This window comes from Eublepharis macularius, chromosome 16 (assembly GCF_028583425.1).
Source record: "Eublepharis macularius isolate TG4126 chromosome 16, MPM_Emac_v1.0, whole genome shotgun sequence".
NCBI classification, from domain to species: Eukaryota; Metazoa; Chordata; class Lepidosauria; order Squamata; family Eublepharidae; genus Eublepharis; species Eublepharis macularius.
Window position 1 is genome coordinate 13,664,130 of NC_072805.1, and position 287,011 is coordinate 13,951,140.

General features: G+C 46.3%; 4 protein-coding genes across 6 annotated transcripts; 3 read left to right on the plus strand and 1 right to left on the minus strand.

Moving 5' to 3' along the window:
• The first annotated feature begins 3,123 nt into the window (after positions 1–3,123).
• RFWD3 (ring finger and WD repeat domain 3) lies at positions 3,124–23,212 on the plus strand. Its single transcript, XM_055000708.1, has 12 exons — positions 3,124–3,445; positions 9,806–10,023; positions 12,309–12,397; positions 12,487–12,687; positions 15,056–15,147; positions 16,563–16,677; positions 17,755–17,983; positions 18,109–18,259; positions 18,469–18,645; positions 19,659–19,873; positions 21,061–21,278; positions 21,906–23,212. The coding sequence occupies exons 1-12, from the start codon at positions 3,195–3,197 to the stop codon at positions 22,047–22,049; spliced, it is 2,100 nt and encodes a 699-aa protein (XP_054856683.1). The 5' UTR covers positions 3,124–3,194; the 3' UTR covers positions 22,050–23,212.
• A 25,303-nt stretch (positions 23,213–48,515) lies between these two features.
• On the plus strand, positions 48,516–142,337 carry GLG1 (golgi glycoprotein 1). Of its 2 annotated transcripts, none has more exons than XM_055000192.1 (27): positions 48,516–48,922; positions 85,569–85,601; positions 86,272–86,358; positions 92,146–92,361; positions 93,397–93,600; positions 94,022–94,093; positions 97,378–97,561; positions 99,583–99,797; positions 115,804–115,925; positions 116,306–116,407; positions 116,748–116,901; positions 117,667–117,804; positions 121,668–121,754; positions 123,504–123,566; positions 123,804–123,917; positions 124,663–124,751; positions 124,890–125,007; positions 125,500–125,592; positions 126,732–126,869; positions 127,553–127,676; positions 129,865–130,007; positions 130,591–130,692; positions 131,990–132,097; positions 133,531–133,651; positions 135,794–135,900; positions 138,015–138,178; positions 139,904–142,337. In XM_055000192.1, the coding sequence occupies exons 1-27, from the start codon at positions 48,557–48,559 to the stop codon at positions 140,037–140,039; spliced, it is 3,600 nt and encodes a 1,199-aa protein (XP_054856167.1). In that variant the 5' UTR covers positions 48,516–48,556; the 3' UTR covers positions 140,040–142,337. The 2 variants fall into 2 exon arrangements, with proteins under 2 accessions (XP_054856167.1, XP_054856168.1); XM_055000193.1 differs by having other exon boundaries at positions 139,833–139,996.
• Positions 142,338–145,753: 3,416 nt separating this feature from the next.
• Positions 145,754–182,808, plus strand: PDPR (pyruvate dehydrogenase phosphatase regulatory subunit). 2 transcript variants are annotated; one of them, XM_055000711.1, is made up of 18 exons: positions 145,754–145,877; positions 147,687–147,975; positions 155,279–155,412; positions 155,847–155,928; positions 156,007–156,170; positions 158,487–158,608; positions 159,571–159,688; positions 160,337–160,486; positions 160,790–160,982; positions 162,772–162,896; positions 163,479–163,634; positions 166,622–166,755; positions 167,668–167,816; positions 169,090–169,202; positions 171,700–171,794; positions 174,829–174,918; positions 177,793–177,975; positions 179,187–182,808. In XM_055000711.1, the coding sequence occupies exons 2-18, from the start codon at positions 147,749–147,751 to the stop codon at positions 179,589–179,591; spliced, it is 2,640 nt and encodes an 879-aa protein (XP_054856686.1). In that variant the 5' UTR covers positions 145,754–145,877; positions 147,687–147,748; the 3' UTR covers positions 179,592–182,808. The 2 variants fall into 2 exon arrangements, with proteins under 2 accessions (XP_054856686.1, XP_054856687.1); XM_055000712.1 differs by lacking the exon at positions 145,754–145,877 and adding an exon at positions 146,035–146,121.
• A 2,078-nt stretch (positions 182,809–184,886) lies between these two features.
• Positions 184,887–198,254, minus strand: LOC129344137 (fibulin-7-like). Its single transcript, XM_055000649.1, has 9 exons — positions 198,121–198,254; positions 196,267–196,390; positions 194,783–194,939; positions 193,571–193,741; positions 193,014–193,139; positions 191,851–191,973; positions 190,830–190,967; positions 189,060–189,198; positions 184,887–186,722 (listed from the first exon to the last, which is right to left on the minus strand). Exons 2-9 carry the CDS (start codon positions 196,330–196,332, stop codon positions 186,362–186,364), a joined length of 1,281 nt encoding a protein of 426 aa, XP_054856624.1. The 5' UTR covers positions 196,333–196,390; positions 198,121–198,254; the 3' UTR covers positions 184,887–186,361.
• Positions 198,255–287,011: the final 88,757 nt, after the last annotated feature.

The following is a 287,011-nucleotide window of genomic DNA, read 5'->3' on the forward strand; positions in this document are numbered from 1 at the left end:
GGAAAGCACAGGGTTTGGGGAAGGACCTCAGCAGGGTGTAATGCCATAGAGTCCACCTCCAAAGCAGCCATTTTCTTCAGGAGAACTGATCTCAGTGTCAGTTGTGATTCTGGGAGGTCTCCAGACCCCACCTGGAGGTTAGCAACCCTAGAGCCTGCAACAGAGTTTGCAGTTTTTAGAGACCTAGACTGCACATTGTAGCCCACTTTCATGAAAGGTGCATAACAAAGAGTGTTCTAAGATGCCTCGGAACTCCCTCCACTACACTACTGATAGTTGTTTTTGTTAGAAATAACAATGTCTGGTGTACTGCAGCAGCAAGAAGTAAGAGCCTACCATGCAGGGGGCAGCAAGGATCACTTAGTTAGGACAGTGAGAGTAGCACCTCTCTTGTTTCCTGGGGGTCATTTCCTTGTCTTGTCTCCTATTGGGCTAAACAGGGCAATATCCTGCTTCTTCTCTCTCCTGCCACACTTCTTCTCTCTCTCTGCAAGATGTAGTCAGATAGCTAGGATCTCTCTCCCTCTTTCCCTCAAGTATGTAACTTCCTCAAATAAAGCTTTTGCCTCTCTAACCAGCTCGGCGTTTAATTCCGCAGCGTTGTTTTACACTCGCTCTAACAGGGTTATGGGCCCAGAGGCAATTAATGCAAGCTGAAGTTAAGAGAGAGCAATAAAATTTCTGCCGTAGCCGCAGGCTAAAGTACAGAGGGCAGACAATAGAGGAAAGATGGCTGACTCCTATAGTGCACAGCAGGGGTTCCAGGTCAATCGCTTAGACGACGGGAGGAACTACGATCTTTGGGCAGAAAGAATAAAAGCGCACCTCATACAGTTGGACGTCTGGTCTGCAGTAACAGATGAAAAACCGACTGGAGATCCACAGAAGGAAGCCAAATGGGTCAAGCAAGACAACAAGGCAAGATCTATTATCACATGTACTCCAATGGAAACAGGTTTCCTGAAACAAAATGGAAACAATGAACCTCTGAGAAACATCAAAGTATACAGAGAAGCAATTGGAAAACTGCTCTACATAAGTACAGTGACCAGACCTGACATAGCAGCAGCAGTTGGAATACTGTGCAGGAAAACTGCATCACCAAGTGTGAATGACTGGCAAGCAGTCAAAAGACTGGCAAGATACCTGAGAGGTAATGCACAACTGAAGCTCAAGCTACCAGCAAGCGACAATCCCAGACTAGTGGGATTCATGGATGCTGACTGGGCAGAAGACATCACAGACAGAAAGTCTACCAGTGGACGAGTATTCTTTTATGGTGGAGGAGCAATCAGTTGGACAAGCAGAAAGCAAGACCTAGTAGCGGCATCAACTACAGAAGCTGAATACATATCAGCAGCAGAAGCATGCCAAGAACTCAAGTGGATTCTACAACTATTAGAAGACTTTGGGATAAATGAACCCAAACCTATACAACTCTTTGAAGATAATCAATCTTGCATAAAGCTTGCAAATACAGGAAGAATTGGATCAAGAACCAAGCACATTGACATAAAGAGTCACATTGTGAGAAATATGCAAGGGCTTGTTGAGCTACAGTACTGCCCTACAGAAGAAATGATAGCAGACATCCTCACCAAGCCACTTGCCAAAGAGAAATTTCAAAGTCTATGTGAAAGATTGAACTTTGTGGACTTTGTACACTAGACATTGAGAAGGGGTGTTAGAAATAACAATGTCTGGTGTACTGCAGCAGCAAGAAGTAAGAAGAGCCTACCATGCAGGGGGCAGCAAGGATCACTTAGTTAGGACAGTGAGAGCAGCACCTCTCTTGTTTCCTGGGGGTCATTTCCTTGTCTTGTCTCCTATTGGGCTAAACAGGGCAATATCCTGCTTCTTCTCTCTCCTGCCACACTTCTCTCTCTCTCTCTGCAAGATGTAGTCAGATAGCTAGGATCTCTCTCCTTCTTTCCCTCAAGTATGTAACTTCCTCAAATAAAGCTTTTGCCTCTCTAACCAGCTCGGCGTTTAATTCCGCAGCGTTGTTTTACACTCGCTCTAACAGTTTTAGATTGCCAGCAAAAGACATTTTACAGCTGAAAAAGGACCTCTGGTTGCAGCAAGGGAAAACATTCAATTGCCACCTCCCCCAGACTGAGCTTTGGAATCCTCCATTCGTTTGGAAGTTTGATTGTATTTTTCTAGGTTTGAATCTAGAGCTGTTGTCATCCATGGCTGTTCAATTAGTTTAGCATGTCAGGAAGATAACATTACCACCATCTACTGTTGTTGCAAATGATCACTGCACTGATCTTGTAGATATTTGAGCCATACATAGAAGTCACAGGCTGAACTTCTTGTATTTCTCAGGCATTTGGCTGGCACTGGTTACACTTCTTCTATATATACCCATCTCTGCATATGACAAATGAAAATAATGCATCCTTAATATTCCCTTCAAAAACAATGCAGTACAATATTTTAAATAAATAATGTGAGTCATTTAAGTGAGTTGTGACTCACTGAAAGCTCATGACCCTACCCCAAATTTTGCTCGTTTTAAAGCGGCTACTGGACTCTTGCTAGGTTTGCCAGGTCCAGGCTGGGAAATTCCTGGAGATTTTGGGGGTGGAGCCTGGAGAGGGCGAGGTTTGGGGATGGGAGGGGCCTCAGAATGGTATAATGCCATAGATTCCGCCCTCCAAAGCAGCCATTTTCTCCAGGTGAACTGATCTCTGTCACCTGGAGATCAGTTATAATTCCGGGAGATCTCCAGCCACCACCTGGAGGCTGGCAACCCTAACTCTTGCTCTTTTCTACACAAACATGACTGCCCATCTTGATCTAAGGTGGAGGACCAGAAGCCTGCCTATGTTCTAGCCTCTCGAACTTTATGCTCCTGATCTCTTTCCCCAAAAACAAAAAAGGGCGGGCGCGTTACCTGACTGGAGAGTGATCTGGCTACGCTCTAGCCCCCCCCCCCCCCGCGATCTCTATGCTCTTGATCTCTGTCCCGCCCCGTCCCTTTTCTCAAGAGCAAATAATGGCGCGCGCGTTGCCTGACGGGAGAGCGGCAAAGAATGTCGCTCCGACCAATAGAAAGCGACGCTTGTCGGCGCGCGAGCGTGCGGCGGGAGCAGCAGCCAATGGGAGGCGCGGCGATGGCGGCGGGAGATTGAGAGGCCGTTGGGCCCGGACGCCCGAGCTCTGTCGGCCGCCCTCCCCCCCCCGCCATGGCCCAGGAGGCGATGGACGTGGATCTCCGGGCGGGACCCGCGCAGGAGGCGGCAACGGCTGCCGCGGAGGAGAGGTCCTCGTCGCCCGATTCTCGCGTCCATTGGCGCGCCCTCTTCAGCGAGCGGGAGCCGCGGAGGCCGCCGCCGCCGCCTCTTCAGTCCCGGTCACAGCCTCTGCCTCTGGCCAGGACGAGGCCGCGGAGGCGGCAGGCGGCAGCGCGCGGGACCCAACGGGCAGCCCAGAGCAGGTGAGGGAGGCCTGTGGGAATTACTCCGGAATGACTGCCTCGCCTCTCTTGAGGCTCCGGGCCTTGGGAGCCCCGAGGCGGCGCTGTCAGGAAAAGGAGCGGGGTCTGGAGGCGCTGGGGGCGTCTCGCTTCGTGAGGCCGCCGCCTTTGGTTTGGTGGTTGTGGAGAGCCGGGGGTCCGGGGCTTGGCTTTGGAGATCGCGGGGGGGGGGGGTTAAGGACGGTCACGTCCGCAGCCTGGCTCGCCTGCCTACCTTAGAGGGCTGTTGGGACAAATGGAAGAGCCGTGCGTTGCCGGGCTCAGCTGGTTAGAGGAGACAGCGGGGTAAAAATGAGGCGGCTGTATAGGGACATAATGGTAGTTGGAAAAATAATCATTTTCAGTTTAACTTGCCTCATTGTAAGGATGAAATGGGGGAGGACAAGACATCTGACACGCTTTCTTCACGTGTCAGGAGACACAACGTTACCCTGGAAGTGTAGTTTTGAAAGACAGAGCTGGCTGAGATCGCTCTGGAGGGGACTGATTCTCTCACAGCCCTCCTCCACCTCTGGTGTGCAGGACTGTTTCCCCTCTTTGCCCTGCCAAGGCTCGGTTAATTCAAAGCGACGGTGGCAAGGCAAGGGCTCTAGAAGACAGTCTGGCAAGCCACAGGTGGTGGAGGGCTATGGAGGACTATGAGAGAATCCATACCCTCTGGAGCAATCTCCGCCAGCTCTGCCTTTCAAAACTATGCTTCCCAGCTAACATTGCATCTCCCAACACTTAACGAACATGGCCTGAGCATTTTGTGTAGAGAGACTCACTAATGCATTAATATCAGATGAGACAGTAAATCAACCAGAAGCATGGGTTTTTTTAAAAAACAACAACTGGGACACAGTGGCAGAGCCATCTGCCTTTTGTGCAACATCTCCCAAGGTTAATGTCCAAGCATTAGTGGTATCAGATTTGAGGAATGAGCTTTCTCTGAAACCCTGCTGACTGAAGTAGAGAATAATGAATTAGATACAATGAATTCGTGGCTTGGAATAAGCCTTATTGGGAGAGGAAGTCACACAGCAGTAGTGGGCTAGGTCGTCTAATGAACTGACTCAACATAAGGCAGGTTACAATGACCAGTTATTATTTGGTAGGTAGATGATTCTGAGAGGTTTTGCATGGAGAGAAATTAAAGAGATGTAACCGTTTTCCAGTGCTGGATGATTGCTTTTTTTCTTGTAAGTTTCTTGACTTTATGCCTGTTTTGCAGTGCAATCTAAGCAGAGGTACACCCTTCCAAGCCTACTGATTCCATAGAATCATAGAGTTGGAAGGGGCCATACAGACCATCTAGTCCAACCCCCTGCCCAGTGCAGGATCAGCCTAAAGCATCTCTGACAAGTATTCATCCAGCCTCTTCTTGAAAACTGCCAGTGAGGGGGAGCTCACCACCTCCCTAGGCAGCTGATTCCACTTTTGAACTACTCTGACCGTGAAAAAGTTTTTCCTAATATCCAGCCAGTACCCTTGTGCATGTAATTTAAGCCCATTGCTTTGGGTCCTACCCTCTGCTGCCAACTGGAACAGCTCCTTGCCCTCCTCCAAATGATAACCTTTCAAATATTTAAAGAGAGCAATCATGTCCCCCCTCAACCTCCTCTTCTCCAAACTAAACATTCCCAAGGCCCTCAGCCTTTCCTCGTAGGGCTCAGTCTCCAGACCCCTGATCATCCTCGTCGCTCTCCTCTGCACCCTCTCAATTTTGTCCACATCCTTTTTGAAGTGAGGCCTCCAGAACTGCACACAATACTCCAGGTGCAGCCTGACCAAGGCAGTATACAGAGGGGCTATGACCTGCAATTTCGACGCTATGGCCCCTTTGATACAACCCAATATTAAATTAGCCTTTTTTGCCACCGCATCACACTGACTGCTCATATTTAGTTTACAATCCACTCTTACCCCAAGATCCCTTTCACATATACTACTGCCCAGAAGTGTATCCCCCATCTAGTATTTGTGCTTCCCATTCTTGTGGCCCAGATGTAATACTGTGCACTTGTCTTTGTTGAATTGCATCCTATTCATAGCTGCCCACTTCTCCAGAGTATTCAGGTCTTGTTGAATTTTAATTCTATCTTCTTGGGTGTTTGCTACCCCTCCCAATTTGGTATCATCAGCAAATTTAATGAGCAGCCCTTCCACTCCTTCATCCAGATCATTGATAAAAATATTGAAAAGTACCGGGCCCAAAACCGAGCCCTGTGGCACCCCACTGGACACCTCCCTCCAATCTGATGAAATGCCGTTGACCACCACTCTTTGAGTGCGGTCCTCTAACCAGTTCCCTATCCACCAAACTGTCCTATAGTCCAGTCCACAGTCTTCCAGTTTGCCCATCAGAATGTCATGGGGGACCTTATCAAAAGCTTTACTGAAATCCAGATAAATCACGTCAACAGAGTTCCCCCGATCCAGTAAGCTGGTCGGTCGATCAAAGAAGGAAACCAGGTTGGTCTGGCAAGATCTGTTAGTAACAAAACCATGCTGACTTCCCCAGATCATTGAGCGGTCCTTCAGATGCTTACAGATTGATCGCTTTAAAATCTGTTCTAATATCTTCCCAGCAACAGAAGTCAGACTGACCGGCCTGTAGTTTCCCGGGTCATCCTTCTTCCCTTTCTTAAAGATTGGGATAACATTCGTTCTTCTCCGATCTTGTACCACATCCCCAGTCCTCCAGGAGGCCTTGAAGATGATGGACAGGGGTTCTGCAAGTTCTCTAGAAAGTTCTTGGGTGCACCCCATCCGGCCCAGGGGATTTGTATTCATCCAGTGCAGCCAGATGCCTCTCCACAACCTCTCTGTCAATGTCAGTTAGCCACTTAGGTGTCCTGCCACATTTTCTACTATCTCTAGATGTGCCTGAGTTCTTCGGGGAGAAAACAGAGGCAAAAAAGTCATTAAACCTGTCTGCTTTTTCTCTGTCCTGCATCAGAGTTTCTCCACCTACTCCCAACAGCGGTCCAATTGCCTCTTTTACCTTGTGTTTGCTTCTCACATATCTGTAGAAGTTTTTCTTATTGTAGCAAGCCCTCCTGGCCAGACCCAGCTCGTATTGAGCTTTGGCCTCTCTGATGGCTGATTTGCAGTACCTAGTAACCCTCATATACTCCTCTTTAGAGGTCTGTCCTTCTCTCCATTTCCTGAACATTTCCTTTTCCTCCCTTAGCTTATTCTGGAGCTCTCTGTACATCCACATCGGTTTCTTGGAGCCCTTACCATGTTTCCATCTTGCTGTGATAGTGAGGGCTTGAGCTTGCAAAAGCTTGTGTTTGAGAAGAGCCCACCCTTCACTCGCTCCTTTCCCTTCCAGCACACTCCCCCATGGAATGACTCTCATCAAGCCTCTGAGTTCATCGAAGTTGGCCCTACGAAAATCTAACCTACGAGTCTGGCTGCAAACTTCCTTGGCCCCCCACAGCAACTGGAATTCAAGGAGGACATGGTCACTTCCCCCTAAGGTCACTTCCCCACCACCTTCATCTCATCTACCAATTCTTCCCTGTTGGTTAATATCAAGTCTAGTATGGCCGAGCCCCTTGTAGCTTCCTCCACCTTTTGAAAAAGGAAGTTATCGGCCAGGCAGGTCAGGAAATTGCGTGATTCATGATGCTTTGCTGAGCCTGTCTCCCAGCACACATCGGGGAAGTTGAAGTCACCCATAATTACAAGGTTCTGATGTCTGGATACTCTACCAATCTGTTCAAAGAGGGCAGCATCCGTTTCTTCTTGCTGGTCAGGTGGTCTGTAGCAGACTCCAACAATAATACCCTCTGTCCTTCCCTTATTTCTACCCATATGCTTTCCACTGGGCTGTCTACCCCATTCTCCATAACTTCTTGACAATCAAGCCCTCTCCTCACATACACGCCACTCCACCTCCTCTTCTACCCTTCCGGGGTTTTTTTGAACAACTCATACCCATCCACTAGCACATTCCAGTCATGGGAATCATCCCACCAAGTCTCAGTAATTCCTACTATATTGTAGCTCTCTCTTTGCAATAGAAGCTCAAGCTCTTCTTTCTTATTACTCATACTTTGGGCATTGGTATATAGACACTTGTAGCCTTTGTTTGACCTTTCCTACCCAGGTGGGTCCCCACTGTGTCCCCTTCATCATTGAAATCGCCATGTTAATCATCCCCTTCCCCTTGCGGCATCAGTTTAAAGCTCTCCTGATGAAGTTCTCCTGGTTCGTTCCAAACGTTTTCTTCCCTGACCTTGAGAGGTGAATCCCATTATGTGCTAGAAGGCCTTCTCTAAGAAAATCTATCCCATGGTCCCAGAACCCAAAGCACTCCTGCCAGCACCACCATCTCAGCCAACGATTCACCTCAAGTATGGTCCGCTCCCTGCGCGTTCCTTTTCCTATGACTGGAAGGATAGAAGAGAATACCACCTGAGCCCCTGTCATAGTACAGCCTGAGCTTGATGAGTCCTCAGAGGAGGAGGAGCTGGAACAGCTGACGCTTGCTGACAGCCTTGCTCTTCCTGAGGAGGAGCAGCCTGTCTCCCAGCAGCCGACCACAGCTGAACGGTCAGATGCTGAATCCCAGCCAGAAGCTCCCCTTCCCCACCCAGAGCCACCAGCCCAGACGCAGCCAGCTTCCTTATCCCCTCCAACATCTCCAGACTATCGAGAGCAACGTTGGCGTAGCAGGGACAGAAGAGACTTACAGACCCGACGTCAATCTGCACGCCTCCGGGCTCTGAACAGGCCAGCCTTCTCAGAGGAAGGAGGGGCTTCAGAGGAGGAGACTTGAAGCAGCTGTGCTAGCTGACCGAATGCTCTCAGAGTATAAAAGCCAGAGGGAGGGCTCCTTTCAGCGTGGCTTCAAGAGTTCTCTGAGCTGCTACTGTGCTGCCTGCGTTTGCTCCTTGGAACTGTCTCTCTGACCTCCGACCCGGCTTGTCCTTGACTACTCCCTTGATTTACGGACTTCGCACATTCCTCGCCTTGCCAGCTGGACCTTGTTACCTGTCAGCAGCACTCTGCAGACTCGGCAGCCACTTGAAGCAGGACAGCCTCCAATGTCTTCAACTGCCTTCCCAGAGCTTCATAATCCTCTTTAATTCTTTCAACAGTATTCGCAGCCGTGTCATTCGTTTCCACATGAATCAGCAAAAACGGGTACTTATCAGTGGGCTTGATGAGTTTTGGCAGCCAGTCGGTAATATCCTGAATTCTGGCCCCCGGCAAGCAACACATCTCTCGAAATAGGGGATCTGGCCTAGAGACATGGCGTTCCATACCCCTGAGCAAAAAGTCTCCGACGGCTACCACCTTCCGTTTTTTTCCACTTCCATGTGGCCCCATGTCCTCTGCACACCCTGTTCCAGATCTTTACGGTTCGCCTTCCACTCTCTGTCACCATCTCTAGCACTTCAATACGATTCTTGAGCTCAAGTGGACCAGAATGTCTTCTTCGTTGGCGTCTTTGGGTTTGTACCATATATCTGAGAATAGGCTCAGAAGGGAGATCGACTCTTTCTTCTCCTCCTTGACTTTCCTCTTCTTGGCTGTGCAGAGCCCCCAGGCTGTTGTCAATAAAATCCTCTCCCTCCTTGATCTCCTGAAGGGTGGTGATCCTCTCCTCCAGGCTCTGAACGTTTTCTTCCAAAACTCTGACCAGCTTACACTTCTGGCAAGTGAACTCTGTCTTCTCTTCTGGGAGGAAAACAAACATGGCACACTCCATGCAGGTGACTGTGAAGGGGGCTTCAGTAGACATGATTGCCTTCCAAATATATACCTTCTATTTCTGTTTGTTTATATTATTTACTTCATTTGTACTGTCTTTCTCTCATTGTTCTCTCCTCTGTGAGGTAGGTTAGGCTGCAAGAGAGTGATTGGCCTAGTATTATCCAGCAAGATTCCAAGGCCAACTGAGGATTCAAAGCTGGATCTCCTACATCCTGGCCTGACATTTGTGCAACTTTGTTTAAAACTGCATTATTAGCATCTATCACTTCCATCGTTGAGAGAATGAAAAGTATTAGGTTGGACCCTATGATCCATTAGCAATAGCCTCAGATGTTTTTGGATCTTTTCCTCATTCCCTTAATCTAAATGTCATTTCTGATCCCAGAAATGGATAATTGTATGCATAGAGAGGCTACAGTGAGAGGTGGGAAAATAACCTTTTCCCTGTCTCTTCTATTAGAAGGGTGCGATTTCCTTCTGACTTACTGTTTAGAGTGCATTTAATGATGTTTTGCTCAGATGCTTGAGTACATGGCTTGGAAATGGGTAATTGACAGTCTTCAGCCTAAACTAATGATAATCAACTTTTTTTTGTTCCTCTGCTTTCAGTTCCAGAACAGCACTGAACTACTACTTAATGAGCAGGATTGAAGCAGCAGCATCAAATCTCTCGGCAGGCCACGGTGGGCACAGCTCAGATGAGACTGTGGTTCTTAGTGATTCTGACAGTGACAGCAGCAGCTTGACTGAAGTGGAAGAAGAAGAGAGAGAGGAGCAGGAGCCTGCAGAAGCCCTCGAAGAGGCACCTGGTCCATCCAACTTGGCAGGTTCTGGATCTTTATAAGAACCTAAAACCTGAGGAATTTTTCGCCTCTGACCAGAGTGCTGTGTTGTGTGTCGTGCTCCTAAGCTTCTTGCAAAGTGTTCAGGACAAACATGCACAGACAATCCTGATAAGGCTGAGGTGGGGCTGGGCGGGGGGAGTGTCTTGACCAAAGGGTGAACGGTTTCATGGCAGAACAGCGATTTCGACAACTTTGTAAATCAGTGTTTTGAGCTGAGGGGAAGAAACTGCTTTGCATGCAGACTGTTCCAGGTTCAATGTTACTGTTAAAAAAACTTTGGGTAGTACCTGTGCTGAAATATCTTTCTTTGTCTAGACCCTGGAGAGCTTTTGCCTCTCAAGAGTAGACAAAATGGACTGACTGTCTGGCCATGTGAGACAGCTTCTCATGTTCATGTGACAAACACATCATAGTTCAGCTATGAAGTGATCTGGAAGAAGAGTTTGAATACTAACGTTAACACAGCAACTTTATAAAGAGAACTTTCTTCCAACAAATGATGTCCCAGTAATTTCAGAGCACCTGTACTACATTTTAAGATTTCTAGATAGATTAGATAGATAGATAGATAGATAGATAGATAGATAGATAGATAGATAGATAGATAGATAGATAGATAGATAGATAGATAGATAGATAGATAGATAGATAGATAGATAGATAGATAGATAGATAGATAGATAGATATCAAGTCCTGTTCAGTACAATGGTGTTGTCTAGGTGACAAAAAGTTGTGATGATTCCACTAATGACTAAAGTGGCAGGATTCCAGTCTCCTGCATTTCTGTCCATCATAGCTCAGGTTTCCTCTCCAGGCCACCCCAGAGGCTCTTTTTGAAGACCAAAGTCTCTTGGTTGTCCTCAGACCTTTTCAGTCTTACACATGTAATCACTTCTAGGATATCCCGAAGACAAAGCAGGCTTTGTCCACACACAAATGTATGCATGTCTTTCTGGCCACTTGTGGTGATACATGGAAAGCTTTGAAAATTAGGCAGGGATTTGTGTTGGCTACAGGAACCAAAATGGGAAGCTGGTGCAGGGATTTAAAGAAGGGTATCTTATGGTCTGAGTTCTGAGCAGGGTGGATTTGATTTAAATCAAACTGATTTAAATCACGATTTAAATCACTAGTCATTAAGGCTTGATTTAAATCATAGTTTTCTACATAAAGACTAATTCTTGCTGGTATAACTTTAATATGCAAGTAGATGCCTGCCTTACCAATAGGTAAAGGAACTTCATTAAAGTATTCCCAGACTGGGTCTCTTTTATTGCCTGCTGCCATTATAGGTTTTTTCCTCCAAGGAAAGAATGTGATAAACCTCCGGTCATACACACAAAAGATCCAAAGACTTGTGCAGTATTGTGCTCAAAAAGTTTCACTTTCATTTTGTACTGCTTGCCCCTCCCTCCTCACACTTAGTTTCTTCTTGTGCAGATCTGTTCCACTCCAAACAATCAGAAAAATATTGTTTCTATTCACTGAACTTCTTGAAACTTAGCACTGGAGGGGTTGATTCTGTCTTCATAGGTTTGTAGAACAATAGGATTAAGGTCTTTTTCTCAACTCTGTTCATGTTATAACATTTTTGCTGTGAAGAAGAGGCATGTGATCTCTGCTGAGCTGACACAAATTCAGTTTTGAGAACTGCAAAACCAAGCATCTGTGATAATATCTTGTAGGCAGAGAAACTGCCCAATAATCTTACAAAAACCTCTGGAAGAGCATGACATTGTGAATGGATTAATGGAATTTATTTACCAAAAAAATTAAACATATACAGCCTTATTCTACATAATTAAAAACTAATCTTTATTTCATGATGGAATAACCTTTGGATGGTAATATATTTTCCTCAAAAAGCATTTTATTTAAAACAATCCGATTTAAATAACAAAAATCTGACTTTTTTGATTTTTTTAAAAAAATCATTGATTTTTATCCACCCTGGTTCTGAGAAGTGAATTATTTCAGCAACAACATTGTTAAAGCCTACCATTTTTTTTGTTGTTCACCTATGGGTTCATCCATCTTCTTGATAAACAGACTAGTCCCTGGATATGTTTTAATGTGTGTGCGGGTTCTCCCCTTCCCATGAGAGCAGTGGCTTTGTGCTTCACCATTTTGAGATTTTCTTTCTCTTGGGTGGTTACACAAGTGACTTGTATGTGATTGTCTGTTCTGCCTTGAGTGTGACAGTAAATGCTTGTGTGGACTCATTCCATCCCTGGCCATGCAGATTATTGTTATTTCTTTTCTGCAGTCCCTGACTCAACACAAATGGATCCTCCTGCAGATGAATCTGGTGAGCCAGGGCATCTGGACCATAGAGGAGCTGCTGTCCAGCAGAAGGTGGGAGGGAAATTCTGCGGTGTGGGTGCAGAGTCCAACACCCAGGACTGCCTTTGCCTGACTTCCTATTTCATGCTTTCCTGTTTCAGAAAACTCCTTTAAAGGGAGCTAATTCCACAGTGCCTGTGACCCCCTCAGAGGAAGAAGAGAGTGGTGATACCTGTGCAATATGCTTTGAAGAATGGACTAATGCTGGGGGTCACCGTCTCTGTGCACTGCGCTGTGGGCATCTCTTTGGCTACAGCTGCATTGAGAAATGGCTGAAGGGGCAAGCGGGCAAGTGCCCCCAGGTAAATTGCTTCATCAGGGACTGAATCCCTTATAAGTGTGTCTCGCAATTAGAAGGGACCTAAGTGCGAAGGGCAGGAAGGAGGCAGGCAGTGTGGGATTTTAAATGCGTAACAAACTCAACATCTTTATCCTTGGAATGAATTTCACCATCAGGAGAGGCTGAGAATTCATGAACTTAGCAGTTGACACTTTAAAGAAAGATTGTGATGGATACCAGAATTGCAAGGAGGGAAATGCTGCAGGTTGTTCCAATGTCAAACAGTTCCTTAGGCTCGGAAGAGAGAGTGTTTTTTTGGTAGTGCTTAATCTCAGTTTCCCTTCTTGAGTAAAACCCCATTGCCTTTTCCCCTGTTCTCAGTACAACTATTTATCCAGTTATTTTTGTTCCACATTCCTGCAGCCTTTTCTCTTCTGACACATCTTCTGTCAACTTTTAAAAAAAAATTCCCTGCTTTTCAACCAGAACCATTGCCACGCTAGATAGTTTACAGCAATTAAAAACTAACAGGAACATCAAAATAAATTATGGTCTAGGCACAGTGCCAAGTTGCTGTTTCTGCCCTTATTGATGGCACTCGACAGTTGATAGGAGGAGGAGCACTTTACCTGAGTGGGACCCTCCAAAATGGCATTGGGAAGCTGGAAGGGAGTGTTCCATTGGGGTTGTGGTTGCCTGTTGGTTGCCTTTTCTCCCTCTCCCCTTACTTAATTTTTAAAAAATTCTTACTGCCCTCCTCTGAATATTTCCCCAGTTCTGTTGATGCTCTTTCCTCCAGTCATGGCACTCAGATGAAAGGTAGTATTAAGTCTGGGTTGTGCAGCCTCCTCTGAACAGTGTGGTTTCATCAAGTAGCTCTACTATCTGGTCATAGTATTTGTGCAGATAGTATATGATGTCTGCTGAGTAGCCTAATGGCAGAGTTTGCTAATGAGATAATGCTGGCATTGAATTGCAAGAGTGGTAGGAACTGTGGTGTGCTGAGATATAGACCAGACATATAAAGTGCTCATGTGTTTTGCCTGGGTTAAGTAAAGTTAACAAGCCTACGGCTGTAGGCAGGAAATACAGATGGCAAAGATTGCAAATGTAGGTAGTTAAACTTAGATCATGTTCAGTTCTTGAAGACAAAGGATATAGATAAATTGCTCAGAGGGGTGCAGCCTACCACATCAGTGCTTGACCCTTGCCCATCTTGGCTTGTTGTGGGAGATGGGTGGAAGAGATGCAGAGTAGCTGGATGAGTCCTAGGAGTGGTCAGTCCCTTTTTAAGGAAAGTAGCCATTCCAGCCTCCTTGAAAGAAAAGTCCCTGGGATCAAAAGACTTCATAATTATCACACCAGCTTTGCAGTTTGGGAGTAATAATAATAACTGCGCGTATATACTGCTCTTCTGGACAGATTAGTGCTTCACCCAGAGCAGTGAACAAGTTAGTGTTATTATGATCCCCACAATCCAGCTGGGGCAGGAGTAGCTTACCCACGGCCACCCACTGAGCTCATGGCAGTAGTGGGATTTGAAACAGGGGAGTGCTGATTTGCTGCTGAACCACTTAATCACATCCAGGTCTACAGATGGAGGCTTGGAGCCTGGTGGCACATAGTGGCTTTGGACAACTTCAGTTGGTGCCTCAGCTGTGTACTTTCCTTGAGAAGCATGATTTGGCCATGAGCATCCATGCTGTAGTCACACTAAATTGGGCCAAATGCAACAGTTTTGGCACACATTTAGGGAGCTGACTCCGCTGTCTTTAAAAGGACTGTTCGCTGGCTTCCTGTTTGCTTCCCTCCCATCAATGAAGAGTGTCAGTAGAAGCCCTGTTCTGTGGCTTCCTGCTTTCTGTGGCTAGGTGGGTGGTTACCAGAGATAGGACCTTTTCTTTGGTCACATCTCTGCTTGGTGAATTTTAGAGCCAGGTGGAGACATTTTTAAGGCTTACTGGTTGATTTCCCCAATTCTTGATAGAAAAAGATCATTTTTACCTGTTGGCCACTTATAAAACTATTTTTCAAAAACATGTTACTATTTTTAAAAAGATGATTAATGTTGTACGCTCTTTTAGAAGCATAATCTGAGAACTTATGGGGTTTTGTTTTTTAAAACAATTTACCTGATGATTCAGGAGAGCTACTTGAGACAGTGGCTATCTATATACAAGCTAGCCAGCTGTGTATGTCCCCCCTTCCATCCACCAGCTTCTCTAAAGGCATTTCCTTGAAAAGTAGGGTACCAGTAGATTTGTCACCTGGGTTGTGTGGCAGCCATGGAAGATACAGGAGCAAGTAGCAGGTGGCCCCGGTTTTCAGTAGATGCTACCAGCTGAACACCAAAGCAGCATCAATTCTGCCTCTTTTTCCTTTCTTCTTAGTGCAATAAGAAAGCCAAGCGGACAGACATAGTGGTCCTTTACGCCCGCACTCTGAAAGCTGTGGACACTAGTGAACAGGAGTACTTGAAAAGGTATATATCATCTGCCTCCTCTCTACATGGTTGGGAAAACCATGTGATCTTGACCTGCTGTCTCGGAGACTGTTAATCTGCTGTTTCCAGCTGGGTCTGGTACAGAGATGGAAACTTCTATTGCAGAATCTTCCTGTGTAAGTTCAGGTTCAAGTGTTCACAAGCTATTTTTGATAGAGGGAATGAAGGGCGGTTATAGGATTTGGATGACTCCATAGAGAAACTTGCCTGCTTCTGTCGCTGTCCAGTTTGGTTTGTGTTTTTTTGTGCTGGTATGTATCAAATGGTATATACCACTTAATACATGATGTCCTATTTATCCTACACGTAATAGCCTAATGAAGGCTATGCTGAATCAGCCCAGCATCCTGTTTCTTACAGTGGCCAACCAGATGCCTCATCAGGATATGAGCAGAGCAAAGCCTCCCTCTGGTATTGTCTCCCAGAAACTGGCATTCAGGGGGGTTGCTTCCTTTTGCACCTGGAGGTTTCATTTAGCTGTCATGGATAATAACTGCTGATAAGCCCCATCCTCTGTGAATATTTCTGAACCCCACGTTGAAACCATCTAAGCGAGCTGCTGTGTCGCTGCATCCTGCAGCATGGAGTTCTACAAAGTAATTGTGTGTTGCATGGAGTACTACTCTTAACTTTTCCACCCTGAGTCTATTGCCCGTTAACTACTTTGGTTACCCTGAGTTTTAGTGCTTTGGAAAAAGGAGGAAAACGTTCTCCCTCTCCCCTCCTCCCCCTCTCCGCTGGACCCAGACTAAATTTTCCGCTAATGGAACAGAAGGAGTAATTCCCACCAGTCCCCCCTTCCTGCTACAGACCCCCAGTTTACCTCTCATGCTGTTCTAGAGGATCTCCTGTCCCCCAGGAGCACCATTTGGGGATGATCAATGGGCTGTGGTGGGAGAGGAACGGCAAAGAAGTTCTGTTAGGAAACTTTAATCTGGATCCAACCTTACTTTTTTCCTGGCTTGAGCATTATTTTATAAATCTCTTATTTCATCCCCACTTGACAAAGGTGACTAAATAGAGGAACCCTAAACATTAGCTTTTGCATGAAGGATTTGTGTTCCAACCCCTTGATCATTTTGATGTTAAAATCTTGTCTAGCTCGACATTATCCCTTTGAAGCAAGAAATTTGAGAAGTGGTCTGTTGGTTTGAATCTTTTGAGGGGCTATCGTTTAGACACTTCCATCACCCCACACCCAAAGACCATTATTAAAATTGTGCCTCAGACAGCTCTTGAGCTTCTTTCAGTCTTCTTATGGAAAAAGAAATATTCACTGCGATGCCAGTGTGTGTAGAATGATGGACAGTGAGGCTAACGAATGAGCTCCTTCAAAGTAGCAGGGTATTAATCTCAGCAGGTAAAAATGGAGTCTGTCATATTTTCTTCTGCAGCTCTCTAGAAAAGGAGCAAGTGCTACGAAGAAAAGCAGAGCTAGAATCTGCTCAGAGCCGCCTCCAGTTGCAGGTCCTGACAGAGGAATGCAGCAAACTTCGGCAGCAAGTCCAAGTAGGCTGAACCATAGACCACCAATGCATGATCTCTTCAATTACTGTCCTTCTCTTTCTTATGAATTCTTTCCAAAGGAAAATAATGTACCATTTGGATGAGAACATTTCCTTCTTTGTTAGCTGAGGGATGAAAACTGGAATCGCTGCTCTGTTCAGCTCCCTTTTAATAGCAGAGTTTGAGCGTAGTTGAAGATGATTCTTAGAAGATTTGGGGAGCCATGAAACATTATGGTTCCAGTTTGGAATCTGGACCTAGTGAATTGTACAATCGAATTATCTTGTATGGATATTTTTGTTCAGAATTTGATTGTTCAATATAACTTTGTCACCTTCGCTTTATGTGTATGCATATAGTGTCAGTGTTTGACAGAGGACTAGATTAGGATTTAGGAGAGCTAGGTTCAGGTTTCTTGTTTGGCTACAAGAAATCTCTGGTGATCTGAATCTATGGTCTTCAGTATTTCCTTGAACATTTGTGTCTTCTTCACAGGATGTTGTGAGAATGGAAGAGGTTTTGGTTGCAAGCAATTTTCAGGCTTGAGTTGCAAGAGTTTGTATATTTACTTCAAAGGAAGCTCTACTGAACACAGCAAGACTTGCTTCCAAATATAGCACATTCTTCTATTCCCCCAATTGAATGTGGAGGGATCCAGAGAACTCTTACACAAGGCATCCTCTGACACACACACACACACACCATAGAAAGAGCATCCCCAAAGCAGGTTCCGCCAACATTTAGCACCCTCTCCTTGCTCTGGCATGCATCCCAGTATGAAGGTTTGGGAATGGGTCTCCTATCCACAAGAAGGGGCAGCAGAATGGCATCACTGAAAGTACAGGTAAGCAAGGCTAGCACACAGGAATGGAAGCAGAGAGAGGGAGAGAGATGGCAAGCAGCTGGAGGTTAAGATATCTTCTCTCTTGACTGGGGCAAGCAGAAGTGCATTGGCACCTGATTTAGCTGAAGCTTGGACTTGAATGATTACGCTTTCTGCTCAAGAGGTTTGCCTGCAAACATCCCACCCGTGTCCTCCGCCTTGGTCTGTTCTGCCTCACTCTCACCTTCTTTCTTCAGGAACTGAAGGCCCTGATGGCTCAACACAACACCAGCTCCTCTCAGCAGCCTAGCAGCTCTCGCTCTTGCCTCCCAGGGGGTCCTTCCTACAGCCAAGGCCAGCACAAGTACTGTTTTGAGAAAGCCTTTGTGGTGTCTCAAGCAGGCAACTGTCGGGTCATGGCATACTGTGACCTGCTCAGCTGCCTGGTGATGTCACAGCCCTCTCCTCAGAGTACCCTCATTCCAGGTGAGCTGCCGGCGGGGAGGGGAGTCCGAGATGGCACGGGAGGGCTTTTTTGCCCCTTCAAATGCATGCTGCAACAGCCCAACCCTCAGCATCATCCCCCTGATCAGCTTTGCTTTATGTCTCAGGCTGCGGGATTAAGATGATGAGTGCCGTCAACTTGAACAGTAGCCAGTATGTCCCCATCCACAGCAAGCAGATCCGAGGCCTGGCCTTCAGCAACCGGGCAGATGGCTTGCTCTTATCTGCCGCCTTGGACCACACCCTGAAGCTTACAAGGTGCAAGTGATGAGGCTGGGTGGCTTTCCCCTCTCTCCTTCCCCCTGATGAGTGAATTGGAGACACTGCCTCTTTTTCCATAAAGGAACTTAAGATATATCTTTACCATCTGATAAAGATATTTACAAAGTCACATGGGTAGTTTTCAGGCCACAACTGGAAGCGTGTACTAAAGTATGGTGACTCCATCTTGTTTACTCCTCCCTCAGCTTAACCACAAACACTGTTGTGCAGACTTACAATGCGGGCCGGCCTGTCTGGAGTTGTTGCTGGTGCTTGGATAATACCAACTATATCTATGCTGGACTGGTCAATGGTTCGGTCTTGGTGTATGACCTGCGGGACACCAGCTGTCATGTCCAGGAGTTAGCGCCACAAAAATCCAGGTATAGCTCTCCATAAGAGTAGGTTGATCTCCAGGTTCAAAAGTTGAGCATGAAGACTGAAATCACGGGGGATTTTAAACACCTTTTTTTTAAAAAGTATGGTTGTGAATACAGCTTAATTTGCATGATTTTGCATAGCAGGATTTTTAATGTAACTTTTGTAGGGTTCAAACCTGATTCTCCAGATTAGAGTCCCATGTGTAATAATAATCATAACAACAACATTTGATTTATATACCACCCTTCAGGATGACTTAACACCCACTCAGAGCGGTTTACAAAGTATGTCATTATTATCCCCACAACAACAATCACCCTGTGAGGTGGGTGGGGCTGAGAGAGCTCTGAGAGAGCTGTGACTGACCCAAGGTCACCCAGCTGGCTTCAAGCGGAGGAGTGGGGAATCAAACCTCATTCTCCAGATTAGAGTCCCATGCTCTTAACCACGACACCAAACTGATTCTCAACACCAAACACCAGTTTGTACAGATTCTAAATTGTTCTAGTGCAACCTAGAGTCAAAGCCCTTGTCTTGAGGACAGTGAAGAGAGCCAGAATTTGGGGGAACTCAGACTCATACAGCAAACTATTCTAGTAGTCAGAGTTTAGTCTAGGTAGACTGCACCCTGGGTGTTCTCGTCCAACATTCATTTCCTCTTGGAATGGTGGCCCTTCCTGCATCATGCTCCAGCTTCTCCAACACCACAGTTATGCCTACAGTGGTATCAAGCAGTTGGTTGGCAACATCAAACTTAACAGGCAATGGAAGATGCCTTATCAGGCGACTCTAAGCTGAGCTACATCCTTCTAAGTCTGTTGAGCCACCCTCAAAGAGGGTGTAATACTGCTTAAGATTTCACTGTTAATCAGCCAAAGGGCCTGGATTTTAATCTCCCTGTGCAGAGTTGTCCTCAGTCTCTCATTGCAATGAGAAGGGTTTTTGGACCCAGTGCAAGAGAAATAAGGCAGGCGGTCTCGGTCTGATCAGAGTGGTTCTTACTCCTCCTTTCCAGATGCCCGGTGGTGTCCTTGTCATACCTGCCTCGAATGGCTTCTGCTGCCTTTCCGTACGGTGGACTGATGTCCGGGACGCTGGAAGGAGCCTGTTTCTGGGAGCAGAAGACCAGCGACTCCTACCGGCCTCATCTTCTCCCCCTGGAGTCCGGAGGCTGTGTTGACCTTCAGACAGAGGCCAGCACGCGGCACTGCCTGGCGGCGTTCAGGCCCAGTAAGCTGCCATGTGTGGGTGTGGTTGCAGTTGGCCCATGCGCTGGTACTTAGGCATGGCTGCCTGTTGCATGTGGGCTGCTTGGAAGCTGACTCTTGCACCAGTGGCTGCGAGAAACAGGATCTGTGCTGTGGCACTTGTTTCTTGATGGGGGTTGTTTTAAGATGCAGATCTTACGCTCTGGAAGTAGCCTGGGGGCTGGAAGGTAGCATGGCTGGTAATTTCATATATTCTCCAGTGTTTGAAGTGCACTGATGGGGGGGGCAGGTGGGGCTTGAGAGAGTTTGACAAGACAGGCTGGAACTTTGTAAAAGGCTTCTCTTTCCAGCCAGGAGGGGAACAAGCATGCTGTGGATGTTGTAGTGAAGCTAGACCACTAGTAACACTCTTGGCGGGGGGGGGGGGGGGGGGTTGGGTTAGGCAGGAGTCAAGAAGGTTGGAGGGAGAAGCGAGTTAGTTTTTGCTGTTCTCCAGGTCAGTGTTCCAAAGCTACTTAAAAATCTATTTAACTTCTGATATGTTTCCATGGTTACCACCTTAGGGGTTGTGCCTGTGGGCAGTCAAGCTCTCTTGGACAAGCCACTGCGTGGTTTTGGCTCATGACAGTCAAACCATCAGCTCGCAGACCGCCCTGGTGAACCCAGTCTCCTTCATGACATTGCCGTTGCTTCACACTTCTTTCTGCTGCACATGATGGGTTTTTGGCTCCTTAGCCCTGACTGACTTGCTTCCACGTGGCAAGTTGTTTCTCAGACTTCTTGGCAAGGGAGCAGAGCTTCTAAGCTGACTGCTGGGTGTCCCTCCCAGCTCTACTGGGAGAACGTGCAGAGATCTTGCTTTACCATCAGTACAGTGCGGATCACTTAAAAGGATTTGCCGGAAGACATGGAATCCAGCTTAGGTGTAAGAAGAGAAAGGCATTGTCTGACACATTATCCTCACCCTTTGTGGAATATTATTCCCTTGTTCTCTTCCCCTTTCCCCCCTCCAGTTGGAGAGCCACTGTCAGAGGGCGATGTGTAAGATTGTCTGCAGTCCCAAAGAAAACTGAACAGCAGAATGATTCAGGCGATGGCCCTTCAGTGGGAAAAGGGTGGACTGTCCGTAGGTCTGGCATCTTGCAGTCCAAATATATGTCATTTGGGACTGCTAGGAAGTTCTCATCCCTTTCTCCCTCACCCCTACAGATAAAAACCGGAACTGTTTGCAGTGTGTGGTTATGGAGCTGACCTGTACTCAGCTGACAGAAGCGGCCGATGACATCATCTGCTCCTGTCGCCCTGTTCAGACTCTTACCGCAGGTCCAGCATGCAAACTCCTGACCAAAAATGCAATCTTCCAGAGTCCCGAAGACAATGGCAGCATCCTCGTGTGTGCAGGGGATGAAGCGTCAAACTCTGCCATGGTATTGCTTTGGGCTTGGGACATGGGAAATGCCTCCAGATCAATTCTCGAGTCTGTTGATCTTGAGTCTGTTGATCTGGGAAAGGGAGTAGTTTTGGTTGCTGGTCGGCCTGCCTCCTGCTGTAGCTGTGGAGCGAGTGCTGAGCATTCTCTGATGGAATGCCACATCTGGGGAATATCTCCCTTTCTGGATACTCTCTTGGGACTACCATAGGGGTTCTTCTCCGTTCTCTTTTTCTCAGAGGCAGGCACTAGGTGAGGTAATCTGTTTCCGGTTTTGGGTCCCAAACTGCTCCATTTTATACACATGTAGCCTCTGGTCAGTCTGTGTTCCTCAGCTTTGCCCCATCAGGATCTTTTCTTGCTTCCTCTGAATCCATCCAAGAATCCTCTTATGTTATGCTGCCCCTCATGGGATAGGAGGATAGAAAGCAAAGTTTTGCTGAGCAGGATAGATTCAGTACCTTTGTATTTTTGTGCCGTCTCCCTTCTGTACAGCCACCCAATGATGCTCTTTGCATAGGATGCTTTTTCTGCATCTCACCCTGCAAGAGTTGGAGCCACAGAACCCTATGTTACCCAGAAGAGTGCTTGATGAGCCATGACCTCTCTTCTCTTTATCCCGCAGCTCTGGGATGCAGGGACCGGCTCCTTGCTGCAGAAACTCATGGATGACTTACCTGTGTTAGATGTCTGCCCTTACACGGTGAACCACAACAGCTTTCTGGCTACCTTGACAGAGAAAACGGTAAAGATCTACAGGTGGCAATGACAAGCTGCTGCATTCTTCTAAAATGTACTGATTTCCTCCAATCCAACTTAGTTGCTAACTGGAGATGCTCCATCTTCAAGATGAGAGTAACTCTGCCTGCACTGCTGTACAAGAGAAACTTTCCATCTCAGGGTAATTTCTTTTGCAACCTCTCCTCCCTCCCACTTTTTTGTGTGTGTGACTCTTTTATCCCAAGTTTTACAGCAAAAAGCAAATTCCTTGTGGCTTGTTATGGACCTTGGTAGTGTCTTCCTGTCATGTCGTGGGGCCAGGTATCTGAAACGAGGTTTTACTCATGGGAATTCACTATTAGCACTTGCTGAATGTTTCCATCCAGATTTAATTGGCTCCATTCCTCATGTGACCAGAAGACCCAAAGCAGCTTGGATGGTACTTTTAAAGACACTTGCTTTGTTTTGTTTCTTTAATTTCCCCACTGCATCACGGATGGAGCAGAAGGCATCTACCTTTCTTCAAGCCCCCTCTTCAGAAAATGATGGAAACTTGGCTTTAATAGGTTCTTCCAGTTAATGCCTTGCTTTTATCATGATGGGCTTTGGAAAAGATGCTAGTTAAATCTTCTGAGGACTAGCTACATGGGAAAACATCACTATGTCTTATTAAAGAATTTAGTAAGAAGACTCAAGGACTTGATACAGGATTCTTACCTAAGTCCAAATTATTCTTATGAGATTCCTGGAAAGCTCCCAGTAAACTAGACAGTGGAAGCTTCAACCCTAAACCCATTTCTGGACTCGGCTGAAGGTGGGGAGCTGGTGCTGTTTTTTCACTCAGTGACACGGTTTTCTGCAAGCGGATGGCAGTTCATTTTCTGCTGTGGATTGAAATGCGGATGATATTTCGGGCCTTTGCCAAAGGCCGCCCATCATGAACGTGGAGCAGATTGCAAGGCTGATCCACTTTGAGAACCTTCCTTGGCTTTGCATGAAGCCGACAGAAGCAGCTCCTCGTTTTGCTTTCTGAACTTCGTGAGCCACTGATCAAAACCACAAAAATCTTTTCTAAAGTTTGAATTTGTTAAGCTGTACACCATGTGTAAAAATGTATATATCTCCTTTGAACTGTTGTTTTTCTTGTGTAATATTTTGTTTCTCTATTTTTGCACCACGGGAAGAATAAAGAATGTTATAAATATTTCTTTACGTGAGTTGGTCCAACGGCTGTGATTTCTTCCAAATGGCAAAACTTTTCCAGTATTGTGGTGAGTTTCACACCAAACCAGACCGATATTTTGGAGACCAGAAGCCTGTTGTCCCACATCATTGGCAGAAAGAGGGAGGGAAGTACAATGGCTGGGTTTTTGACAAAAAGGTCCTGACTTCAGCAGGAACATTGCCATTTCAAAGGCAGGCTGGGATGTTTCCCTATCATGAGCTGATCCATTGAGGCCTGACCCGTAACACTTTGTTTGCAGAAAGATGACCCATTGAATGCTACCAACAAATTCCTACGCTATAAGGTAAAGAATGCTCTGTTGCCTTTGACTCTCCATCTAGCCCAGCGTCCTCTTTCTTATCGCAAAGCCTGCAAACTGAAGGCAAACTTTCCCCTCCCCTGCAGCTAGTATTCAGTCAGTTAATCAGTCCGTCAGCTAGTATTCAGAAGTATTTTTCATAATTAATAGCTTTTTCTGGATGTCCTCACCATCAATTCATCTCTAGTCCTGTTTAAAACTACCTAAACCTGTAAGCATGGGGTAGTGAATCCCATAAATCAGGAATGCCCAACCTGGTGCCCACCAAGTGTTTTCAGAGATTGGGTGGGGCCGTTTCTGATTGGCCCTTGGAGGCTGTGCAGATTAAAATAGTGCTGCTTCAGTGTTAGTCTTTATTCTCTCATTCCTCTTTCCCAGTGTATGTTTTTAAATTATCCCTCTTTTCCCTTGCCCTTGGACTTCTCGGTGTGTTTAGAATCATAGGGTTGGAAGGGACCTCTAAGGTCATCCAATCCCTTGCACAATGCAGGAAATTCGCAAATGCATCCCTTCCCCCCACACCCCCAGTGACCCCCTATTCCATGCCCAGAAGATGGAAAAACATTCAGGATCCCTAGCCAAATTGGCCTGGGGAAAATTGCTACCTGACCCAAAATGGTGCTTGTGGTGCCATTTCCTGTGGCAGCCATTTTGTAGTTGACTACTTCCTGCAGTAGCCATTTTGTGGTTGCACATGCCCATTATCCTGTGTCAGATTTCCAAAGGTGCCCACAGGCTCAAAAAAGTGGGCACCTCTGCCATAAAGGAAAGAATTGACTAATTGTGTAAAGAAGTATTTTCTTTTGTCTGTGCTGAATCTGTTTCCCAACTTTGACTTGTTTTAGTTTTGTGAGAGAGGGAGAAAAAATTGTCTTTGCCTCTCCAGTCTCTCAGTGCTATGCAGAATATTAAAAACAGCTGGCCTCAGCATTATTCTATCCTTCTAAGGAAGGTTCTCCAGACTCTTGATCACCTGCCTGCACCTTTTCTGCAGCTCATCTTTTTAACAGAACCAAGAGCTTATATGAAAGGATGTAGTGTGCCATGTAACTACCGTTTTGTGACTTAAAGTGTCACATTTTAAGATTTGTTTTTTTCAAATTGATGAGGTATAATACGGCTTTCTTTCCCTGGCACTCATTGGGCATTGCAGCATGCCTTGGATGCTTGCTGCAGGGAAAGATGAAATTGTAAGACTTGGGGTAAACGACCTTGTAAATTTGGCCAAAGCTTGTTATGAAACTGCGTATCCACATAGCAAATGTTAAAGAGTTTTTGAGCTCCAGCAATAGCCATATGTAACAGTAGAGTGGTCCCGGTGTTGGTCATGAAAGCAACAAAGGGGTCTACACATGCAGGGGTCTACACATGCATGTAAGAAGAAAAGTATAATGCTTGCAGAAAGTCTGCAAACCTTTGTATCCAACCAGGACATGATGAAATATCATTAATTCCTTTGCAGCCTCAAGGTTATACCAGGGGAACATGCCGTGCATTGCACTGCATTGCCCTTGACAACTGTCTAGAAGCCTCATTTTGTTGCAGTGTGGCATCTGCACCGGCTCCATCCTGCCTGCCAGATGCAATTCAAAGTAGTGGTTTTGACTTCTTAAGGCCTCAGTGGCTTGGGCCCAACATACTTCTGAAGCGGCTCTCTCTTGTTTGTACTTGACCATTCTCATGCCAAGATCCAAGCATACGGATACAGAGAATTTGTGGAACTTCCTCACCTCAAGCCTGTATAATTTCCCGAAGAGATGCAACACTTTTTGCTCTTTGGGCCTGAATTCTGCAGATGTGGGGGTGCCTTCAGTTTAATTTAACTGGGTGCTTTATTTATGAAATGGTTATTTTTAGTTCTTGTCCTGTTTTTTGAGTCTGGGTTAAATATAAGGTCTTTTCTTTGATGCTAAACTAAAGATTCGGTGTTAAAAGTCTGTTGGCCTAATGAGATCTCATTTTAAACTCCAGCTAACCGTGTTTGCGTGTGTGTGTGTGTGTGTGTGAGAGAGAGAGAGAGAGAGAGAGAGAGAGAGAGAGAGAGAGGAGCTTGAGTCTCCTTGGCTTATCCCTTGTAAATAGCCAGTGTTGTACTCATATTGCTTTCTCAGCTTACTTCATGCACCTTATGGCAAGGCTGTACTGCAAGACAACAGTCTTCTAAGTGCCATGTTACCTTCTTGCTTTTCATTGTATTGTATGTTCCAGCACATAATAGGTTTTCCTCTGTGCCAGGGCAGAGGGGAAGTGGCCTGTTGCTCATATGTATGTATTAATTTACATGCCTTAAAATTAAAAATGGGCCAGCTGGAGAGATCTGGTTTCTGGCACCCTCACTGTGCCTACCTACCTGTGTAGGGTGACCACACGAATTGTTACCTATAGAATTTGATGGGAGAGAATTGGAAGATGTTCCAGTTTTAATCTTCTAATTTGTGAGATCAAGAGGTGGCAGTGGGCTACAGAAGAGATGCCATTGTTGCCCTGGGGTGAGATAGTAAATATAGTTTTTCATATTGGAGATTGCTGGGGACCAGAATGGGTGTGATTTATTTATTTACCTTATTTATGGCCTGCCTTTCTCCCCAAGTCCAGACAGATTGCAGAGTTCAAAACAATGCAGTCGGACACAACAAGGCATTCATTGAACAGCGCAATAGGATTAAGATTATGCAAAATCAGAAACACTGAGGAGCCAGCATCAGTCCATAATCAATTGCTCTTTGTTTCGGATGAAGTCGGTCTTCCTTTCCATATACTTGCGTTGGCTTGAACAATTCTCATATAAAAAGGGACGAAATAAAAGTTTTGTTTTAGGCTATGCACTTTCAAAGTTCCCATTCAGGCATGTAGTTAGTACTATATGTAGAACTGAATGTCTCCCGCTCTACCATTGTGGCATGGATTCCTTCTACAGTGGCACAGTTTACGTAAAGTAGTTTATGAAGATTTTGGCTTTTCTTACGTCTTGAAAAGGTTCTCGCTATTTTCATTTTTCATAGCAAGTTCAGCCTCTGGGCAAATTTATACTCTACATTGAGATCTGTTTTAAATTAATTAAATAGTCCTAGCTTTCTCCAAAGAATCCCAGGGATTGTGTAGGATGCGGTTGTGGATTCTCATAGAGATCTCTTGTGCTACTCTCAGAACTAAAGTAACCAGGGGTCAGGGGGTGACTATTAAGTGTTATCTTAATATGGGTTCTTCAACACATTGGAGTTAGTTTCCCAGTAACTGAGGTTCTAAGTTGAGATTTAAACCCCCAGTTAGTGGGGAAGAAAACCATTAGTTGGCTAATACTATTAACAGCAAGCAAGACCCTGATAACTAGCTAGTTTTATGGGGGAGTACCTTGAGAAGGGGGCAGAAGGTTTGCCTTTCCCAAACCCTTTGCAGGTTTAGAAAGTTGTGCAATTGGACTCGCAAGATGCTATTCTTAAAGAACGTTGGTGTTATTCCAATATTTGCATTATGCAAAGCGTACATTAGTTGAGGTTAAAAAATGATGGATGGCCATGTGAAAAGCAAAGCAAGCAGTTCAGATTCCTCTATCATCTTCGATCCACATCAAATGTACCCATTTCCCCTCCGCCCGCCAAAGACAACTGCCCACAGGCTCTACTGTTCTCCAGACTGTTCACCAGTGTTTGAAAGATAAGCATTCCCTGATTTAGAACAGAGGCCCTTTTCTGACCAGTCCTGTGAAGTTTTATCACTATCAGAAGGGCAACGAGTCATGGTTCATCTTATTTTATCCTTTATCCAATCATATCTACCAAAGCAGTTCTTTTGGTCCGCTACATTTGGCAAGAAGATTGTGTAACTGAAAAGAGAACTTGTTTCTGTCAAAAAACGGCCAGTGTTGGGCAGTAACCTTCACTGAACAAAACTGTTATTTGGTGATGGATTTGATACCTAGCTGGTGGTCTCATCAGCTTGTGAAGTATAAAAGGGGGTAGGATGGAGTGATAAAGTGCCCGTCAGTCACACACCTTTAAATCCCCTGCCCGGAGACCTCTGTACCCCTCCCTTGGCACTGCACATGAACCACTGATGTAATCCTGAAAAAATGCTTCTTTGGTCTGGACCTTTTTGGAGTGAATATTTGCATCGTTCCCCTGTGTTGTGATTGGTCAGTGGTGAACCCTGCTCCTTCCCAGGGAAACCCCTGAAATACTGACCTAACAACCACGGGTTCTCTTCAGCTTTATTTCAGCTCTGTTTTGTGGGAGTCTGACCCACAAAGAGTAAAAGTTGCAACCAGGGCATCTGACTTAAACAGGCTCTGAATTTCCTCCTTTCATCCCTATGTTTTCATTTCCTTCCTCCCATTTTCTTATCTTTGTATGCTTAGAACAAAGCTTTTTAAAAATTGGATCTTTCATCCGAGAGACTGTGTGAATTCCTCGTTAGTCTGTGCTCTATGCATCTACTGAAGATATTAAGAGTGGAAAGCTTATTGTTTAGCACAGCTGGGCTTCTTCCTTGGGCAAAGAAAATTATCTTTCTTGCCATGGGAACAGAAACCCTGGACTCGCCTGGAGCAGTCTAACATCGTCACGTGTAGTTACTAATCTCCAGGTGGTGGCAGATCTACTGGTTCAGCTGGATTTTAAGGTGCTGTAGGGCCTACATAAAGCCCTTGCTTAACCATATGGAAACCCAAAGACCTGGAAATGCTTATGGGCCTGGCATGTCATGAAGGACTTGACTAAAGCAGAAAAGCTCGGAGCGCTGCAGCTGAGAAACAAAAAGACTCTACTTGCAGAGTGTGTTAGAACAGAGAACTGTGTGATAGCAGGAGATGTATATTTAGCCTGGCCAGAGTCTTGAGGTATCGTTTCTCCCAGAAGGGAAACAAAGAATGTCTATAAAACCTTTTCATAGGGAAACTGCTAGAAGGTTGAAATGTGGCAGATGAGAAGGGGGAAGAGATGTCAAGAATTCTTGGGGAGCATTTGACCTTGTGTGGTCTGAACAGATTTGGTGCCAGAAACAAGATGGGCTCGTTTCTGAAAGATTTTTGTTCTTAGTTTCTTTTTTCTTGTTTTTTTTTTAGTTTTCTTGGTTTTTTTAGCGGTATATCTTTTAAAAATATTTATATTCTTTCCTGTAATTTGCAATATGTTTTTGTTATACTTTATATTATTTAATAAAATTATTCTACAAAAACGGTGTGCTTGTTTATTGCAAAAGACTTGGATTGGGAAGAATGTTGCAACTTTGTCTCGCGTCACTTGTTAAATATCATTTGGGACATACTCCTTGCTTTATATTTGACCCTTAGAACTCATAAGACTCTGAAAATACTCAGGAGAGAGAAAAGGCCAGAAGTGTGTTTGGGTGCTGTCAAAGGAGGGAAAAGCTATCCATCTTAGTAACTCCTAGGTTGGAGATCTTCTGGGTGAGGAAGTATAATACATTGTATGTATTCTTTCTGGTGGATTTGCTTTCTGTTAGCATGTTAAGCTTTATATATGAACTGCATTCATAAATCTTAATTGTAGTATTACATGATTTATCTATCTTCCCGCTAGAAATCTAAAAGAATGCTATGCATATGCTATAACAAACTCTTACAAGGGGATCATAGTTTCAGTAAAGTTACTGTGTTGGTCTGTAGTAAAAGAGCAAGATTCGAATCCAGTAGCACTTTTAAAGACTAACTACATAACTACATTTCCAGGGTATGAGCTTTTGAGAGTCAAAGTTTCCTTTTCTTCAGATCATAGTGCAACATAATGGGACGGAGTGGGTGGCCTCAGGCAGTGCTCCTTTTGAGCCACCATTCTGAGTGTATTTATGTATTTACATCTTCATTTATACCCCACCATATGTATTTCTGCCTTATTGCATGAGATGCTTCAGGCATCAAAGTGGGCAATGGATCACACATACAGGAGCAGTGGGGCTGCACCAAAGACAGAGCAAAGGAGTAATAATGTAGTGGAAAGCAAAATTATACTTCTCCTAAGCATGTGCATAAGTATCTTCAGGGGTATCTGTAAAATTGTTTGCCGAAGCCAATGGAACGGAGGCAATGGAACTTCAGAGGGGAAGTACCACAGAATAAAATCATTTTTCTTCCCATTGCGCTATTGTTTTTTTTAAAAAGTTCCATGAAATCATCTCCCATGATGCTTTGCATAGTCTCAAAGATATGCAAATCGCTTTCTGTTGGCCTGGCCATCTCCGCTGTTTCCAATATGATATGAAAGTTAGTATAGAAAAAAATGCACGAATTAAGGTCTAGTGGTGAAAAATGGCAAAGGAACAGTTTTCAGGAAAAGATGCATGATTCCAAAAGGAAAAAAACTTCATGGTAAGAAGTGGTTGTTCCTTGGGTGGCAATGTTCACAATATTGGGCACTAGAGATGGGCACAAATTGAAATACAAACCAAAGTTCGGCATAAATTGGGCCAGTTCATGGTTTGCAAACCAGCAGTTAGTCGAAGCCCATTTCTTACAAACTACCATGAACTTTAGGCTGGTTCATTAGGTTCATTTTTTGGTTCATCGCTGTAGACAGTCTGGTGCTGATCAATCAGTTTCCTAGGCAACGGGATGGGCTTTCTGCAGACCCAGAAGTGACGATTTGCTGACCCGGAAGTGGCGCTTTCACGAACCAGACTGGTTCGTGAACCAGGGCAGGTTCATGAAAGTTCGTTGTTTGTAAGACGTGATGAACCATGAACTGCACGGTTCATTTTTTCCCCAGTTTGTGCCCATCTCTGTTGGGTACCATCCAGCAAATGCTAGTCATGTCTCTGACCCAACAACACATGGGTGCAACTATTGTTGGATTGGGCCCACTTAAGTGAGGCTTTTGCACTGGTTACAGAATTAGTAAACATTTGAAAGCATAAATCGTTTGATTTCTGCATTTGACTTATTACTGCATCTTCCTTGTAAGACTCGTTGCTCTTGCTGGCCACTATCCACTGGTCACTTCTACTGAAGTCCCCTGACATGAAAGATGGGTCTTAAGGTTTATGGAAAATATGTGGTCACGTGATGGCAGTTTCAGTAACAGCACAGCTGCAGCCAACCCATGTGGCCCACCTATCTTTTATGGGAAGGGGAGCTGCAGTTCCTAGAGGGCCTCCTATGCTTGCTTACTTCTTATATGTGTATAACCATGAAGGCCAAGGAAGGCTAACAAAACAGAGTTATTCACCTCAAGGTTACACTTCTTGCTCATCATCAGGCGGGTAGCAAAGAAAGGGTCTTGACACAACATGCGCTCCATTTCTTACTGGAAATGATGCAAGGAATCCTATTGCTCAAATTGTGTTGCGCTCCCAAAGCCAGCCTGAGCAGGCAGAAGCAATAGGGTTGCCAAATTTGACAGTACTACAATTGGTTCCAGAGTTTGGGGGGCCTGGGGCAGAGGGGCCCCCATCTCATGCCTTCCTACGGACCTACATGCATGTACATCCACCACCACCACCACCACTCCATCATGAGCCCTCTCACCACCTGCATTCACAGATGCCTGCATCACCCACATACCCATTCCCTGGTGATTCTGGGTAGCGCACATGGCTGGGAGCATGGATGTCAGAGTGCTTATCAAGCAGGTGAGGGAAGGGTGGGCAGGCAGTGGGGAAGACATGTGGTCAGTGCAGTGGGCCCCACTAAACATTCAGGGCCCCAGCAACTGCCCCAGCTCAGGGGATGCTGATGGTGACCCTGTGCGTACTGATCTGTTCCCTCAAGCAGCCAGAAAGGGGGGAGCCAGCTACCTTCCAGGAGCGGAGCTCTTCCAAAAAGAACCCAGAAATCTCCCCAAATTGAACTATGACAACAAACTGCAGGGTGTCTGAGAGGCTGCCTCTTGAAAGATTCTGCCCTGTCTGGGGCTGATTTGTGTGGAGAAGTGTGATGCTATGTAAGGAACCTCTTCAGAGGAATGCAAAGCAGCTTTGGAAGCACAGCACGAACTGTTGGGAGCCTGAGATGCCATTCCTTAGCCTTGCTCATAACACTTGCCTAGCTGGCCATTTGAGAATTACATGCACCGGACTTACTAAGACTTGTTAAAATAAATCAGGAGTCTGGCGGCATCTTGAAAACTAAGAACTTTTATTCCAGCATAAACTTTGATGAGTCAGAGCTCACTTCATCAGGTGCATTCAAGTGTATATCCATCAGGCTGATGCTTTTATAGCCAGAAGAGAGAGTCGGGAGGGGAGGGGAGGAGAAGTGTTACTCCTAACAAGTAAGACTGATTAAGAATTTTTACTGGCCTTTAATGGTTTTAAAAAAAGTTAAGACTACTGCCAAATATGCAATATAACATTTTTACCATTAGGGTCCAATAAAAATGTTTGTCTTCCTTATTGCTGAGTGGTAAGCTGCAGTACTGCAGCCCAAGCTCTGCTCATGACCTGAGTTCGATCCTGGCGGAAACCGGGTTCAGGTAGCCGGCTCAAGGTTGACTCAGCCTTCCATCCTTCCGAGGTCGGTAAAATGAGTACCCAGTTTCCTGGGGGTAAAGTGTAGATGACTGGGGAAGGCAATGGCAAACCACCCTGTAAAAAGTCTGCCAAGAAAACGTCGTGATGCGATGTCCCCCCATGAGTCAGTAATGACTCGGTGCTTGTTAGGAGTAGGTAAAATACCTTGCCTTCATTATGTGTATATAAATCTGGAATGATGTGATTGTGTGCCTTGCAGACCACCCTACCTTGAATCATCAGAAAGGCAAACAGAAATTTGTGGTTTCAAGTTCCTAGACCATCCTGTTCAACAAAATAAGACATCTGTTCATAAATGCTTGTATGACTAGCTTTCCTATGTTACCGGTGCTTTCCATGTCTAAAATTGAGGTTTTTAAAACTATTTTAAGTCTTATCATATAACAACAACAAAAATAAAATTCAACAGTAATAGGTTAGGCATACTCATATGCTCAACATACATTCCAATAGTTGGCTTATTAAACATTAATACTTTTTACAGATATCTTACCATATATCATATTCACTTAGAAGTATTGTCGAAGGCTTTCACGGCCGGAGAACGATGGTTCATCTTCGTTCTTCTGTGCCTCCACACATGGGACTGCGCAGGCGCAGGCCAGCCGCCGGAGAATTTTCTAGAGCTTCCAAGACTCCGAAGGGGCCGTTTGTCGCGCGCCTCAGCGACCGTCTTCCCGCCCAAACGGTCACGTGATCCTACAGCGACCAACGGCCCCTTCCCTCAGTTCTCTTCTTGCCGCCGCTTGGAGAGAACGTGAGCTTCGTTGCTCTGTGCTTTTGTGCTTCGTGCTTTACTCTAACTGATTGCTTGGCTTTTGACTTCGGACTTCGTGACCTCGACTATTCTTTGGATCTCGCTTTGGACTTTGACGTGGACTCGGTAATTTGACTCGGACTGTTTTTGACCCTTCTTTCGCGTGCCCCTGAAGATGGCCTCTACGGCTCTCTTCAAGCATTGCCTAAAATGCCACACTAAAATGGCCAAATCCGATGGCCATGATTTGTGCCTTTTTTGCTTGGGGGAGACCCACAATGTCTCGGCCTGTAGGATCTGCCAGGGTTTCACCAGCAAGGCCCGGCAGGATCGCAAGGCCCGGCTAAATTCCTCGTTGTGGCAGAAGGTCATGTCGGAGGGAACCCCGTTACGTCCGTCCAAGGCCGGCCCTAGCCCCTCTGCCGAACGGCAATCAAGAGCTGGCTCAGTGGCCTCCGCGAGGTCGGGGTCGAAACCGCTGCCCCCGAGTGCCTCGGCGTCGAGAGCGGCCTCTCCAGCGCAGGGACCGGTGCGGCCGCCCCGTAGCGCGTCATCTACCAGGTCGGATCCGAGACCAGCTTCGGAACCGAGGGTCCTGGTACCGAGTCCCCGGTCGGAACCGACGACCGGTTCGATCCCGATCAAGGCGAAGAGGTCGAAGCCGAGGTCCCCTTCGAAGGCGAGGAGCGCGTCCGTTCCGAGGTCTTCTTCGGAACCAGCGAAGAAGAAGAAGAAGACCAAGCATCACCGGTCGCCGCGTCCCGCTCCTCAGGAGGAGGTCATCGTGCTTCCTCACACGCCTTCCCCTCATCTGGGCTCCCCGGAGCCAGAAGACATCTCCGTGCCGGTGCCGGATCCGATGGCCTTCGAGACGGTGCCCGCAGAATTCTCTTCGGGACCGGAGCCGAGTCCGCGCCGTCGGAGCCGACCATCGCTTCCCCTTCGGTCGCCGAGGCTGGAACCGAGCCCGTCCCCTCGTCGGAGCCGTCCGTCGCCTGCCCGTCCGTCTCCACCTCCGGTCGGTCGTGAGCGGCATGGTTCCGGGGACAGTGTCCGATCTGTCCGGTCCGCTGCGTCTCGGCATCGACAGGCTTCCTACCTCCCCTCGCCATACCGTTGCCAATGGGAGGGGGCACCTGCGGGCTTCTCCGTGTCGGAACCGAGGCCTTCGACATCGAGGTCGGCGTGGGCTCCCCCTCCGCTCCAGGTTCTGGAATCCCAGCTCGGTTCCGATGAGGAGGATGTGGGGAGCTTTGGCGGCTACCAGTCGGAGTCCTGGTCCGAACCATCGCCGGCTGAGGAGCTCGTGCCATCGGCGGACTCGCCATTCGAGGACCTCCGCATCTACGCCGACCAGATGGCTAGGATGGCCAAGGCTCTCGAGATGGACATCTCTTCGGCAGTCCCCCAGACCAAGGACAAGCTCCTCAAACGTATTTACGGGGACAATCCGGCGTACGTTGGCTTCCCCATGCTCGAGGGTATTGAGGAGATTGTGGAGAAGGTGTGGCAGGTGCCCTGTGATCAACCTCCAACATCCAAGCGCATCGAGCAGCTTTACAAGATCAAGCAGGGCACCTGGCCGGCGTTGGTGAAGCACCCTCCACCTTCCTCCTTGGTCACAGAGGAGTTCAACCCCCGGCGATCGGGTCACTCCTCGGTGCCTGCCGATAAGGAGGGCAAGAAGCTGGATGCCATGGGCAGGCGCCAGTACATTGTTTCTTCACTGGGTCTGAGGATTGCCAACTACCAGACCATCATGGCAGGGTACCAGCTGTACCTCTGGGAGAAGTTGGCATCCTATACACGAGACCTCCCTCCTGAGCAGAAGGCTGTGGTGTCCCTGCTGCAGACGGAGGCTGTGAGGCTGTCTAAGCAGCAGATGAACGCTGGGAGCCACGCTGCTGACACTGCTGCTAGAGGGATGGCGTCGGCGGTGGTCCTCAGGCGCCACTCCTGGTTGCGGTCTACGGCCCTGTCCCAAGAGGTGCGTTCCAGGGTGGAGAGCATGCCATTTGAAGGGGACTCGCTGTTCTCCAAATCGACCGACGAGACCCTGAAGAAAAAGAAGGAGGACCGGCAGACGGCGCGGTCTTTGGGTCTGGCTCCAGCGGACAAGCCCTCCTCCAGGTCACGGTACGCTCCCCGGTCTGGCCCTTACCACTACCAGGGCAGATACCAACAGCAGCGGCCGGGCTACCATCAGTATCCTGCCTACCAGCAGCGGCCTTACCCTCCCGCACAACAGCAGAGGAGGCGTCGGCCCTTCAAGCCTCGTCAGGCACAGCAACCGGCCCAGCAGAAAGACCAGCAGGGCGCCGGGAGGCAGTACTGACGGGTCGCGCCAGCCGTATCCCCGAACTTTTTGGACAGACTTAGTCCACTCCTCTCTGAGTGGGAGTCAATAACATCTGACTCATGGGTCTTAACTATTGTTGAACTGGGATACGGGCTGGAGTTTGTTGAGCTGCCTAGATGCAGTTCACCCCTGACAGCTGTCAATAACACTATGGCCGAGCTGGATGCGGAGATCGTGTCGCTCTTGGCCAAGGGTGCTGTGGAGGAATTGCCCTATGAGGACTCTGTAAAGGGTTTCTTCTCTAGGTTCTTCCTGGTCCCTAAGAAGGATGGGGGCTTACGTCCCATTTTAGATCTGAGGGGCCTTAATGCCTTCCTCCAGGTGACCAAATTCAAAATGGTTACGTTGGCGGCTGTGATCGCCTTACTGAAGCAAGGGGATTGATTTGCGGTTCTTGACTTAAAAGACGCATACTTTCACGTGGGCATACGGAAGGAGCACAGGAAGTACCTGAGCTTTGTTTACCGGCAAAGGGTTTTCCGGTATAAGGTGCTCCCCTTTGGCCTGTCCACTGCCCCACGAGTGTTCACTAAATGTGTGGCCCCTGTGGTTTCCTTCCTACGGGAAGAAGGCTGTACCATCTTTCCGTACCTCGATGACTGGCTCATCGTGGCTGAATCGGAGTCTAGGCTGGTGCAGGACATTGGCGTGGTACTTAGCACTTGCCAACGCCTGGGGCTCCTGGTGAACTTGGAGAAATCCAAGCTGGTGCCCAGCTGCAAGGTGTCCTACATTGGTGCACTTTTAGACTCTGTGGAGGGTAAGGCCCTGCTCCCCTTGGAGAGGGCTCGGTCCCTAAGGGGTCTAGTGTCCATGTTTAAAAGGAACCGGTTCCAGTCTGTGCGCACTATCCAGTGCTTACTAGGGCACATGGCAGCGGCCACCTCTGTGGTGCCTTTCGCTAGGCTGCGTATGCGCCCTCTCCAGAACTGGTTTGTGCGGAGGTATGATGCTCTGCTGCACCCTCCGTCCCTCAAATTCTCTATCCCGAGGGTCATCCTCTCCTCCTTGGACTGGTGGCTGTCTGATGACAACTTGTTTAGAGGGACCCCTTTTGGGTATCAACACCATGACATCACGGTTACCACTGATGCCTCTCTGTTGGGATGGGGGGCTTACTGTGGTGATGTGTCTGTGCAAGATGTCTGGTCTGAAAGGGAAAAGACCCTCCATATTAATGTGCTTGAACTAAGGGCCATTCGTTTTGCACTTGTGTCTCTTACAGCACTGCTGAGAAATCGTCAGGTCTTGGTGCAGACAGACAACACGACTGCCATGTACTACGTGAATCAGCAGGGGGGCACAGTGTCCATGGCCCTGTGCCGGGAAGCCACGCTCACTTGGCAGTGGGCTATCAGGAACGGTGTGTCGCTCCGTGCTATACACGTGGCTGGGTCAGACAATGCCCGGGCAGATGCCCTCAGCAGGGTCCCCTTGCTGGACCACGAGTGGGAACTGAACGTAGAGTGCGTTGGGCCGATCTTCCAGATGTGGGGTCATCCAGTGATAGACGTGTTCGCCACTGCGGCGACCACCAAGGCCCACACGTTCTGTTCCAGGGCAGGGAGCGACCCCCTCTCTATTGGGGATGCTTTCCAGTTTACGTGGACGCAGGGCTTGCACTACATGTTTCCTCCATTCCCCTTGATTCCCAGGGTCCTGTGCAAGATAGAGGAGGACGGGACGGACTGCATCCTGGTGGCCCCCTTCTGGCCCCGGCAGGTTTGGTTCCCGAAGCTCCTGCGGATGTCCCAACGGACATATGTGAGTCTGCCCCCTCGGCAAGACCTTCTCCTAAACGGGAGCCTAGTCCACCACGATCCCAGGAAGCTGCACCTAACGGCTTGGCGGATCGTTCCTCCCCGGTAGGCTTTACTGACGAGGTGCAGAGAGTCCTCCTGAACGCCCGTCGGCCATCCACTAGGCGCGCTTATGCGGCCAAGTGGCGCAGGTTTGAACTTTGGGCACTTGCTAAAGGAGTGGTGCCTGACAGCAGTCCCTTGGGGGTTGTATTCGAGTATTTGTGCCACTTGCGTGGCCTGGGCTTGAAGGTGTCCTCCCTCAAGGTCCACCTGGCAGCGATATCAGCTGCTCACACCCGAGTTGAGGGTGCTACGGTGTTTTCTCACCCACAATCCCGCCAGTTCCTTAAGGGCATGTACAATCTTTACCCACCTGTGTCGGCGCCAGTGCCTCGGTGGTCACTGTCTTTGGTGCTCTCACGTCTCATGTTGCCTCCGTTTGAACCTATGGCTACATGCCCCTTGGATATGCTATCCTACAAGGTAGCATTCTTGGTGGCCGTCACGTCGGCCAGGAGGGTCAGTGAGCTGTCTGCACTGCGGTCTGACCCCCCTTTTCTTGTGTTTCATCCCAACAAGGTGGTCCTGCGTCCCTGCCTCGAGTTCCTGCCCAAGGTGGTGTCCGCCTTCCACCTCTCGCAGGATATCTCACTGCCTGCATTTTTTCCTCAACCTTCCTCTAAGGGGGAAAAGGCCCTTCATTCCCTAGACTTGAAGAGGGCCCTAGCCTATTACCTGGATAGGACGAAGGAATTCCGCTCCTGTCCTCACCTGTTTGTATGTTTTGGGGCCAAGGACAAGGGTAACAGGGCTTCCTCACAGACCCTGTCTAGGTGGATTGTGACGGCCATTAGCAAGGCCTATTCCCTGGCAGGGGTGGCTTGCCCGCTCCATGTCAGAGCCCACTCCACGCGGTCCCAAGCATCCTCTTCGGCACTCCTCAGGGGGGTGCCCCTGGTTAACATTTGTAAAGCAGCCACATGGTCCTCTGCAGACACCTTTGTCAGGCATTACGCCGTTGATGTCAATGCGGAGCAGGATGTATCTGTGGCCAAGGCTGTCTTACACTCCCTTTTTTCCTGAGGGAGTTTTGGAATGACTTTCTTGGCGTACCTGCTGGGTACCCTTGAGTGAAAGTGTGTATATATGTACCTGGGGGTGTGTATATATGTAAATATTGAATATTTATGTGTCCTTACACAGTTTTTTACATAGATGTATATATACGTATCTATTTATTGTTGTTCTTGTTTGTTCAATAAAATTGTGTTGGACTTCACCCCCGCCTTCCTTATTGTGTGAAGCTTGGTACACTCCCATGTGTGGAGGCACAGAAGAACGAAGATGAAAACAGGGTTAACATACCTGTAACTTATGTTCATCGAGTTCTTCTGTGCTGACACACAACCCTCCCTCCTACCCCGCTGTGAACTCCAATGCACAATACTGTGATGGCTGTAACGGATATTGGTGTTTTTAAGGTGTTATGGCTGAAGTGTGTTGGTCAAGCGGCGGCAAAGGAGAACTGAGGGAAGGGGCCGTTGGTCGCTGTAGGATCACGTGACCGTTTGGGCGGGAAGACGGTCACTGAGGCGCGCGACAAACGGCCCCTTCGGAGTCTTGGAAGCTCTAGAAAATTCTCCGGCGGCTGGCCTGCGCCTGCGCAGTCCCATGTGTGTCAGCACAGAAGAACTCGATGAACATAAGTTACAGGTATGTTAACCCTGTTTTGTTGTGGGTTTTCCGGGCTGTATTGCCGTGGTCTTGGCATTGTAGTTCCTGACGTTTCACAAGCATAAGCAAAACTTCAACAGGAAAGAAGAAACCTTAAGAATGAACCGAGCATGGTTGCCAGTTCTGAAAAACACCAGGCTAACAAAACATTCTATCCCTGACAATAGCCCTGCAGAGAAGATTAGCACATCAAGTACCAATCCATATGCAAAAGAACCTCCTCAGGATACAGTGAAGCCTCCCGCCATTAGCATTCCACACCCTGGGAAACTCTTACAGGATGACTCAGCTCAACCCCACCCCTCCTGAGTAGATACAAATGACCTACATCTTTTCCACACTGTGACACTGAGAGATCTCTGTCTTTTGGTGCTACACCTCTGAAGATGCCAGCCACAGCTGCTGGCGAAACGTCAGGAACTACAATGCCAAGACCACGGCAATACAGCCCGGAAAACCCACAACAACCATCACTTAGAAGTACTTAATAAAGGCACATCATATGATAGTTTCATGAGCATCCTCTGCTTTGTGGAGCCCCTTCCTCCACGTATTCTAGAAAAGGTAGCCATCTTTTTAGAAAATCAATTGAGCAAGATAACTTATTTACTAATTTAAGTTGTGACAATATTTTATCTGAGATTAAAACATGCCACTCAGTCTCATACCATTGTCCAATGGGAGCCATATTCTTTCCCCCCCCCCAGTATGAGGCAATCAGAAATTTTACGGCAGTAAAATGTCAAAATCGGTTCCCTTTTTGGGATAGAGAGGTTTTGTCTATCAAAGTTTTCTAGTAAGATAATTAAGGGTTCACAGGAGACTTGTATTGTGTGATTAATTCTACATCTTTCAGGATCTTGTCCCAAAATAAGCTAACATCCGTGGGGCAAAAAATTCGCTGGGTTACATAGACCTGAATGCCCTGGCGTGATGCAATGAAGATGAGAAGCCATGAGATACTATTGTCAAAGATCCAGAGGAGTTAGCCATGTTAGTCTGTAGTAGCAAAATCAAAAAGAGTCCAGTAGCACCTTTAAGACTAACCAATTTTATTGTAGCATAAGCTTTCGAGAATCAAGTTCTCTTCGTCAGATGCATCTGAAGAAGAGAACTGTGATTCTCAAAAGCTTATGCTACAATAAAATTGGTTAGTCTTAAACGTGCTACTGGACTCTTCATGAGATAGTATTGACTCATAATTTTGTAGTCTAGTTCTTTAATGTTGGTCGAGGCTGATTTAATCCAGAATTGTTTGATACAAAAAGTCTTGCCTGGAGTAAAAAATGTTAAGGCAATTTGATTCAAAATTGTATAGGAAAAGGGGACCACTTCTACTGGGGCTCCCCCCCACACCGTGCATTTTATATACATCCAGCATTACATTACAAATCGTCCAGTTCCTTTCCTCCAATTACCACGTCTGTTCCTTGTTCCCTTTCCTACACTGCCCTGCACATTGCACAAGGTGTAAAGAAATCCATCTTCTTTTCATTTCCTCCAGAAGAGGAGCAAATGGAGTGGGCAGCCAGTGCCTGACCACTTTCTCTTCCCATACTTCTCCATTGCCCTGAATTGCTATCGCATCTGCCGCTGTTGCCTCGAACTCCTATTGGAACCAGTGTTTAGCACATGTTTCAGACAAGCAGAGTGATTCCGCACGTGTTGGATAATGCACTTCCAATCCTCTTTAGAGATCATTTGGAACTGAATTTTTTGTGTGTGAAACAAAAAATCCACTTCAAAACAATTGCTAAAGTGCATTGAAAGTGCATTATCCAATGTGTGCGGAATCAGCCACAGTCTCAACCAAATCACCAGTTTTATCTCAGAAATGTTCATCAGTCAGTAACAGAACATATACTTTGCAGTCATGAGGTTGCCAATTCAATTCCTGGCATCTCTAACAATAAGAAGCAGTGATGGGAATGATCCGTGCCTAAATCACAGCCAATCACTATTGGCCTTGATAGGCCAATAGTTTGCTTCAACATAAGACAACTTCACCTGTATACATCTAAAAATGAACTTGTGCAAGTTAGCTTGGAAAGCCAAGTGTGATCTTTCAGGTTGCTCAATGCGTGGCCACCTCTGTCTGGCTCCTGCGACACAGAAGGCAGTTCAGACGTTAACTCCGTTTTCTAAGGCAACACTCCAGGTGAGGATACCGCACCTCCTGATCTCTTCAGTGGTAGGGTCCTGTGTTGTCCAAATTATTTACTTACTGGCCATCTACTGGCTAGGTGGGTGTCAAGCAAAATGCCCCAGTCATTAAAAGAGACGCAGAAAAGTTTTGGGGAACTATAGGTCAGCTCATACTTGATAGATTGGAAGACTGGGCAGAACAGCTTTAAATCACAGGAGAAGAAAAAGAAAACGGCAGTTAATCACTATTTTGTTGTCTACTGAGTGGCTTACAATACTCAGAATGTAGGGCCACTGTCTTTGGAGAGCAGATTCGAGAAAGATGTTTGCATACTGATAGCCAGTGTACTGCTGTTAAGTTTTTCTTCTGGTAAAGCATTTGCTTGACTTACTCCTTATTAGAGATGGGCACGAACCACAAAAAAACTGAACCATGAGGTTCGTGGGTTTTCACGAAACAGGAACCACAAACTGGGGCAAGTTCATGAACCAGTTTGTGGGGTTTAAATGCCCCTTTCCAGCTGCTTAGCAGCGGCAGGAAAAGGGGCATTTGACAGTTTAAAGGGCCCTTTCCTGCCTTGCAAGGGGCAGGTCCCTTTAAACTATCAGCTGGCAGGTGGCCGGGGGGGGGGATGCCAGCTGATAGTCTCAACTATCAGCTATTTTTGGTTGAGACTATATTTGGTTGTGGCCCCATTTCCCTGGGGCCACAGTGGCCATTTGAGGGGCAGGAAGCCCATTTTTGGTCTCCTTCACCCTGCAGGCCCACGCAGCGGCAGAAGAGGCCAAGAATGGCCTTCCCGCCCCTCGCGGGAGGAGGCCACGAGCCCGCAGGGTGGCTGGGCAAAGTAAGTGTGGGGCTGGGGTTTGGGCCGTTTAAAGGGCAGGCGGCCGGGTGTGTGTGTGTGTGGCCATTTAAACTGCTCCTTTAATACGAATCAAATGAACTAGTTGACCAGTTTGTGGAAACGAGCTTCCACAAACCACTGGTTCGTGGGTTTTTTGGGTTCGTATTTGGGTTCTTGTCCATCTCTATTCCTTATCTTGAAGACACTGGCACATACAGCTGATCAGCAGTTTTCCCTGGTGAGTTCTGTTCCTTGAAACTGCTGGAATAAGGTTACCAAAGCACTGACACCTCTTTCTCAGCTGACGCTCTCTCTAGTATCCTTTCTCTAGTCTCTGTCTTCCTCTCAGTCCCCCCTGTCAGAATACAGTCTTCTTTCCTCAGATGACAAATTCTCTGCTGTTGCATCTTCCAGCAGCTACACGTCCTAACAGGCCGAGGCTAGCCTTTTATTCTTTCCCAGCAGACCCTTCTATCAATTAAAGTTCACTATATCTTAGGGCCTCATCTCATTGGTTCTGCCCAGGTTCAGGATTCACACAGAGCCTTTAAATAGATGCAAGAGGCAGAGGGTGGTACTTGTCTTTCCCCACAAATGTAATTTTCCAACTGTCATTTCTCTCCTCTGCTTTGGGTTCCGCCATCTTAGAATCCTTCTGTCACTCATTACTATAAATGTTGTATACTGAAACCAGGGATGAGTACACACTTAAATTTGGCATTCTCTCTTCCCTCAAATCCTATCCACACCACCCCTCCATTCTCCCATTACCTTTTGTACACCTCTAAGTCAGCTGGAGAAATAGCACAAGGTAGGGACTAAGGATGGAGAGGTTGAAAGGAGGAAGAGGGAGAAATTGGAATGAAGTAATGTGAAAGGTAACATCAAGATTTCTGCATTGTAGTTAAAAAACAGCTGCTCTTGAGTGCTGTTCCTGATGGTGTCTCTTGAGCTCTTTAGAATTTGTGTAAAGAACAGCAGGAATACATGACGTCTTCAGATGAGTCTTTATTAATGACAATCTTCTGCATCCTTAGTTGCTAATCAGTTCCTCTTTGTTCTCCTTCTTAAGTACCAAACAGCAAGAGGTTGTTGTTTCTTGAGGAAAGATCCTGCAATTCCTTTGTCCAGATCCAAACCCTGGAAAGGTTTGTATTTTGCAGACAGTGGAAGTGTTTGGATGCATTCCCTCCCTTGTTGCTATCAGGCTAACCGGAGGAATCAAAGGCTATATTGTGGTGGGCAGTGATCTAGGTCACGTTGTTATTTTGGGGTAACCCTCTAAAAGGAGATTCACCTGGGAAACCTTTGCCAAGAGCAGTTATTTATTAGCCACAACACTACATATGCTGGACTTGTGGAGAGCCAGTTTGGTGTAGTGGTTAAGAGCGTGGGACTCTAATCTGGAGAACTGGGTTAGATGCCTCACTCCTCCACTTGAAGCCGGCTGGGTGACCTTGGGGCAGTCACAGCTTCTAGCTCTCTCAGCCCCACCCACCTCACAGGGTGTTTTGATGGAGGGATAATAATAACACTTTGTAAACCGCTCTGAGTGGGTGTTAAGTCATCCTGAAGGGCAGTATATAAATCAATTATTATTATTTATTATTATTAGTCAGTCATCCAATGGGATGTAGAACTCAGAAGCTTGCCATAACTCAGAATGCTTTCTTGGTTCCCCCGTAGTTCTTGACTCTGCTGTGGTTATCTATCTATGGGCCAAGCTACACGTGACGAATGACACTTGAACGGCAAATGGATTGAGTGGAGGGCAAGTGAACGGGGAGAAATACACTTGCCATTCGAGTGTCATTCGTCATGTGTAGCTTGGCCCTATGACTGTATAAACTGAGTCAGAGACAGAGCTAACCTGTTTTAAGCTAATGATGTAGAAGCAAAGGTTTTGTGGGTGGCAAAGAATACTTGAATTCCATCCGTTTGTTGTAACCAATTTTCTTTGGGCTGAAATGATTATAATTAATGTATCTGCAGTGAAATGTATGATGAATACTCTGATTAGGTTCTGATTAGGTTCTCCTAGTAGGTAAATGTTTTCTTTAGCATGGATCTGCCAAAAAAAAAGATTAAAAGGCACAAGAGCACAGAGTTCTAAACATTCAAAGGAAGGAGGGAATGAGATAAAGCATGTCTGCCTGTGTCCTAAATTTTAATGTTATAATACTGGCCTGTACAAATTGTTTCTTAGGCTCAGGTTTATAACTAGCCCCTTGCTTTTGATGGAAGAAAAATGGAAGTCTCTGCTTGACATGAGGAGTGCACATTTGGCCAACAAAACATTTCCTTTTATACATAGTTCACACTTCGATGACTGCATGCATGGCTCTCATTCCGCCTAAACTTTAAGAAGTACTGCCTCTTCACCATTCAGCAGAGGACTGCAAGATTGGCTGGCTGAAGTTTCTTCTCGTATGCAGATGTATATTTGCATAGCTATCTTGGTACTGGACCTGATCTGGATAGTCCAGGAGGGTCTGATTTCATCAGATCTCAGAAGCTAAACAGGCCTTGGTTAGTAATTGGATGGGAGACCTCCAACAAAGACCAGGATTGCAGAGGTAGGGAATGGCAAACCACCTCTGTTAATCTCTTGCCATGAAAACCCTGCCAGGGGTCGCCATAAGTCAACTCTGACTTGAGGGCTCTCTCCACCACCACCACCTTGGTACTGAGATGCAGACACACTTCCAGTTTTAAACATTTGTATTTTCCCCTCATTGTCTGTAGGTGCCAGTAACAAATACAAGCTTGTATTCAGTCTCTGCAGAGATGTTTGCAGCCCAGCTCACCATTTTTTCATCTTTAGAATACCACAACTCCCATACCTTGGTTTATCGTCCAGTCTCAGTTGATGTGGAACTTGGAAGATTCCATCTTTGCTTGTCTAGAAATGGATACTGAGAATTGGGTCTTTCTAGTGGAATTATTTAGTCTCCTGTTCATCTGTCTCTGTCCTACTCATGTGTAGAGAATGGCACGAACCGAAATACGAATCAAAGTTCGTGACAAACTAGGCCGGTCCATGGTTCGCGAACCAGCGGTTTGTCAGAGCCCATTTCTGATGAACCGCCACGAACTTTAGGCTGGTTCGTTTGGTTTGTTTTTTGGTTTGTCACTGCAGACAGTCTGGCACCGATCAATCAGTTTCCTAGGCAACGGGATGGACTTCCTGCAGACCTTCTGCTGACTCAGAAAAGGCCTTCTGCTGGCCCGGAAGTGACGGTTTGCTGACCTGGATGTGACGTTTTCATGAACCAAATGAACTGGTTCGCGAACCAGGGCAGGTTCGTTAAAGTTCGTGGTTCGTGAAATGCGACAAACCACGAACCGCACGGTTCATTTTTTTTTCTGGTTCGTACAACTGGTACTTAGAACTTTATTTTGACTTTTCATATTAGTTATCCAAATTTTTCATTATTCGTTATGCCAATATTAAAGGAAGCATGGATTGGGCCTGGAAACCTATTTAAAGGAATGCATAGTTGGGACATAGCAGAGTAATATTGATTCCAGAGAAAATGTGATGGGTAGTTGGGACTTGTGTGCTGGCTGGTGTGAGAGAAACTAACAAACTTACATATACTTATGTTTAGGAAGGAAATAGGAATTCTTTATTATAGGAATTCCATACGCTGATAAGAAAGGAGGATAGATCCCTATCTAGTCTAAGGATAGACATAGATGACAGGGCAAGTCCTGCATCCATGGTGCAAGATGGAAAGAAGAGGTAGAAGTGGAGGCAAAGCCAGGAAAAAAAGGATGTCATGAGGAGGAAGTCCTGAGAATAGCAATCTACACATCAAATGATAGTTCAGAGCAGTAAACAGATGCCCTAACCTCTCTATCTTTCTAACTCTTTGGTTTGTCCTCTTCTGAAACCTGAGGAAAGGGATAGCGTCAAGTCCTCCTCTTCTGACAAAACATCTTTTTTTCCTGTGGCAGTTATCATGCCTCCTTACTGCAGCAAAAATAGATAGCTGCAAGCTATCCATCTCGACAAGAGTTTAAGCTATTTGACCTCTTAATGTTAAAATGACCCTTTTCTTAAGTGAAGGTACAGCAGTAATAGCTTGATCTCAAGGTGGCAGGGAAAAAGTCTTGGTAAAAAGAGGCAAGGCCGAGTGGAATGGTGGTTATTGTTGAAATGGGGCTGAAGAGACCAAATCCCCAATCTGCCATGAAGCTGACTTGGATGACCTTGAGGTGCTCTTATTCTGCCTAACTTACCCCATATAGTTGTTGTGACGATAATATAGAACAGAAAACCATGTATACATTCCTGGGATCTTTGAAGACAGAGCAGGATAAAAATGAGATTGTTAGACACATGCACACCTGTGCTTTGTGATCAAGAAATTTTCCTCCCTGAGATGCTTATTCAAATACTATTTATCAGTCACTTGTTACAAGAGTTCCCAACTTGACTGAGTCTGGAGGCAGTTTTGGAATCTTGATAAAATATGGTAGGTGCCACCACAGAATGGCTGTGATAGGGGCATGTGGCAACTTGAAGGAGACTGTGTGGTTAGTTTTATTCATCCTACCCTTGGCAACACTTCTAGTATGAGGGGAACATGGTCTTGCGTATTTCTGCAGTAGCATCTGCTGACTCTCATACTGAGCTAGCGGACGGCCTTTGATTCTCTCCTGTCAGACCCTTCAACCATTTGAGGTTCACCAAGGTTCTCGTCTCATGGGTTCTAAGGTAAAGGTCTATGAAAGTAGTTAAAGGACAATTGAAATGACCAGTTGTACACCTGAGCAATCAAAAGTGATGTGTTTTTAATCTTTGTGTCCTATTTAAATATGACGCTGTTGGGGGAAACTTTTATTACCTCTGTTTGCCAATTACGAGCCCCCCCTTCTTTCCTTGTCTGAATAATAAATCAAAGCTTCAAACTTGGTGACCTTAGAAGCAGAAAATAAGCCTCATGCACATGCTATTACAGCAGGGTGCATGCCAACAAACAAGTGGCACCTACACTTATACTATCACACAGGCAAGATACAAGCAGGGCTCATTTTGAGGGGGAACGCACAGGAATGAAGTTCTGGTAGTTCTTCAAAGAGGTCACATGTCAGGTGGCCCCGCCCACCTGATTTTTGGCCATTGGCCCAAAATGGCCAGAATCGGGCCTAAAACAGCCAGGATTAGTCCCAAATCAGCCAGGATTGGGCCTCTGACAGGTGGTGAATCACTCTCCCACTCAGCAGCGGCCCGAACCTGACCATTTTGGGCCCCTTTTCAGCCCCTTTTTGCCATCTTGGGCCCAATTTTGGCCCTGAATGGCCAGGATTGGGTCCAAAACAGCCAGGATAGGTGAGGTCAGGGGGTGTGACATGTGCAAATCAGTTATGCCAATGACACTTCTGGTGATGTCAAGGGGTGCGGCATATGCTAATGAGTTATGCTAATGAGTTCCTGCAGCTCTTTTTCTACGAAATGACCCCTGGATACAAGTAAACAATTTCTTACAGTACAGAGGATTATTATAAGAATATATAAACAATCAAGTGAATGTCTCATGTTGTTTGGAACATGATAGATTGACAGGCTGAGATTGTTTCCCTTCAGGTCATGTAGCATAAACTATCAGAAAGACTCCATGGTTGTCTCTAATTGCTGAGGAAGAACATCCCCAAGGCTGAGAGCAGGGCAGGAAGGAAACATATGTAACCTTCATTTGTTATCAGAGTACAAACTGACTGTACACAGCAAGGCCTTTGTTGTTAAAACTAAAATACAAGATGGAATGAGGGGTGATCAGCACACACAAAGAAGGGTTCTTTAGTCAATTTAGACCACAAAGTGTCACATAGAGAAAACAATAGAGCATCCCAAAAATTTCCGAACAGAGGCTCACTAGAAACCTTAGAAAGAAAACCACTCCCTTGACCATGGTCAGCTTCGCACTTTGGCTGGCTGCCCAATGGTCTATATACTTTGCAGCTTTATTTCTGTTAGAGAAGTAAAATCACCTCAGTTACCTCCTACGTTTACAATAGTGTTGATATTAAACACTCCCCCTTAAAAAGGACACTTTCTCTCGCTGAGTCAGAATTCACTTCACCAAATCCATCTGCCAAAGAGAGCTCTGCCACAAGAAAGCGTACGCTGGAAGCAATGTTCAGGTCCATTTGATAAAAGTCAGCACTAACTTAAAGAAGCTTAAACTGGAAGAAATGTTCAATATAGGTAGTCGCGTTAGTCGCTCTGTAGCAGTAGAAAATAGCAAGAATCTAGTAGCCCCTATAAGACTAACAAAATTTGTGGTAGAGGATGAGCTTTCTGAAGAAGTGAGCAGTGACTCACAAAAGCTCATCCCCTACCACCATTTTTTTGTCATATAGGTGCTACTGGACTCTTACTCTTTTCTACTGGAAGAAACGTTAGTCTTCAAAGTAACACTGCATTCCTGCTTTATGTCGTTAGGACACTTCGCTGGTTTCTCCGCAGCGAACACTGCAGCCTTTGCCCAGACTGAATTACGGGCGGACATCTTCTCCATTTGGCTTGTTTCGGCTCGTTATAGACACAATCTGGAGCTCCCCCTAAACCTCACCAAAGCCCACAAGGCCTCACTGCCAACCTGCCCAGGCCCCGCATGCGGCAGCGGTTGCCAAGCGACCAAGGGAGGGGGGAGGCAAGGAGCTTCCACGCTCATCCCACGAGACGCTCCAGGCTTGCACTAGACGGCCCTGACGTCATCGGCCTTGTCTCTGGCCGCTCCGCGTGCGCACAGGGGCGACGGGGGGGCGTGGTTCCTCGATGGCGTCCGGGCGAGGGGGCCGGCGCGCGCACGCGCGGTAGACGGGGGTCTATGGCAAGCGAGGCCGGGCCGGGCCGGGCCGAGGAGTCGTTTCCAAGATGGCGCCGTGCGGACGTGTCCGGGCCGGGAGCCGCGGGCCGGGCCTCTTCCTCGTCCTGCTGCTCGCGGCTCTCGGGCCGGCCGGCGCGCAGCAGGGGGCGGGTGGCGTCGCCGGCTTCCCGGGGGCCGCGCTGCAGCCTCAGCAGGCGGCGGGCCTTGGGGCCCAGCAGCCGCCTCAGCCGGCGCTGGCGGGGGCCGCCCCGGGCGGGGGTGTCGGGCGGCCGCCTCGCGCGGGAGCCCCCCCGGGCGGCGGCTGGAAGCTGGCGGACGAGCCGGCCTGCCGCGAGGACGTGACCCGCGTCTGCCCCAAGCACAGCTGGCCCAACAACCTGGCCGTCCTCGAGTGCCTGCAGGACGTACGGGAGGTGAGCGAGGCTGAGGACAGGGCCGCTGCGAGCAGCAACTTTTCCTGGCGGGAGGCGGCCCGCGAACTCCGCCTCTCCCCCCCCCCCCACCCGCAGCATCCCAGAAACCGGGCCGGGGCTCTGCGGAGGGCAGCCGGGGAAGGCCCCGGGGAGGGCGGGGGTCTTGAGTGGCTGTGCTTGGCGGGGAGGGGGTTCACTGGGGGGGCTTCTCACCCCTCGCAGGACATTGTCTCCTCTGGGGCGCTATTGGAGTAGCTCTGAACTGGGTGGCTTAGGAGCGCAGGCGGGAATTTTAGCTCAGCCACCTGGAAGAGATCATTAGTATAGGTAAGAGATGCTGGGAGGGGAAGGCCTTGGCCCTCCAGGGCAGCTGGTTGGCCACTGTGTGTCAAGCGGTACGCTGGGCTAGATGGACTACTGGGCCGGCAACTGCTTGGCATCCACATCACAGATTTGTATCTCAACTCAGTTTTCAGCCCCAGCCTGAATACCCTCACACGTGTATGTTTGGATATGCATTTCTGTATCTTCTAGGTGTAAGCTTTAACAAAACCAACCTGAGAATCCAATTCCCACTCTCCAAGTTTATTGATTTATATAGTCTGCCTTTCTCACTGAGACTCAAGGCTGGTTATATAGTGTGAAATTAGTACAATCAATATTAAGGACATTTCTATAAACAATACTATAGGGTAAATAAATACAAGTTTACAAAGACATAGCATTACCAAGAATCTAATACAGAGTTGAAGAAATGCTGAAACAGAGCATAAGTGATTCTAGGACTGGCATTAGACAACATATAACTAACTGCCCAGTAGGATCATACTTAAAGCACACGTGGCACATAGGAGCATACATGTGTTTAGTCAAACCCAGGAGCTAATAGGAATTTTACTACCTTCCTCTGCACTCGTGGCCATTCAGCTGAAGAGAGGAAAAGGAAAGTGTCCTTTTGCGGCCAAAGTTGAGCTTCCCTGGCTTTTAGTGGACGATCCTTGGCGGACTACACTGTTGCCAGTTTTACCATTTCCAGTTTTTCTGCTTCAGATTCTTACAAAAGATGCTTGATGTTATAATAAAAAGGCTTAGCTGGGAAGCAAAACAAAACAGAAGGCTGGTGGCATCTTGAAGACTAACATTTATTGCAGCATGAGCTTTTGTGAGTCAGAGCTCCCTTCTTTGGATGCTCTGAATCAAAGCATCTTGCTGTTAGGCAGTGTGTTTGTAGTTGCTGATGTGAGGAACTCTTTAAAAAAAGATTCAGTTTTTATTTGGTTTGTTAAAGCTTGTACTGGACAGATATTAAAACATAATCAAATGTACCTTGGAAACATGTTCATAGTTGGGTGAGCTGTGCCCTGTGACAGAATTATCTCTGCTAATTCTAAGTTTAACAGAGCTGGGTGGTGCTTCACCCTGTAATTTGGGCTTAGAAATAGCCAGTTGCCTGGATGCCTGTAGTGAGGAATCTCTCCCACATAAGCAAGAAGGGAAGCTTTTCAGGCTGTGTCCTGCAAAAGCCTTAAGTGTGTGCACATGTGCCATCAGGCTACCAAAGGACTGTTTGCATTGTTACAAATATGTGGGAAGGGCAATTGCTGTCTTACCAAAATAAAGATGACAAGTGGTGTCCTAACAGGCTGATGAATGTGTTAAAGTAAGAGTTGATCTGTTCCCAAGATGACCTGAGGTTGATATAACCTACATGTAGCTTGATAGAATTCTTGTTTCAATTAGATACAGATCTAAAGTTCATAGCAAGTTTATCTCAGCTGTGTGGCTTTTTTAAAAAATATAGTTTTTCACCTCAAAAGGTGTATAACTTGAGGGGAGTTTTGTCTGTGTGATTTTGTAATGTTGCAGATAGGCTTGCCGTTTGCCTTCCCAAGGTAGGTAAACCCCAGCCTTGATCTCTTGCCTTTGAGGAATTGAGAAAACATGGCCTCCATAGTGACTCTCTAGGAATTTCCCTTTGTCTTTGTACACTTCATCCATAGTGATTATAGGAAATTCTTGGATCATCACCTGGAAGTGACATTGCACCCGCCCCTGACAGCTGTGAAAATCTTCTGGCGTTTGCTGAGGCAGTGCGGGCAACCGTAGTTATAAGATATAGCACCCGCATGTTTTCATTCTTTCAGTAGGAAACCAAGAGTAGTCATCTGAAGTATTTGTGTTTTGTCTGTGCCCTTTTTTATGTGCCAGGGCAGCCTGTGAACCTGGAACAGAGAGAACAAATCTCAGTAGTTTGCAATGAAAACTATTTCGTACAGGATGACCGAGTGTTTGTCTTTGCCCCATCCTTGTTGGTGCTTGCTTAAATACCCTTGGCCATCACCCAAAGTAATGTTGCACAGGAGGCAATCATTAGACTTACAGCTCCAGGTGAGAGGGTTACACCCTTCTCTTGGGAAAAGGGGAGGACATTTATTTTTGTGTGAGGTTCATGTCTGGTGAGATGCTTTTTGTTGGCGCTGTTGGCTGGGAAGTGCTCAGCTTTCACTTACTTAAGACTCATCTTGCCTGCAGTTGACTTTCAGTGAAGTCAGGACTTTCTCTATAGGGAAAGAGATCATAAGCTGCCGAAGCAAAATGCTTATTACCAGCCTCCAGCTTAGATGGGAACCTTAATTTAGACAATTGAAAGGTAGATTGGTTGCATCATGAAGGTGAGGCTGAATGCCGGTTATCTAATTTTCAAGGACGTTGTTCTGACTTCTAGGAATTATGTGCTAGTGCATCAAACAGACTTGTGTGTTATTTCTATTCCTTTGTCTACTTCTGCTTAAGAGTATTCGGGAACGTAATGGTAGGGAGCTAGCATTTATTGTGTGAGGCCAAAGGCTATTACAGTTAAAGACCTTAGTGAGTCAAAGAAGGAATTGGGAGTCCGGGCTTCAAATCCCTACTCTGCCCCTGAGCTCCCTGAGCCAGTTATTCTTTTAACCTAACCTACCTCACAGGGTTTTATTTATTTATTTTAGCTAGATATCTATTCCTTATCCCCCTTCTCAGCAGGGACTCAAAGGTGTTTACAATATGCCCCCCTCCCCCCCACACACATGCCATTTTATCCTCACAACACTGTGAATGACTGAGACTGGCCCAAGGTTACTGAGTAAACTTCCGTGGTAGAGTGAAGATTTGAACCTTGGTCTCCCAGATCCTAGTATGACAGTCTAACCACTGCATCATGCTGTTATAGGGATAAAATGAATGAGGGGAGAACCATTTGTGCTGACTTGAGGTATCTGGAAGAAATCGGATACAAATACATGGATGGGGAAAAGAGAGAATCTTCCTGTTTATTTGGGGAAGGTAGTATTGAATAATATGATAGTACCAGCCGTGAGATTTTTCTTAACATTTATTGATGATGATGGGGGAAATGAATACATGATTGAAATACTTTTTTTATAATTTGCAGTTTTACTTATTTTAAATTAACGTTTATTTCTTCAATCTGAACTTGTGTGTCGTTGCTTTTGCTACCTTGAACAAGTGAAATATTAAGTTCTGAGTTTCTGCATTACTTGTTTGGCAGTTCAAGGTAGCTGATCAAAGAAGTGGAATTCACATGCTCAGTAAAAAAAATTGTTTTTGATCTTCTAATGTACACAAAGACGAGAAGGAGGCAGAACACTTGAGTCCAGGGGCAATTTTTGCCTCTGCATTAGGACAGATTGTGCCCCGTGTTCTGTCTGCACTGTTCCTTGTGTCTTTATCTGCCTGGCTATTGTGGTTCCAGCAACTGAACTTGGTTTGTACAAAGTGAAGCAAGTCAAAGAATTTATTTTCAATGTCTGCAAGGGCCATGAAAGATGTTGCACTTCTCTGTGAATTGTAACATTAACTTTCACTTAATGTATAACGGTAGATAACATTTGAACTGTTCTGTGAACTGTACAGCAGCCTGTTTTAGCATAGGCCAAATCTGAAGCACTGAGATGTATTCTTATAGCGCTGCTTGCTAGTTGCCATTATTTAACTCTAGGGTACTTGAGTGGTTGAGAAATGAATACTGATTTAGTGCAGTCTGAGAGCAAAGGGGAGTATTTAAACTGTCCAAAAACTGTCTATGGTTGAATACTCTGCAACTAGGGAGGGAAAGGAAAAGAAAACATGTGCTAAAGGAAGTATTCTATATGTGGCTTGGAATTTTATGAGAGTTTTATAAGAGTAATGTGATGGTACTTTGCACAGAAACTATGAACAGATTTTTGTGACGTTTCTGTATGGTGCATTTTCCATGTTTGTTTAACTCATTCTGTTTGTATCTGGCCTTGTCTTAACTTGAAATTAATTAAAAGTACTTGGTAATTCTGAAAGCTGGCCAGTGGTTCCAGTATTCTAATTAAAATATTTTTATTTCCCTGCCCTTTCTGGATAGCTCTTCTCCCTCCCTGCCCATTTCATTTTCGTAGTTTTCTATCTAGTCCTCGGAATCTCACATGGTTTTAGGAGGTATGTTGGTTGAATAAGAGCTATAGGAAGAGAAATGCCAAATATGGAGGCTGTCTTCAGTATTGCTTTTGGGTAGTTTAGTGGTCGACCTAGTGGGATTTGGTAGGAAAAAAACAAACTTTTAATGAGTTTTTGAGGTTTGATACAGTAGAACAATAGAGAGAACATGCAACATACCTTACAGGATATAGTGTTAAAATATTTTTGTTGCTGTCCTTTACCTGTTCAGAAGGCTTCCCCAACAAATACTTTATATTAATGTGCCTTATTTAAGAAATAATGGGCTTATAGTGCTGTCCTAAGCAGAGTTTCACTTTTCTTAAACTCCTTGAGTTGGATCCAACCATTTTAATGATATGGTAGTATTGTTTGCACTGTATCACAGCATCTGTCACCATTGCCAGACCGGGGTGGGGGGAATGACTGGTGCTTCTTACAAATTTGTGATGTTTATGTAGAGAATTTTGAAAAGTTACATAAATGTTAAAGATCCAGAGGAATTAGCTGTGTTAGTCTGTAGTTGCAAAATAGTAAAGAGTCCAGTATCTGAAAAAGATAGCTGTGGTTCTCGAAAGCTTATGCCTCAATAAAGATGGTTATTCTTAAAGGTGCTACTGGACTTTTTGCTATAAATGTTAAATGAACACCAGTATCGTTCTATATCTTTGGCTCTAGTACCTTTTGACTAGTTTCTTCTGTTTCTTCATGATGATAAATAGAGACTTAATCTGTTTCTAAACCCAGATAAGATCCTTCTAATTTTAGCTCATCAGCTTGCAAAAATATGTGTATATACCTTATGTTGTAGCACCTTGCCACTCAGTCTCTGGACATTGTATTTTTATTTCAATCGTAAAAACACAGTTTTATTTCACAGAATCATCAAATAGTGCTGCTGTATGCGGCATTCTGTATTATCTGTTCAGTGTTTTTAAAGTGTTATATATATACCATGTCTAGACTATGCTGTTTTTTAAAACTGGGAAAACTTTCCCACTATGGCTTCAGAACTTCTAGAAATCTGTGTACGTGTGTTTCTTGTATCTTTAGCCAAGTCTACATGGGTTTAATTTGCTAGTTCAGTTCTTATACTGCAGTGTTTTTTTTTCTAACCGTCTGTAACAGATTTGCCACCATGAGTAGTCACTGTGGCCACTATGCAGCTTTTCTGTAGCTTTCCTGCGAGCGCTTATACCATGACTTTAAAAAAAAAATCTTTGCAGTCTGCTGTTTCCCCATGCATACACTTTATTCAATTTTTAGGTGTTCCACCCACTTCCCCACTCTCCCGTCCCCTGCCAGCCCACTTCATTGTGATTGGCTACTCTTGTCTATCCAGCAACTCCCTCTCTCCTTTCCATCTCCCCTCCCCTCCTCTCTTTCCTCTTTTTTTTGAAAATGTTAAGTCCAGAGCAGGATTGATGAATCCTTGGTTTGAAAGCAGGGAGGGGGAAGTTCCCTTTTCCTTCTTTTTGCAGACTGTTTAACTGAAATTGACCAATCTTCATCAATTTCACCTCCTAGTTTAGTGGAGGATGTAGGTCAATTTCACCCCATTTCCATCCACACCTGTTAGGAATAGAGTTTTTAAAAAGCGACCTCCTTGTTGAGGACGGGCAGGTTGTCATCCTCTGTGTCTCCCTTCCCCCCTAGTTCTCAACCTGAGAACCAGTTGGAACGGAGCTTCCCAAATATGGCACAAAAACAAAATAAAAATGGGGCCACGCAAACCAAACATGAGAGGTGCAAACAGCTACATACAAGCTGATTCCATGCCTTTCAGCTTGACTTCAGGGACAGTGAGGAGCTCTGTCTCCGGTGCAGGAGGGGCTTTTGTTGGTTTTGCTAGCAGAATTTTTCATACCAAGGAGGATGCTTTGTGAGGGGATTTTTGTCTAACGGACTTTTTTCGTACTTTCCTCGATTAGAAATCCAGCAAATGGGAAGTAACAAACCTGTGCAAATCCCCAGTTTAAACTGGGGGTGCAGTGGTATCACAAAAACCTTCTGGTTTTTCTGGAACATCACAGAACCTAATTTTGGATCTTGTCTTGAGTGGCCTCAGTAATCCTGTGGCTCACAAGAATCTTTCTAGCAAATGAGATCATTGGGAATCGTTGTTGGCTTCTATGACAGATCCTGTTTGCATTCCTTGTAGATCTGTCAATCTTCCCTTTTCTTTCCCAGAGTTTGGAGAATCATTTATGGGGTAGTGTTTGAGTGCGATTGTGAGGGCTCCCTTTTGCAGTCCCCGGTGCAGCTCTTTAATGTGCATTTGACCTGCGCTTGAAATATCTGTCAAGTAGCTTTACTTATCCTGATATGTGCAACAGACAGAAGATGTCAGTCCTACTGACTTTTCCTGAAAAAGCTGCTATTCTGATGATAGGCACTGCATGTGCCCTCCCTCTTCTTATTTTATTTTTTTATCCTATTTTTTTTTACTCTCTGGAGCTGATTGTGTATCAAAATAAATTGATTGATTGATAATAGTTAAAACCCTTTTAGGGTGTGTAGGGTTCCAATTTGGCAACTCCAGTTTGTTACTTCCTTAGACACTGCCCTGTGCCTTTGGGGTGGAACAGTTTCTTTCTTCCTTTTTTTCCCTTTCTTTTGCTGACCTGTAATTAAGAAGTATTGCCTTTGAGAAGAGCACATAAAATTTATCAGCCCACAAAAAAGAACATCACCATTCAGCCTGTATGTCACCAGTGTGTCACAGAGCAACTTGAGTGGTCGATGTAGTGTTATTTCTTTTATCCAGAAGGAGTTGTTACTTACCATGGGTGATTGGCTAACCACAGTGCTGCAGTAGCAAGTTACAAGCACATTCGGGATAGCTGAAATACATCTCATTGTCAGATGCACACAAAACTAATGGAAGGTAAAAGTAGATTGGCTCAGAAATATGCAGTGCAGTTGTTAAGGCCTCGCATTGTGTAGGACTTGGAAAGCATCAATCTTTTGTAGTAGTTCACAGCAAGGCTTGACTCTTGAATAAATGTATTTTGTGTCAATGTATGCATGAAGCAAGTTCACGCAGACTGAGGTTCTCAGCAGACTTTAGGTTTAGTGAGCCTGCAGAAGCCTCTTGAGCTCATTTATATGATAAGAGCTGATGTGTGTATTGGAATAAGGAATCCTGGTGCTTGTGGGAAGGAAGATTGTGCAGCTAACAGCATAGTATGCAAAATAATAGCTCTTGAGAGCTCAGCTGGGGCAGACCAAGGATCCATCTAGTACAAGACCCTGTTTTCAACAGCATTTAGGCAGATGCTGCTGGGAAGCCCAGAAGCAAAGACTCCTGAGGGGCTTTTCATTTCCCCATCCCCCACCATGTTCTTTCCCCCTTTCCTACCCCCATATCCTCCCTCCTTTCCTGTTTCCTTTTCTGCTTTCCACCCAAATTTGTGTGCCTCCCTGTTGTCACTTTTCTCTCTTCCCCCATGGCAGCTTCTCTCCTATGGCCCAGTTGCATGTTGTTGGCCGAAATGGGCTCAGTTGCGTGGTAAGAAACTTGCAAGGGAAGAGGCAGCATTTTACTTTTCCCTGTATACTCTTCCCCACACTATTTCCTCTTTCTTCCTGGCAGCCTCCGTTTGCTTTCCTTTCACTACATCCTTCTCTCCTTCCAACCCACTAAAGAACTTCCCTTTATTTGCCCCCCCCCATTTTCATCTATAGTTATTAATGTACTTCATTTATATACTGCCTTTCTCCACAATGGGGACTGAATGCAGCTTACATCCAGACATAAATATCCTCAGATCAGGCTGCTTGTTTATTAGTATATAAGACGCTGTCTCCTAATATGGAGGCTTGATTATGTTAATGTTAGAGATCTAGGTGGTATTCAGTTGTGCTTTACACAAAGAAAGAAAGCTGCATTGTGTTTATTTATGCACAGTCTTGGGATATCCTGAGGGTTGGTACAGAATTTTTAAAGTTCCCCTCCACAAGCCTGCAATGATAGTAATGTTTGAAGATTGTGGCACACATCTTGTTGAGCAAGGGGTGTGTTCTATTACTGTGGAGCAACAATGAAGAAGGCCCTGCTTTGTGTGGAGGTGAATCTCATTTCCCCCCAAAGAGGGGTTATTTATTTATGTTATTTATAGGCTGCCTTTCTCACTGAGATGCAAAGTGAATTGCAGAATGCAAGTGAATAGGGTGAGACATATAACAAGCAATGTAATAGGACTGAGATTGCAGAAATTGGAAAGAAATCAGAAATCTGAACAAAGCATAAATGTGTTACATGTGTTCACATGCAGTAAATGATATACATAAGTAAAAATACAATGCACTGAAAACAAGATAATGCATACAGCTACAGATAACATATGCCGTACATAGTAGTAAGGTCCAGACCAGTTCCCTTCTTTGAAAAATCTCCTGAACCATTCTGTTATAATAAAGCCCTTTCACCTTTATACAAATGCCCTCCTGAACAAATCTGTTTAGATAGTTCATGAAATGCCAGAAGCATGAGTACTTTTCTACCCTCTTCAGGCATAGCATTCCACAAGGTGAGGGCCACTACAGAGAGTGCACATGTGCCGGAAGTTGTTGATCTTGCCCATTTGCAGGGTGGTACCTGCAGAAGGCCCTGCTTAGATGAGTGAGGTTCTTGTGATGGAGCGTAGGAGAGAGAGCCAGTCCAACAGATATGCAGGTCTGAGGCTGTGTAGGCCTCACATGATGGCCAGTACCTTGACGTGAATCTAGTAAATAATGAGCAGCCAATGGAGTGACGGCAAAATGGGTGCAGTCTGCACGTGCCAGCTATCTGCATGTGTCCTGCTCTATTGCATCACCAGGCGATTTGGACATAGAGATACAGAGCTAGGTGTCATCAGCACGTTGATGGCATCTGATTCCAGAACTACAAATGATTTCTCCTTGATGCAGCAGGACTTCCTGCTCATGAAAATGAAACAGCCCAGAAAATCAGGTACTCCTGTGCTATGGTAGGTTTTGTGCAAGTCTGTTTAATAAACCAAACCAGGTCTTCCCAGGCAAGACTGCTGAATACTTAGTAGTAGTGTCGTGGTCATTGTTAGTGTCCTGGTCTTTGTTAGAAATGGATAGTTCATCACATGAATTGCTCTGTCTAGTGATGAGGTTTATTAAACATCTTTAATAAAATATGCATATTACTCTTAGAAAGTTTCACCAGATATTAATGGCTGGTGTTGTCTTTCCCTATGAAGTCTTTATTAATTTTGTCCCAGGAGAAATGTCAGAGTTGGCTTGCTAAATAGTTTTTTTATTAAATCATGTTGTTGATTTTGGTGAGCAACAGTTGCATTAGTTTACATTGCTGCATTGAGCACAGTTGTTACAGAACAAGGAGACTAAGAGCCTCGCTACATGTGACATCTGCAACTTTGCAAATCGTCTTGCTCGGGGAGGGGGGGGGATGCTGTGGAGAAAGCTAAGAAAGTTGAAGCTGCCCGCCCCCAAAGATCATTGAGAGCAGGCTGGCGACTGGAGAAACGGTTTGCAAACGCAGGCTTTCTCTGACTTTTAAGGCAGCGATCCTAACAGTTCTAACAGAGAGGGGAGGACTTCACCGACATGTCAGCTTTTTCTAGAGCATTCCCCACCCCCCAGCAAGACGATTTGCAAAAGCTGCTGTCGTAGGCTTTCTCCGTAGGCTTTCTCCGTCTCTTCAGGCAGCTGTGCTAACAGAGAGGGGAAGGAACAGAAGGAAAAGGGGTGTGGGAGAGGGACTTCAGTACCCAGAAAGACTTGCGAAAATGATCAAGTGCCCTTCGCGTGAAAGATGTCACTTGTAGCGAGGCTCTAAGAGCTAAACTACAAGAGACAAATTGCACAAGGACGCTCGCATGAAGAGAGTCGCAATGTTAGCCGGGAAGCTGAGTTTTAAAAGACAGATCAGAAGGCTCTGTCAATTTTTCCTCTCTACAGAGCAGCAAAGATCACTCCTAAGAGGGTTTGCCTCCTAGAAGGGGAGGTGAAACTGACAGAGCCTTCAGGAGGGGAAAGAGGAAATAAACAAACCCCTGAGGAGCTGCCTTTGCTGGCTCTGTAGAGAGGGGAAATTGACAGAGCCTTCCGATCTGTCTTTTAAAACTCAGTTTCCCAGCTAACACTGCAACTCCTTTCATGTGAGCATCCTCGTGTAATTCGTCTCTTGTAGTTTAGCTCTAAAAGTAATGGTATTGCCTCTTCAAGCTCTCCAGTTTTTGGAGCGTTGCTTATGGAGCTGCTGAGCTCGATATGTGACAGCAAAAGGCTTTTAGTTCACATAACACATTTTGGATCATCCTCACCAACTACCCCTCAATTCTTCATCCATTTGCATGGTCCTCAAATTTTCTGAATAGTCCAGCAAAGCACCTTTTAAAATTGGTATCTTACGATATTTGTCAAATTTAACACATTTGTAGTTAGTAACCTTCAGTTAGGCCAGATTAATCTATTTTAACAAGGCAGGTATGTCATGGGGCAGCATGGCTAAAGCACCTCAGACACTGGGAGCGGGGAGATCAGGCCAGATGATTTAATGTTAGCATACCTATATTTAGATTTCTTTGGTTTCTAGATAACTACTGTGCTTTAGAGCATGAATCATTCTTCTCTGTCATAATGTTCAGGCCGAATTCATGAACTCAAAACGTGTAGCTTTTTGAGCTGAATTATTAAAAGTCTGACTGACTTTGGTCTGTATTTCCCCCCCCCACCCCCAGGGGGGGGTCATGTCTGTGGTCCACTGATATTTTAGGTTTGCAAAGTAAGAGTGGCTTTGGATGGTTAAGGTAGGGTTCCCCAAACTTTTTGAGCATGCACGCAGTTTTGGAATTTTGAGAGGGGGGCGGTGAGCGCCAAATCCAAAATGGCTTCTGCACAAGGTGGAGCCAAAGACAACGCCACCTTCCTCCCTTTGCAAAAGAACCACAGAAAGGAATAAAAGAAATTAAGGAAAGCCCGAGAGGAAGGGAGAGAGGATTTTAAAAAGGAAAGCCTGAATAAGGATGCAATAGAACTACATGGCAGTTGTTTACTGGCCCTCCTGATCTTCAGCAGTCACAACTGCTATTGCACCTGTGGAAAGCCCTTTCATTTGAATGAGGGCAACTAATAAAAAACCCTGCCTTACGATTGCCCTGGCCACTTTCTGGAAAGCTGAGTGGGTGTCAGGGGATTTACTTGCAGATGCCCTGGTGCTGTTGGGCACCACATTGAGGAACCTTGGATTAAGGCATCGCAAATCTGTGTTAGGTGACCCAGTGCATACTCTTGCTGAAAAATACGTGATACCTTGCCCGGTCAAACCAAGATCCATCAACTTACTTATATCAGGGCATTCACTGTAGAATCTTCCTGATTTTTTTTCTGCTGCCCCTGCATTGTGACAACTGTTTTCTTGCGATGTTTTGTTAAATGTGGTACTTGTCTCGTGCTCTTAACCTAATTTAGTGTTGATGATACGCAGGAACTGGTTTGACTTAAAGACTCTTAACAGAAATTTGATCTTTTTTGTCCAGTGCAATGGTCACTTGATGTTTTGAAACTCATTTGGAGAACATGTGTTTCTTGGAAAGACTATTTTTTTGTGAGCTGGACTTTGTGAGCTGGAATAAAGCACTGCTGCTTTTATTAGTTTTACACATACAAATACTGGGAAAAATTCCTCCAAGGTAAAGACACGAGAGCTGTCCTGCTGGTTCAGACCGGTGGGTCCGTGTAGTTCAGCATCCTGTTTCCCGCACTGGTCCACAGAAGGGACACAGAGGCCAAAGCCTCCCCCTTGCTGCTGCCATCCAAACAACCAAGTTATACTGAATCAGACCATTGGTCTTCCTAGCACAGTATCATCTGTGTTGTCCAAGGTTTTAACAACAACCACATTCAATTTATATATGCCCTTCATGACAACTTAATGCCACACTCAGAGCAGTTTAAAAGTGTTATTATTATCCTCGCAACAATCACCCTACGAGGTGGGTGGGGCTGAGAGAACTCTGAGAGAGCTGTGACTGACCCAAGGTCACCCAGCTGGCTTCAAGGGGAGGAGTGGGGAATCAAACCCGGTTCTCCAGATTAGAGTCCTGCCGCTCTTAACCACTACACCAAACTGGCTGGGAAAGGTCTTTTTTTTTCACTGTTTGCCACCTGAGTTATTTTAATCAGAAATGTCAGTGATTGAACCTGGGATCTTCTGATACAAAAGAGGTGCTCTACCACTGAACCATAACTCTTCTCCATAAGGGGAAATCTCTTGAGCTGGAGGGAGCGGGTTTCCACTGTGTCAGGTGGTATTCTATAATGAAAATAAAAATAGCAACATCTCTCTTCTGCAGTTGGTGATGCTGTTAATTGTTTGACAAAATGGGCAGACATCCTTAAAACACTCATTTACATAAGCACAGAAAATTCTATGAATAATGTGCATTTTATGAAATGTACGCTTTGTTAAAAATGTAGCTCTCTTGCTTTTCTAGATTTTCTTAAATGTATTTTGGAAGTTTGGATGTTCATTATTAGTTGCTCGTCTCATGAACGTATGTGGACGGAACAGTTAAATTGGAATGGACTACAGATCTCCCAGTAGTATTCTGAGTAGGATCTGTTGACTGCTAAGTGTTGCATTGTGGCCCGAGAAGCCCTATTTACAGTTCTTGTTATTTGTGTTCTCTAAGCAGTCCTGTGCATGATTTCTGCACCTGCTCAGAAGCAGTATGAGGAAATCTTAGAGCATGCCTTGAAAATTTTTCTTTGCTTCTAGGAGTCAGCACAGAAATTTAGGAGCCAGATTTATTTTTTCAGTCTTCAGGTTTGTGTATTTTTATTACAATATTTTATAATACTAGATGTCACAATGAAATCTCTAGGTGCAATGTTGAACTGGCACCTGGGATTTGAGAAGCCTTGCTCTAGCCAATGAATTGGTGTCCATATCCTCTCCCTAGAAGGTAAATTTCTTAAATAGGTAAATTCCCAGGAGTGTGAGTGTGTGAGAGTGCAGTACTGTGTGAGTGAGAGTGAGAAAGAGAACACACCCTTTGCTACATTTTTTTCTGAGTGTGGTGTTTGTAAGAGCTCCAAAAAAATTCTTGGTGTTTTCACTTCTGTAAACTTTAGTCCTCCCCCCGCCCCACTTTATATTTAGGTAGACTTACACTTTGTGTTTTAAGAATATATTGTGTTCAATAGGAAGACTCAGCAGAGTGTTTGCCTGACTGCCAGGTGCTATGTTAGAATTGCTATCTTGCTTGGCTTTTGTAAGGTGCCATTCTGAAATGGCTCAAAAGCTTAAACTCTTGCTTTCTTCAGCAATTTGCAGTGGGGCAGGCATGATAACTTATTGTCTATGAAATTCAAGTGAGCAGATGGTGCCGGAAGATACTGCCGGGATTTTGCTAGAGTGGTTTCAGTCATTAAGCAGTTAGTACAGCTGTTTAACTCATTAGTTAAGGCTCATTAATGGGTAGTCTCTACCTGTTTACAGCATGTTTATTGGAATCTTATGTATTTCCAACTGAATCCGAACAAGGTGCATAAAATCATACTTGCATAGCCGGAACTGAATCGTGAACTGACAGGAAGATGGATTGACAGATGTGTTTTAAGGCTTTGTCTCTGGAGGGAGGAAAATGGGGTAGAGCGGTTTCTATCCCCCACTCCTTTGCTGCAGCTCTGTGGGTTAAGGTAGATAATCACCTCTGCATTTTTGTAACCACAGTGGAAATTGCTGTGGTGATGACTCATCCATGCGCTGCTTTAATTGCAGTTTCTTGGATGCTCTGGCAGTTCTGCTAGTTTTTTTGCCAGGCTGGTTGGAACAGTTAAAAACTGCGTATTCAGGCCCTGAATGATTCTCCTGGAAAGGGGAAGGGAGCAGCACCTCATTTATTGTACTTACACGTTTTCCTTCTTGCAGTTCTGCCGTCACTTCATTCTAGCAAAATCAAAAAGAGTCCAGTATCACCTTTAAGACTAACCAATTTTGACCAGTTTCCTTCCGCCCTCCATGCATCTGACGAAGAGAGCTGTGGTTCTCGAAAGCTTATGCTACAATAAAATTGGTTAGTCTTAAAGGTGCTACTGGACTCTTTTTGATTTTGCTATTACAGACTAACACGGCTAACTCCTCTGGATCTATGACCATGGAAAGCACTTCATTCTAGGGAACCTTCTGTTAGCTCCCTGACTTGGCAGATGTGTCCGGGGGGTAGATATTCACTGACACTTAGAATACTGGGTGAAAGAGTAAAGCTAGATGCCATCTTCGTGTTGATGGCATCCAGCACAACATCAGTCCGCATGCAAATGTGCATTGTAGGACTGAGTGCTGAAGCCTGGGACAAAGAGGGAAGAATCAAACCAGTGCTAGGAGGCAATATCAGACAAAGGCCTCTGTGCCCTGTTGGCCCTCCAGAGTAACTGGTTAGCCGCTGCCTGAGACTTGATGCTGGACTAGATGGACCACTGGTCTGATACAGCAGGGCTCTCCTTATGTTCTAACTTCTTGGGTTCAGCATCGTCATCTTCTAACAACCTGTTACCAGTTTTTCAGTCAGTACACTGCTGATACCTTGTTCTACTTCTCATGCTAGGGAGGTAGTGGTTTTAATAGGCCAGTATCTTGAGGCAGTGATGGTGAACAACTGAAATTTAATCCAGACAAGATGGAATCTGTTGGTTCAGCAGGCTTAGGTTGCAACTTAAGCTGCTGTAGATGGGATTCTGCTCCCCTGAAGACTTGCAGTGGCTTCAGGTTTGCAATGCCTTTTATCCGTTTGGGCTGGTACGCCAGCTGCAGCCGTTCCTGAAGAAGCCTCTCCTGGCTACAGTCGTGCACGCTCTGACCATTTCCAGATTTGGTTGCCACAACATGTTCTACATTGGGCTAGCTTCAAAAAGTCCTCAGAAACTTTAATGGCCTCAAAATGCAGCTGCTCAGGTACTTCCTTGGTTTAGTCTCTTTATTCTCCTACATTACTCTGTCTGTCTGTCGTCTTTGGACTTGTAGCCCTCCCTCCCCCAAGCAGGCTCAGAGCAGGTAACAAGAAGTAATAAAAATCACATCAAAACACATCAAACATATTAAAACCATAAAATTCAGTGCAAGAAGGCAGCTACGTAGCAGCTCGTATATCAAACCCAATCCAATACATTCGTGGGGTGGGAGATGGTATACACGTGAAGAGAGCTGACAGATCATTGAGGGGAGGGGTTACATTTCCCCCTCAGCATCGAACATTGAATTGTCTCCCCCAATGTTATGATTTCTATATAGCGATGGGTATTTTATGTTGTTTGCATTTTGTAATTGAGAGTTTTACATTGGGTCTTCTATACCAAAAACATTATTTATTTTGAGGCAGTTTTATTACTTTCTCTCCCTGTTGGTGACCCAAAGCAGCATGCAGGTATACCTTAGTGTAAATTAATTAAAATGAAGAACACAAAACCTAGGCAGGTTCTGGATCCAGTGCATTGGTTCATTTAGGGGCCATGGGCTGTGAACTTAGCCATGGACTACGAGATAAGCATCCTGACTCTGTGGCTCATGCAAAAAGTCTTGTGCCTGGGCCACTCCCAGACTTTCTACCTGCAGGCAGGAAGGAAAGGCGAGAAGAGGAGGAGAAATGGAAGAGAGGAGAATTATGTAAGCCATCTTGGGTCCCCATTGGAGAGAAATGTAAATACAGTAAATAAAATAAAATTTAAAAAGCTCAGCCTTCATGTTACACAGCTGGTTGCCTTTGTCTCTTGATTTTCCCTCCTGACCAGTAAATTTCTAGTTGCACGTGGTTCTTTAGATCAATTGCATTTGGTTGAAATCTTGCTTATGCAACTTGAGTGAGTGGGTTCTTGTTCTTCATGCCCTCCAGCTACTGAGATGTCTGTCTGTCTGTCTGTCTGTCTGTCTGTCTGTCTGTCTGTCTGTCTGTCTGTCTGTCTGTCTGTCATTTATAGTCTGCCTTTCTCACAGAGTCTCAGGACTGGATTACACAGCGTGAGATTATCACAGTCAGTATCAAGGGCATTTCAGTAAACAATGCCATATGGTAAATAAATGCAAGTTTACAAAGACATAACATTAGCAAAAATCCAGTTCATTTTCTTTCTGATCACTTGGCTGCATGACCTTGGGCTTGGCTTTGACTAAATTGTGTATACTAAGGCAGTGTTTTTCAGCATGCCTGCTTTCCCATCTGGTCTTAACATACCTAAATGCCAAGGGTTTATATGGGGGCAATCTGATCGTATAGGTGATGTGAACCCTTGGCTGTTGCTTAGGGCATCAGGCTTTAAGGGGTGCCAAATTAAATGAAAGTGAATTTCTTCTCTATGTAAAAAAACCCCCAAAACTTTATTTTTACATTGTTCATTTGAATGCCAAGATATGAATCGCCTTTTAGACTTCTCATTATTCTTTATACTGGGGCTGGAAAATTGGAGCAAGTCATAGTTTGCTTAGGCCCCCCCAAAATCCTTGTACTGGCCCTGGATGTGTGTCTGCTGTTGAAGTGGAAGCACAGGACTGTGGTCTAGGGTGTGCCTAAGAAATGAAATGTTTATTTTGAAAATGCCTATGCTGCTTCTTTGGGAAGCTTCAGTGAGTGAAGGTGCAGGGGTGACAGGTGGGAAATACAGTCTAGAGGAAACTTTAGCTGGGTCTTCACTTCAATCCTTTTCTTCCTCCTCTTCCCTAGATTATACAGCTCAAATCTATAACAGAAGGTATTGATGGGTTAACAGCATGCAAGAATCTTTTAAAAAGTTTAGCTTGCTGCAATTTGGTTTTCAGGTATGCCAAAGGTTTTATTTTTATCTCTCTATAGTAAAGAATGATCTTGAATTCAGTCCAAGCAACATCTTTAATACTAGTTTGAGCTTCTACCTATTGTCAGCAATTTTGCATATGAATTTTGGCTGTATTTTGCAGAGTCAGTTTTCCTTCTCTGTTCTTCTCTTTCCATACATTTAGCAAGATGGTTTAAAGCATTTTTGGAAGCTAGTTACAACTTTCAGTTTAATTCTGTCAAGCCTATAATTTGTTTAGTTAATGCAGACAGATTAGCTGCAAGTCCCCAGGAAGTATTTAGGGTTCCAGTACCTGCCTGCTAATTGTCCTCTAAGGGACACATATGGGGGATGGTGCAGAATTTGCAGTATGCCAAGCTCCAGACTCCACTTCAAATAACTTGGCAGAGCACATGCTTTCTGTTCTCCCTGTTGGCTGTGCATCAGGCTGCAGCTGTGTCTCTGGGTTGCCTAATAATTGCTTTAGATCACAGTACGAGGTAGAACTCGCCACCTGCGCCTTGATCCAGTTGCCTACATGTAGAGACTGATATCCGTGACCCCCCCCCCCCAGTGCATGGGTGCGCAAATGCAGGCACTGTGCTCTGGTCTGTTTCTCTTTCATAATATAAAAAATTATTGAAGAGGTTTGGGTGAGGAGGGGGGCTCAGCAAGTAACTTCAGAGTCCCTGTGAATAGGAGCACTTTTGCCAAGCCAATTTGATAGAACTAGTGCAGTGGTACTTGCTCAGTGGCTCATGGAGAGCCACTTTAGCAGTTACCATCAAACAAAAGCACCACATGACTACTGTGTGGCTTGTGCACCAGTTGACAAACACACACCTTCAATAATACAGAGTATAGTCATTAATATGTAACTGTAACCTTCTAAATTGCCTAAGTACCTCTGAGCATGTAGGGTTCTCTCTCTCTCTCTCTCACACACACACACCAGTTCTAAACCCTAGTCAGCCCTTGTGGATGTGGAGTGACGGGAAGGACTGCCCATGCTGTCTTCAGCACAAGGCACAGCAGCTCAAGCAAAAGAGAAAGATGGCCAAGGCGACTGAAGAAGAGCAAGCTGGCCCCAGAGGAGGGGAATCAAAACCATCATCACTACCACACCGTGGCCAACTTCCTCTTTTCCTTGGAGGCTGTCCCCCAGGGTGGTTGTGCCCTCTGTGGCCAGCTTGCCCTCTTCCCAGCAGCCACCTGGGTGCTGAGATAAGAATACAGAGGCTGCAGAGAAGGGTGGAAGGTTGTTGGAAAAGATGGGCCCTTCACCACCCACACTGGCTTTGAAGCCTGTAGCAGCCCCCTTAAGCAGCTCTTTCAAGGTGAGAACCTTCTGCCAGTCGCAGGTTCTGCCAAGCACGGCTTTCCTGGAAATGGGGAGGGGACATTGGGGAACAGTTCCTGGGAGAACCACCAGTGGCATGTCGAAGAGCCATATGTGGTTCCCAAGCCACTGGGTGAGTTTTAGTTCATTAGTGGTGGAGGGGGTGTTACGATTATTAAGAGCTGCGATGGTCAGCTGAAATGGATGGAGGGAAGAGGCAGTTGCCAGGTGGTTTCCTATGGGCCTTTCCCCCTGTGTGTCAGTGGAAAAAGTGAAAATATCTTAAATATTTTTTTAGTTAAATGTTTATTAAAGCAGGTTTTAAAAATACTGTGTTAGCTGTTTGGCCTCACAATATTTATTACATTACAGAGATGCTGACAAACACTGTGTGTGTGTGTGTGTGTGAGAGAGAGAGAACTTTTAATGTTCCTGCTTCTCAGGGAAAGTGCCTGGAAAAAGTTAATTACAGTTTTGAAACTGCCCAGTTTAACTGGAAAACCATTCATGAAGGTGCTAATTTATGGAACAATACATTTATAGAAATGAAACACTTTCTATATGGAAAAATATTGGTGGAAAATTATTTGGAAAAATTTGTACTGTACATCACTTATAATGCTATTTGTGTTCATATGCCAGTAACATAAATTCAGATCTGTTAAGAAAATATATATTACACATTTTATTTTTCTCAAAGTTCCCATTGTTAATCAAAATGCATTTTCCATTACTTAAAATTTCCAGAAATTGTATGTTCCCAAGACAATTGCGCTTTTTCTGTTGTTGTTGCTTGACAGGCAGACCTGTGGTTCTGCTGAAAGAGAACGTTCAGTTTAAGTCTGTGCTTCTTTCCATCATCTTCACTTTGTGATGCAAATAGAATATGGTGGGGATGATGTGCGGGAGAGAGACCCTGGAAAAATTAACTGTAACCTTTTAAATTGACTTGGCTGTTGGGTTGCCAACTGCAGCCATTGTAGTCAGCCACCCTTAAGACTTCTAAGGAAAATGGTCCAGACCCTTGCATCTTTCCTGACCTCCCTACCTTCTTGCCTGTCATCAACTTTGAGCTGCTGTCTGCCCCCCTGTTGAAGAGCAGTAGTGTGACAGACTTCCCTTTGGTTTGCTCTGCCCGACGTCATTCTCTTCTGCTTCACTGAATAAAATAGCAGCATTTCTGGGGCATCTAGGGTGGGGCAGCAAAGCCATTGCTTTTCTTGCAGCGCATCCTTAGCGGCGCACCTCTGGGTGACCTGCAGTGCTCGTTCACTCAGCTTAGTGGTGTGGGCTTCTGTACTTCTCTGCTCTCACAGATGCGGAGTTTTTGGTTAGCATACACTCAGTTGCAGATCATTGGGCTGTCTTGTTAATGTCCTTGGGCGAGCAGCAGTCAGAACAACTATATATTGCCGTTGTTCTTTTGCTCGATCTCAGAAATGCAGTTTTATTCTTTTAGTGTTGCGATCTGCATTGTAAGTTTTCAAACATAAATGGAGAATATAGCTATCTTATGTAAACTGGGTATACTGATCTAGGTTTCAGATGCTGCCCTGCACTGTTTGAATGTCCCCTATGGGGAAATCGTCCCCTGGATATGTACAAGAAAGGCCAGTGAAAGAAGAGTATGACATGAATTGTGTTTAACTGTTTTATTGTATTTATGAAATGTGAGTCTTGCAGAATTAGAGAGAGAGAGAGAGAGATCTGTGTCAGCAGCCTCTCCCGGGCAAACTTTTCCTTCTACTCTGTGTTCCGGTCTATAGCTTTGCTCATGAATGTAGTTTACAAAACAGCTCCCTGCAGCAGGGGGAAGAGAGCAGGTTCACAATGTTCCTCTCAAGACCATTGTTCCATGACTCCAGCCAAACTGCTTGGGTCATTGATCTTATATCACTGGGAGTTTTCTTCTCTGCCATTTTGTTTAATGCGAAGTCTGCGGGAGATGTTTGGCTGCATCAGCCATTGCCCTTGCTCCTCTCCGGAGGGAGGCCACTGGCTTGAATCATATGTGTCAGTCCAGCCATGAATTGCCTCCTGAAAACAGGCGGTGTGCTCCTGTGCTTCAACAATCTTCCTCACTTCTTAGCTCAGAGGAACCCAAGTGCTGGGATATCTGAATTAGGCAAATTGTATGGCTGGATCCAGCCGGCCTTTCCATTCAATTTTGCCCAGTTCTTCTGCTTACTACAGCCACTGTCCCACATTACTTTTGCATGTGCATGTCCCATGATCTCCAGCATAGTTCCCCCCCTCCTTTGATGTTCAAAGGGAACCCCTTCATTTTCTCAAAAGCAGAAAATCTGTTAGAATCCAACCCATAGTAAATGCAGAACCTTAGTTTCCAACTCCATTTTGGAGGCATATGTTATAGATTGTTTGAGCCAGGCAGCCAAGGAGGGAATTGGATCATGAGGGTGAAGTTTGTTTGACAGCCAAAACATGGTAAGGTTGATGTGAACTGGATCACACTCCATAACCATCTAGGGGACACTGAAATTTATGGCTTAGAATGTTGTTTTTTCCACCCCCTTCTGTTTTTGCTTAAGCAGTACCGCACAGTCTTGATTGCCATAAAGGCAGTGGGGCTAGCAAGCTGACTGCATTTTTGCTGGAATTTACAAGGAAATCCTCTGTGGCCTGTTCTCGTTATTGAATATAATCTTTATGCAATCCAGAGTATCCTCATTATCTAGATCAATTTTTTCCCAGAGTTTTGATTCTTGGGACACAGGCTTCACCCCACTTCTGGATTAAAAAGTTTGAGGCTATACTGTATTTTCTCATTTCTCGGACAACGGGCAGACATTTTTTGCAAGTATGGTGGAAAGCCCAGGTAATACTGCTTTCTCTTTGCCTACTTAGATCAAGATTCAAGGATGGGACAGTGCTTGTTGGGCAATGGTGAGGCAGCAAGGGGTTTCCCCACAGCTGTTGGCTATAGTGCATATCTACTCGGTTGAGAATATCTCAGTATCTATATGTTAGTAGAAGGAACGGGGTGTGGTGAAAATTGCATGGACTCTGAAGGTCATAAAGTTGTATTGAGGCATCTTATTTCATTTGTACCTCACTTTTCTCTCCCATGGGGTCACAAAAGGGTTTGCAACATTCTCGCCTTCTCCATTACAACAACCTTGTGAAGTAGGATAGAATGAGACTTTGTGACTCTCCCAAGGACACCCAGCAAGTTTCTATGGCAGTGTGTGGATTCACACATGGTCTCCCAGATCTTAGTGTGCCCCCTAGCCACTAAGCAGCTAGAAAATTGCTTCTGTTGTTGGGAGAAAGGACCCCAGTCAAATAACCGATTTAGGTCAGTATTGGGCTATATTACCCAAAACTAACATGCTGCCTTTGGAGGCCTTTATTGTGGGGCCTCTTCACAAATGTCAAAGTGTGTTCATCACCACAATCCTGTTGGTAGATCTCCCCCCCCCCCAGCAATTAGGTTTGAATCCCTCTTGCTGGTGATACTGCCTGAAGGAATTGCAAGGCATAGGTGGCATTTTGAACACATCCACTGAGCTGTTAAGGCAGGCCAGTATGGAGTCGTCTCGTCATGATCTCACTTGGGCAAACTATTCAAATGAAAAGCTAGGCAAAAGGCCAGCGGTTTGTTTGTAAACTTAAAATAGTCCCCCTCCCCCACTAGTTGCTCTTAAGTTTCTAGGCTAGCTTCTACAGCTTTTGGAATCAGCACCTACTTTGTAATGCAGCAGTATTGCATGAGTACTTGTTTGATAGCTGAGAGGAAAAACCCAGATGTTTGTACGAGAATGGATGGAGAGGTTTAAAGATAATGGTTTGGACTGAGTGATACACAAACAGAAGAAGAAATATACTTAGCATGGTTCTGCCTGGGGAAGGGATTGCACAACTTCTTGTGCAACCTATTCCATTGACCCTCGAAGTCAGCCTTCGGCTGTGCTCTTAGGGAAGATTGCCCTGTGATGGTCTGACCTATCATTGTACTGCCACAGTACAGCTCTGTGAAGGGCTACTCATGAGCAGGGGAGAGAATTTCCAGGGCTTTAGTTGATGGCCTAAAGAAAGGCAACGGTCTCCTCCCTCTGGCATATTATACCTCCGCGAATTTTGAGAATGAAGAGGCTGCTGGGCTCACTTCCTGAAAACACAGGATTGGTTGCACAATATCTTGTGCAACCAGCAATACAAGTCTTGGATACAATAAGCCAGACTTAGCGCAAGGGGCTATTGTGGTTTATTTCCTGTGTTGGGCCAATCCATTCTGTCAGCCTTAATGTGGGCATACTACAGATGCATGTTTTCTAATTCTACAGTCCCCGTCCTATTGCATTGTTCATTGGATGACTTTTGCATTGTTTTTAATATTTCGTAACATGCCTGGTGTTTCAGCGAGAAAGGTGGGCTATAAAATAAATGAAACGGGATCATACAGTCAAAGGTTGCTTTGTTTATCTAATGTTTATATGCGACTTCCAAAAGAAAATGAAGCACTTCTATCATCATTATCGTTATCATTAGAACTATCTGAAACACAATCAACAATAAGAAGAGGTCACATGTTATTGATTGGCTTTGCTAAGGTGATACAGGTTTCCGCCAGAGACCAAAGTATCAACCAGATATCGGCGTAATATGTACGCTGTTCCTAGTAGCCCCGTCTTTTGCCGTTCTGTAGGTATTATGTCAGAAAGCTGCAGTTTTTCCATATGAGTTGCAAAGTTTTTCGAGATGGTTCCATGTGCCCCGATGACAACGAGGACTACTGTTGCATTCTTCTTCCATAGTAGGGTGGTTTCTATTGCCAGATCTCTATAGTTAATCATTTTTTCTTGTTCTTTTTCTTCGACTCTGGCATCCCCAGGAATTGCAATGTCGATTATCCAGACTTTTAGATTTTCCACGACTGTTATGTCCGGTGTATTATCTTCAAGGTGCCGATCAGTTTGAATTCTGAAATTCCAAAAGATCTTGACTTGTTCATTTTCTAGCACCTTTTCCACCTGATGTTCCCATGCATTCTTTGATACTGGCAAGTTATACTTTTTACACAATGACCAATGAATCCTCTTTGCAACCCTGTCAGGTCTAGCTTTGTAGTCCGTCTGTGCAGTTTTGTTGCATTCAGAGATAAGATAGGACACAGTTTCATCTTTTTCCTGGCAAAGTCGACATTTTGGATTTTCACTGATTTTCTGAATTTTGGCGTTCATAACATTTGTTTGCAATGCTTCTTCTTGTTGTTGTTGTTGTTAATGTCATTTATAGTCAGCCTTTCTCACTGAGACTCAAGGCGGATTACACAGTGTGAGATTAGTACAGTCAATTTCAAGGACATGTCCATAAGCCATGCCATAGAGTAAATAAACACAATTTTACAAAGACATAGCATTAGTAAGAATCCAATACAGAGTTGAAGAAATGCTGAAACAGAGCGTGAGCAATTCTACGGCTGACAGACCACATGAAGCACAAGTAGCTCATAGGAGAGCCTCGCTGTACAATACAAAAGCCTTTTTGAATAATTCAGTTTTGCATTGTTTGCGGAAAGCTAGGAGAGTGGGGGCTCTCCTGACCTCCTCAGGCAGACCATTCCACAGGGTAGGGGCCACCACAGAGAGAGCCCATGTACAGGCTGCTGTTGATTTTGCCCATGTGCAGGGTGGCCGTGGAGGAACATCGGGAGGGAGGTGGTCCTGTAGGTACGCCGGGCCAAGGCCATGAAGAGCTTTGTATGTAATAACTAATAACTTGAACTGAGCATGGTAGCTGATAGATAGCCAATGAAGTGACTGCAAAATGGGGGTGATGTTCTTGCTCCTGCTTGCTCCTGATAGCAGTCGTGCTGCAGCATTTTGCACCAATTGGAGTCTCCTAGTTAATTTGGATGGGAGACCTATGTATAGTGCATTACAATAGTCAAGTCTTAATGTTACCATAGCATGGCTCCAGGTGGCCAGGTCAGCCATGCCGAGGTAAGAAGCCATCTTCCAGGCTACAGTGAGGTTGTAAAAGGCTTTTTTTTTGCAGCTGTCTTCTTGTTCTAGAAGTAACACTGGATCCAATATAACCCCTAGGCTCTTATAAAGAAAGCACTTCCTGTTGATGATTTCAGGTGGGTAGATTGGAGCAGCAAAATAAAACACGAGCCCAGTGGCACCTTAAATTAAAGAAATGTATTGTGGCAGTAGCATTTGAGTCATCTAATGGATGCATTGGAGGAAAGGAGGTCTGACTCACAAAATCTTCTATGGAATACATTTTCTTAGTCTTTAGGTGCCACTGAACTCCTGCTTTATGTAAAAAATGAGGCCGTTAACACAGGTTCATGATTAAAGAAACAAAAATTAGGAAAGGGAAATGTAACATAAAATGTCTGTTTAGGGTTTGGGGGGGGCATATGCCAGTGGATATTACTCTGTGGGTTCAGATGAAATGCATCTTGAGGAAAGTCCTCACACTTATATCATTTTGCAGAATATTAAAGGGGGTTAGAATTGCAATATAACAGGACAGTTCATGAGTTCTCTTTTATAATGAAATAGAATTGCAGTCCATTGGACGTATCACCTTCCTTTTACTGCATTTGTAACCTCCTTGTTGCATTATGGTATACCATGGCTTAGATTGCTTGATTGCATTGCTTTCCAGTTCTGTAATCCTAGCCCTACTGCATTGTTCATTGGATATTTTATGCTATCTGAATATTTTTTTAACGTGCCTTGAGACTTAGCAAGAAAGGTGGGCTATAAATGAAGTAAAGTAAAATAAAATCAGTTAGCATCAGAGCATACCCAAGGAGGGGCTCCATCTAAATCAAGTGGTGGAAGAGCATGAATGGAGCAATGGAATTTGAGCTAAGCTAACTGCTCAGCATATGGTTCAGGCTGCCTTAAGATGTGAAGGCCTGGGGGGTGGATGGGTGGGAAACTGCCAGAAAAATTCTGTGGCCTTCTTTCAGGATTTCAAATGGAAAAACTGAAATTTGGAAAACAGTGTAAACTATCTCTGATGCATTTTTTTTTAGGAATGACTAAAACTTTCAGTGTGTATCTGTTCAAATGTTCTATGAGGTGTTTATTTTTTTAAATGTGACTAGTTTTGTCCACAGGCAATGTAACATACTTTGTATGTGATAATACACTATTGAAGAGGTGAACCAGTTTAACTCTGTATATAGTCTTGATTCGGTGACCATAAAGACTAGTGTAAAGTTCACACAATTTTTGTTAACAAGCTATTTAAGCTCTCTGATTTGACCTTTATTTTTCCTGCTTCTCAGATGGCATTAACTAAGTTAAACGTGCTCAAGGTACCATAGGATACAGCACTTTACAGCTTATTTTTCTGGGTCTTTAGGTAATTTTCAGTTCAATAGTGTACTAAACAGGACAAAAATAAAGTTTTGATTGATGCATTTTATGTTCTTAAATCAGTAACAAGTTTTGGGTATGATAAAGTGTTGCATACATATTCATTTTCCCCAGTGCTTCTCCTGCCCCCCCCCCCGCTGCCGCCCCCCCCCCCCCCGGTGAGAAAAAACTAGGACAGATATGTATGTATGTTCCAGGGATTTGAAATTGCTGGAAAACTCATCTCAAAGTCGATGCATTGGATAGGACAGCTGTACACAGTTCTCACTTGTTCTGCAAGCATTTATAAATTTATCCCTATCATCAAGGAACATGGAAGCAAGGCAGCTTGCTCTAAATGAGATTTTAAAATGTCACTGAAACTGACCATTTATATTAATTGTGCAATGAAAGTATTTCATATTTATTTACAGCTATGCACCGATTTGATTTAGTGTACTATATTAGGCTGAGATTATATCCTGTCAGAAACCTCACTTAGGAACCCATTTGCGAGTCTGGGAATCTTCTCCACTGAAACAGAAATCATGGAACACTACCAGTGGACCGTCTAGAATTCTTGTGTTTAGGAAATTACCTTCTTTCTTCTGCCTTTTCTCCCTAATAAGACGGAAGTAATGCTGGTTGAAAAAGCAGAGATCTTGAAGGACTCTGCTTCTGATCTTATCTGGCCACCTGGATTCATGGCACAGTACTATCAAGACTAGACTTCTGTAATGCACTCTATATAGGTCTCCCCTCAAAGTTGACTTGGAGACTCCAGCTAGTGCAGAACTCTGTAGCTCGTTTACTCTCAGGAGCTAGATGGAGCATGCATATCACTCCCATTCTGCAGTCACACCATTGGCTTCCCATCAGCTGCCAGGCTTAATTCAAGGTTACGACTGTCACATTCAAATCCCTTCATGGCTTCAGCCCTGCATATCTGTGTAGCCGTCTCCACCATGGCAGCTTTGCTCATCTGGACAGGATATTTGCAGATAATGCCTTGCAATGGGGCAAAATCAACAGCTTGCCCACACATGTGCTTTCTCTGTAGTAGTCCCTGTTTTATGGAGTGGCCTGCCTGAGGAGGTCAGGAAAGCTCCCACTCTCCTGGCTTTCTGCAAACTATGCAAAACTGAATTACTCAGGAGGACTCTCTACCCAGATTATAGGGCTCTGTTGTAAGACGTAGCTCAGAGCGATGCATTGGTAGGAACAGGGACTACACACTACTACACTGTTGGGTACTGTCTGCTGATATAGACATGCGCCTGCTAGGGAGTTTCTACATCTAAACATGCCGTTTAAATTAGTTATGCTTTGTTTCAGAAAGATTTAATCTCTGTGCTCAACGTTGTTTTCCGGATTTTTTGCTACCATACCCTGTTGTAGCTCTTTCACTGAATGTTGTTTCACTGTTGTTAGGCTTTACTTAGTGACCGACCTAGCTGTTGATTATATTGTATTTTCACTTGCACTGTGTAATCTGCATTGAATCTCAGTGAGAAAGGCAGACTGTAGATAAAGAAGTAAAATATTAAAGGAACTGCTGGCTTGTTATACATCTGGGTTAAAGAATGCTCCCCGCTCAAAAACAATTGGAGCGGTGACCCATAGAGTGGCTTTAAGGCATCCCTGGTAAAGCAGCAAGTTGTCTTTACGAGCTTGGAAGGAATACTGAGAACGGGATAGAATGAAATCAGAAATTAAGTTTTGAGGTGGATGATACAATATCTGGGCTGGAAAACTGACAAACTCAAGCAGTTGAAATAATTCTCAACATGGCCCCCTCTGTGAATACCTCAGTCTGTGGATCAGGTCCATGTAGAAAGAAGGGGCATTTTCTTCAAACTTGGGGGACTCTCCAGGTTTGCAGAAAAATGAAATTTCAAGAAAGTTGAGGTGGTGATAAATTTTCCCCAGAACAGTGGGATGTTGTTTGTGCACGTGCAGGGAACTCTTTGCCGCTGGCCCAGTGGCATCTGTCCTCCTTGCTGCACATGGGAGACCTTGGTTAAGGGCGAGCTGCTGCTGTGTGGTGGGGAGGGCAGGAGTCACCTCCCTACTGCCACTGCTGTCTGGTGGGGTGGGCAAAACAGTGCTGGAAGGGAGAAGCACCGAGTGGGCAGCCAGATGGGAAGATCCAGGAGTCCCTGCCACGCAACCACTGAGTGAGTCAGTCAGAGGAGGCAGCAGTGGCATGGCTGGTGGGTGGCCAACCAGCCAGCGTGCAGCAGTGGGATGGGCAGGCTCTGTTAGCGTGTGGGCTAAGTGAAGGCAACAGGGCCCAAGAGGAGGAGGGGAAAGGCAAAAGATGGGAGGTATCCAGGCGGGAAAGGATGTATGCTTGGGGGCAGCCTTGGTCTGATTGCCGATATGTGGCTCTGGCAGCGGATTGTAAATAGTTTAAAAGGAATTGTGATTGAGAAAAACTTTTAGTAGGACATGCTAGTGTTGGGCGGGTTCTTGCCTTGACCAGTGCTAATATAACAAAATCAAAAAGAGTCCAGTAGCACCTTTAAGACTAACCAATTTTATTGTAGCATAAGCTTTCGAGAATCAAGTTCTCTTCGTCAGATGCATGATACAAACTGGTCAAATACAGAAGAGGAGGGGAGAGAAGGGGACATATATCAGAAGGGGACAAGATGCAATTAGCGGGGAGGCAACCAAAACATTCCTTTGCTAGGAAACGTAAACATCTCCTTTTGGTGTGGAGTCAGTTTGCCATGTTAGTTTGCAGCAGTAAAAGCATCCAATTCCTATGTAGTATAAGCCTTCGATAACCACAGCTCTCCCTGCCAGATGCATCTGACAAAGAGAACTGTGGTTCCCAAAAGCCCATACCAGGCGCCACTGGGCTCCCCCAGACCACGCTGCTGTAAAGGAAATCTGTTACCTGTGATAATGTGATAACCATTCATAGTCTCTATTCAGTCCCAGCTTGACAGAGTCAAATTTGCATATGAATTCCAATTCAGCTGGAACCACTACTATACTTAAGATTCCTGGATGACATCTTCATCATTTGGACCCTTGGGAAGGAAGCCCTTGAGAGATTTCATCAGGACTTCAATAACTTTCACCCTACTATCAACCTAAGCCTGGACCACTCTACACAACAGGACACCACTGTACAACTACATAATGGACGAATAAATACCACCTTATACCGGAAACCAACAGACCGATACTCATATCTACATGCCTCCAGCTTCCACCCTAAACATACCACTTGGTCTATTGTCTACAGCCAAGCCTTACGTTACAACCGTATCTGCTCCAATGCTCTCGACCGAGACTCACACTTAAGAGATTTACAACAAGCATTTTTGAGACTACAGTACCCACCAAATGAAGTGAAGAAACAAATCAACAGGGCCAGACTAGTACCCAGAAACAGTCTGCTCCAGGACAAACCTAAAGGAACTAACAACAGAACACCACTGGTTGTCACCTATAGCTCCCAGCTCAAACCCATCCAACGTATCATCAGTGAGCTACAACCCATCCTGGAAAATGATACCTCTCTCTCAGAAGTCCTGGGTGGAAGACCTTTCCTTGCTTACAGACAGCCCCCCAATCTTAAACGACTTCTCACTTACAATCATGAATCGGCCAGCAGAGTCACCAGCACAGGTACCAGGCCCTGCAAGAGACCCAGATGCCAGCTCTGCCCCTATATCTACCCAGGGAATACAATTACAGGACCCAATGGCATCAACTACACTGTCTCTGGCTCTTACAGCTGCTCATCCTCCAATCTGATATATGCCCTCATGTGCCAACAATGTCCTTTTGCTCTGTACATTGGACAAACCAGCCAACCTCTACGCAAAAGAATAAATGGACACAAATCTGACATTAGAAATGGAAAACGTCCAAAAACCAGTGGGAGAACACTTCAGTCTACCAGGACATTCCACCAAAGACTTAAAGGTCGCTGTGGTTCAACAGAAACCTTTCAAAAACAAAATCCAACGGGAGGCTGCTGAATTGGAATTCATATGCAAATTTGACTCTGTCAAGCTGGGACTGAATAGAGACTATGAATGGTTATCACATTATCACAGGTAACAGATTCCCTTTATGGAGGCGTGGTCTGGGGGAGCCCAGTGATGCCTGGTGTGGGCTTTCGGGGATCACAGTTCTCTTTGTCAGATGCAGTTGGCAGGGAGAGCTGTGGTCATCGAAGGCTTATACTACATAGGAATTGGATACTTTCACTGCTACAAATGAATACGGCAAACTGACTGCACACCAAAAGGAGATGTTTACATTTCCAAGCAAAGGAATGTTTTGACTGCCTCCACGCTAATTGCATTCTGTCTCCTTGTGATATATGTCCCCTTCTTTCTCCCCTCTCATCCCTCCTCTTCTGTATTTGACCAGTTCGGATCAGGCATCTGATGAAGAGAACTTGATTCTCGAAAGCTTATGCTACAATAAAATTGGTTAGTCTTAAAGGTGCTATTGGACTCTTTTTGATTTTGCTACTACAGACTAACACGGCTAACTCCTCTGGATCTGTTTTTGAAAGGTTTCTGTTGAACCACAGCGACCTTTAATATAACAGGTTCCCTTTGTGGCTAAAGGAACACAGCTTAATTGCTGAGAGGCCTTAATTAACAACCTGAAGGCCAGACAAGGAATGATGCACGGCTTACATTTGAGATTGTGCACTCTGTGGCGATGAGTGATTGCTAGGCATTGTTATCCTGTCTTTGAAACAGGCAGAAAGTGCTGTTTACTTGCTTGTTGTGATATGTGGGGTGTGACATGGAATGCTGCCTCCTACTCATCTTGCTTGAAGGCTGCCCTCTTTTTTGGACTGGTTTGATCATGTCCATGCTTGACTGGTAATGTGCTGTGCATGGGGACTGCTCTTGAAGACAAATGGATAACTTAGACTGCTGGAATATGCAGCTGCCCTCCAGTTGTGTTGTGTTGGGTTTTGTGTCACTATATTAAGCTGGCTACTTCTAAATTGAGATGTAAAATTTCCAGGAATTTTGAAGCCATGGAAACACCTAGTTCTTTTTCCTCTTTTTTCCCTGGGAGAAAACCTCAGAAATTTTGAGAAAAAAATGAAATATATACAGTACTTGTCATCCTATGTAACCTAAACTAACTGCCTTAACATAAAATGTATCATTTATAACTTACTTTGCACATACAATTACAATATTTGACATATTTATGGAATTTAAAAGTTATAAATACCTACTGGGTAATTCTATGTTGTCATGTCAGTCCTAAAATTGCTTATGCTCCGTTTTAGCATTTCTTCAACTCTGTTTTGTTTTTTTGCTAATGTTATATTTTTGTAAACTTGCATTTATTTACCCTATGGTATTGTTTATTGAAATGTCCTTGATATTGACTGCACTAATCTCACACTATGGCCGTTTCCAGATGGCTTACCTGCCTCTGGAACGTCGCGCCATCTTGCGGGGAAAACGCGATATTTCGCGTTTTCCCCGCAAGATGGCGCGACGTTCCGGAGGCAGGTAAGCCATCTGGAAACGGCCCATGTAATCCACACTAATCTCACACTATGTAATCACACTGTGTAATCAGTGAGAAAGATGGACGATAAATGACATAAAAATAAATAAATACATAAAATATTTCATAGGAGTGTTTTCAGAACTCCTCTAAATTTCCAATTTTTCTGTTGGAAGAATTGAAGCAAATCGTCAGAAAAAAGCAAACACCTCTTTCCCCCCTGAATTTTTCCATTTTTTTTAAACCAGGCCTTCACATCTCTATTTCTGAATGAAATTCTGTGTTGCTGTTAACATTTTAAAGCTCTACAATGACTGGGATTTTCATACTTAATAGTCAACGCAAGGTTTATTGGTTGTACTTTCTGTTTAGTATGTGGTATCATAGGTAGCTGTATCTATCCAGTTAGGGAGCTTATTTTCTGGAATGGGCCCTTGGAAGGGATGCGAGAAGCTGTCTAAACGTGCATTCTTGCTTTTTTGGCAAGTTTTCAGAGGAATTTTTGTTGTTGTTTATGACAGGGCTGTTGAGTTGTGTTTTAATTGGTGGTGTGTTTAATAGATGCTATGATTTTGTTGAGTTGGTGTTTGATACTGTAAAGAACTTTGAATATTGGAGAGGCAGTATAGACTTTTAAAATGAGTTAATGATATTAAGAGTTCAAACACTTCATTTTGAGCTAAGAAATATTTTTTAAAATTGCCATTAAAAACACAAACATTCCATTTTAATCCCTCTTTTAAAAAAGTATACATATAAATCCCTCAAGCAGTTCCTTAGGGCTACAAACATTAGTTGTAAAACCTGGCTTTAACTTGTTGTAGCCATCTTATCAGAGGAGTCACAAGAAGGAATATTTACACTGTTGGTATAGTTGTACACCACTCGATTCAGTGCACTTAAGATGGTGATAAATCCAATAAATGGCTGGTCTGTGTAATTTGTGAATATTTCTATTCTTGTGTCTGTTTTCTTCCACCTAAACAAGGACCATTTTGGCTTGAAACATGTTATTGCAGATTGGCATGGCTGCCAGTTTATTCCAGTGCACCACGAAGATTCCCTGACTTGTATTCTTTGTGCTCTCATATTTAAATTCTTTAACATTTAACTTTTTTTGAAATCTTGCAATGGCAGAACTCAAATAATAATCTAAAATGAATCCACAGTCAAGGTAGGATTAGTTTTCCTTGCTGCCATATTGCAAAACTGTTCTCCAGCTACTGTTCTCTACTAGAAAGATATCATTTGTGATTTTTTTCTTGCTCAGAGGAACTAGGGTGTAACCAGATCCCCCAAGGCACCAGTGTCTATCTACTTGCCCGCCAGCATTGAACACACAGATGCTTGTGAATAAAAGCCTTTATAAGCATGGCCTGAAACATCTTTTTCTTCACCCACTTGTTTCTATATTATAACTTCCAGCCTGAAGAAGGGCTTTGTAGAACTTGAAAGATTGCACACCATTTTGTGTCAATTTGTGTAGTCCCAGCAATGTGGGTTTTCTGGGAATATCTGAATTGTAAAATGTTCTAGAAAATTTTTGAATTCAAATTTAAATAAATTAAATATCTAAATAATGTTAGCAAAAGAAGGCAAATACACCCTGTGTAAGCCCTGGACAGAGTACAAGCACTAGGGGTTGTCCCTGCTTCTTATCCCACATTTAGGCCGTATAACTTGATTGATTTGCAGCACAACAGCCCTGATAACAATAGATAAACAGACTACATTTACATATTTATTTGTTATTTATCGGCCTGCCTTTCTCGCTGAGACTCAAAGGCAGATTACACAGTATAGGTCAATGTGATGAACGGCTGGCACGTCTAGCAAACAATTCAGTGGGGTCTGGGACTGCAGCAACTTGAAAACAAACATGGAACTGCACACCTTTATGAAACATTGCAGGAACAAAACCTAAGTAATTTGACATGAACATACTGAATGACACGTTTACAATTGTGAAATGGAAAAAATTTCATGGAAAAATATAGCATTGGAAAACATTCTGGAAAAATGTCCATTCTACATCACTGGTCGGTCCTAATGAAAGGTATTACATAGATTGTGGCTTGGATTCTGAATAACGATCTAGTTTTGAGTGTCTGTGCCAGCAGTAGCCACAAAAATGTTTTACACTTGCTTTCATGTAGAATGTAGTGATATGAAAGGGTATTTTAGGAGCCTTGGAAGCACACTTTAGCCATCTGTCAGACTAAATCATCCATATGGGCGAAACTTGAAAAATTCTAGGTGCCTGGTCTCCCACAGTGCAGTCCTGAGCAGAGTTGCACACTTCTCAGCCCTTTGATGTAGAATGGGATTACTCTGTTAAGGATTGCATTTCTGGGCACATAAACTGTTGGTGCTGGTAAATGCTCCCCCCCCCTCCACATTTGTCAAGAATGAGTGACTAAATAGAAATACCAATACCTTGGTCAAATGCTTAGGGTACATGAATGCTACACGTGGCATTTACCTAAATACATTATACTGATGTAAAAAAGATAACTTGGCAGTATATGCTAGGAGATGAGAAGAAGCATAACTGGTCATGTTACATTGCTTCCCAGCTTTTAGAGAAAAGTAAAACTAGTCAGTAGGATTGTCATGATTTAAAGCAGCATTCATTTTGATCGCATTTCTTTCTTTTTTTTGGAAAAAAAAACAGCCGTGCTAAATATGCCTGTGGAGAATGGTATTGAAAGAAGTTAGTTGTTAAGAATCCCACATCCTGTTTGTTGAGATGTGTCGTTCCTTGAAAGGCTATATAAAGCTTCTATCCCTCTGCTCCCCCAGTGTTAACTTTAGAAACCTGAAACAAAATGGGCATGAAGCTTTCTCTTTCTTTCCCCACAGCCGTAGCCAGCCAGTGCAGGAAAACAGTGCGGAGGAGCTTTTTGTCTACCTCTCACTGTCGATGCATAATGTAGATGGAGAATGTTTCCTGATCAGGTGGGGCTAGTGGTAAACATGGACACAATGGGGTCATGCGCTGGAGCATAAAACCCAGAACATCACCCTGTGTGTTTTCGTCAGGCTTTGTAACTCCCCCGTCCAGTGGAAAGTGCTTCCTTATGACTGAAGTACTTCTAAAGGTATATTTGCAAGGGTTACTGTGTTCTGAGATGAGATGGCTGATTCTTGCCCACTTGGCAAACACAGAAATTGCATTGGGTGCTTCACAAGAGGTAGCACATGTTGGTGAATGGTGTAGAGAGGGGGAAAGTCAGTCAGAGCCTGGAACTTGGCTGCAAAAGGGTGGGGAAGCAAGCAGCAAGTTGTAGCAATTCATCTAGAGGAACATGGGAAGAAGGCCTCACCAGATTATGCATTGCTGCTTCCATTGCGTATTGTGGCATCTGTCTTGTGGAGTATTTATTTACTTTGTTTTGTGCTCCATGTTTCTCCACGATGGGACTCAAATTAGCTTACATTATTCTCCTGTCCTCCATTTTATCCTCACAGCAACCCTGTGAGGTGTGGAAGCTAGCGTGTGGTGCAGTGGCTAGCGTGATAGACTAGGATCCTGGCGACCCAGGTTTGATTCCCTGCTGCGCTGTGTAATGTTGCTGGGTGACTTTGGGCCGGTTACAGACTCTCAGCCTAACCCACCTCACTGTGTTTGTGAAGAAAAAAGGGAGGAGAGGAGAATGACGTAAGCTGCTTTGAGTCCCCGCTAGGGAGAAAGTGGCATATAAATGAAATTTTAAAAAATCCAAAGTAGGTTAGGCAGCGAGGGCGTGACTGGCACAAGGTCACCCAGCAGGCTTCTATGGCAGAGTGAGGAGATTGAACCTGTGTCTCCCAGATCATAGTCTGACACTCTAACCATTGCAGCACGCTGCTGGGGTATTCATGATGCAGAGATGTCCCATTCACCTGCTCGCTTTAAGCAAGATACCAAATGTGCTGTTTGATTAAATGCTTTAAAGCTGGAATCCGAGGAGGGGCAGGGAGAGGAGCAGTCTGCCAGAATTACATGGTGGGTCATAATCAAGGATATGGCACGAGGGCAAGGAAGCCTAAGGCCACCAGCTGCCTCTACCAACCTGGCTGAGATCTGCTGGCAGCAGAAAAGGGAACGTAGAGCCCTGTATTAATAATGATGATGTTAATAAGTGGGGGCAGTTCATAGCACCACCTTTATATAAGACTTTGCAGGAATTTCATAAATGGGAAAAAGAGATCCCTTCCCAAAGCAGCTTATATGTCTAAGGGAAAAGGGCAGGGATGTAAGCAAACACAGCTATGCATACTTACACATGGCTCATTTATATATTCTACCCCTTCCCCCCCAAAAACCTCTTTCCTAAGGTAGCTTAATTTTTTAAAAAAACACCCTAAGGATTTTAATGCAAAATAATCCCAAGTGAGTTTTCTTGCCTTCTGCAGCCGATGCCTTACCCCTCTCCCCACTATAGTACAGATATCTGTGTGACTTCTAGGTCTTTTTTTCTGGGAAAAAAGGTGGTGGAACTCAAGACCGCACAATGACATCACTTTGGGTCAGCTGGAACAAGGGGGAAGTTTTTTGAAGTTTAAATTGCCCTCATTGAAAATGGTCACATGGCCAGTGGCCCCAACCCCTGAACGCCAGACAGAGGGGAGTTTATATTGCTTTAAACTCCCCTCTGTCTGGAGATCAGGGGGCGGGGCCACCAGCCATGTGACCATTTTCAAGAGGTGCCGGAACTCCATTCCACTGTGTTCCTGCTGAAAAAAAGCCCTGGTGACTTCCCATCTTTGTGATCCCCCTCCCATATATCTTTTTGAGGCAGGAAAAAAATCCACTTCTAGTGCTCCTCTTTTTGTGACATGTGGATGGGAGAAAATGTTGTATGTCCTTCAATCTAGGGAGGCCTAGGAGGTCCTCGAATCTCCTTGAATGAAATCCTCTTGGCCTTTGAATGCTTTCCAGATTTCTAGTGTTTCTGTGTATATCTCTTGAAATGTCTCCCTTGGAGAAACAACGGGACTAAGCATTCCACAAAGCTCCTAACCAAGGCTAGTCCTTTGATAACTGATTATTAGGTAGATCTATGTTTAGTATGTAGGCTAGTAAACTTTGTAGATGTATTTGCAAAGCTGTTAATAATTTTCATTGTTCTGAAACAATGACAAGGGCCTTCTTTGTAGAAGGAAGGCAGTGTGTCCTGACCTGTCTGAATTAATGTAACCTTTTTTCTTTCTTTCCCAGACGGACAATGAAATTTCATCAGACTGCAACCATGTAAGTGTTTTCCTTTTTCTCATCATTTTGATGCTTTTTTCTTACAGGACCCCTGTGATTTTGAATTTCTCCTCTTAACAAAGGGTGTGTGGGTGTGGGTGTGGGTGTGTGTGGGTGTGTGTGTGTGGGTGTGTGGGTGTGTGGGTGTGTGGGTGTCTCAAATTCAGAGTTGCTTTTTATCAGACTAGGCAAAAGAATCCTGGATTTCTGGTCTTTTTCTTAAGTTTTAGGTGTTACATGTGAATTGGCATGCATTATTTGATTCAACCAAAGGGCTCCAGCAATGAGAATGTTGCTATTCCATCCTCATATATGTTGCTGTAAATTGAGTTGACCATAAAATATATAGACAGCAGACTGCTGAACTCTGCCCCATGGGAGCTGACCCCCCCCCTCACAAAACTGTTCTGCTTTTACAGTGCTGTTGACCATCTGGGACGGTGTTGATAGGCAGGTGGGCTCCATGCATACATTGCTGAATTCCTGTGCAAAGCTTATTTTGACCAGCATATTGTTTTGTACCGATGTAAATCAGATTTTGAGATATACAGAGTTCTCCCAGTTCACTGTAAAAGATTAAGATAGTTTGTGTGTTAAGTTGAAAACTTGTTCGGTGCATGAAAGACTTTTTGTTGGTATTTAATCTTGTTTATCCTTACTTTCTCTTTAGCTATTATGGAATTATAAGTTTAACCTGACTACAGACCCAAAATTCGAATCGGTGGCCAGAGAGGTCTGCAAGTCTACTATATCAGAGGTAAGGCAGATAGAGGGAGGCACTCTTATTTCCACCCAAGTAAACATGAAGGCAGTGAATGGGCTTTAAATTCTCTAAATATCAGTTAACAGCCACAGTCTGTGAGATTTTTCTTTTGTTCTCATCTAAGGTTTTTTCCATTTTCATTCATGGAATAAGTGTACCATATTAATACCCTGCTAACTACACCCTCTAATGTATGCTTTGTTCTTGCCACTGTAAGAGCTATATACATCAGAAAGAGTTACAGTCTTCTATGACTAAGGGTGTGCACCAAAACAAATTTGGGATTCCCGCTTCAGATATACCCGAAGTGGGAAAAAGCTTCATAAACACCCGAAACAGCAAGCCGCTTTGGATTCGGGTATTTAAATCACTTCAGTATGCTCTGTAAAGATTTGGAGCATACGGAAGTGAGGGGGGAAGCCAGGCAGCTGATCCAAGGGGAGGGTAGCAATGCTTTTTTCCTGTTGCTGCGAAGCGGCAGGAAAAGGGCATTCCCCCCCCCCCTTGGATCAGCAGCCTGGCCAGGCAGCTGATCCAAGAGGAGGGTAGCTCCTTTCCACACCGTTTTGGAGCGATGGAAAGGAACATTTAAATGTTCTTTCCCTGTCGCTGTGAAGCGGCAGGAAAAGGGCATTCCCTTTCCCTTGGATCAGCTGCCTGGCCAGTTAGCTGATCCAAGGGGAGGGTAGCAATGCTCTTTCCCTGTTGCTGCAAAGCAGCAGAGAAAGGGCATTCCCTCCCCTTGATCAGCTGCTTGGAAGGGATTTCCCCGCCAAACAACTGATCCCGGCGTTTAAATGCCCCTTTCTGTGCCGCTTTGCAGCTGCCTGGAAAGTGGCATTTAAACCTCAGCTGGCTTGGATCAGCTGCTTGGCGGGGATTTCCCTGCCAAACAGCTGATCTCGGGGTTTAAAGTTCCTTTTTCCTGCTGTTTCGCAGTGGCACGGAAAGGGGCATTTAAACCCCTTGTCCTGAAGCGATACAAATCGCTTTGGGAAGCTTTGATTTGGAAATCCCAAATCGTTACGAATCGGAAACCCGACTTGCACACCCCTATCTGTGAGTCTTAAGATAATGAAATTCCGTGATGGAATGGCTCACCCACCGTGTCACCATTCACAATAAGACGTGATGGTCAAGGAGCAGATGAGGAAGTCCTCAGAGCTATAATTCTGACCATTGCAGTAGTTTTACCAGTGAGCTTAAGCAAACTTTGGGAGGCATAAGCCTCCAGAAATGGAATTGTGTACAGAAATACCAAGTGTATCTTCATTGGAATAATTAGCCTTTGGCAGTGATAGGGAAAACAACGCACTGTTGAAAAATCAAGAACTGCAGAATTGCTAGAAAGTATGATTATCTCAGAGTGGCTTACTGTAACCTGGGAAAATTGGGTGTTGGTTACCACAATTAAAATTAAGAATTTACTGTAGATTTTATATGGTTCTATTTCTTATAGAATCAATTGATAATAGAAAGTGCCATCAAGTTGCAGCTAACTTGTTGTAACCCCTGCTGGGGTTTTCAAGGCAAGAGACTAACAGAGGTAGTTTGCTGGTGTCTGTCTCTGCAAGCCTTGTCTTCTTTGGAGGTCTCCCATCCAGTTAAAAACCAAGGTCAACCCTCCTTAGCTTTGGAGATCTGATGAGATCAGGCTTACTTGGACTATCCAGGCCAGGGCTTGTAATCAGTTACTGATGTTGATATTCTTAGTTTGAATGTTGCAGGGTTTAGGAAAATTTCTAAAATTGCTAGCGTCCCATGAAAACTTCTGCTACCCAAATGGTGTCTAGTGTCATAATGGTGTGTACAACGTACTTATCTGAGCCATTACTATAGCATAATATGTTGCTACATTCTAGTGTGAAAATGGGGAATGGAGTATTTACTTGAAGTGCCTCAGCCATTGATGAATCATAATTATACAAAACAATTACTGCAAATGTTTGCCTTTGGGTCATTAGCACCCTAAGATGAATCTTCCAGTAATGTGCGTGTTCTAAATATGGCTCCTCTGAGGCTGTTGCGAGCATTTTTCTTCCAAGAGCAAATCAGCACTCCCTGTTCAGTTCCTTTTCTTCTGCATCAAGGCAATATCTGCATTAGCATCAGAAGTTTAAATTGCACCGCACGTGTCAACTTTTGTTTTTTCTTTCTATCATCTGGGGAGAGGGAACTATTTTGTGAGACTTTGGCAGTAACAGTTGTGAGCCTTACAAGTTGGGCAGGGGCACAACTCAGTGGCAGAGCATCTGCTGGGCATGTAGAGGATCTCCAGGTTCAGTCCCCAGCACCTGCAGTTAAAAGTGTTGGTGATGGGAATGACCTTAACCTGAGACCCTGGAGAGCTGCTGCCAGTTTGAGTAGACGGTACTAACCTTGATGGACCAATATTCTGATTCAGTATGAGTCAGCTTCCTATATTGGCAGGGATGGATGTTGGAGATAGGATGGTGAAGAGGCTTTACAAAAACCCATTGGATTTTACAGTGGTTCCATTATCAGGAGGTGACTGGCGTGCTATGAGTGTTAAGTGAACTTGTTAGGGTTATGGGGCAGCTCAGTGACCACTGACTACCTATCTGGCCACTGTTATTGGTAGTCCAAAATACCCTTGTGTAAGTGTCAAACTGTGTTTTTTATTGCAACCTCGTGTCATCTGATAGCAGTGGTGGGAGTGAGAACTCCTTGCGTTCCATCCTTGTAGGAGTTACGTGGTCACCTGCGACACGTTTAGGAGCATGATTGACATGCCCACTCTGCAGCTCTTTCCAGAGAACTTGTTTTGCCCTCTCCCATCTGGTGAGGTTCCATTTTAGTGGTGTGCTAAGAATACCAACACTTTTAACTGAAAGGAGGGACAGTTCGGAGGAAGGTGAAAGCATGTATATGAGATGTGTTCTTTGGCTTAGATGGAGCATCTGTCAGACAAGGAAGCCTTCCTGCCATTATGGTCTTTTCAGTGAGGTATCCTTGATAAACTTCAAGGATCCTTGGAAGTTTAATTTGAAAATTAGTGCAGTAGGTAGAACATGAACGAGTGTGGATGTTGATGGGTTTGTCATGTGCTTAAGTGCCACAGAGGAGGGATCCGACACCCTAGCACTGCCCGTCGGCACAGTACTGACTACATTGTTCAATGATGGTCTGTGCCCATACTCCAGTATGGCTTTTGTCACCTAGCCAAAACGCACCATGAATCTAAGTGGACTTAGCACGGTGGTATGTTTGGTTTAATTACTGACCAGCAAATCAAACTCGCATGAAGAATGTCTGTGGCCCAATGTCACATTTATTGTGAGTCTGCTTATTTCTAGTTTTTATCCTCAAGTGTTATATTGTTACTTTGTCATATGGCCAGTGACTGGAGATTTCAGAAGTCAAAGAGACTTGGCCAACTTTGGCTTGAAGGAAGTGTCCAAGACTTGCTAATACTAGCCTTGATATAGTTTCAGGACCAGAGCCCTGGAGTCTGAGGGTATTCACAGGGGACTCCCGTTTGTCTCTACTGTGCACTTTTAAAAACTTGTGAATATCTCAGATTGGGTGTTCACTACCAGTATATTCTTTGGCAATTTTAGGATATGTTAAAACGATGATGGTGATCGTAAGAGACATGAAGCTGATTATTAATTTACCTGCACTGGGAATTGAAATGGAAGCCAAATAAAATGGATGGAAGAACCTGCAAACTGGTGGCTGGTTGAGATGCGTACGGAATACATTAATGTCAAGCTTACTAATTTAGTAGGCTCTGAAGGAACAGAAGCTGACAATTTATTTGATAAATGGATTCTGTGTTGACTTTTAAAAGACCCAGATATGAGCAGTTTGAATATATCTACCTTCAGTGAAATATGCAACTGCATACGTTGTAAAATTGATCTGAATGTTTTGTGATCTGAATATTTTGTGAATCTCAAGCATGTGGTTAATGCAGAAAGAGTCTCACCAGACTCAAATGATGACAGCCACACTTTCTCTTCCAGAAGTGTTTCAATTAAAGTGAGAGGGATACCAATGTTAGTCTGTTGTAGCAGAATAAAACAGAAGTCTAATGTCACCTGAGAGACTAGCAACATTTATTCTAGCAGGAGCCTTTTATGCATTAGAGCTCACTTCGTCAGATATATCTGAATCATGAAAGCTTATGCTGGAATAAATGTTGTTAGCCTATCAGGTGCCGCTGGACTTCAATCATTGTTGACAGGTCCAGCCTCTTAAAAGTTGTGCATTATGGTTGAACCTCCATATTTTTGCTATCTATTTAGGAATAATGGATATGGTATCATTTGGGGAACATATAGTTCTTAAGTTCTTCTTTGTGTGTATCAGCCCTGGACTTTGCACTTATACGAAACACTCTCTTCAGAGACACCTTCTCTGTGGGCTAGTTTCCCCCTGAAACACACCCACACAGAGTCCTCGCTCCTGTCTTTGTTTTCTCAGAGATGTGACTTTACTAGGAAAATTTTCCAATTCCAATATAAATTAATATTTTTCCACCCCACATCACTGTTCCTTCTCAAGTTTCCGATCTTTCCTGACCTCTCTAGAGTCCTAGCGTTTATGGTTCAGAGGACAGCTTTTAAAAATTTTTGGCAGTGCAGAGGGAAGTTATCAGCAAATGGCCACAATAGGTGTCCTCTGTGCACTGGAGAGCAATAGGCGTTGGAGACCTGAGCCCACTCCCTGAAGTTTACCAGACAAGCCAGGCACCACTTAATTTCACATCTTCAAGCCACTCTCTGGTGGGGAGTGGGGAGAAGCTCCCTCAGCCTCTGTGGTGACGGGCAGTGAATGGCCTTGAATGCAGAGAAGCCCATTTGCTCCATATCTGTGGTGCCAATCCAGCTTCTGATGTTGGAGCTATCATTACCAATTCCTTGTACCGGACAAGTCACAACCAGTGCCTCATCTTCATGGAGAAAGTGTTGTTTTGTGCCCTAATTGTTTTAAGACTTTGCCCAGCAGGCTCAGGGGAACTTTATTTCTTTGTTCCTCTCTCTCTGGAAAGATGGCTCGATGCCTGCTTCTAGGCGCAACTGATACCTGTCTTGTCTGGCCACCTCATGTATGTCCAAAATTGGCCTCAGAGCCTCGTCCATCTAATCTTTAAACAAGCTAATCTTTTTTGGGCAGGGGAGGGGGAGGAGGATGCAAACTGTCCTAAATTATCTGGTTAATCTGTCTCATATTTCCTCTCACCTGGGCTTGCAGCAGTGTTGCCCTGTAACTCACAGCTTGTTCAGAAAGTAGAATTGGGCAGGGGGGCTGGTCCAACAGCCGTGTGGTCTTCCTTAATGTCTGCTGTATGTTCTTGCATAGCTGTCTGAAAAGGAATGGGTTAAGTTGGACATTGCTTTCAAGACCTCATATACTCTAGCTGCTTCTTGAGACTCGCACTCATAGGATCTCACCCTGATAACTGTCCTTGGACATGCTCTTCTGTTTGGAGGTTTTCACAGCCCCACCTCCTAGCACAGAACTTGCCCATTCCAGTTGGTTATCTCTGCCTCTCTGGGGTGTGATCAGCATGAGTGAGTTCAACCACATTTTTTCATTCTCTAGAGCCTATTAAGTGATGCACAGTTTTGTTTCCCTTTTGTAGCTTTTCCAGCCCTCTTCTAGTCTTAAAACAAGTGTTTTTTAAAACATGGCTTTACCTCTGTGTTGCAATAAGAAAAAGATCCTAAATGCTGGTAGGTGGCAGAGAACGGTGTGTCGCATGTTCTCTACAAATGCCAGGAAAAAGTTTCTAACTCAGATCTTCTTGTATAGATCAAAGAGTGTGCCGATGAGATTGATGGGAAAGGCTACTTGGTGTCCTGCTTGGTAGATCACAGAGGAAACATCACCGAATACCAGTGTCACCAGTACATCACCAAAATGACAGCGATAATTTTCAGCGACTACCGCCTGATCTGTGGTTTCATGGATGACTGCAGGAATGATATTAACAACCTGAAATGTGGTAGCATTCGACTTGCGGAAAAGGTAACCTGTTACAAAATGTGGTTAGCTTCAGATCCGTTGAAGGAATGGCCTTGCTTTAAGTGAAGTAGGGATCCGGCAGAAAAAGGCCTGTTGATAGTATAACAACCATGTCCTGTGACCAGCATTTCAAATTCATAAATTGTATTCCTGAGATGTGCTATTACTACATGGTAGCGGGATGTTTCAGGGTGAAGGAAGAAGTCTGCAGGAGCATTTCAGCAGGACAGCATTCATCTTAGGGCTGAAGGGGGTGTCCTAAAATGCACCCTTATCACACAGCAGATATTTCGCCATAGAGGTTCAGCTGTGTGTATTCTGTGACAAAATCAAAAATTGCTTCGCATGTTCCTGTTGAATTGTAGTTGTTCTAAAATTGGTTCTGGGTTTTCTTTCTACAGTTCTTCTCCCCACTCACCCTTCCCAGTTCTGCAGCCATTTTATTCCTGTTTTGATCCCTTCCTGTGCTTACAGCAAAGTAGGAAGTCTGATCAGCTGTTATGAAGCTGATACAGGCAGCTGGGGAGGAATATCCGTTCTGTGTATCCAGCACTCCTTTAGCCAGCGTTGTACGTGGCCTGTAACACTGAATACTTGTTTAGAGAATGTATATCCTGCTTTTCATTATCAAAGACCTTCTCTAAGAGGCTAACATACATCATTTAAAAGTTATAATAAAAGAGCAAATTGCACAATAGATAGTTAGAGGCATCTCTGAGAAGAGACAGCTTGGTAAGGGAATGGGCCTGAGCCAACTGGCTCTCACTCAGCCTTTATTGGCAGCTGGAATTTCCCCTGGCTGGTCGTTGTCGGGATGTTATCAAGCCTCTTGTGGACTGTTTGTTCTTCTCTTGGTTTGTGTGTGTGTGTATTTGTGTTCAGCATCAAATGTGAATGGGTTCTCTTAGCATAATCATCAAACTGGTACCTGTGTGCTTTCATCTGTTTTCATCCATCTCCTGGAATAACATGTAGCAAAGGCGTAATTCAAGGTAATTAATTTCCATCTTCGGGAATAATGTCCTTCTCTGCATTTAGGATGCCCATTCCCAAGGTGAAGTGGTGGCCTGCTTGGAGAAAGGCCTGGTGAAAGAGGCAGAGGAGAATGATCCCCGAATGCTGGTCTCAGATCAGTGCAAGAAAGCCATTCTCCGTGTAGCTGAGCTCTCCTCCGATGACTTCCACTTGGATCGACACCTCTATTTCGCTTGCCGAGATGATCGGGAACGCTTCTGTGAAAACGTGAGTTGCTTTTTGTCCTCTGCTTCTCTCAGGCAGGGCTTGGCGCACCATCTCTTTTGAGCAAAACCGGCATAGCCCCATTGATTGAACATGTATCAGTCAAATTAAGATTACACAGTCATAGTTCTCTCAAAAACTCCTTTAATCTGAAGTACTGTACAAGCAATCTCCGGAACTCAATTCAGAAATACACCCCATTTTTAACAGATACAGTGTTGCAGATCAGGTAGTCCTGGGTTCAGATCATGAAGTTCCTTGGGTGGTGTTAGGGCACATTGTTACCTCTCTTTCTAACTTACTTTGTGGGTTTGCTGTGAGGATAAAATGAGTAGTGTAAACTGCTCCGAACTCCTTGGAACGCATGCACGGTAAATTGCATAAGGGTCAGTGCCTAACCAATACCGTTTGTTCTGTTCCTTAGACTCAGGCTGGAGAAGGCAGGGTATACAAGTGCCTCTTTAACCACAAGTTTGAAGATGCTATGAGTGAAAAGGTAGGCATCATTTTTTTCCTTCTCATTTCAAAGAAGATGCCCAGTTTGTTCTTGTTAAACATTCTTCAGAAAATCAGTAGTATAAGGTTGTTTTCTTTGTCACTGGGGGATTGAACTTGTTAAAAAGACACTACAATGAACCATGCAATCATTAGAGGCCTTGCAGACTAACAAAACCATTTGGGCTTTAAGTCTTAGAAAGCAAAAGTACCAGGCTACCTTTGTATAACAACTGGGATATAATGAGAATTTCTTTTTTTTATTGATCCAGATTTAATACAAGAAATGATAAAACCGTACAATACAAACAAGAAAGGGATTAAAACTAAACCGTAAAAGACATTATCAAAACCACTCTTGACAAATTGTTAAAAACCCAAGAATTACAATAAACAAGCATTTAAACTTTGTTGCATTGGGGGAATTACTTGTTTGACATTTAAAACATCTAAAATTGGTTTCCATATTTCACCATATTCAAATAAAGGGACTGCCATATGCAAGTTCCCCAAAATGGATTGTGCATAGTCCTACTCATCAAATATTGCTCCCAGATTTTCTGATACCATTTTTTTTAGCAATGGGCCTTTGAGGGATTTCCAATTCCCAGCAATAAAGAAAATTTCTAAATCCCACAGCCCTTGGTTGCTCAATAAAACCAAGGATCCCCCAGACTAGGCCTGGTATATTAGGCCTGTAATCACTAGTATGTCAGACCTCTTCTTCCCCCAGTCCTCAGGTTCACACTGATATCACAACAAGCTGATACTTAACTGATTCCGGTCATTGTGCGCTCCTGTGTTTGTATGTCTGACTGGTAACTCGAGTTTGCTTTAAATATAATCCTTTTCTTGTGCTGTATGTGAGAAGAGAGGAGCAAGGGTCGCAAACCGAGCTATATGAGCCAGGTTCATGCACATCCTAGTTTAATATTGGTTTGTTATAATGTGTGATGCAGGGAGCCTGTCTTACCCCTCATGCTATTTAACATCTGCACAAAACCACTGGGGGGATTTGGAGGAAGTGCCATCACCACACCAACATTAGTCCAGCTCAGTTTCTCCTTTAATATAAGCCAGGTGAGATGGTGGATGCTCTAGCCAGGTGCCTGGATGCAAGAACAGGTTGGATGAGGGCTGATGTAGAAACAATCCAGGCCCGGACAGAGGGGTTGGTTTGACATAAAAGTTGATTAAGGAGTTTCTAGTTATCTTGTTAGGGGTGAGGCTGTGCTGCTCTTAAAATACGAGGTTTGTCTGTGGCATCAGATGTGGCCCTGCAGATGGATGCCCAAGAGGCATCTGTGGCTGAGAGCACCTTTTGTCCATTTTGACTGGCATGCCACATGTGGGCTATCCTGAAAGAACCTGACTGTGGTACAGTTTCCATAGTTCATAACGTCTGCGATAGAACTCTGCAGTGTGTTGTTTGTGGGGGCTGCCCATGAAGAGAGTTTATAAACTTGTAATCATTCAGAATGCAGTGGCTAGGTTGTTAATTCAGATAAGTAGAACTTTTAAAGATCAACACAGACAACCTGTCAGTCTCTGGATGCAGCTTTGAAGTGCTGGTTTTGTTTTTGAAAACTCTCAGTAATCTGGTCTCAGGGTTCCCATACGAACCTGTCTCTGTGTTAAGAGCTCTTGCTGAGGTGTCCCTACCTTGAGAGGTGTGATTGCTACCAGGGACCAGGACTGTTTCATTGGTGGCACCCAGATTATGGAAGCCCTCCCCAGATGCATTTGTCAGGTGCCTCTCACTCTCTGTTAGGCACCAATTAAACCTTACTTGCTCAAGTCTTTGCTGGCATTTGAGTTCTGGTGGTTTTATTCATACTTTGGTGTCTTCCTGCCGGCTGCTTTTGTTTTGATATTTGTAACAGATAATGTTTTAAAGTATTTGTTAGCCATTTTGGGGAGCCAATTCTTGGGAGTTGAGGTATAAATATTTTAAGGTAGTCCAAGGAATGGAATGCTCTGCAGAAAGTAGAAACAAAGCATCCTGGTTCTGGATGTGATTAGGGGTGTGCAGGAGGGGGTTGATTTGGGTTTCCCACTTCCGGTTTACCCGAGGCGGGAAAAAATTTCAGAAAGACCTTAATTCCGAAGTGGCAAGCCGCTTCGGAATTGAGGTACTTTACTCGCTTCAGTATGCTCCGTAAATATTTGGAGCATACTGAAGCGAGGGGGGCAACTCCCTCACCCCTACCCCCCACCCCCTTGGGGCAACCCTTCCACCCCCCACCCCCTTGGGGAACCCCTCCACCCCCCGCATCCACTTAATTTACCTGGTGGGAGGGTCAGCTGTGCTGTGGGCTGCTGCCATGGCAGCGGCGGTGGCACGAGGCTGCTCCAGGCCGTCGCAGCAGCCTTGTGCTGCCGCAGCGATGGCGGCGGCATGAGGCTGCTGTGACGGCCTGGAGGCTCCAGGCCATCACAGCCTCGTGCTGCCTCCGCTGCCACCACCTGAGCCTCCGGGGCGTTGGGGAAGGCCGGAGCTGCCACCTCCGGCCCTTCCTGCCCCTCAAATGGCCGCGGCACACCAGCACCGCAGCGGCCATTTGAGGGGCAGGAGGGGCTTTCTCCGCCTCCTCCAGCCCTTCCTGCCCCTCAAATGTGGCGCTGGCATGCCGCAGCCATTTGAGGGGCAGGAAGGGGCGGAGGAGGCAGCTCCAGTGTTCCCCAACTCCCTGTAGGCTCAGGCAGCGGTGGCCGCCACCAACAAGATAGGTGGGGGTGGGGTGGGTTGATGTTTAAAGGGCCCTGCCACTGCTTGCATGCAGCGGCAGGACCCTTTAAACTCAACCCCGAAGCTTTCCAAAAGCTTCAGAAAGCTTTGATTCGGAATTTCTGAATCTGGCCCCGGTTCGGATATCCAGAATCTTTCCGGATCGGATCCGCTTCGGATATTTTTATCTGAAGCGAATACTGAAGTGCACAGCCCTAGATGTGATAGGCTAACAGGAGTTGATGAATTTTCAGGTGGATGTTGTAAACAAGGAGCTAGTTGAAATGACCTTTCTCCCCCACTCCATGTTGTCATGGATTTCCAGAAGCTGCATAGTTTGCCGCAGACAAATTAATGTCCCAGGGTTTCATACTCTATTAACAATGTGTCCAGTTTCCATCTGTGGCTCATCTTCAAAAATTCAAGCCCAGTGGCTGCTTTCTATTCCAATCCTTTTCCTCGGGCAGGCAGAGTTAATGTCTGGTTAATAAAGAAAGAATTATGTTTGTCCCAGTGAGAGGCAGCCATTTTACAGACATCTTGCTTGTTCTCTCCAGTGTCGTGATGCATTGACAACCCGGCAGAAACTGATTGCACAGGATTACAAAGTTAGCTATTCTCTGGCAAAGTCTTGTAAAAGTGACCTCAAGAAGTATCGTTGCAATGTAGAGAATCTTCCACGTTCCCGAGAAGCCCGGCTCTCCTACCTGCTCATGTGTTTGGAGTCTGCTGTGCACAGAGGTAAGCCCCATCTTTCCCTACTTTATCTATATGTACCTTGATAAAGATTTTGTAAACCACAATTAGTTGGGTGTAACACCTTCTGCTTTAATTTGCTTGAATGAGAAAGGGCCAACACGGGAAAAGATGTTTGCAGAGGATGTTATCAGAGTTTCTGTGTGTGTATATACCATTTCTTCAGACCATATTATTTCAGGTTTGTAGAACATAGTTCTTGTGGGTAAGATGTACAAGCATTCTCTACCAAGGAGAAGGGCTTGTCCATCAGCTTTCTATAAATAGGCCCTGGTTGGCAGAGATGAATCCCTCCTCCCAGTTACATAAGCTAGGTGACCTTCGAGGAATGCATATTGAGCTTTTCAGAGTGGAGCAAAGCTGGCCTTTCTTCTGTCTCCTTGCTTGGAAGCTCATGTTCCCACTGTGGAATCTTGACACAGCCCCCTTTTCAGGTTGTGTATTTTTTCCTCTTCCCCAGTAATGCCCTCAAGGCATTATTAAACTGAGAGGCAGCCAGTGATCCAGATAGATCTGTGCCTTAACTGTGGGGATGTCTGTTAAACTATTGCCGGAGGCAGTCTCTCTAAGTCCAAGTCATCACTCTTGCTCCACCACAAAGAAGAATTGGTGTGGAAATAATCCCTGGCTCCCTTTATAGACATCATAGGCTTCCTGGTAATCATGAGAATGGGGTGGGGTGGTGCCCCCACTGTCACTTTGGCTTAGGAAAACATTTATTCTGATTTGCAACTTGTATTGCCAGTAAAACCTCTGTTCCTATGCAAGTTTAAATGTTTTTAATGATGTTTGTATTTGTAATCCGCCCTGAGCCTGCGAAAGCGGGGAGGGCGGAATATAAATATAATAAATTAAATTAATTAAATTAAATTAAGTCACAGAAACTAAGTTGTACAATGTGAATACATGATGCACATGAAGGAAAGGGTTCCTTTTTGTGTGTGTGCGCATGATTCTGCTAAAGAACTCCTAATCCTGGGCTAGGGGCAAGAATCTATGCATGCCACGGAACTCCCCAGGCCTCTTTTTCGGTTTCTCTTTACTACTTTGCTCAGTTATTTCAAGCATGAAACTTTCTTGACCAAAATAAAATAAAATCAAAATTGCTGCTGCCCAGAAAGCACATTGCACTAAAAGCATTGTGGAGATGCAGCTCTGAATGTAGTCTGCCCTTCAGTTCAACCTCCTGTACAGTTTAGCGATGTGTGAGTGAGAGGGTGTGAAATAGCGAGCGGTACCCCTCCTGTGCTAAGAAGAGTAGTTTGGGGAAATAAACTCCACCCAAATTATTGCAGTAGGATTAAACTGTACAGATGTGCACAGAATTTGTGTGACATGGTAACTCTGCAGGTCGTTCTTAAGCTGAAGCACAGAATAGTTCTGATCATACCAAACACTCTTGCAGTACATGGGATGCATGCCATAGAGATGTAAAATTTCCAGGAGTTTTGAAAACATGGGGAAATATTTTTTTTGGAAATTTGGGGAGAAAATGAAATTTAACACTTTCCTGTCAAACCTATTCATTTTGCTGCTTTAACATAAAAAAGGAAAATATTTTATAACTTGGAATATACAGTTGTATTGTTTGGCATATTTACAAAACTTCCAGAAGGACAAATGCCTTAGTTTTTCTACAAGCAAAATTGCAGATATGCCCAATACCTGAGAGAGAGATGCAAACTACTGCGCACTATGCTACCTTAACACATGTATCTTAATTTTTTCCATTCATAGTCTGAACTAGATATTATGTCTAACCCAGGGGCTGGCATGCACACTGCCTGTGTGAGTTCCCTCTGGAATTCCATTGTGAAGTGCTGCAGGGGCCCAATTTAGCTTGTGACTGTGGGGCAGGAGGAGGAGTGGCTTAAGCCCCCCACCCTGTGCCACTGCCTGACAGCACTGATTACTACATGCTCCCTGGGCGTGGGGTGCAAATACACTTATGGCCATTTCAGGACATGCAGCCTTATATAACATGCAACTCTTGTGACTTGGTGCAGGTCGGCAGGTGAGCAGTGAATGCCAGGGGGAAATGCTGGATTACCGGCGCATGTTGATGGAGGATTTCTCACTGAGTCCGGAGATCATCCTAGGCTGCCGCACTGAGATCGAGCACCACTGCTCAGGGCTGCATCGGAAAGGCCGCACTCTGCACTGCCTGATGAAAGTGGTGCGAGGAGAGAAGGGGAATGTGGGACCCAACTGTCAGCAGTCGGTAAGGAGGTGGTAGGAGCCTTGTCATCTTGCTCTTCACACACACACACACACACACACACACACACACACACACACACACACACACATTCACGATGAGTTCAGCTTCTTTTGAGTTGGGGCCTAGCTTCTAAACATACAGAGCAGGATGAAAATCCTATGGCGTCAGCTAGAGATTTCAGGGTTTACAAAAACTTTAACCTGCTCTTCTCAGTGTCCTCGGCCTATACTACCCTTAATATGTTGTTGCTTGTACAAGGCAGCATTAAGGCTTTATGGGAGAGTGTCTGTCAATGACCATTAGCCATATCAACCAAGTGGAACTTTTGCATTAAAAGGCAGGATGGATCTAGCTATCCTCTGCAACAAAAGCTGCTTCAGTGGGAGGAAGGCTGCTTAGGCTGGAGGAGCTCTTTACACTTTGCTCAGTCAAGCGGGAGGATGGGGTAGGATCCATCCCCCAGTGTGCCTGAGCATAACCGTTGCTGGGCATAAAAAATTAGGAGATCTGCACCTTCATAAGCCTGTTTGTGAGCTACCAGAGGTCACTGGCTGCAGTTGAAAACAGAGTGTCAGATCAAATACACTTTGGTCTGATCTAGAAAGGCACTTATCTTTTAAGACAATCAGTAGAGCAAGGTAGACTGGCATTTGATTCAATATTACTGTGTACAAATGATCTACTGTCCCCCAAGGTAATTTGACTTCTGTGCCAGTGTCCCAAACTATGTTTCATGCCATCCAAATGCCAATGCTGTTCTAGGGCATACCACCCAAACCATGAACTTAGTACTTACAAGAAAGAGAGGTGACTTCAGCTAGCAGGTATGGATTGTAAAGAAGCTTTTGTGCTCTTAAACTTAAGATGTATAATGGTTGTTGTGGATTTTCTGGGCTGTATAGCCGTGGTCTTGGCATTGCAGTTCCTGACGTTTTGCCAGCAGCTGTGGCTGGCATCTTCAGAGATGTAGCACTAAAAGACAGAGATCTCTCAGTGTCACAGTGTGGAGAAGATGTTGGCAACATCTTCTCCACACTGCCAACACTCCACCTGCCAACATCTTTTCCACACTGTGACACTGAGAGATCTCTGTCTTCACTGTCCGTCTTCTGTGCAGCCCCACATGGGACTGCGCCTGCGCAGGCCTGCCGACCGGATTTTTCTTTCTAGCAAACGTCCACTAGGGGGCGCACGTCCGACCCAATGCGCATGCGCGGCCGTTTCCCGCCCGAGCGACATTGGGCGACGTCGCCCCCTTTCCCCTCAGTTTCTTCTTTGCCGCCGACCGGTAAAGATCTAGCTGTCCGCCTGTGAGGAAACTTTTCCTGTGAGGATCCTGTGAAGATCAAAGATGTCTGAGAAGTCGCTGTTCAAGCGCTGCTCCAACTGCTCCACTAAGATGACGAGGACGGACGGTCACTCTGTTTGCCTCGAGTGTCTGGGCGAGGGGCACATCGTCGGGAAGTGTGAGCACTGCCAACGGTTCACCCCGAAGGCCAGGGCTGAGAGGGCGAATAGGCTGAACGCCTTGCTGTGGAGACGGGCGATGCGGGTTTCGGGGGCTCCCGTTACCCCGGAGGGGCCGCCACCGGCTGGTGGGACGGGTGACACCCCCCCTGAGATGGGATCTCAAAAGGCCACGTCCGCTTCGCGTTCCCACTCCCCGGATCGCCGCCAAGCCCGGCAGTTAACCCCGGATCCGAAGGGGGCTGCGAGTTCCGCGTCGGGTCGCAAGCCCTTGGCGCCAACGTCGGATCCGACTCGGAAACGTCACTGTTCCAGGTCCCCGTCGAGGTCGGAACCGACCTTCGCGCCGGCTCCGAAGGTGCCGAGAACGTCATCGGAACCGAACATCCCGGCTGGGTCGGTTCCCAAGCCGTCGGATCCGCCATCGGCTCCGACTCCATTGGTTCCGAAGCCTGCTGAGTCGGCGCGCACCGGCCTCGCTCCAAAGACGGGCGCTCGGTCGGATCCGAAGACGTCGGATTCGATTGGCAGGGACCGAAGCTCGGATCCGGTTTCGGCCGACAAGGGCGGCAAGAAGTCCAAGAAGAAGTCGAAGCACAGTCAATCGGCTTCGGTCCAAACAGATGAGGTCCTCTGGGAGAGGCCTTTGACTCCGTCGCCGCACCTGTCGCCTCCGCTGCACCACTCGTCTGATGATGATGGTGACCTGCCCGACGCGCCACCTCCGGCCCAGCAGTGGCATGCTGGTGATTATGCGGACCATGAGGACCGGCGTTACCACCTCCCGCGGGCTGCATTTGACAGAGAGGGTTCCCTGTATGCCAGTTCTCCATCATTTGGCAGGGAGTATTGGGGTGACACTCGAAGTGAGTTCTCCCACTATGGTTCTCCCAGACACGGATCACCTTACCATCCTGCTGAACCCTACCAGGGCCCGAGTCCCAGTCCTCCATCTGACCCGTCTCCGGATGACATCATCATTGGGACCGGTCGTGTGTCGCCGTCTGAGGACTACCAACTCTACTCTGAACAGATGGTCAGGATGGCCCGTTCTCTCGACATCGAGATATCGGCCGTAGATCCTAAGCCAAAGGACAAAATTCTTCAATATGTCCAGTCCGGGAACCCTCCAACTATTGCCTTCCCATTCACTGAAGGCTTGGTGGAGATCATCCACGACATCTGTGAAAAGCCGGCCTCTGTGTACCCGACGTCCCGCAAGCTGGAGGCCCTGCACAAGACACGGGATGATGTTTGTGCATACCTCTTTGCACATCCGCCTCCCTCTTCCCTCATTACGGAGGAAATGCAGACCCGCCAACGCCAGGGGTCCTATGCGGTGCCCATTGACAAGGAGAGCAGGAAGTTGGATTCTTTGGGCAAGAAGCTATACTCTTCTGCTGCCCTGACGCTGAAAATCTCCAACTATTCAGCCATCATGGGGGCGTATCAGATATTCCTTTGGAACCGCATGGCGGCCTTCATGGAAAAACTCCCAGCAGACCAGAGAGTGTTGGCGAAGGTGATCCTCGATGAGGCCCTGAGACTGTCTCGGCAACAAATAAATGCGGGCCGTGACACGGTTGACACCTCTGCGAGAGCATTGGCATCTTTCGTCGTCCTCCGCCGACACTCGTGGCTCCGCACAACTGCGTTGCCGGTGGAGACACGCAATAAGGTGGAGAACCTGCCGTTTGAGGGGCAATCCCTGTTTTCTACCAAAACAGATGACTACCTGTCGCAGAAGCGCAAAGATCGTATTACAGCCCGCTCCTATGGCATTCTCCCGACCAGGCCATCCACCGAGAATCGTGGCCAGTATCGCCCTGCCCAGGGTTATCATGGACGACAGCACCGGTACCAGCCGTATCCACGCTATGGTTCCTACCGGCCACTCCAACCACCAAGTTCTTACCAGCGCCGGAGGCCTACCTACCGCCCTCGTCGCGGTCCGCAAGCCCACAATGCCAAAGAGTCAGCAACGCAGCCAAAGCAGTTCTGACTAGAGCTCGAACAGTCTGTCGTGTTTGGGAACAGATTGGCTCAGTTTGCCTCTGCATGGGCGGAGATTATGTCCGATAGTTGGGTTCTTAAAATCGTTACAGTTGGATATAAAATTCAGTTTGATGTTTACTCAGTGTTGTCTCTTCCTGACCGCTCATTACAATCCTCTTCTGATAGCTTACAGGCTGAGGTTATAGCGCTATTGGAGAAGGGGGCTGTGAAGGAGGTGCTCCCTCAGGACCCTCTCTTAGGTTTTTACTCCAGGATGTTCCTGGTAGACAAAAAGGATGGAGGTGTGCGACCCATCTTAGACCTCCGGGAACTGAATAAATTCGTTCTCGTCAAGCGGTTCAGGATGCTTACCTTGAATACAGTCCTCCAGTTAATGCCTGAGGACATGTGGTTCGCTGTCCTGGACCTCAAGGATGCATATTTCCATATTGCCATCCATCCTGATCATCGGAAATACCTTAGGTTCCTGTGTAACAATAGGGCCTACCATTACCAGGTACTTCCCTTTGGCCTCTCAACAGCCCCACGAGTTTTTTCTAAATGTATGGCTGTGGTAGTGGCTTATTTGAGGGAACGGGGTTGTACCATCTACCCCTATCTTGACGATTGGCTCCTAGCAGCACCCTCTGCTAATGCACTCCTGGCCCAGATTCATACTGTGATGCTCACCTGCTCCAGATTAGGACTTTTGGTTAACTTACAAAAGTCTAACCTTACCCTGTCCAGACGGATACTGTTTATCGGTATGGAACTGGACGGTGGCGTAAACAGAGGTTTTCTGCCCAGGGAGCGTGCTTTAAAGATTGACAGGATGGTGAACCTTTTTTCTAAGTGCAGGTTCCAATCCGTAACGGCTATCCAGAGGCTACTGGGCCTCATGGCCTCTTCTACAGCTGTCACCCCTATGGCCCGGTTGCACATGCGACCTCTCCAGCTGTGGTTCCTATCGGTTCATGATTTTGAACACGAGTCCCAGAATAAACGATATTCCATCCCCAGAGGGATTATCCGGGCCTTACGATGGTGGCTTGATGAGGCTAACCTCCTTGGGGGTGTTGCCTTTGGGTCCATCCAAACCGAGATCACGATCTCGACTGATGCCTCCACGGTAGGATGGGGAGCCCAGTGTGGTGCCCTGAGGGCACATGGGATTTGGTCGGAGCAGGAAAGGAAAGATCATATTAACCTGCTAGAATTGAGAGCGGTCCGTTATGCCCTTATCGCTTTCGCAGACACGCTGCAGCAGAAGGCAGTTCAGGTGCTCACAGACAATTGCACCACGATGTTCTACCTGAACAAGCAAGGGGGAACTACATCCAAGGCCCTCTGCGACGAGGCCGTTCGGATCTGGAACTGGGCCATGGACAGAGGCGTGTTCATTCAGGCTGTCCATATTCCTGGCACCACCAATGTCATCGCGGACACGCTGAGTCGGATGCGATTCGACAGCTACGAATGGACCGTAGCAGACAATTACCTGAACTCCATCTTTTCGGACTGGGGGTTTCCAGACGTAGACCTCTTTGCGTCAGAGACCAACAAGAAGGCCCCACGATTCTGCTCCAGGGGAGGGCTAGGTCGCCATTCCCTAGGGGACGCGTTCCAGATACGCTGGACAGGGCACCTGTTTTATGCCTTCCCTCCGTTCCCACTACTGTCTCGGGTCGTCAGCAAAATCCAGAGGGATGGGCCGCACTTAATTCTAGTGGCCCCCTTCTGGCCCAGACAAGCATGGTTCCAACATGTCATGCAGCTTTCGCAGGGGTCATATTATCGGTTCGCACTGAACCCGGACCTTCTGTCCGACAAAGGGGTTTGGTATCACGACCTACCCAAACTCAACCTCGCTGCTTGGCACATTCGGGGATGGAGGGGATGTCTGACAGGGTAGCTGAAATTTTGCTGAATGCCCGTAGGGACACCACTCGCAGGTCATACGCAGCTAAATGGAAGCGTTTTGAGGCCTGGGCTGCTGACACCGAAGTTAATGTTTGGGATTGCCAGTTGTCTTCTGTGTTTGAGTTCCTCCTGTCCCTAAAGGATGGGGGACTCTCTAATTCCTCTATTAAAGTCTATTTGGCTGCCATTTCAGCCTTCCACCCTAAAATAGATGGGAAGACAGTGTTCTCCCACAGTTTGTCGAAGTCTTTTTTGAAAGGGTTGTATAATATGTTTCCACAAGTCAAGGAAATTGTTCCCCAATGGTCACTGCAGGTAGTGCTGACGGGACTTATGAAATCACCCTTCGAACCACTGGCTACCTGTGATTTAAAATGGTTATCCTGTAAAGTGGCCTTCCTGATTGCCATTACATCTGCCCGCAGGGTTAGCGACCTTGCTGCCCTGAGGTGGGATTCTCCCTTTTTGAAGGTCCATCAAAATAAGGTGGTTCTCAGGCCGGACCTTCGTTTTAGGCCCAAGGTGTCTACTCAATTTCACACCTCGCAGGACATTGTCTTGCCTGTCTTTTTTCCTGACCCTTCCAGTAGCTCTGAAAGGGCCTTACATTCCTTGGATGTGAGAAGGGCTATTTTATTTTACCTCCAGCGTACGTCACAGTTTAGGAGTGCCAAACAACTGTTTGTGTGCTATTATGGGCCCAGGAAGGGAAAGGCTGCTACAGCCCAGTCGATTTCTCGCTGGGTTACTCAGACTGTTAGGGCCTGCTACTCGCATGCTCAGTTACCTTGCCCCTTGGAACTAAAAGCTCATTCCACCAGGGCACAGGCTGCTTCGGCGGCCTTCCTTAGGGGCGTGCCCTTGCAAGACATCTGCAGGGCTGCAACGTGGTCGTCTTCTGACACGTTCGCTAAACATTACGCACTAGATGTGTGGGAAAGGAAAGAGGCTGCTGTTGGTAATGCTGTGCTTCAGTCTCTTTTTCGGTGAGAACACATGCCCGCCTCCTGGGTAAGTGGCTTGTGAGTCTCCCATGTGGGGCTGCACAGAAGACGGACAGTGAAAACAGAGTTGTGCTTACCGTAACTACTGTTCATTGACGTCTTCTGTGCAGACACACAACCCTCCCTCCTACCCCGCTGTGTTCTTCCAGATAATGTGAAGGCATTCGGCGGCAAAGGAGAAACTGAGGGGAAAGGGGGCGACGTCGCCCAATGTCGCTCGGGCGGGAAACGGCCGCGCATGCGCATTGGGTCGGACGTGCACCCCCTAGTGGACGTTTGCTAGAAAGAAAAATCCGGTCGGCAGGCCTGCGCAGGCGCAGTCCCATGTGTGTCTGCACAGAAGACGTCAATGAACAGTAGTTACGGTAAGCGCAACTCTGTTTTTTGGTGCTACACCTCTGAAGATGCCAGCCACAGCTGCTGGTGAAACGTCAGGAACTACAATGCCAAGACCACGGCTATACAGCCTGGAAAATCCACAACAACCATTGTTCTCCGGCCGTGAAAGCCTTCGACAATATATTAAGATGTATGTCATGCTGATGGACCTGGCTCATTTAGTGCTGCAAGGCAGGACCTTCTGACCTGTCTTAAGCCTTTTGACCTAATTTCACATTACTTCCTCATAAAAGAACTTGGAAAAACTTGTTCTGGAATGACTTACGGTATGCAAATGATATGAGAAGACCAGCATTCTAGGCAGAGGATTGGAGCTAGGCTGTTATTCTTTTCAAACTTTGAGATTTTTCGTAATATACACAAGAGAAGTTCCCTGCTGGTTGAGGAGGGTATCCTTGCAAGGCCTTGTAAATCAAGAGGAAGCAACAGTATCGTTGCTCTGATAGCTCGCTTCCCTGGAACCACAAAAAGCATTTGGGGGTTGTCCACTTTTTCATACTCTGTGCATCTTGAACCAGGCAAAACCAGCAATGTAAATGAAGTTTGAAATCTAAAATGGACACAGTTGCCAGGTGATAGGCTCTATGAGAAAACCATTAGTGGTAAGATCTGTGGCTCTACCAGAGCAGAGCAGATCCTTCATGATAATGGACCAGATATGCTTGGCAAGTGAGGCTTGGAAGAGGCAGCAGAGCCAATAAGGCATTGTTCATCTACAGTCTTCCTGTGCAGTCCCACACGGGACTGCGCACGCACAGGCCTGCCGACTTTGGAGAATTCTATAGCTCAGTACCATTAGAGGGCGCCCTCGCCTCTCATCGTGCATGCGTGGCCACTTTTCCTGGCGAAAATGGCCTCTAAGAGGCGGGGTGCCCCTGCAGTACCCCCACTTCCTCTTTTGCCACTGACTCTAGAGGTTCTGGCTCGTATTTCTCTTTGTTAACGGAAGACATCTTCCCTGCAAGTATGTCAGAGAAGGCTTTGTTTAAAAGGTGCACTTCGTGCGACCGGAAAATGACTCGATCTGATGGCCATTCTAACTGCCTGTATTGTTTGGGGGAGACCCACAACACACAAGCTTGTAAGCACTGCTGCACCTTCACTCTGAAGGCCAGAGCAGAACGGGCGGGTAGACTGCAAGCCTCTCTGTGGCAGCATGCCATGGCGGCGACTGATCCACCAGCCACAGCTAAAACCTCAGCCTCGTCTGGAGACTCTACCCAGCCTGGCCCCGGGTCTTCGGGAGCCAAAACACCTCCCTCCTGTTCCTCCTCGGCCCATACCGAGTCTTGTCCACCTTCGGATCCGTGACCACCTTCAGATCCGACCGTCTCGGAAGCTCTTCAGAACCAGCCACGCTTACCTTGGATCCGGTTTTGTCGGAGTCGAGAACTCTGTGTAGCAGAACACCTTCGGCTCTGATAGTGGTCTCATCACTCTCCGACTTGTCGGGATGATTCAGTGGCTTCGAGAGCATCGGAACTGAGGACCCCTCGGAGTGGAACAGCCTGAGAGTGTCGGTCTTGGAGTCCACATAGTGACTCATCAGTTCGGAAGCCTTCGAATCCGGTGTTGCCTTCGGAACCATCAGGGACCGGCCTGGAGAAGAAGAGGGGAAAGAAACATCAAGCTGCTAAATGCAATAAGGAGATTTTGGAGAGAGATTCGGTTTCGTTTTCTCCGCCATGTCGGACGCTCCTCTTCGCTGGCTCGAGAGGAAGCGGCCGGGCACCCTGTCCGGGCGGCTGATCTGCGAAGATTAGCCCCCAAAACTCCCAGTGAGGGAGGCTGGGTCCGGGACGCTGCGGGAAGAGCCCCCTGGAATCAATGCGGGGGGTTAATTGCCCGTTTGTCCCTACGGAGGCCGGCGGACGTGCGCGGCGCCTCGAGTGCTGCCGGGCCATGAGAAACGGCAAAGAGCAGAACTAGGCGAGAGCCTACAAGTAAGCGAATTCCTTCTGTTATTACAAGCGTACGTGAAGGAGAGGTGAGATCTGAAGCTAAGAAGGCTCACTCTTCCCCTTTGCTGAGTCTCAAAATTTGGTTGGCGGCCCCCCCCCCCAAATGGCAACAAAAAAATAAAGTCCTGCCCTTGGCAAGTCAGTTTCGGCTGCCTTAAAGGGAGAATCGCTGGAGGAAATTGTACGGAGGGCGGTTGGTGAAGCTATAAAACCCTTTGTTGACAAGCTGAATGAAACAGATCAAAGGGTGGGCTTAATGGAGAGCGAAGTGAAAACCATCAAGGAAGCAGCGGGGGGGGCAGAGAAGTCTGCTCGGGAAAGTGCGTCACTCGTGAAGGCTACGAATAAAGAGCTTAAACTGGTGGAGAATCAGTTGATCGGGCTACAAGTGGAACGAACACAGACAATTTTGCGCCTCCAGAATGTGAAAGAGGAGGAAAACGAGGACTTACGGGGTCTTGTCTCGAAACTATTGGCGACACCCGCGAGGGCAACTAAAGAAGAAGTTAAAAGCGCCATTTTGGAAGCCCGTCGGGCTACTTCAAAGTATGCAATGAAGCGTCAGTTGCCGCGCGAGATCATCATCGATTTTTCATCTAAGAGGATCCGGGACACTATCCTATATAATTCATACAATGCGGATTTGGACTTCTTGGGCAACAAAATTAAGATATTGAAAGACGTCCCATTTCTAGTCCGGAAAAGACGTTTTAAGTATAAAAAGTTCGCAGCTCTTCTGAGAGAACGTGGAATAAAGTACAAATGATTATTTCCGGAAGGAATCTGGTTCACCCATAAAGATCAAGCCTTTAAGATATTATCAGAAGATCAACTAAGGGATTTTGAGGACAGGAACCCAGAATTCCAGTGCACCAAGCAAGACGAAAAGGAGAAGTCTGAAGGGGAGGGGGAGGAAACGAGCACTGCGGCTGCAGTTGCGCAGAGAGAACTCCGTCCGGGACCCAGGAGGGGAAGAAAAATTTAACTTGAAATTAAATTGTAATTTGCATTTAGTAAGGTCAACCACTCCATCAATATAATATAAAGCTTTAACTTTTGAATAATGGCAGTATGAAGGGAAAACAGAAATGTAGTGTTTAGTGTTTAGTGTTTGTAGGGTACCTCCCCCTTTTTTCCACCCCTCCCTCCCTCTCTCTTTTTTCTCTCCTCTTTTCTATCCCTTGTGTTATTGTAGTCTTTTGTAGTTACTGTTCTGTAGGGTATGTATGTATGTAGTAGTTGTATGTTAGATATTGAAAATAAAAAATTATATAAAAAAAAAAAAAGGAGATTTTGGAGAGAGTCATCTCTTGCCAACCTCCTGCAGTGCAGTAAAGTGAGACTGGATCCGATCCTGCCAGGAAATGACATCGAAGGTCAGGTGATCATTCCTTACCTCACAGTACTCCTCGTTCTAGAGCCTTAATGAAGGGGGACGTAATAGTGGTAAACAAGCCACCAACTCCTTCTGGACGATCAAGGTCGCCTTTCCAGGGTTCCTGGTCCTCGTGTTCTTCCCAGGAGGGAAGGGGACACACGAAACGCAGGAGTAGCCCATATGTTTACAAAGGGGATAGCCCTTATTCAGGACATCAGCGGCTAATAGATGAGCCACACTACACCCATAGGGAAGGCTCCTATTACTCGGACTGCAGCGTCAGAGCTCGTGACAGATCCCATTCACTAAGGGCCTACTCCTACCCAGGCTGCAGACGGACCCCACAACTATCTGACGTGGACTATGATGAGGCCTTCCGGTACCCAAGGTCCTGTGACACACAGTCTTCAGATTAGCCCGAGGGGGTGATCCGCCTGTCAGAGGAGGCTTCTCCCACGGATGATTTCCGTGCTTATAATGAACTCCTTCAGCAGATGGCAAAGGCTCTGGAGATCGACGTGGCTTCCACGGAACCACGTTCAAAGGACAAAATTTTAAAACACATATTCTGGATCGACTTCCGCAATTACCTTCCCTGTCATCGAGGGTTTCATGGAGCTTCTAACGGAATTAAACCTTAAGCCAGCTTCCACTCTTGCTACTAACAAAAGGGTAGAAAATTTCTATAGAACCAAGGACGACGTGTCCGTTTCTGTCACTGCATCCTCCCCCATCTTCCCTGGTCACTGAGGACATGCAAGCTTAAGCCCAAACAAGAGTCCTTGTCAGTTCCTTCGGACAAGGAGAGCAAGAAGATTGATTCTGTGGGGAGAAAGGTTTACACTTCTGCAGCTTTTGACATCAAGATCACCAATTACGCGGCCATGATGGCCGCTTATCAGTTACTACTATGAAATAAAGTCACCACCTTCATCCCACAGCTTCTTGAGGACCAAAGGGTCTTCCTACGTGTGGTTCAAGAGGAGGCGGTTCGCTAGCCCGCCACCAGATCAACGTGGGCCATAACATGGCAGACACTTCTGCCAGGTCTTTACTTTCAGCCGTTGTCCTTCACAGGTTTGCATGGCTAAGAACCACCGCGTTACCAACAGAGAGCAGAAACAAGGTTGAGGATCTCCCCTTTGAAGGACAAACGTTGTTCTCTGAGAAGACGGATGACTATTTGTCCAAGAAGCGTACAGATAGACCTACAGCACGCTCGTATGGCGTTTTTCTGCAGCAGCAAGCTTCCAACAGGGCTCAGTATAGGTCATTTGCAAGGGGCTGGCAACATCACTTTCACCCTTGCCAGGGGTATGGTTACCATCCTCAGAGATCTTACCAAAGCCCACTATCTTCCTTTCCGAGAAGGAAACAGGGCCATAAAAGTAAACAGGGAGCTCACCCACAACAGTCCAGGGAGCAATCTCACTCCCACAAGCAATTTTGACAATTACAGGGGACTGACCCACTGGGGATAGGCTGACCTTGTTCTTTTCTGAGTGGTGCAATATCACCTTCAATGTTTGGGTTTTAAAATAGTTAAAAATGGTTATAAAGTTGAATTTCTTCAGTTACCTTTCTCCGGCTCCCTAGTTTTTATGCTCAGAGCTCACAACTCGGGGTGCTGGCCAAACTCTCAGCCCTTCTAGAAAAAGGGGTGATAAGGAGGTTACAGATAGTCCTCCTTCTTAGGTTTTTATTCCAATTTGTTTGTGGTAGACAAGAAGGATGGGGGTCTTTGGCCAATTTTGGATCTTTGTGAGTTAAATGAACTTATCAGAGTTCGTAAATTTAAGATGACCACCTTGCAAATGGTCCTAACCTTAATACCCCCACAGTCCTGATTTGTGGTGATAGACTTGAAGGACGCTTATTTTCATGTGTCTATTTTTCAGGAACACAAGAAGTTCCTTCTTTTTACCTATGGTACTCGTATCTTCCAGTACTGGGTCCTGCCTTTCGAGTTGTTTGCAGCCCCGAGAGTTTTCACTAAGTGTATGGTGGTAGTCATCGCCTTCCTAAGGGTACAGGGCTGCTGTATTTTCTCTTATTTAGATGATTGGCTGATTGTGGGGCATTCAGCTACTGATGTGGACAGGCAAATTTCGATTATGCTATCCACTTGTCTCAAGCTAGGCTTTTTTGTCAATTAGAGGAAATCTAAGCTTTGTCCTGCAAGAGTTACCCAGTTTATAGGGGCCATCATTGATGGTTTTCGAGATGCGGGATTCTTGCCCCCAGAGAGAGCAAGACTCATCCAGGTTTTACTAGGCTACATGGCCTCGACCACGGCTGTGGTGCCTTTGGTACGACTGCGGATGCGTCCATTACAACTCTGGTTTACCTCCATCTTTTTTCCTGAGAGGGACTCTCAGAGTAGCAAGTTTAGTATTCCACGGGGGGGCGGGTCCTTCTAACCCTTGATTGGTGGATGGATGATTCCAACCTTTATAAGGGTATTAATTTTGGGTATAGACAACCTGACATCTCTGTTACTACAGATGCGTTCAATTTAGGTTTGGGTGCTTATTGTGAAGGGTCTTATGCACATGGAATGTGGGACGATTCTGAGTGCCAGGAGCATATTAACCTACTAGAACTGAGAGCAGTGTCCCATGCGTTGGTTTCCTTTGCAGATATCATAAGGAACAAGACCGTCTAGATTTTGACAGACAATATAGCCGCTATGTTCTATATAAACAAACGGAGGCACAGCGTCTGTCACTCTGTGCAGAGAGGTTATGAAAATCCGGAAATGGGCTATAGACCATTCGGTGTGGCTGCAAGCAGTTCATATTCCGGGTGTAGACAACACAGTGGTGGACCACCTCAGCAGGTTGCAGGGGGCAATCACGAATGGTCCATTCGAGACGAGGATTTACATCCTGTCTTCACCGAATGAAGTTTTCCTGATATAGACCTTTTTGCCTCAGAGGAAAACTGCAAGACTCCTCGTTAATTGTTCAAGAGGAGGAGTTGGCCACGAGTCTCTTGGGGACGCGTTTCAACTCAAGTGGTTGGATCACCTCTTCTACATGTTTCCTCCGTTCCCTCTTCTAGCCAGGGGCCTCAGCAAGGTTCAGGCGGACAAGATGCCAGCCATCCTCATAACCCCGTACTGGCCACGGCAACCTTGGTTTCACACCCTCTTGAGGTTGCAGACTCAGGTGTACCAGTTTCCAATATGGCCGGATCTACTGTCGTGGAAAGGGGTTTTCCACCACAAGACAGACAAACTCAGACTGACGGCCTGGCTAATCCTTCAGGACAGGCCTTCTCTGAAGGAGTAACTCATGTCCTGGAGAATGCGAGATGTTTGTTTACATGCCAATCTTATTCACTGAAGTGACAAAAATTTACTAGGTGGTGTCAGCAGAGAGACTTAGATCCCCTAGTTTCTTCCCTGTCTGAAGTTTTGGATTTCCTTTGGGAACTCAAGCAAGGGAGTTTATCCAACTTATCTATCAAGGTGTATTTGGCAGCTATTTCCGCCTTTCATCCCCCTGTAGATAGAAAGACTTTTTTTGGCATTATACATCTAAATTATTTTTGAAGGGATTGAACAATTTGTTTCCCCCTGTCAAGTCCCTGGTCCCTCAGTGGTCATTACCCTTGGTGTTGACTAGGCTAATATCCAAACCTTTAGCCACTTGCCCTCTACGTTTTCTCTCTATGAAAGTGGCATTCCTAGTGGCCGTTACATCAGCCAGGCAGGTGGGTGAGTTGGCTGCTCTGTGCTGTGGCCTCCTTTCTTGAAGGTTCACACAGAGAAGGCAGTCTTGCGGACTAAGATAGATTTTGTTTTGCCTAAAGTGGTCTCAAAATTTCACCTTTCCCAAGAAATTTCCTTGCCAGTCTTTTTTCGCAACCAGACCACGGAGGCTGAAAGAGCCCTTCACACACTAGATGTGCGTAGGGCTATCCTGTTCTACCAAGATCGGGTAAAACCCTCTAGGGTGGACTCAAACTTCTTTGTGTGTTTCTGGGGTCAAAAGAAAGGGAAAAGGCTAGCCCACAGACTTTGGCCTGTTGGGTGGTTCAGGCAATTCTATTGTGTTATAAAACAACAGACTTAGTCCCAGGCATCTTTGGCAGCCCTCCTGAAAGTGTCCCGATCCAAGACATCTGCAGAGCGGCAACACGGGCCTCAGCGGACACGTTTGTCAAGCACTATGCCTTGGACGTCCTAGACAGGAAAGAAACGGCAGTGGGCACAGCAGTCCTGCAATGGATCTTCCTGTGACAATACATCACTACCTCCACCCAAGTATTTAAGCTTTATAATCCCCCATGTGGGACTGCACAGGAAGACCGTAGATGAAAAACTGTGTTGCACTTACCTGTAGCTGTTGTTCATCTAGGTCCTCCATGCAGGCACACATACTCTCCCTCCTTCCCCGCTAACACTCTTGATACTTACCTCAGGGTACGGCGGCGAAAAAGGACTGAGGGTACTGCGGGGATGCCCCGCCTCTTAGAGGCCGTTTTCGGCGGGAAAAGTGGCCACATATGCGCGATGAGAGGTGAGGGCGCCCCCTAATGGTATTGAGCCATAGAAATCTCCGAAGTCAGCTTGCCTGCGCGTGCGCAGTCCCATGTGTGCCTGCACGGAAGACGTAGATGAACAACAGCTACAGGTAAGTGCAACACTGTTTTTATCCTCCATTGCCTCATCCAGCCCTTACCTGCTCATGAAAGAGCCCTTGGGTTTGCCTCCTTTGTTCTGCGGTTGCCTTTCCAAAGTTGGACTTGTATGGTGTCACTTGCACTACCCAAGTCAGTCTTCAGAGTAGTCTGTGCCTCTTGGAAAGCTGCTGTACCATATTTTTAGGAACTCTTATTAACTGTGTTGCCTCCTTTCTATCCAGTTCCGTTCACACCTCCTTCCCTTCAAGCGGGAAGTATTAGGAATATGTCCTTAATGTGCATACCTGTCAACAGACTGTCCCAGTTCAGAGCTAGGGCCTGTTGAAGGGAAGATGCCTCTGAATGGCAGGATGGCATGACTTGACCTTGTGTCCCTACGAGAGGCTCTGTGTTGGAGAGGCTTCTGTTGCAGAGGAAGAGCCTCTGCTTATTACAGAGGAACAACTTCTTTCTGCTGGCTTGGCTCTCTTGCATTCTAGACCCCCAGAGAAGGGAGGGGATACTATAATTCCCTGAGTGGCAAAAGAGCTCCTAACTCTGCCATCTGGCTTGTTGGATGCTCCAGAGGTGGGATTGCAAAGTGGTTGGATCCCACTATGTTGTAAATGGCTAGCCTGGCACGTCACCTGGCTCTGTCAAACCTTGCAGTTTCCAGGTACTAGCGAAGTGGCAATACTCCTAATGAAAAGTTGGTTCTGAGTCCTGTACAAGGGAGAAGGAACCTCTGTCTTCAGAGGCAGTCGGTCCCTGAAACCCAGGGCTAGGAGGCATCATCAGGCCTTGGCCTCCACTGCCTCCTTGGCGGTCTTCCACTGGTAAAGCAGGATGATGGACTAGATGGATCACTAGTCTGATTGAGCAGGGATCTTCTTACATTGTTAGAATGCCTTTAGTTGGCATGACAGTTATTTGCTATTAACTGGGTTTGGGCTTGAAAGAGAAATCAGTTTATCAAAGTCTTGGTACTTCCTAGCAAAATGTTACACCTCTGTTTTGGTGGCAGAGACAAAGCTCTGTGGGAATGTATGAGAAACATTCTCCTTCTGGAAAGGCACTCGATGCAACTAAACGTCAGGATAGAGATAAACTTGTAGTTACGCCTGTAACAGAATCCAGGATTATTACCACTGCCACCACCATCATTACTATTACTATTATTACTATTTTTATTACTACTACTACTACTACTAAATATTATTATTATTATCTCCCCATCTTCTTTCCTCCTCCAGCTTCAAACTCTAATCCAGGAGGCTGACCCTGGTGCCGATTACCGCATCGACCGCGCTTTGAACGAGGCTTGTGAATCCGTGATACAAACCGCCTGCAAACACATCCGTGCAGGAGACCCCATGTAGGTGATGGAGCTGCCTGCAGAGTGCTGTGTTTCTTGCTGTGGCTCATTGCTTGCATCTCTCTGGTCAGAAACATGGGAGGAGGATTGGAGGGATGGGCTCAGCATATGGAAGGATTTGATTTGGGTATATGGCTGGGGTTTTTTTTGTCATGCATCTTTGCCCTCGGTCTTTTGAGTGAGTGGTGGGGAAACCTGGGCAAGAGGTTAGTGCTTTCTGTATGCAAAATCATGCTGATTTTGCAACGTTCTGTCATTCCTTTTTTAGACTGTTCTCTCCTCCAGTGAGAGAGGCTGGTTGGTGCAGCGGCAGTGTTGGAAGCTTCCCGTGTTCTAAACACTGCATCGCTCAGTCTCTAACTCTCCTGCATCTCCCTTAGGATTCTGTCTTGCCTCATGGAGCACCTGTACACGGAGAAGATGGTGGAGGATTGTGAGCACAGGCTCCTGGAGCTCCAGTATTTTATCTCACGGGACTGGAAGTGAGTGCTGGGCTTGGAAGGGGGGAAGGGGCCCTTGCAGGCATTGTGGTGGTGACTCAGCTGACCATAGGGATATAGTTGGAGCGAAGAGTACCTGAACCCTTGAGTGAGTCCGCAGGCTGCAGCTATTAACAGGGACTTTATTTCAGACTTGAGAAAGTCTAGGAGGGGTGCTTGAAATGTGTCTGATTGCCCGCTTCTTATTTTTCACTTCTGGTTTTGACACATTTTAGGGTTGAAATAGTATATTCAAGGGAGGAGGAGATGTCTTTGATAGCAGGAAAAGAGCAACCCGGAACCAGGTGGTGATTCCAAGGATGTCTCAATTTGTTTTAAATAGATTGGATCCCGTCCTCTACCGCAAGTGCCAGGGAGATGCGTCTCGACTTTGTCACACGCACGGCTGGAACGAAACAAGTGAGATGATTCCTCCTGGGGCCATCTTCTCTTGCCTGTACAGACATGCCTACCGCACTGAGGAGCAGGGGAGAAGGGTAGGGGCACCAGCCAGCTGTTTGGGCAGCTGTTCTTTTTCATCAAAGGATGAATGTGACTGGTCATGGGTTTATCTCTGAAGGGTAGACCTTGGACATTGACAAAGGTATAGAGGAACTGAGCAGGTGACAATGGAATAAGCAGAGATGAGAGCTGTTTCCACAGTCTACTTTATGCTCCAACCAACCTATGTGTGAGGTTGCATTTACCCACAAGTGCGCATGTGATGCAACCTTTGCATTTTGGGGCAGGATGAGAGGTTTGGCCAGTGTGCTGAGGTGGTTAAAGTGTCTAGGATCGGGGAGACCCAAGTTCGAATCCCTACTGTCATGAAAGCTTGGACCAGTCACACACACGGCCTGACAGCACTGTTGTGAGTATAAAATGGAAGAGACGAGAATGATGGAAATTGCTTTGGGTCCCCCAGATCTTAGTTTTGACGCTCTAACCACTGTGGCACACTGGTGGTGTATTTATGGTGCAGGTATGTCTCACTATCAACTTACTTTAAGCAAGATGCCAAATGTGTTCTTTGATTAAATGCTTTAAAACGAATGTGAGGAGGGGCAGGGAGAGTCAAAATTGCACAGTTGGTCAGAATCAAGGATACAGCTCCAGAGTTTGGTGGGCGATGGCTAAGAATAGCATCAAGGAATTGCTGGCCAGTACTGTCTGAAAAGAGGTTGGGGGGAATCATCCCCTCCCATATCTGAGCTGTTGGGTTTCTTCATCTGGAACAAATCTGCACACTTGGTTTTTGGCAGCTGTCCCGTGAATGCAGAGCAGAAGTACAGCGGATTCTGCACCAGCGTGCCATGGATGTGAAACTGGACCCAGCGCTCCAGGACAAGTGCATGATAGATCTGGGGAAGTGGTGCAGTGAGAAAACAGAGACAGGACAGGTATCCCAGGCATTTGTTTTTGAATTCACTTTGTGAGGAAAGAGTGGGGAGGCCCGTTTGTCTGCAAATATCATCCACTGTGTGCTGAAATATAAAGGCAGAAGGGACCTGAAGGGTGTCAGGGTCATGGCCCCTGCCATACGCTGGGGGTTTGGGGTTCACTGGTGTGCTGCAGGCCTGATTTTCTTTGGGAGTGCTATTAGGATCTTTGACATACTTTGGGAGTGCTGGAAATGCAGCTTGAGAAGCTGTGAGACTCTAAGAAGGAATGCAGTTATCAGCATGGCCAAGGATTTTTAATCATAACAATTCTACTTTCTCTCACTGTACTTTCTTTCTTTGCATAGATGGGAACCTAGCAAAAAGGGGGGTTTAGTGGGTAGTCCCTGAAGGGGTGAGAAGTGCCTGAAGAATTTAATGCTTAACAGGGAGAGGGGACAGCCATTTCTATCAAGAAGGTTCTTCTGTACTGAACTCTTAGGTTATTAAAAGCTTTAACTCGTGCATCTTTGGACTCATGCAGTGAAGTTATTTGAGATCTAAGCTGGCAGTTTCTGACAAAGGGTCATCTAGTCTAGCCCCCGCTATTGTGTGTTATCTTTTTTGTTAATTTGTCATTTTCTTTATATAAAACTCTTAATAAAAAAATGCCCGAGCTCAGTTTTGAAGCTCTTGGATATCATAAACCCTGTATGTCTGTTATAAGCAATGAATGTCAGCAGTAGGATTTTTTGTTGTTGCTTATATTGCTTTCTTTACTAAACTTTTGGTTAAGTTTATTTTCAAGCCTAGGACAAAGAAGTTCTGCCTCTCTCCCTCTTCCCCTTTGTCAGAGAGTCGATTACTAAAATTAGGAATGTCCTTTGAGTTGGAGGACATTTCAGCCTCCTAGGATACTTGATTTTTAATCTCCAAGTCCCCCATTCTTTGACAGAAGAACTTAAGAAGGAGAATTGGGATCAGGGTGGATTTGATTTAAATCAAATTGATTTAAATCGCTCATCAGTAAGACTTGATTTAAGTCATGGTTTTTTACATAAAGACTCATTCTTGCTGGATTGTTACAACCTCAGTATGTGCAACCCAGATTAAGGTTTCATTTTTGGAACAGTAACTTCTCAGCTTAGTTTTACAGTTATAACAGAAAACTAATGGTTGTTTGGCTATTTACCAGTTGAAATAGCTAATTATGGACAACTTTTCCACAGTACTTTATTGGAAGGAGAAAAATAATTGTTAATAATAATGACAGCCATTTAAAGTGTTTTATTTAACTAAAACAATAACATTATATAGCATATATGTTCTTGTATTTGATTAAGCATCCATGTTTGTTAACTAATGCAGTTAAACAAAAATATTCCCAAACTGGATATCTTTTATGGACTGCTGCGATTATAGGTTTTCCCTTCAGGGGAGAGAATAATTTTACAAATCTCAGGCTACACTCAAATATCTCAAGACTTCTGGAGTATCCTGCTCAAAAAGTTTCACTTTCATTTGTGCTGCTTGCCCCTCTCTCTTCTCACTTAGCTCTTAATGTCTCTGTATCCAGATCTGTTCCACCCCAAACAATCTTCTTTTCATTGAACTTCCTGAAACTTCGCACTTAAGAGGTAAAGGGTTGATTCTGTGAACGTAGATATGCAGAGGAACTATAGAGTTGAGATCTCTTTCTCTACTCTATATGTTTATTTTAAAACATTTTTGCTGTTAAGAAGAGGCACATTATCGCTGCAGACAAAAATTCACAGTTTTGAGAACTGTAAAACCACACATCTGTGATGGTATCATCTAGATAGAAACATTTCCTAAAATAATCTTACATAAATCTCAGATGTTTATCTGAGAGAGCATGACATTGAGGCCCTAATGAATGAATTAATGGAATTCATTTACAAAAATGTTTAAACAGTGCATGAATATACAGTCTGATACTACATAATTAAAAATTAATCCTTATTTCATGATAAAAAGCCTTTGGGCTATGAAGTACCTTAAATAGAAAACTATAGATAATTTTTTTATCAAAAAGCATTTTATCAATCAAAATCTGATTTAAATTTTAAAAAAATCTGATTTAAATTAAAAAATCCAATTTTTAAAAAAACATTGATTGTTATCCACCCTGATTGAGTTGTATTAACAGGTTTCACATTACTCCCCTTCTCTCCACTGAGATGTAATTAAGATAATGAGATAAAAATCTCACTTTAACAAAACCTGAGACTCACCTGTTATAGGTGTTTAGCTTTACTAATGAGTGGTCTTTATATTTTTCCTGATCAGCTTTGAATTTTATATCATTACACTGCACGTGTGCCTCCTGCATTTCATTGCCCCGGTCCCTGTTTATTTTTTTTCATAAAAGTTATGACTGTGTAATAAGGATCCCCTTGTGGCATCTGAAGAAGCGGTGTCCTGTCCATCAAAGCTTGTGCTGGGATACAGTTTTGTTAGTCGTGTAGCTCTTTGAAGACTACTTATATTTCCTTAGTCAGAACATAAAAACCTTAGTCAAAACATAAAAAAAGGTTTCCAGTTCTGAAAAACACCAGGCTAACAAAACACTCTATACCCGACAATAGCCCTGCAGAGAAGATTAGCACATCAAGCACCAATCCATATGCAAAAGAACCTCCTCAGGATACAGTGAAGCCTCCCTCCATTAGCATTCCACACCCTGGGAAACTCTTACAGGATGACTCAGCTCAACCCCACCCCTCCTGAGTAGATATAAATGACCTGCCAACATCTTTTCCATAGTGTGACACTGAGAGATCTCTGTCTTTTGGTGCTACACCTCTGAAGATGCCAGCCACAGCTGCTGGCGAAACGTCAGGAACTACAATGCCAAGACCACGGCAATACAGCCCGGAAAATCCATAACATACAGCCCGGAAAATCCAACAACCATCATAAAAACCTTCTTAGTTTAACCTTGAATATGTGTTAAGGCTCCAGGGAAGAACGTCCTTTTCCTGCCATCCCTGGATATGACTGAGTTCCTCACCTGAGCCCGTCCAGCTGCTTGGTGTGAAATGAACTTCTAGTATCTTTCTCCTCATGACTGGAAGTCCCAAATCTTTTTCTCACATTGACTCAAAAGACCTGCTTACTAGTCAGTCACTCTCTGCTGCTTTGGTTTCTCCTGTTAAGATGCAACATGTTAACGAAATACTTGTCTCTTGTATGGGAAAGCAGAACAAATTAACTGTAAGCTTCTTTTTTTGACTTTTTTAAAAAAAATCTGACAATTACAAAAAGTAGACTTCCTTTTGGTTTTGAAATTTTGCTCTGTATGCACAATTTGAACTTACTTTGTAGCCATTTAATCTGTATGTGTGTTGGAAGAGAATCTAGCGATTTTTTCCCCAGTGACTTGTTAATTTATTCCTATCTGGAGAAAGTATGGTTTCAGATGGGTAGCGGTATTGGCCTGCAGTACAACAGCAAGATTTGAGTCTACTAGCACCTCGAAGACCAACAAGATTTTCACGATATAAGCTTTCGAGAGCCAAAGCTCCCTTTGTTAGATATGAGTAGTAAACTGACAAAGAGAGCGTTGACTGTCGAAAGCTTACACCCTGAAAATGTCGTTGGTCTTCAAGATAGTGACTGTCTGGCAGAGGGTTGCATTGGGTGATGAAAGCTGCCAGAATCCACAGCAGAGGTTCGATAGGGGCAGGCAGCTTTGACAGCCTTACTGTTTGGAAAAGCAAACTACATTGGAGGCTATGATGTGTTCAGGGAGGAAGGAGGGGGTTCGTTCAGCCAGGGGATTCTCAAGGGAGCCTTGAAAAGAACCATTTCCCCAACACTGCTGTATATTGGGCTGTGATCATTTGTGTGTCCTGTTTTAGGAACTTGAGTGCCTCCAGGACCATCTAGATGATTTGGTGGCTGATTGTAAAGACATTGTTGGAAACCTTACAGAACTGGAATCCGAGGTAAATGAGTTTGGGCTTGAATTCAAAGAAAAGCTCTAACTTTATGGCAGTTCCATTTGCACTCTGTGATTGATTGCCCAACCGTTGTAATGTGAATGACAATGTATTTGTTTTGTTTTTTAATCTGTCCTGTTTTTCCATCACACTGATGCCCAAGGCGTTCTAACCATTAAAGGAAGAAGGGGGATGTCTAGACCAGCCTTAAAACCTACATGGTTCGCCTGCCCGTGTAACTTTGGTTCAAGAGTATAAGTTTCCACAGGCCCAGTTTTGGCCTGGTCCCTGAGAAAGAATGAAGGGGCCTCTTATTTATCTACACCTGCAGCTTGTTGTTCTCAAGGGAAGATGTCCTTGGGTGGAGTATCAGCTCCAGCCACCCTCCCCGGTTTCTCATGCTAGCAACGCTGTTATCTAAGTGGGCCCTGATTGACTGACAGCTCTTGAAAAGATGGCTCCTTACAGCATTGTGAATCCAATCTGATGCTCTCTATTGAGAGCCATTCTGCCAGCATGTGAGAGAGGCTCTTTGCTCCATGCCAGATACTATGATGACCAGAACTGCCTGGCATGGTTTGGACTTTCTGTTTGAGTATGAGCAACGCCTGGAAGCTATTTCAGATAATGCAAGTTAGCAAGCATTTTAATGTCTATAGTCAGTTAGTCCTAGGTAGCATAGACAAGCTGTTGTTATTTTCATTTGCCTTTTTGCTCTGTGCTTTAATAGAGTGCTTCCGATCCTGCATACATTCTTCCTAATCTGAATTTAATAAGCAAAATATATTTTACTTCTGGTGTCAAGAGTTACTGACTGAATGTGTACCTGTACTCCCAGAAATGAACCCAGAGGCTGAAAAGTCTCAAATTTAAGGACCAGATTTCCCACAAAGCTGCTAGGGGTCTCAAGTGGCTGTCGCTGTTGGTTCAGCACGTGGGAATGTTGGCCAGGGCTCTTGAGGTCTAGACTGGGGAGGGCCAGACTTTAATTGGCTGTCCAGAAAGTAGCTTGAGCCCAATATCTCCAGGTATATATTGGGAAGGATGTACAGGCAAGTAAATGAATACCTGCTCCTTATACTTTGCAGAAAGTATATTCTGGCTTTTGTTGTTGCTCAAATGTAAAATCACAGTGTTTTTTTAAAAAAAAACACCCAAACCAATCTGAAAATATAAAGTAATACTGTTCAGTGACGTGAAAACAGTAAAACGAACAAGGATCCAGAAGACATAGATTAAAACCCACCAAAATATTTAAGACATAATAGATCTTGCCTGGTGGTGTTTGGTGGAAACCATGCTGGGTGGCTAGGCAGATAGCTGTGGAGGGTATTTCGCAGATAAGATGCCAGAGCAGAGGTCGCCACAATGTTGGTAGCCGTTCACTTCACGGCAGATGCTTTCTGCAGCAAATGGGATGGTTTTGTTTGGCTATGTGAGGGCCGTGTCTTTAATTGCAAGCATTACTTCCTGAAATCTTGTGGTTTTCATGCAAATGTGTTTGGCTTGTGGCAGACATATTAGGCCTTAAGATTTAAGGGATATTGCTTCTGAGGACTCATATTCGAGTATGGGAACTGTTTTTCTTACAGGAGGCTGTCCTGTATCTAGAGAATTTTAGCATCCAGTAGGGCTCTTGGCTGTTTATTGTACTGTAAAGTTTGGACCACTGTATAGACTTTGAAAGACCTTGTCAGGCTGAAAGAATAAGTGTGACCACAGGGACTAAACACATACTACTGACTTCTCTGGCAGGATATCCAGATTGAAGCTTTGCTGATGCGTGCATGTGAGCCAATCATCCAGACCTTCTGCCACGTAAGTGAACCCCATGTTTATTCGTACCACGCTTTGAAAGCAAAAAGGGATTTGCAGTCTAGTTTTCCAGTACTAGCATGGGCCAACCAAATAGTTATGGGTGAGGAAATGAGCATTGTGTGCATGCTGCCATACTGTGGTATCTCAGAATGTGGTGATGGGAATTCAGCCTCTGCGTTTGTTTGTTGAAAAGGCAAGATTCTGTCTTCTTTCTCTCCTCCCCAATCCCACATTCAGGAAGTGGCAGACAACCAGATTGACTCAGGGGACCTCATGGAGTGCCTAATTCAGAACAAACATCAGAAGGAGATGAATGAGAAGTGTGCAGTGGGCGTCACGCACTTCCAGCTGGTGAGTGTGCCAGCCTTGCCAGCAGTTCTTAGCTTGACCCAGACTGGGAGTCTGTAACAGTTGAGGCCAGTTTCTGGGAACCAAACTTCCAAGGCTTGTTCCCACCTCCGTCTGCTCATGTGGCTCATTTGCTCCTAATAAACTCCCTTATTTGCAGTTTGCACCCTTGAATTACATCGCAACCACTTCTTCCTAGGCTTTGATCTTTCCAGTTTGCGTGACAGCTGGAGCAGCTGGTTTCCCCTGCACATGGGTTTTATATTCTAGCCCAGGGGTTCCCAACCCCTTTTGAGCCTGTGGGCTCCTTCAGAATTCTGACGCAGGGTGATGGGCACAGCCACAAAGTGACTGCTGAAGCAGGCGGCGCTATGCACCCATCCAGAGGAAGTCCCAAGTGCAGGGGAGAAGAGGGGTAATTTTAAAAATACATGGTGAAGGAGGAGAGTGATTTGACTGCTGCCAAATCAATGTCAGAAGTCATGCTAGGCAAGAGCCCCATTTGGCCCCACTTACTTTCTGAAACACTTGGTGGGCGCTAGGTGAGATGTTGGGTGCCATCGCGCCCACGGGCACCACTTTGGGGACCCCTAGCCCCTTCCTAGAATTTGGGCAGAAGCTGAGGCGGGGTGAATGAGAGAGAGCCCCCGGGGCTACGTAATCAGCCATTGCTGTGCTTTGTGAATGACTTCTGGTGTGTGACCTTGAAAAGAGTTCTCTCTTAACTTTTTCTGATCCTCCTCCTCAGCTTCAGATGAAGGATTTCAGATTCTCTTACAAATTTAAAATGGCCTGCAAAGAGGATGTACTGAAGCTTTGCGCCAACATCAAGAAGAAGTACGTAAAGAACTGACTCCCGAGGGGGCGGGGTGGGCATAACTAGAGGAACTGCTGTGTTTTGGATCTGGCCAGAGCCAAGAGGTTTGGCCTCCGATTCAGACTGAAGCGGTAACACTTTTCCTTCTCCCCTTTCAGGGTGGATGTGGTCATCTGCCTGAGCACCACTGTGCGCAATGACACCCTGCAGGATGGAAAGGAGCATCGGGTCTCGGTGAAGTGCCGCAAGCAGCTACGTGTTGAAGAACTGGAAATGGTAAATGGCTGCTTGTTGACCTGAGAGCCTTGCGAAAGCTTTCTTGGTGCAACTAACCTGTGTGCCCATCAGAATGCTAGGATGCCTCCAGGAGCTGGCTTGTTGCTGTTTAGCTTACACCTTCCTCCCTGTGTTCTGAATCTGGCTTGCCTTATATGTCTGTTCACATCTTGGTTTTTACCGGACCAAGGCTGACCTCAGTACTGGGAGTTCGAGGAATTTAATCAACCAGCTCATATGGACTAAGCTATTTCCTGAGGGTGTTCTGTGCTTAGGTGATTTTTCTTGACATTTTTCCTGGGCAAGCAGGTGACAGTTGCACAGGCAAGGGAGATTTGATTTGAGCCATAACAGGCCTTTATTACTTGAACCAGAGGGGTACATGTGCTTTCTCTGTTCTCTGGTGCACTCCAAAAACCAAAATGGCATGCTTTGAGTGTCCCATCTCTCCATTCCCCTTTGTGTCTGAAATGTCATGGTTTTGTCTTGCAGACTGAGGATATCCGTCTAGAACCAGACCTTTACGAAACTTGCAAAACAGACATCAAGAACTACTGCCAGAACGTTCCCTATGGCAATGCCCAGGTGACTGGCCTTTTTGGATTTCCCCCTATTTTTTACTGACAGCTGATATTTTAATAAAGATCCTCACCCAGAATAACAGTCTTTTTGGAACACCCGCTTGCTTGCCGTAATACAAAAATAACATTTGCATTTCTGTTAAAACTACCGTTACGAGATACATGTGTCCAAGTAGCCTTTTTTGTTTAGGACAAACTTGGCATAATTGATGCATATGTTTTTTAAAAAGGGGATAAGTGTATATGTACACACATGCACATATACAGTATATGCACATGTGTGTGTACATATACACATATATCCAATGTAAGGAAACCAGAAAGAGCTGGAGAGGGTCCTACTGATTGAACAGGTGTCTATTAGTAGGCTAATCTAACCATTCTAAAAATTATTCCAGATCTCTCTCCACCATGTTTGTAAAGCTTTTTGTCTTCTGTAAAGAGTCTACTCAGGAGCTAGTTTGCAAACACAGTCCTCCCTTTGTAGTACCACACATACAGCTTTTGAAATTCAAGTTTGTTTAAGGCAATCAGTAGCCAGATATGGGAATGTAGCTTATAGTTAAGTGTATAAAGCCCAAGGAGCAAGAAAAATTAACTGTGAAATTAATATACTTGGCTACCTCTCAAGATAAAAATATTCCCATGATCCTATAAGGCCATAAAAGCGAGGTGAGCCTCATTTTTGTCACATCATCATAAATTTGAATTCACACTAAAATTAATGAGAGACATGGTGACTAGTGAAGGCAGAAATTTCTCAAGTTCAGTTCCTGTTTATTTTTGCCCTTAAATTTTCTTTGCTTTTTTTGCTTTGAATCCCTTCTTTCTCTGCGTACTTTCAGTCTTATATCTTACTTATATCCTTATTCCATGTAAATTCTAAACCTTCCTCAGTTTAGCATCCTGCTCAAACTACATTGCCCATAATGCCCTTCGGCAAGGCCCTATCAGTGCCTGCACAAACAGTTCTATTATTCCTGTTCTTAATATAATTTGAAAGTACATTTTCCCTTTTGTCCCACAATATCATAGGTATTTTTTGATAAGTAGGTCCACCCGCTTCCTAAATTCTACCTGACAATCCATCCCCTGGTGGCCAGTTTTTCCTGTGGGTTTCTTAGCAATACCATTTAACTGCAGATTATTGAGTGCCTGAAGGAAAACAAGAAGCAGCTCAGCTCCCGCTGTCACCAGAAGGTCTTCAGGCTGCAGGAGACAGAGATGATGGACCCGGAACTGGACTACACCCTCATGCGAGTTTGCAAGCAGATGATCAAGGTGAGCTGGTTGATGAGAGAAGCCTGGGCACATTCATGGCGCTTCCAGTGGAACTCTGCAGGGATGCATATACAGGTGGGGCTAACTCTGGGTTTATACTGGCCAGATCTCTGGGTGCATAGAATGGAATCCTGCCAGCTTGCTGGTCACGCAAGGATCACAAACCAGCAAAACATGGAATTCTTGGTTGTGGTGGCTTCCACACCTGTTCCTCTGAGAAGTTAGAAGTGGCACGTCTTATATGAGCAAGGATTGAGTCCTGTAGTACCTTACAAGATCAGCAAGGAGTTCCCAGGACATAAGCTTTGGATAATCAAGCTCTCCATCAGAAACAAGTGGAAAACTGACGAAGGGCGCTTGATTCTCCAAAAAGATCTAGCAACTCTTCATTGGTGTCATGGATCTGGTGGGAGCCTAGCATCTTTCAGAGGCTCTTTGGGAAGTTTCTCTGAAGTAGTGCATTGTGCCTTTGGTGCCTCATGGCATTAACAGATAACATCTTTAAGAACTCATCCTATACTGAACAGTCTCGCACATAAAGAATGAGCTGGACCTGTCTGTGGTAGAGATTGGCAGGCATGGTCGGTGTTTGGAGGGGAAAGGCAGAAGACGCTTTTCCCTTTCTCTTGCTGACTTCTAGTTTTGTCTTGCTAAGTTATCACTTCTTCCCTTTCTTTTGCCAGAGATTCTGCCCTGAAGCAGAAGCAAAGCACATGCTTCAGTGTTTGAAGCAGAACAAGAACAGCGAGTTGATGGATCCCAAATGCAAACAAATGATCACCAAGCGCCAGATCACACAGAACACAGGTAGCGAAAGGCTTGCTGCTTGGGGTTTGGGCGGGGCAGGGAAATGATCACTGCCCATTTGTTTTCGGGGCTGTGGCCCTTTATTATCAACTCAAAATGAGAAGCGTTGTACTTTATTTAAAGACGTTATGTGGGAACCAAAACAAATACCAGGTTTCTTCCTCCTTTCATCTGTTGTGAAACTGGCCACCTCAGATGGTGTTTCTCCCACCAAGAAACTCTCTTGTAGCCAGTTACACAGGTGCCCTTTTGCTTAATCTGCAGAAGAGGAATAATTGCACGAGTGGATTTTAGTATTCTCCCTGTGGGTTGCTGATCAGTGCTTTGGATAGCATGCTCAGTTTCCACCTCCACGGCAGAGCAGGGATTCAAACTGTCTCTCTCAGATTTTAGTGAACACTCCAGTCATCTGAATCGAAGACAGGCTGGCATTCTTTGTTTCTCAAGAATAACAGTGCTGTTGCCTTAACATTTTCTCTGCTCTCTTAAAACAAAAACTTTGGTCTGACACGATCTGCAGATCATTCAGAGATTTAGTAAACCTGGAGAGAGTTAATATTGCATGTGCATTCTTAGGTCTGGTCTTGTTTTTCCCCAAATAGCCCTTTTCTACTGTAATGCATTTCCTCCCTGCATATTTACTGTCACACTGAAGGCCTCTCTCCAACCACTGCAGCTCCTGTCCAGCTCCCCTCTGCTTTTGAGATGAAAGCAGGCATTGAATGTGTACAATCATTTTTAATAATTTATTTTTTAAAAATTATAGTGCATTAATAATACTACGTTCTTACTAGGAGGTGTGTGGAGGGAAAATCCACGTTTATGCCAATCTAGCTAAATCCAGCTTTCCTAGTTCCCATTGAAGAATCCCAGATCTGATCTGGACACCCGGATTCTGCTAGGCCGGACTATTTGGCCACATCAGGGAGCTGCCGGCAGCTGCTGCAGGCAGCGAGTGAGAGAGCAGTAGAGCAAATGGAGCCAAGCCAAGCTCTGCAGTGTGACAGGGGAGCGGGATGGGGGAGGAGGCAGCAGCAGACTGAATTCCCGTCCCATTCTGCTCCCAAGCCCCACCCAAGCTCCAAGAGAGCCCCTTCCAGCTGCCACTGGCTGCCTTTTATACTCTGCAGCTTGACTTAGCTCCCCCCACCTTGCTTCAGTAAAGTGATTCTCCTCAGAGATTCTCTGATTCTACATTGGGATTCTCTGGTTGGACAATAAGCTTGCAAGAGAGTTCGTGTCAAACCAGAGAACATCAAGTGGAAGGGGTAGCTGCAAAATTTAAAAGGCTTGGAAATGTTTCCTCTGTAGGAAACAATAGGAGTGGCTGAGGGCACTTTGTTCAGGAGCCGCTGAGGTCCAGTTCTCCTGAAATGTGGGGGTTCTTTAGGGAACAGTCAGGAGTAGGTTCCCTGCACATTTGGTGGAGAGTGCTTAAAAATGCTCCTCAGGCCCCCAGACATTATTCCCCACAAGGACTAACAGCTGGTTAAATCTGGGATTTTCTACCCTTAATCAGACAATCTGACCCAGATTTCAGGAATCCCAGAGTCTTAAAAAAACAAACAAACATGAAACCTGGATCTGGAACACCTGGATTTATTTTTTGGTGCACGCTCCAGTTTATTACATTTTCCCAAATCTATAACCACTTACTACATTTTTAAAGAAGATAAATGATATAGCTAAAGAAAATAACGTATGTATAACAAAATTTAAACATTTATATAATACACACTATATTAAACCTTTCAAACCTTTTCTTTTCCTTTACATAAAAACGAGTTATCAGAATCATAACTTCATTTCAATCAGTGAACCGGAATTTTAAAAAAGCTTTCCAACATTAATCAGAACACAGTTTCTGCAATCTCTCATGTGCGTCCCCACTCGTAAATGTTTTTATCACCATAACAAAGGCTAAAAACTGTTCTTTAAAAGCAAACTCGAGCAGTTAGATTCCACTGCTACGGTCATTTTTTTTTCATTTCTGCATTTCTGTGGAATTGTGACATACATGCAGCCCCTTTAGTTTCCGGATGGGAACTTTGCTATATGAAAACCAGTGAACTGTGAGAAAATTTTCAGCTCCGGTTTGCTCAGTTAAGCCTGTGCAGTTTTTCAAGTTGATGCCGCCTTCTTAGTGGTCTGTCTCAAATGTTAATGCAGCTCCTTTGCTCCTTGGTAGATTACCGCCTGAACCCGGTGCTCAGGAAGGCCTGCAAAGCAGACATCCCGAAATTTTGTCAGAGCATTTTGAACAAGGCCAAGGACGACTCGGAGCTGGAAGGGCAGGTCATATCCTGCTTAAAGCTGAAATATGCCGACCAGGTGACTAAGGCGCATGGGTGTCAGTAAGGGCTGGACTCAAGGCTCTGTGCCCACGTGAGCTTCGTTCTGCTCTGTTGAATGTTCATTTTCTCTCTGCCCTGCTGGACACATTTCAAATGCGAGAAAATTGGCTCATGATTTGAAACCTGTTCTGCTGTAGAGGCTTGGAGCCTAGCTTCTCCCTCATCCGATGATAAACAGCCATGGTCTGACTGTTCAGAATTCTGAAGGTTTTGTTAGGCAGGAGAACTAAAGGACATCTGATTATCTTTCTCCATCCTTTTTATTTGTGCTTATCCGGCAGCCCAGCGATCCCTGCTTACTCCTTCCTCTCTCCTTGGAACTCTGGAGAAAATTTGCTGCTAAAGGCAGAGTACCATAAACACTGGCGGGAGAGTGCCAGCAAGTGGCAATTTGATCTCCTCAAGCTTCCCCTTCCTCTGTCTGGGAGAGCTTTCAGCCTCCAGGGAAGACAAAAGTGCAGGGACCAAATGATGCTACATTCAGTTGAATGGCCAATAAGTCTCCGAGAGTCATGTGGGTCAAACCTGACATAACAATCGTCATTCTCTTTTTCCAACAGCGTCTCTCTCCTGACTGTGAAGATCAGATTCGAGTGATCATTGAGGAATCGGCTCTTGATTACCGGTTAGATCCTCAGCTGCAGATGCACTGCTCAGATGAGGTGGGAGCTTCGAAATGTAGCTTGTCTTTACTTCCTATAACAATAATAGCGGAATATGAGCTTTGGTACCCTCCAGTATTGTAAAGTTACTCTTACAGCTATCATCTTTTTGTGGCCATCGCTGCAACTTACCAAAGGTAGACATGTGCCAAGAGTCACCTTTAATGGGGGGAAAAACATTATGGAGTCACAATTTACACAAATTATGCTTGCTGCAAACTTCTGTCCCCTTCCAGCCTTTCCCATGATAAAGGGGGAGGCGGTGCAGGTTTTCTGATTTTGAAGGATCTGTTGAAAAGAAAATCTCACTGGTGTCTCAGAAGAACAGGGAGACATTACTGCATTCTGCTGCAGTGTATAATGTGCCTAGAGCTAAATTTTTGGCCAGAATTTTACCAGCCACAAACACACATTCTGAAATTGAGAAGATCGTGTTTTTGTTATCAGACATTGATAACCATGTATCTTACAGAGACTCCCAGTTTGCGCTTGCAGCCAGGAAGATTAGATCTAAGGTGGTACTGAATGGAGTGGTTTTGTGATTTCTGGGATAGCTTAGTCTCTTGTATTGTTTCATTCATTTAAACTGTGATACTAGATGTAACTGTTTTAAGCTGACGTGATGTATGGTTTGGAAAATTTGTGATGGCCTGTGGCTATAGACAATAAATTTATTACTACTATTGCTGTAGTGAAGCTTATCCTGGGGATAGTTGCTTGGCAGTGCTATTCCACCACTGTTCCTTCCCACATACTGCTTCAGGCTTGCATGGTCTGGAACTTAACTCTATTGCGGGAGAGATCTGTGAGCAAACCACTCTCGGTCCTGTTCTGCAAGTGATCCCACTACGGCTGCAAGTGGAAAGACCTCAACCCTGTGTGAATTCATATCCATAAAAATAGAAAGCCCCTTCAGATAAGTTTAAACACTACTTAATGAAACCGTCACAACATCAGTCCCATCGAAGTGAGTGTTGTTCACTCTGATTGGCAGCTGCTGTCCAGGGTCCTAAGTCAGAGGATTCCTACCAGATCCTTCTAACTGGAGATGCTAGAGTTTGATCCTGGGACTTTCTGCACACCAAACAGATGCTCTGCCACTGAGCCCTCCCTATGTGTTGTGTGGGTACATTGCGTGTTGATAACACTATACGCACTTGCCCAGTAACATAGGGATAAAATGTCATGATGCTTAATTTTAATGTTGGAGGATATGTTGCTTGCCCATGCTGCCAGAACCTAGGCTCTCATTCCAATGTGTTTTTCAATGTGTGTGTGTGTGTGTTTTTTTTTAAAGATTTCCACCTTGTGCGCAGAGGAAGCAGCAGCCCAGGAGCAGACAGGGCAAGTGGAAGAATGTCTGAAAGTGAACCTGTTAAAAATTAAAGTGGAAATGTGCAAAAAGGTAACAAATCAGTGCCCATCTTGGTGCTTGCAGAAGGGGGTGTGAGGTGGGGTGACGAGAGAATGCAGGCCCTGGTTTTCCAGAACCCTTTCTATGCAGCCCTGTTGGTGGCTGTTCAGTCACTTTGTGCTGAAACTGGAGTCTGCCTCCGTTCTTTGTAGGGTTCCTCATGGTTGCTGTGTCCTTCCCCTGCGTTGCTGCCATTGCTCCTCAGCCCCTTCATGGACAAGCAGGGGTACGAACAGGCGTGCCTCCAGCCACATGCTGCTCCCCTTTGCCACTTGATTATGGAGTGATAATCCAGAGTGCACTGCTTTCTTTCTGATGATGGCCTAGCAGCCATTGGAATGCCTATATTACCTTGAGTTTAGAATTTTAAAACTTGCTGTATTTTGAATAGGTGTGTGCTTTGGGAATCCGATTTGGGTCAAATACCCAAATCGGACCCGATCCGGAAAGTTTTGGGATTTCCGAATCGGGCCCAGGATGCTTTCCGATCTGGAAAGCCCGAAGCAAAGCTTCTCAAAGCATTCATAATGCTTCGGGAAGCTTCAGGTTTAAATGCCCATTTCCCTGCCACTGCGAGCAGCAGGGAAAGAAGCACGTCCAAATCAGCTGCTCTTCGACCCCAACACTGGTGGGCAAGTGAGGCAGCTGGAGGCTGCAGGCTTCAGCCTGCACACCACCACCCCCGCCGGGTGCTCCAGTCGCCCACTGATATCAGGGTTGAGGAGCTCCTTGGCGGCAGGGATGTAGGCATAAGCCTGTACCTCCCCGCCCGGTGCTCAGCAAAGGTGGGCGGCTGGGTGTTGTGAGGTTTTTAAAGGGCCCTGCGGCAGGACAGGGCCCTTTAAACTATCAGCTGGCAGGGGGGGATCCCCTCTGCCGCCTGCCAGCTGATAGGGAAGGGGGGGCTAAGTGGGGGTGGGGGTGCTGGAAAACCCAGTCCCGTGAATCACTTTGGAATGCTCCGAATCTTTATGGAACATTCCAAAACAATTCAAATACCCGAACCCGCTTCGGGTTTTAAGTGTTTCCGAATGTTTTTCCTGCTTTGGGTAAACCCAAAGCAGGAAATCCAAATATTTCCAGCTTGTACACCCCTAGTTTTGAAGCTAACATTAGCAGATCGAATGCTTCAGCTGCAGAAGCTTCCCGACATGCTGGGTTGCTTCATCGCTTATGACCATCTTCCAAGGTCCATACTGGCCTCCTCCTTCCATTCAGGCCATGGCTCGGGGCTCTGGTTGTCACTGATAGCTCAGTTACTTTGGACGTTGCAGGTGTAGGATAGGGCAACTTGTGATTTTCCCTGCAACACGCGTTACATTTTAAGTACTGTTGGATCACGCTGTAGTGCTAACGTTCTGTTCAAAGTCTGTGGAGGGAATGGGTGAAGATGAGGTTATCAGCTGTGAACTTCTGCCCTCCAGGAGGTGCTCAACATGCTGAAAGAGAGTAAAGCAGACATCTTTGTGGACCCTGTCCTTCATACAGCCTGTGCTCTTGACATCAAGCATCACTGTGCTGCCATCCCGCCAGGACGAGGACGACGTAAGTCTTGGTAGTGGCCAAAGAAGCAAGGAAATGTGTTTATGCAGTGGCAGTGCTGTTGTCACGGTGATCTTATGCTCCCTGATGTCAGTGCCTTAGAAACCTGAGCAGCATATATGACAGTCACCTGGGCTGCAGCCTTGATGTGTGTGCTTGCGTGCCCGGAGTGGCTTTATAATGCATATTTGGTGTCCTCTGTGTATGCCAGATTGCCCCCCCCGCCCCCCATCTTTGGACTTGTCCTGACTTCTGTGTTGGTTGACAGTGAGTTCTTGCTCTGAGTCCTGTGTCAGGCACTGGAAGCCACTTGTGGCTGTGTAGACCTTCATTTGGTTATTCGGACCTGGGTTCCAAGAACACTCTAGAATTCTGCAGGCAACGGTCCAATTCTGCTCTTTGAACCAACTTTGCAGACTGAATTTGCCTAACCAATTCCTCAGAAATAATGCCTGGCAATTTTTTTGTTCAGCTTTTTAAATGAAGAACTTGTTCAGTAGAAGCTGAAGATTGAAAGAAAAATTAGAACATGACGAGAGGAGACAGTAGGAACTGTACTGATGAGAGGTCTACTGTCCTGTGTCACTGGGAATCATCCTTTGTGGAATAAAAATTTTAGATTTTGGAATAAAAAATTCAGATTTTGAGGAGGGACAATGGTTTCAGTATTTCTGGAAATCTTACATTTCCAGCCCTATACTTATGAATTTACTGTTATAAACACTTGGCAGAATTTGGAGTCTGTAGAAAATTCAAGTCTTGAGACAGCATGGTGTAGTGGTTAGTGTTAGAGTAGGCTCTGGAAGAAGCAGGTTCAGATCCCCACTCTGCCATGGAAGCTTGCTGGGTGACTTTGAGCCAGTAAGATAAGGTTAACAGGGTTGTTGTAAGGATAAAATGGAGGTGAAGAGAATGTCAGGAAGCTGCTTTCAGCATCACCACACTATGATAGCAAGTAGAAAGCAGAATAACTCAGCACTTTGCTCAGTATTAGAGATGGGCACGAAACAAACCACGGAACAAAATTCCGGACGGAACGGCTGGTTCATAGTCACTTTGGAGCCATTCAATCCATTGCCCTGGCAACAGTGGCAGTCTTTTGGTTGCCTCCAATCTGAGGCCTCCACGCTTGATTGGCAGCTGTCCCTGCCAACTAGAGAGCTCCCATTCTGGCCCATCCAGCTGGAAAAAGGGCCAGCTCCCCAAAGTAGCTGCCATCAGACAGTTTTTACTACTGAGGAGAAAAATGACAGGAAGGGGGGACTCATGGATCATGCCTTTCCTGGGGTTCAATCTCTCTGAAACTTGGGGGGGTCTTTAGAGGACAGTGAGGACTAGCTCGCCTGCAAATTTGGTGGATTTTGCTTGCAAAATGCCACCCCTATCCAAATTAAAAGCAAAACAGTTGTAAGCTGTATCCAAGGGCAGGAAGAGGGGAGAGGGAAGCAGAAGCTGCTCAAAATCAACACTCTGCAATGGCGACTCACTGATTATGACTACGGACATTCACAACCGCAACTACACCAGTTACCCAACACGTTCATGGACTGGGGCTACAGGACATATGTTCATCAGGAGTAAAATGGACACGGGCAGGAAAGATGATTCTAGACACTCGCATGACCTGTAATTTGTCTTGTTTAGTTTGGCTGTGAGTGTGAAGGGGCCCATTCTGTGTTCCCTCAAACCATGAACCGGTTCACGAACCGGCTCTAGTTCAGCAAAGTTTGTGGTTCATGTTCCGTGAAACTGAACAAACCACGAACCACATCGCTCGTTTTTTCCCCTGGTTCATGCCCATGTCTAATCAGTATTTGTTGACTACCATGGAGAGCGCTTTACTCGAGCTTTTGGTTCTTTTGATTGGTTTTTTTTTTTTAAAGATGACTCTTAGTTGGTAAATCAGACTATGGTTGTTGAATCTCCTTAAACTGACCATTGTCATGTTACATCCAAAGGTTTGGTTTGGGGGGGAATGAACATATACCTGGAACTTAAGTGCCGCATTTGGAAAAGGGGCAGTTGCAAGGTGCCTTGTGGGCGAGGCTGCGCTCCCCGCATTTGCGCTGAGTGAAACTGGATGACTTTTCCACGGCGCTATAAAGGGAGGCGACCTTTGTAATGAAGTCTGATCTGATTCTGCAGAAATGTCCTGCCTAATGGAGGCCTTGGAAGACAAGCGTGTGCGGTTACAGCCCGAGTGCAAGAAGCGCCTTAATGATCGAATCGAGATGTGGAGCTATGCTGCAAAGGTGAGGAAGGTGCAGTGGTGGAGGCGGGAGAAATGAGCAGCGGGAAAATGGGGATGGAGCAGTCAAGGACAGTCGCTGGTTATCTAGCGTGGCTCGTGCGCTGTGGTGCTGCAGGCCTTGCATCGACAATGCTATTATGTTATCACTCTGGTCTGGTCATTCTGCTGCAGGGGTAGATAGCAGGTAAGTGGGCCGAGATGATCTCAGAGCTGCGCAGTGAAGATTTGCTGAGGCTCACCAACTTGGCATGGAATGTTGAGAATGGGTGCGGGGTGGGGGGTTAGACTGCTTAAATCACCGAGACATTACAGAACCGTGGGAAGGGAATTTTTGAGGTCTGTTGGCCAAAGAGGATTTCCAAATTGTTCCCATTAGGGGAACCAGTTTAATTATTATAATAGCAAACTTGATACCACATTCATCGGTAGGACTGTGGAATGAAATCACTCACACAGAAGTTAGGAGCTTGTGTATACCGGGGAAAACTGCATATGCAGAAAAGTGTTATTCAGTAAATAGGGGGTGGGGGTGGGATCATCCATCGAAGGTCAGCCATGCCCACTGCTTTCCTGGAGGCGTGGAGTATTGAAAGAAGCTGGAAGTCTGTCAAAAGGGAAAAGTAGTGAAAAGAGTGTGGAGGATTGGTAGGTCAAAGTGCTGGTAGTGGTCAGTGGTGGACTAAGGATCTGGGAGACCCGAGTTTGATTTCCCATTCTGCCATGGAAGCTTGCTGGGTGACTTTGGGCCAGTCACATACGCTCAGCCTAACCTACCTCACAGGGTTTCGGGGAGGATAAAATGATAGGTGTATACTGCCTTAACCTCCTTGCAGGAAGGGCAGAATAAAAATGAAGTAAAATAAAACGTGATCAAGTCCTAAGAGGGTATAGTATCTGTGGGGCTGGGGGTAGAGTTGGGAGGTACATGCCGTAAAGGGATTCAGCCCCTCAGTCCATAATTCTTTCCCCCATACTTTTAAGCTGTTAAAGAGTTCTGATCGCTTTGAAGCAGTCCTATCGGTGGCTGGCTGGGATCGAAATTTACTACTTGCTTTTACGGCTCATGGCCTGCAGCAACTTAAAACCTGATTCCTCTTTGCCTGCCAGAAGATCCACAGTATCTTCAAATCGTGACCTGAAAAATCTTTTTTTGTTTTGAAATATTGAAATATTTTTGTTTTGAAATATTCTGGCCTGATGAAGAGTTCTAGTGAACTTGAAAGCTAGGGTTTTTATTAGCTAGGGCTAATAAAAGGTATTGCATCGATTTACGTACTCGGCTTTTTGGCTTTTACTTTTAGACGAACAACTCGGGATTGTAAGCCCTTCCATCAGACCTTATGAATCACATTCCTTTTCTCCACCTTGCCAATATTATTTTAAGCAGCACAGGGGCGTCTGATAATTTCTCCTATCTCAGGAGGAGATAAATTAAGAGTGGGGGGGTGTGACTCATGACATTCACATCCCAACTATCTCATACACCATAAGGGGCATGCAAGGTAAAAGAGCCCCGTGGCGCAGAGTGGTAAGCTGCAGTACTGCAGCCCAAGCTCTGCTGAGTTCGATCCTGGCGGAAGCTGGGTTAAAATAGCCGGCTCAAGGTTGACTCAGCCTTCCATCCTTCTGAGGTCGGTAAAATGAGTACCCAGTTTCCTGGGGGTAAAGTGTAGATGACTGGGGAAGGCAATGGCAAACCACCCCAGAACAAAAAGTCTGCCAGGAAAACATCGTGATGCGACGTCCCCCCATGGGTCAGTAATGACTTGGTGCTTGCACAGGGAGAACTACCTTTACCTAAGGTAAAAAGTACTTATGCTTGAGTGTAGAAGTGCAGCTTCCTGGGCTGTAGTTCTAGATGGCTGTAGGTGAGTGGGCAGTGACTGATCTAACCCTGCAGTTCCTTTCGTTTTTTTTGGAGAGGACAGCATGGCAGAATTTCCAGTTCTCTAATCTCTCCCCTCTTTGCAGTTTCTTGCAGGCCCCCAACTTGTGGCATTGTAGTATTTATTCCAATTTATTTTTACTGTTTTTTCCTTGGGTTTGTTTATACCTAGCTCGAAAGTATCGACTCCTTTGCATTAATTTTACTTTCTCTTCCTCTCCACCTGTCAGGTTGCTCCAGCAGAAGGATTTTCTGACCTTGCCAAGCAAGTGTTGACCTCTCCTTTCAAAAACTACATCCTGTCAGTCATCAGCGTGGGCATCTGCATCCTCTTCCTGGTTGGCCTGATGTGTGGGCGCATCACTAAGCGAGTGACACGAGAGCTGAAGGACAGGTAGAGTCTGCCTTGGTAGCAGAAGGGAGGAAGGAAGGCAGGCCTGCCCGGTGCCCGGTTTGTACAGCCCTCCTTTGTATAGTCTCCCTACCCACCTCACCCCTCTTCGGAGAGTACAAGCGAATTAGAACAAGCAGCACGTGTCAGCTGAGTTTCCCATCTCGTCCATGGCATCTCCAACCTCGGAACGAGTTGGCATGTGCAGCCGTGATGGCCCAGCCAGCAGCTTCGTTACCTGTCGCTAGCGACTGTTGTTTGCCTGCCTGTAGACCAAGTCTCTTTCTTTCCTTCCTCTCTCTCTCTCTCTCTCACTGTTGGAACTGCCCTTGCTCTCCAAACCAGACTGACACAACCTGCAGCTTGAGAGGTTTTTAAAGTTAAATTTTTAAAAATCTGTTACAGGCATAGCATTTAGCAGTGGGTCTTGGTGGGGGGACAGCGTTTGTGCTCTGTGGCTGGGCAGGAGGACTGAGAGAGGAGGGGCTTCACCCACCACTCACAGCTGGCCTTGCTTTGGACGTCTGGTTCACTTAGAACAAGCACCTCCAATGCAGAATCAAAAAGTTGCCTCCAGAAGTCTGTCATCTCTACTGATTTTCTGCTTTTGTTCCCGTGTTCTGTTGCATTTGTTTTCTATTTTTATGGCGCTCCCCTACCCTACTGTTTGCCAAAAGGCAATGCCTTTCTTCTCTCCCCCCCCCATCTTTAGGCTAATTTAAAAAGAAACATTGACCAGGGTAAAGAAACTCCAGTGGTCTTAAAGGGTGGCCCTTGTGAAACCATATCACACCCTAAAGCAAGCCGATGGATAAGGCTTCTGCTGGTGTGTGCAGTTGGGTAAAGTAAGTGACCTTCTCAGGAGGAAAATAGAAAGGTTTCAACACTCCAGGGAGTGCCAAATGGGGTGGGCCACAACTGCGGAACACTTGGTGCCTCTCCTTCCCAGAGTGGCTGTTCACAGGTTATTGAAGTTACTCACTGATCCTTACAGGGTTCAGGAAGAGCATTAACTACTGGAGTGTGAGGGTCCCCCCCACCCATGCTCTCCAGAATGCAGCCAAAGGGATCCTCAGTGTCATGAGAAAGTAGCCGGGAGTATTAAAAGTAAGATCAACGGGAGGGCCCACACAGGTCTGGGGAGGAGAGAGAGGGTTGTACATTTACCCGGCTGAAAGGGAGAGGTGTATTTGCTTGAAACAATGCTTCCCGTAGCTTTCTAGCCTCCCCCCCAGTAGGTGGCGAGTGTCATCTCTCGTCTGTTGCTTGGGAAGGAGCATGAAGATGAAGCGTGGCAGCAGTTGCACAGACCCTTTGGCTGTGTGCAGTAGGGTATCTATTAACCAGCTAGATGCAGTAGCCTGTGTATATTGTGGAACATTAAATTGTGGGTTTGGGCTCTCTGCCCCAGGCAAAGGTTTGCGTGCAGGGTCTGTATGTCCCCTCTTCCTTCATGTAGCTAGGGAAATGTCATTCTTCAAAGTTCTGCATTGTCCACCAAAGCAAAGGGGCCGACCTAACTTGCTGCATCACGGGGCGGATAGAGTGTCGTGCATGACTGATACTGTGAATTTTTTTCTCCGCTTCCCCTTGACGTGCTGGGGGGGGAGGGGTGCAACATATTTTAAGCTTTTAGCAAAGCTTTTCCATCCTGCAGGACAGAACGATGCAAGGTCTATCTATGGAAAAAAGCTGTGCGGGTTTTCTGATGACCACTCACTGTTTCAGGCCTCCAGAATCGAGGGGGTGTGCTGGTCCTGCCCCCTCATGTGTATATGCCGAAGGCCTCCGTGGACTGCAGCCACTGGAGGAATCTCCACCTCCACCGCCCCCCCTCCTACTTCTGGAGTTATTGATCCTCTGAGAGGTGGGACTGAAAAGGGGCACGTGCCGTGGTTCCCCAATTAGTGCTTTCCAAAGTGTCTAGTCTCCCAACGGAAAAAAAAAATCACCTTTAATGTTTTGTTGATCCGTCAGCGAATTGAATCAAGAAGCTTCTCTTGAGTACTAGCTTCCTGGGAATAATTGTGACAACTGATAATATTGCATCGACCACCATCCAGAATTGGGGAGGGGAGGGGAGTGGAAGACCAGTAGCTGCTCCTAAGCTAATCTGAAAAGCCCAAATGAGGGAGGGAGCGAAGAAGATAAATGGCAGGGTGGTTGTCGCTGTTGGTCCTGTAGTGGGATATGAAGAACAGACCTGGGCAGATCTCATTCATTCCAAGATAGAGGAAAGAGAGGGCCTTTCATTGGCCCTTATGCTTGGTGACTCATGCTCTTGAAATTGTGCTTCTAAGGGTGAGTAGGTCTCATACTCGCCAGGAGAGTGCCCTACAGTATATTGCACAAGGAAGACTCTTCTGTGGTTTCCCTTCAAGCAACTACACTTGCCTCCCCCCAGTCCTGGGTAGAGTGTTCCATCAGCAAAAGGACCAGATGCTGCTTGGAAGCAGCAGCAGCGTTTATTTCCGAAGCCACCTTGTTTTGTTTCAGTTGTTGGCATGTAGTGACGCTTCTCAAGTGCAAACAGCAGAAGGCAGCAGGTCTGTGGCTGTGTGAACTGTGTGGGTGGTGCTTATTTGTGCCTGCAGGTGCCTGAAAAGAGGCAGAGCCCTGAGCGGCTAGGAAAAGTCAGTACACTCCACGTGCCTCAGTTTACAGAGATGACAAAGGGGCTCTTTGAAGCAGACCTCAGGTGCGCAGTTCCTGCAGCCTCAGCTCCCGGGATGTCTCTGTGCAGTTTGGGGCTTCATGTTCTGTTCCTCAAACATTCCTTCTCACTGTAGAAAGGAGAGGGCTGGCCCTTCAGATAGCGAAGTATTCCCCCATCTCCTGAGGCTTATTGAACAGTTTAGTTAAATAAATGCACAGCATCCCAGGTACTGCATTTACAGCTTAGCAAAGGGGGAGCAAGACAGAGAAGTGCTGTTGCTTGAGGAAAGTAAAGAGGCTGTGCTCGGTGTCCCATGGTTATTGGGAGAAACGTTTTGCTTCCTAAAAAAAAAAAAATTAAAAACCCTTTCGTGATTCCCATCTTTTAACACATTGGCCTTTGGGTGTGTTATCAATAGCTCTGTCTGCTGTGCTGACCCTACACCTTTCACAGGAAAGGAAGCTTGCATGTTATGGGTGAACCCTGTGTGTGGGAGAGAAATCATTGGAATTAGGGGATCAGGCATTGATGCGTGCTGGCAAGAGAAATGGGACATTTGTGCAGTTTCTGCATAGGGGCTGTCTTGGAGAGTGATACTTTCCCTTAAAAAAACCCAGCAGCACTTAGAAGTGGCTTGCCTTGACTGTTGACTTCATCACATACACAAAAAAATGAGCTACGTTCAATAGCTTGACTGGGTAGACACGGATTTTAGATGTGTTGCTTCTCTTTTTTGTACAAATGGGGGCCAAGCACACTTCTGCGAGTACATTAAGAATGTTTCTGGAATATGTCTAGCACCAAACAGGAGAGAGCCTTGAAATTACCTTTAGAAAGAGTACCATCTGGCATGGAGGGATTGAGAATACCAGCCCTTGTTGGATGGAAGGGCATCTCCACCACTTAGCTTTCTCCTGCTAGTCTACCTATACTAGCTGTAATGGCAGGGAAATTAGCCACTTCTGTGTCATTTGTGGGTGTCCTGTGTGGATACTGCACACTCAATACTTGCAGGCGGCAAATGCATCCATCTGGAGGACCCCCAGTAGTTGCCGAGGGTGCATTTCCCCTTCAGGGATATTTTTTTGGGAACTCATAATTGCAGTGGCGACTGATGGGAAGGGATGGTGGCCTACACTGACACGCTTGTGCTTGAGGAAAGAGGCATGTAGGCACACAGATCAATCTCAGGATGGTATCTAGGGGTTAGGTTCGATGCCTCTCCTGCAGCTTGCAAAAGAAGCCCTATGGGAAGAGTCAGTGGTAGATCGTTCAGCAAACGTCGGCTGACCGTAGTCCTTTTTAAAAAAATGTAACATTAATGAGAATTCTTTTTTGTAAATTGTTTTCCCTTTCTATGTATAATACTCTTGGCCGTTCTTTGTTTTTACATGTCCATGCTGTGTAATTTTTGAATTGTTAACTGAGAATCTGAACATAATGTGCATTTTTTCTGTACAGATGAAATGGGAGAATTTAATAATAAAAAAAAGAGGCTGCAGCTTTTTACTTGTTTGCTTGTGTCTCCATTAACTAAGGATGTCAATGGGCTGTGCTCTATAATGGTCGTTCTGAATCTGCCTGGAGTGGAACTATAATTTTGGGGTGCATGTTAACTTATGCTTGGCATTCACATGGTGACCACCGTTATCTTCAGTAGATTTAAAGTTCCAAGCTCAGCTGAGAACTGTAATAGAGATAATCCATGATATTGAGTTGCTGTGTTTGGGGGTGGGAGGCACTATGGAAGGCTTTGGGTAGTCTGCTTTTATTTAATATATTTCTCCACCTACCTTTCTTGTTGAGAATCAAGGTGGATTACAGAGTTAAGAACAATGCAATAAAACTGGATCATAAATTAAATACTAAAGAGAGCTAGTTTGGTGTAGTGGTTAAGAGCAGTGGGATTCTAATCTGGAGAGCTGGTCTTGATTCCCCACTCCTCCACTTAAAGCCAGCTGGGTGACCTTGGGCTAGTCACAGTTCTCTGGAGCTCCCTCAGCCCCAATTCACCTCACAGGGTGTTTTATTGTGGGGATAATAATTACATACTATTATGTCATTTGTAAATCGCTCTGAGTGGGCATTAAGTTGTCCTGAAGGGTGGTATATACATTGAATGCTATTATTATTATATAAAATAAAAACAGTATAATATAGCCAATAGCATGGATTTGGTAAGGTACAGGATCCAATATACTGGATTTCACAATGAGAGTAAAATGAATATAATACATTCAGTAAACAATGCAGTACAAAGGTGGAGCAAAAAGTAAGCTGCTGAAAAATGTTACAGGCAACACTTTTACTTCTGTAGAAGCTCTTTTTCAAAATTTATGTGACCAGATCCCTGGCCCCTGTGGTGTAAAAACAAATTGACTCAATTTGTGGAGCAATCTAACATAACTACTTGCTGCAAAACTGATCCTCCCACCCACAACATCCTGTTTGTTTTTTTTGCAAAGACCTAGGGTGGCGTTTTTCTAACTGTGCTTAGCAAACAGGCTTTGCACAATGAGATCAGTAACGTGTCTGAAAGACTCCTCACAGAGTACCACCATTCTTCCCATGCAACCTTGGTGAAGTCCAGCATGCTTGGCAGTTATAGGAGAGGTCTGCATGTATGCCCTAGGGGGGAATGTACGGGCATTCCTCATCAAACATTATGGAACAAGTGCCACGAAGGCTGAAGGCAGGGCTGGGGTCTGCATAGCCTGAGGTGGTGCCACTGGCGGAGCCCAAGGCTTCTAATGGAGCCTACTGCTGCTCATACCCACACATTTCCTGTCACCCCCATTGACGCCCTTTTCTTGTCTGCCCAGTGCTTTGTCACCAATGATCCCAGCTGCTGGAGCGCAGCATGTGGCCGCTGCCTGCAGCAGAGATGCTCCTGGTGACAATGGCAGTGGAACTCCCCACTGCCCAGTGTCATTGAGGAAAGTGCACAAAAATGGTGTAGACACTGACAGCTGAGAGTGCGGGTATGGCTGAGGGAAGGATCCACAGGCATGTGGGACACCTGGATAGGTAAGCAAGAAGTGGGCCCGGTATAGGGTTCTCTGAAACCTAGAGCCAGCCCTGGCTGAAGGCTTGGAAGTTGCTGGTGAAGCGTGTTCCTAGCAATTTGGGTTGACTTAGCCCATTGTCTTTTGAAGCTAAACAAAGCCCAGGGAGAGGCAGTTTGCCGTAGTAGGTCTACTGATAGCCGGACCCAATGCGTTTTGTGAACTGGTGGCCCCTCTGCTGTGATTGTTATTTCAACTTTTATTTTTATACGAGTGTCATCTATAAAATCCATGGAGCCCAAAAGTACATGTACATCCTTAATTGGTGTAATAATAATAACATTCGATTTATATACTGCCCTTCAGGATAACAACGCCGACTCAGCGCAGTTTACAAAGTATGTTATTCTCACAACAATCACCCTGTGAGGTGGGTGGGGCTGAGAGAGCTGTGACTGACCCAAGGTCACCCAGCCAGCTTCAAGTGGGGTAGTGGAGAATCAAACCCAGTTCTCCAGTTTAGAATCCCGCACTCTTAACCACTACGCCAAACGGTAATTGCGTAACATCCTCTAGGTTACTATCCCCTGGATGGCTGCCTCTTTGCTGTGGTGATAAATAGATCATGGAGGGTACCTATTTCAGTAAATGCTACCTCACAGTGGAGGCAGTCTAAGACAAACCCACAGCTGCCAGGTACTGCCTTTACTTTTTAGATGAATTCTGTGTAGCACAGTAAGAATGAGATCAAAAGGTTGGGGGGAGCGAGGGAACTTATTCACATACAAATACATGGGCGAATTGAATTAACCCATAGATTTAAAGTCACGAAGAAGAGCAAGAAGCGTTGTTCTTAAAGAGGGTCTGTCTGTATGAAATTTTATATTTAGTCCTACTCACGTGTGCCTAGGAGTAAACTCTATTCAATGCCATTTTAGTTAGGAATAATAGCCCATCTTCTGGGCACGGGCCGGGTCACTGGGCAGTCGGGGAGGGGTAGTTGTGAATTTCCTGCATTGTGCTGGGGGCTGGACTAGAAGACCCTAGAGGTCCCTCCCAACCCTATGATTCTAATCCTGCATTGGACTACAAGGTCAATAGTAGCCTTTTCCGCATTGCCAAATTTTCAGACTGAATTCTTTCCTCCCTCCTAGGAGTATTGCAGGAAGGCGAGGAAAAGGCCAAAAGGAAGCTCCTGTGCAAGCGGGTTTTAAGTTTTGTGCCGCTGTTAAGCACTACTAAAAAAATTAAAAAGCGTCGCGACTGTCCCAAATGATGCGGGCAAGTCGCTGGCCCTCGCCAAGGCACGCCACGCCTTCCAGCGCTGCCAATGCAGAAGGAATGCTTCCCCCTCTGCGTCCTTGATCTCCTCCCAGAGCAGAGGCTGCGGAGCTCAAAACAGCAGCCAAACCTCCCCCGCGAAGCCTCGCTTAATCCCTTTCGCGTTGTGGGATTGCGGGGAAGTGCGGCTCCAGAAGAGAGAGCAGGAGGGCGTGATCTCCCAAGACCTCCTTGCAGGCTTCCGGCAGGCAAAACGCACTTTAAAAAAACATGCACGCCCTCCGTAGTAGTTGCATAATTACGGGTGATACTCCGGGCATTTGCCACGCAGCTATGAAAAGAACCGTCCCTACAAACCCAGCCTCAATGCCCAGGGACTGGCGCGGGAACACAAACCTAACGCGCCTGCGCAGACCAGAACCCCCTCCCTTGCGGACCTTGATATAGCGAGTGCGCCTGCGCAAAGAACACCCCGTGCTGATTGGCCGCGGTGTTGCGCGTGCGCAGGTCTTTCGGGGTGCTGATTGGTTGTGCCCGGTTTTGCCGCACGGCACCGGTCACGCCGCTGTCGCGCGCCTCTTGTCGTAAAGCGCGGGCGGGAAAACTGGGAAGGGAAGGCAGAAGGTCGCGCGAGGAGTGGGGCGGGAGGGGAAGGCGGGACGGCGAGGCGCCCGCGCAGGTGGAAGCGCCCGCCCACAGCTTCGCCTCAAGCTGCGTCCGGCTCACAATAACCGCCCCGACCTGCGGGGGCGGGGTCGAGGTATGCAAATAAGATGGACGGGGCGGGCGGGGCCAAGGAATGTCTAAAGCGACCGTCGGGTCCTGAGGCATGCGCACCTCGAGGGGCGGGGCCAGGTATGCAAATGAAGGGAAGGCGGGGCTGGGGCCGATGGGCGCGGCCGCCTTTCCCGTTCGCTGTCCCGCGGGCGCAGTTAGCGCTGGTCTACCTTGCCAGGCTGTTGTCATTCTCCACCAGCCTCGAATTCTCTCTTGACTCAAACACGGTAAACTGAGGCGCGTCCTTCGGCTCTCAGACCTCCCCTGATGGAGTTTGTCTTCCATATTTTCTGTCTGCTGCGTTTGCGTCCCGCGGGTTCCTCCAAGAAGCTGTGTCGGGGGGGGGGGTCTGTAGGGTTGCCAACTCCCAGGTGAGGTCTGGAGTTTTCCTGTCATGACCGATTTGTAATAACTATAAAGATCGGTTCCCCTGGGAAATACAGCCACCAGGAGGGCGGACTGACTCTGTGGCCTCAGGTTCCTGCTCAGCTCCATCCCTTCCCCAGAATTCGCTCTCCTCAGACTCTGCTTCCAAATCTCCAGGAATTCCCCAACCTGGAGTTGGCAAGTTTAGCAGTGGTGTGTGTGTTACGTGCTGTCAAGTCGCCTCCAACCTATGGCGGCCCTATGAAGGAAAGTCCTCCAAAACGGCCTATCATTAACAGACTTGCTCAGATCCTGCAAACTGGAGGACGTGGCTTCTTTTATTGAGTCCGGCCATCTCATTTTGGGTCTTCCTCTTTTCCTACTGCCTTCCGCTTTTCCTAGCATTATTGACTTTTCCAGAGAAGCTTGTCTTCTCCTGATGTGACCAAAGTATGATAGCCTCAGTTTTGTCATTTAGCTTCTAGGGAGAATTCAGGCTTGATTTGATCTAGTACCTGCTTATTTGTCTTTTTGGCCGCCCATGGTATCTGCAAAACTCTCCTCCAGCACCACATTTCAAATGAAGCAGTGGTATATAACAATAACAACATTTGATTTATATACCACCTTTCAGGACCACTTAATGCCACACTCAGAGCAGTTTACAAAGTGTGTTGTTGTTATTATATGTGTTTCTTCTGTTTTATCCTTGCAACAGCCTTTTGAGATAGTGAGAAAGTGATTGGCCTGAGGTCACCCAGTTTGCTTCACAGCAGAATGGGCATAATTCTATCTGCCTCCGCTTTATCCTCGCAACATCCCTGTGAGGAAGGATCGGCTAAGAGACTATGACTGACTCAAGATCACCCAGCACACTAAGCTGTTATTCTCTCCTCCATTTTATCCCTGTGAGGCAGGTTAGCCTAAGAGAGAGTGACATGCCCAAGGTTATGGGGTGATTGTCAAGGGTGAGGGGGCATTTGTCATTTGCGGTATCCTGGGTTCAGTCTTTTGCGGCAGCCCTCTCTCTGAATCTTGTCATCTGTCAAGATTAGCGGAAATGGAGAAAGGACATACTCTGTATAAGGTATTTCCTTACATTTACTCAGGACTTTTTTTCAGGGGGAACGGAGTTCCGGCACCTCTTGAAAATACTCGGCAATAATGCTTGAAAATAATATGCTTTCAAAGAATCCCATGTGTTTCTTCCTCGTTTTCCTCTTGAGAGCTCCGCCACCTCTTTTCCCAGAAAAAAACCCCTGCATTTACTTATTTAGAATATTTGTGTACCTGTCTTTCTCTCGAGCATCTCAAAACCCAAGATCGGTCTTTTATATGCAGAAGTAACTGGTTAGCATAATGGATGATTCCTATACTTTTCCAAAGATTGATGTTATACGATGAGGAGACCTCTTCTGTTTTCCAGCAGAAGCAAGTGTGGAAAATTATCAGTGTCACCTTGGGAAGAGGTGACGGACCATCCTGAAGATGTTCCTCCGACTGTTGGCTGATGTCCGATGGCAAAGAGCCAGCCCAGGATGGAGATGCGTTCCTGGTTCCCGACGCAGCAGCACAAGTGGAGCAGAACCTCACCTGGTACCTCTTCCGACTCATGCACAGGTGGTCATCTGTGGAGGTGGAATCATGGGCACATCGGTGGCATATCACCTCTCCAAACTAGGATGGAAGGACATAGTTTTACTGGAGCAGGGCAGGTAAAGATGAAGTTTTTCTTTCTTTGCTGAAGCAAAAACAAAGGACTAGATAAAACTCTTTATTTATTTCATTTATACCCTGCCTGTTCCCTCAGTGGAGATCTAAAGCAGCTTACATCTTCTCTCCTGCGTTTTATTCTCACAATCATCCTGTGAGGTAGGTTAGGCTGAGAGTGTGTGACTGGGCCAAGATCACCCAGTGAGCCTCCATGGCAGAGCAGGATTCAAACTTGGACCTCCTAAATCCTAGTCCAACTCTCAAACTACTACACCATAGTGGCTTTTGTAGAAGTTGTATATTTATTTATGCTAGTACCCCATTTTTCTTCCATGCTGGAGCTCAAGATGGTGGACCTAGAAGGTCTCCCATTTAGGTACTGAACAGGCTCACACCCTTTGGGCCTTGTACTGTTGTAATGTCCACAACTGAACCCAATCCATCCTATAATATTTTGAGTTAAAAAAGGGTAAATATTAAAGGGGCCTAGACATTTTAAATAGGCTAGTAAGAAATTATGAACACGTATAAAACTGTTAAGCTAAAATACAAACTGCATATGTAGGATCGATATTTAGGAAACTGCATTGTGTGATCTGCCATCAGCCTCAGTGACAAAAGTGGACTATAAATTAGGTAAATAAATAAAGTTGTTGTGTGAATTGTTTTATCCATGCCTCATTAAAGCTTCCAAACCATCCACTTCTGAGATTTATATCCCAATTCTGAACAGTTTCAAAGGCTTTAGATAATGAGACCTAAAAACAGACCTTTCTTTGAAGAACCTGTTATTTAGTACTAGTAATTTGCATGGGTTCTCAAAGCACACAGAAACTTCTTTTAGAGTTTATTCTTTATTGAAATAAAGTCTTATCTTTTTAATTGAACAAGATACTAAAGTATAAAGGATTATTAAATGGAAACTTGTAAGTAGTGAATAAGTACATACAACAAGAATTAACTCTCTTAACAGCTCTCAAATAAATCTAAGATTGATTTAAAATCAGATCTAATATGAAATGCATTGAATTTTCAATAAGCACATGGATAAATATGTTTCTCATCTAAATCTTTTAAATGAGATTTCCTTCATCAAAACCCTAATCTCTTACCTGGATGGCATCTTTTATAGTAATTGGCACGCACTATAAGCTAAGAAACCGAAGATCTTTCACATGTGACAATATAAACATATGATTGGTTTTATATTTAGCCGATTCTTCAGATTTTCAATCGTGATGCAGGTGCAAGATAGACTTCATAAAACTCTAAGAATTGACACAAAAGTTAAGTAGCAGATCATGATCTGTCCATTCTAGCAATTAAAAAAAAAATCATTCGTCTAGTACTGTCCACTACTTTTAATTGGTAGTCAAAGATAAAAGGAACATCTGTTGACAAACTACATTAAAGTTCATGCAAAGTTCACCTAGAATGCACATGTATAACTAGAGTATATTGTGATCTAATCCATATTAAGACAAACCTAGCCTAAGCCCTTTTACTATGACGTTGAACCGTTTTACTGGTAACAGTTCTTCAGTCTGTTTTCCATTTTCTGTGGTGAAACTTTAGAGCTAGAATTCTCTTTTTCCCATATTCATACCATTTCCACCTCTAAATGGTCTGAAACGTTCCTTGTTTCTTTTGCTTTTTGAATTAATTTCTTTTCCTCTTTGACGTAGGTTTTCATTTGTCCCTCACTTTTCTTATGTGTCGTGTCTGATATCGTAAGCCTGTAAGCTCAGACTTTGCCTGGTTAACGTTACTTTAGGGAGCATCTAGGTGTTGCAAGAACTTGGTAAATATTAATGATGGTGTCTGTTACTGATACCCATCAGCTGGCGTGACATAGTACTTGGAGAATGAGATTTGGGTTGGAGGGGTCTGGATTTGAATCTGCACTCACCCCTGAAGTTCACTGGGTGACTTTGAGCTAATTACATACAATATTGACAAAACATACCGCACAAAATTGTTGTGAGCATACCATATATACTACTACAAATTTCACCGAAGAGTGAAACATGGCTACAAAAATATATATACAAAATCTGAAGTGGTAAAGCTTCTCTAAGGCTTTGCCAGGTGCTTCTTTCTCAGTGTATTAAGTGGCTCCTGCAAACCCTGACTGCATAATCTCTGTTCTTTCTGCCACTGAATTTCTCCTTTTTTTTCTTTCTATGAGGTGGGACTTCTTCAAAGGAAGGCTGATGTTCCAGTTACAGTTATTCAGAAGTATTTTCTGTTGAAATCAAGTAGATGGATGTAAGCTTAGGGTGCTGTTTATCTTCTGTGCTGCCCTTGATTTAACGTTGTCCTTGTGTCTACATGTTCTACAAATGTTTGCTTTATGCATTTATCTTCTCAGTGCTTACGTTTGCCATTCTGAGTTAGGCATGTTGGAGCTGCTGATGCCAGTGGCCCGAAATCATGCTTAATTCTGCCTGGGTTCAGGCAACAAGTAAGAAAACTGCCATGTTTATATTTAGCCAACAAGGGAGAATTTTTAAAAAGAAATGTGCTAGGCAGGCAGCAGTAGTATATCATCATGGGTTAGAAGCAGGGCTTTTTTTCAGCAGGAATGCAGTGGAACGGAGTTCCGGAACCTCTTGAAAATGGTCACATGGCTGGTGGCCCCGCCCCCTGATCTCCAGACAGAGGGGAGTTGAGATTGCCCTCTGCACTGCGGCGCGGAGGGCAATCTAAACTCCCCTCTGTCTGGAGATCAGGGGGTGGGGCCACCAGCCATGTGACCATTTTCTCCAAGGGCAACCCACTGAGTTCCACCACCTCTTTTCCCAGGAAAAAAACTCTGGTTAGAAGACTGAAGTTCAAGTAATTAGCTAGTTCCTCGAAATTAATGTGAAATCCGGCCTCTTCCCCCTTGCTTCTTGGTCCTTGTTGTCTCATTTTGCACGCTGGGGCACAATGCTGCCGTGTCAGTAGCTGGCCTATCTGCAGAATTCCACTCCCCCTTCTATGGAACTCTTACAGGTACAGCAGCTCTGACTGCATCTGACAGGTGAGGGTTTTTTCCCCCTGAATCAAACTTGGGGGCATTTTTTGTACTTACAACCAAAGAGTTTAATCAGATATTATTCTGGATGGGAGAATTTCTGGGGAAGTGATAGTTTCAAGAGGATAGCCATGTTGGTCTATGGTAGAAGAGCAAGATTTGAATCCATAGCACCTTAAAGACCAACAAGTTTTCCTGGGTATGAGCTTGTAAGAGTCAAAACTCCCTTCATCTAAATCTGATGTAAGTCGCCTTGACTTCTTTGAGGGAAGGAAGAAAGGATATAAATTAGTGTTTGAATGAGGAGGATGGGGGGAATGGTAGAGGGCTCTTAATAGGAGTGAGCAAGGTGTAGTGGCTGTTGTGGCAAACTAGGATCTGGGAGACCCAGATTCGAATCCTTGCTCTACCATGGAAGCTCATTGGCTAATCATGGGCTGATCACACTCTGTCTAGCCTACCTCACAGGGTTCAGTTATTTGTCAACAATACATCTAGCTATTACTTCGTTTGCAAGCTACCTGGAAGGCTTTTTAAAAGTAGAACGCCAAGAAATAGATTGTTTAAAAAAATAAATAAATGACAGCAACTGTTTATTTCCCCCCCCCTCCCCCTGCCATTCTAACTGCCTCAGAGTATGTAAAGGCTCACCCAGAGCTGGAGAACAGTAAAGAGTCCAGTAGCACCTTTAAGACTAACCAACTTTACTGTCACATAAGCTTTCAAGAACCACAGTTCTCTTCGTGGTTCTCAAAAGCTTATGCCACAATAAAGCTGGTTAGTCTTAAAGGTGCTACTGGACTCTACTATTTTGCTACTACAGACTAGCACGGCTCACTCCTCTGGATCTAGAGCTGGAGATGATTCTTGAGCAGGAGCTTTCCCTGGGTAGCAAAGAACAACGTTGCAGAGCACTTCCATTCACATGGGAGGATCTCACACTGCAGACTGTGTGTGGAAGCCTTCAGGACTGTAAAAGGGTGCAGGAAGCTCCATTAGTTCCTGCTGATTGCTTTCCTGCTGTTTAAGATTCTTTAGTGTTGCCTGTGAGTGGAATGCAAGGGCAAGTGCTTGCCATTCACTGTGCTCTAGCTACTGTGATATTCCTCCATGGTGGAAAAGTCCGTGCCCCTCTACTTTTCCTTGAGGCTTCCGAGAAGGGGTGGAGAGCAGGCCTCATGTCAGCAGGTGGCTAAAAATATTCCCTACTGCAGAACAGCTTAGCAGAGGCTCTGGGTGCTTGGCATCTGAATTGTTTCACAGGTCCTGTGCCGGGTATAACTGTAACAGGCATTTGCACATTTTCTATGTTTGTATCTCTTCTGACTTAAATTCCAGAGGGGTAGCTGTGTGAGTCTCTTCCAGGAAAAGCAAGCCAGGAGTCCAGTGGTACTGTAAAAGCTAAAAATTCTCAGGATGAGTCATCCTTGAAGTTACCTCCAATAGAGGTGAACCCTGACTCACAAAAATTATCCGTAAAGGCCAAGTAGATTTCCAGGGTATGAGCTTTCGAGAGTCAAGGCTTCCTTCAAAAGCTTCGACTCTCAAAAACTCATACCCTGGAAATCTTGTTGGTCTTTAAGGTGCTTCCGGACCCAAATCTTGCTCTTCTACTGTAGACCAACACGGCTACCCGCCTGAAAAAGTTATCCCAGAATTGCTTTTTTTAATTTTCAAGGTGCTGGTGCTAGACTGCTGTTTAATTTCTCTTCTGATGTCCAAGTTCTGTTTTTTACCAGAAGTCCACAGGAAGGCGAGAAGCACAACTTCTGATGGTGTAAATGCTGTTCATTTGTATAGTTCTTAAACCAAACTATTGGCAAAGAATTTAAAAAGGAAGTCCATACTTGAAAGGTTGCTATCTAAGGCTGACTGGAGGGGAAGACTGGAATTCAAGTATAATGAACTGCTGATAAATCTCTTGGCACCTTCATGAATGTAAGGATTTGAGTCCAGTGGCACCTTGGGGACTCACGAGATTTTCGGGATATAAGCTTTCAAGAGTCAGAGTTCCCTTCTTCAGATACCATGTCTAAAGAAGGGAGGGTTGACTCTTCAGATACTCTGAAAATCTTGTTGGTCTCTTAAAGTGGCACTGGATTCAAATCCTGCTGTTCTAGTACAGACCGACATGTCTATGTACCTGAAACTATCTTCATGAAGGTAAATAATTGTTTAATGTTGGTTCCATCTGGCCTCTTTCAGGTGATGTGTTGTTTTTCCTAGCCCTTGTCAGTTAGTGCAAATCTAAGTCCCAGATCCTGCCCTCAGGGAACAGGAGGCAAAAATGGAAGGATCCAGAGCAACATTTTGTTGTGTCTGAACCACCCACCCCTGGCTTCTCAGATGCCTTGGCTTGCTTTCGTCCCTGTAATCCTTTATAAGGCCCAATGCCATTGCGTGGCAGACTTCCTGATGGGAGCTCAGGGATATCCTGAAGGAAAGAGCATTTCCTTTCTCTGGAACACCTCCCTTGTTCTCCCCGTTGAATGTTGCTCTGGGTGTGGGAAGATGCCTTCTCTATGCACCAAAGGAGTCCTAAGGATGGGCAGGAGAAGGTGCAGCACAGAAGTGCCGTGGAAGGCCTTGTTCAGTGCGGCTTGTGGAAACCTCTCTTCACCTGCCAATTCTTGGGCACTCACATCTTGAAGCTTTTCTCTGCTTGTTTAAAAGCTGGAAGTTCTCTTTTAAAAGAATTGCAAACAAAGGATTTTCAAAAACCTGTGCCATTTTAATTCATCCCCCTTCTTACATAGTGCATGGAATTGATGTAGCTTAAATTTGGTGTAGTGGTTAAGAGCAACCGGACTCTCATATGGAGAACTGGGTTTGATTCCCCACTCCTCCACTTGAAGCCAGCTGGGTGACCTTGAGTCAGTCACAGCTCTCTGGAGCTCTCAACCCCGCCCACCTCACAGGGTGATTGTTCTGGGGATAATCTTATTATATAAAAGAGTAAGCGTGTTCTAGACGACTCACTTCCTATTCTGGTGGACCACCAGAGGTGGCAGGTGGCTGTGGCAGGAAACCCAGGCTGGGATCAGGAGCGGAGCAGGTGGCAATGCCTGCTTCCCACCTTCACCTGGCAGGGATCAGTTGTGGAGCAGGTGGCAATGCCTGCCCCCTGCCTTCACCCAACCAGGATCAGGAGCTATTTTGTACATTGAATTTTATATCTGTGTTTATGTTTCTAAATTATTCCTATTTATATAAGTGTTTATGCAAAAGCAGTAGCACTTTGCACTTGAATACACTTTATATATTTTGATTGTTGTATTTCTGTACTGTTTCCCTCCAGTTGTGATTTATCCGCCTAGTTATTGGAATCAGGAGCTTAGCAGGTGGCAATGCCCATCCCCTGCCATCACCCAGCTGGGATCAGCAGTGAAACAGGTGGCAATACCCGCCTCTCACCTTCACCCGGCCGGGATCAGGAGCGGAACAGAAGGCAATGCCCACCGGCCTTCACTCTGCCGGGATCAGTCTTGGAGCAGGTGGCCATGCCCGCCCCCCGCCTTCACATGGCCGGGATCAGGAGCGGAGCAGATGGCAATGCCTGCCCCCTGCCTTCACCCGGCCAGGATCAAGGGGGAACAGTTGGCAATTCCCACCCCCCGCCTTCACCTGGCCAGGATCAGGCACAGAGGAAGAGACAATGCCTGCCTTCCTATCCTCCCCTTTGTAGAGCCTGTTGTATTTTTTCTCACAACAGGCTTTGTTGTTAGCAATAACATACTTTGTAAACCTCTCTGAGTGGGTGTTTAGTTGTCCTGAAGGGTGGTATATAAATCGAATGTTGTTGTTGTTATTAAATAAGGATTTGTTTGTAGGCCCTGAACTCTACATAGCTGAATAGTGCAGTTCCCAAGGAGCAGGCTGAAGCCTTTGCATCCCACTGGTGCTTTTGACCATTTTCTTCTGCTTGGGGGATGATGCGTTCTTCCCTTGAGAGCTGCAAACCAGCTGCTGCTAGGTAGAGCGCTTGTGTGTTGTACCTCCAGGTCTACTGCCGTATCCCCTGGCAAATCTGCTGAAGAAGCTGCTGCTTGTGCTGTGGGGGAGCTGCCAAACTAGACAGCAAACGAAAGAGTTGGTACTAGTATTTTTTAACCCTGTCTTTGCCATATGCAAGTTGCTGTTCTCCCTCCTGGTTTCCTCATTAAAATGGGAGCAGTGGCTTTGGTTAAAAAGATGACACAGCGTGTTGCAAATGAAAAGGGCCAAACCAATAGTAAAGACTTGTATTAGGGCTCATACAGAGTTCTTTCCTGGTTTTTCTTTTTCAGGCTGGCTGCTGGTTCCACCAGATTCTGTGCTGGCATCGTGAGCACCGCACGACATCTGTCCATTGAGCTGAAGATGGCCAGCTATTCAAACAAGCTCTATCAGCAACTCGAGCAAGAGACGGGCATAAAAACTGGTAAAGAGGGGGAGTTTTCTTTAAATGGGCAGGGTGGTGTCTACCGAAATCTCAGAAAGGTGGCTGGCCATCATGTCCGGGTTGTGGGGAGAGGCGGGTGCCATTGCCCTGCACGGCTTGTTTCACCTCCCTTATGATTAGCCAACCCCAAACCTATTATATAAAATAGGGAGAAACTTCCCCCCTTCCTCCTTATAATTTCATGGGGTAGGTTAGCCTGAAGAGGTAACGACGTGGCCCAAAGTCTGCCCCAGTGAGCTTCACAAATGAACGAGCACCTAAGTCTGGGGTTTTCTGGTCTACCATATGCTCGAGCCAGCTAGCCCCCCCTCTAGAAGTTACATTAGTACCGTACCGTAGTTTAAAGCTCCTGGAAGTGATGTCTTTTCCCAGAGCATGCCAGACTCTCACCCGTTGCCGGTCTCTCGTTCTAGGTTATGTGAGAAGTGGCTCGATCTCGCTAGCTCAGACGCAGGACCGGCTGATCTCCCTGAAGCGCATTGCCTCACGGCTCAAGTATGTGCGGGGAGGGGAGTGCTCCTTGAGTGCCAAGCATTCTGGAGCAGCCTTTGAGCTGTCTTTGGTTTGTGGCAGGGTCATGGGGATCCCATGCGAGCTCATCCCGCCAAAGAGAGTGGCACAGCTTCACCCGCACATCAACATCCACGACCTGGTGGGAGCCATGTATGTACCAGAGGATGCAGTGGTATCGTCTGCTGACGTGAGCCTCGCTTTGGCACGTGCTGCCTCTGTGAACGGTACGGCTTTTCAGTACAGCAGCAGAGCTGCTTGGGGAATGCTAGTCAGTGAACCTGTTCCTGTAAACAGAAAAGGATGATCATTGCATCCTGCTCCGTTGAGACTGAGGGCAGAACGGTGTGTTAGAGTGAACAGTGAACTGTCACCGAAAATGGTATGCTCTTAAATCACGTTCCCTCCCCTGCTTGCCCCCGCCTCCAACATCTAGTTCAGTATCTTCTGTGTCCTAACTCATTTATTTACTTTTAAAAAATAATTGTGGTCTTGTTCTTCTTCCAGCAGCTAAGGCTTAAGCTAGACAATGTGAGCATCACTGGGACATTTTTCTTCTCTCGTGACCAGGGCTTTTTTTCATCAGGAACGCAGTGGAACAGAGTTCCGGCACCTCTTGAAAGTGGTCACATGGCTGGTGGCCCCGCCCCCTGATCTCCAGACAGAGGGGAGTTAAGATTGCCCCCCCCCGTGCCAATCTAAACTCCCCTCTGTCTGGAGATCAGGGGGCGGGGCCACTGGCCATGTGACCATTTTTGCAAAGGGCAATTTAAACTTTTAAAAACTCCCCCCTTGTTCCAGCTGACCCAAAATAATGTCATTGTGCAGTCCTGAGTTCTGCCACTGAGTTCCACCACCTCTTTTCCCAGAAAAAAAGCCCTGGTCATGACATATTAGTTCATTTAGAAGACTTGCCATGTCTTCATTAGCATCCTTAGGAATCTTCCTCAGCAATTCCCTTATGGTTTCCCCATGCTCTTTTTATTCCACGGCAATTTTTGTATTATGCTCTTCAGAAAGTAACCTTTCAGTATTGGTTGGCTGTAAAGTTGAGATGGTCTAGCCATCTTTGTCTGTGGTTTTCCTTCAGCAACTTCTTTTAGGAAACTTGCAGTAGCTTGAAGTTCCATTTTTTAAAAAAAAAAATCTTTACACCGTACAATTGATGTACTCTGTCTCTTGGGAAGTACTCCTGCCAAACAACATCAGCCACGAATGTGGTGACTGTTCCTCCTCGCCAATAATAATAGGTGATAGTGATGGAGACTTTGGAAGAGATGATGTCATTGGATGCTTCTGGGAGGGCAGGGGCGGGAAATGCATCCTTGCCCACAACATGTTGTTACAATATTTGGTGGCAACCATGAACATCATCTCCAGTTCCACTTTTAAGCTGCAGTCCAGTGGGCAGTTACTCAGGAGCAAGTCCCATTGAATTCAGCAGGACTTCCAAGTTAAAGCATAGCGTCTGGTGGCAAGCGCTTTACCCAAGGGCACCTAATGAATGTGTATTGGAACGCTCCGGTTTTCTGTCTATTGATCAGTGTTTGCCTAGTAGCCTCCATGTGTGGCCTACTGTTTATTTTAAAAGAAATCCTGTGGTCCACTAACTTATTTTAAATTTTCAAATTAAGAATGCAAGCTCAAGATCTTTCAGCAGTCAAGCGATAACTAACTAGTCATCCTTGACTGTACAAGGGAGACTTAGATTGAATCAGACCACTGGTTTTGTCTTGCTCGGTATTATCTATTTTGACTGGTAGTACCTTTCCAGGGTCTTCTCTTCCTCTCCCCCAATTCACCTATCTAAAATCTCTTTAATTGGAGAAACCAGAAATTGGCCGTAGACTTTCCGCCAGCAGAGCTTGTGCTCCACTGCTTTGCCACAGCTGCTCCCCAGGCATGAACCCACGAAGTCCAGCATTCTTTTCCAGAATCTCAGCTGGTGGCTGGGGGTCCAGCAGCGCCCTGCGATCTACTCTCCACCCACACAGGCTTTAAATTGTCTCCCGGTGAGTTTACTGCTATCAGAACATTGTAACTTCCAGCCTGTGTTGAGAGGGAACAGCTGCTCAGCCCTGCCCTCCTCTGAGCCAAGGCCCTGTAAGAACGCCTGCCTCCTGGAGCCTGTTGCTAAAGAGACTTCAGTCCTGGGCTGCTGATGGGATCCAGCTTTGCCCCCAAGTGAGCCAGCCTGGTACATCCAGGACAGTCCCGGGCTATTGTTAGTTGTACATTTTGTCAGTTTTGTTTCTTTCAATATTTTTATTTGTTTAAATTACTAATCTGTATTTTGATATTATTGTAAGCTGCTCTGAGTCCTGTAGGGAATAAGTATGGAAAACATGTTAAAATACAATCCAATATAATACAATAAAATAATACTGAGCCGCCTAAGCACTTAGCTGGTCAAAGATGTGACGTCTTAGTTCAGACTCTGTTAATTTGTGCTGTGGCACGCAGGATTCCATCGGCGTTTCTTTGGAAGGGGCCGTGTGGCCTGCCTGCTCGTCTGATGTCCTTTGCCTGCCTTCTCTACTCAGGTGTCCAGATCCACGAGCGGACGAGTGTCATCCACGTTGTCTGCCAGAAGGGCTGCGTGGCTGCAGTGGAGACTGATAGAGGATCGATTGAGTGCCAGTATTTTGTTAACTGTGCTGGACAGGTCAGGTGCTAATTGTTTTGTACGGCCACTTTTACGGACGGGTATGTCGGGCCAGTAATTGCTGTTGATTATTTTGGTTTTCCCTCTGATGTTTCTCCTTCAAAAGGTTCTAGGGGAGCTTCCAAATCTACCTTCCAGCTTTAAAACGTATTCTCGAGGCTCAACGAGATGCTTCTTCTGCATTTATTTTAGAAGAATTGTTTTCTTTTACAAATGCAGCTCTTGGGGTTGCTTTATCCAGGAAGAGAATAATTTGGGGGGCGGGGGAGGGGGTAACCTTTCCTCCGCTGCCATTGTCTCTCTGGAACATCCCACCCCTGAGCTGCATTTACCACCCCTGAGATAAAAAACACAAGTGTCTGTAAGTTTTCCCTAGCAGGAGCCAAAGCAGCAAAATAGTGTTTATTTTTAAAAAGGAGGAAATGGCAGGGAAGGAAAGGGTTAAAGTCTATAAAGCAACCCAGAGGCTGTGTTCGCAACAGAGACAGGGATGTGTAGTTGAGCACTCAGATGCTCACACGCAGGCGAGTCTCTTCTGTTGCCATACAGGGACAGTCTGCAGAGAAAGAGAAACTCACCCAGCATTTTAATGTCTGGTTGCAGTCCATCCCTGTAGGGTTGTTTTTGGGACATCCATCTGGCAGGGGCTGGTTTCGGGCTAGAGTGGATCGTGTGCTCTGCACAATATGGTGCGGAGGGGAAGACTCCCAGCTTTCATTTTGCTTCCCCTGATCAGGAGGAAGAAAAAGGAGCTGCAGGGCATTCTAAATAAGTAGTCTCAGCTGACTATTGCCCTGGCCGCCATAGCTCTTGTCTGCCTTCCCAGCAGCATATCCGGTTCATTGTCACAATCAGGAATACTTCCGTGGTTTGCAAAGGCCGTTCTTGAGCCGTGCCTGGGGCAGGGGCAGGGGAGAAACCTGCCGTCTACATTGACAGTAACTTGCCTTCTTTGATTTCAGTGGGCTTATGAGCTGGGCCTTTCCAATGAGGAGCCGGTCAGCATCCCACTGCACGCCTGCGAGCACTTCTACCTCCTGACACGCCCTCTGAAGTCACCCTTGGAGAGCAACATGCCAAGTGAGGTCCCTTCCTCTCCTTTCTGTAGTTTGTGGAAGCTGCTTGCGGGGAAGCCCCTCTCGGCTTCCCTGCAAGCGCTCCAGTGGTATTCTTTGGTGCCGTACAGAGGACACAGAGGCCTGCTGGTTGAGCACTCTGGTTCTTCTTGGGCCGGGAGCTTGGGAGTCTGTTTCAGTAGCGTGCAGTTCTCTGCAGGTGAGACTGCCTTGCTTCTGTTTTCCTGTTTCACGCTGCTTGCCGCGTACTGTTTTTTTGTCTCCACACAGTCCCCTAAGCGTTAACTCCACTCCTGATCAAAGTCATGTAGGTTTCAGTGTGGAGGTTCTACAGCAGTCTCTGTAAGCAGTGGACCAGTGGGTGGTTGCGAGAGAAACAGGAGTGAGAGTATAGAGGGAGTGTTGGGATTGGCTGGTGGCCCATTTGGATTCCAAGTGCTTTGAGCAGAAACATCCTTGGCAAAGAGCCCTGCCCCTGGGCCCCAATAGAAGGACATTTTGACATGTGAGCAGATACCTCAGCGCCAGATACGGGCCAGCTGTGCCTTCAAAGCAGCGGAGAGCCAGCCTGGTTCACAGCTCTGTTCCTCTTAGAGTTCCTTTGTTTGGGGCCTGTGTTTTGACAGCCACGCCTTTCCCCTTCCCTCCACAGCTATTGTGGACCCTGACGGGAGGATTTACATTCGCAGCTGGCAAGGGGGAATCCTCTCGGGGGGCTTTGAGAAGAACCCCAAGCCGATCTTCACGGAAGGCAAGAACCAGCTTGAGATTCAGAATTTACAAGAGGACTGGGACCACTTTGGTAAGGATCTCTCCCCTTTCCCCACCATGTTCAACCAACGCTGAGTAGCGCTGCGGCATCCCTCGTTGCTCCAGTGTCGCTGTGCCATGTAGCGTCGCCAAAGCTGTGCGCAGGAAGCTGTCTCCACTCCAGAGAAGCAGTTCAGGCCACAGAATAAAAGCCTGGCAGACATAAGGCTTTTTAGCATTCACACAGTCTGTGTGTTGCCCGTCCATACAAACAGGCTAAGGGCTTCTAGAAAATGTGGTTTTCTTTTTAGGATTTCAGGTGCTTTGTCTTGACTTGTCTTGTCTTGGGAAACAGAGCCCCTTCTGAGCGCCCTTCTCCGGAGGATGCCAGGACTGGAGGCTCTGGAGATCGTGCAGCTGGTCAATTGCCCCGAATCCTTCACTCCAGACATGCGATGCATCATCGGAGAGTCCCCAACTGTGCAGGGCTACTTCGTCCTGGCTGGGATGAACTCTGCGGGCACCTCTTTTGGTGGGGGAGCAGGCAAGTAAGTGGCTCACCCACACCTCTCCACGGTGTCCTGCTGTGTGCGTTCTACCTCCTCCAAGGTTTTTTTTGTCCCAAACTGAGTGGGGCTGAGCAGTACAGTTTTCCAGCAGAGAAGCAGCAAACAGAAGAAGGGGGCTGAACTTTCCCCGTGGCTTTTCCAGCACTCTCCTGGCTAGCACTCCCACACACAGTCCAGACCTGCTTGTCATAATCGATGGACTGGACTGGGATAGTGGGAATTTATCTTACATGCGTATAGGAGTGGACCTGGAAAAGGCGTTACCATAGCGCATCTCTCCACTCCACCCAGCGCCGTCTCCATTAGAAACAGCACCTTCTTTGATTCACCTTGCCTACATAAAGCAGCAGCTGGGCTTTGGAGACTCGTGGTGGGGTCAGAACGTGCCATTCTACTCTGAATGATTTTGGCCCGGTCTGTCTTCCGTATCGCTTTCCAGATGTGCAGGATGGGTAGGGGCAGCATGCCCTGCTTTCTCTGTCGTTTCTCAGCCGTAGTTGTAGCTGGCCAGAAGTTAATATTTTTGCAGCCTTGGGTATTTGATAGTGTAGGCAGGACTTCCCTTAGCCCTCCAGTCAGGGCGTTGTGGGTTTGCTGTGATGCCAAAGGAGGGCAGCAGCGATGCACAGCTGAGCTCCCCGAGAACTTAAGACTTCCATTTTGAGAAGTTAGTCAGTTTTCGAGCCACGGCTGTTCTGAAAATATGCTTGAAAGGGCCTGCTGGAGTCCCAGAGGGGTTAGAGGCAAGACTTCAGTGCTCTGAACAGCTTTTTGCTCCTCCCACAACCAGCACAATTAGAACACACGATGCAGAGATTTGCAGAATGGTGAGCAAATACGTTGAATAATGCAGTTTGACCGAACCTGCATGCTGTCCATGGAATTCACCTTTTCTTGATCCAGAATTTGATTTAAAAAAAAAAAAAGCAGATTACATGCAGTCCTGTCTATGGTTTTTTGGCTAACTTACTTTCAAAGCCCTTTTAATCTTCGCCTGGTGAGGACAGTGGTTTTCTCTCCTAGGGCCAGCCATTTTAAGCAGAGTTACACGCCTATAAGTCCATTGAAGTCATTGGGCTTAGAAGGGTGTAACTTTGCTTGGAATTGCACTGTTGGTCACTTATTTCTCAAAAGGGTGCAGAGACTGGGAGCTTTGGCCTTGTTTTGTAAAAAGAGTCTGTGCAGACAACTGTTTTAGGCATGCTGAGGCATCCTATGCATAACAGCCGAGCCGTATTGGTGACGACTCACCTCTTCTGGCGCAGGCGTACTGCAGGTTCACCTGTGTCAGGATAAAAGGTCAGTTGTCCACACGGTAAGCCTCTGAGGGGCCGCAGAGCGGGCATGGAGGTGCAGAACAGGGGAGCCCCAGCCCCCTGGTGGGGCATTGGAGGTCCGTGCTGGGCCTTCGTGCCGCTGGCAGCAGGCCTCTGAGGGGCCGCAGAGGTGGTGGGGAGGCACAGAACAGGGTCACCACCACCCACCGCGGCCTTCCTGTTGCCTCCGTGCCGGCTGCTAGAGCCCATTGTATTTATTTTCACAACAGGCTCTGCTGCTACGGGTATAATAAACATCCTGGGCTGTGACCTCATCCCTGCAGTCTCTGAGAGTAACCAAAAAAAGTATTCTCCCTTCTCTGTTGCACCCGGTGATGTTGCTTTGTGAGTCATGCTTCGTGACTCCTAAGGGCAGCGCACGCCTCTCCTGAAAACTGTCCCTTCTGCCCCACCTAATCCCCCCGTTCCTCCTTGTCTTCCTCTCTGGACAGATACCTGGCTGAATGGATGGTGAACGGCTATCCCTCTGACAACGTCTGGCCCCTGGACCTGAAGCGCTTCGGCGCTTTGCAGGGCAGCCGCACCTTCCTCCGCCACCGTGTCATGGAAGTCATGCGTAAGTCACCTGCTCCCGAATTTGCAACGATTCGCTTACCCTCAGTTCATGCTCGGTGTTAGGGTGTCATGGGCTCTGTGGTGGTGGAGTTGGGAAACTGTCCGGAGTGTCCAAGCTTCGAAAGTGACAAAATTTGGCATAGAGCAATTACAAGTCTGGTTGGATTCTTCATATGTAGCAGTTGGTTGCCTGCAAGGTGTGCAGGATTGGCCTGTCCCAAAGAGAGCATTTGGGTAGGGATGAATACCATTGATGGGAGAGCCCATTAGGACTCCAAGGGGGTAAGATGATTGGAGTGTACACAGAAGAATGGCTGGCCTAGGAGCTACACCCTATTGAGAGTGGAGGATCTCAGTAGACTCAACTCATTTAATGTAAACCATGGTTTCAATTGAAGAATAGTTTATTGTGGAGTAAGGTTGTTACGGAATTCCCTTCTTTGGAGATTTTCTGTTCAAGGCCAGGGACTGGTATTTTTCTGAGATTTTCAGGAGTAACGCGATGTTCCTGCTTGGATGAGAAAGATGATGGCTATGCCTCCCTTCCTGTGCTTTTGACACTACGGTTCTGTGGCCCGTCTAGCCCTGATCTATGACCTGAAAGTTCCACGCTGGGATTTCCAGACTGGCAGGCAACTGCGCACGTCACCCCTCTATGACCGGCTGGATGCCCAAGGAGCTCGGTGGATGGAGAAGCATGGGTTCGAGAGGGCCAAGTACTTTGTGCCCCCTGGGAAAGGTGAGAGTAGTCCTCTTTCATGGTCTGTCTGCGGTCCTACAGATGGGTTCAGCACCAGCACTGAAGTCAACCCTGGAGAGGTCTAGAGTTTTAGCCAAAGGAGAGGGAGCTCAAATCTACCGAAGGAATACTAATATCCATCTGCATTTACCTTGAGGGGGAGAGGCAAGCTAGTTCCTGTTCATGTCTGTTTTGACTGCCAAATAGTAAACAGCTGTGTTGGTTCTCCGGAGAATTTCCTTTCTGTTCTAGTTTTTACCTCTAGTTTGATTTTAAGAATTTTCCCTCCCACATTATTTCTCACTTTCATCCCTTTTCTCATCTTGCCACCCTCTCCTTACCTGCTTTTTAAAAAGTTCCACAGCTGCAGATGAAACTTACTAGCCTCTGAGAGCCTCTGCAGAGGAAACCAGCCTCTGAGAGCCACAACTTCTTGCCTTTTTGTGTTGAGCGGAAAGCCATAAAAAGGTCCCTGCTCTTGCTGCGCTGAGCTTTATAGTGCCTTCTGGGAAGAACCACGTTTCCTAATGGAGGGCTCTTCTTTGAGAGTGCTCCTTGTTTCCCCTGGAGATGGCTCCGTTGATCCTGCCGCCCCTTGCCATGATCTGCTGCAGGAGTCAAGGCTCAACAAGCTGCTTCCACACTTCCAGTTTAGACAACAGCTCTTGGGATTTAAAGGGAAACCAGCTGACGAGCATTCTCCACTCCACCAGTGCGCTTGGAACCGAGCAAGCCTCACAAGGGTTCAGTTGAAACAAAGGTGCAGCAGAGGTGAAGCTGGACAAGAGAGAGAGAGAGCAGACAAAACAGACGGAATCTGGAACTTCACTAGACAAGAATGTGTCTGGTTTTTTCCATTTTGACATTGGCTGTACCGTCCTGTGTGTACCTAAGCCCTTGCCTACCTTGGTACCAAAATCATTACCAGTTCTGCCAGGCAATGTAATAAGATTTACTCTTCTCATTCGACGTACCTCTGCACTATCTTCTCTCCAAAAAAAGCCCCGTGGCACAGAGCGGTAAGCTGCAGTACTGCAGCCCAAGCTCTGCTCACGACCTGAGGCCGATCCTGGCGGAAGCCGGGTTCAGGTACCCGGCTCAAGGTTGACTCAGCCTTCCATCCTTCCGAGGTCGGTAAAATGAGTACCCAGTTTCCTGGGGGTAAAGTGTAGACGATGGGGAAGGCAATGGCAAACCACACTGTAAAAAGTCTGCCAAGAAAATGTTGTGATGCGACATCCTCCCATGGGTCAGTAATGACTCAATCCTTGCACAGGAGACTCACTACCTTTACCTACCTTACCTTCTCTCCAAGAGTAGCCAGAAAGATCTCCATCACATTCTCACAATGCGGAAGTGGATGGCATGGAGGGTAGCCATCCTTAGCTGCATTTCCACCCTCTGACTACCTGGGGAGGGGCTGTGGCTCAATTGGAGAGCATCTCTTTGGCACACCAAAGGTCTCAGGTTCAATCCCCAGCATCTCCAGTTAAGAATCAGGTAGCAGGTGATGTGAAAGACCTCTAGCTGAAGCCATGGAGCGCTGCTGCCAGTCAGAGCAGACAAGACTGACCTTGATGGACTATTGGCCTGATTCACCATGTTTCATGTGTGTTCGTGTGTGTGCATGTACAAAGTCTGGCTTAACTCCTGCGTGTCAGACTGTGGCTTGCTAAAAGTTGCGACTCAGCCCACCTCCTGCAATAAGACAAAAGTCCTTTGATTTCAAAAGGCTTTACTGGAGATAGTCAACCATTAGAGTACACATTCCAAGATACACTGATCTTAGCTGAACTAGGAAATTGTTACGAATGCCAAGCAAAGGATGAGCTACAGAATAAGCAGTTCCCCTCAGGCCCCATCCTCCCCCACAGTTCTCAAAACAAACAACCCAAGGGTGAGAAAAGGAAAGTTTCTCAAGGGTGTCAGGAAGGCAGACGTAAGTAGACACAACAATCCTCTTCTCTCTGTAAGGCTTCCAGCAGCAGGCTTCCCACCTGCAAGAAGCACACTTAATACACTGACAAGATTAAAATGGAGTCTCTTTGGCTTAAACACAAATCAGAACCTGACACTGCGAGCTGTCTGCCAGAAAGCTCTGGGCAGCAAAAGGAGAACATTTCTGTAGCTCAGCTATAGAAACACGCCACCTCCCTTCCACCTCCCTCTCATAGTAACCTCAACTAACCACTTCCAAGTTCACAACAAAAAATTTTCCAGCACTGTTTTAAGGGGCTCCTCAATTTGGACATATTCCCCCCATTTCTGAATGAAGGGAATGGCAGGAACGGGTTTTTTTATGGGACTCAGAAATGTTTCACAGATGTTCTCAGAAATGTTTCACAGAAAGGAAAATAATAGTTGGGGAGTTTCCAGCAATCCAGGTGTGAACCAAGTGCAGATTTATGCCGAACAATCTCACAGGATACTCCTGTGTATATTTATTCATTATAGTGTGACTCCGTGTGTGCCATTTTCAAATAAAGAACATGCAGCAGTGTTTGGGCTGCAGAAACATGGATTTATTAATCAGCATAACAGGACTGATAACTGACAAATAGTTTCAGTTATGAAAATGGGATTTCTTATTTCTTACTAGCTCTTTGTTGAGCTGTTGCTCTGAATTTTTATACAGTTTGGCTCTTTAGCTATAAGAGGTTGCAGGCCCCTGTGTTAAACGATGTCTTTGGGAGTTGCCAGCAGCAGTACGAGGATGCTGAGCAGGAAAGAGCTTGCTTCTCCCCTAGAGGCATGACCAGAGGGAGAGACCCTTCCCCCAGGAAGCAGATTTGAGTGCTAGTTCTTTGAATAGAAAATATGGGCAATTGTCTTCTGCACCAGCACCGAATCCATGCGTGTGCCTTCATGAATGAACACTCGAATATTTGTTACTGGCACGCCATCTTTCTTTCTGTCCCTATGCATCTTAAGTTCCCAGTATTTTTCTGGTCATTTCTCAATATGTCTCTTGTGTTTCTTTTCTTTAGACTTGTTGGCCCTAGATCAGAGCAAGACTTTCTACAAGCCAGATTGGTTTGACATCGTAGGGGCAGAAGTCAAGTGCTGCAAGGAAGCTGTGTGTGTCATCGATATGTCCTCGTTCACCAAGTTTGAAATCAGTGTAAGTGCAGATTCTTGTGTACGGGCAAGTGCGTGCATATGGGGGAGTGCTGCTGCTCTGGCACTGGCCACTGTCGCTTACTGCGTGTCCGAGGTAGCCAAAGGTTGCCAGATTAGAACATCTTGGTTGCTTTTCATGAAAACAGCCTAAGGCAATAGACTGCAATATAAGACCCTCTCTATACTGCCCTTCTCTATACTGCCTTGGTCAGGCTGCACCTGGAGTATTGTGTGCCGTTCTGGAGGCCTCACTTCAAAAAGAATGTGGACAAAATCGAGAGGGTGCAGAGGAGAGCAACGAGGATGATCAGGGGTCTGGAGACTGAGCCCTACGAGGAAAGGCTGAGGGCCTTGGGAATGTTTAGTTTGGAGAAGAGGAGATTGAGGGGGGACATGATTGCTCTCTTTAAGTATTTGAAAGGCTGTCATTTGGAGGAGAGCAGGGAGCTGTTCCAGTTGGCAGCAGAGGGTAGGACGCGAAGCAATGGGCTTAAATTACGTGCACAAAGGTACCGGCTGGACATTAGGAAAACCCTTTTCATGGTCAGAGTAGTTCAAAAGTGGACTCAGCTGCCTAGGGAGGTGGTGAGCTCCCCTTCGATGACAGTTTTCAAGAAGAGGCTGGAGGAATACTTGTCAGAGATGCTTTAGGCTGATCCTGCCCTGGGCAGGGGGTTGGACTAGGAGGTCTGTGTGGCCCCTTCCAACTCTGTGGTTCTATGAAGGCAGCTTCCTGTGTGAATCAGAGACCTGCTTTCTCGGGCTTTTTGTTGTCCAGAGAAGACTACAGAACTTGCAAGAGCCTCTGTTTGCAGTGCAGGAGACTTGCCATGCCAGGAGCTGCCGGTTGTTCCAGGCGGTGGTGCTTGCTGCTGTGTCTGACCCCCACCTCCTCCCATTCCCATTGCTACAGTCCACTGGGGACCAGGCCCTGGAGGTCCTGCAGTATCTCTTCTCCAACGACCTGGACGTACCTGTCGGACACATCGTACACACAGGGATGCTCAATCACAACGGAGGGTACGAGAACGATTGCAGCATCGTGCGGCTGAACAAACGCAGGTAGGACCGTGCGGTTGTCACTATGGATGTATAGTGGAGAAAAAGAAAATTGGAAAGCAAAAATATGTTGTTGTCTCTGTTTTAAGGTTTTGTGTCTTCTTTAAAAAAAAAACAGTACAGACAAGAGTTGTCTGCTGCGTAAAGGGAATAAGCAGGCAGTACTAACGCGCCAGTTCACAAGGGATGTGTTGCTTGTTCTCCCGTTGCTTTGGAGAAGGTATCAGATGGCTCATATAAAATTTGGCGCTGCAACTTAGTTGGAGCCTGAGAAAAGAGGTGGTGATTGCTAAGTGTAGCCATGTTAGTCTGTCTAAGCAAAATAAAAGTCCAGTGGTGTTTTAAAGACTAACAACATTTATTTCAAGATGAACTTTTGTGGGTCACAGCCCATTTTGTTAGACAGAAATGTGTTGAAAAATCCTACTGGGGAATTTATATGCAGCAGGTTGGCGGCAGGGGGAAGAGTCAAGGCTGGGGAGAAATTACACCATGAACCGAAGGCATCGGAAGCTGAGGGCAGGGAGTGGGTGTGGAGCAACTGAACCAATCAAAAGTTCCTTTCAGGCTGTTTCAGAGACCAGCTAGCAACAAATAACTCACTCTGTGGCCACGCAGCCTCCAGTGGCTTGGAGACGCCGATTGGCAATCAGTCTGGCATCTCATGAGGGCCTGAACAATACTACTTTATACTGTGGATTTACACAGGTAACCTGACCGATTAATAGACAGAATGAATAAAGAGATCTACAAGTGAGCGGAACCCCAGGCCGCTGCTTATTGCTTGACCGCCGTCCCTTTTAGCTGTTCCTTGCTGCGAGCGGTCTCTGTAACAGAGCCATATCTGTTTTGTTGCTCCGTGCCTGCTTTCCCCTTTGGCGTGCATTCTTGCGTTTTTCCTTTCCCAGTTGCTCTTCAGCTTCTTTATCCTTTCTTTTCTTCTGCTTCGTCTTCAACCAACTTCTCCCCCCACTCCCCCAACAACATTCACTTGCCCTGCCTTGTATAATATCAAAATAGCAGGCATTGCACATCCCGTAGAAGGTAGCTTTCTTGGCCCTGCCCTGTTTGCCAGAGCTCTTTCCCCCTTCCCCTTGCCATACCTCTTTTATGTACCAGCTGGACTTACCTTTGCCATTTCAGAGCTCAGTGCCCAGAGTCCAAGATGGGCTCTCCTAATCCGGAAATAGCTGTAGCCAGCTCCCCAGTGCAGACCCTGCTTTTACGGTTACCCCTTCCCTCCACTTAGCAGATTCCTGTTTAATTTATGCCCCAGCTTCTTCATGATCTCCCCGACTGACCAGCAAGTTCATTGCTGGGCCTGGCTGAAGAAACACATGCCTGAGGACAGCAACTTGCTCCTGGAAGATGTGACCTGGAAGTACACAGGTGAGGCTGGGCGGAGCATTGAAGCTGCCGAACTGGGAGGCAACCTGAGTGCCTTGGAGCCGTGCATAGTAAAGCTACCATTTGCTTTGTGGAAGAGGTGCTTCAAGAAAAAAGCAAATGGGCACCCAGAAACTTATGGGGGCGATCATAAAATCCACGAGAACCATGTTGGGGGGAATCAACTCTTTCCTCTTTTCCTTCTGCAAGCTAATTTCATCTTCAGAGGAGTGATTTGCATCAGGGAAATGACATAAGGGACGGAGTTAAACACACACACATACCCTCTGCTGGGTGCTCTTTCAGAGCAGTATCCTGGAGTGAAACAAACCAGAAACCCACTGGAGACAATAATCACAGATCTCTTGAATCGCATCACTTTTGGTCCAGCAGAGCCTCCTAAGGGTCCCTTTTGCCTAGCAGCAGGGTGGCCGCTTCCTCCTCCTACCCCATGCCACCCAGCCAGGTGGAGAGCAAGTGAGAATGTAGTTGTCCAACTTTAGGAGTATGAAAAGGGTTAAGGATCTCAGGACCTCTTCAAGTACAGTGCTTTTAAAATGTACAGATTCATGCCTGGGACATGTCTGTGGCTCCCTTTTTAGTATACATTCAGTGGCAAATGCAGATTTGTCACTATGTAAAGTGGCAAAGGGCCCTTGGTTTGTGTGTCAAAGCACATTTGTTCTGAACTGCAAGCTGTCATTCTGCTTCTGAGATGGAATCCTTGCTTTTAATAACTAAGGGTGGAAGGACATGTTACCCTTGACTAGAGATGGGCATGATCCAAAAAATTTTAACGATCCAGCGGATTGTGGATCAGCGCCGACAACGATCCCGAAATAACGATCCGCGCCGATCATCTCTCGTTCCCGAGCTGTGGATCGTGGATCGTGGAGGCCAAAGCGGGGCACACTGGTATTATGTGGGAAGGTGGGTGATGCTGGCGGCCGCCGGGCCTGGCGGGCACGGGGAGGCGGGGAGTCTGGCCGCTCGTCTGTGTTTGGCCGTCAGAGCTGCCTATCAGGGTTTGCAGGGATGAGATTGGAGTGCCCATGGCTACAGAACACCCCCTTCCCCTTTCCTCCCCTGGGTGTCTTCTCGCAACTTGTGACTGCTTTGCTGCTCCGTAGTTGGAAGGAAGCCCTGCCGATCAAGGAAAGCTGGGCTTCCATTCTGGTTTCCAGGGCAACAGAAGGAGGGCAAACAGAGCTCAGGCATTCCCCTGGCTCTGTTGCCAGGGGAATAGATTGCTGGCGCCTGAGTGTCTGGATCCCCGATCCGCGCCCGATCGCCCCGATCCAGGCCTCTCCCGACCACTGGATTGTTGGCCGTGGATGATCACGATCTGCCGGTTCACGATCGCGCGATCGCCATTATCGTGGGTTTTTTTCGATCGTAATTCGGATCGTGCCCATCTCTACCCTTGACACGATGGTGATGCTGAAAACGGCAGACCTGTTTTGACTTCTCCCCCTCCCTCCTGTGAGGCTTATGGCAGGGTCAGGGTGACTTCTACCCCCCTCCCCTGCCAGGCATGCTTGTGATGTGTTGCAGGATATGGGTCAGCCTGTCTAAACATTATGGTGGGAAGAGGGGAGGACACCACGTGGCAGTCGGGCCACGTCAAGTCCAAAACACAGTTTCGATCTTCAGCAAGCTAAGGTGCATCTTTGAATAAAAGCCCACCTTACTTTGGACAGGCCAAGCAGAAATCTCTGGGTGCTCCTGACAGCCTCGGCCAAACTGCTTCCCATTTTATTCCAGGATCTCATGGACGCGTCTTAACATCTCTCCTGTTTCATGGAGCTCCTCTTGCCTCTGAGGTTCTTTCTAAACCAATGGCCTCTTCCTATTGCAGCTCTATAAGACAGGACAATGAGAGAAAATAAAACATATTTACTTGGTTTTAGCCTGCATTTCTCTAGGAGGCACCTTTTATGGGTTCTTCTGTCTTCATTTTGTGGGGCACTTAATAATGCATTCCTAGTTAAGGATAAGTAGAAATGATCACTGTACTAAAAGTTATGCTAATCAGTTAAGAGATAAGTTGAAATATTGTAGTAGTAATGAATTAAGGAATCTTGCCTTTTTGTTCATTAACTTTTATTACTGAATGTTGAGAAGGAGGAGGTATGCGTTAAGTACGCGTAGTAAAGAGGGATAATATATAGTAATTGGATTTAATAAAGGTTGTAATCTCCATTGCTATATTGACAAACATTGAAAAAGATCAAGTTCTTGTGTGCTCTGTATTCTAACAACTCTTGTAGCGAATAGTTGTAGACTCTGCTAGACCTTATTATTTCCTCCCCCCCTTCTTTCTCTCTGTATCCTTTTTAATTTTGATAAAATAAAATTTATTTTAAAAAACAATAATAATGCATTCCTAAGAAAAGTTGACACCCTTCTAAGCCCATTGACTTCGAGGGACTTGGAAGAGTGCGACTGCGTTGGACTGCGCTGTAAGCGATAAGACATCTGGTGTTCTTTCTCCACTCAGCTCTGAATCTGATTGGCCCACGTGCTGTAGATGTCCTCTCGGAGCTCTCCTATGCACCAATGACTCCAGAGCATTTCCCCTCGCTCTTCTGCAAGGTATGTGGCTTTCCAGCATGCTTTCAAAAGCGAACAAGTGCTTGATGGGAGAGAGGGAGCAAGCCAGTTTGCTTTGCTTTTCTGCACAGAGGCAGGAAAGGCATACATGACCTGCGCAGCCCTCTTCCCCTGGATTTAAAATGTAGATGGTAAACAATGCAGATTAATGTTAGCACGATAGCTTGGATTGCGGTAAGTCATTGTGTCGAGGCTGGATTTCTTTAAAATACTGGTTTTCACATTAAGACAGTTTCAGGTGGGCAACTGTGTTGGTTTGTAGTAGCAGAGCAGGATTTGGGTCCAGTAGCACCTCTTTAAGATGCTCCTGGACCTGAATCTTGGTTTTCAGATTGTGTTCCAAGGGTTCCTCAGGTGACCGGGGGGGGGGGGGGAGGTTGCATGGTCCTCTGGAAAAAGGCATTGGATTGGATCCAGACTAAATTTTCTGCTTTCCCTTTCCGTTAGCAGAAAATTCAGTCTCAGTCCCACCTGCTATTCCCTCATGACACTTCCTCTGCAATGTACAGCCCCAGAGGAAGAGGGTTTTAGAGTGCATGTTCAGTGTGTAGCAATAATGAGACTGAATGGGCCAGGATAATGCCTTGTCAGAGGTGAAAGCAGGCCCTCAAACACCCTCTGCAGTCTTTGGGAACATACAATATGCTGGACCAGACAAACCTGTGTGGGGAAAGATGCCTGAAGCGGGGGAAGTTTGAGGTCCGTTGGTTTGGTGCAGCGGCTTTCACACTATGATCTGGGGTGACTGAGAAGCTTATCAGGAGTTTTTCAGTAAGAAGATAAGTAACAATAGATGAGTTTATGTTTTACTAAGCAAGCGCGTGTGCGCATGCGCGCACACACACACACACGGCTTTCCCTGACATTCAGGTCAGTATGGAAAGGGTTTTCTGAAGGCAAGCACATCTGGAAACAGTTGACTTACATGGAAGTCCCATCCTGATTTGCAGCTGTGGATCCTGGTTTTAGCACACCCAGGACTGTGCCTTCTCTTCCCCATTTGTCATTGTAAGGATTTCATTGCAGCTGTTTGTTGCCAGAGAGACTGAGTTTTCAAGTAGATGTGGGTCACTGGGTCAAAAAAAGAGACAGGTAAATTTTTAGGAAGGATATTTCCAGTGTTCTTCTCTACTAATGTTTTGGGGGCATTGCGGTTGGAAAGTGTTTCTCTCCCCCCCGCCCCCTCCCCCGCCATTGATCTTAGGAGTTCCACTTTTCGGGACCATCTGAAAGGATACAGATTTGTACCCCGACAAGCCCCTCTCTTGGCAAACCAAAAGATTTTGTTGGGTCTGCTGATCAGGAATTGAGATACTTGTTTTGTGTAAATCTCTCGAGCCAGTGAACAGGTAATCTACAGAGCTGCCTTGTACTGAGACAGGCCGTTTGTCTACTGACTGTTCTGTCCTGCCAAACCGCTGTAAGGTTTCCGGGCTGAGGTTCTTCCTGTCTCTACTGACTGAATATTGGATCTAGGACACTTCCTACATGCAGGCACTGTCCTGCATCCCCTGTGTTACGTAAAGGAAAATACATTGGCATACACTGTCATGATAATCTTTGCGCAACCCTGCAAGATGAAATGTATTTGCCAGTGGGCTTGGGCTGTGTTGAGGCTGTGAGATGGTGGCAGAGGTGAAATTTGAACCTGGGTCTTCTTTATTCAGGGCTCACACTCTTTGCTATGCCAGTTTGTGCTAGCTTGGTCGCACAGTGCAGCGTCTTGCTTTGCCATTCCAAATGATGGATATAGATTTGGAGGTTTTTTATATACTTATTTTTATGTACTAAACCTATGCTTTTTCAGTATTACATGCTTTGCACTTTTTCTATGCTCAGGAGCCAAAATACTTCTTGTAATGTAACCTGTAAGAATTTGACACTTGAAACAAGAAGACTTGAAACTCTGTAAGAACTGATATACTGCTTTTAGGGCTGCACTTATATTATGTAAAGCTTCTCCTGACACAAACAGTAACATCCCTTCCCTAAAGCTGGCTGGCAAACCTTCCATGGGACACTTCTCAGCCAGTTAAGTGCTTCTGCCGGCTGCTGCTGTATAATGTAAACTGGCTGAGCCGAAAGGGATACCTGTATGCAGACCAGAAATATGAGAGGTTTGGAATCTCTCAGGTCATTCTGGTGTGCATATAAAACCAGAGAGTTTATTTTTTTTCTCTCCAAGATGTACCCTCAGCATTCCTCCTCCTCTCTGAAATACACAGCCCTCCTGTCCGTGAACAAAGAACGTTGTGTTCGTCCCCTGGTCCCTCGGCATGGAAAGCTCCTTTGGGCAAAGAGGCCTTCCCAGATCCGCCTGACTTCTAGGAAGCCCCCACCCCCTCCCCACACTTGCTGAGGGGAGCCTTCGGAGGAAAATCTCTTCCTTGCCTCGTTTGCTGTAGGCATGCATGACCTTGCCGTTGGTTATTGCCAGAGGAATGGGCATCGGGGACCTTGGCTTTCCAGACAGAATTCACTTCTGCTTCTGTCTGCATCTTTTCACCTTGTCCTAATTCACGCAAATGATTAGGGGCGCATGGTGAACTCCATGTGCAGAGTTAAGAGTGGGCCATTTCAGTGGGATCAAGAGCCTCGTGGCACCTTTAGAGGCGAGCAAACGTCTTGCAGTGTGAGTTTACATGGGCCAGAAACTTTTTTTTCCACGTGCATCTAACCGAGAGGGTTCTGGCCCATGGGCACTTGTGCTGCGGTAAATGTGTTAATCCTGAAGGTTCCGCAAGGCAGAAACCAAGGTATGAGGGAACTGTGAACTAATAAGAGAGGAGAACTTGAGGCAATCCGCTCGCCATTACTTGTAAATCTGCCAACAAGCTGCTTGTTCTATGGTGGAATTGCTTTTCGGCAGATTTGCCCCTGTTCATCTCCATGCAGTTTATGCCTCATCTTCTTAGTTTCCAGGGAGTGGAGAAAGCTGTCGCTCCTCCTCTTGCATCTTGTTCCAGATTGTACCAGCAGCTTTGCCCACCACAATCCTTTCTCTTTGATCCCACAGGAGATGAGCGTGGGTTATGCCAACGGCATCCGTGTCATGAGCATGACGCACACCGGGGAGCCAGGATTCATGCTCTACATCCCCATTGAGGTGAGAGGCACTTCAGTAGCCTTTGACTGGCTTGTCGGGCCTTTGGATAGCCATTGCTGGGAATTCCCTGCTTTTCTGTCCCCCCGCCCCCCCGGCAGTCAGAGCCGCATGGTCCCTGATAATTCGGTTTGTCTGATTAGGTTAAAGATCCACCGATACAGCTTCTTCTCTGTGAGTTTATCTTGTCTAGTTGCCTTGCTAGACCAGACTTATTTCGCAGTAAGTGTGAAGATCTATAAAGGAAGATCTATAAAGCAGCACTGTTGAGGAGGGTCTTTGGCAGAGACTCATCTCTGTTATCCATGATTGCTTGGAGGGCGGTGGGAGGGAATCACAATTTTGGGGAGGGTGGCATTATTGCTCTGTAATAATCTTGTGCTGGGCCTATTTTGGAACATTTGGGGGGTGGGTCGTGAACACTTTTAGGCTCCTTGAATGAGAGCAGCGGCAGAATAGAAACATTTTAATAAATGCGCCTATTCTGTTTGATCTTGAATCTGTTTTTCTGACTCCTGTTCCAGCTGTCCTCTGCCAACCTTAAGTCAGAAGTTTCTAGTTTTGTCTCCTGGGAAGGCTTCCAGGATGCTAGAAGCTGGTATTTATTCTTGTAAATTGTATGTTTACTGAGAAGTTGCTTGAGATCTGGGGGCACCACTTTCTAAAACAGTTTTATCTGGTGGTTTCCAGAAGCAAGAATATGCCCTGGATATAGGGGAGGAAATTACTAGTCCAAAAACTGGGGCCCTTCCTGAAAGATCACAGACCCCGATTTTCACTGACACCACAATATATTTGTTAGTCTCTACAGTGCTGCTTGACTGTTGTCTATTTTGACTGATTTTACAGAAATCTAGGGTAAGAGTTCATTAGTATTTGCTTCTGCAGAATAAATTTTTCTGTGGGCTCCTATATTTAAGCTGGTACAAAACGTGGCAGATTTTTCATGGTTTTCCTTGGCCATAGATTGGCCAGACTTTCTCAGAACCAGTGAGCGCGTTTGTCTGTGCTGGTCATCTTTATTTATTTATTTATTTAATTCAACTTATACCCTGCCCCTCCTGCAAGTGGGCTCAGGGCGGCTTCCAACAAATATACTGTTAAAATACAATAAAAACCGATTAACACATTAAAATTCAGGCGCCATCAGACTACAAGAGCATCATAAGCCCCGGCACCACCATAATATAACTCAAGGGTGGCTTCAAAAAGAGGGTGTGGCGGTCAGAAGGGGGACAAAAAGCTGGCCCCTAGTCAGAGGCCCAGCGGAACATCTCTGTCTTGCAGGCCCTGCAGAACTGTAAAAGGTCCCACAGGGCCCTGGTCTCCACTGGAAGAGTGTTCCACCAGGCCAGGGCCAGGGCAGAAAAAGCCCTGGCCCTAGTTGAAGCCAGCCAAATGTCCCTCGGGCCGGGGACCACCAAAAGCTGCTTACCCACAGGGCACAAGGCCCTGCGGGGGACATAATAGGAGAGGCGATCTCGCAGGTATGCAGGTCCCAGTCCGTGAAGGGCTTTAAATACCACGACCAGTACCTTGAACTGGATCCAGAACTCAACCAGGAGCCAGTGCAGCTGGCCCAACACAGGGCGGATATGTGCCCTAAATGGCGTCCCCATAAGGACGCGTGCTGCTGCATTCTGGACCAGCTGTAACTTCCGGGTCAGTAAAAGTAAAGAGAACCCTCACGGGAAGGAACAACAATTACAAATTAATAAACAACTCTATTATAAGTGCCCAAAGGGCCATATGTATTTCTTATATAAATCAATCAGTGAGATGACCAAATACAATTTATACAATGATTTTTCCTTAAACTTGAAAAATACAAAGGTCCAAACAAAATGTGTCCTGTGTCTTCTTTAAATAAAGTAGCATTCATGAGAAGCACACGACCAGTACCTTGAACTGGATCCAGAAATCAACCAGGAGCCAGTGCAGCTGGCACAACACAGGGCGGATATGTGCCCTAAATGGCGTCCCCATAAGGACACGTGCTGCTGCATTCTGGACCAGCTGTAACTTCCGGGTCAAGCTCACAGGCAGCCCAGCGTAGAGCAAGTTGCTGTAGTCTAGTCTAGAGGTGACTGTTGCATGGATCACCGAAGCTAGGTCCTCGTGCGAGAGATAGGGTGCCAATTGCCTGACCTGCCGAAGATGAAAGAATGCCGATCTGGCAACGGCTGCAACCTGGACCTCCATAGAAAGCGTGGCATCCAGGAGCACACCCAGGCTCCTCACCGTCGATGACGGCTGTGGCTGCACTCGGTTGAGGCCTGGGAGCCGGATTCCCGATTCCCTCGCCCCACGACCCAGATATAGAACCTCCATCTTCTGGGGATTCAACTTCAGGCGACTCTGACACAACCATTCCGCTACGGCACCCAGACACTGGGCCAAAGAGTCCGGGGCAACGTCTGACTGGCCGTCCATCAACAGATAGAGCTGGGTGTCATCACCATACTGGTGGCAGCCCAGCCCAAAGCTACGGTCCACCTGGGCAAGGGGGCGCATATAGATAAATAACATCAGGAAAAGAATCGCCCCCTGAGGGACACCACACACCAAAGAATGGTGGGAGGACATCTGTTCCCCAAGCACCACCCTCTGTCCCAGACCATGGAGAAAGGAGCTCAGCCATTGCATCTTAGTGGATATTGCAAAGAAGGTGGGAGGGGGGCCTTCAGGGTGCCTGCCGTCTATGCTGACATTATTTACCTAGAGTTGTGCTAATGAATAATGGAAGTGGATTGGGGTAATGGGAGTTTTCCCCGCAGCATTGTGTTACTGGCTGGGACTGCTACAGTTTTCATACTGAGGGCTGCTTTCAACCAGGAAGTGTGAACTGCCTTATTTGCCTTTCTCCTCCCCCTGCAGTATGCTTTGCACGTGTACAACGAAGTGATGAGCGTGGGGCAGAAGTACGGGATCCGAAACTCTGGCTATTACGCCCTCCGCAGCTTACGCATTGAGAAGTTTTTTGCCTTCTGGGGCCAAGACCTGGATGCTTTCACTACCCCCTTAGAATGTGGGCGTGAGTTTCGGGTGAAACTCGAGAAGGTATAAAAAGGGTCCTGGTGCTTCTTGGGCAGTGTTAGGGGGGTGGGAGCAGAGAAGCACAGCAGTCCTGGAAAGGAAGCACGCTCCCAGACTCGAGCTGCCGGCGTGCACCATGTCTGCTGTGGGTCACTGTCCTGCGGGCCTCCCTGAACGTGGAGCTGGGAGATGTGGATTTGAATTCTGCCTCCGTTCCCTGGCTGACCTTGGGTGAACCTTCTGTTTACCTTCTGTAAAATGGAAATGGTCCTTAATGGAAAACGTTCCATTTCCACAGTCTGTCAGCCCGGAATTTGTTCTCAAGGTAGCTGATGATTAAACAGAGATTCATAATAAAAAATCACAGTAACCAACATCTTAAAAGAGGGAAACCTGGAATAAGCAAACAAAGACAATTTAGAGTAGCGGCGAGTATAAAAATGGACATTGCAGAGTAATAGTTAATTTACTTCACAAGAATTAAAAGAAATTACAAAGCCATCAAAACATTGGGTTGGATCCATCTGGTGTTGTTTAGTGGTCAGAGTGTTGAACCAGGAGACCCAGGTTCGAATCCCCACTCAGCTGTGGAAGCTTGCGAGGTAACCTTGGGCCAGTCTTTTTCTCTCATCTTAAACTAACCCACTGGGGAAGGCAATGGCAAACTAACCTGTAACAAAAAGTCTGCCAAGAAAACATCGTGATGCGACATCCCCCCCCCATGGGTCAGTAATGACTCGGAGCTTGCACAGGGGACTGCCTTCACCTTTTTAAACTAACCCACAGCAGTGCTGATAGAATAAAAAGAAGGAAAGGCAGATAATGTATACTGCTTTGGGTCCCCATTGGGAGGAAATACTAGATATAAAAGCAGTAAATAAAAATATATCTTACCTGCTGGTGGAAAGGTATGTGTGTGGGGGAGTCCCCTTTGACCACCAAAAAGCCTGTGCTGGGCTCACGGGACCTTCATGTGCAAACAGTATGTGGGACGGGCTGCAGTAAGGAAGGGGATCAGACAATACTGTGTGGAACAAGCTGGCTGGATTCCGCCCTGGGGTTGTCAGGATGGCAACCGGGACCTTTTAAAACCTAGAAGCTTTTTCTCGGGGGGCTCCCTACATAATAAGAACGAAGAGCTACTGCAGACTGGCTTGCCCACCCTCCCCTGTGCAAGTGATGGCTGTACTAGCCTGTGCGTTCCTTCCCTTGCTGACTCCTCTCTGTTTCCACAGGGCACTGACTTTATTGGGCGGGAGGCGCTGATGCGCCAGAAGCAGGAGGGGGTCTACAAGCGCTTCACCATGTTCATCCTTGACGATCACGACGCAGACCTGGACCTGTGGCCCTGGTGGGGGGAGCCCATCTATCGGAACGGACACTTTGTGGGCCTGACCACCAGCAGTGCCTACAGCTACACCCTCGAGCGGCATGTCTGCCTAGGTTTCGTGCACAACCCAGACCCAGAAACTGGCGAGGAGCAGCTGGTGACGCCCGACTTCGTCAACCGGGGAGAGTACGAGATTGAGCTCGCCGGACAGCGCTTCCAGGCCAAGGCAAAGCTCTACCCCTTCAGCTCCCTTTTCACGCCACGCCGGCGCAAGGACGAAATGGAATTCAGTGGTTACCAGGGGAAGTGAGACCCCGCCGAATACGGGAGAGGTTGCACACTCTCCCTCTGCTGCTGGTTGGACTTTCTTTAGTCTCCTAGGTCTGTTACATTTTTGTACATTTTAAAAAAAAGTCTTTTCCTTTCCTCTTCCTAATATATGCAACTGTCTTTCTGCCCTTTCCCAGCTGTGTTCCTCCTACCTTTGCCGCAGCTGCTGAGCTCCTCCAAGCCAGTGGGTCACATGGACTGGTGAGCCAGCCTCTGCATACAGACCCAAATGGGCCCCGAGCACATAGGCTGTGTTCTGGAGCTCTCTGTTTCTTTACGGCGCTGAAACCCTGGCTGTGGAGCCAGCTAAGCTGCTGTGCAGTAGCCTCCACCCCCATCATTCATAGTTCTCCACCTTATGATCTTCCTGCCAAAGCCACGAGGAAATGGTTAGCATCTCTCCACGGAGCAGTCTGTTCCTGAAGGACTTGGGCAGTTTCATGTCTGCCCTCCTCCTCCAGGCAAGATGGAGATTGGGGGGATAAATGCCTGACAGAACATTTGGGCTTGTTGAGTTGGAGCTGTCTGGTGGGGGGGTTGGCATGCTGTCCCCCACCCCACCCCCCGCTTGTTTGCCAGAACTGTGGGACGCCTGGGTCTCTGTTGATTGCGTTGCTGCCGTGACTGATGATGGTTTTGATATGCCCAGAATCTCGCCCTGCTGCCAACTCTTCCCTCTCGGTTTCTTTGCTTTGACTGTTTACAGTCTCAGATTGGCAGTGCAATACATTGGATCCTGGGGAGATCCACTCGGGGAGCTGCGTCTCTCAGTAGCCTCTTTGCCAGTAGCTCGGAGGTTGGGATCGAAGGCCTGCCTCAGTGGCCTGCTGCTTACGATGACCCCTGCTCCTTCCTCCCGATCTCTCTCTCTCTTTCACCTCCTTCTGTATCCTCTGGGTGGGTGTTCAGCTCCATTTCCTGAATATTTCTCCCCACCCCACCCCACTCTAGCACCAGCCGCTACTGCAGTGACCGGGAAGTGGTTCCGACGCTCCGTACAGCCACGCAGTACAGTTTCCGCAAGAAGTTACACTTCCAGGGATGCTTGTTTGTAAAAAAGTTTCTAGACTTGGTGCTTACATGTAAAATGGTTTTGACGTGGGGCTTTTTTCAAACAAGCAGTTTTTTCCCTTGTGTGTCATTAAGTAGTACCGCATTGGAAAAGGGTATGTTTGAATTGACTCCAAGATTCGCAAGTCGCCTGCTGCCAACAGCTTGGCCCTGGTTGCGAGCCTTTCAATTACTCCCACCTCTTCCCATCGGCCGTGTAATGCCTTCTGTTCTTGGGAGAGGGTTCATTGGAAAGGACCTCCCGGCATTGCTTTGCGCCCTTTCCTTTTCTCTTTTTTTAGCTGCTACGCAATTCTTTTTTCACATGTCTGGGTAGCTCTTTGTTACACATCATCCAGACAGTATTATTGGACTCCCACTGGCCTTTCTAACAGAAATTGCCCAACAACTTCCAAAAATGGGAGGAGGGGATGATTGCAAATAACGTTCGAGGTTTTTGGAGGAGGGGGTCAGCATTGAACCACAGCCCTTGTGGCCACCCTTGCCTGGTCAGTTGTCACAAAACTGAGCACTCTGCATAACAAGTCCTGCTTCTTGGGACAGGCATGGAGGCTGCATTTTGAAGCATGCCGGGCATAACCCGCAGCCTGTGAAACTCTCTGGCTTTTTGGATGTAGCTGCCCGGTTAAAGGTTCCTTCTTGGTTTCCCTTCTTCTGGCTGTGACGCTTCCTATGTATATCTCAGCTGAGTCTGGCCAGATGAACTGAAGGCAGCATGTATGCAGCACCAGCCATCGTCCCTCTTTGGCCCCTAGTCCGGTAAGTGCTAAAAGAAAATATTAAAACCTCTTGAACCAAAGACAGTAGGGTGGAAGAAATGTGTGAACAGCTGGAAAAGTGAATCCCCTCTCAGCTCTCACATGGCTCTCTTAGACAATAGTTTTTACATCCGGCCTAACAAGCAGGACTAATTCGGAGTCCAGCAATCTTTGTACCAAAGAAGCAAGCTTTACAGGGGGAAATGGCAGCAGGTCACAGAGCCGAGGGCTTTGATTCTGGCTCCTTGCTATACAGCAGAGCCTGCTGACTTGACTACCCAGCAGGTAACCTTGTGTTACCATTCTGTTCTCAAGCACCCCCCAGCTTACTGTCTGCTGCCCTGTGAAGTTCTGGTCTCCGCTGTACGTGTGTGCATGTTCCGAGTTGGATTCTGTGAGCCGTCACTCGAAGGCGCTTCTGGTTGTGGATCTTTCCCATGTCTCCCCCTCGCTCTGCTACAGCAGTCCCATCTGCCCGCAGGAAAGTTGATTCCTGGGGTTGTGGGACCGGCGTCAACTAAAAGCAGTGCTGCTCAGTTGTCTGCAGTGTGGAGGAAGAAAGGGACGAAATCGCCCTTCTTGGTTCTTCTCCTCACCCTTTCCCACAGACTGTTTTAGGATACTCCATAGTTCCCAATGCCACTTCCTTTCTTCTCCTCGTCCCCCTCCCAGAATTAGTCCTCCATGAGTCACTCCTTTATTACCCCCACACACACACACACACACTTTTTAAACAATTCTTAGATGCACTTTAAGTATCTTGGTTCATTTTGATACTGAATGCCAGTCCTCCTGGATCATCTGATCCTTCTAGGAATCATCTCCAAAACTGGTGGAGGGATTTGTTTTTATTATCGTCGTCGTCGTCGTCCTCATTATTAAATTAAAAGCTCTTGCCAGCATCTCTGCTGCCAGAGAGGCTGCCAGAGATCCGAAGCAGAGTAAAACACGCCTCTGTACCTTTGGAGTGCCTTATGCTCGTGAATGCTAGGAGACTGGGCTCTGGCATAGCTCCGTCCCATCCCACATACTTGATTCCTCTGCATCCCTCCATGGGGTGCTTTTCAACGCCTTCCTGACTCTTGGGAGGCCGGTGGCACGAAGGGCTGTTGCTGTACCTGCACCTTTTGCAGAGCACGCTCTGGTTTGGACCGTGGAAAGAGGAGGGCGCCCATGGCCCTGGGCCGGCTTTTCTGGCTGAAGCCAGCCCTACAAACGGCTGCTCCAAAGCGCACAAAGGGGTTGCTGGCTTCCCGTCGGGTCAGTGCTCTTATCCTTACCAGGAAGCCGCCACCTTCCTTTATGCAGCACTTCAGCAGGTCTTTCCTGTTCCATGCTGGTTTCCGATGCTACCTGGTGTGTTAATGAATAAAGAACTGTTTTAACTACTCTGGCTTTGGCATCTGTGGGCACATGTGGGAAGACCGGCTGAGGTCTGGACTTAGCTCTGGCTGACTGCTCAGGCTAGCGCTGGGTGTTTCTTGATGAGGAAGCCTCTGTGGACCTGCACAAAACGACTTCCAGCCCCATCTTGGTGGGTTTGATTTGGTGGGACAGGCAGGAGAAGAGCCTGAGGAAGTCCCGTGCCGTGATGGGTAATGGGAGGAGAGGGTCTGTGGGTAACATCGCAGGTGCCCCACAAATCACAAAGTCCTCAGTTTAGCTGTTCCTGCTCCCCCCCCCCCCAGCTCTAGGGATGCCGCTTGTTCTCAGTCCCTGATCAAAATAGTAGAGAATCCAGTAGCACCTTTAAGACTAACCAACTTTATTGTAGCATAAACGATGCATCTGACAAAGAGCACTGTGGCTCTCGAAAGCTGACGATGCATCTGACGAAGAGAGCTGTGGTTCTCGAAAGCTGACGATGCAGCTGACGAAGAGAGCTGTGGTTCTCGAAAGCTGACGATGCATCTGACGAAGAGAGATGTGGCTCTTGAAAGCTTATGCTACAATAAAGTCGGTTAGTCTTAAAGGTGCTATGGGACTCTTTTTTGATTTTGCTACTACAGACTTAACACAGCTAACTCCTCTGGACTTACAAGGCTGTAATAGAAAGCTCTGAAACCGGCGCATTGGATACGCTATCCGTCTGAATGCTTAGGTTTGATTTTGGCCTGCCCCAGTACCTCACTCCTCAGCTGGTAGATCATTCATTTTTTACTCTAGTCGTTTTCAATGTGGCACATTGTTGCCCCTGTGGGAGATCTGTCTGTTGTGGGGTGCATGGCTTGGAGCTGAATGCTCTGCCCTTTGTGTGTTGGAGACAAATGCTGATGGGGGGGGAAAGGCCAGGAGCAGTAGCTCTTCTCAATAGATCCCCTTGCTAGGAAGTTGGGAACCGCTCTGCGTTGTGCTCGTTTAGGTGAGAACCATTATGGAGTGTGGGGGGAGAGCCACAGCTGCAAGTTCTGGGGCAGGGGAGCACACTTCAAACCCCTGGGATACTTCACTTTTGAAATGTTTATTCATCTGAATCCAACCACATTTTTCTTCATGTCCTTAAGTTTTCTTAAGAAAGAGCAGTGATTTATTTGCTTATTCACCCTCTCCCATAGCAGACCCCACCCCCGTATGTTGTTCACGAAGGTCCACTGACTCCCCAGAACAAAACTTCAGGGGCCTTAAATGGGCTGCAGCAGGCGGGAAGGATCAGTGAAATTTGCCAGTCAGTGAAATTTACCAATCAGTGAAATTTACCAACTTTAGGGCTCTGTGCTTGGATCTCGGCCATTCTTATTTCGTTCATTTAAACCCTGTTTCCCCAGAGAGGCTTACATTTTTCTGCTCTCCATTTTATCCTCACAACAACCCTGCAAGATAGATCAGGCTGAGAGGGTGTGACTGGCCTAAAGTCGCCAAACCAGCTTCCGTTGGCATTGGGATTCCAACCTGGGTCTCCCAGATCCTGGTTCAGTATCTTTAACCATTACGCCTCAATGGCTTTCAGGAAGACAACGTTCTTCCATTCATATCTGATGCCCTTTCCTGGGTTGGCTCAACATATTATGCTGCTCTGTTTATTTTTATTTATTTACTTCATTTATACCACGCCGTTCTCCCTAATGGGGAGCTTCCATTCACCCCCTCCATTTTATCCTCATAACTACCCTGTGAGATAGCTTAGGATGAAAACGTGTCTCACATGTGCCCAAGATCACCAAGCTTCTGTGGCAGAGGCAGGATTTGAACCTGGGTCTCCCAGATCCTAGTCCGACACTTAAATCACGACTCTGCACTGGGTCCATGCAGGTCAGGAAGGCGATGGGAGTCCGGGGCTAGGAAGACGGGGAACCCCGTTGCTGCTGCCACCACCCCTGGAACTTGTGTTGGTCTTAGCTGCAGGTGAAGGCTGGGTGGTGGTGATGGGCACATGCCATGCCTCTCTTCCCTTATGCCCCCACCCTCTTCATAAGACAACATTCAGTCCAGGTGCTTGGTTTGGTGGAGCCAGCCCTAGTCACATCATTGCAAGAGACCCCTTCCATCGCCTGGAGTAGGGTATGTGGGAACGGCCTTTATTTGGAAAATAAGACAGCAGGGTTCTTCCCCCCCACTTGACTGCCAAGGGCTAGTCATCCTCTTTGTTCTTCTGTCTTTCAATAATTTCTAAAAAAATAATAAATGTTCCTCAGGCTATAATTTTTACGTGTAAGTTCACTAGTCCTAATCTTCTCCATGCAAGACGCTAGTGAAAAAGTTGTTTTAAAAAACAGCTGGTATCAATACAGCAAAGATGATTATTTTTAATAATTCATTAAATTTCCCATGTTCTACATCTTGTATCATGCTAGCATCATGCCTTTTGCAGAACTCCACTAGAATGGAACCAGAGCCTCGAGCGTGTCTCCTTGCTGAGGCCCAAAACAAATGCAGGAAGAGCTGCCTAGAAAAGAGCCACAATATTCCAGCTCTTGAAAGCTTGTAGCTGCAGGGAGAAGTAGAGAGAGAGGCATTTTTCCCAAACGTTGAGCAAGCGCCCATTTGTACTTTCTGTGGCTGCATCATGGCTCGAAGGGGACTAGCCCACAACCAACTGCCTGAGCTGTTTCCAGTCTTCTTCTGGCTGCCTATTTGAAGTGCTAAAAATGGAGATCAGCCACAAAGGTTTATCTTTAATGCTGAGAAACTCAGAACGAGGTCTGCAACTTGCAAAGCTTGCGGGTCCGTTGCCAGCGTTCTCATGTCTCTTCCTCACAGTCCACCTTTCATGCATCATAACGATTTATGAACGGGTGCCTTCTCTGTAGTTTGGCATTTATTTATTTAGGGCATTTTTTTAAAGCCAACCAAGAGTAGAGGAGTAGATGAGAATTACCAGAAATTATCTCTGCTTCTGTCTAGGCCCAGGGCTGATTACTAGATTGATTGATTGATCGTAATAAAATATGTATGCCCCACCTTTCCTCTTGGCTCAGTATTTAAACTGGAGGCACCCTTCACTCTATATTAAAATAATATAGGTACTTTCTCAGTCAGCTCACAGGACACTAGGCGGGCATTATCCTCAAAGCTGCAAGGTAGCTGGTTAGTACTGCTTCCTGCATCCTCCCCTTTTCCAATCTGCCAAGGTTCAAAGAGAGGAATGGGCTTCCTGGGCAACAGCAACACGTCCAGAATGGCCCTGCAGTTGCCAGGTGTAACGTGGGCTGCTTCACCAGTGGGTCCTTCTCTTGAGGTTATAGTATGTACTAGGGGAAGATGGGTCCGAACCGGATTGGCTTCCCCCCAGCCAGGGTCATTGGTGGAGGTTCATCTGACACGGGTTTTTTTCATTTTGCAAAGCATGCCTCAAACCCCTTCCACAATTGGCTCTTGGCATAGCGTTTGGGAGTCTCTGGCCTTACAGCCACGCCCTTGCAAGTTCTGCCAATTCCGCTGCTGCTGTTTTTCCCGACCCGGAAGGATTCTGCAGCGACGGGGCTTAGAATTCATACTGTGAAACGAAGACTGTGACCCTGAAGATGTGCTTCCCTAGCAGGATCTTTCGGGCAAATTCGCTCATTTCCAGCTCTGCCTCCAACGTAGTCGGCCCCACAGCTGGCCTGGTGAGCACCAGCTCCCCTGTCTGGCGGTCCGCCCGCTGCACGACAAGCATCCCTTGGCTGTTGCCCCCCAAGATGGCGAAGCGCAGGCTGTCTCCCACAAAGCGGCTGGTGGACATCTTGAAGAGGACCCGAGGCGCCGTGCGGTTGGACTGGAGAGGCAAGTAGTGGAATGAAATGGAGTTGGCCGCTCTCTGGCAGGCCTTGCTGCCCATGGGGCAAGGGCTCCGCTCGCACTGCCTGCAAGAAGGCAAAAGGGAAGCATCCCATCAAACCTGGTCTGCAGTATTCGGCCGCCCTGTGTTGGGTGGTGGTACTTGGCAACGGAAGCACGCTCTAGCGCCCTCTGTTCTGTTGAAAGAAATTGGTGGACTGCAGCGTACAGATCACGTCAACCAAAGGAAACTGCCTTATTGCACTGAAGCAAATGATTGGTCCATCAGAGCTGGCGGGTGGCTGGCAGCAGGTCTTGGGACAAAAGGTCTTTCTGAGCCCCGCTGCCCACTTTTCAAAGAGTAATTGATTGACTTGTACGCTGCCCCCAGGATGTAGTGAAGGTAACGCGTTTGGTAGGTTTGTATTTATTTCATTCATGTATATTTAGGTTTCGAAAGCGGATGAGACCAATTCATGGTGGACACGTCTATTAATAGCCCCGATGACTGAATGGAACCCAGATGTTTGAAGGTGGAATACCTCTAAATACCACTTCTGGGGGGAGATGATGGGGGGAGGCTCTCCCCGATGCCCTATTTGTAAGCCTTTCAGGGCATCCGGTTGACCATTGTGTAAAAAAGGATGCTGGACGTGGTGGCCTGATTCTGCACGGCTGCCCTCTAGACAAGGGAGGCCCTAACCTGTTCTGAATTCTCACCTCCCAAAGCTGCTTTCGTTAAGAAACAAAAACAAGCAAAAAAGGCAGAGGGACACAATAATGTTGTGCATGATGTGTAATACGCCGCTCAGGCTCTGGACCAAACTATGCAGGGGGCTGGAAGTCCATGCGTCGAACTCCAGGTGTATAATTTGGCCCTAAAGGTGACTTATTTATTTATCACATTTATATTCTGCTCTCCCTGAGAACTAGGCTCCGAGTAGATCACAGGAAAAAAACATAAACATAGGCAGCATAATAATTAAGACACTTCAGTAAAATATGGTGGCATTCTTATTGCACAATCCCTCTATATACAAGAACCCCATGGGGGTGGGTAGCAAGCTGTTTGAAGTTCAGCAGACCGGCGGGATCATACCCCCCTGGTGGGAGGCTGATTGAAGGGGGGAGGATGCCCGCCTCAACCATCGCAAGTCCGTCTTGCAGGCCCAGTGGAAAGATAATAAAGCCTGCTGGGTCCGGATCTCTGCAGACGGAGGGTTCCACCAGGTCAGTGCCAGGGCCAGAAAGGCCCTGATCAAGGCAAGACGAATCTCCCTGAGTCCGGGGACCACCAGCAGATGTTGATCTGCCAAACGAAGGGCTCTCTGGGGAACATATGGTGAGAGGTGATCCCGCAGTCCTCTAAGAGCTTTAAAAGTCAGTACCAAGACCTTAAACCTAATCTGGAATTCCACTAGGAAACCCAATCTGGATCAGGATTCCAGAAGGCGTAGGTGGACTCTTCCTTTTTGTTTTCTTGATGTCCACCAGGACTTAAGTCAGCCCGTGAGGGTTTCCTCTTGAGAGGAGGAAGAGTTAACTTCTCTTCCCTAGCGCTGGGCCCTGATCCAGATCCCACCCCCAACTTTGCTGCTGCTTTTGAAGACCCTGTAGAACGAGGGAGCTGGCCAGAGCCATAAATATCTTAAATAATCACAGGGGGAAGTAATACCCCAAAGGAGAGAGATCCTGTTCTTGAATAGCTCCGATAGTTCTGAATGGAGCCAAGGACTGGATCCTTTGGGTAGGCAAAGGTTTTCTTTTGGCAGGAGTCTTCCCTGACTCAAAAGGCTCTCTTGCACTTGGGGAAAACTTTTACTGGGAGAAAACGCCACCCCTAAGTGGAACAAATCTATAGGCTCCAACCCAAAGAAAGGTAGTTGGATGTCACTCAGGCAAGAATCCTTTCCTGGCCATCTTGGAGAGTTTCAGGGGAGGGTCTTCCCACTGGACTTGCTTAGTAAGAGGTGCTGCCTGTTTAGTTTGTACACACTCCGGAGGTCCCAAATGCAGTTTGTTCTCACTGGTAGCATATACTGAATTTGTGAACTCTGAAAATTACAGTATGGGAGGATATGGATGATGTGAACCAACATTTGGGTTCTCTGGCTGCAAACCTCTAGTTAGTTATTTTTCCTGGAACATTAAATATGTTCCTGGAAATTCTGCAGAATACCAGGCCCATTTTCAGGTGACAAGCAGTCACGCTTTTTCCAGGCCCTCTAGAGAAGGCCAGAGGTGGTAAGAGGATCTCCTCCCACAATGTCCAGGGAGCTGGGTGCAAGGGTTGCCCAGATGGGAGTATATATTTTGGGCTGCCCAGGAAACCTTGGAGGTAACCGTGCCCAGCCCTCAAGGGTATCGGGCAAGAGGTGCTTCCATAGGACATCTCCGAAGAGAAGGCTGATGTTTGCACTTACGCTGCAGAGGTTTTGACGTAGCTGGTGTTGAGTTGGGCCTTGGGGCACTCGGGCCGCACGCACCGGAACCCTCCGAAAACGTTGATGCACATCTGTCCCCGGCTGCAGTTGTGCTGGTTCTCGGCACACTCGTCCACATCTTGCAAAGAAAATAGGGAGAATCTGTTCACTGCTGTGGGGACTTCCAAGTTTGAGAGGCTGTCTCCCCATGCCCCACGCCCCCAAAGATTGGCATTATGCACTACCCTTCTTTGGGAAATTGGCATGTTGTGGGATTGACTCTGGCATTTTATTTTGACCAAGAGTCAAGGAAATGAATGTCCAGATAATGGGCGTAAAGCCTGGAAATTGGGGGCCCATGAAGCACAGTGCTGATGCTTTAGTGCGCTTGAGCACTTACGGGCTGCATTCATGTTGGGGCAGTTGAGTTCCCCTGCTGCATCTTACGCATTCCTGTTATCTTTCGTTCTCATTGTGCTGCCCTGATTTCCCATCCGTTGCATTAGTTTGCTGAATGCATCTGGTGGAGTTGACTGTTGCTTCCAGGACGTGTGTGTGTGTGGGGTGTGAGTGTGTGTTTTCTGTGCTTCCTTTAACGGCTTAAGAGCAACTGCTATGCGGCTCCTTCCTCCCCTGCTAGGCGATGGCAGAAGTCAGGTGGGAGACTTCGCACTGCACCTTCCAAGGCCAGTCACCCTCTTCTGGAGACCGGAACCACATGGTCATGGAAAAGAACCACAGGATAGATTCCTCCATGATGACTTTAGTCTGCACATTTTATAGCATGGGGTGGGCAGGAGCCAAAGTGCAATTCCTCCTCTGAAGAAGTGAGCTGTGACTCACGAAAGTTCACACCCTGCCGCAAATTTTGTTAGTCTTATAGGTGCTACTGGACTCTTGCTCTTTTGTACTGCTACAGACGGACTAAGATAGCTAGCCATCTTGATCTTGCAATTCCTCCTGTAATTCTAAGGTAATGTCGGAAAGGATCCTAGTTTGCAATCTCCCTGCACGTCACCATATCCTCAGTCTTAAAAAGTAAGCCCTTTTCAACGTTATTTGCGCAAAAATGTGTGGGAAGAGGGGTGAATTAAATCCTGACTTTGCTTTCAAACAGTAAACATGATGCCTTTAAGATCTTCTCGTGCTTCTGCATCTTAACCTGCCCTGAGCCTGCTTGTGGGGAGGGTGGGCTAGAAATCAAATAAATAAATAAATCTTATGGTGGGCCGCAAGGTTGGGGAGTGGTCTTAGCCCTGGGCCCTCTGCTGGGAGGGGACCCTGCCCACTCATGGCCCCACTCTAGTAAAGGGGGAAGGAAGAAAAAGAGCAGGCTACTAGAACCACCACATGCACCCATCCTGGTTGGGGCTTAGGCTGCCCACTAGCTGCAACAGCCACTTGCAACCACCCTATCCAGAGCATGGGCAGCTGGGCCAGGAGTACCCTCATGTCCACTCTATCTGAGGCTTGAGCAGCTGGCCTCCAATTATGCCTCCCACCTGCCTCACATGGGGCAAGAGCTACCCCTTGCTTGGCCCTAACGCGGGCTGCAGGTTACTGGGCTCCCAGCTGGTGGCAGCAATGATTCTAGGGCTCCATACTGGAATTTTGCCCAGGGCCCCCAAATCACTAAGACAGTCCCTGCCCCGATAACACACAATTCAGTCATGAGCAGTGCAGTGACAGTCCCCCTTTTGCAACATGTTCCAACTGCCAACCTCTCCCTACAGCCCCATCACCACCACCACCACCATTGCCAGTACCCACCAGTGCATGTGCTCTTGTCAGTATGGAGCTGGTAACCTTCCGGGCAAGTGCATCGGTAAGAGCCAGGTACGTTCACGCATTCGTGGAGGCAGATGCGAGTGGAGCGGCTGGACTGGAAAAGTTGGCACTCATCCACATCTGGGCAAAAGAAGGAAGTTGCTGTAGCTTGGCTCGTAGTGATCGAATGGAGGGCAAGTGAACAGGGAGGAATACACGTGAGTCTGTTCTCTTGCCATTCAAGTGTCATTCATCACTTGTAGCTTGGCCCTAGATCTCCATGTCACACAACACTGTGGGGCTGTGGATGTTGGAGGCAGGGGAGAGCTCTTTCTCAGTGGTAAGACCCAATTGTGCTGCAGGATTTTGCACAAGCTTCTCAAAGACATGAGAAGAACACTGAAAAGCAACTCAGCCACCACTGCTGAAATTCCCCTGCAATACGTAGCCAATGGCAGAGGGAGAGAAGGAGGCTTGGACCTTTTTCTCCATGCCATTTTCTTGCTGGGAAAAGCCACTCGTGATCTGCTTTTATTCCTAAAAATTGGATAAAAATTGGGAACCTTCCAGTTTTCCACAGCTGCAGTAAAATCTGTTCAGGAGCGAGTTTTTACATGAGAATATAGCAGGGGAGAAAGTTTAAAGCCTCCCCCCCATATTATTCTCCTTGATAATACAATCCCAGCAGCTGCGTTTGCAACAGGAAGAAAGTAAAATAAACATGGAAGCAATCGTAGGTATGAGACATGGTGCAAATCAATTAAAAAGACAGCAGCACTCTGCGGCTGCTCTAGTTCCAGAGTTATCTTTAGAAATTCTTCTAGTTAAACAGGAAGAACACAGCACAAGGTGAACTTCTGGAACAAGAAGGGCACAGGAGCTGGGGGGATCTGCATCCGTTTACCTGGAGCATGGGATGAGTGAAGCAAGGGAATGCTCCAGCTCTGGGGCACGAGACTCCAAAAGGACATCTGGGCTCCTCCCCATTCACCTGGCCACACCCTTACCCCCCCCCCCCACTTACCTTGGCAAATGCCTCCCGCCTGCATTTGGAAGCCTCTGTCACAGCTGCATTGGCGTGAGCCCAGTAGGTTGTCGGCACAGCGGGGCTGGCGGCTAAAGGACGAGTTACTCAGCGTTGCCCAATCTGCAGGCAAGAGGCAGCTGTATCAAGGTTGTGTTGAAATGAACCTTCCCCCCTCAGGTGCTCTTTGTAAATGCTATCTCCCTCTCGGTGGTCATATTTCTCATTTTATCCTCTGATTATGCAGCCCTGCCGAGCTGCCCCTCCAAGCACGGCCACCTGTCACAAAATCTAAGGTTGGTTCCCCGTTGAGAGGAATCTCTCCGTTGGGAGGAGGAGGAGAACACACGAAGGAAGAGACTTATTGGATCAGACCAGCAGTACATGTAGTCCAGCATCCTGATTCACTCAGTAGCCAACCAGTTGAACCAGAGGACCAACAAACTGAGCCTAGAGGCCAAAACCTCCTCCTGACATTACCTGGTATTCAGCGGTTTGCGGCCTCTGGATGTAGAGATCCTTCTTAGTCACTACAGCTACTAGCCATTTAATGGACCTCCGTGAATCTGTCTAACCCCTTTTAATGGCATCTATGCTTGGGGTGATTACTGCCTCCACTGGCAGTGAATTTCACAATTGCTCGTTGAGTAAAGGATTTCCTTTTGTGTGTTCTGACTGTGTTGTCCATTGTCATTGGGTGGCCTCATGTGCTAGGATTATGTGAGAGGGAGAAAAAGCTCCCTCGGTCTGCTTTCTCCACCCTGTGCATAATTTTATAAACCTCTATCACGTCTCCCCTTAGCTGTCCTTTTTCTGGACTGAGAGTTCCCAGTGACACTCTAGCATTCAGCTAGAACTCTATGGTTTAATCATATTGCTTGCAGTGAATGCTAAAGCATTGCCTGGTGCGACAATGTCTCTTCCAAGTCACACAGAAGTGACGTAATGACATCAGAACAACTTTGATTGCCCCTAGGTTTTGTTTTCTTTGGCTTTTGTTTTAATAATTTTCAGTGTATCCATCTTGCGAGTGCAGAAGCTATTAGGATTTTATTACTTTATATCTGTTGAGGTGTTTAAATGTATCTGAATCTGCCTTGAGAGCCTTGCTGGAATGTAGGATATACATACTTTAAAATAAACAAATCTTATCAAGGACTTACAGGAATAAACTGGAGCTTGGCAAGTAGTGCCCGACCAGCCACTGGGACACAAGCAACTATAGCGGTCTGTGCCATCCATGCAGGTCCCACCATTGGCACAGGGGTTGCTGGCGCAATCATTGATGCCTGTGTTAGGAAGGGAAGTCGAGAATCTCATCAGAAACAGTCAGAATGTGGCCCCTTATGGAGAAATGCCCTCCCCAAACACACATGTTGCAATTTTGGATAGTAACTTTCCCCTGTATCATAGATCCAGAGGAGTTAGCCATGTTACTCTGACGAAGAGAGCTGTGTTTCTTGAAAGCTTATGCCACAATAAAGTTGGTTAGTCTGAAAGGTGCTACTGGACTCTTTATTATTTTCCCCTGTATGACACCTCTCTATTCTTTTTAGCTAAGCAGGAGTTTTGAGGCTTCTCTTTCATACATCTTTGCTGACTTCCTCTCTCAGACTTGCCTCCCATGCAAGCAAAACGGGGGGCTGTTAGACAGACTGCTGGTACCTAATACACCACAAACCTCAAAACGCTCCCCCAAATGGGCACATGAAGCACATACTTTTGCAAAATGTTTGCTGTCCACTCCACGTGCGGTTGTTCAGGCATGTCCGTGTCTCCGAGCCCACCAGGAGGAAGCCAGGGCCACACAGGAAGTGCACGTCGTGACCCACAACTGTTTTCTTGCCCAGCCTCCTGCCATTTAAGGGCACCGGCAAGAGAGTACAGCTTTCTGTGGCACAAGAGCAGCAGAAAAGATGGGTGAGCAAGACAAAAAGGCTTTCGGATCCCAGTACCTAACGACCGACTGGAAGTGCCAGTGAAAGCTGTCCAGTCGGCTTGTTTGTCTATGCGTCTTCTGTGGCCTCCAGGTTGCCGTGGCCTGTGCCATTAGGCATGGAATCTCTTGAGCAGAGAGAGCAGAAAGGAAGAAATGTCTCAGACCTCTCTAGCATATTTAAAGGGCCCGGTCTCTGCGAGGAAGTACCAGCCATCTTGAGCCAAAGAACTGGTCGCTTTATTGCTGCCTTATCAGGGGTTGCCTCTCGTAGAGTATCTGTGATGTTCTATATGCAGTTGTTTTAGCTAAGATGCAGTGGTCTCTTGCATTGCCCCCATGATTACTGAATTATGATTTATGATCTATTTACAAGATTTTTACCCCGCCTTTCTGCCCTCATAGGGCCATCAAGGGGCCCAACAAATTAAAGCATACAAATTAAAACCTCATCTTAAAAAAACGTTAAAACCAGCACAGAGTAGACCAATGACTTCAGCATACTAACTGTGGCTAGTCCAATCGTTCTAGGAACACTGCAAGTCTCTAGCTTTTCCATGCGTTCCTCCCCGCCACCCCGCCAGTAACTGGAATTTATGGTGGACTGCTTCAGAACATGGATGCTCCATTTAGCTATCGCAGCTGTCACTAGCCCTAGAAGAATTTGTTTTTCCCCTTATCAGATCTAGCAGGGGCCCCATGTGCAACAAGGGCCAGCATAGTGTAATGACAGCATTAGGGGAGAACTCGGATTCAGAACCCAATATCCATGGTGCAACATTGGGTTAATCACACTTGCTTAGGCCTAACCTACCTTACAGGGTTGTTGTGAAGATATGAAAATGCATGCCAGCATGAGCTTCTCAAGGGCGGGTGGGACGCCAAAGTGAAAGGCTGATAAGCTATCCCCGCCCCCCACAGCACAGCCCGATTGGGTCTGTTCCTGGGTCACCCCTTCACATCAGGCAGGTACCCTGTGGCCGCCAGCCCATTTACCATTCTGCTTCACCATTTGCTTCTGGATATTGCCTTGTAGAAGGGTCAGTTGCTTCTTGAGGTTACGCATGTTTTGCAACTGGGCAGCCTCGTGCGAGGACAAGAGTTTCTGCATCTGCTTGATAGTGTTGGCCACTTGCTGCTTGCTCAGACAGTCCTGGAGGAAAAGAAATCAAGGAAAGAGGAGAAAAAGAATCTCAGGGTCAGCCCACCGCAGCACAAATGACTTATGGGACTGGAGATAGAATCTGTCCCCCCCCCCGCCCCCCAGAAACACTGCATGGTTTAAGTAGGTTTCAAGTGGGTGGCCTGTCTGCAGTAGAAGAACAAAATTTGAGTCCAGTAGCACCTTAAAGTCCAAGAAGGTTTCCAGGATGTAAGCTTTGGAGAAATGATGGAGACAGCTTTGACTCTCAAAAGCTTACACCCTTTGAACGGTAGTCCCTGCGCCACCATCCCATCATCTCTGCTAAGCTATAGTGCCCCCACTGCCGAGGGCGAGAGGAAGGCTTTACAGCTCATAGAGATCAGTGGGTGCAGGGAGCTAAAGGGGACCCGTCACACCCTATAAAACCGCTGGATCTGAGCTGGTAGAAACTTAAAGGGCACTAGATTGACAGTTCCTTTGTCTTGAGATGGGACTTCTTCATTAGGGCTGAGGTCATTTAAGTTCATGCAAAATGAATGGCAAAATCTAGGATTTAGTTGCGGTTTGGCAACACTGCATTCCACGTCCCCAACCCCAAAATAGAAACTGTTTGTGAGTTTTAAAACAGTTTTTTAAAAAAGTGTTGCAGATACCATCATATGCACTCTACTGGATGTGTGCGCATTGGAAGGGAGTTGTGATTGGCAGAATTACAACAACCCTGTGATGTAATCTACTATTCATGTTGTAAACTGGAGGTGAGGCTGAGAAGTTCACTCTTGTATAAAACTTTTGACATTCCCTTGTGTGAATGTATAGAAATTTGGGCTTGTTCTGTGCAGCAAAAATTGTGATACCGGTTGTTTTGGGGAACACAATTGAGGGTTGCCAAGCTCCAGGTGGTACCTGGAGTTCTCCTGGAATTATGATCTCCAGGCTACAGAGATCAGTTCTCTTGGCAAGAATGACAACTTTGGAGGATAGACTCTACGGTATAACGTACTCACTGAGCTCCCCCCCTTCCCAAACTCTGCCCTCCTCAGGAACCGCCCCCAAATCTCCAAGAATTCCCTAAACTGGAGTTGGCAACCCCTGGGCAGCAAAATGGCAGTCAGGGGCATAGGAAGGGATGTGGGGGTGGGGGGGGCTGGCTGGTTCAAGGAGGCTCCCAACCGCTTTCCGATTAATCCGCCTGGCACCTTCCTCTCTCCCACCAGGCTCTCTAGTCGCTGCCCCACCACCCCAGGCCCCAACCCCTGAACTAGAGAGCCTGCCCCTCAGCTTTGTGGCCACCCCCATAATCTCAGGTCTGGCAACTCAGCTCTCCCATTCTTACCTGTGCACTGCTCCAGGGCAGGTGGGGGATGGCTAGGGCCACCAGGACCAGTACCTTGGGAAGCATTTTGTGCTTTGGGCAGGTGGACGGGAAATGGCTTCTCTGTGCAGCTTCCCAAGGCAGCCTTGGTCAGGAAAAAGAGAAAACGGAAGAGGCAGTCACAGCAAGAGGGTAGGATGGACGTCTGACTTCCAGCCCCCAGCCAGAGGCAGAGGTGGGGGGGACAAGCCCACTCAGATTGGAAGCCCTAAATCTTCCCTCTCTAAACAACAACAACATTCAATTTATATACCACTCTTCAGGACAATTTAATGCCCACTCAGAGCGGTTTACCAAGTATGTCATTATTATCCCCACAACAATCACCCTGTCAGGTGGGTCGGGCTGAGAGAGCTCTGAGAGAGCTGTGACTGACCCCAGGTCACCCAGCTGGCCTCAAGTGGAGGAGCGGGGAATCAAACCCGGCTCTCCAAATTAGAGTCCTGCCACTCTTAACCACTACGCCAAACTGGCTCTCAAATGCGGATGTATCCCTCCCTCCCACAAACACAGAACATCTACTCTAGGGCTTACCAACCTTCTCTTTAATCAGAGTTACTTCTGCATACTTTATTTATGTCCCACTTTTTCAGAATGCCCAAGGTGGCATACGAAATATAAATATACATAAATAACGTAATTAGACACACCAATCAAGTTAAAATGGCAACGTTGTCAGCACCAGCTGCCAGAGATGTTCACTGGTTATTTCCACTAAAACATCCTTACCTCCCCCACCCCCAGCACAGCAGTTAATGACAGGACATTTTAGAGGTCATGAATTCATAGGAGTGCCATAGTCAGAAGCAACTTGATGGCACATTACACAAACACACCTGTCCCGGCATATTGCCGAACTTTGTTCTGTCCTCGAAACAGAACATGGTCTAGGAAAAGTTCCAGAAATGGAGCCATTGGCTAAGCAGCTTGGAGAGAAATCCCTATGCAATAAAACGCTGGAATAGATCCATTGGAAATCTTCTCCTGGGTCTTTTAAGGAATGCAGCCACCGGTGAGCTATGGGTGATTCACGAGTGACCTGTGAAGACCCTCTAAATGAGTGTTGCCAACTGATGGGGAAATAAACTGGCACGTCCTGCTCTTGCACCTTCGCAGCAGTTTGATGTGCCAAAATCCACAGGATTATTTCAGGTATGGAGAGGGATGCTTTGGCCGAAAGGTCAAGTTGATTGTTATAAAGGCATAGCGATGGCAGTGATTTGAGAAGCTGGCAACGGACTTGCATCAGTGTTCTATAGTAAATTCAGCAGCAATGGAGGTGGGTGCTGCTGAGCGTTCCCCTTTCGAGATCCCTGCCCCTTTCCCAGCAACAGTTTCCACACTTTCTTGGGGATGGGAAATAACTTTGAAGGCTGTAGAAGTCCAGAAAATGACCAGAGAGAACAGCCTTTCTTAGTGGAATTAAACCCAAGTTCCAGTTACACCTTAAAAACTAACAACGTTTACAGCAGAGCTCACTTGGGGGTATGCCCCCCCCCAATGCTAAGGATGCTGTTTTGCCAATTGCAACTCTGAGAGCATCAATATTTCAGACTGGCTTTGATTGTGCAAGATGCAGGTAACTCACGTTATTTCCACTGTGCTGGAGGCTTGGCTCCCCACTCACCCACCCCCACTGCTTTGCACAGAGGCACCCTCGTCCTGCTTTGAATCCCAGTAAGGACTGGGACACTTGGAAGCATGCGGGGAGAGGTGTGCCACCTTTGCTTGCAGAGACGATACTCAGCACCCCCTTCCCCCCTGGTTCCTGGTAATCACACAGCGCAACCCAAAAGAGAATCAGCATGCACAGACCTGGTTGGTGGACAGCTTCTCTGGGTCACCACGAAGGGAAGGGAAGGAGGCGGTGTGGCAGTGGCTGGCCTGGCCCGGTGCTCTCTGCCAGGGGGAAAGGGCAGGCCTGAGAGGCAGCCGTCTTGCTCGCTTGCAGTCCCTTCCCCTCCCCCGGCTGACTTGCTCGCTGGGATTTTTATCCTTCCAGAATGTGAGTGTTTGTTGTTTTTCCCCCTGGCCGAGGCGGAGCGAGAGCAGTGCGGCCAGTGGCAGGAAACGTTTGCCTTGGCACGAGCGCTGAGGGCACGCTGCAGGCCTTTCGCTGGCCTGGTTTCTTCTACAGCTGTATGCAAAACCCCTTTCAAGGGCTGCCACGTGTCTGGCAGATGCCAGGAGATGCCTCTCTGCAGGACGCACAGTGGGGACTGAGCTTCTCTGGGACCTCTTTATTGTATTTTCCCCAATGAACTCATGGAGCTACTTTACACTAAGTCAGGTAATTGGTCTATCAAGGTCAGCAGAGCCTGCTCTGACTGGCAGCTCCTCTCCAGGTCCTGAGACAGACATCTACTGCCTGGTCCTCTTAACTGGAGATGCCAAGGATCCAACGTAGAACCCTCGGCATGCAAAGCAGATCATGCTCTGCCGCTCAGCCACAGCCCCTTATTTAAGCTGCCGTATACCAAGTCAGACTATTGGTTTGACCTATTCTGACTCGAAGAGACTGTCCCGGGTCTTCGGTAGAGGCCTATGGCATCACTTCCTACCTGACACTTTTAAATGGAGATGCTGGAGATCAAACCTAAACTCTTCTTTTAATAGGGTCTATTGTAGTTGTTGTGGATTTTCTGGGCTGTATCACCGTGGTCTTGGCATTGTAGTTCCTGACGTTTCACCAGCAGCTGTGACTGGCATCTCAGATCTCTGTCTTTTGGTGCTACACCTCTGAAGATGCCAGTCACAGCTGCTGGCGAAACATCAGGAACTACAATGCCTAGACCACGGCAATACAGCCCGGAAAACCCACAACAACCATCATTCTCCGGCCGTGAAAGCCTTCGACAATATAGGGTTTATAGTGTTTATAGCATTTATAGGGTTCTTCTAAAGCTTTTGTATATTTCTTCGAAAGTTCTTATGATGTTAATATCAAAGTTCCAAAAGGTTTCTGAAGTGTCTTGCAAGAGTAATTAAGGTTTTTTGATGTTAATAACTATGTTAACTCTGTAGCCATCTGATCTTTCAATTTTTAACTTTAAATAAGTTTTGTATGTAGAAAGGTTTGTAAATAATAAAAAATCTATTTTCCTAAGCCCTTCTGCATGCAAAGCAGATGCTCTGCCACTGAGATCCTGCCCCATCTGGAGGGTATAGCATCTGAGCATTCTGGCAAGCACTAAAGCATCAGACCTGGAGCAAGGGACCCAAGCGCGCAGAGGGACCCATAGCCTGTTCACACCATTGACAGAGGCAAACCTGGCTTAGCCATGCTGTGAATCATTCAACAGAAAGCTGCAGCCAGTAGAGGATTCTCTGAAGACTGTGCCTACCCTGCACAGATGTTTTTGCAGATGTTTTAGGTGTATATCTTAATCACCTGAAGTGCACATCTGAAATACCTTTCCCCAGTTTTGTTATGCAGGTATTTCATCAAGAAGTTCCAAAGTGAAACTGGAAACTTGCAAACCCCACTGAGAAAATTGACATGTAACCATCAATAACTTTCACCAACAGGGCAAAATATAGTTTCCTGGGGCCATTTCCAGCCAGGAAAACAGTGCCAGGAATTGGGGGGGGGGAGGTGTCTTAATTTCCTTCTTCCTTCATGGTGCAGTCTACATCCAAACCAGCCGTACCTGTGCCCAAGGAATTCAGTTCCACGCATCCGTTGACATGCCATAGGTCCATCACATGGACTTAGTAATGTATGAATTGGCTCCCAAGGGAGTCTCCAAACAGAGATTAGGAGAAGAAAAATCACATCAACTCAGACATACAATTAGGAGCATGCAGAAACAGGATTCTCTGGAACATCCCAAACCCCGTCTTCCAAAAGAGGGCTGTCCCAGAAAGCAGGAGTGCTGTGGAACACAGCAGGACATAGCTCAGCGCAGCCCTGCGGAATGTGAGGAGGCACATCAAAGGCCTCCCTTCCCCTTCCTTCTGCCCCTCTGGTTTGGGAGAAACCACAGCTAGAAATCTGGACTGTGTCCTTGGGAACACCCATCCAGAAATATCCTATGAAATTATAAGGAGCTAGAGAAATACAGCAGAAACAGGCACATTCCAAGCTGGGAGGGGAAGACCTGGACCTGCTTAAGAGAGAGAATTGTTGTTTTGCTGGATCTTCTGGAGAGGGATGGGTCCAGGGCTTTTTTTCAGCTGGAATGCGGTGGAATGGAGTTCCGGTACCTCTTGAAAATGGTCACATGGCTGGTGGCCCCGCCTCCTGATCTCCAGACAGAGGGGAGTTGAGATTGCCCTCCGCGCCGCTGGCATGAAGGGCAATCTCAACTCCCCTCTGTCTGGAGCTCAGGGGGCAGGGCCACCGGCCATGTGACCACTTTCGCAGAGGGCGATTTAAACTTTAAAAAACTCCCCCCTTGATCCAGCTGACCCAAAGTGACATTGTGCGGTCCAGAGTTCTACCACCTCTTTTCCCAGAAAAAAAGCCCTGGATGGGTCTATGATTTCAATGGGCTTCAACTGGTCTATGATCTCAATGGGCTTCGACTGGAGTAACTCTTCTTAAGGTTGCACCATAAGAGACTGAACTGGGACTCCAGTAGGAGGCCTTGGGCAAGTTACTTGCTCTAAACTTCAACCCCCCCCCCCTCCCCATTAAATTAGAAGGTGGCAATTCTGTCCTCCGTTACAGGTCCATTGTAAAGGTCTTTGTAATACACACATTATAGAATATATTAATTTCATTCATTCAATTTATAGCCCGCCCACCCTGCAAGCAGGCTTAGGGTGGGTTACAACAAAAATAAATACTGTAGAAATAAAATACATTTACATTAGACAACAGTCTACCGTACAAAATCCCAGTTAAGAACAAACAGTCAATTAAATACACCAGTCAAGGGCGTCTACTAACAAATCCAGGTGAAATGGCTGCAGAGAAGCCAGAAAGTTTGGCATGCAGGTTTCCGCCCTAGGTAACAGTCAGGGTCCATCTACATAGGTGATTGCTGAACCAAACATACCCACACAAACAACTTCACGTTTTAAAGGTAGGTGGCCTTCCAGGTTGAGGCAAGGGAAGAGGGATGAGACTAGCAGGTGACTGGTTTTCAGCTCGGATAACTGAGTGCTGTGTAAAAATGTGGTGGTGGAGTGCCTTCAAGTCATAGCTGACTTATGGCACCCCCTGGTGGAGTTTTCATGGCAAGAGACTAACAGAGGTGGTTTGCCTTTGCCGACTGCAACCCTGGTCTTCGTTGACGGTCTCCCATGCAATTACTAACCAAGGCTGACTCTGCTTAGCTTCTGAGATTTGATGAGACCAGGCTCACCTGGGCTATCCAGGTCAGGTGTGGGGAAATCATGCCTGCCCACTCTGCCCCTGAACATCATTTACCTATTTAAAATATTTATTCCTCACCTTATCACCTCAGCCTCAAGGTGGATAGCAAAGTAACAAAAGCTGCAAGGGCATAAAAATATTGTTGTGGATCATTGCATAAAACCCAGCAATGATCTACAAATAAAAAGCAAAACGAAATATGATGCACAATTAAAAGCAAGACACAAATTAAAACACCGCCAAATCTGCCTGCATATGAGGCCCTGTTTGCAGGGCCCCACAGGCACGTGTTCTGTCTTTAAAAAGGAAAAGGTAGTCCCCTGTGCAAACACCGAGTCATTATTGACCCATGGGGGGACGTCACATCACAACGTTCTCTTGGCAGACTTTTTTACGGGGTGGTTTGCCATTGCCTTCCCCCAGTCATCTACACTTCACCCCCAGGAAACTGGGTACTCATTTTACCAACCTTGGAAGGATGGAAGGCGGAATCAACCTTGAGCCGGCTACCTGAACCCGGCTTCTGCCAGGATCGAACTCAGGTCATGAGCAGAGCTTGGGCTGCAGTACTGTAGCTTACCGCTCTGCACCACGGGGCTCTGTCTTTACTTATCCTTTTTCTGCAGAGTGCAAATTACATGCTTGAATCCTCTGTGGGGATGAATGCACACACATCCCCGTGCGGATGGAATCTACATGCATACAAGCGGATTTCAGGAGACGGACCAGCAGGTAGGATCCCACCACATGTACATTTCTACACACAGTTGGAATATCTGCACAAGGCATGTGAGTTGAGAAGCTGAGTTCATGCTGTTGGTGCGGAACCCTCAGGGCCTGCCCATTAAACGTTGTGTCTGTCTGCATGCTGGCTCCCAACTGGTGACAGCGTAAAACCACAAGCCCAGACTTGGGAGTAGCCTGGGGGAGCAGCCCTTCCTTGTCCCGTCCCAGAATTGCTTTGGCAGTGGAGAGGCATCTGGCCCTGATGTTTCTGCCAAGTGGGAATGCGCGGTTTGCACACTGAGTTCATTTGCAAAAGAAGTGGCCCATTCACAGAGGATCCGTCTGAGTTCTTGGCAGAATCTCCTGGTGTATCCATTACGTTTTCTGCAGCCGGATTGCCCATCTCTTTATCTCGCAGACCCGACACACATTAAAGGAGCAGTGGGAAAAAGCAGAAGAATGTGGATGGCAAAATGTATGTACAATACATGTATATATATTTTAATGCCCTGGAGCAATCTTCAAAGGGAAACAGGTTTCAACAATTTCCAAAGTATTGGGGGAAAGGTGGTTTGGTACACATCATATTGGCTAGTTTCAGGTTGGTAGCCATATTGGTTTGCAGCAGAACAGCAAGATTTGGGTCTTGTAGCACCTTAAGGACCAACACAATTTTCAAGGGTATACATTTTCAAGAGTCAACGTTCTCTTTGTCAGATAACAGATATCTGATGAAGTGAGTTTTGACTCTTGAATGCAGATACCCTAAAAATCTCGTTGGCATTTAAGGTGCCACTGGACTTGAATCTTGCAATTGTATTGGCCAGTGTCCGTACCATCACCAACCCCTGCCCCCAAATCCTTGAAGTGTGGTGGTGGCAGCCTGCCTGAGGTGGAGTTAGAAATGATATGTACTTGTATGCTGCAGCTGGCAATTGCAACGTGTGTGGGCATATGGTGGGACTGGATCGGATATTAACGACCCGCCCATTTCCCAGGAGTAAATTTACAAATTGTAAATCAACAAACGTCGTGTACATTATACAATGTCAATGTCCCCTGCTCTACATAGGCAGTACCACCCGCCCCCTCAGGATAAGAATCCAAGAGCATTTATCAAGGATTAGGAATGGAGTGATAGAAGCGCCTCTGGTGGGACACTTTCACCAATGTAAACACCCGTATCATGATTTCAAGGTTTCAGTTATTGAACATTTGGATCGCCCGCATGCAGCGGATACAAGTAAAACACTTATGCAGTTAGAATCCAAGTGGATCTTTCAACTTAATACCCTGACACCATATGGGCTCAATATGGAGATTGTTTACTCTTGCTTTTTATGAGAATTGGCACTTTGGGCTGTAAGTTGTTGCATGACCCAGTATCTTCCAGCTGCAATTAATTGGCACATTGTATGATTCGGCCCCAAATTGAGCTATATACACAGTTGTTGTTTAATCATTATCAGTCCGTTAACACCACCTTTGTCTCGAGCCCTTAGAGAATGAGCTTGGATTTTGCAATACTCTGTAAGTAAAACTCAGTGTATTGTTTATACGTTGTAACTTGCAATTGCTTAATAATGGCTGTATAATTGTTTATTACATCTCTATGCTTACAGTGTATCCAGTCTGAATTGTTTCATGCCCAAGATGAAGTGAGTTTTTTTCTCACGAAACGGGTTAATGACAATTGCCTGCACACCCCCGTCGGCATTGTTGGATTTATCTTGAAATTTAGGACTGGGAATGTCAGAACATCTTCCACGATTCTCTATCCATGGGCTTCTGCTTATACAAGACTTTTTGCATGTTGCAATTTAAAGGAAAGTGAAAGATTATACGGACCACAAGGATTTGTTTGTATAACATATATATGATTGTACTGTGTATTTTTGTTGTGTATAATTGAGTATTACATACTTGAACACATTGCACTTTGCACATTGCACTTTTATGTGATTAGAAATATATCTATATTTGCAATAGTGGTTTCCTGGCATTGTGTGTTTTCGTTGCTATAGCTGTTCCAGGACCGCCCGTGGTTTTCCAGTAGGTTCACACTATAGGCAAAAGACTATGCTCTAAAGAATGTGATGTTTGTCTTCACTGAATTGTGCCTAGACTCTCTTCTGCTTACATTAAAAGCAAAGCCCGATATTTTCAAATGCAAGCATGACCCAATTTCTGTTTTCACATCCCTGGATCATCATGCACTGACTTTCAGGAGGTGGAAAAATCTTATAAATGAAAGTTTTGAGGGGAGTAGGCAATACAGAGTCGCCAGTGTTCATTAACTGGCTGTCTTACATTAGCTGTCTTTTTTTTCACAACGTTCATATTCAGCATCTCAGCAAGTGTAAACAGTTTTCTACGAAACAGCTAGTCTGTAACATTGGCCCAAGAAAAGAAAGCAAATTCAGGACAGGGATATTTGAGGAATCTCAAAACTGGGTCGGTACCAGCTGGACTTCCTGCTCAAATGGCAACAACTATAAAACCTTCTAACCATGAAGTTTAGAAGGTGTGCATCAAGAGATATCAGAAATCACAAAGGACTGAAAAACTGGGGGCAACTTAAACTAATGCAATACGAATGCTGTTGGCTGTCTCCTGGAATTTCACTTGGCTTAATGGGCTTGTAGGACAATCCCAAGGGGAGTTACACCTTTCTAAGTCCATTAAAATCAAAGGATTGAGAAGACTGTAATTCCGTTTAAGATTGCAATCTGGATTATTTTAGTCTTCCACATCGGGATGCTGAACTTTGGTGGTCCGGAAGTAGGGCTGCTGACTGCAGGTTAGAAAATATCTGGAGATTTTTGGGGGGTGGTGTGGAGCTGGGAAAGGGGAGGGACCTCAGCAGGCTATGATGCAATAGATGCCACCCCCTCACCCAAATCTGATGTTTTCTCCTGGGGGAGTGATCTCTGTAGTCTGGAAATCAGCTGTAATTCAGATTACCAGGTCCCCCTAACCCCTTGGTGGGAGATGTGGGATCTTGTTCCTACCTTGGACTTTTCCCTTTCCTATGAGCTTCTGGTGTGTGTGATGACATCACTTCTGGGAAGTAACATCATGTGAGTCACAGGCCACCCTGGGAGCGACTCGGCCTCTGTGGAGCACAGCAGTGCTCCTGCGCTATGCAGCAGCCTGATTCAGTCCATATCTGGCCAAAATTGTGCCAAATCAGGCTGCTGTAGAGCGTGGCAGCACTCCTGCACCATGCAGTGGCCTGATTCGGCCAGATTTGGGTCCAATTCGACCTGAATCTGGGCCGATTCAGGCCAAATCAGCCTGAATCTGGCCACTGTGGAGTGTGGGAGTTTTCCCATGCCCGGCAGCGACTCAATTGGGGCCAAATCTGCCCCAAATCTGGCAGCATCTGGCCTGATTTGGGCCGCTGCAGCATGCAGTAGTGTGCCGCACTGCCCAGAGGCACGCCCTGGGAGGCACGTCCCCCCTCCCCCCGCCAGGTAAGCAGGGGCAGGGAGTGAAGGGTGGGAGTGGGGGATCCCTAGCTGTAATTCCAGGAGATCAACAGGCCCCACCCGGACGTTGGCAACCCTGTCAGGAAGGTTCTGTACAACAGGGACACTGTGGTGCAAAAGCTACCACAAAGCTGCAATGTGTAAAGTACACATGGAGCCTTCCCCCCCCCAAAGCTTGACCTGCTCAATAACTTTTATTTATTTTATTTTACTAGAATTATTCTCGACTATTCTGCTGTCCTAGAGGCTTACCTTTAGAAGTGAATAGGTGTAAATGGAGTTGCTGTTCACCTTCACCGTGATCAGAGAGCACTGTTGCGTAATGGTTACATCAGGAGTCCCCAACCTTTTTCAGCCTGTGAGCACCTTTGGAATACTGACACAATGTGGTGGATGCGGCGACAAAATGGCTGCCACAGGAGGCGGAGCTAGCCATAAAATGGCTGCCACAGCCTCATGTCATGCTCCATTCACACCAAGAACAAGAGGAGGGCAGACTTTGCTAGGAAATGGGAGGCTTCCTTTTTCATGCCTCCTTTTGGGCTCAAGACCCATCTCCTAAAGCTGGACACTCTGGTATTTGGGCAAAACTCTATAGTTCAGTTCAGTTTTATTATTACAATCCAAGATCACAATTAAACTCCATAGTTAAGTCAAAGCATCCCAACATCCTATGGTGAGGTGTTCACATCACCTCCAGGTACCCAGGACATCAGTGTGTTGTTGGCGACATAATGATGTCACCGGTGAGCCCTTCAGCAACCCGGTAAGTAGACATGGGTACGAACGGGATAAAAATTCTGAACACCCTGTTCGTTGTTCATTGCCATCCATGAACAATGAACAATGAACAATGAACAATGAACAGAACCGAACATGTCCCCTTAACGAACATGTTCGGTGTTCGTGTTCGTGGCCCTTTAAAGATCACTTTAAACTATCCGCTGGCAGGTGGCGGGGGGGATTTCCCCTTGCCGCCTGCCAGCAGATAGTTTAAAGAGCCCTTTTCTGCCACGTGCAAGGGGAAGGGCCCTTTAAACACCCCCCCACCCCTGCCCCACCCCCCTGCTCCACCCCAGCGCCGCCGGGCTCCTGCTTCCGGGTGCTGCTGGGAGCAGCGCCGTGGGCCATTTCTGCCCACTGTCAGAGGGTTGAGGAGGCTCGCTTCTGCCTGCTGTCAGAGGGACAAGGAGAGACTCCCCTGGTCCCTCTGACAGTGAGTAGAGCTGGTGCTGCCATGGGACTGCTTCTGCCTGCTGTCAGAGAGACGAAGGGAATCTCCTCGTCCCTCTGACAGCGGGCAGAGGGATGAACGAGGCTTGCAATGACCACCTGTTCGTTTGGAATGGGGACTCATGAACAGCCCGTGAACAGACGAACGGGCGGTTCATGGGTTTTTTCCGTTCGTATTGCTGTTCATGCCCATGTCTACTGTTAAGTCCCCTCCCTGCTTTTGGTCAGGGGGATCTAGTAACCTTACTACCAGCTGGTGTTATCATTCTCCATGCCATGAAAAGGTGCAGCTGTCAGTTTCCACACACTAAGTCTCTATTAAAGGGACAGGAGGTTTTCCCCCAGGCCTATAACAACCCTTATTGCTGAACGGAGGGAAATGTTTGTATGCCCTAAGTTCAGGTGAGACCTGACCCTCATGGCCTGCAGCCAGTTCTCACTGTCCACATGCTCCATGATCTCTTGGCAGCTGCGCCCCTCCCCTGGGATTCCTCATATCTCCATTCTTTCTCAGGAAGGTCCTGCATTGAGACAGTCTGGCTGGCTCCCTGGGCTGGTGATAGGTGGTTCTTGGCAAACCATCACAACCTTTTGTTCTCCCTCCCTGTTGTCATAAAGACCCCTTTCTCACCTCTGCCAATCCTGGAGTTCTCAGCACAGCCCTTGCCAGCCAGTATGCTTGACAGCACGACTGTTTATTTACATGAAGTATCCACTAGGCATGCCAGCTTTTTAACCTGCCTCTATTGCTGTGCCTTTAGCCGAAGAAATTAGCAGGTCTCAATGTGCAGCTGTAAGGGCTGGAAGTAGAGTTGCAACTTCAGGTTAGGAAATTCCTGCCGTTTTAGGGGGTAGAGCCTGGGGAGGGACCCCGGCAGGGTGTAAAGCCATCGAGCCGACTCTCCAAAGCAGCCATTTCCTCCAGTCACTCTGGAGATCAGATGAAATTATTTATTTCCTTCTATCATTTATAGTTCGCCTTTCTCACTGAGACTCAAGGCGGATTACGTGGTGTGAGATTAATACAATCAATATCAAGGACATTTCCAGAAATGATCGGACCAAGCTTGGCTTTTAACAACTCTTGTGTGTGTTATATGCTGTCAAGTCGCCCCTGACCTATGGCGATCCTATAAATGAAAGTCCTCCAAAACGTCCTATCATTAACAGCCTTGCTCAGATCCTGCAACCTGGAGGACGTGGCTTCTTTCTTTTATTGAGTCAAGCCATCTCGTTTTAGGTCTTCCTCTTTTCCTGCTGCCTTCCACTTTTTCTAGCATTACTGACTTTTCCAGAGAATCTTGTCTTCTCCTGATGTCACCAAAGTACGATAGCCTCCATTTTGTCATTTTAGCTTCTAGGGAGAATTCAGGCTGAATTTGATCTAGTACCCACGTATTTGTCTTTTGGGCCATCCATGGTATCCACAAATCTCTCCTCCAGCACCACATTTCAAATGGATCAGTTTTCTTCCTGTCAGCTTTCTTCACTGTCCAACTTCCACATCCATACATGGCAATGGGGAATACCATAGTTTGGATTTTCTTGATCTTGGTTCCCAGAGAGACATCTTTATCTTTAAGGATCTTCTCTAACTCCGTCACAGCTGCTCTTCCAAGTCTCAATTTTCTTCTGATTTCTTCATTGCAGTCTCCCTTTTGGTTGATGATTGATCCAAGGAACAGAAAATCTTGAACAATTTCAATTTCCTCATTGTCAACTTTAAAATTGAGTAATTCTTCAGTGGTCATTACTGTTGGTCATTACTCTTCTTGATGTTCAGCTGTAACCCTGCTTTGGCGCTTTCTTCTTTAACCTTCATCAGTAGTAACAACTGTTATAAAGACAGTATTGCCCTATAGAAATATCTATGGCACAAGAATCCGTAGATTTACAAATTAGCATCTCTTAAAAAAATAGCTTGGCGAGTTTTAATCATGATGTTAATCAACTGAAGCTTTAGGTAATTAATCAGTCATTTTCATTAGTGAGGCTGAGCTTAAGGGCTTTCGTAATAAGAGTAGGGAACCCAAGAGTCCTGTGAACAGGTGCCAGGTCGATGGAGTCACTCTGGGGAACACCAGCTGGCAATTGAAATTCAGGATCGGGTTAGGGCCTTTTTCTAATTTGAACTATAACTTGTTGTGATCCAAGTGAGCAATTTCAAATTGGAAAACTAATAAATCCCCCTACAAATAACTAATATTAACTATGCCTCTACCCATTACTGTTTTTGTGATATAAGCCATAAATCATGCTTCCCACACATTTTTATAAGGCTTATGGGGGCTTTACTAATCCAGAGAGTCACCTAAAGTATATTAGAAAATTATAGCTTATTCTTTGGACTTCCAATAAGTTATAGCATAAATTCATTTTGATATGCCACTAGGGTTGCCAGGCCCCCTCAACCTCCCGGTGGGGGATTGGGGCCTGGCACTTACCTGTTTTGGTGTGGGGGGTGCATGTGCGCTTTGCATGCGCCCCCCCTGCAAGTGTGATAAAGTCACTTCTCGGAAGTGACGTCATCACGCAGCTTGTGGGCTCGCACCCACACTCTGCAGGGGCCCAAAACACACCCATTTCGGCCCAGATCGGGCTAATTTCGGGCCCATTTTGGCACAGATCAGGCCCGTTTTCAGCTGCTGCAGAGTGTGGGAGTGCTCCTGCGCTCCACAACGGCCCAAAATGGGCCCGATCCAGGCAAAAATGGTTACGTTTCAGGCTGCTGCGGAGAGCTCTGCAGTGGCTCAAACAGACCCAATCCGTGCCAAAATGGGCCTAAAACAAGCCCAATCTGGGACGAAACGGGCACGTTTTGGGCCCCTGCAGAGGGCAGGAGCGCTTTCACACTCTGCAGCGACCCCAATCCGGGCCAAAGTGGGCTCAATCCGGGTGTCAGCAGCGCACGGGATCATGCAGCGCTGCAGGGGAGTGCGCACGGAAGGCGCGCTCCCCCCCGCTGGCCAGGTAAGTAGGGGCGGGATGTGGGGGCAGGGGATCCTCCGTCCTCAGCAGGGATCTGGCATCCCTATACGCCACTGTTAGGTACATGAGAATGGATTCACGTGTTATGTGATTTTAACCAATGTAACTGGATTAGTCGGTAACTTTATGTTAATGCAAAGAAACATCTTTTAATTTTATGAGTTCAGCAGATATTCAACACATACATGTTTCTAGTTTCAAATCTTGCATTATCATTTCACAATTGCTAATATATTTTTTTAAAATGACACTTTTTAAAATGTTCAACGCTAAAATCATCTTCTGAGCCTGTGGTGTTGTTGTTGTTTCTGGTTGCTACGTCTGTAATTTACAGGTAGCAGTGCAAGCAAGTCCATAGGACAGGTATCAACAGTTTGGCAGTTGACAGGAATGTACTCAATTGCGTGATAACATCTCCAAAATTTTAATTGGTGCAGATGGTTCATGCATCCAATCGATGACAAGATTGCCATCTCTGTCTGTCATCCATCTATAATCTTTAGGACTAGGTCTTTGAAATTACCTGGGCCGATTCCAGACGGCCCTCCCCATCGCGAAACGTCGCGCGTCGTCGCGCAGAAAACGCGAAATATCGCGTTTTCTCGCGTGAGTTTTGCGCGACGTCATGCAAAACTCGCGCGAGAAAACGCGATATTTCGTGTTTTCTGCGCGACGATGCGTGACGACACATGACGTTTCGCGATGGGGAGGGCCGTCTGGAATCGGCCCTGTACTGACTCACATTGCATAATCCGCCTTGTGTCTCAGTGAGAAAGTGAGATTATAAATAATGTAAGTAAAATAAAATAAATCCTTCTAATGTTGTAATGAGCAAAAGCAAGGGCAGACCCATGCTCTCGCTGAGATTTAGCCCCTAGGATTGAATCTACAATGAGAAAGTGACTCGTGGAGCGGGACCTGAAGAGCTGTTGGTGGAGTGTACCATCTAAGACTGGAGAGCTGAACCAAATCTCAGATGTATCCTTACCTGAGGACATGACTGGCTTTTTGCACAAGTAAGAGGAGGGGGCAGCTTCTTGTCGCTCTGTGCCCCCTCTGTGTTAAGCCACACTTGCCTCTGGCATGTAATCACTAGACATTCTTGCAGGGAAGTGCAATGTTTGGTGCCTTCATGGGAAACTCAAGGAAGAGGACTGCTCCTGTCTCTGTGATGTTGGCTGTGGTGGTGCAGAATGTGAAGGTGAGTTTTGGGGACTTGGGCACAAGAGGTCTGGGGATGACTTGGGTTTTTCCTAGTGTGTCTCAACAGAGTGATCCTGACTAGAGATGGGCACGAACCGAAATACGAACCAAAATTAAGCATGAACCAGGCCGGTTAGTGGTTCGGGAACCGCAGTTCGTCAAATCCCATTTCTGATGAACCACCACGAACTTTAGGCTGGTTCCTTTGGTTCGTTTTTTGGTTCGTGACTGCGGGCAGCCTGGTGCCAATCAATCAGTTTCCTAGGCAACAGGGGATGGACTTCCTGCAGACCTTCTTCTGGCCCGGAAGTGACCTTCTGCTTACCCGGAAGTTATGATTTTCTGACCCAGGTGTGATGTTTTCATGAACCAAATGAACCAGTTTGCAAACCAGGGGCAGGTTCGTGAAAGTTCATAGTTTGTGAAATTTGACAAACCACGAACCGCATGGTTTGGTTTTTTTCTGGTTCATGCCCATCTCTAATCCTGACAGAATGGCCACCCAGACAACATCCCAGAAAGTTGGGATTCTACAATGGCTCTTTGTGCAGCCAAATGTAGCGCCTTCTGTGGAAGTATTTTCTGGAGAGTAGCCATGTTGATCTGCAAGTTTCGAGTCCAGAAGCACCTTAAAGACCAACAAGGTTTCTAGGGTATGAGCTTTTGAGAGTCAAAGCTCGCTTAGTATTTATCTGATGAAGGCAGCCTGTCTCTCAAAAGCTTATACCTTGGAAACCTTGTTGGTCTTTAAGGTGCTACTGGACTTGAACTTGCTCTTCTACTGCAGACCAACAGGGCTACCCACCTGAAAGTACAAAGTCCGTTGTCTTTCTCAGTTCCGACACCCACCATTCTTGAGATGTAAATTACCAGATGCTCCATACATTTACCACTTGGGGAATTTCTCCCTTGTGCAAAACCAGCGTGGTGTAGAGCTTCAAGTACCAAACTAAGAGCTGGAGATCGGGCCTAATTTACCTCACCAAGTTGTCCTGAGGAGAGAACCGGGTGTGCCTCCCTGCACTTTTGAGAGGAGGCACTAGATAGGTAGAGGCACCCTCTCCTGCCGCTGGGTGCTGAAATCAACTGAGGCCCTGCTTTAGGAGACACAGCAGGTAGCAATAAAACGCCAGGCCATAGTGTGGAATTCGCTCCCAACAAAGCTCGGCAAGCGGCCTCCCTGTCTTTGTTTTCGGATGGCAGCCTGGCAAAATACCAGTTTCATCTGGGAAGGCATTTGCATGCCTCAGCAAAATGCTCTTTTATTCTCTCTGTGCTTGGTAGTTTTGATCTCTTTCTTTACTGCTCTCTTTTATGCTTGTTTTATTGCTTATTGTGTAACTTCATTGAGGTGGGTCTAACCCTGGGTGAATTGCCACCCCCATTCCAGGATGGTGAAGTGACCCGCTCCTTGGCCTACCATCCCAGGCAGTCTCTTTGTTTGCCTTTATGGCTCGGCCTTCTCTGCCTTGAGGGCTCTCATAGGTGGGGTGGAAAACTAATAACTGAATCACAGAGCGATGGCATTTGATCTACCAAGCGGCCCAGAGAAGGGACGTGTTGCAAATTGTCCTGTGGGGTGAAGGTAGCTTCCTTCTCGAAAAGGGACCTGAATAAAAAGCACCTGGCACTTCCTTGCCAGAAAGGGGACTAAAAAATTACTGCCTGGCCCTTCAGGGATCTCATCCTGGGACAATTAGGGGTCTGTGGGTTCAAAACTTGGCCAAAACTCTCTTTCTGTATTCCAGCCGAAGTCCACTTTCCCTTCCATGCCTGTGACTTCAGATGGATGGGGTCTGTTTTCTTATTTCCTCAGAGGCCCACAAGTACTACAGAACCAAAAAGAAATCCCATGTGTGTGTGTGGGGAGGGGGGAATTATAAACCCCTGAAGAGAGGAAGAAGGTCCAGAGTCTGCTCCCTCGGTTCCTGACGGCCAGCCTTCTGTCTTTCAGGCCTGGCTTCAGGAATTTGGGGACCACTATCAGTGGGCCAGGCTGGCAGAGGGAGTGCGTGCCCACGTGCCTGCCAAATGGCTCGTGCGTGCCCAGAGTTGGAAAGTGACAGGCCACGATTTAGGAAAGTGGCAGCCGTCAACTGAGGTAAGTTTGAGGTGAGGCTTTGGCTCAGCAGTAGAGCATGGCTGAATCCAGACTCTCCAGCACTGTGCTAAACAGGCGGAGTGAGACCGTCTTTCTGGCGCGTTTTATGACATCATCGTGCCATGAGAGCGGCTCTCACTCCGTCTGTTTAGCGCTGTGCCGGAGAGTGTGGATTCAGCCCTTCTCTTGTGCACGAAGAAGGTCTCAGGTTTAATCCTCAGCATCTCCAGTTTGAAAGAACCACACCGTGGGTGATGTGAAAGACCTCTCTCCCCGAGACCCTGGAGGTCCACAGTGCTGACCTCGTATTTATGCGGCAATACCAAGGCATGCCTTACTCTCTCCACTGCCAGGGGGTTCGAGTATCCTTTTACCCATGTCTTGCCAATCTTTGTAGATTTGATGGCTGCTCAGAGCTAAGCTACAAGAGATGAATTACACAAGGGGGAGCACGTGAAGGGAGTTGCAATGTTAGCCGCGAAGCTGAGTTTTAGAAGAGATCGGAAGGCTTTGTCAATTTCCCCTCTCTACAGAGCCAGGGAGATCAGCTGCTCAGGGGGTTTGTTAATTTCCTTTTAGCTTCTTAGAAGGGGAGGTGAAACTGACAGAGCCTTGGAAGGCAAAGAGGAAATTAACAAACCCTCTGAGCAGCTGATCTCCCTGGCTCTGTAGAGAGGGGAAATTGACAAAGCCTTCTGATCTCTTTTAAAACTCAGCTTCCCAGCTAACAATGCAACTCCTCCTATAATTCGTCTCTTGTAGCTTGGCTCTCAGTTAACAATGTGGCCCTTGTTACAAATTAGTTACTGGTTCTACATTTGATAAGAAAGCCATCCATTGCTGTGTCCAAGTACTCAGGGAGGATCTTCTTGATCGCCATTGGATCTGATTGCAAAGGTCAAGTCTGCGGAGGCCGTTGTGGAGCGCAGTCTGTAATGGACAGAGGCGTAGTCTGTCCCGTCATTGATTCCTACGGCCTGCAGTTCTCCTGTACCAAGTCCCGCAGAAATATTTCTTGATTTGCTTTGTATTCTGCCCTTCTCACCAGTGGGGACCTGGTGAGAACCAAAGGGCTTACAACAAAACAACAACAACGTTTGATTTATATACCACCCTTCAGGACCACTTCAAGCCCACTCGAAGCAATTTACAAAGTGTGTTATTATTATCCTCAAGACAATCACCCTGTGAGGCGGGTGGGGCTGAGAGAGCGCTGAAAGAACTGTGACTGACCCATTGTTTCTCTCTCCTCCATTTTGTCCTCTGTGAGGTGAGTTAGGCTGAGTGTGTGTGCCTGGCCCAAGGTCACCCAGCAAGCTTCAATGGCAGCATGGGGATTCAAACCTGGGTCTCCCAGATCCTAGTCTGACACTCTTACTGCTACATCACACTGAAATGGAATTCAAGGGAGCTTGGACCAGTCCAGTTCGATGAGTCTCGAGCAGGAGAATTTCTGAGTAAACCGTGCCTAGTGTGTGTTCTGTGCTTAATGCTAGCAACCCATGCCATTTTCTGGTGAGTCCTGCAGATGGCACTCTGAGGCTGTAGCTTGGTACTTCCCGGCCACTTCTGACTAGCAAACCTTTGGTTTTTTTGTCCACCCGGTTAATGGGTGCCACTGCTGACTGTTCTCAAAAGACGTAGGGAAAAAATTGGAGACTACTTGATGTGTTGGGGTTACAGAATACTTACATACATACAAATAAAATTCTTGGGTTGTGTCTATACAAGCGTTCATTGGACAAGACATGCGGTTTATTATGGTTGCATTCCTGTTTGCATTCGGCCAAGAATCCTGTCAGCCTTGGTTAGTAATTGGATGGGAGACTGCCAAAGAAGAACAGAGCTGTTGTGCAGAGGCAGGCAAAGCAAATTACCTCTGTTAGTCTCTTGCCTTGAAATCCCCAGCAGGGGGTGCTATAGGTCAGCTACAACTTGACAACACTCTCCGCCAAGGATCCAGAAGGAAATACCTGGGCAAAACCTCAAGACACTCAGAGCCAAGCTACAAGTGACACCTTACACAGGATGGACACTTGTCAGCTTACCTCAAGTTTTGATGGGAAATGGAGGCGTCCTGGTTTTATATCTTGGCTCTCCATTACAGCTGCAAGACCAGGATGCCTACATTTCCCATCAAAACTTGAGGGAAGCTGACAAGTGTCCAACCTGTGTCAGGCGTCACTTGTAGCTTGGCTCTCAGCCATTACATAAGAATATAAACCCCTGGCATAATTGCAAAAGCCCGAAGGGGAGGGGACTGTATTTTTAGAAAGGTGAAGATGTTCCAGGGGGCCACTTCTTTGAAGCTGTGGGAGTGATTCCACTTAACCATTTCCTCATTCTGGTCCTCATCCTGAAGCTGTGGAGGCGTGCCAAACGGGAGGTTGCAAAGCATTATGACTGGACAGAAGTGCTTTCTCAATGGGTTCTTCACCCACTTGGAAGCAGGCATCTGCACACAAGATGCCCCTCTATACATTTCCAAAGCCTTTCTCAAAAGGTGTTCCAATCACACCTGGTGCAGTGCAGACTGGGAAGAATGACCTGTCCCTCACTGGAAAAGGCAAAGTCAGATCGATTAGTCATACAGAGATGCAACAGGCACCCCCCCAGTAAGGGCAGATAATCCTCAGGCATCTCTATAAGAGGAGTAATTGAATACTCCAATCGTATCCAAGGCTGAGACTGGGGAGAATTACCAGTCCCCTGGTAGAAGCTGAGATGGAAGGAGCAGATGTCAGAACAGCCAATAATTCAAAGATGCAGTGACTGGGCTCACAGGATTTCAATATTTAATTCATTTGTTGCGCGTAGCACACAGACAGATCTTTCTCTCTTGACCAGCCCTGGCGTGCAGTTTATGAATGATCATTTCTGCAAACAAAAAACAACACTCAGGCTAACATATTGAGAACAAAGGAGAAGGAGATTCAGATATTAGCTGATCTTTATCTAGAAACTTTGCCTTCAATAGTCAAGAATTTTATGGCAAAACTGAACGAGTGGGATATCAGGTGTAGATGGAGGTTAATTTGGAAGCTGAATATGTCCTTTGCTAAAGAGTGCGATATAATTAGAGTGAAAACAGAGGGTATGGGAGTGTCTTATCCCCATGCAATATGCACTCCCCCAGTTCGGCATTTTTAAGGGGTGGGTGTAATGGGTGCATGTGTTCATGCAGTCCTCCCCCACCCAATATATATTCAATGCTCCCCCTACACAGTGTTCCTTCTTGGATCCATGGAATTACATTGGTGCTGCAGAGGGACTGCTGTTTCCATGTCCTTTCTTTTGATATCAGATCAGCATTCATCTTACCGCTGGTGATATTGATGGTGGGCACTGATGGTGGTGGTAGTAGAAACAATATCGAGCCCTCCCAGCATTTTTAAATGACACAAATTCAGCTCTAGGACTACCATGTCCCCCAGTGGGGGAGGGGAATCCCGCACTCCCACCCTCCACCCTCCACCCTTAGTCACATGGCCAGCAGGGAGGGAATGTTATGTACAAGGAGAGAATCATGGGGAAAGACCAAAGCAATAAAAAATGCAACTGTGAAAACTAACTATGCATACAATGACAATAAACAATAAAATAGGATTTCATTACAAGAATAATTTATATATCAAGAATCTATAAAGAAAGTGTGAAAACATTCATATACAGTGGTGCTATATAGCCCTTAATACATCCAACTGGATTCTCTTTATAACAACAAGATTATAGTAATCCAAACAATAAGTCTCTGTAGTCTCCAGGTGGAAAGAAGCTGCTAAACCCTTCAAGAAATACACCCAAAGAAATATCTACTGCAAAACTCCATGTTATGTTATAACTCCAGCTCTAATTGAAATTTAGACAGTATGTCCATACGTTCGATTAATCCTTGACTGTGAAGCAGGAGGTGCAGTATATTCTTGATAAAGACGTGGTGTGTCATACAGCAGCAGCTCCGTAGCCTAGCCAACAGAGAACAGGGTTTGAATGCCCTGTTTCAGAAGTCCTTTATTCAAGGTTGTGGCTACTTAAGCAAAATCCTCATTACTGAAACATCATAACATAAAGACACGCTCCTCCTAGTAACAATATTAATACTTTTAAAAGTAACTTGAGTGTTTTTTTTAGAAGTTGCATTGGCAGTGGGCGGAGGGAGGGAGGGGAACAGGCCTCCCGGGCGTGCTCCCAGTACGGTGCAATGACATCATTCCCGGAAGTGACATCATCCCGCTGCACTGGAAGAGTGTGCACAAGGAGAGGAAAAAAAGGTAAGTGTTGAGTTCCCCTCATTCTTACCGGGAGGGTAAGAAGGAGACCTGACATCCCATTTCCATTCCATTTAAGAATACCTTTATTGGCATAGCAATGTGAACATGCACAGTCAGCAGAAAGACAAGACCACCATGACCTGAATATATAAACCAATCTTCTCCTCTTGGATGCACGACAGAGGAATTTAGCCACGTACTCAATGGTCTCATGGTTTTGGGTGGATAATAGGAGGAAAATGTATTGTCGAAGGCTTTCATGGACGGAGAATGATGGTTGTTGTGGATTTTCCAGGCTGTATGACTGACGTTTCGCCAGCAGCTGTGACTGGCATCTTCAGAGGTATAGCACCAAAAGACAGAGATCTCTCAGGAGGGAAGTCTTACTGACCTCAGATTGTCCTTCATGATTTTGCAGAAGAGGTTCTAAATACACAGCACGGATATCACAATAAAATAAACAATACAGAAGAACATGTTCAGTACTTTCTACCTCCCTCAGACCACAGGCGCAAAGCCTAGTGGAGTATGGGATTTTCTTAAACCTCCCGTACAATACGGCAGAAGGAATAATGTTAAACCGAGCTAACATGAATGCTCTCCGAAGGTAAGGGGAAGTCGGACACGAGAAATACTCTGCCAAGGAACCATTGGGAAAGGTTCCCCATCTCAAAGCATCTGCTGGAGGCAAGGCTTCTCAGTTCTTGTGTCTCAATATCTATGAGCAGGGGTCATTTCGTAGAAAAAGAGCTGGAGGAACTCATTAGCACAGCTCATTAGCATAACTCATTAGCATATGCCACACCCCTTGCCATCACCGGAAGTGTGTCATTAGCATAGCTGATTTGCATATGCCAAACCCCCTGACATCACCTATCCTTGCTGTTTTGGACCCAATCGTGGCCATTCAGGGCTGAAATTGGGCCCAAAATGGAAAAAAGGGGCTGAAAATGGCCAAAAAGGGGCCCAAAATGGTCAGGATCAGGCCACTGCTGAGTGGGAGAGTGAAACGGGCCCAAAATGGCTGAGAGTCAGGTGAGCGGGGCCTCTTGACATGTGACCTCTTTGGGGAACTGCCGGAACTGTGTTCCTGCACGTTCCCCCTCGAAATGAGCCCTGTCTGTCAGTCTTTGTGTGATTGAAGCAAATGTGGACCTCTCCGTAAGGTAAACTAGTTTCTCCAGACTAAGCCCAATTAGAGAGATTTTTTCCTCCCTATATCAGCTAGCCAAGTAGATGACTGGTAATCGGTTAGCATGTGTGCAATGAGGCTATTGGGGCTGCTCCTAAAGTGCCGTCGCAACCAAAATTTAATTGTTAAGATCCATGCTTTTGTCTCCAAACGTCTTTGGCTGGTCTCCAAGCATATAGCTGCATAAGGCACACACGCTGGCAGCCCTAAAATTTTCCTTAGAAAATTAGATTGTATTTGTTCTACTGCTTTATTAAAAGTTGTGATCCAGATTGGAATGGACCTGCTAACCATAGCTCTAAAATGGTGGCAGCCTCCAACAGTTGGTCCCATGGCACTGTGACATCCAGTTTAACCCTGTGCTTCTATTCTACACAAATTTTAAAAAGGCAAAAAGAAGTCTCCTGAAAAACATCAAAAATGTAGCTGGAAAAGAATGGGAGAATTGCATATTAGCAGTTATTAGCAGTTAACACTATCAGTATAAAACTGTGTACAATTAAGGGCAGTTGCCCCATCACAGGTGGGAATCACCTGTAGTTTTATAGGTAGTATTGCCAACATCCAGGTGGTGGCTGGAGATCTCCCAGATATTCAGCTGATCTCTGGATCAGTTCACCTAGAGTAAATGGCTGCTCTGGAGGGTGGACTCCACCTGAGGTCCCTTTCCTCCCCAAACCCTGCTCCCCTCAGGCTCATCTTCCCAAATCATTAGGAATTTCTCAACCCTGAGCTGGGAAATTTATTTGTAGGTGTTTGACAATTTTTCAATCCAATCCAGACCTCAGAGATTATCCATTCTCCTTTTCACTCCTTAGAGTTTTTCCTCTTAAAGTGATGTTCTTTATTATCCCATTGTTGCATGCATTGTGGATCAGGATTGCCAGGTACCCTTGACCTCTCAGAGAGAGGGGAGACCCGGCACTTACCTTAGTGGTTCTCTCACTTCCGGAAGTGATGTCATTGCACCCGCGGAGTGTACCTGTTGTGCCCTGGCCTGGGAGATTTTTTGCCTCCTGGGCTTAGTTGGCTTAGACTGGTTGCATGAGTGTTCCTGGAAGAAAATCCAGAATCACCAAATAAATTGGGACTGAAGTCAGCACAGATCAGCGAAATAATAACCCTGAACAGATTCAAAGAAAATGTCGACGTTCTTATCGTTTGGGACTTTTTCTTTTTTTGCTTTAGTCATAGAAACTTTTGCAGTTGTAGGAAGTGAGACAATCAATAAAAGGGGTAAATGTTACTCCTAAATGAATCCTCTGTGAGTTGAAAAGATTTTCCCCCATCTGACTCTTCATAGACTGGCTATTATATATGGAAATAGTCAACATAACTGTGATAGGTTAAAAGCTGGTTTGTTGCATATTTGGGGATATGGCCCAACGTTCATTCTTTGTCAAGAGGTAATTCAGTTTTAATGAGGCTTTTTTGGCGGGCTGGGGGCAGGGGACTAATATCCCTTTGGAACCCAAGATTATTTTAATGGGTTTATCTCGAAGGATAGGCAATCCCCACAGAGACGGTGTTTCTGAGTTTACCTATGGCTGCAAAAATGATAATAACTGCAACTTGGAAGAACCCCTGTGTGGATGCTTTAATAGTTTCAAGGACATTGCCCTGGTGTCAAAACTGACGTATTATTAGAGTTTTCAAAGAAATCGTTCTTACAGTTTGGATGAGTTTCACAAGCTTTGGGTATTGTTTACTTTTATTTTGTTCTGGAAACTTTCCTGACAATCAAACCTCTGCTATAGCGGCTTCCTTTTTAGCCACGGTGATAAAGAAACAAGATTTTCATGAGTTTAGATAGTTTAAAGTGATAATGACGAGTTATGTCTGTGTGAATTCGGTATGTTCAAGTGTACAGTTCATATTTTGTTGGTGTTTGTATGGCTTATGGCTTCGGCCGGAAAAGCAATAAACATATTATTATTATTATTATTATTTTGTTCTGGGTATCGTTTATTACTTTTTTAAATAATACATTCTAAGACAAGAACTTTCCTATTTCCCTTCTATGAATTAATATCATTTGTTTCCTTTTGCTTTTGTTGATCTGTAAATATATATATTTGTTAACAAAAAAAGGAAAGAGCAAAAATAAGTAAAGGGTAGACAGAATGAATTTAAAATATTGTTATGCATTAATCACGGGCTGGTTTGGACAATATACCAGCCCTGCGGGTGGGTATCCGTACTTTACTGTTATAGCTGAGTTGGAGCATGGGGACTCCAAACACAGAGCCTGCACATGTCAAATAGTTCAATGCACACAAACATGGATGCCCAGCTGGAATTTGAAATGGGACCGGGGTGCAGAGTGAGCAAGGAAGGACGATCTCCTCCTCCCTCACCATCACATATGGGATCAATTTACCATTGGAACATCTCCTGTCGCTGACAAAAATAACACCTTGCGAACTTTGTGGGGAGGGGAGGGGAGGGGAGGGGAGGGGAGGCAGACCCCGTGAAAGGCTTCTAGTCACTATGGAGACAAATGCAGAGAAGGAAATCTATATGGAAGGGATGATGTTAGGGTTCCTAGGTGCCCACCAGTGGGTGGCGTACTCCTGGGAATTTGTCTGCTCACCCGCCGATCGCTCAGCAATCAGTGGGATGTAACAAGCCCCCGGAAATTGCTTGCCACCAGCAGGCACCTAATATGTACCGTGCACACACTCCCTGGGGGTGCAAGGACTCGCTTCCAGAAGTGACATCATCACACTGGCTGCGGGAGTGTTCCCGTGCTTTGTTTGGGACCAATTTGAGCACCAAACAGGCTGAATTGGTCCTATGCGGAGCGTGGGAGGCTTGTGCAGCTGGCGCAGTGACATCACTTCCAGAAATGATGTCACTGCATTAGCCCTGACATGAGGTAAGTGCCTGAGACCCTACCCTCCAGGCAGCGGGGGACACGGACCTGGGAACCCTAGATCATATATGTGTAGGGTGTTAGAAGAGGACTTGATGCTGTCCCTTTCCTCAAGTTTCAGAGGGGGACAAATCAGAAAGTTGGAAAGATAGAAAGGTCAGGGCATCTGTTTACTGTTTACTGCCCTGAGCTGTCCTTCGATGTGTAGATTGCTAATCTCAGGACTTCCTCCTCGTGACATCCTTTCTCCCTTTGTCACACAACTATCTCTTCTCTCCATCTTGCACCGTAGATGCAGGACTTGTCCTGCCATCCATGCCCATCCTTAGACTAGATAGGTAGATAGGAATCTATCTCTTCACTTTCCCATCAAAGTATGAAGCTCCTATAATAAAGAACTCTTGTTTCTTTTCTAAAAATAAGCACGTGTGAGTTTGTTTTCTCTCTCACACTCATACCAGCCTGCACACAAGCACCAACCACCCATTACATTTTCTCTGCAATCGATATTACTCTGCAAAGGCCCAAATATGGATTCCTTTAAATAGGTTTCTGGGGTCTGTTTATGCCCAGTCTTTAATATGGGGAGCCTAAAGAGACAGTTAAAGAAGAAGCAAGGACAGTTAAGAGGGCAGGAGATCAGAGAGAATGTTTGACATCTGAGAGGCATGTAATAACGAATGGGTGTCATATTTTCCACAGGATAGCTTTTCGCTTTTTCTTCCCCTCAGCATGCCCAAGTGCTAGGGTTACCAACTCTGGGTTCAGAATTCCTGGAGATTTGGGGGTGGAACCTGTGGAAGATGGAGTTTGGGTAGAAGATGGAGCCCAGTAGAGATGTGATGCCATAGCGCCCACCCTCCTAAGCTGCCATTTTCTCTAGGGGAATTGATCTCTGTACTCTGAAGATCATTTGTAATTCTGGGAAAACTCTAGGCCCCAAGTGGAGGTTGGCAACCAAGTGCAGTCTGAAACCAGCTCACTATACTCCATGTATATAAATTTATACCTCCCTTTCTGGTCTGTTTAGGGCCACTAATGAAGCTAACAGATTAAAAATATAAAACCACCTCTTCAAAACCATGAAAACCAAACCAAAACACATAATTAAAAGTTAAGTTAAAATAGACATACTGTACAATGGAATACACACACGTAAAAACAATTAAAATATCCAGCATGATGAAGAGTTCTGTAGATCCTGGAAGCTTGCACAATGTATTATGTAAGCTTAGTTGGCCCTAGCAGATAAAATGATAATGGATTTTTGGTTTTGAGTCAAAGGGAAAGGAATTAAGAAAGGTTTCATATGAAAGAAGGGAGGTCTCAGCTGAAGATCCTGGAGCCAAATGCAGCAAATCTAAGCAGAGAAAAGTGCCTGATCTCTGTGGGGAAGGCCCCCAAAGCATCCTTTAAGAGCTCTGCTCAGCTCAGCATGTGAGAGCTTGAATCTAGAATCTGTGGGAGTGTCTGCAGAAAGAGGAGCCAGGTCTTGGGGAATGCAGAGATTATGAAGCTTATTGTCTAGGGTGTTTTGAACAACCAGGTTGCCTACGTTACTTTACTTGATTAGTTAATAGCTACCTATAGAATCAATCATACTTATTGCACTGGAACAAAGGAATTAGCCAACCGGTGTTTGTTTACTCCATTTCTGCCTTCTTAACCACAAAAATAAATCTGACAAAGGTCAGATGGTGTCCTAGTACAATTCACACAGATGGAGCCTGAACAGCCTTCCAGAGGAAAATAAAATGAGATAATTGTGAATAAAAGATCACAAATTGGTAGCAGAGAAGGAATAAGGTTGGGTTAAGAAATTTAGAATTTTAAAAAATCTAGACATTGATGTGCAGCTAAGCTTACTTTATTGCTTACTTTATATGCATCCCCAGATTGGAAGGGGCCAATGTTTTAAGACATGGGGGGTGGGCATGACCATTAACCAGTCCTTCAGCTTGTATCCAGCCATTCACGCCTATAGTCCAGGAACAGATTTGGACTGTGTTGTGTGACTATTTTGCTATAGCTGCAGTATTTCTAGTTTGTGATCATGCAGAGGAAAGTGTTACCAGAACTGCTCTATTTGAATGGGGAATTAGCTTTAGCAGTCTGTAACTAAAATTAGCGCGGATCTTAACCTATGTTTAGGGAGGTCCCGATTCCAGACACTCTAGTGACAAAGAGGCAGACTACAAATAGTTTCAATCACGTGTATTTACTAATAGTGTGGCGTAAGCCTAAACTTGCACAAACATACAAGAGAACACACAAGATCTAAGAAATACAGAGTAAGAAATGCAGAGACTTTTGCATTAGCAGGTTCCCAACGATGGTGGGGAATACTCACAATCCTGAAGCGAAGCAGAGACGCAACAGCGAGGTGGCCCAATGCCTGCACTGGGACCACGGACGGACAGCAAGGGGTTCTGGATAGGGTGGCACGCGCACCATGCGGTCTGGGAGACCGGCTTAAATACCCCAAAATGTACCCTGGGGCTGGTGCTGTACTTGGTGGTTCTCACAGATTAAAACAAAGGTTCTAATGGGTTACTGAATGGCTTGGATGGGCCACTTTGGTAATCAGATTGTGATAAGTGACACCTCAGGAAGAGGGGACAAAAGAGGGAGGGGGAAATCCGAGTGGGCTGAAAGGATGTTCCAGCGGACAGGGCTTGTCCTGATGTCATCAGCTGTGGAATGCGGAGGTTTCTTTGAGATGCATTCTCTAAGTGCTTGGGATGGTCGGCACTTAGTTCCTTCTCCGGGGCGGCTCCTAAGATATGCAGAGCGGGGCGAGGTACTCTCGCTGCGGACGTGGTGTGCCCGCTTCGCCGAAATGGCTTCTCAAAGCAGTCTTCTTCCCTGGGTCTTCTGGCTGCCTGAGAACATGGATGCCGGCTGGGCATAGCTGGGGCTGGATAGCAGGCTGCCCGGTAGCGAGGGCAAGCTTGGGGATCGGCCCGCGGGAGTCTCCAGGCGGGAACTGACCAGGGAGCGCCCAGCCAGGCTCGCTGGAGGTTTCCCCGGCTGGCGCCCGGCTGCTAGCAGTGGCTTGGGCCCATACGAGGCAGGCTTCCATGGAGGCAGGGGGAACAGCACTTAAAACACAGTCCAAAGCAGGGAACAGGCACGGTCCGTGGCAGATGGCAATGCAGGCACGGGGCACACTTGTAATAAAGTTCAAACACACACTGGGAAGTCCAGATACAGGTCAGGGCAGGGCTGCCCAGGAAAAGAGTCCTTTGTGCAGTTAACCAAACATGGAGTCAGGGAACTACACAGTCTATTGCAGCAGCAAGGTAATTAACACGCAGGCAGGAAACTGACACGTGTACCAGAACACACACGTGCAGGTCAATCTTGGTGTAGCAGTGAAACAGCAATGCAGGAAACTTTAACACAGTTCATGGCAGGCCTTGAAGCAGGAGAGGGGGCCTACTTGGCAACAAAAGCACACAAAACTCATCTGAGGTTAGGTGCAGAAGTAAGCAAGATAGTTAATGGCTGGTAGCAGCGCCAAGTTGGAGGGGAGGGGCAGTGGCTCAGTTGAAGGGCATCTGCTTGGCATGCAGAAGGCCCCAGGTTCAGTCCCTACCATCTCTCCCAGTCTGAGTAGACAAGACTGAGAGCCAAGCCACAAGTGATGAATCACTACGTGATCAAGTGGAGCGCAAGTGGAGGGCAAGTGAACAGGGAGGAATACACGTGAGTCTGTTCACTTGCCAGGCAAGTGTCATTCGTCACTTGTGGCTTGGCTCTGCCCATGATGGGCTCATGGGCTCGTTCGGTATAAGGCATCTTCACAGAAGCCTTCTTCCAACTTAAGGAGCCTTCCTCCAGCTCAAGTGGACCTTCTCCAATGGGAGATCCATTTGAACTGGAGGAAGGCTCCTCAGCTGAAGGAATTCTCTTCAACCTAAGGTAGGATACATGCCCTTAGAGCCAGGGAACCTTACCCGACTAAGGTCCGTTATCTTATTCAATTGAAGGCACAACAGGAGTCACTCTGTGTCATTTGACTCCCCAAGAATGTCCTCAAATGCTCACGTTAACGTCTGTAAAAAAACAGCGAACACTGCTTCGTTCAGCATGTCTTGGAAGGGGAACAAAAATTCTGCACAAGCCTGAAGGCAGAGTGTTTAGAGAAATGGATGGACAAATTCTCTGCCTTCGGAGGATCCTCGTTTCCTCTTTCTGCTCACGTCACTCTTCTGAGCCTAACTCCTAGACCAGCTCAGAACAGTGACTCATGCAAAGATGCCAGGGGGAGCCTCCTTTGGATGCAGGTGTTCCCGCTGCATCTCTGCATCAAAAATTCAATCCTGCCTGATGTGGAGATACCCCAGGATAGGCTTCTTGGAAGGAATCAAAGATGGAAAAGTGAATCATACAGAGACACAACAGGCTGCCTCCTTTGTGAGTGGACTCACAGTTTAATTTCTTGATTTAGGATTCAACAACAACAAGAACGTCAGCAAGAACCATGTGCTTATATACCACTCTTCTGGACAGATTAGTGCCACACTCAGAGTGGTTAACAAAGTCAATGTTATTATTATCTCCACAATACATCTGGGGAGCTGGGACTGAGAGGAGTGGCTTGCCCAAGGCCACCTGCAGAGTTCATAGCAATAGTGGGAGTCAAGCCAACAGAGTGCTGGCATTTTAAAATCTCTTTCCCTCATGTTATTTCCCTGTTCAGAAATTCTTGTCTAACTGCTTTAATCCTTGCTAGGGATTTTTGAGGCAATCTTACTTTCATCACATCATAGAATCATAGGGTTGGAAGGGACATCTAGGGTCATCTAGTCCAACCCCTTGCACAATGCAGGAAATTCACAGCTACACCCCCCCTTCACACACACACCCAGTGACCCTTACTAAATGCCCAGAAGATGGCAACAAGACTCACTGGAAAAGACAATAATGCTAAGAAAAATTGAAGGCAGTAGGAAAAGAGGAAGACCCAGCATGAGATGGATTGACTCAATAAAGGAAGCCATAGCCTTCATTTTGCAAGACCTGAGCAAGGCTATTGATAGAACATCTGGGAGGTCATTAATTCATAGGTTCTCTCTAAGTTGGAAGCAACTTGACGACATATAATATATGCATGGATTTTTGATCAGGGAAGCTCAATCAAGTTGTATGAGAATGTGTGATCACAAAAACCAATTACTCTGTATTGCACTGTTAAGAAGGGGTAGAGGGAAGGGGCCTGTTGAACAGCCATGAACAGGCCAATCAACAGATGAACTGTCCATTGAAAAACTGGCTTCCTGTTTGCAACTGCTGAACAGGACATGAACCAAACTGGTGAGTGTACAAATATCCCTAGTCCAATGCATGTGTATTTTATCCCTGAGTGAACGAATTTATACCTGGGCTGTATCTTTTCAGATAGCTGGTGATGCCGATTATGGCTGTAGATTGGAATAATGGTTTTAGCCTAACCGTCATGCTAGCTGTCTATAAAGTGCAGGATTTTTTAAAAAATATAGGCATATTCCACTATATCAGCCCCCAATTGCAATGTGAACTGGAACCAGGGCTTTTTTTTCAGCCAGAATGCTGGCACCCCTAGAAAATGGTCATGTGGTTGGTGATCATTAAATTTTAAAATCCCCCCTTGCTCCAGCTGACTGGTGCCAGTCAGCTGGAGCAAGGGGGGAGTTTAGAATGCCCTCTGCACTGCTCGTGAGTGGTGTGGAGGGCTATTTAAACTTTAAAATCCCCCCTTGCTCCAGCTGACTGGCACCAGTCAGCTGGAGCAAGGGGGGATTTTAGATCGCCCTCCGCGCCACTCATGAGCGCACAGAGAGTGATTTAAACTTTAAAATCCCCCCTTGCTCCAGCTGACTGGCTCCAGTCAGCTGGAGCAAGGGGGGAGTTTGCACGCACACATGTGGTACCAGGGGCACCACTTCCTGCCAGGATTTGCCCCATGTGCTGCCAACCCACTGAGTTCCACCACCTCTTTTCCCAGAAAAAAAAAGCTTCAGATGTAGCACCTCTGTGAGCTTTAGCATTTTAGCTTGAAAATGAGCAAGCCTAAGCAATGACTATCCTCTCCAGCGTCTGTCCTAGTTGTAAAAATTTTTTTATAAGGAATTCTCATTTTGTTCATGCTGTTAATGATATTGATGGTCAGGTGCTTGTCTGTCCCATTTCCATATGTGGTTAAGTTGCTTGCAGGAGGTAGGGTATATAATTAAGTTGGTATAATTGGCATTTACCGCTCAATGTTATTAAGGATGGGCATTTATAGCAATGTGTTGGCAGCTTTCCAATTTTTTTCTTCTTTTTGCATGGAGGATGTTGGCTTTCTCTAAAGTAGTTTGAATTGTACATTTGGCTCAGACCCACATGAATGCCATGAACTGGCCAGAAACGTTACCTTTACCAGGGTGTAACATTCTTGGGGTCTTCTGGAAACTTTTTGCCACATTCAGGGGACTTGGAAGGGGAACCTGCCTATGGGGTTGCCAGCTGGCCAGTTTTCCACTGGCACGACCGATCCCCCCATTCTTTGGCTGGCCAGTTTTGAGTTCTTCTCATATAATGGAAAAAACAGGAGAGAAGACAGTTTTGAATTGAATTGTTTGGTGCCTTTTTAAGGCAAAGGAATTTACTGCGCAGCAACTTTAAGCAGCCCTAGGCTTTTAGACAATTTTAACCCACGATTTCTTGTGCCTCAAAAACAAATTACTGCCTCAGCCTTTGACTGTTTTTTCTGCATCCATTTTCTTCCACTGGTGAGAGAGACAGAGAACTGTGTAACTTAGATGAATGATTGTGTTTTACTTTGTAAACTGCATTGAGCAGGTTCTCTGGAAGGGCTACAGAATTTTTCTAAATAAATAAGTAGGATTTTCCATAGGCTCTGCCCCTTTCATTCTGCCCTTTGACCCCTCAGCCACAGTCCCTGGGCACATAGCTGTGCCCCCTTAACCCTTCTGACCTCTCCAGTCCTTGTTTGTTCATTTGGCCAGACAGCCCTGAGCTAAACTTTTTCTCTGGGTGGGGGTCCTTCCCTTGCCAGATTTGTGCCCTTTAAGAGTTGACAACCTTAGCTGGAGGTAACACCAGCAGTATTATATAGAGATTAAAGTTGTTTATCTACTCAGTAGCCTGTCCTAAAAAGTTTCAGGGCTCCACATGAGTGAAACCCAAAAGGTAACAGTTCCATATATTAAATCCGTACAGTTCATAAAATAAATTATGTACTGAAATTATTCAAAACAGAATAAATGGTCAAAACTGTTGAGAACTGGAAAGTAGAATCAGATACTTCTAAAAATGTACCTAGACTTGTTTCAAGGCAGGTGCAAGACATCGTAAAGAGCAATCTTAAGCAATTCTACTGAGAAGTAAGTTTAATTTTATTCAATGAGGTTTACTCCCAGGAAGGTGTTCTTAGAAGTCATAGCTACTGAATAGATTGTACACGTGTGTCAGATTTCTCAAGCTTCAGGACTACAAAGCTGCCTGCAAATGGGTTCATCAAGTAGGGAGTTTCCGCATAGGAAACCAAACCACTATCTATGTGGTTCATGGCCAGAAAATCCTAGTCCTCACGCACATGGTGCATTCTAGTAACTGAGAGATGGCAAAGATTTGCGTCTTTGGGAAAGACTGTTTTCATCAGGCTAAGGCTGGACAGTCCATTACGCCACATAACAAAAGCACAACACATTCTTCACATGAACACTGAGGCTTTCTTGCAAGATCTCCCATACAGCTATCAACGGAGGTATCATAAAGAAACCCTAATGAGTGGGGTAATATTCATGGGTGGAGTTTCTCTCCCTCAGAACTTTCCAAAACTTCTTTTCTTTCCCTGTATGAACACAGCTGGGGGCAAAATGTTTACCACACCTTGACTGGCTAGGGGTTATGTTATATGAACGAACAAGCTGAGGTCCACCTTCCCACCACCACAGTGGGAAAATATAGAAATGAGAGTTTTCTGGCACAATGGCAGCCATTCTTCTTTTTCTCTTCCTCCTCCTCCTCCTCCTCCTGAAATAGAGCAAAGCCAAAGGAATATGAAACAGATAACAAGAAAGCCATTCTCTTACAAAACAGAGATCTAATCATTTGTCTCCTTGTGACCACAATGTTTTTGATGTAGGGTTATTAAGTGGAATTCTCTTAATTCCTCTTTGCCACATTTCTCCCTGAAATCCAACAAGCTGTTTCTATTCCTCTTTTTAGGAACTTGAGCCAGTTTCAAATCAAGAAGAGGAAGATTCAGTTTAGATCTCTAGTAAGTAATGTATTTATTTGTTTATATACTATGAGCATCATTGAAAATTTAAGAACAAAGTGAGCCCTTAAAGAAATAATTAAACACAAGCCAGGACTTGTCTGAACAGATCCTTGCTGCATCAGACGGCTTTTTACCCCTTGTATCATATTACAGGGGCACAACGGCAGGCAGAAATCCACACGCGAGGAGATCTACACTATCATTGTTTTAAAAAAATATTAATGAGAAATCAAAGAGAATTCCTCTTTTGAAAGAGGAAAAGAAAATAAGAGGAACTAATTGTTATATCTAAAAAAGAAAATTTCAGAAAAAGAAAATTACGCACACACCTCATGTAACAACCTTATTCTGTTGACAGCTAGGTAGGGAACGAAAAGAGGGCCATCTACTGAAATTAGCTATGAAAAAACCACTCCAAATTATAGTTGCCAGCCCTATGCCTGAAAATCCTGGGAATGGTGGGGAGGCAGAGCCAGACATTTTGATGTTACTTCAGCATCCTCAAAATTGCACCCCCCCCCCACCAAGGCCATTTTTCTCCTACTGTTCAATGGATTGAGTACGGGTGATTGAGGGTGGGGGTAGAAGTTTGTCCACTGTCGGTGGGCAAAAGGCAAACCTAATCCAAATATGTATGTATTTCTATGCTAGCCCTTCAGAAACCTTCTTGAGGAGGTGTTACCTAAATTGGTCTCCTTGTGAGTAAATGGAATTTGTGGGGGAATTAGCAAGCAAGGAAGACAGCTATGCGAGAGGCCGGTAACCACGGGATCTTGTTCACCAATAATTTATGGAGTCCTTTCCCAAGGATACACACACGAAGCCGGTGTATTTTAATTAAAGGATAATTGTTTTATGGGGGGGGGCAGGGAATGCATACACACAAGATTGCAAACACACAAGAGGCCTAGGAAAAGCAATGGTGAAGGTGGAATAGATTTGAGGGATTGCAAAGCGATAATTACCTATTAAAAACCATGGAAAGCAAGCCATTAAAAACAAGCCAGGGATAAAAACGTCACAGCAACATTAGAAAAAGAATCCATAGAACGGTCCTCACCTCAGGCTAGAAGCAGACCATACAATAGCTAAGAAAGATTTAAAAATGAAAAGCCTAGGAAAAAAGACATATTTTGGCATGGTGCCTAAAAGACTATCTGGTAGGGTCAGGTGATCCTCAAGGGGGAGTTAGCAGGTGGAAGCTGAGGAAGTGGTGCTCCAAGTCAGGCATGTAAGTGTTGGCCATGTTAGTGTTGGCTGTGCCATTGATCTGAAGGAAGAAATCATTATCAAATTTGAAGCAGCTGTGGAAGAGGAGAAAGTGGTAGAGACAGGGCTGGTGCCACCATTGAGGTGGTGAGGCGGGCGCCGCGGGTGCTAAGGCACCGAAGGGGGCGCCAGAGGGCGTGCTGGGGGCGGAGATGTGCCCCACGGAGCTGGCGTGCCTGGCCCGCAGCTGCTGCAGCTGGCCAGCCCCGCGCTGCCGCCAACACATGCCCCCGGCTGGGCACAGCAACCGCAGGCCAGGCATGGCAGGCATCCAGGGCGACGTGCAGAACCTCCCCAGCCACCTGCCACGCCCGACTGGGAGCGCGGGCAGCCTCTGCTTGCTGTCCCAGCCACTCGCTAGCCAATGGGGCTGGCTTGCTGCATGATGACATCATTCCGCAGTGATGTCATCACACAGTCGGGGGCATGTGCACGCCCAGCCATGTGACCATTTTCAAGAGGTTCCGGAACTCCGTTCCACCGCGTTCCAGCTGAAAAAAAGCCCTGATAGTTCCTATTACTATATTCTTTCACAGGTAGGCTTGGACTGGGCACAATGGTGCTGGTCACTACCATGCAGAGGCAAGCAGTGATGATATCAAAGGATGTTTGGTTCTGAGATAAGTTTTGAAATAGTTTTCATTTACATGTAAACTCATGATAATCTTAAACAGAGATAGCTGTTTTTTTTAAAAAAGTGTTTAAGGTGGAGAAAGTGCAGGCTACAGGGCCAAAATCAGGGCACCGAGCATGCACAAAGGGCAAGCTGCAGCATGCGCAGTAAGTCACGTTCTCCTGCTCTTTGTTTCCTACTGCTCCGAGGAACAAGAATGCTGAATCTCAGACTCGTGAATCCTGATCAATACAGTAATTTATCCTTTCCATGTCCAGGGCAGACTCCCAATTATATGCCCCTTGCCAGGTGAGGGGGGGGGGGATGAGAAATGTGATACCAGAGTGAAATGTTAGTTTTGAATCTTTCTGGGTATTGGTGCTAGAAGTCTAAGAGCCAAGCTACAAGTGACTCCTGACACAGGTTGGACACTTGGCAGCTTCCCTCAAGTTTTGGCGGGAAATGTAGGCATCCTGGTCTTGCAGCTTGGTTCTCCATTTAATTGAAGTTTACAGAGCGGCAGTCTATGGGAGGGAGAACATGCGGTTGGGAGGGGAGTGCAGGTGTCGGGCTCTCACCAGGCACCCCCTTCCCCTCCACTGTGTGTGTGTGTGTGTGGGGGGGGGGGGTTATGTAAACTTCAATTAAATGGAGAGCCAAGCTGTAAGATCAGGGGGGCAGGGCCACCAGCCATGTGACCATTTTCAAGAGGTTCCGGAACTCCGTTCCACCGTGTTCAAAACTTGAGGGAAGCTGACAAGTGTCCAACCTGTGTCAGGCATCACTTGTAGCTTGGCTCTTAGCTCCAGCAGAATCTAGCTGCTCAGGAGGACTATTCCTGTCTGGAACCTGATGGTTGCTGCTCTCCATTTCTCCTCTCCCCTACCAGTAGTATTCAATGGCTAAACGTGTTAATGCCTGGCTTTTCATTGGCAACATGCTTCACATTTCCATACCAAAAAGAACACATTGCATCATTTGGCATTTAACAACTATCAATATAAAACATGATCTTTGATGCCCATTCAGGCTTTTAAAAATGTTATTGTTTATACTAGTATTAGCACAATTGTGAAATAATCATTAAACTTTTTTTTTAATGAGCAGTGGTTTTGGCTGGGTACAAAGTGAAAAAGAGCTCTTAACTCCCCTCCTCCCCTCATCAAGAGTTAACCATTTACAACTGATTCACTGAATTTTTCAGGAGAACTGGCAGAAGAGAACAATAGTGAAGTTGGAAAAAGAAGAAAAGGAGGAAACCTAAGAGGAGCAGTAGCTCCAAGAAGACTTCAAAGTCTTTTGACTGTCCAGACAGGGCAGCTTCTTATTACTACTGTGTTTTTAATTGTAAAAATAATAACCGATCAAGTCAAAGATTGCCAGCATTGCCTGGATTCTCTGTTACAACTGAGTGAAAAAGACTGTATGTTACAGAACCCAGACTAAGCTAAGATGGGACCACCCTAATCCCCTCATTTTCTGACATAGTACAACCCCCCTCCCATTTACCTTGCAGCAAAAGTGAGATTGATAAGACGTGCTATCTTGGCAGAGAATATTTGCTGAGATGAAGTTAATGTGAGATTTGGGGGGCACTTGCAGGGGAGAATCAGCTGGGATGGGAGAGAGGAGTGTTTGATTCCACCTGTGCCCTGCAACTGGCTTCTTAATGCAATCTCTCCTTCCCCGATCTGGGTTTATTTGTGTCTGGGAGACAGTTGAAGGAAAAAATTAAAACTACCGGGGAACATAATTGCTGGGGAGAATGGGCAGTATGAGAAAGGGCCAAGCACCCCCTTCTCCTGCCAGTTCTGCTCTGTATGCACACTCCAGTCCAGCCTGATTACCCTGAGAATATGTGGGTCAGGGCTTGAGCCTGTGTTTTCCTGGCAATGCACAGTCCTGCCCTTAAGGGCTATTCCAGGTAAAGGCTGTTTTTCAGTAGCAAGTAGACACTTGCCTGACTCCTACACACCAGCTGCTGGGCTGACGGCTGCTTGCCTAAACGCTTGTGATGCCACAAAAGCCAAAATGAATTCTTTTTTAGGGGGAAGGGGGAATACTATCACAGGTAAAGCCAAACCACTCGGTGGACAAACCACAACTGGAGGGAGTACATGAATCAATTTCTAATAATATCAGTGTATTAAAGGGCAAAGTGACTAAGGGCCAAGCTACACATGACGAATGACACTTGAACGGCAAGTGGATTGAGTGGAGGGCAAGTGAACAGGGAGAAATACACTTGCCGTTCAAGTGTCGTTCGTCACTTGTAGCTTGGCCTTTAGTCTATAAATTCTCAATGATTACAGAGAATGTATAGACTTTCTTTATACGGCTTTATATTTATTGTACATATTGTATATTTATTAGTAATATTTATCTATAATTATTCATAGTATATTTATTCTGTAGCACTAGTCACTTTGTACTTTAATACACTGATATTATTAGAAATTGATTCCTGTATTCCCTCTGGCTGTGGTTTGTCCATCGAGTGGTTTAGTTCTGGTTACTGGAGGAGTGTTCTGGTGGATTATCACAGGTAAAGCCAGTGAGTAGAATGTCCGATTAGAAACTGGGAGACTGAGAGCCAAGCTACAAGGGACGAATGACACTTGCCTGGCAAGTGAACAGACTCACGTGTATTCCTCCCTGTTCACTTGCGCTTCACTTGCGCTCCACTTGATCACGTATGGAGGGCAAGTGAACAGGGAGGGATACACGTGAGTCTGTTCACTTGCCAGGCAAGTGTCATTCGTCACTTGTAGCTTGGTCCTCAGGTTCAGATCTCTTATCCTTCCATGGGAGCTCATGGAGTGAACACACACTCTGGCCTAACCTAGCTCAGAGGGTGGCTGTTTTGAGAATAAAATAGAGGAGGGGAGAATGCAGTTGTAAGATGCTTGGGGGGCCCATTGAGGGGAAAATGGGGTATAAATATTAAAATAAGCAGGCTTTTAGCACAGGCTGGGTGAAAGCGTTCGAGATGTGATTTAATCCAAGGCCTGATTTGCTTTCCTATTCATTTCCTCTTCTCAAAATAAAAAGGACTAGAGATCAACCGATTATATGATCCTCTCTTTTGCCCTTGACATGCTCACATGCCCAGGATCTTCCCATATTGTCTAATCACGCCTGGGCAGACGCGTAGGACCTACTGTAATACAAATACCCCTTCTTTCACAGCCCTGTCTCTGCTAGTTAAAGTGTGTAGGGAGCAAAGGAGGAAATGAGGATGCTCCTCTTGTTATGGGCATTGCACATGTATGGGAAACGATTCCCCACCACCACCAGTTTTAAAGGTAAGCTTTGGGTCACAGGTTAAACACAAGATGAGATGGGGTTCTTCCCAATAAAACTTGACTTTGGTGAAAGTGTGAAGAGACTCTCTTTTAGCAGAATACAACTGGAGGCGAGGGAGGGAAGGAGGAAGAAAGGATAAATCGGTTTTTACAACATTTCATTCAGTTTTATGGGCTTATTTTTACTAGCTTGTTTTAATATTGATCATTTATGTTGATTTATGGTTTTGTGGTATCGTTGTTATCCATGAGTCATCTTGAACAGATTTCTGGAAAGGTAGCGTATAAACTCTCTAAACAAACAAAGATTGGGGCTCTTTTGCACAAGTGTGAGGTTATGACATGCAAATACTAACATCTGTGCAAGCAAGGGGGATCTTGTAATCCTCCAAATCAGTTTCAGGTTGTTAGCTGTGTTCAGGGGTCATTTCGTAGAATAAGAGCTGGAGGAACTCATTAGCATAACTCATGCATAACTCATTAGCATACGCCACGCCCCTTGCCATCACTGGAAGTGTGTTATTAGCATAACTGATTTGCCTATGACATACCCCCTGACATCACTTATCCTGGCTGTTTTGGACCCAATCCTGGCCATTCAGGGCCGAAATTGGGCCCAAAATGGCAAAAGGGGGCTGAAAATGGCCGAAAAGGGGCCCCAAATGGTCCGGATCGGGCCGCTGCTGAGTGGGAGAGTGATCCACCACCCGTCAGAGGCCTGATCTGGGCCATTTCGGCCCCAATCCAGGCTGAAACGGGCCCAAAATGGCCAAGAGTCAGGTGGGTGGGGCCACCTGACGTGACCTCTTTGGGGAACTGCATTCCTGCGCGTTCCCCCTCAAAATGAGCCCTGGCTGTGTTGGTCTGCAGTAGAACAACAGGGTCTGAGTCCAGTGGCAACTCAGAGACAACAAAAATTTTCAGGGCATAAGCTCCTTCCTCCTCCCCCTCCTCCCCCTGAAAATCTTGTTGATCTCTAGGGTGCCACTGGACTCAAAGGTGCCACTGAAATGGAATCCTGCTGTTGTTTGGAATCAGGGAGACTTTTAAGCACAGTTCTTGCTTGTGCAAAAATCACTAAACATATCAGAACCACAAAGAACTTTATAGTTTCAGGTTGGTATCTGTGTTAGTCTGCAGTAGAACAGCAAGATTCAAGTTCAGTGGCACTTAAAAACAACAACAACAACAACAACAACAACAACAACATTCGATTTATATACCGCCCTTCAGGACAACTTAATGCCCACTCAGAGCGGTTTACAAAGTATGTCATCATTACCCCCACAACAATAAACACCCTGTGGGGTGGGTGAGGCTGAGAGAGCTTCGAGAAGCTTTGACTGACCCAAAGTCACCCAGCTGGCTTCAAGTGGAGGAGTAGGGAATCAAACCCGGCTCTCCAGATTAGAGTCCTGCCGCTCTTAAGTGACTGACCCAAGGTCACCCAGCTGGCTTCAAGTGGAGGAGTGGGGAATCAAACCTGGCTCTCCAGATTAGAGTCCTGCCGCTCTTAAGTGACTGACCCAAGGTCATCCAGCTGGCTTCAAGTGGAGGAGTGGGGAATCAAACCCGGCTCTCCAGATTAGAGTCCTGCTGCTCTTAAGTGACTGACTCAAGGTCACCCAGCTGGCTTCAAGTGGAGGAGTGGGGAATCAAACCCGGCTCTCCAGATTAGAGTCCCTCGCTCTTAACCACTACACCAAACTGGTTCTCAGTTAAAAGACAAACAAGATTTTCAGGGTCTAAACTTTTGAGAGTTAAAGCTGCCTTCGTCAGATACATGTATACTCTTATACAGCTTATACTCTGAAAATCTTATTGGTCTTTAAGGTGATAGTGGACTTGAATCTTGCCACAGAACTTTATATTATACCACAAGGGTATATCAACATTCCAAATTTATGTACGTTAGCTGTTGCAACTGACTTATCGTGACCCCAGCAAGGGGTTTTCAAGGCAAGTGAGAAGCAGAGATGGTTTGCCATTGCCTTCCTCTGCAGAGCAACCCAACTTCCCTGGTGGGTACCCATCCAAGTACCCACCCTGCTTAGCTTCTGAGATCTGACGAGATCAGGCTATAGCAGGCCAGCTTCCCTCACACAATAACAAACTTGGCTTAATAAATCACTTAGTAAAGCGTTATGACTACCTCCAAAGAATTCCAGGAATTGTAGTGTGACGAAGATGCTGATTGTTATCTAGATAACTACTCTTGTCATAGGTAGGGTTGCCAAGTCCCTCTTCCCTCCCAGAGGGAAGGGGGGAACCTGGCACTTGCTCGTATGTCCCTCTTTGCGCACCCCGGCGCATGCGTGATGATGTCACTTCTGAGAGTGATGTCATTGCACCGAAGTGCAGGAGCCCTCACATGACTGGCGCGGCGACATCACTCCTGGAAATGACATTGTAGCACCCCCCAGGAGCATGCATACCGTGTGTGTTGCCGGAGTGCCTGCTGGCGGCAGTCAACCTCCGAGGGAGTTTGCCACCTCCTGCTAGTGTTGCCAGCCTCCTGGTGGTGGCTGGAGATCTCCCAGAATTACAACTGATCTCCAGGTCACAGAGATCAGTTCAACTGGAGAAAATGGCTGTTTTGGAGGGTGAACTCTATGGAATTATACCATGCTGAGGGCTTTTCTCTCTCTCCAAACCCTGCCTTTACAATTCAAAGTGTTGCATACTACAATAAAGAAGACATCCAACAGGTAAGTTTCTATTGTAAAGTCAATAATGTCTGTGTTCTATCCAGGTGGAACTGGCACAGGTGGTGCAGGTGGGATGCAGATGACAGAGCCCACGACGCCCAACATGCAGCGCCGGCTTGATTCCGCTGTTTCGTGTCGATCACCTCATCAGGGGCGAGATATGAATTGTAATCTGATCTCCATAAGTGATTTAAGTTTTGACTTTGATGTATGACTTATTATTGTATTTACTGTCGTGATTTCTGGATTGTTTTGAGAGTTGTATACTCCAATATATTGTTTTGGCTATATAATATTTGTTCATTTATAGTATACCTTACTTGTGTGTATTCACCCTTGTCAGGTATATTTAGAGTGGGTTCCTCTTTGGTTTTTTGTTAGCCTCCAGGTGGTAGCTGGAGATCTCTCGGAATTACAACTGAACTCTAGGCCATGGAGATCAGTTCCCCTGGAGAAAATGGCTGCTTTGGAGGGGGGACTCTATGGAATTATATGATGCTGAGGTCCTTTCCCTCCCCAAACCCTGCCTTCTCCAGGCTTCACCCCCCCCCCGCAAATCTCCAGGAATTTCCTAACTTTGAGCTGGCAACCCTATCTGGGGCTCCAAGTGGAGGAAGGGGGCGGGGGCGACTAGTATTTGGAGCCTATTTTTATCAAATCTGCCCCTGGCACAACTCTGTGGTTCTGTGTCACGCCAGGAATGATGTTGAAGCGTTCTGGGGCACGCAGGAGGGCAATCTTGGGGGTTTGGGGCCAGTGGCAGTGGGAAAAGGCTGGGAACAGAGGATCCCGCCCCCACTGGGGGTAGGGTTGCCAGCCTCCAGGTAGTGGCTGGAGAGCTCCCGGAATTACAACTGGTCTCCAGGCCACGGAGATCAGTTCACCTGGAGAAAATGGCTACTTTGGGGGGGGGTGGACTCTATGGAATAATGCCATGCCAAGGTCCTTTTCCTCCCCAAACTCCACTTTCTCCAGTTTTCTCCAGGTTTCACCCCCCAGATCTCCAGGAATTTCCTAACTTGGAGCTGGCAATGCTAACTGGGGGACTTTTAACCCTATCCTATCACGATCCTGGGCCTGTAGGCCTCAAGGAAACCTGAGGCCTAGAGTAAATTTCCAATAGGCCTAACTGCCCATTCCCTTGCTGGCCTACATTTCCCAAGATCCTTCCCAGCTTTTGGATTGGACTAACGGAAATTGGAGGGAAATGCAAGGCCAATCGGAACAAAGGAGGCGGGGCCATGTGAGAACTAATATAAGGCCCCCCTGGAGGTGGGCAAGCATTCTTCTCCCAGGAGCGGCAAGGTTGGGAAGTTGGGTCGAGCAGGAGAGGATCCCTCGCCCATGGAGGGAGGGCTGGACCCAGGGAAGGCCCACTGTGGTCGGGATCAGACAGGTGGCCATGTTAGAAGGCTTTATTTTTTCCCCCTTAAGGAGTTAATTTTGCACTGCTTGTTGTAAAGCATCCCGTTAAATTGGTTACTCACACTGGTTTGGTGATTGCCCATTTTCTAAATGAAACAGTTTGTTTTACTCTGCTGGGGGCATCTCATGCGTGACTGATCTGCTGGCAGCACCTTCAGCAGTAGAGGGGCAATGTTAGAAGAGTGAGAGAGCCAAGCTACAAGTGACGCCTGACAGAGGTTGGGCACTTGTCAGCTTTCCTCAAGTTTTGATGGGAAATGTAGGCGTCCTGGTCTTGCAGCTGTAATGAGAGCCAAGCTGTAAAACCAGGACGCCTACATTTCCCATCAAAACTTGAGGTAAGCTGACAAGTGTCCAAGCTGTGTCAGGTGTCACTTGTAGCTTGGCTCAAATGGAGGGGGACTCTTGGCCCTTTCTAGTTGAACTCTCAAACCAGAGCGGTGGCAGCCAGTATAAGGCCCTTGCTTGACCCAGGGCTTAAAGGGGCAGGAGGGAAAGGGGTGTGTTTGTGGGGCTACATGGGGCCTTGGAATGGGCCCCCCAAGACTTACTTGCTCCTTGACAGTCCCCATTATTGAACTACATTTCCCAGGATTCCTCAAGGCCGTGGCTCAGTTGGAGAGCATCTGCTTGGCATGCAGAACGTTCCAGTTTCAATCTCCAGCATCTTATAAAAGGATCAGGTAGGAAATGATGTGATAATCCTCAACTTGAGGCTCGGGAAAGCTGCTACTGACCTGAGTAGACTGTATTAACCTTGATGGACAAATAGTCTTGCTCCGTATAAGGCAGCTTTGTGTATGTTCATTCTACACTTTTATGTCTGCAGTGCACATGTATGTCTAGAAGTGGGTAGAGCAGTAGCTTAGTGGGAGGTCATATGCTTTATATGAGAAAACTGAACATCTTAAACATATCACCCCAAGTTTAAGGCTGCTACACTGGCTGTCAGTTAGCTTTCATACTTAATTAAGGTGTTAAACTTAAAAGGTTTCATGACCTAGGACCCTCATAGCTGTAGAACCACTTCCACCCTTCTGTGCCCAGCAAGGCAGCTCCCATCAAGAGACCAACAAGTTACTAACAGTTCCTTCACTCAGGTTAGTGATAACTGCTTCTGCTTGGGCTTTTAGTTGCCACTCCTGTGGATTAAGCTTCCTAAGGAAGTGAGGAAGTCCCCAACTTTGCAAGCAGAGGCTCTGTAAAACAGATTCTCCAAGATGCTTTTGATGGCTCATACGTGGGGATTTGTTCCACTTTAGCTAATGGCTTGACTTGGTTTAAAACAGTTTTATGTGTCATTTTCCAAAGGAGTCTGTCAGGCAAAATATTTTGGTTGGGCCCTAAAGCTGATACCTTCATAAAGATGCCTGTTGGAGCATTTACTTCTTAGACTATCTGCCTAATCCGCGGGCCTCAAACTGGATTATGTGAGCAAATAAGTGCAAGCACCCTGGTTTCCACACCTGTGTTGCAGCCAAAGAGGCCTCAGAATCCTCTCTTAAGAGTTCAGACCTGTTTTTGTCTCATTGTCTCAGTGATTCATTCACACACCCTAAGTGACGTGTTCAGATAAAACCTGTGGGAAATCATAATCACCCTTAAAAACGTTTAAAACTAATTGGAGACAAGTTTTTCTGCATGGATTTGTGATCCCTTGTTAACTGAACAAAATGTGTCAGAATGTTATATTCAGAGTCCATCAGCTAGTGGGCAGAGATGATCAACTAAAAACTAGGCACGGACCCAACCGTTCTGTGCATTGAATGCAGAATTTTCCTGCATTCCTCTCTGGTCTGTGTTGCTTTTCGATCCCAGCAAGATTATTCCCAGGTTTCTGATACCAATGTGCAGGAACAGCTGTGTGAGAGTTGGTGAGGGGCTAGAATGAGGCAAGGGTCCTATTGCCAGCTTCCCGGTGCGGCCTGGAGATCTCCTAGAATTACAGCTGATTTTCAAACTACAGAAATCAGTTCTCCTGGAAAAAATAGTAAACAGTAGCATCTTTAAGACTAACCAACTTATTGTAGCATAAGCTTTCGAGAACCACAGCTCTCTTAGTCAGATGCAGGAAAAATGGGGAAATGGTTGCTTTGGAGGGTGAACTCTATTGGAACACATCCCTGTTAAGCTTTTTCACTTCTCCAAACTCTGCCCTCCTCAGACATCACTCCCAAATCTCTAGGAATTTCCTAAGCCAGAGTAACCCTATTCCTCTCCAAGTGTGTTTATGGGTCACAAATCGTACAAGTCCTCTGGGATACAATCTCTGATCTGTACATTCTGCACATCAGAGATTGCTTAAGAGATTTTAGCATCTGAGCCTGAAAATCCCAAATGTACTCTGTGGTTTTTTAAAAAAGAATGTTTTACTCAACTGAATAATTGACTCTGCACAGGCCTTCATTGGTACCCCAAAATCTGTTACTTGAGGCATTACACTTCATCCTGCCTAATGGTAAGTCTTGGCCTTGTCACAGATATTTTGAAATTAGCTTTCTGAAGTGCCAGTTACTTTTGTGATAGCTCTGTCTGGTTGGTAGTCTTTCTCAGTAGGGGCTCCAGATTTAATTATAGTTCCCAGTAGGAAGCAAAGCTTGATGGGGTAAGATAAGATTAAAAGAAATCTGCTTTTCTATCAAACCGATGGTATTAACATTGTTGACAGATCCTCTGTCATTGCAAAGAGCTTTCTGGAAGGAACATCTCGTTCTCACCTTCCATGTCTTGTGGAAATTTTTTCTTTACCTTTAACCACATTCTCCAACATCTAATGAAGACAAATTGCTATGCCTGTTTAATGAAAAGCAAATTCAGGGAATGATAGTATAATAGTTACACTGGACAGAAACTGTTTTTCATGGTATAGTGGTTAATGTGTTAGACTAGGATCTAGAAACTGAGATTTGGAACCTCTCCTCCCCTCTTCTGCCAGTGGATGAGCCTTGGTCCGTCATGCTCAGTCAGCCCAACCTGCTTCACTGGGTTGTTGCTGTGAGTGTGAAATGGAGGAGGAGAGAACAATGTCGTAAGCCACTTTGGTTCCCTGACAGAAAAACAGTGAATAAATACATAAAACAGGTCTTGCAGAGTTTTGAAACTGTATTTAAAAAAACTGAAAACTTTGTTTACTAGAATCAGCATCAGATTGAGTGTCCACACCAAAAGAAACAGCCCCCCTCTCATACTGCTTTCCACGCTAGAGAAACGTCTCCTGTTCGAACCACTTGTGAGGTGCAGGCCAGCATCCATAGTTAAAGAGGCGAGTCAAGCCACCGTTGGCATCTCGCTCACCCAATTGCAGACTGGACTCCGAAAAAACTGATTCTGGTGTTTTCCAGTAGAGGCTGTCCAGCCCAGTGCTGATTGGCTGTCCTTTCTGCCATCAGGCCAAGAACAGTTTCCAAGTAAAAAAAAGATTTTAAAAAAATGCATTGGAAAAACATGATGTAGATACTTTTGCGTGAGTTGCGGGGAGGGCAGCACTGAAACGTGGCCAAGAAACAAAGGGGAAACTTGTGATTGGTTCTGAGGCACGCACATGTGTTGTTTGAGGAGCAAAGTTGTGTGAGTCTCGGAGTGGGGGAACCAAGATCAACTTCCAGCAGACCCTCTCCCCAATTCCCTTTAGTAGGCACTTTTGTGTGCATCTAATCCTATGGCGAGTGCCAGACAGTATCCACTACACCCCATTACATCCCACAGGCTCTCAAGTAACTTGTTGCCCTCTCGTTTCCATCAAAAATCTCCGCCCCTGTTACTTCTACAGGGGGGAATTTCTGGGTTCCCATCCTTGGGGTGGTGATTTTCACCAGGAATTTACCAGGATTAAATAATCTCCTGCGCCAGTTTGCCCCTTTGAATTTGCAATCTCTGTAGCTGTGAGCTGTAACAATTTTTTTAAAAAAAACTTTGGGGCAAAGGACAGCACAAGGGCTCCCAGTGTGTTATTTCGCCCGTACTCTGTGGCAGTGCTTGCTTTTTGCTGGAGCAGATTTCCTGATTGCTCCTCAAGAGCTTAATGTGTCTGAAGTGAGTTGAATTTTCAAAGTAACAGTTTGCTGAAGCGCATCCTTGTTGTGCAGATGGTGTAGATTGTGCAAGTGGCACTGTGCAAGAATAGCAGATCTACACTGGATCTTGACCCAATCAATCCCTCGGGTCTAAACCTTAGGTTTTGGCATGGGAGTAGGTGTGTGCTGTGTGACAGCAGGGTTGCTGTAGCAATTATTCACTAATTGTAAATAATAGGATAATGATGATGACAAAACAGCATCCACCTCATACACCCTCTTTTGTGAGCTTGTGCGTCTTTAAGACTGTCTGCAGAAGACAATTGTATTCGGCTGTAAAAGTGCTGGTCCCCTCACTTCATCACCGTTTGCGTCCTCCATTCAGGTTGAAACATTACAAGAGTCAGAGGCACAGAGAAGGGAGAGTAACACAGCTACAGAGAGTTGAATCACTCGTGCTTTCTCATTTTGTGGCTTTCTCTCCTTGTGTCTTAGATACGTGGCATGTGGCAATGGTCTCAGTTTTGAACATACAACTTTGCAACTTCATAGAGACCATGTAACTGTCATGCTGCTGTAAACTGCTTTAAGGGTCAAGAATTCTCTCCCCAGAGGATGCTGGGCATTGTAATTATGTGATGTCCAGACGATTGCATTTGGTCAGACCCCTGGCTGCAGGGAGGTAACCTGGGATCCCAGAAATCTTGGGACCTTCCTCCAGTACTTCCTCAAAGGCTACCAGTAATTAACATAGCATCTTTCAGTACATGGAATACCAATGTAACAAATACATCGCATAGGGCCTCTAGCTTCAAAGTGAGGCCTGGAGTTCTCCCAGAATTACAGCTGATCTCGGGCTACAGAGATCAGCTCTTCAGGAGAAAAGGACAGATTCAGAGGGCGGAGAAACAGAAGTCCTAGAGTGATTTCATCTCCTCCTCTGAAGTTAGGGTTGCCAGGTCTCCGGTGACAGTGGGTGACCTCCTGCTGGCAACCCTCTCTGGAGAAAAAGAAACCAAAAAAATTGCCATTGAGCCGACAGCCTAACATCACTTCTGGAGAAAACTTGGAAATGACATCACTTCTCTCTGGGAATTGCTGGTAAAACCATAGCCTTTCTGGCAGTTCCTAGACAGGGATGGCATCACTTCTGGGTTTTCCCTGGAAGTGATGCCGCATTGTCAGTGACAGCACTCCCCATGTCTCCACCCCTCTGTTCTAGGTATGGCCTAGCAAACTTAACAGAAGTCTTTCCTCAAATCCTGCCCCCTCCAGGCACTGTCTGAAGTCTCCAGGAATTTCCCAAATCAGAGTGGGCAACCTTTGTTGTATAGCTTATTAAGTAGTACTTACTGAAGATAAAATCATTAATAACCGTGAATGATAGATAAGGTGGTTTCCCGTTTGAATATGTAAGCGGCTGTCCTGAAGATCAAAGTGCAATGCTTGTACAAGCACAATTTCAATTGTCCACCAACCTCAGCTAATATGAACCAGTATGTCTTGGGAGCCCTCCAGCCGCTGCCCCCTGGTTAGAACAAAGAGTCCCCCCCCCTTACAACAAAATTGCTCTCATTGTCATTTCCGTTGTATTGATGACTGAAATAAGTTTTCATAAGGACAGCTTGGAGGATAAGGCTCTGGCACATAAAACAAAACTTCACCATCCAATCCAAATTCTACAGAGACAAATGGAATGCCACCACGAGCATACATTATGTAAATGAACCCGCGTGCATGCTTTTATTTTGCATACTGTACCATTTTACTAAATGACAAATTTATTTTTGCTTTGTGAATCATGGGGGAGGGTTAACTGTCAACCATTTCCTTCTTTCAAGTATGTCCCCTTAAGAGCAAAAAGCATGTTCTACTTAAAAAATGTTCAGGAAGTATATTATGTGCCCAGTATCATATTCTGCTCTTCTTTTCTACTTCTTTAAAATTACAATACAGTACTGGATATGGAATCTACCCCCCGCCCCATTGGTCTTGGGGGCTGACAGTGTGTTACTGAAAAGAGTAGAAGCACATCTCCTGCTCTCCCTTTTGCCCCAGAATGCCTAGTAATACAAACCCCGTCACGTTACAACCCTCCCCTGCGTGACAGATACTGACAGATGCATTCTAGTAATGTAATGGCAATCACAAGTATTGTCTTGGAGTAGCCAGAGAGACTGGCTTTGATGGCAATAGAATGTATTTCATACTCCCCCCCCCCCCCACCAAAGGAGTCTTTCTCACCACTTTTTTTCTGATGCTTTCTAACGGGAGACGTTGGGGCTTGAACCTGCAAACTTTCTACACACCAAGCCCTTTCTTACCATTTAGTTATGCATAGAGGTGCATGCTGAGAAAATACACATTTTAGTTTCGGTTTCAGAATAATTCCGTTCTATTACTAGTTTGTTCCGATTGGGGTGGTGCCAGTTTGGATCTGATCTGGTTTTTGTTTGTTTGGTTTCATGAGTTTCTTTTCAACGGGGTGGGGGAATGAGGCTCTAGGGCAGCTGTTTCTGTGCTTAACCAAAAACCGCATCAACCATTAGTCCCCCTCATTGAAACCACTGAGTTTTCTCAAGTACAATAACACACACACACACTGTAAGTCAGTGTTGGCGGGCAGGGCAGCGGCTAGGATTGCTTGTCCTCCAGTGGGGGCGAGGGATCCCCCACTCCCAGCCGCCTCTCCCTGCTGCTATCCCCTGACTGGTGGAGGTAAAGGTGCGGGAACGGGCCTCGCAGGGCACACTCTCAGCACGGCATGACAAAGTCACTCCCAGGTGTAATGTCACGCGAGCCTCATGATGCTCCCAGGCTTCGTGCCTGGCCAATTTGGCCTGGCCAAATCACTCCCCAAAATGACGTCATCAGCTTGGGTGAGCGCACATGCTTTGTGCATGTACAAGAAAGAGCTCGAAGTAAGTGCTGGGCCCCCCTCACTCCCACTGGGAGGGTAAGGCTACCTGGCAACCCCAGCAGCAGCAGTGGGGCGTGCCAACCAGTGCGGTGCAGCGATAATTAAAAACAATCCTGCTTCATGTTCACTTTTTTCTTTTTCTATAGGTTCAGTAACTTACTACCTTTGCATTCTGCTATTGCCTGTGGCTATGTTTCCTTGTTCTTTGTAGTTTTGTTCCCATAATGAGGGGTGAATCAAAATCCTTCCTTTGGATGCTCGGTGTTCTGCTCCAAAACGAGGTGTTCTTGCTGCCAATCTTTTCCATTGCCCAAGTGCAGGCAGGCAGAATGATTGTCTGAATTCCTCCCCCACCCCCGCCTAAACAGACCTATGTTTTCTCCCATAAGTTTTCCGTTTGCTGTGAAGGCAGGTAGGATTGTTTTTGAAAGGGTGGAGTAGGTACACATTTGCCATTTGACTCAGAAAAAGAAAGCCCTAGAAGACTATAGAAGCAATCCTAAACAGGTCTACTCAGATGTAAGTCCCATGTCATTCAGTAGTGCTTACTCCCAGGAAAGTGTCTTTAGAATTGCAGCATATGTTCGAAATCTTCCAGGGCTTTTAACAAGTTTGATTGATCGAACAGACCATTCCACACCCCCTCCTGTGGCACTTTTTCTTGCAGCAGTTGTCCAAGTGCCCTGATTTTGAGGGGGGGGGGGGACAGAACTGTGCCTGGGTAGTGCTGCAAAACAAACCAAGATCCAGCCCAGCAGGTCTACTCAGATGTAAGTCCTATGTTATTCTATAGTGCTCACTCCCAGGGAAGTGACTTTCAAATTGCAGCCTATGATTGAAGTCTCCCTTCTAAACATTCCAAAGTTGATATGTGGGGAGGGGGTCTCCCCTTGCAAGGACTCAGTTGGCAGGGAGACGATACCATTTCCCAGGTCGCGACCAGGCGGTGGGAGGGGGGGCAAGGAGAGAAGCATTCCTATGCACTGTGTTCATTCTCCCTTCTCACCAAGAGAGTTAGTTAATAACATTAAGGGCTCTCTCCCCTTGGGATCTAATTGGTGCTGTTTAGAAAAGCAAGATGCTGCCCTCCAAGGTGTGCCCAGTGCCTGTCTGCTGCTGGAAGGTATGAAACAAAACGTTTTGCTGGGAGGGACTTGTTACAATTTAGTTTCCTGTATTTGGTTCCCCATACCGGAAGCCTCTTTAAGAAGCCGAACCAGGAATTTCTGTGTTTTCAACTTATTTCAGTTATGCACACCCCTAGTTATGCACTGCTGGTGGCTGGCAGTGGTTGTGCTTAATATCTGTCCTGATGTGAAACTGATTTTTTTCACATAGAGCAGAAAACAGGGACCCCAACCCACCTTGCAACGGTGGTATCATGAGAGTGACCCACTAAACAAATATTTTGCAACTTCTTCCATGCCCACCTGTACTTGGACCACACCCCCTTGTACAAAGGCAAAGATTAAGGTTACTGAGGATGAGCAGGGGGGAAATGTAGACACTAGTCAAAATATTTGGTGGCATCAGGTGGAAGTGACTGTTGCAGCCAGGAGAAGGCTAGTGTGGCTCAGTGGTAGAACATCTGCTTGGTATGCAGAAGGTCCTCAGTTTGATCCCCAGCATCTCCACATAAAAGTATTGATTAGTAGGTGATGTGAAAGTCTGCTGAGCTGCCAGTCGGATAGACTAATGATTTGGCCGCTTCATGTATTCATAGCTGACTCCAAAGGCTGGACCGTTGCTAAAACTCTTTCCTAGGCAACAGCATCCTTCTTGCTTTGCCCAGGGCTCCAAGGAAGGTCTGAGACAGGATGAGGGAGTTTTCTGATAGCATGCCCCACTTTGTCCATATTAAGGGTACCCATTCCGCTGCCTTGCTTGAGGACACTGATACACCTGGAGGTAGGATTCTTTTAAATCCTAGGGACAGATAAAGAACCAAACCACATGTGAAATTATTGCTTAGGGTTGCAGGGTATAAGCCTGAGTTTTGCCTGGTCAGTCCCTGTGGACTGTTCATGCTTAGACATCAGAGCTTTCCTCCAATGTAGTAAACCAAAAAAATGTGCAAGCAACATGAAGCTCCTGGGGTGGCCAGCTGTAGTGTAAACACTCCATACCCAGCAATTTGTCTTTCTCTGATCAGAAAACACCATCTGATCCACCTTCAGGCCCACTTCCTTGGACCCAGAATGGGAAGGTTAGAGATCTGACCACTTCCCCAGTCTGGCCCTTGTGGCTCGAGCCTGTTCTTGCAAAAGCTTCTGGGCTAGCCAACGACACTCTTAAGAAGTGAATCCAAGATGACCAAAAACTGCAGCTCCCGAAGCTTTCCATGAAGCCCTCCTTGCCTGTGGCTTTGTTCATGGCCTCATTGCGCTCTGCTTGTAGATGTGCCACCAGGATCATTTCTGTGCTGTTCTTGATTTGTGTGGGCTACAGTTGTACTCAAAAGCAGCACAGGAGCACCCTAGGACAAAGAAAGGGTAACCTGCCCCTCTTTGTTCTAGAAACAAATTCCAAACTTGGAGGCTGAACCAGTTTATAATCCTGGGTGCTGCTCTTGCATTGAAGAGTCCAGAGGGTACCTGTGTCCCTGGGTGGCTGTCGCCTCCTGCCTTCTGGTGCTTCCTCTCCTCCACCCAGGTTCATCTTCTGACTGCTCCCTTTGTCTCTCCCAACTCCTCCCAAATTCCAGCATGCCACCTCCAGATGCTTAAGATTAGCATCTGCCTTTGCCAGGAAGACTTCCCCCTTCTCTCCAGAAAAGAATCATGAAGATCCACCCATTCCGTGAAGGATCCCAGCAATAATGGCACTAAGTCATGCTATTCTGCTCCAGTACATCACAAATTGGAATTAGTGCAAGGCAGAAACTTCATAATAGGTGACACTGCTAGAAGGTGAGGTCAGAAACTATTGCATCATTAAAAAGAGTCCAGTAGCACATTTAAGACTAACCAACTTTATTGTAGCCTAAGCTTTCGAGAATCACAGTTCTCTCCGTCAGATGCATGGAGGGCAAGAAAAAACTGGTCAGATATATAGGTGGAGAGGGGAGGGTGGAGTAGATGCAAACAGTAGCTTCTGATATGGAGATCAGTTTGCTTCTGTTAAGGAAGTCAGTTGCTTCTGATAATGAGATAACCATTCATAGTCTCTATTCAATCCCAGCCTGACTGAGTCAAATTTACATATGAATTCCAATTCAGCAGCTTCCCATTGGATTTTGTTTTTGAAAGGTTTCTGTTGAACTACAGTGACCTTTAAGTCTTTGATGGAATGTCCTGGTAGATTGAAGTGTTCTCCCACTGGTTTCTGGATGTTGCCATTTTTAATGTCAGATTTGTGTCCATTTATTCTTTTGCGCAGAGGTTGGCTGGTTTGTCCAATGTACAGAGCAGATGGACATTGTTGGCACATGAGGAGGATGAGCAGTTGTAAGAGCCAGAGACAGTGTAGTTGACACCATTGGGTCCTGTAATTGTATTTCCTGGGTAGATATAAGGGCAGAGCTGGCATCTGGGTCTGTTGCAGGGCCTGGATGCAGACCCAGGGTGTTGTGAGAAAGAACCTCTGCCAGAGTTCTTTTTCTAGGCATCTCTTCTAGTCCACTCGGCTCCCTCTCACCCCCGCCAGCTCCCCTTGCTTCCCTAAATGCACTCGGCAGCCTTGAGGCTAGTGTACCATGGGTCAGCCTGGCCTAAGCAGCTCAATCCAAGAGAAGGCTTGACTTCCAAGCTAGATAGAACTGGAAAAGGCATTCCTAGCAACAAGGCTACTTCTTTCTCCTTTGCCAAGCCAGATTCAGAAGCACCCCCTACGCTCTTGAAGGTCAGGAGTACACCTAATCTCTTGAGTGAAAGGGAAAAGAACTTTTTTTATATATAAAAGAGTAGGATTGGTATTTCATTTTCGTATTACAGCTATCAACCTTTGACACACCTTTTCTCCTCTGCCTTTAGCAAGTCCTGATCTGCAGGAACTCAACAGGGTTCAGAACATTTCACATCATTTTATCTCTGCTAGGAAGGCACAGGAGCAGGGCCAGTAGGGGAAAGTTGGCAATACTAACTATCAATGCTGAAGAAGCAATGGAGTAACTGGTACATCTGTGCATACTCAGGGCTTTTACAGAAATGGGAACGAAATACTTTGCCGAGCGAACTCAAATTTAGTAACAAGAACAATGTGCCTTCAAGATTCAGAGCTTAGGCAAAATCAACCAACTTGCACGTGTTTAAGTAATTATATAAGAACAGCTGATTAAACTAGGTGCTGTACAAAATTGAAAACGCACATCCAGTACAAAGGCTCTATAATACTCCTATTCCTTATTTCCATGCAAAAGAAAGTAGAATAGCCACTGCCTGTCTCATAAACAAATCATTTCTACTGCATCACCTGAGGATGTGCCCTGACCTGGACAGCCCAGGTGAGCCTGATCTCGTCGGATCTCAGAAACTAAGCAGGGTTAGCAATTGGATGGGAGACCTCCAACGAAGACCAGGATTGCAGAGGCAGGCAATGGTTTCTTGCCATGAAAACCCCATCAGGGGTCGCCATAGGTCAACTCTTGTAAGCAGTTTGCCCGGCCTCCACCGTCTTTAATGGCCATTTAATATAGCTACCTGTGATATTAAATGTCACCAGCCCCCTGGATTAATATGGCAGTTTGGATTGCAGCCAGGGGAACGCCAGACAGCTACCAATCAAGGTAATCAAACAGTTGCTGAGTCCCGCCTGGGAGATCCAGGCATGAATGGAATGCCACATGTAAATGCACAGAGACTAGCGGTGATTAGTTTTGCAGTCTCTCCAGCCCCTAAAGGAATCCAGCACAACAAATGTCGTCACAGAGTCGCCCCCACTTAACACATTCCTTTCCCTCTTTCCATGATGAGATCTCCTGTCCATGATTGAGGAGAGAATCAGCTAGCATCCGTAAGTATTTATAATTCATTCCAGGGAAGGTACATTCCACAACTAAATCCATCAACTTTGCTCCAATGGACTTCATTAACAAACTGCCCTTTTGTGCAGAGCCAGGACGAGTTTTGCATTCTCTTTCAAACGCCCCAACAGCTACCAGTCAAGGTAATCAAACCCTTTGTTACTCCCAGGAACTGACCGTTGGAGTCTTTGTTCCAATGGCTATGTGGGATCTCCCACGTCAGGGCATATTTTACCCTATAAGAGTAGTGCCCTGGCCCTATTAAAATTGTGCACACTTATTGGATCCGAAGTGCTGCTCCCTTGAGGTTACTCTAAACCTCTTGCTTTCCCGGCCAAGGACGCTGGACGTTTGAAACTACTCTCTCCCTCCCTCCATGGACTGGACTACTCTTCAGGATAGGTAAGTATACTTCCCCTCCTTCACTCTATTCCACCTTCTGACTAGCTTCGTAGGACTCTGTGTGTGTGTGTGTGTGTGTGTAACAATTTTTACTATTTACTCTTGTATGTGTGTGTGCATACTGCCTTTTGAACTAACAGCAACAGCCTTGTCTGCTATCTGGGAAGGGAGTCCGTAAAAATGGGTGGAAAAGATCCTGTAGTTACCGCCTCTTGCATAGCTGTCTTCCTTGCTGCTAATTCTCCCCACAGTTCTCTTATTCACAAGGGGACCAATTCAGGTAACACTCTGACTTGAGGGTACCACGTACACACCTAGGGATGCAAGTCATCCCTTCTTGATTACCAACAACTCAGTTCATGGCCTCTGGTCCCAGAGATCAGTCCTTCCCTTCAGATGATAAGCCCTCTTTACACCAATGTCACAATGCCAGGATTCCAGCCTCGATGGAGACAGTGAACTCTGAAAGATGCTTTTGGCTTAGCACTTTGTGGCCTGCGGTCTGTTGCGGTTTGACTTTGGCTCGGGTTATCCAAATGCCAAAGCTTGGGAGACCAGTAAGTTATCTGTAGTGTTCGCGTTGAAGGAGGTCAATCCTGCCATGTACATGTGTATACCTATTTGTAAGAAAGGGCCAACATGCAATTACTTGACAAAGGAAACCAGGGACCAGTGCCTGGATCAACCTGCGCTTTCAGCAACACCTTCAGCTATTTATGTATTGAATGTAATATGAGAATTATTCACATATGTCAAGAAAAGAACCAAATGTATATTGTACATGCATTCACTGTAATTTCTGAACAGAGCTAATGTCAAATTGCTTTCTAATCTTTCAGAAATGCTGTAAGAGGAAGAGAGCGTTCAGTTTTCTCAGGAAATCAGGATGTGTTCTCACAGGTGAGTTTGTTGTTAAACCCTCTATGATGGATGTGGCAGTGGGCTGATGGCTTCCCATGGGTCAAGACCAAGTCTTGCCTTGGGAGTGTCAGGTGGATTTGTTTGGGGTGTCTTGAGGGGGTGACACTGCAAAGTCACTAAGGGATGCCTCTGCAGTGTCACCCACATGGTGAAGTTTCCTTGCTGGGACTTCAAAACTGAGCCCAGTTTTGCCAGCACTGGGGTAGGATGTTGGTGTCACAGCTCCTCTTGGCATCCGTTGGGTATGCGGGCTAGGAACATCTCAGGGGGCTCGATAGTACCTCATGCTAGGAGCCAGGGCAGGGTGGCATGCCGCAGGAAGCTCGGCAGATAAGGTGCCCACACTAGAAGTGGGTTTATTGTGACCCAGATCAGCATCAATTAGTAAATGCCTGCTAAACTATTTGATTGTATATGGTGTCTTTACTGGGCACATGGGCAGACAAATGATTCTTGGGCTAAAAAAGTACAGGATTTCAGTTTTGAATTTATTGACAGCTGCTAGAATATGGATTGCCGAATAATAGGAAACTAAAATTTCACCTAACAGTTGAAATTGGTTATGAAAAGTTTGGTATGTAATGTTAATGAATCAATTAACTGCTTATCAGTATCCGTGGGGTGGGGTGGGGTGGGGTGGGGTGGGGTGGCTGCACCCCAAAACCATTTATCCCAAATAAGTTTTCCTTAAATATTCTCATAACCTTTAAGAGCTTCTCTTCAGATGTGTCTGTGAGGAGGATAAGTTTGGAGGAAGCTATTGCAGCATGACTAGGGATCAGCTCCCTGACTTGAAGAAGGAAACTGTAGGCACATCTCAAAAAGTTTGTAAAAGTATGTCTGGAGGGATGATGGGATTGCAAGGGAGGGTGTTAAGAGAGCGACTTCTTGCTGATGATTCTTACTCAGTGTGTCCTACGGTCTTCTCAATTCCAGGCTTTCCACGTTGCATATCCCAACAGAAAAGAAGGTTGGATCTAGTGGAGGATATGGAGTATTTTGCATGGCCTCAATGACCCACCACCACCACTCCTGAGGAAAGAGTTGGAGTGGCTACCTGATCCCCAAGCCTCCCCTTCATCCCGTCCCTCCACTTCTGCCCCAGTCCCAGCGTCAACCCCCAGACCACCTCCACCTCCATCTCCCCTCCTGCAGATGACGAGATGGAATGGCTTCATGAACCTCAAGTGATGAGACAGAGGAGACATCAGTCCTGAAAGATCAGGGGAAGATGCTGTCTAAACACGGTGTTGCATGGACCTGGACTGTGTCTAAAACCTAGAAAACAGCCTTGGAAGCAGTGGCAGTCAGCGATTGCTAGTTCCTAGGGCTCAGGGTTCCTTTTATATGCCCCAAAGGACTTCTCTCCTACATGGCAGCAACTGACTCCCTAACATCTGTGACCACAGGAGGCTGGCATATGACTCCTCTATGGGTTCAGCTCATCACCCTAGACCAATAAGAAATGGTTTTTATTTTATGGGTTACATGGCTGGGAAGTTGGAGTACACTAACATCCCCACTCCAGACAGGGCCAGCGCGCCCATTGAGGCTAGGTAGGCGGTGGCCTCAGGTGCGGGGTGCCAGAGGGAGTGCTGGAAGAGGCGCAGGGGGCAGGAGCACAGCCTCCTATCCCTCCCACCCCGCGTCGCCACCACCAGCACAAGCCCCCACCCGGGCGCAGCCGCCGCGGGCAAGCATCTGCTGTGGCGCAGGCAACCGAGCAGGAGAGCTCGGAGGACACCTGCCGCAGCGATCGGGCTGGCGGCAGTGCACGTGCTCCCGTGATGACATCACACGTGACGTCATCACTTAGGCTGGTGCGCGCCAGCCACGAGCGCAACAAACCCTTGCACTGCCCCTGACTCCAGAGAACCACCTAAGGGGTCGTGTAACCCTTCTACGTACTCCTATAATCACTTTGGACCAATAGGAATGGGTTTTGAGTTTGCAGGGTGCCTGGGTGGAAACTTAGGGTACACTAGCAGCCCCTACTCCCACAACAGTCCCTAAGTAGGTCATGTGATGCCTCTATGAACTTGCCCCAGTGCTTTGGACCAATCAGAATGGCTTTTGTGGTTGGTTGGTGCCTCCTTGGGCCCCTCTTGAGTGGGGGCTGTGGGAGAAGGGTGTTTTCACCCCTCTTTCCTCCTGAGCATCCCACACACTCGAAACCCACTGCAGTTTGCCTGAGGCAAGTTCAGAGAGGGGGGCGTATGACTCCCCTTAGGGACTCTCGGGAGTAGCGAGTGCTAGTGTACCTCAACATTCCGCCAATGTGGAAAGATGGCAAGATGAATTTTCTTTCATTTGGAAGCATTTATTTTGAAAAGTGATTTTTTAAAAAATAAATGATGATGCATAAATGTTACCATAATTTTTCAAATGTAGTCAAAAGATGCAGGAGGTTGAACTTGATCCTGGAATATACTATTGAAAGACAAGAAAAAACAGTCCAGTTTCTTACATTGGTCTATGTAGAATTGGTGTGTGGTCCTTGGCCTTATATCCTAAGTAAATTTCATCATGTAAAACAGTTTTCCAGATTTTCTTCTTTTAAAAAATAAAACTTATTCTAATTTTCAACACATTTGTAAAACATACAATAAAAAATAAAGTAGGAAGAAGGAAAAGAACAGGATAAAAAGAAAAAGCAACATGAAAAACTAAAAACACATCTAAATGGTAGGAATATATACCAATTTTCATTTGAAGCAATTAAAAGATGATACTCTACACTAGCATTTAAAAATCCTTTCTGATCTTCAAAAGCGCATCATTCTTGTTCTGTTTTGAGCAAAAAGTCAATAAGTTTCCATGTGATTATCCAAAATCTTTAATCAAAGACATTAATTTTCCAGATTTTCTGATAGTGGTTCATAATTGAGCGTGAGCTCGACGTCTTCCAGTTTAGCTTCAGTGCATAATTTTTGTGGCTACAAGTAGACTCAAAATCACCTTAGACTTGGCAGATGCTTTCACATGACAGAGTAAAATCTTGGGGTCTAAGATACCCTAATTATCCTAATGATCTTTGGAACACCATGCAACACCCCAGAATCTCACTGGCTTACACAATGGTATGCCAAACAGGTTGAGTTGGAGGCCAGCTCCAACGTTTAAGCACACAAAGCAATTTCTACACTATTTTGTAGAATTGAGGGTAGAGGTTTATTAAGGGTTGTTCAGAGGATTTTTAAAAAATCCCAGTCACAGAAATAAAAAGGCTATAAGGTACTAGACATAAACCTTGTGACCACTATTGCTGAGTCCTGTGCTAATGCTAGAAAGTTGGACCAATCCACCAACATTCTGATGGGAGAGCCAGTGTAAGGCAGCGACTAGTGTTTATCTGAGAGCAGGCCAAACTCTTCAAATAACTTTTTTCAAAAAAATAATAGAAGCCCAAAGGTTAATGAAATTACCAGGCTTTGCCATGGGCAGACAATGCAACCGTGCTAATTGCTACCATCGACACATAGGAAGGAGACAAAAGGGTGGGGTGTTGGTCTTGTACGGCAAAGAGGACCAGATTTGAATTTCAGCCATGAAGGATGGTAAGTTACCTCAATCAGTCTAATATGCTTTAAAGGATTGTTAGAATAAAATGACAACATCTGTATATACAACTGATTTGGAGGAAGTGATAATTTTTTAAAAGTAGGCCACACATGTTCCCTTGCTTGAGCAGTACAGCAGGGAAACACTCTTCATCAGAAGCCGAGAAGTAGAACTTTCAGTCCAATCTAGAGACGTGCAGGTGCCTAAGTCCACTGATTCAAAATGGGCTTAGGTGTGCTTGGTTCTGAGTAGGTAGGATTGTAGCCAGAGAAATCAAAACACACGGCGTGAGGTGGGGTAGATTGTCCAAATTGCCAGCATTATTTAACGGTCCTGTGACATTTGTGAGCTCTCTTCTGTGCATCAATACGTGGGGTGGGGTGGGGAAGTGTTACATGACCTTGTGGGGTTCTTGAAGGAGCAGAGCCCCAAAGACCAACTCTGGCTATGCTTTGATAGCCGTTTGGAGCACAGAACAGCACACATGTACAAAGCACACTTGTGTGCATGTGTCGATATAACTTGCCCAGTTTTAGTTCACTGTGCCACAAGTCGCTTTAATGAAATAGATTTCCATATGTATTTCTGGCTCATTTGTTCAGCATACCCTGAATGCATTTTTATATCGCTCCTTTGGGGACTTTGGCCACTGAAGGCTAACAGTCACATATAGAGGACTAAATTCACTGGTGCATCTCAGCAGAATTCACAGAATTCATCTTGGATAGTCAATGCTCGCTCAATTTTGAACATTTCCTGTAATGTGCACGACTGTTTTTAACTGTTTAATCATCTGCCCTTTAACAAGCCAGTAATCAGCTGATCTAATTGAACTACATTTGCATTTCACTCGAAGAGATGCCTTTTTGAGATACTGGTGAGCAAGGTAACTGCATTTGATAAGCAAATGCTACTGCTACTGGTTAGAAGAAACGGCAGACCTTAATTATCCTGCCCTTCAAGGAGCTTGCGGTGTTACGTATCTGCTCCATTTTATCTTCCTTTTTTTTTTTTTTATAAATTTTTTTATTTTCATAACTACAAAACACTACACCAGACTATCACAAGGAAAGGGGAGAGGGAAGGGACAAATGGGGGTGGAAAAAGAAAAGGGGGGGGGGAATGAACTACAAACACTAAACACTACACTTCAATGTTTCCCTTCATACTGTCATAATACAAAAATAGCTCCATAGAATAATGATGGAGTGGTTAATCATACAGAGAATAAACATTTCAAATTCTGATTAAACTTTCCTCCCCCTTCTAGGTCCCGGACGCAATTCTCTCTGTGCAACCGCTGTTGCGGTGCTCTCCTCCTCCTCCTCCCCCCCCTCCGGCTCCTCCTTTTCTTCGTTCTCGGTGCAGCAGAGTTCTGGGTTTTTATTCTCAAAATCCTTTAGTTGATCTTCTGATAATATCTTATAGGCCTGATCTTTATATCTGAACCATATTCCTTCCGGGAATAACCATTTGTACTTTATTCCATGGTCCCTCAGAAGAGCTGCAAACTTTTTATATTTAAAACGCCGTTTCCGGACTAGAAATGGAACGTCCTTCAAGATCTTGACTTTCAAACCCATAAAGTCCAAATCCGCATTGTATGAGTTATATAGGATGGTGTCCCGAATCTTTTTAGATGAAAAGTCAATAATGATCTCACGAGGCAACTGTCGCTTTGTTGCATATTTTGAAGAAGCCCGACGGACCTCCAAAATGGCGCTTTTAACCTCTTCTTTAGTCGTCCTCGCGGGTGTCGCCAGTAGTTCCGAGACCAAATCCCACAGATCCTCATTTTCCTCCTCTTTCACGTTTTGGAGACGCAAAATTGTCTGCGTTCGTTCCACCTGTAGCCCGATCAGCTGGTTCTCCACCAACTTCAGCTCCTTTTTTGTAGCCTTCACAAGTGACGCACTTTCCAGAGCAGACTTTTCTGCCCCCCCCGCTGCTGCCTTAATGGTTTTCACCTCGCTTTCAATTAAGCCCACCCTTTGATCAGTTTCGTTCAGCTTGTCAACAAAGGGTTTTATGGCTTCCACCACCGCCCTGCGCACCAACTCTTCGAGCGACTCCCCCTTCAAAGTAGCCGAGATTGACTTACCGAGAGCGGGACTTTGCTTCCTTGCTGCCATTTTGGGGGGGGGGGGCGCCAACAAAATTCTGGAACTCAACGAAGGGGAAGAGCGAGTCTTCTTCAGATCAACCTCTCCTTCACAAACGCTTGTAAAACAGAAGGGATTCGCTTGTTTACAGGCTTCCGCCTGTTTCTTTTACTTGCCGTTTCTCGTTGCCCGGCGGCACTCGAGGCGCCGCGCACATCTGCCGGCCTCCATAGGGACAAACGGGCAATTCCCCCCCCGCATTGATTTTGGGGAGTTCTTCCCGCCGCGTCCCGGACCCTGGCTCCCTCCCTGGGAGTCCTGGGGGCTAATCCTTGCGGATCAGCCGCCCGGTCAGGGTGCCCGGTCGTTTCCTCCCGGACCAGCCAAGAGGAGCGTCCGGCATGGCTGAGAAAACGAAACCGAATCTGCTCCATTTTATCTTCCCAGCAGCAACCCCCTGGCTTAGGTTAGGGCGGCTGAGAAAGAGTGACCAGCCCCAAGTTCATCTAAGAATCATCCTTGTGTAGGAGAGGGGCTGTTGCTCAATGACAAAGCCTCTGTTTTGCATGCAGAAGGTCACAGGTTCAATCCCTGGCATATTCAGCTAAAGACCTCCACCTGAGACCTTGGAGAGCCACCGCCACACTGAAGAGAAGACAGTTCTGACCTTGATGGGCCAGGGGTCTAGTATGAGGCAGCTTGATGCGTTCATAGGGGGAATTTGAACCCAGATGTTTCCACTCGGCAAAACCAGATGTGAGATGAGAATTCCATGTTCAGAGCTTCAAGCAATGTTTAAACTTAATTTTCTAGTGTGCAGGGGCCAAATTTGAATTAAGAGTATGACGCACACGGAGTCCAATTTTAAACTTTCTCCCTGGTTAGGGAGGAAGGTTTCATTGCTTTTCTCAACATGAACATCCACGCATACACAAGTGACAACTTTCCAAAGATTAATGAGGTTATCAGGAATTCAGCTCCCCTAACATCTTCCATGAGCATATGTAAAGACTTGCATATGCATACATGGTTATACATTCTCTTGTGTAGGTGCACACCTGAGCAACTCATGCACACATGCATGACCAACATGTGCAGAGGGGAGTTTTCCCTCCCTCCCCTCTCCCTCAGCACCCTGCTTGTGCCCTCTACCAAAAGAGGGGGCTCCAGCCCATGATCTTTCTAGTCTCTTCAATCCCTTCCTCGTTTTTTCCCTTCCTCTTAAAAACTTGTTTCCAACCAAAACTCTCTGTTGCCTCATCATTGCCTCTGGTTAAACAGGATTTACAGGCTTTTTAAATATTATGCAAATCTGAACCTGTTTGGCCAGACAGGACAGTGGAATAAGCCTAGAGTCCACCAGAAACAATACTTTTATATCATCTCCAGTGCATGGTGGTGGTGGTGGTGGTGTTGGTGGGGATAATCTCCCTTATCCTGCCTTCTGCCAAGGAGCTTCCGGTAACAGACATGCTTCTCCGTTTTATGCTCACAAGAGCTCTGTCAGTTACTGTTAGTAGAAAGTGGTGTCAAGTCATGGCAACTGCATAAGATTTTCAGAAGATGGGAGATATTCAGAAGTTGCTTGCTGTTGCCTGCCTCTGCACAGCAACCCTGGACTTCCATGGTGGTCTCCACTGAAACACTAACCAGGGCCAACCCTGCTTAGCTTTCGCGTTTGATGAGATTGGGCTATTCAGGGCTGTCGGTTAGGTTTATTTATTTAACACATTCCTATGCTACCTTTTCACCCAATTCAATGTCCGCAAGTTGGCAAACATTAACACAAAACATTAAAACATTCCAGACATTAACAAGCATTTAAAATACATTTATAAAACATAAAACAAATATTTAAATGATTAAAATAAACACAGGTGGGGAGGAGACCTAATAATTTATTTTTTTATTTACAGTATTTATAGTCTGCCTTCCTCACTGAGACCCAAGGCAGAGTTAGAGTCTCTCTACACAAGATGCCTCAGCATGTGTTCGCCAAGTGTAGGGCGATGCAATGTTAGCCAGGAAGCATAGTTTAAAAAGATAGAGCCTGTGGAGATTGCTCCCCAGAGGGTTTGTCAGTTTCATCTTTGCCTCACTGAAGGCTCTGACAGTTTAATCTCTCCAGTCTAAAACTCTGATGGGATGGCAACCAGAGGGCAGCAAGGAATGGAAATGGGCTGGAGCTGGCTTCCGGAGCCAGGCTTGGACCTGGAGAGGTTCTAATGGGCTGAAGTTTCCCTTCTGGCATTTTACAGCCCCTTCACACAGCTCCAGTGTATAGCAAAGCCTTTGCCCTGCAGCCAGTTCTGTCACTTTAAACTACCCTTTCTGGCTATCATTGTCCCTCACGAAACATGTTCTTCACATGTCAGATGTCTCGTGTAGAGAGAGACTTGTTGAAGGAACGAGGAACAAAACAAAAAGGTCTTTGCCTGCTTCTCTCTCAGGTTATGCTGAGAGAGAGCGGCTGACCCAAGATCACCCCATTATGCGTGAGCATGGATTTGAATCCAGATCTTTCCAACCAAAGCCCACAGTTGCTCCCTCAAGTTTAAAAGTGTCTGTCTGAGATCATTGCTCCCAACAACCAGTAGATGGCAATTCACCTCCATCAGAGAAAGGGACAGCGTGGCTGGGGAGGGGGGGCTGAAACTCTTGAGTCTCTGCAGCATTTTTCAGTGGCCTTGACTTCTTTTTAAAGAAGCAAACTTGGGTTTATTTCTTCATTCTCCCCCATGGAATGCCCCGCCCCCCGCTATGCTGTGGGGCCCCAGAACTCCTGAGACGGGTATAATACAGTCACTGGAGTTTTAGACTTGTTTGATTATTGCTGGGACACACTAGGAAGGAATCGAAGCAGCGCGTGGTTCCTTATAGTCTTGGGTCTATGAAAAGCTGGTTCTTATCGCTGTTGGAGACTCGTGGAATAGTAAGCTGTGGCAAAGCTGTGATCTGATTAAGGAAATCGTGCAACCTGATCCTATCTAGTTTTCTTGGAAGTAAAACTCACTGATTTTCGTGGGAGAGTCATGTAGCTGTTTAAAGACAGGTTTTTCACAACATAGATTTTCATGGTCTTCACTGAAGTCCATAAAAATCTTATTTATACAATAAATGTGTTCTACTTGTAAAACTTTTCATATGTTATATTAGCTCCTTCTGGGAGCTAAGGTTGCCAGCTCCGATTTGAGAAATTCCTGGACAACTGGAGGTGGATCTTGGAGAGAGCAGAGCTCGGGAAGAGGATGTGGCTCAGCATGGATACGCTGCCCTAGAGCCAGCCCTTCAAAGTAGCTATTTTGTCCAGGGGAACTGATCTCTCTAGTCTGGAGAACAGTTGTCATTTCGGGAGAATTCCAGCCCCCCCTGTAGGTTAGCAAGCCTACTGGTGGGAGCCCATTAACTGGAGTTCATGCTGCCCGTCATCCTACCAGTATGGAAAGTTCCCATGTTGTATGAACAGGGGCAGTATGCCTATTACACAACCTCGAGTTGCAACCCTCTGGGTAGACCTTGAGGACCTCCCAGGATTACAACTGAGATCCGTTACAGTTCTGATCCAGATAACAGAGAACCATTCCCTGGAGAAAATGTCTACTTTGGACGATGGACTCTATGGCATTATACCCTGCTGAGTTTCCCTCCCCTTCCCAACCCCCCACTCCAGGCTCCGCTACCAAATTGGCAGGAATTTCCCAACCTGCAGTTAGCAACCTCTCTACAACCTTGGTATGTGTGAATATGAGCCCAGAAAAACCCAGTGGTCATCGGGTGCATACTGAGGTTATACATGTATCGCACATGCTTGTGTTGCCCCTCTTCGGACAATATGGTGACCGCATGTATTGGGAAGATAGCAGGTAGTGTATCATCACTATCGAATGAATGGAAGGGGGATAATGGGAGTGTGTGGGTTGTTGATATATCAACATCAATTCCAGATAAAACCGTTAAGTGACATAACCAGTGCTTTAGGATTTCGCAAATCAAAACCATAGAGATTGGTGAAATTCTAGCGCATTGGTGATGTCACTTCTGGGTTTTAGCCAGAAATGATGTCAACATGTCAGTGATGTCTTTCCTCCCATGCCCTGCCCCCCCCCCCCCCCAATCTTCTGGGGGTACCAGGCATGCACACGACAACCCTAGGCTTCTGGTAGGCATGACTGTAACATCTGGAAAGGTCTTAAGCTACTTCAGGACTCTTCCTTTGTTTTTCCTGAAATAAACTAACACAGTTGTCCTTCTGGAACAGATTTCAATGGGAGGCACTCTGGGGTGTATGTGTAAGACTGAAGCCTTGGTCAGCTTATCACTCAGTTCAAGCTACATAATTTTGCATTGGAATAAGCCTGTGTTTCCATAGGCCCCATCTTAGGAGAGGGAAAGGCAGGTCCCGTGTGTTCTGGGCTGTTCCAAGGTCCTCAGATTGAGAGAGGTACTTTTCTTCTTGGGCACATGTGGACCCACTGGCACTTCTGATAAACAGGAATTGCTTGGTGGTAGAGGGGTTTGCATTGCTTCTGGATGAAGTTGCCGAAACAAAGCGATCGGTAGGACCACGTGAAGCAATGAAGTTTGAGATAAAGTTTAATGTTCTCTTCTTTAGAACTCAATATAAGGCACAACAATAAAACAAGATCAACCAGAGGGTTATAAAGGATTCCCAAACTCCCGGAGGGAGGTGGCAACGGGTTTGCCGGCTTGAAAATCAAATCCCGTTTCGCACAATGTGCTTCCTCACAAACCACGTGTAAATCATTTGTGATCTGCTATCACTACCTTTCTCCCCATGAAATGAACAGTTTGGGATCATAAGTTTCAAAGAGAAAGGTAGTGATAGCAGATCACAAATGATTTACACGTGGCTTGTGAGGAAGCACATTGTGCGAAATGGGATTTGATTTTCAAGCCGGCAAACCCGTTGCCACCTCCCTCCGGGAGTTTCGGAATCCTTTATAACCCTCCGGTTGATCTTGTTTTATTGTTGTGCCTTATATGGAGTTCTAAAGAAGAGAACATTAAACTTTATCTCAAACTTCATTGCTTCACGTGGTCCTACCGATCGCTTTGTTTCATTCTGGATGAAGTTGGCTAAATTGAGAGTAGACTATTAAAGTCCAGATTATAGGAAAACCCTTCATTTCCTTTCTTTTAACTGCCCTCTGACAACTGGCACAAACTAAGAGCCAAGCTACAAGTAACGCCTTACACAGGTTGGACACTTGTCATCTTTGCTCAAGTTTTGATGGGAAATGTAGGCTTCCTGGTCTTGCAGCTGTAATGCAGAGCCAAGCTGTAAAACCAGGACGCCTACATTTCCCATCAAAACTTGAGGGAAGCTGACACGTGTCCAACCTGTGTAAGGCATCACTTGTAGCTTGACTCTAAGATGTGTAGGGTGTAGTTGGCTTGCTGTACCTCCAATACTGAGAGCCGAAACAGATGTGACGAATTTCACGTGTTCTCCACGCGATTGCACTAACACGTGTCTCCCGCAGGTGGGATGACTTCCCACGTCATTTCAGGCAAACTTAGAAACCATTACACTTCTTTTCCAATGGGTCAAGATAGGGTTGCCAGCCCTAGTCTTTAACCCACAGGAGATTTTTTGAGTAAGGAATGGTGCTTGACCCTGGAAGTGATGTCACATCTGTTGTACACCCTAAGAACCCCTGAAATCTCTATGATAAAAACCATAGAGATTTGGGGGGGATTCCTAGAGCATTACCCAAATGCAATGTCACTTCTGGGGCTGGATGCTATTCCCTGCCCTCTTTTCACCATTCATGGCAGGGGAGTGTGGTAGCATGCAAACATCCACCAGAGATGGGCAGTTGCAAGCCTAGGTCAACGGCACCCCTGGAGGCAGCAGGGTCATTCCAGCTACTAAGTACATCCATTAATGTTTTTGATTTCATTTATAGTAACTCTATTCTTGGCACAAACCAATGACTGACGAATTATTTCTAAGCATAAATACATGTAATTTGTTTACATGTCATTAGTATACCTAAAGATAGTGAATAGACCACAAGGCTAAATTGGGTCTTGCCTACTTTGGAACGAAACTGTCCCACATCCTTTTTTCCCTCCCACTTCAAGCACTGTTTGTCACTAAAGTTTGAACAAAATACATTTTAAGAATGAGCTGAGGATCCTTCCAAATGGGGTGCAAAAAATGTGCCCCTTAGTGCTGGCATCCAGAGAGTGGGTGAGAATGGGTAGGAACAGTGTCCTCTCTTGCCTCCCTTTTCACATTGTTCACTATTGCTGTCCCCCCTACTCCTTTTTCTCATTCATTCATTCATTCATTCATTCATTCATTCATTCATTCATTCATTCATTCAAAATAGTTACATATTTTTTTATTTATACCATACCTTTCTTCCCAGAGGGGACCAAAGGCGGCTTACATATTTCTTCTCCATTTTATCCTCACAAGAACCCTGTGAGGTAGGTTAGTCTGAGAGCAAATGAAAGGCTCAAAGTCACTCAGCTGAGAGGGGATTCGAACTTGGTTCTCCCAGATCCTAGTTCGACATTGCCACTGCGCCATGCACACGTTTCTTCTGAGCATCTTAGGAGAAGTTAAAAAGTTCCGAAATGGTGGTAATGCCACTCCTCCCCAGCCTAAGAAATCTGTATTTTATGTTCTTAAAAGAGCAAGGTAAGCTAAGATTTGATATGAAAATTGACACTGCAAATTTCAATTTCCTCCCAATTTCTGCACACACACCCCGCTCCAGAACGGGGAGAAAATTGGAAAACTATACACACAGAAAGAGAGCTCAAAAATTTTGGACATTTTTCCTTTACTGCTTGTGACCTGCCAGAAGCTTGATCCCATGGTCTGGGAAAGACCAGAAAGAGGAAGTTTGTGGGGGTATTTGTGGCTGCATTTGGTTGCAAGTTGCAACGAGCTGCACAAAGTGTGGAAGAGGACAGCCAAGACGATGGGACTGCAACACCTTTCCTATGAGGAAAGGCCAAAGAGTCTGGGACTTTTCAGTTTAGAAGCCATCTTGGGGGGGGGCATGAAAGAGGTTTATAAAATTAAACATAGAGTACAGAAAGTGGATAAAGAGAACTTATTCTCCATCTCCTAAGGTAAAGGTAGAGTCCCCTGTGCAAGCACCGAGTCATTACTGACCCATGGGGGGACGTCGCACCACGACGTTTTCTTGGCAGACTTTTTTTTTTTAAATAAACAACTTTTATTAATTATAAACAGAAACATTAACAATAAACATTAAATTGCAAATACATGGAGTAATATATTGGTTATACAAGCTTGCATGTTTCGAAGAAAAACATTTAAAACACTTGCTTACTATAATTTGTAGTTCATATACCACAAGAATAAGTCACAGTATATTGGTATAGTTGGTTTAGTTCATAGTGCTAGACTTTCAATATATCTTGGTAAAGATGGTTGGGAGGAAGTGTTTCAGTTTCGTCAATGAAATTTAAGAAAGACCACCATTTTTCATAATAGTTAGATGTCGCGGAATTAGCCGATAAATTGTCTGTTATTTTATCTATAATGAGCTGATTCCACACTCTGGAGTACCAATGGTTCAAGGATGGTGGAGACGGGTTTTTCCAAAAATATGCTATTGATGATTTTGCTATGGCAAGTAGATTAGTAATTAAATCTCGTTGAGGTGTTGGCACGTTTACCCCTTGCCATAGATTCAAAAAAATTAATTGGGGCTCCAGGGGTATGTCGTAGTTCGTTATTAATTTTATTTGCTTTAGTATCTCCTCCCAGAATGTTTTGATTTTGGGGCACTGCCACCAAAGGTGGGCAAATGTGCCTATACTTCCGCATTTTTTCCAACACATGGGTGAGTATTTTGATGTGATGACAGATAGCTTTTTAGGGGTTAGGTACCAACGTGTTAAGATTTTAAATGATTGTAATTTTATATTTATTGCTTTTGAGTTTAGAGTGGGAGATGACCAGATTTCTTTCCATTGATCTTGAGAGATTTGCAAATCACAATCCTGTTGTTCTTGGCAGACTTTTTACGGGGTGGTTTGCCATTGCCTTCCCCAGTCTTCTACACTTTACCCCCAGGAAACTGGGTACTCATTTTACCGACCTCGGAAGGATGGAAGGCTGAGTCAACCTTGAGCCAGCTACCTGAACCCGGCTTCCGCCGGGATCGAACTCAGGTTGTGAGCAGAGCTTGGGCTGCAGTACTGCGGCTTACCACTCTGCGCCACAGGGCTCCATCTCCTATAATGCTATTATGTATTTAGAATTTTAAAAATGCCACTTCTTCAGAAACTTGCCCAAGGCCGCTGACAAAATAAGAAGAACAAAACCTTAAAAGGTATTAATTAAAATCCAGCCTTCGAAAATACTAGCATTTGGGGGCATCTATTGAAGTGAAAGGGCAGTAGATGTAGGGCAGACAACAAAAAAGTAGTTCCTTACTCAGCGAGTACTGAAATTGGAATTCTGTGCCATAGGCTGCACAAGAAACTGGCTGGCTAAGGGAAAGCGGGGGAGGCAGCGGCATCACAAACCTTTCTGTTCACTTTTTTCTTTTTCTATAGTGCCAATAAATTGTTACCTTTGGTGCCATGTTTCCTTGTGCTTGAACATGAAATCCTGCTCTCCTCATAGCTGACTTATGGTGACCTCAACAGAGTTTTCATGGCAAGAGACTAACAGAGGTGGTTTGCCACTGCCTGCCTCGGTAACCCTGGTCTTCGTTGGAGGTCTCCCATCCAATTACTAACCAAGGCTGATCTTGCTTAGCTTCTGAGACCTGATGAAACCAGGCTCACCTGGGCTATTCTTGTGCTTACTCTTTTCTTTAGAATTGCTGCATATGATTGAAGTCTTCCGGGGCTTTTATCAGGTTTGATTGATTGAACAGACCATCTTCCCCCACATCCGCACTTTTCCTCACAGCAATTCCAAGTGATAATATTCTGCATCTCTTATTTTGTAATCTAATTTCTTACAAACGTTGTTTTTTGATGCTCTGGACTTTGCTTTATGGAAATGCCAACCTGTTGTTCTTTGCACACTATAACTGTTTCTCACTCCTGATAAATTGGGGATGTGTGATTGAATTGTTAAAAAAGGGACGAAAACATCAGAAGGGCTTTCAAGGACAAAACATGTTTAAGAGAGAATTCTGGCTGTTTTTCATCTGGCACCAAACTGCCAAGTGGTTTTGGTCACTGGATTGAAATGTAATATTACATTTAATACCCTTGTTCCTGTTAAAGCTATTATTTGCTATATATGGAATGTTTTTTTCCTCAAAAACGTTCACCTCAAAAGATAAGGGATTATAACTCTAGTAATTCACTGGAACTTTATTTACCTTTAATATATAGACGTTCTAAGGACCAGTTCACACAGCAGTCTGTTAAGCGACTCCCATTTGTTCAGAGGGCTCTGAGCGCCTGTATTAGTGATCAGTTCTTACAGCAGCTACAAATACCCATGAAAACCATCCCTCCTAATGACACGAGAACTGCCACTTGCCTGTTTATCTTTTCAGCAGGCCCCTCTAGAGAGCAGAGAGGAAGAAGGATGCTTCAGTGGCAAAAAGTCACAACTTCCTTGTTCATCTTGGTTGCACAAAGAAGCCAGCCAGGGCTAAGGGAAGTAAGGCAAATGATGGTGTTGTACTGGTAGAAGCAGCTCCACTGGTGTTGCTGACAAAGGGCTTTGTGAGAGTGCTTATTGGAAGCTGTAGCTGCTATAGGCAATTAGAGGCTTCTCTATATATGCATCCTTAAACATAAAAGGTGAGCCATATTCCTGATGACTGACCTCTTATCCTGGCACACCAAGGACCTTGCAGTGCAGCTGCAACAGGATAAAAGAGGAGTTGGCGGCAGGCCTCTGAGGGGCGGCGGGGAGGCGCAGCGCGGCTCCCCTGCGCTGTGCCTACCCGCTGCCTCCGCAGCCCCTGAGAGGCCTGCCTGCAGAGCCAGCGGAGAGGAACAGTGTGGGAGAGTCCCCCTGGCTTGCCCACCATCTCTGTGGCGGCTGTGGAGCTGCACTGTGCCTCCCTACCACCTCCACGGCCCCTCAGAGGCCTGCCTGCAGAGGCAGTGGGGAGGTGCAGCACAGGGGAACTTCCCTGTGCAGCCTTCCCATGGCATCCATGGTGGCTGTGGGACCACGCTGCACTTCCCCGCAGGCTCTGCAGCCCCTTAGAGGCCTGCCTGCAGAGCTGGCAAGGAGGCGCAGCACAGGGGAGCCCCCCATGTGGCCTTTCTGCCACTTCCTTGGTGGCTGCAGAGCTGCGCTGTGCCTCCCTGCTGCCTCCGTGGCCCCTCAGAGGCCTGCCGGCAGAGCCAGCAGGGAGGCGCAGCATGGGGGAGCCTCCCCTCCCCGCGCGGCCTTTTACAACGGGCTCTGTTGCTAGTTTAAAAATAACTTAAGACTCCTCTGATCCCACCTGCTTTCAACTTATGCCGCGAAGAAACGGTATCCATACTAGAACTCTTGTTGTGGATTTTAACGTGGTCAGGCACTATGTCTGATAATAGAAGCTAAATTACGGTATGTTTTATACCTGGCATCTCTCCCTAAGAACACTGTGTTTGTGGGTGTGTATATTTAGAGACAGGGAATCAGTGTACAACATTGTTTGTAAAGGTTATGTGTTGTTTCCAGCACAAAATTTCCACTTGCACTCGAGCTCTTGCACAAACAGAACGCAAGATAAAGACCATGGTAGCTGCTTGCGCGAAGTCAAACTTGTTGTATCCTCACTTGCATTTCAACTTGCACAAGACCTTGTGCAGCCAGTTTCTGGGTACCATAATAGAGAGGGAAAAAAGATGTTGCACAACATCTTGTGAAAGTGGGACTGTGTTTGTCTGCTTTTGTACAGATCCTCACAAGTACACATAACTGGGAAAGTGCACATTTGCCAAGAGTTCCCTAAATGTGGCAGACACCTAGGGTCACAAGGTGCTCACCAGTGGCAGGCAGTTTGCCCCTCTGCCTCCCCCAATCTCTGGTGATTGGAGGGAGGTGGCAAGCTACCTGGCGCTTACCCACCACCGGCAGGCAGCCCAGGCAATCGGGTGCACACGCCCCCATGCCCCACTGTGACGAAGTGGCATCACCGTGTGGAGGCTGTGAGCATGCACGCACTTTGCGCCAGGGCCAATTCCTTAAACATTGACCCAGAGGATTATCAACACATGTACTGCACCCCCTTCCCCCTGCTGCCCTTCCAGTCTTCCTGTGCACACCCCATAAAGGGAAAACACTACACACAGAATGTCCTCCTTGTCTTCCATGTGTGCAAACCATCAAGCTCAGAGCCAAACTACAAGTGACGTCTTACACAGGTTGGACACTTGTCAGCTTCCCTCAAGTTTTGATGGGAAATGTAGGCGTCCTGGTTTTACAGCTTGGCTCTCCATTACAGCTGCAAGACCAGGATGCCTACATTTCCCATCAAAACTTGAGGGAAGCCGACTAGTGTCCAACCTGTGTAAGACGTCACTTTTAGTTTGGCTCTCAGCTAAGAGCCCGTAGCCTTGCCTCACAGTGGCATGTTGTTCTTCAGTCCAAATTAAGGTCTTGCTGAATGAAACTTCAGTTTATGACAGGGACAGAGTCAGCACATGGTGATGTTGGGCAGGACTGGATCGAGGGTTGCCGGCGCCCAGGGCAACCCTAGCCCGACTGCTCGCGCGCTGTGCACGCACACGCACTCCTGGTGCTGTGTGATGACATCATTTCAGTGATGTCATCATGCAGGCGTGGAGGGCGGAGGCAGCGTGTGGGGCTGGGAAGCGGCCCGCGCCATTCGCCTCCCTGCAGGCAAATGGCGCGGGTGGCCTCGCAGTCCCCTGCACTGCCTTTCGACTGCCCTGCAGTACAGGGGGCAGCCAGCTTGCCATGTGCGCCCTGTCCTGCAGGGCAGGGAAAAGGCAGCACAGGGGGCTGCGAGGCTGCCTGCGCCATTCGCCTGCCCTGCAGGACAGGGGGTGCGCGGCAAGCTGGCCACCCCCTGTCCTGTGGAGCAGACAAAAGGCAGCGCGGGAGGCTGCAAGGCTGCCCGTGCGCTCCCAGCAGCTGGCAGCTGCTCCCAGCGCCCCCTCCCTGGTGGCGCCGGGGGCAGACTACCCCCCCCTGCCCCCCTCGATCCAGCCCTGATGTTGGGCAGCTGTCGGGGCTAGTGGCTTCTAGCCGGGCCCACTGCTGCTGACTTGTGCATCTTCCCTGATGCCTGCATCCATACCTTCCATTGCCTGCTTGCAAGTGCTTTGTCCCCTCTGTTTCCAGCTGCATATGCTGCCTAGTGCTTTTGGATAAGGTCATGTGGGTGGTGCACAAAGCATCAGCATTCCTGGTGGCCGTAGCAGTGGCACTCCGAGCAGCGCTTGCCACCCAACATCAAACTTGATGCTGAAATCCTTAGAGGCTGATACAGACTTCCAGGGGCATGCTTTAGCAGTCAGTGTGAGCAAGTGGAATTACCCCCCTTCAGTGTAGCCTTTCCTCTGTGCTTCTCTTTGGGTCACTGCATTGAGTATACATCCTGATTGGAAAGAGGGAAGCCCGGAGGAGTAACTCCTACCCAGACACAGAGTTTCTTATAAAGGCAGGTAATGTGAGTGAATCCATAATGATTCGATCATATCTGATACACAGAGCTTGCGGGGTTTTTACAAGCCCTCTCCCAGTAGAAGCTGATTGGAAGGCCAGGGCAGTATATCACACAGGGATACAGCGGGCAGCCTCCGCTTGGAGTTGCGCTTAATTAACAGAGCCAAGGGAACAAGAAAAGGCTATAGGCTTACAAGATGTCTTTACTTAATTAACTGATTGCTGATCTAGATCTATGCTAAGTAGCCGCTCTGGTCTAGGACAAGCTGTCTCCATAAAACTTAAAGACGTTAAGATGGTGTTTTTGAGAGGAGAGTATGAGGCGGTGGTTTGGCTTTGCTCCATCTCTTTTTCTTGTTCCCTTGGTTCTGTTACTTAAGTGCAAAAATCCATCAGATAGGTAACAGAGGAAAAAAGACCTTGCTGAGTTCTAAGCCCATGGCATACCTATCAAATACATGTGGTAGACAGAGCTTTGACCACAGGAGAATTTGTAAAGAGATTTTAGAATATTAAGAGGAACAGTTAGCAGCTAATGGGAAAGAGACAGTGTTGTATAGTGGTTAGAGTTTCAGACTTGGATCTGGGACACTAAGTTCAAATCCTCACTCTGCCGTGGAAGCTCACTGGATGACCCTGGGCCAGTCACATTCTCTCTCAGCCTACCGCACAGGGTTATTGTGAGGATAAAAATGGAGGAGAGGAGAATGACATAAGCCACTTTGAGTCCCCATTAAGGAGAATGCTGGAGTATAAATGAAGTAAATGAACAAAATAAAATGCATGATATCCTGGTCTAGAAAGTTACTGCTCACCAGAGTAGACAAGACAGACCTGGATCGTTCAAAGGTCTCCGTTTCAGGCAGCTTCATCTTTAAACATGGCTCAGTGGTGGAGCATTTGTTCTGCATGCACAAGGCCCCTGCTTCAGTCCTGGCATCTCCATTTAAAAGTATCAGGTCGAAGGTGCTATGGAAGATCTCCGCCTGAGACAGGAGGCCAGTCTCCTGGTGGGGCAGGGGATTCCCTGCTCCCAGCCTCTGCCCCCCAGCACCTGGCTGGTGGGGGGAAAAGGCCCCAGGGAACGAGCCCGGGAGGGTCAGCATGCAATGGGTGCACTCCCACTGGCCACAATGACGTCACTTCCTTAAGTTTTTTAAAGTTTAAATTGCCCTTGGCGAAAATGGTCACATGGCCGGTGGCCCCGCTCCCTAATCTCCAGGCAGAGGGGAGTTTAGATTGCCCTCCGCGCTCTAGCGGCGCGGAGACCACCGGCCATGGTCACGGGGCCACCAGCCATGCGCCCATTTTCAAGTGGTGCCGGAACTCTGTTCCAGTGTGTTCCCGCTGAAAAAAAGCTCCGAGTGTAAGGCAGCTTCATGTGTGTTCAGTGCAAAGTGAAGGTGCATTTTGTAATTTTTTTTAAAGAACTGTTATGTCCTGACTGGTGGCAGTGCCTGCTACTGGACTATGGCTGGACAACTGACATCCTTGCCAAGCCACTTCTGACAGATTGTGGCACCAGAGCTGAGTGGGTTTCGTGGCTCCTTGCTGGGTGAAATGGCCACATGTAGATGCAAGGGACAGGCCTAGTTTGGTAGGTAGCACGCGAGGTGCACACTCATCAGCTATGCCACCTGCCACTTAAGGCTGGTGGCCTGCCCCAGCATCCGAGGCCTCAGAACATATCCTTGCAAATTTCCTGTTTGAATCAAAGACTTACTATTTAACACAATCCATGCCAGAAACCTTTTGCAGTGTTTCTGGTCATCCCCAGGAAATTAGATTTTTTTAAAAAAACTCTATGTAACATTTTCACGTTAGGAATGCAGAAACCTGCCCCTCCCCTGTTTTCTCCAAACCCGGAGTTTGAATAAACAAGCATTTAGCTAAAAGGATGCCAGATGTTCACACTAAAATGCCAGTTACCCAATTTTCTTTGGAAAAGTCAATCTCCTCTTACATTCCACCCATGCTGTGTTATGTGAGGTTACCCCAGAGATTCCACAGAAAGGATGCCATACACCATATTGTGAGCGATGCGAGGGTACGCCTGACACTAAAAACAACAAGAGATGCCTTTTGAGATCAAGTTGCTGGAATCTTGTGCACATTTTATAGGGGACCGATAAGTTCAAACCAGATTTCACATGTGTAAGAACCAAGCTACAAGTGATGAATGACACTTGAATGGCAAGTGAACAGACTCACGTGTATTCCTCCCTGTTCACTTGCGCTCCACTTGCACTCCACTTGATCACTACTACGGGCCAAACTACAAGTGACGAATAACACTTGAATGGCAAGTGTATTCCTCCCTGTACACTTGCCCTCCACTTGCTCTCCACTCAATCCACTTGCCGTTCAAGTGTCATTTGTCACTTGTAGCTTGGCCCTACGTAGTGCAAGTGGAGCGCAAGTGAACAGGGAGGAATACACGTGAGTCTGTTCACTTGCTGTTCAAGTGTCATTCGTCACTTGTAGCTTGCCCCTAAGTGATGCTCAAGAGAAAGTTAAAAGGTTTGGCTGCTTCCAGTGGTTCCATGTTATCAGTGCTGGCTCCTGAAATTTTGGGGACTTCCGACAAGAAGACACCCTTAGCTTCTCTCTGACTTTGGCATTCAAACCCAGAATTGCTGCTTGCGTGGCCTCCTTGGCTATGTGGTTAGGGAAGGGAGTCTTGGGACTTTGTAAATAACTACTTACTCAGGGCCAAGCTACAAGTAATGAATGACACTTGAACAGCAAGTGTATTTCTCCCTGTTCACTTGCCCTCCACTCAATCCACTTGCCGTTCAAGTGTCATTCGTCATGTGTAGCTTGGCCCTCACTTACTTACTTACTTACTTACTTACTTACTTACTTACTTACTGTATTTATTAATAGTCCACCTTTCTTGCTGAAACGCAGGGCAATTTGCAAAATTTAGTAAAGGAACAGGGACAGTATATGACATATAAGAAAGATATAATAAGATTGGGTTATAAAGTCTGAAAATGCAATAAAAGCTATATAAGACATGACATAAGAAATGCAAAAATCTAGTTATAGAAATTAGAACACAATGCAACAAAAATGATATTCATACAACTAAGCAGTGCCATGAACGACAGTCCTTGTCCCTTTATAAAAATGTCCTTGATTATTCTGATTTTACTACAGCCCGACTTCCTTTATTAAAATGCCCTCCTGAACAATGCAAACAATTAAGTAGACACTGGGGAGTGCAATAGAAACCTTCTGCACACCGGGCAGAGGCTCTACGACTGAGCCATGACACCCCCCCCCCCAGTCCTTACCAGCGTTGCCAGGTCCCTGTACCCTCTGCGGGAGAGGGGGGACTGGCACTTACCTCCTGCCTCTAGTGTGGAACTCCCTACGCTGGTGTGATGATGACGTCACCTCTGGAAGTGACATTGTCACACTGGCCACAGGTGCGCTCCTGCGCTCTGCTCTGGGCCAATTATTTGAGAATCAGCCCATTTGGGGTCAAAATCAGCCCCAAACAAAGCACGGCAGCTCTCCTATGGGCGGTGCAGCAATGTCACTTGTACTGGCTGGGAGCACGCACACCAGGCATGCTCCTGGGGTTCCTGATGGGGGGCAAGTGATCTCTGGGGGGCTTGCCACATCCCACTGATTGCCAGAGCATTACAGCATCAGGATGTAAAGATACAATGCAGCTTGATTAGATGGGAGGGCCTCTGCCTGTTGATCCAGGGCCTCTGGGAACCCTACCTACCACATTCAGATGTGAGTCTAGTCAGAGACCAGCAAGATCTTCAGAATGTAAGCTTTTGAGAGTCAGAGGCCCTCCCATCGAATCAAGCTGCATATCCTCTCCTGTAGCACCCACCCACCTTTGGCTGGGATATATAGGCTCAGGGATCTCCATTCCTGCTCATGTTTAAAGAAAGGAGCTCTGACTCTCAAAAGCTCACAGTCTGGAAATCTTGTTGGTCTCTAAGGTGCCACTGGACTCGAGTCCAACACGGCTTCCCACGTAAACGATCCCTACTGCATTGGTACTGGAATCACTTTACAGTGATAACTGATTTAAAGAGCATTCATTACCGATTGGCCCTTTTCACACTACTTACCTGCTCCCGGAACATAGCGAAACGTCGTGCAAAAAACACGGAAGATAGTGTCTTCTCGTGGGAGTTTTGTGCGACATCGCGCAAAACTCTCGTGAGAAGACGCTGTCTTCCACGTTTTTTGTGCGATGTTTTGCTATGTTCCGGGAGCAGGTGTGAAAAGAGCCATTGTCTACAGGCTCTGATATTACAACCTACACTAGAAAGGTAAAACAGCATGAAGTCTAGTATCAGTTTAGTTCCTAGTCTTGACTCCCCCGATTCAGGCAGGTTTGTTTGTTTATATTTATTTGCTTTGTTTATAGTCTGCTTTTCTTGCTGAGATCATGCAACCCCAAACAAGGCAATAGGAACAATATGCGACAGTGTAAAAAGGTACAACCCGTGCAACATAACATACAGTAAACAATGCAATAAAAATAGGATTACAAAATTTAAAAATGCATTAGCAAAACTGTACAATACATACCATAAAGCAGGATTACGGAACTGAGGAACAACGCAAGGTGTTACTATAATGTAATATACTATATCTATAATGTAAGACTCTGTATCTATAATCTGTCCATGCAATGAGATGCAAACTGCCGAAAACTTCAAGGATGATATCGAGAAAGCTGTCCCCTTCATAAAAACGCCCTCCTGAATAGTTGCTTTTTATACGTTCTGCCAAACAATGAAAGTCTGGGAGCCTCCCTGACCTCAGGCAACCTATTTCACCAGGTGGGAGCTACAACAGAGGAAGTTTGGGTATGGATAGCTGATGACTTTACCCCACTGCAGGATGATAGACGAGCAAAACTGTCACATGTTGGGGTCGGCAGTCGTGCAGGTCTGTAGGCTATTAAGGGCTTTATAGGTTATGCATCTTTATTTATCCCTGCATACATTTTACAGTCCAATCCACAAACTTTTCTAGGATTTGGAAGCAGGTGGGTTAGTGACAGCATCATCACTAGCCAATGGGTGCTATTCACAGCCAGATATTCACCATAACCAGATATTGCAGAACCTTACTTTTCTTAAGGGGATGAAAAAGGGTCCATTTATTCAGGAAACAGCAAAACTTCCCTTCTCCTTTTTGAAACTGTGCTTTCACTCTCATATAATGTTATGGTGAGTATAGAATAGTTATAACCAATTTCATAACACCATACGGTTTTCAGAGTGTCAATATCCAGGTCTAGAAGCATCTTAGAGACCAACTAGATTTCCAGGGTATGAACTTTCAAAAGTCAAAGCTCCTTTTATCAGATATGTGGTGGGAAAAGAAGATATCTTTGTAATACAGGCAGAGGGTGGGAGGGGTACTGCAAATTAGAGTGTCAGGAAACTAGCTATAATACATGTAATTAGTTTGATAGAGCATGGGTGAGAAGTGCAGAAAATTAGCATCTGTAGTGTGAAAAAACTCCAATGTCACTATTCAACCCTGGGAGGTCCATTGATCCAAATCTGCAGATAAATTCAATTTCAGCAGTTTTGCATGGTAATTTTCCTTTGAAGTTTTTCTGCTTGAGAACTGCTGGTCTTAGGTCACTTGTTTTTGAAGGTTGTGATTTTTATATCAGACCTCTCTGATGCGAAATCCAGCTTCCCCGCCCTCCTCCCCACTCTCTCCCGGAGTTCCACAGCTTCTCATTGGCTAATGCTGCTAAGTATTTGCATACTCCCCCTGTAGGCTGAGGTTGGCTATGACCTCTGGAGGGAGGAATTACAGGCTGTCCATCCCAATAGTGTATTTGCAAGTATGCAATTTGGGAAAGGGGAAAGTGCAAACCTGTTTAGTAGTAGTCATTTGAGTTGCCTGGAGCTGAAACAAACAGGCCCAGTGATCGGTCATGTCTGATCATCATAGTTGAATATGGTAAATTTCAACTGTACATGTACAAGAAAAAGTTCCCAGCATCTCTGCCAATTCAAATCAAGTCTTGCTCCGTGGTTGCAGTCAGGGAACCCCTTGTTCACCAAGCTGTTTGTTAGCTTTCAAGCAATTTAGTTATGTTCATTTGTATGGTAAGACAGCTTTCTTGCTCAATGAGATCACAACTGCCACTCCCCATCTGTTTGCTGCTGCCTCGGTATCTCGGTGGGGGGGAGTGCCATCAATCATAACTGACTTATGGTGACCCCTAGTGGGATTTTCATAGCAAGGGACTAACAAGAGGTGGTTTGCCACTGCCTGCCTCTGCAACACGGGTCTTTGTTGGAGGTCCCCCATCCAATTACTAACCAAGGCCGACCCTGCTTAGCTTCTGAGATCTGACGACAGCAGGCTTGCCTGGTGAGGGTGCCTCAATAGCTTGAAAGACAAATAATTAAAGGGTGGAGGAATAGATATTTTTGAGTGGAGACTTACTACTTCGATGTCTCTATGTGTGGTGTCTGTTCAAGAATCTAGCTAATTTTGAATCAGTTCTTGAGATCACTTTACAAATAGATGCCACTGACAGCATGGATGCAAAAAGGGGAGGACAATTAAAAATGTCCAAAATTTCCCATTTAAAGGATGAATCCAGCTGTGCAGGTGCAAAACAGAGATGAAGGGGAAATGATTCCATGTTTCACAATCAGCTCACTTAATTGACCCAGCTATGCCTCGGGGGGATCCATGCCTCTTCTCAATAAGTTGAGATTTACAGTGCAATCCTAAACAAGGTTACTCCAGTCTAAGCCCTTCAGTGGACTTAGACTGGAGCAAACCTGCTTAGGATTGCACTGTTAGTCAAGTTTCTTATTTATTATTTATTGCCAAGGCACAACCTGGCCCTGTAGCACAAATCATTACTGTGCATGTGCAAAACTGCTTGGTATGGTGAGACTAATTTCCACAGAAACCGCCCAGACAATCCAGTCAGCCACTCACCTTGCATGCAGTTAAGGAAGTTCAACCAACATAGGTTTGACTAGCAACGGAGTCGGTGTCCAAATTCTTAGCGTGTCTAGTCAGACTCATAAATGACATGGCCCTGTTCGTTTTGCTAATAAAATCTGCTACATAATGATGCCTATCTAATTTGATTGTTTTGGTCTCTGAAACTCATTGACTGAACAGACAGGTATGCTTTGGAATATTCACAGACATTCCAACTTCTCAGAAAACAGTTATCAGAATGGTGGCAGTCCAGCGCCTGTGTTGGGAGGGAAACTTGTTATAAGAAGATAAGAAGAGCCTTCCTGGATCAGGCCAGAGGTCCATCTAGTCCAGCCTCATGCTTCACACAGTGGCCAACCAGTTCTTCTGGAAGGCCAGCAAACAAGGTATATATGCCAGGGCCTTCCCCTGATGTGGCCTCCTAGCCCTGGGTTTCAGAGATTTGTGGCTTATTTTACATCATTTGTTCCGTCTTGGTTGGGGATCCAAATCGCTTTTCTGGCTGCAAAGAAGTTCGACTGTATCGATGCCCTTTAGCAGATCGCAGCCCCTACAACATCATCTTAAGCAGAGTTATGTCTAACTTGGCTGCTGCTACGTCTGTTAAAGTCAGTGGGCTTAGAATGGTGTTAAGTCTGCTTAGGACTGCGCTGCCAGTCCTAATGCTGTTTCGGAGCACATCAGTTTTGCTTTTTGTGGCGGTAAGAGGTAATGTTAGGAAGGCTACTGATTTTGAAAATATATTCATGTATTTGGTTCTCAGGGTGGAGGAACGGCAGGGGATAGCTCGATCTTGTCAGATCTCGGAAGCTAAAGGATCAGTACTTGGATGGGATACTACCAGGGCTTTTTTCTGGGGAAAGAGGGGGTGGAACTCAGGACCGCGCAATGACGTCACTTTGGGTCAGCTGCAACAAGGGGGAGAGTTTTTAAAAGTTTAAATCGCCCTTGGTGAAAATGGTCACATGGCCAGTGGCCCCGCCCCCCTGATCTCCAGACAGAGGGGAGTTTAGATTGCCCTCCGTGCTGCTCAGCGCGGAGGGCAATCTCAACTCCCCTCTGTCTGGAGATCAGGGGGTGGGGCCACCGGCCATGTGACCATTTTCAAGAGGTGCCGGAACTCCGTTCCACCACGTTCCAGCTGTAAACCACCTCCACTTCTCACTTCCCTTGAAAGCCCTTTGCTGGGGTTGCCATAAGTTGGTTGCAACTTGATGGCGCGCACACACATATATTTGGTTCTTAACATCTCTGCGCTGTTTTTTTTTTTTTAAGAAAAGTTGCAACGGAACTTGTTCCACTTCTGCAATGGATTCATTTTGTACCATGGATTAAGTTATATTTCAGCCCCACGATCCCACCCGAACCGCGTGAGTAATCCTGGCCTGAAGAAGGAGGAGGAAGAATGCAGCAAGCTCTGCACATTTAAATGTCCTGTCCAGGGCTTTTTTTCAGCAGGAATGCGGTGGAACGGAGTTCTGGCATCTCTTGAAAATGGTCACATGGCCAGTGGCCCCGCCCCCTGATCTCCAGACAGAGGGGAGTTTAGATTGCCCTCCGCACCCCTCTAAACTCCCCTCTGTCTGGAGATCAGGGGGCGGGGCCACCGGCCATGTGACCATTTTTGCCAAGGGCGATTTAAACTTTAAAAAACTCCCTGCTTGTTGCAGCTGACCCAAAGTGGCGTCATTGTGCGGTCCTGAGTTCCACCACCTCTTTCCCCAGAAAAAAGGCCCTGGTCCTGTCTAATACCAAACAGATAAGTTATACGAAGACCACAGGAATCCGCAAGAGCTCAAGGATCCACATGCAAGAGAACAGCTTTGCCACTAATTAAGAGATATTCCTATAAATGTCATGGGCACACAATACTTGTTGCAATAAAACGCTTCACATGACATGCAAGCCTGTGGCCGCCCATGCAGTGTTGGCCCAGCTCCTGAGATAGTTTCATCAGGCCAGCAAATGAGAGCTTTAATTACTTCTTTCTTCTCGTGCCCATTCTCACCTTCTTCAAGCAAATTCAATGTCCTGGCATTGCAGAAGGTCACTGGTATGACCCCCCCACCCCACCCCCCAAGCTTCTCTAGCAGTAGGGCTGGGAAAGACCTTGGGGAAAGCACGTCATTCCTGGAAGCAAGCAGTCCTTAGTTATTGGGGCTCATTCTGTTAAAGACAACCGAATAGAAATTGTTGGAAAATGGAGTGTGTGGGCACAACGCAAGGCAAGTTATTACTCCATGGCAAGTTGGCATGGTGTCAAACCAAAGCAAGCGTCTCCCACACACCTGGCACCCTGAAATCCATGCATGTGTCACCCGCTGGGCTGCTGGCTACGAGAAACATCCATCTTTATGAGGTGTTTGTTATTTTGGTTGCCGATTGAACCAAAAGGGTTTGGGTAAATTGGATGAAAATGCTTAGAGACAGGCCTTCATGAGGAAGGAACTGAGCCGTTGGGTTGAACTGTACTATGGGGGACGTCTGCCTAAGAGCAGAGTTCAGTGGATGGCTGCAAACCCTGGTCAAAAAGAAAATAATCACTGGGAGCCAAGCTACAAGTGATGCCTGACACAGGTTGGACACTTGTCAGCTTCCCTCAAGTTTTGATGGGAAATGTAGGCATCCTGGTCTTGCAGCTGTAATGGAGAGCCAAGCTGTAAGACCAGGACGCCTACATTTCCCATCAAAACTTGAGGGAAGCTGACAAGTGTCCAACCTGTGTCAGGCGTCACTTGTAGCTTGGCTCTCAGTCAAGTACCAGGAAAGCTTAAACATTGGCTCTAGCAGGATTGAGGACTACCTGTACTGATGTATAGGGAGCAGCACAAATTCATGAAGCTGCCTGCCAAGGTTGCTCTTTCCGACTCTAACTGGCAACAGTTCTCCAGGGTCTCAAGTGGAGGTCTATCACACCATACCCTCTGTTACCTGATCTCTTAAATGGGAGGATTGAACCGGGAATCTTCTGTATGCAAAGCGGATGCTCTACCACTGAGCTACAATCCCTCGTTGTTTGAGATATATCTCTGCCGCTTTGCTAACCTCCACCCCCAAACCCCAAATGGCGAGGAAGAATTTCATGCTTACCACATTGTTCTTTCAGCAGCATAGATGGTGGAGTGTTCACGGGCATCACTGTGATGCTTATCTCCTGCACTGAGAAAAGAAGACAAGTTAGTTGCAGGCCTGTGTGAATGGGCTTGCAAGGATTCAGTGCCTTGAACTGAATTCTTGCATCCAAATGCACTTCCCTTGCACTTGCATCTCTGGGAAGGCATGCGTTATTGGTGTCTGCACATTTGTGCAGGATGGAGTTGTCAGGTCCCCTGGAGGTGAAAGCTGAGCATGGGAGGTTGCAAGAGGTGAATCTTGATGGAGAGCACAAACCTTGTGCGCACTCCGGAGCACCCTCAGCATTCATAGAATCATAGAATCATAGAGTTGGAAGGGGCCATACAGACCATCTAGTCCAACCCTCTGCACCGTGCAGGATCAGCCTGGAGCATCCCTGACAAATATTCCTCCAGCCTCTTCTTGAAAACTGCCAGTGACGGGGAGCTCACCACCTCCCTAGGCAGCTGATTCCACTTTTGAACTACTCTGACCATGAAAAAGTTTTTCCTAATATCCAGCCGGTTCCTTTGTGCATGTAATTTAAGCCCATCGCTTCGAGTCCTACACTCTGCTGTCAACTGGAACAGCTCCTTGCCCTCCTCCAAATGACAGCCTTTCAAATATTTAAAGAGAGCAATCATGTCCCCCCTCAACCTCCTCTTCTCCAAACTAACAATTCCCAAGGCCCTCAGCCTTTCCTCGTAGGGCTCAGTCTCCAGACCCCTGATCATTCTTGTTGCTCTCCTCTGCACCCTCTCGATTTTGTCCACTTCCTTTTTGAAGTGAGGCCTCCAGAACTGCACACAATACTCCAGGTGTGGCCTGATCAAAGCAGTATAGAGAGGGGCTATGACCACCTGCGATTTCGACACTATGGCCCCTTTGATACAACCCCGGATTGAATTAGCCTTTTTTGCCACCGCATCACACTGACTGTTCATATTTAGTTTACAGTCCACTCTTACCCCAAGATCCCTTTCACATATACTACTGCCCAGAAGTGTATTCCCCATCCAGTATTTGTGCTTCCCATTTTTGTGGCCCAGATGTAATACTGTGCACTTGTCTTTGTTGAATTGCATCCTATTCACAGCTGCCCACTTCTCCAGAGTATTCAGGTCTTGTTGAATTTTAATTCTATCTTCTTGGGTGTTTGCTACCCCTCCCAATTTGGTATCATCAGCAAATTTAATGAGCAGCCCTTCCACTCCTTCATCCAGATCATTGATAAAAATATTGAAAAGTACCGGGCCCAAAACTGAGCCCTGCGGCACCCCACTGGACACACCCCTCCAATCTGATGAAACGCCGTTGACCACCACTCTTTGAGTGCAGTCCTCCAACCAGTTCCCTATCCACTGAACTGTCCTATAGTCCACTCCACAGTCTTCCAGTTTGCCCATCAGAATGTCATGGGGGACCTAATCAAAAGCTTTACTGAAATCCAGATAAATCATGTCAACAGAGTTCCCCCGATCCAGTAAGCTGGTCACTCAATCAAAGAAGGAAACCAGGTTGGTCTGGTAAGATCTGTTAGGAACAAAACCATGCTGACTTCCCCGGATCACTGAGCGGTCCTTCAGATGCTTACAGATTGATCCCTTTAAAATCTGTTCTAATATCTTCCCAGCAACAGAAGTCAGACTGACTGGCCTGTAGTTTCCCGGGTCATCCTTCTTCCCTTTCTTAAAGATTCCTGGAGCAATGCAAAAATAACAGGTCATGCCAGGGACGGATTGAGTAAAAATCAACCCTAAATACTAAATTGGGGGCTAGTTTTTTCTCAATCAACTCCTGGTGTGATTGCCACATCTGTGCCTTCCCAGATGTAATTCCTGGCATAATGCAGGTGTGTGTGTGTATGTCCAGAATGCGCCCCCCTGCCGCGTTCCTGCACCTTCCCCCCTGCCAGCAGGAAAGAGGTGGGGGGGCAGAGGCTGGGGGGACGGGGGATTCCTCACTCCCACTGGGGGGCTGGCCAATCTAGTGCAGAAATGACAGGAAGAGTGGCCCCTAACGAAGGAAGGTCAGTGGAGTTTATCTCTGAAGTCCTGTGGTTTGGGCATTTGCACTGTTCTCTCAAGGTAAGAAGTGAGATCTACATGTCATACCAGCCAGGAGTTTGCCACAGCAGTCTATGATCCTCTTGGCCCAGGAAATCAGGTGATGTTTGCAGGCCCATTTGGTGCAACTGAGAGAAAAAAGATCTCTTGATTCTCTCAGTCAATTGAAGAGACCATCTGGATCACTTTCTGCTCCACTAGACATCAGTTGAATCTGCCTCAACAAACGCCAGGAGATTTTGAGTATGGTAACTGAGGACGGTGGCGTTTGGGGGAGGGTGTGGCATCACTTCCAGGTGACACTCAAGGAATTTCTCCTAACTTTTGTGATGAAGACCATAATGAAATGAGGAAATTCTTAGAGCATCACTATGGAAGTCATTTTCTGCCATTTCCCCCGTTTCTCAATTTCTTGGATGTGGGGGATCGGGGTTGAGAGCAGGCGCTTGCGCTCTGTGGGTGGGCAAATAGTAGGCTTACCATGTGCCTGCTGATGGCAGGTAATCTTCTCACGGCTGTCTCGGTTGCCTACGGCTGCTCCAAGTGGCAGCGGGAGAAAAATAAAATACTGTCATCCTCTTTGCTGATAGCTCTAGGAATCACTGGAAACCGTAGAGTTTTGCCATAGAATTGTGTTGATTCCTAGATCTACCGGTGGCAGGCAAACTCTTGGGGATTTGCCACCTTGTCTGCCGTTCGCCCAGTGATCGGTGGGAGGGGGCAAGCTCCCAGAGCTTGCCCGCCACCAGTAGACACCTCAGGAGTGTGTGTTGTGTGCACGCTCCCAACCGGCATGATGACGTCACTTCCGGAAGTGATGTCGTTGCGCTGCCCGTGGGAACATTCCTGCACTTCATTTGGGGCTGATTTGGGCCCCAAATGGCCAAATTGGCCCCATGCAGAGCACGGGAGCACTTGTATTGCCGATGCGGTGACATCACTTCCGGAAGTGACATTGTGCACTGCCTGAGGGAGCATTTTCACACTTCGTTTGGGGCCTATTTGAGCCCCAAACGGGCTGAATTGGCCCCATGCAGAGCATGGGAACGCTCGTGCAGCTGGCGTGGAAGTGACATCATCACACTGGCTCTGGGGCGCATGCGTGCAAAGCACACGTGCAAAAGAAGACATCATGCTTGGCCCAAGGTAAGTATCAAGGACTCCAACTTCCTGACAGGAGGTGAGGGGTACCTATTCCCCCGTTTGCCAAGTGAGTGGTGGCAGAGGGCAGAGGCTGTGAGCAGGGCATCCCCCACCCCCATCAGGGGACTGGTAACCCTAAACAAGCTTAATGACTCGCCATTCTGTAGCAAGGTATCCAACTTACTTCCAGCACATCTGGCCCTTCCATTGAACTCAGTGGGGCTTAATTTAGTTGTCTAGTTGAATTCGGCAGGATTGGTTTTCATCTCAATTGGGCATACGAGACTGGCATGAGACATTGTTTTAAAGGTTTTAGTGGCATGGACTACATCAGGGGTCCCCAAACCTATAAAGCTCGTGGGCACCTTTGGAATTCTGACAAAGGGTGGTGGGTGCAACCTCAAAATGGCTGCCACTGAGGGAGGAACTGACCCCCAAAGGTGAGAGAGTGAGGTTATGCATAACTGATGGTAGATCTTCAACATTTCACGCAGGGGTTCTGTTTAATGGGAGAGTAGGCAAAAAAATCACACACATGTGCACATACCCAAATGCAGGGAAGAAGAAGGGTAATTAAAAAAAATACACTATGTAAGGGGAATGAGAGAGAATGAAACCAAGACTGTGGTGGCAGGTGCCACTGAAGTAACTGCAAAAACCTACACAGCCAGTCCGTGCTCCAATGGCTAGTCAGAAGCCCTCCTAGGCCAGAGCCCCCCCGCCTCGCCCTGCCCACTTTCTAAAAACACTTGCTGGACATTTGAAAAGGTATTGCCTGGTACCATGGTGCCCACGGGTGCCCTGTTGAGGACCCCTGGCCTACATTGCTCCTTCTGGCTTTGCTGCTCATGAGAAAATGTGTCCATTGCAAAGCTGATAAATATCTCGCACACGCCCTGTAATCTTTTTATCTCCTCATTGTATTTTAGATGCCCTTGCATTGAAGGTGAAAAAGATAATAATGCCCTAACATGGACTGAGAAGATCCAATCAGTAACTGGGCATAGCTGATGCAATTGATTATGCCTTGCCTTGGAAAGGACACTGAGGCGCACACATCACCTCAGGGAAGGGAAGTCCCTGGAATCTTGTATCTGCTAAACGCATCTAAATGTTGCTAATCTTGCGTAAGCTTCTAGAGTGCAAATAGCGACAGGCAATGCATGCTGAAACAAAGAATAGAGCAATATGTCCATCGATGAAACATCTGCTCTTTTCAAGGCTGGGTCAGCCTGCTCTGGTTGACAGCTGAAGACCCCCCAGGGCAGTGGTCTGCAACTGATGGCTCCAGAGCCAGATGTGGCTTGGGACAGAACCAAACACATTTTTTAAAAAAATAAAATGAAAGCTTTAAGTGAAGGTCTATTGGAGAGTACCCTGACCTGGATAGCCCAGGCAAGCCTGATCTCGTCAGATCTCAGAAGCTAAGCAGGGTCAGCCTTGGTTAGTAACTGGATGGGAGACCTCCTCCGAAGACCAGGGTTGCAGAGGCAGGCAATGGCAAACTGTCTCTGTTCGTCTCTTGCCATGAAAACCTCGCCAGGGGTTGCCATAAGTCAGCTATGACTTGATGGCACTCTCTTCCCCCACTATTGGAGGGTTGGGGGGTGCTAGAATCACTAGTCTGTGAAGGGAATTGGAATGGTAGACAAAGATTTTAATGGGACTAAAGGTCTTCTAGAGTTGCTTTAAAGAAAGGGAAAAGATCAGTGGGGAGAAGTTATCTGAAGGGTTGTCAGGTCCCTCCTGGTAACCAGCAGGAGATGAAGGGGAACATCCCAGCTCACAGGGATGGGGGGGCATCATTATGTCACTGGAGATGTGCTGACATCACTCCCCATGTGCTCAGAAGTGATGTCAGCACATCACTTGGGGACTCCGGGGATACTCTATTGTTAAACCATAGATTTTTGCCCAAATACTAGAGCATCCCGGCATCCCCCAGTGATGTGTTGGTGTCACTTCCGGGTGCAAGGGGAGCGATATCAGCGCGTCTGGATGCTGCCCCTATTTTCTTCCACTCCTCTCCCACTAGCCAGCGAATGGCAGCAGAAGGCACCCGCTGGAGGCAGGGAATTCCCCCCAGGGAATGGCAAGCTAGGATACCAGGAATGCAAGTGTGAACTAGGCATAGATTTAGGCCACTGCACCAAAACAATTGAGCAGGGTGCACCTGTGTGCATTTTGACTTATTGAGTGAGATTCCTAACAAAGGGCTCATGAGCACCCTTGTTGGGGCTGCAGAAAATGTATGGATTATTAATTAACGTGTCATTTATCGGTAATGTTAAGTGGCAATATTTTCACTTATGCAAATAGGCTTTCCTGTGCTGGCTGTTTGTTGATCTTTTGCTCAGAGTTTTCATTCGGGCTTCCAGCTCCGAGTAGGAACATTTCTGGAGATTTGTTGCTTGAGCCTGGGGACAGTGAAATTCAAAGAGGAGAGGGACCTTATCAGGGTACAATGCCTCAGAGCCCACCCTTCAATGCAGCAATTTTCTCCAAGGAAACGGATCTCTAGTCTGGAGATCAGCTGCAATTTGGAGAGACCTCCAGGGCTCCCCTGAAGGTTGGCAACCCTAACTGTTGATGTAGCTTGGCTCTTCAGAATTAAAAGGCTGCAGATGGCTGTTCGTGGGCAAGTGCAAGGCTCTGGGCTGCACCGGCAGCCACGGCTTCCCCCACACCCTGGTCTTCCAGACTGCTTTCTTATTTCTCTCACTTCATGCTAGTGGATGGAACAGAAGTCTCCTTTCACTTGTATGGAGTAAGAGGAGGTGTAGGGTTGCTACAGGGTTAGCAAACCTCTGCCTTGATTCCTTGTGTGTGTGTGTGCTGGGTGGGAGGGGGGAGTTGTTCCTCTGTGCATGCACACACACTCCTTGGGGTTTGAAATGACATCGTTTCTGATACAAGCCAGA

What these genes read in the sequence shown, in the direction of transcription:
- PDPR (XM_055000711.1), top strand. Translation starts at nt 147,749, where the DNA reads ATGTTCCTCCGACTGTTGGCTGATGTCCGATGGCAAAGAGCCAGCCCA. An exon ending in AGAGACGGGCATAAAAACTG is followed by an intron (nt 155,413 to 155,846) that starts GTAAAGAGGGGG and finishes CTCTCGTTCTAG; the next exon opens with GTTATGTGAGAAGTGGCTCG. An exon ending in CCGTGTCATGGAAGTCATGC is followed by an intron (nt 162,897 to 163,478) that starts GTAAGTCACCTG and finishes TGGCCCGTCTAG; the next exon opens with CCCTGATCTATGACCTGAAA.
- GLG1 (XM_055000192.1), top strand. Translation starts at nt 48,557, where the DNA reads ATGGCGCCGTGCGGACGTGTCCGGGCCGGGAGCCGCGGGCCGGGCCTC. An exon ending in TTTCATCAGACTGCAACCAT is followed by an intron (nt 85,602 to 86,271) that starts GTAAGTGTTTTC and finishes CTTTCTCTTTAG; the next exon opens with CTATTATGGAATTATAAGTT. An exon ending in ATCCGTGCAGGAGACCCCAT is followed by an intron (nt 115,926 to 116,305) that starts GTAGGTGATGGA and finishes CATCTCCCTTAG; the next exon opens with GATTCTGTCTTGCCTCATGG.
- RFWD3 (XM_055000708.1), top strand. Translation starts at nt 3,195, where the DNA reads ATGGCCCAGGAGGCGATGGACGTGGATCTCCGGGCGGGACCCGCGCAG. An exon ending in AAGCGGGCAAGTGCCCCCAG is followed by an intron (nt 12,688 to 15,055) that starts GTAAATTGCTTC and finishes CTTTCTTCTTAG; the next exon opens with TGCAATAAGAAAGCCAAGCG. An exon ending in TCAGAGTACCCTCATTCCAG is followed by an intron (nt 17,984 to 18,108) that starts GTGAGCTGCCGG and finishes TTTATGTCTCAG; the next exon opens with GCTGCGGGATTAAGATGATG.
- LOC129344137 (XM_055000649.1), bottom strand. Translation starts at nt 196,332, where the DNA reads ATGCTTCCCAAGGTACTGGTCCTGGTGGCCCTAGCCATCCCCCACCTG. An exon ending in TGCCCTGGAGCAGTGCACAG is followed by an intron (nt 194,940 to 196,266) that starts GTAAGAATGGGA and finishes CTTTTCCTCCAG; the next exon opens with GACTGTCTGAGCAAGCAGCA. An exon ending in ACAGCAAACATTTTGCAAAA is followed by an intron (nt 193,140 to 193,570) that starts GTATGTGCTTCA and finishes TTCCTAACACAG; the next exon opens with GCATCAATGATTGCGCCAGC.